The sequence below is a fragment of the Alosa pseudoharengus genome, unplaced genomic scaffold (genome assembly GCF_046254945.1).
Source record: "Alosa pseudoharengus isolate Yale_2024_CS ecotype anadromous, Long Island Sound unplaced genomic scaffold, YU_APseudo_1.1 YU_APseudo_1.1_scf_1, whole genome shotgun sequence".
Lineage (NCBI taxonomy): Eukaryota > Metazoa > Chordata > Actinopteri > Clupeiformes > Clupeidae > Alosa > Alosa pseudoharengus.
Window position 1 is genome coordinate 28,346,515 of NW_027468564.1, and position 288,358 is coordinate 28,634,872.

The 288,358-nt window shown below is 41.3% G+C and overlaps 6 protein-coding genes and 1 pseudogene across 7 annotated transcripts in view; 2 read left to right on the forward strand and 5 right to left on the reverse strand.

Annotated features, from left to right (window-relative positions):
• The window catches only part of LOC143124560 (junctional adhesion molecule B-like), a 12,234-nt gene extending 9,469 nt beyond the window's left edge, over window positions 1–2,765 (reverse strand). The window contains exons 1-2 of the mRNA XM_076286193.1: window positions 2,698–2,765; window positions 2,500–2,566 (exon numbers count right to left, since the gene is read on the reverse strand). Of these exons, the coding sequence (XP_076142308.1) occupies window positions 2,500–2,554 (55 nt within the window). The 5' untranslated portion in view covers window positions 2,555–2,566; window positions 2,698–2,765. The remainder of the gene's footprint in view (window positions 1–2,499; window positions 2,567–2,697) is intronic.
• Window positions 2,766–16,150: 13,385 nt separating this feature from the next.
• On the reverse strand, window positions 16,151–148,891 carry LOC143118087 (complement C3-like). The gene is made up of 41 exons (XM_076279308.1): window positions 148,815–148,891; window positions 145,781–145,976; window positions 140,463–140,628; window positions 136,635–136,705; window positions 136,062–136,150; window positions 134,938–135,020; window positions 134,724–134,811; window positions 134,511–134,616; window positions 134,314–134,434; window positions 134,111–134,226; window positions 133,735–133,887; window positions 129,618–129,818; window positions 129,269–129,460; window positions 128,888–129,043; window positions 128,411–128,540; window positions 117,060–117,122; window positions 116,755–116,778; window positions 114,687–114,827; window positions 114,370–114,493; window positions 102,651–102,736; window positions 97,158–97,297; window positions 96,481–96,693; window positions 93,682–93,742; window positions 93,451–93,537; window positions 77,590–77,793; window positions 68,922–68,997; window positions 68,676–68,835; window positions 67,456–67,551; window positions 66,989–67,136; window positions 47,490–47,653; window positions 47,216–47,371; window positions 46,958–47,017; window positions 45,116–45,206; window positions 44,889–44,937; window positions 37,235–37,325; window positions 36,763–36,864; window positions 25,104–25,209; window positions 24,672–24,764; window positions 18,275–18,361; window positions 17,904–18,036; window positions 16,151–16,301 (listed from the first exon to the last, which is right to left on the reverse strand). Exons 1-41 carry the CDS (start codon window positions 148,889–148,891, stop codon window positions 16,151–16,153), a joined length of 4,851 nt encoding a protein of 1,616 aa, XP_076135423.1.
• On the forward strand, window positions 87,103–90,068 carry LOC143117527 (uncharacterized; annotated as a pseudogene).
• A 3,340-nt stretch (window positions 148,892–152,231) lies between the features above and the next one.
• On the reverse strand, window positions 152,232–157,872 carry LOC143118103 (polymeric immunoglobulin receptor-like). The gene is made up of 8 exons (XM_076279309.1): window positions 157,761–157,872; window positions 155,740–155,849; window positions 155,182–155,520; window positions 154,671–155,009; window positions 154,421–154,501; window positions 154,220–154,303; window positions 152,395–152,521; window positions 152,232–152,253 (listed from the first exon to the last, which is right to left on the reverse strand). The coding sequence occupies exons 1-8, from the start codon at window positions 157,835–157,837 to the stop codon at window positions 152,232–152,234; spliced, it is 1,179 nt and encodes a 392-aa protein (XP_076135424.1). The 5' UTR covers window positions 157,838–157,872.
• A 3,809-nt stretch (window positions 157,873–161,681) lies between these two features.
• On the reverse strand, window positions 161,682–167,030 carry crb3b (crumbs homolog 3b). Its single transcript, XM_076286206.1, has 3 exons — window positions 166,890–167,030; window positions 164,621–164,676; window positions 161,682–163,470 (listed from the first exon to the last, which is right to left on the reverse strand). The coding sequence occupies exons 2-3, from the start codon at window positions 164,629–164,631 to the stop codon at window positions 163,248–163,250; spliced, it is 234 nt and encodes a 77-aa protein (XP_076142321.1). The 5' UTR covers window positions 164,632–164,676; window positions 166,890–167,030; the 3' UTR covers window positions 161,682–163,247.
• LOC143124509 (complement C3-like) lies at window positions 165,291–238,903 on the forward strand. 2 transcript variants are annotated; one of them, XM_076286103.1, is made up of 41 exons: window positions 165,291–165,437; window positions 186,527–186,722; window positions 187,287–187,455; window positions 187,751–187,821; window positions 190,611–190,699; window positions 191,154–191,236; window positions 191,364–191,451; window positions 191,559–191,664; window positions 191,747–191,867; window positions 191,959–192,074; window positions 192,298–192,450; window positions 192,907–193,110; window positions 193,262–193,453; window positions 193,655–193,810; window positions 194,785–194,914; window positions 207,001–207,072; window positions 207,236–207,430; window positions 207,566–207,692; window positions 207,876–207,964; window positions 209,095–209,234; window positions 209,516–209,728; window positions 213,844–213,904; window positions 214,122–214,208; window positions 214,909–215,112; window positions 220,000–220,075; window positions 220,161–220,320; window positions 220,434–220,529; window positions 222,728–222,875; window positions 223,205–223,368; window positions 223,931–224,086; window positions 224,229–224,288; window positions 224,586–224,676; window positions 224,855–224,903; window positions 229,822–229,912; window positions 230,053–230,142; window positions 231,637–231,742; window positions 232,096–232,185; window positions 234,059–234,136; window positions 234,358–234,441; window positions 237,822–237,957; window positions 238,536–238,903. In XM_076286103.1, the coding sequence occupies exons 1-41, from the start codon at window positions 165,358–165,360 to the stop codon at window positions 238,675–238,677; spliced, it is 4,959 nt and encodes a 1,652-aa protein (XP_076142218.1). In that variant the 5' UTR covers window positions 165,291–165,357; the 3' UTR covers window positions 238,678–238,903. The 2 variants fall into 2 exon arrangements, with proteins under 2 accessions (XP_076142218.1, XP_076142227.1); XM_076286112.1 differs by lacking the exon at window positions 165,291–165,437 and adding an exon at window positions 185,281–185,388.
• A 24,500-nt stretch (window positions 238,904–263,403) lies between these two features.
• The window catches only part of LOC143118119 (complement C3-like), a 31,299-nt gene continuing 6,344 nt past the window's right edge, over window positions 263,404–288,358 (reverse strand). Inside the window, exons 14-37 of the mRNA XM_076279310.1 lie at window positions 288,086–288,215; window positions 287,616–287,727; window positions 281,369–281,457; window positions 281,054–281,193; window positions 280,662–280,874; window positions 279,662–279,719; window positions 279,034–279,222; window positions 276,676–276,751; window positions 276,323–276,485; window positions 275,695–275,787; window positions 275,330–275,480; window positions 274,709–274,872; window positions 274,306–274,467; window positions 273,627–273,686; window positions 273,227–273,317; window positions 272,914–272,962; window positions 272,487–272,581; window positions 272,191–272,261; window positions 269,177–269,282; window positions 266,731–266,817; window positions 266,156–266,236; window positions 265,518–265,601; window positions 264,054–264,189; window positions 263,404–263,545 (exon numbers count right to left, since the gene is read on the reverse strand). Coding sequence (XP_076135425.1) covers window positions 263,404–263,545; window positions 264,054–264,189; window positions 265,518–265,601; window positions 266,156–266,236; window positions 266,731–266,817; window positions 269,177–269,282; window positions 272,191–272,261; window positions 272,487–272,581; window positions 272,914–272,962; window positions 273,227–273,317; window positions 273,627–273,686; window positions 274,306–274,467; window positions 274,709–274,872; window positions 275,330–275,480; window positions 275,695–275,787; window positions 276,323–276,485; window positions 276,676–276,751; window positions 279,034–279,222; window positions 279,662–279,719; window positions 280,662–280,874; window positions 281,054–281,193; window positions 281,369–281,457; window positions 287,616–287,727; window positions 288,086–288,215 — 2,742 coding nt within the window. The remainder of the gene's footprint in view (window positions 263,546–264,053; window positions 264,190–265,517; window positions 265,602–266,155; window positions 266,237–266,730; window positions 266,818–269,176; window positions 269,283–272,190; window positions 272,262–272,486; window positions 272,582–272,913; window positions 272,963–273,226; window positions 273,318–273,626; window positions 273,687–274,305; window positions 274,468–274,708; window positions 274,873–275,329; window positions 275,481–275,694; window positions 275,788–276,322; window positions 276,486–276,675; window positions 276,752–279,033; window positions 279,223–279,661; window positions 279,720–280,661; window positions 280,875–281,053; window positions 281,194–281,368; window positions 281,458–287,615; window positions 287,728–288,085; window positions 288,216–288,358) is intronic.

Below are 288,358 nucleotides of genomic sequence, written 5' to 3' on the forward strand. Positions count from 1 at the left end.
TACAGGGGTCATAAGTATTGCCACCCCTATGTTAAATTCCCATAGAGACAGGCAGATTTTTATTTTTAAAGGCCAGTTATTTCATGGATCCAGAATACTGTGCATCCTGATAAAGTTACCTTGGCCTTTGGAATTAAAATAGCCCCACATCATCACATACCCTTCACCATACCTAGAGATTGGCATGGTGTTATTTCAGTTAGCCTATTAGCTGGTTTGATTTGCATTGAACTCATCACTGTATGGTTGCCTGTTATCAGCACACAATGTCAAGCTAATTCACTAACTCAAGACTTCAAGGCTATCATGGATATAAAATGTGTTTTGTAAACAACAAAAGGATGGAGGCAGCGAAGCTAGATGAGTTCTTTCTAGCGCTAGAGGAGTATTTCAGATGAACAAGGTAGTCAAAATTGGTATGCTTGTCAAAACGTTAGCACTACATCTGGATTAATACTGAATAATGTTTACTGATGTTAAAGCGCACATGCTGTTTAAAGCCATATGGATGTTGTACTAGGTGCTAGCAAGGCCATAGTCATGATGTCAACATTGGGGGGGACCAAATCTGTGGTGGGGTCTGAGGGCCATGCAAAAAATATTATTAAAAATCACAAGCAAGTTGTTACGACGTGTTTTCCAACTTGTGTGCCGTTGCCACATTTGATTCCTACGTTTTGCCTGCATGGATGCGCGATCGAGTGCGCATCTAAATAATATGCAAGATGCAACAACCATTTCTAAGAGGCCTATAAACAGGGTAATTCCTGGCATTAGTACTAGCATATGAATGCATTATTTATGTTGTAGAACATGTGAAAGAAATTAATGACACAGGCTTGCACAAATTCATCATTTAAAATAAAACTTTTCACTTTCGCTATCATTGCGAGAATAGGTTACAATATGGAAAATGTTTCAAAGTTCCCTTTGAGATCGGCTCCAAAAATGTATGGGATTTCCTTAGCCTGTGCTACACCTTTCCAACAAGTTTTGTGAGAATTGTGAGCTTTTGCGATATTTGTGCCAGCCCTACTTCACCGCAGTAGGGTCAGAGAGGGTTAAAGCTGAGCTAGTACAGTAATCAAGGATCTTTGGTAGGGTGCAGCAAATGGAAGCGTTTGATAGCGCACGCCACTAACGAAAAACTAGGGTGACCAGATGTGCTCTTTTTCCAGGACATGTCCTCTTTGAGACCTTACAAATCGTCCAGAATTTTGTTATTCTAGAGCCTCAAACGTGTTTACAGCGAAATTGCATTGCGTTTTTCTCTGTCGTTCACAAATAAATTCAAAATAGCCTTTTGGGGCAGTGTTTTCTCGTATGTCCTCTTTTTCACAAACTAAAAAGAGGACACAATCAGGTCACCCTAGAAAAACGGAAAACCACCAGGTGAAACCACTCAGGGGTGTAGGCTACTCTGGAACCATCACTAGGTCACTCATTTGTAATTTGTTATTTATGTTTGATTACATTTCAGATGGTGGTGGTTGTTGGTTTCCTGTAGAGTTTTTTTTTTCTTTATTTATTTTTCTATGTCCGTATATTGGGGGGGGGACATTTTGGTCATATTTGAATATTGGGGGGGACACGTCCCCCTCAATGTCTATGGTGACTACGGCCCTGGGTGCTAGTACTTTTTAGGTGACCAATGCACGAGCGAAACCGGGATACAGACATTCAATGTTTCGTTGCGCACGGAGAGGGGGGGGGGGTGTCTCTCTAGATGGGTGTGCGTACCATAGCATTCATTCCTGCTGGTGCGCCTGATAGTGACTGCTGTTGTCGCGGCAAGCTTAGGCCTATCTCCTGTCTCTAAATAGGCACATTGTAGACTAGACCTACATGCTATGTCGGCAAACCCAGACCGGTTGTGGCATCAGTTTCGCTTTTAAAACGCAACAGTGTAGCGAGAGGGAGAGTGCGGGCTATTTCATTTGCAGCATGACAGACGAATTCCCATTGTGAGCGCACTCTACATTACGGACCAGTGACATCTTTAGTAGCATTTTGTTATTATTATTTTCCCCAGCAATCAGTACAAATAAGCATCGTAAATACCAAAATTATTCAATATAGATTTGCCCAAAAGTGGGCCCCCTTTGAGGTCGTGGGCCCGGAGCGACCGCCCTCTCTGCCCCTCCCCCCCCCCCACCGCCCCGCTCTCTCCGCTTATGCATACTGTACGTACATACATACATACATACATACATACATACATACATACATACATACATACAAACACACACACACAAACACCACAGTCTCCATTCCGAGAGGAGTTATGCTACAGTTTTACCCAGAAATGAGAATGAGATTTTTTTTTAGCATTATCCCCTGTAACTTTGTAATTTACATCACGTGTCACTGAATGTCTCAAATAAACATCAAAGCATTCATATTTTAAAGAGAGAAGAGGAAATTATACAGAATTAATAACTGATTGAGAGAAATTATTAATTTGGAAGCACAAAAAAACCCACCAATTGTTTGCTTTACCTTGAAATGTTAAAAGTGCCATTACACAAACAGATGCCACAGAGCTCATGGTCATCACCAGCAAACCCTGGATGCAACAGATTCAGCATGACAAGTAAGCGCAAACATAGTCATTATAACAGCCTGTGTCTTTGTGACTGACACAAAAAAAACTAAAATAATAACATAAATAATATAATAAAAACATGTTGTTTTTACCTTTTCTGCTATCCTTCAAAAGCCTCTCTTGACAGATGAGGAACTGCTGTACAAAACGGCCACACAGGAAGGAAGTGTTAGCAAGACAAATTAAGATCTCTTCAGTTGAGTCTTTTTTTAAGTCATTAGTCCAGGAAGTGGAGTCCAGAAAGTGGAGTCCAAAAAGTGACGTCAATTGGAGAATACAGCGGGAAAAACGTGTTTTCTTTTACAGTTTATGGAAAAAATAGTTGCATTAGATAGAAGATTTTTATTATTGTAGCGACCGGCAGTTAATTAGTTAGTTAGTTTGTTTATTTGTCCTTACATAGGAAATTTGTTTTCACACCATACAAGCCTCACAGACATGAAATACATAGATACACACAGTCACAGTTCTTTGCCCACCCCCCACCACCCTGCCACCACATACCCCACCCACATAGATGTTAACAGCACATATACAGCACATATATCACAACAGCACATATACAGCACATATATATCACATTACACAGATACAAACAGGAAAACCATCACCAGTTGACATTACAGAGGAATGAGGGTGGCACAGTGATCCATCACCTCTGTGATCTGTTGTTTAGTGCTGCTATTGCAGAGGGCACAAAGCTTTTCCCAAAGTGTATTCGCTTCCACCCCATAGCCCTGTATCTGCATTTTGATGGAAGCAGAATGAAGAAGGGATTGAGGGGGTGGGTGGGGTCATGAGTGATGGTCCGTGCTCTGTTCTTGGTGAGTGTGCTGTTGAGGTCTGATAAATTAGGGGTGGGGAGGCCTATTGCTTTGGCTGCGGTATGAGTGATGCGTGTGAGTTTGTTTCTGTTGGCAGCAGTTAGCATGTTGAAAAAGCAGGGAAGGCAGTAGTATGGGCTGGACTATGCTTTTGTATCTGAGCTTACAGATGGCTTACGGATGGCATACACTGTAAAAAAAATTAAATAATAATATAACAGAATTTTACTGTTTATTTTACAGATTGTGTCTGTATTTTTAAAATACCATTTAATTTACAAAAAGAGACTGTGATTTTACATGTCAAATGTAAAATGAAATGAAATCACACATGTACATGAAATCACTGTAACTGTGAAAACACACAATATTACTGTTCTTTTACAGTACAAAAAAACCCTATTAGAAATTAACCCTCCAGTTGTGTTCGCAGTCAAATGTGACTGATTGACAATTATTTTCTCTCAGAAATATTGTTAACTTATTCTGACTACCATGAGGCTCATTGACAATTTGAGCTATAATCAGCCTTTTTTATAGCAATTTGAGTGACTAATCAGACACACCTCAAATACATTTTTGCACACATACTATTTTTGTTACCTATGGAAACTGTTTTTTTTTCTCTCAATACCATATAATAGATGCAAAATATTTTTTCATATTGAGGTGTGTCTGATAAGTACCCCATAGCAGACCAGTTCTGTATTGATCTGTGTTGTCTAGGACCCAGTATATGGAAGGTATTGAGCACAAAGCAGTTTCCATAGGAAACAAATTGGTTTTCTTTAAGAAATAAATATCAAATAGTAGGCCTATGTCTAAAAAATCATATTAATTTGAGGTGTGTCTGATTAGTCCCATATAGGATAACTATTCTGCATTGGTTTGGAATCATAGGATAACTATTCTGCATTGGTTTGGAGTCACCTAAAATACGTTAATCAAATCATTTCGCTACAAACCCCGCTAAATCCCACTCTATTCCTGATCTGAAATCTCGATTTGTATGCAAAAGCCTAAACGCAATCTAAACGCCACTTCCCTTTGGCAGCAAAAGCCGCTACGTTCCGAGAACCAATCACAAAGCAGCATGGAATCATGTGACTTTCAATATGGCCGTGCGCTAGGGAGCCGGCTTTTTTGGTAAACATTGCTTTGGTGTGGGATATTTTGAGGTATTTTAGTTGAAAATTAATAGTTGTAGTGATGGATTACGATGAAATGGACGAACCTGTCCTAGTGAAAATAAATGGAAAGAAAAAAACGTCGCCGGCCTCTGCTCGTTGTAAGGCAAACGAAAATAGATACAGTGGAAATGGCTTGGTCGCAAGCATAACTTGCAATGCAACCATAATAGTTTGTCTTGTGCTGCTGCTAGTTTAACGGCAACGGACCTAACTTACATGAAGGAGCAGCTCTATTCAACTACCGACAAGGTTAAACAAGATGCCATCCTGCTGTCTCATATGGATGTCACGCCGTGCAAACGGAGGAGCATCAAGTAGTCCATGAGCCAGGGGGGTTGATCGGTATCATCGGGGAGACAAATGACCGCTGTCTCGCTATCCGGCAAAAGATTCTTTGGACGCCGCTATTTATGTATTTCCGGTGTTGTGCCCCTTCTGGTTTTTCCACCTACTGGTTTCCGAGCTGTTTCCGAGCCTGTCCAGATGTCATGTATACCTATCAACAGCAACTGACTGCTACCCACGTCGACAGATTCGCTACATATTCAAACATTTTACTGGCCTTTGCATGTCGCACCTCAATAAAAACTGCACTGAACTGAACTGAATACCTGAGCACTATATTACTATAACATTTTCCAGCGGGAAAAATGCTTTTTTAAAGTAACCTAATTTCGATTCTCTGTGTCGCGCTGGATTCGAACCCTCATCAGCAAAAGTATCACAATGCTAGATCGCCTCGCTCTCCACTAAACTATCAACATCTACATAACTTCCAGAACATAACGCTGTTTTCACTCAGTAGGCCATGATTCACCGTTTATCTGAGTATTTTGAAACAACTGGTTACCTTGATTTAGGCTTCAAAAACATAACTGTATCATGCACTCTACCTTCTGTTACACCTCTGCGCTATTCATGTGCAAGGATTTGTCATAAATTCTGCCAGGCAGCGCACGGATCATGAAACAATTGGGCCTAAAACAACTGGTTACGAGACGCCATGGCCATAGAAATCTGCTTGTCCTAAACCAAAGGAACTGGCTATTGTAGCTGTTTTTCACAGTCTCGAATTCATGCGTTTCCAGGCCAGGGTAACCAGTTGTTTTCAGACCCATTGTTTCAGAATCCATATGCTGCCTGGTAGAATTTTTGACAAATCATTGCACACAGATGGCGCAACGGTGTAGCAGAGCGATATGTTTTAAGCCTAAATTAAGGTAACCAGTTGTTTCGGAATATTTAGACAAACAGTGATGTATGACCTGATAGAAAATAGTTAAACGACCATTGACACAGTGTTGATAGTGTAGTGGGGAACGTTGTGGTCACGCATGTAATTTGTTTTCCTGAAGAGAGTTCGAATCTAGATCATGGTCATGGTCATTAGGCGACTTCTAAAAAATAATTTTCTCGCTGGAGAATGTTATAGTGCTCAGCTGTTCAGTTTAGTACAGATTATATTAAGGTGCGAAACGCAAAGGCCAGTAAAATGTGTAGGCCTATGCATCCAAGGAACGTAGGCTATTGCAGCCTACCTGTTTGAGAGCGAGATCATGCGTTTTCAGTCCAGGGTAACCAGTTGTTTTAGACCCATTGTTTCATAACCCGTGCGTTGCCTGGTAGAATTTATGACAAATCCTTGCACATGGATAGCGCAGAGGTGTAACAGAAGGTAGAGTGCATGATACAGTTACGTTTTTAAAGCCTAAATCAAGGTAACCAGTTGTTTCAAAATATTTAGATAAATGGTGAATCATGGCCTAAGCCTACTGAGTGAACACAGCGTTGTGTTCTAGAAGTTATGTAGATGTTGATAGTGTAGTGGAGAGCGAGGCGGTCTAGCATGGTGATACTTTTGCTGATGAGGTTCGAATCCAGCGCGACACAGAGAATCGAAATTAGGTTACTTTAAAAAAGCATTTTCCTTGCTGGAAAATGTTATAGTAATGTAGTGCTCAGGTATTCAGTTCAGTTCAGTGCAGTTTTTATTGAGGTGCGACATGCAAAGGCCAGTAAAATGTCTATGAATATGTAGCGAATCTGTCGACGTGGGTAGCCGTCAGCTGCTGTTGATAGGTATACATGACATCTGGACAGGCTTGGAAACAGCTCGGAAACCAGTAGGTGGAAAAACCAGAAGGGGCACAACACCGGCTCCCATTGACTTACATTGAACACATGTAAACAAAACGTCAATTATGTGCTCAAACGCCGCTGACTTATGAAAACAACCATTCCACTTTGATACGAAACTACATAATTGTACAACATTTATACAACAAAAATCACATAATTTGGATCAAGTAATGTGGAGAAATCTTATGCAAAGTATCAACCCCTAACAATGTGCCCATTGCCCAAATTTATGGTCGACTAATGTCGAATGTCAGAGTAATGACATTGAAAAAGGTACCTTCATGATACACTTCAATTTATAAAGGTACGAAGTATAAAAAGAAAAACACAATTTATCAGATGGATTACCCAAATAATTTATTCGAGGGCACATCTATTCCCAGAACTATAATGGGTTTTAAATATTCCACAACCACTAGATGGCAGCATGACAAAGCACATAAAGTACACATACGTGTTGCTGCGACCTGAAGGATGGCGTGGTTGAATATCCACTTCTCCTTTACTTCGGGTCTAATAGCGGGTGAATTGTATGACCACCAGATGACGCCATTTCACTGCACCTCGGGCCTAAGGGACTGTACGATATTTACCGGGGGGGGGGGGGGGGGCGGTCGTCAGGGGGGGGAGGGCCTAAGATAATTTTTTAAGCCTTAATGAATCTCCCACAACTCCCCTCGTAAGCTTGCAGGTCACCCGCGGTTATGAGTCATAAACCAAATATTTTAATGATATTCGGGTCATTTGCGGGCGGGTCAGTTAAAATTAATTAAACATATATTTTCTACAAATAGGCCTACTTAAAATATCACGAGAAGGCTAACATCAATACAGTAAAGCATCAATACAGTAAGTCAACAGTAAAGAAGCTGAAGACGCGAGTTAAAATAATAAAGACACCCCTTCAGGAAAAGCGATATAGCCTAGGCTATGGGAAATATTGGGAAAAGTTCTTAAAGAAGATGGCAGTAGTACAAGTTATGGTCTATGTAGGCCTACTTCTTGCGAAGCCATTTAAAAGTATGACAGCCGAAACGGGCAGCCTGCAGGAATAAATCTTATGGCACAGACTACACAGCCATATCTACCGGTATGTATAGGTTCGCGCATGCATAAAAGTTACCTTAGTTCGTTGTGTTTGTAACTTTAAACAGTGGATGTGCTTTAGTAGCCTAAAGGTTTGTGCTTCATTCAGCATTTTAAACCAGTTCTTACGCTAACGTTTTGACCAGCAATGTATCTCTCTTGCCTACCTGCCTCCCCATTTCTATTTTCGAAAGAAGTATGTCATGGCCAAATCTTATCCTAGTGTTCTAATCCTTGGTGGTTGCGTGCGTGCTTGCGCTCTTATTCTCATTCTCTCTCCTGCGCAAACATTATGTCCTGCATGCCTGCGTGTAGTTCTACTGTATAAGCTTCGCAAATAAATTAGTTTGTTTTACAGAAATGGACTACTGCATGCAGGCTATAACCAAAAGCACACATTTTGTAAATATGCGGGTCGGGTATAATTTTGTCCTTATTAATATTCGCGGTCCGATTGATTAAAATATCGGGCGACCGCGGGCCGCTTGTGACCAAACCCGCGCAACACTGGTTTGTAGCCCCGTGTGTGTGTATGTGTGCTTATGACATTTGCTGGCCGTTTTAACCTTGTAAACGTCATTTTTTGACCAGTTTTATTTGATTCACGTAGGGGGGAGGGCCTAGGAGAATTTTTTTGAGCCGGGGGGAGGCCCCTGGAAAAAAAAATTTGACCAGGGGGGAGGGCCAGGCAGAACATTTTTAACCCGATCGTCTGGCGACCGGCCCTCCCCCCCCCCCGCTAACTTCGTTTAAGTAATAAGCCTCGAGGAGCCGACGGTTCCACTTGTTTTAGGGGCGTTGTTAGCCACGCTGCGCAAGCCGGGTAGGCTATCCGCAGGTGTCCTACTCTTTCTACTGGAGCATCTTTGTGTACGATTTTAACCTGGCCTTTGGACATCCTGCCAAGGATGTTTGTTCCACATGCGTTAGTTCTCGAATTGGAATTAATGATCCTGGCCTGACTGCAGAGGAGAAGCAGAATAGGATTCTCTCATACACCCTTCACCGTCGCCGTGCCCGTCAGTTTTATAACATACTAAATGATGTGGGAGATACTTTCACGGTCTGCTTTGACATCATGGAAAACCTAGTCCTTCCCAAGTCTGCTATTGGACAAACGTATTACTCCCGGCAGTTGTACATGTATGTATTTGGTGTTGTTCGTCACCGTGGCCTAGGAGCACCCCAGAGTAGGCATGATATCAATCTTTACACATGGCTGGAGTATGAGAACAGTAAAGACAGTAACATCGTCGCCTCTGCTCTCCATCACTACTTCACCACAGTTGTTGGAGCTGACTTAGGCCATTGTTCGCACATGCGCTTGTTCTCCGACTCTTGCTATGGCCAGAACAAGAACATCAATGTCCTATCAATGTTGTTTGCCCTTCGTTCACAGCTGTACCCTCAGCTCGACATATCCTATCTCTTTCCTATTCGAGGTCATAGTTTCCTTCCAGCTGACCGCGTTTTTGGAAGAATAGAACAAGATATTCGTAAGCAGCCAACTATATTGTTACCAGACGAGTACAGGGAGATTCTAAGGGAGGCATGGCACTGTCCACCAATACGGAAATGATTGACAGTGTTCTGATTTTAAAGCAGAAGCAGCCCTGTTCTCAGAGATCTTTCAAGATCAGTGAGGCAAGAGTGCTGAAAATCTCGGGTGATAAGCTGGGTTTTAAGCCGGTGTTTGCGGGGGAATTTTGCCAGCACTCACAGCTGCTGAAGAGGGGGAAAAGGTGGTCTCAGTTCAAGCCCAGTTCTCTTCCTGACGTGAACTGTGTCAAGGAAGTCTAGAAGAACGACGTCTTGAAGCTGCTGGCTGAGATGGGTGTCCCCAGAGCTGTGAAAGACTTTTACAACAATGTCCTTTCAAGTGCTGGTGACAGAGACATTGTACAAGACCTTGAGGATGAGTGAGGTGTCTTTCACAGCAGTGAACACAGTGATTACACACTACACTATTTGAATTTAATGTGTTTTTTATACTTGAGTCTTCATAAAAATGCTTTGCACTTTGTTTACATACTTGCTTATACACTACAATACTTGAATCTAATAAGCTTTTTATACCAGAGTTTTTATCAAATTATTTTGCAATGTTCTCGCATACTTTGAATGTAATGTGTTATTTATACTTAAGTCTTCATCAATGTTTTGCACTTTGTCGACATACTTGGTCATACACTACAATATATGCATCTAATAAGCTTTTTACACCAGTTTTTATCAGATCATTTTGCAATGTCATACTTACCGTGATTACACACTACTGCTAGCCTGACGAGCCAGACCCACATTAAAATGTAGGGTCTGGGCACTCACCGTTCGCAGTGCTCAGTCCGAGGGGCGGGATAATCCGTTGTCTTTCAAATTCCCTCTGCACGCAATAGGACAGCGGCAGCGCTATGAGTCCCATGCGTTTCTCACCAGCGGAGCTAGTTGGCTAGTTCAAACGTTTGCCAACTTAATAAAAGCTTAACTCGTGTCACACTGTTTGCCAGCAGCAACATCCATCTTATTTGTTTTCAAAACGGAGAGTTGCTAGACTAGCCCTGGCGCCGCTAGGGGCGCGTCTAGATTTCTAGGCTACACTACTGCTGTATTTGAAAGCAATGTGTTTTCTATACTTGAGTCTTCATAACAATGTTTTGCACTGTTTCTTTTTCATTTATATTAAATATTGAATGTGTGATCTTTACCCATTTTCAGTGTTTCCTAATGCATCTTAAGTGATTTTGCAATGTTCTACTATGTATTGTACAAAAATGTGGATTTAGATGTTTTTGCTAAAAAAGGACCGGTGGATTTAGCTGGTTTTGTCGCAAAAGAAAAATAGTAAATAAACTGAATTTACATTTTTAAGAAATATATAGTTTATTCATTAACTAATAACAGTATCATCGCCTTTAAAATTAAATTACTTAACTTGAACATAGAAGCCTGGTAAAAAATGCTAATTTAAGTGGTCAGACGGATTTAGCTGGTTTTGCATCTAAAGGCATGCCCAAATCCAGCCAGGATTCACATCTGCATAATGACACCAAACCCATTACATTTCAAAACAAAGATGTTGGCCATAGTAATGTAACGGATTAGACTTAGCCAGCGCTTGGTTCGATAGCCGCTTTCACTGACTAGCATTTAGAAACAGGGGCAGGGCAAAGGCCACGAAAACAGCACACACTAGGCACGTCAAACACACATTACACATACAGGGGAGGACACAGCCCGCCACACAAAAAGGATCACACATGAGGAAGACCTAAAAGGGTAACACGCTACACTAAAACACTGACATTAAAATAGTAAATAAAGGCATTAACACACACAAACAACCCCCCAGTGTTCTCCCCCGTATCCCAGAATGCATTGTCCCAGAGTCCGTAGCACATAGTCCAGTTTGCCGACGTTACAGTAAGTTCGTTGGGGATGAAGTCGCTAAATATTTTAGAAAGGAAACTGAAAGTCATAGGGCTTACAAGCGTACTATTCCTACAAAACAACTAGATACTAACAATGTAGAGCAAGAACAACTATGGTGACACTCTTCCAGTGAGATTTATTTTGGAATTTAAGAAGACACATTTTGCAGAAACATGAGTGTGCTATGGAGAGCAAAGAAAAATGTGAGCAATTTGAATAGCCTATGCTTTAAGTAAGGCTGAAGTAAAACTTTGATGCTAAACCTGTATTATTTAGGCAATTAATCCCACTGATCCCTTTAGTTTTAGGCTTGTGTATTGACGTTGCCAAGCTTGTTCGTTGTTGCACTGTCGGTGTTGCATTAGGCTATCCTTTACAATACATGTTCTATGAGTGACATTGCCGTTGCTCTTAGTTCTTTGGGATTTAAGTTTTCTAAGGTGACAATTCGGCTTGTCTCCCTCTTTTAAATTGGAGCGAGCGTGGAGCGATTTAACTGGAGCAGGAGGATTTTGAAGTGGAGCGGGGAGCGAAATTAACATCAGCTAGGTAGGATAGCTTAGAGCGGTCTCCCCTAAGATGGATTGCATCGTATTTGCTCCGCATATCCATCTGGGAACTTTCCGTTGAAAACGTTTGGCATAACATAGGCTACAAGTTAGGTAAGTAGCTAACGTTAACGTTTTTAAACTTACCATTTGTATGTGACATGAACCTCATCAACGACAATCCCCACCAAGTTTTCATGGTAGGCTACACTTCTGAGGAAAGCATATTCTTTCTCGTTAAGTAACTAAGATTCAGGGCTACCAAACACTAACTGGAATTGGCCGTGGCCCAGATAGCAATTTCCTTTGGGCCGGATCCGCATAAAAGCCTTTAGATCCGCCTGTAGCGGACATACGGTATCTGGCTGTGGGCCAGGTCTACTCCTGATACAGGTTTCAGCTCTGCTAGCAATGCTGTTTTATCACCGGTTTACAGATTTGTCCCAGGTCCGATTTCCGCAACTCAACTGGAAGTCAGGAAATGCGTTTAAAATACAAAACACTGATTTGGCCCAAACCTGTGATACGGATATGAGCCGAAGGACCATTTTTTCACAGCAGACCTAGGTGGTAATGATATTAATTAAGGTGCTGATTCTGCTAAATTGACTGCCCTTTCCCTACTTCATTGTCAACTGGCTGCTAAAGAAAAAAAAAGGTATTTTGGAATGGCACAAATTTAGAAACCATGGGGGTGCACTATGTTCCCATGGCCACTTCATTTCTACAGTAAGGCTGGAAAAGAAGATATAGTTGGCTCAATGTTGATCATATGCTCGTTGTATTATTTTTATTATTACCTAGCAGTGGTAAAAGTAGTCAATTGTTGTTTGTGTCAGATCAAACAGTGCTATGAGACAACCCCATATTCTTGCCACACATGCAGAAGTCCAAGCAGTAACGTTAATCAAGGATCTTTGGTTTGCGCACTATCAATCTTTTGACATGATTTGCCTGGGGTTGGACTAGGACACTGCCCAACTTTTCAAGGTAGGCTATCTGCTTTTTATCTCTGTTGGTTTATTCAGAGACAACAACAAGCAGCCGAGCGATTGATAACTTTACTGTAGCCTAAGTTTATACTATTATTTTCCAGCAATATAGGCTACTAGCTTAGCTTTAGTAAAACAGCCATCACAATATTTTGGAAAAAACGGTGATAACGCTAACAGGATCACTGATAAAAAAACGAGTGTAATTGTGACTTAGCCTATTTTCAAAAAGGAATAAATGGCTAATGTTTATTTTGTGTTGTTTCAGATTGACCATGGAGATGACTGAGGAAGACAGCCTGAATATCGATGGGAACAGTGGAATTAACACAACTTAAACTTTGTCTGGGATTGCACTTCTACAGCCAGGTTGTTGAATAAAAAAAATAATAAGACTTATTTGTAAAGTTTTTTTTACCCCCCATTGTGTTTGTAGCCTAGCTTATGTTTATTAGTTGAGCTGTTGGGAAAACGTTACGAACTTTAGCCTGGGTGAACCTATAACGAACCTGTTAGCAAATGTGTAGCAAACAGATTTTTCAGGATAATTAATTACCAATCACATTTCACATGTCAAACAAAGCCAGCTGATATCTGATAAACGGGTCCGTACCACACACAATAAGCGGACCCGTATTGCATATGATAAGCAGATCTGGAACACGTCAGTAACACAGACTATCATACGGAACTGGGCCAGTCTTAGCCCTTATTGGAACCAGATCCGTCAAACGGATCCAGACCAGTTTTGGACCGATGTGCGTTTGGCCATTATGCAGATCCGTGCCGGACGTTGTGGTAGGTGTGGCCCAGTTCCGTCCCAGTGTATGTTTGCTATCTGGGGGAGGATGTCTGTGTCCTTTATTCCTCCCAACTACATTGCAGACTCCTAGCTTCCCCAGGAATACTCGAATATCCGGATAAAACTTCAGCGATAGCTATGCTCATCTCATCCGTGGAAGTCGCCATATTGTTTAGATTGAACAGTAGCTTCTCGTTGCGTCACACCTAAATCCGACTCAAAACCAACGCTGATTGGACATTCGTTTGGCAAACTGCTCCACATGTTCTCTATCGGAGAGATGCCAGACTGATCTGCGAGTGAAAATATGAAGCTCGCGAGATCAGGATGGTCTCACGAGGCTAGGTCTCCCCACCAGTCAGCTACTATCATAGTGACTCGCTAACGTTAGCTCCTAAGCAAAATGGATTCAACAAAGTTTCAGGCGAGAGGATAAACATTGGTAAACGCATCTTATAGGATTCTTAACAGTCTTTTTTGAAATGAGGAGAAATTATGAGTGAATGCAGAGGGACCAAGAGACCTCCTGTGAAAATAACACAGTTTGTGGATGCTAGGGTAAGGAGAGACGTTGTTCCATGAATGCCATAAGAGTGTGCAGCTTCTCAAAGTAGGCTAACCCGCAAGTTTGCTGATGTGTTAGCCTGTGATAACATTAGCCTATGTTATGGATGTGTTATAACAAACTGGTTGGTCAAACATATGCCAGAGCAGCAGTCATGGTATAATTTCTTAATGTGAATTTCTTAAGTGAACGCTGTATATGCACAGTTTGTTATGCACAACAGTTCAATCTAGTGTCAAGGAACGGGTATCCCAGAGGCAAGAATGTGTCTCATATTAGGCTACTGAATTTGACATTGAGCCTGCAGTACGCCTTCCCTTACAAAAACGAAATGTTTGCGGCAGATTTGCAGCAAACGTGTGGGTGATTTGTGGGAAACAAATGAGTTCACTAGAAAATATCGCCAGAAGTTTGCCAGTGTTGGCCGCTAGGCAAACTTCCAGCAAAGTTCTGCCAACAATGAGAAGTTTGCTACTAGTGGCAAATGTGTTCGCCAGTGATTTGTCATCACGGCAAACTTCCAGTGAACTTTTGGTGACAAACCTCATTTGCACAATGACATTGCTGCAAATTTGCTGCAACATTACCAAAAGTTAACCGCAACCGTTTGCCAGAAACCTAATTTGCATGTGAAAATATGACCACTTCGCCATAAACCTGAAATTTCTGTAAGGGTTATGGGGCATAATCAGAATATTAAAAAAAAAAAATATTTTTTGATCTTAATAAAAGATTAATAACACTTGGTTAGGTTTGATTTATTGCAGTGTATAGCTGAATAAACTGGATGGATATGGCATTCAGTGTGCCTTCAGGGGGATAAGTGATAGCTGTGTGGTAGGCTCTTGTGTAGGTTCCACTGAAAGTGGAGATGCTCTTATTGTTGGGGGCATGGCCATAGATAGGCTAGTCTTTGCAAGCAATAAGTTATGTCTAACACAAATATGCAAACTTAAAAAAATATGATAATACTACATAAATCTTGTATAGGCCTACTGTCTTGTCCTGTCTTAGGCCTACTAACACCCCACTTGAGATGGTGGTAAACAGGTCTTGATTTCTCAAGAAATTAACCTGTCTAGCTCTCTGACTGATCAAACAACATAGCTTTTGTGTATGTATGCCAATTTAGACAGGTCAATGTACCATGTGTCTCATACATTCAATCTCACTAACTTTGGCAGGAGTTTACACAAAAGGTGTATTAGGCGGCATGTTTGTTTCCGGGGATGGGGGAGTGATATGGGGGCGGGGGGAGGTCATAATTTCATAACTGCTTCACTAAAAAAAAAATACCACCAGCCGCCACTGTAGTGTTGACATTGATATTTCCCAACCAGATTGAAGGATCTTCATGAAACCTAAAACATTTAATAAAGCCTGTTGGATTGATGAGCCTAGATCACTCATTGGGCGCGAATGATCATTTTGTAGTTCGCTGCCTACACAAGCACAGCTGTACATAATGTTGCATGTTAATTGCATAAAGTTTCTGTTATGTCGCTGTGTGCGATATTGAGAACGTAAGTGCACAATTCTACCGTAATTTCCCAACTATTAGCCGCGGCTTATACATTGATTTTGCAAAATTTTATTTGCAAAGGAATGGGGCAGATCACACTTTCTATTAACACAGTATCTTAAGCTCTGGTGGAGACAAAAAAACATAACTGATGCAGTCACACTGAACATCTTTACTGACTTAAGCTTTAATAGAATATAGATTTTAGGTCTTAGAGACCAAATCGTCAACTTACCTATTAGGTTAGCATACAGTAGGCCTTGTGTCCATGAGAAAAATATGTCTGACGGAAACATTACATAATTAAACAACCACTATTGTATTGTTTTTCATACATTAATATCCTAAATAATATATCATTTTCAACCCAGTCATATTCATGAGAATACTATTGAGATACATTACAGCTTGAATCACAGAAAATAAAACATTTCATTAAGTTTCATTGTTAGACACAGCGGTAGGTTTTGAGTTCATAAGCAAGATCTTCAATTTCCTTAAATCTCTCACTAAACTCTGGCTGTTGGGCTTCTGTCTCCGTGGGCCAGTATTCTATCCAGGTTTTTCCATCAATTTCAAATTGATACCTTATTTTTTCCCTGTGAAAATAAGAAAATTATGAGTTTATGAGATGAGTGTCACTGAATGCATTTGATCATTTTATTAACATTGTTGGCATGAATACATACCACAAAATATACACAGTAAGTGCAAACACTTCATTTCATGTTTGGGATCTCTATCTATGTATCTATCTATCTATCTATCTAAGCTACTATTTATTGGCTATGTTGGTCCCTCCTCTGTCTCTCGGTGTCCCATGCACAGTGCGTGATGCGTGTGGTGGTGGTGATCATCAGGCAACTTTTTAACTCATTGAATGCCAAGCTGTTTTCGGGAGCTTTGTCCTAGAGTGCCAGCAATCTAGACCATTGTTGATGATTTTTGTAAAGCCACAGCATATTCTGTGTTATAGCTATGAACACGTAGAATAGCTCGATTAAAAGGTGAGACTTCAAGCTCTCGGTGGGTGCAAACCGTGTATTTCTACACGCCTCTGTTCCTGAGAAATCCCAAGCTAAACAGTGGCTAGTTTTCATCAAAATCACTGTTTGTTTTTAGAAATGGAGATATAACGTCTTTCATGAAATATGAAGTGTTGCCTGTTACTTACTTCTGTAAACATTCCGGGAAGTGATCAGCGAGACCTGGCGAGACTGCCACCTAGTGATAGACCCACGAAAATGGCCTGGTTTTGACCTGATGTGCATGCGTCACTGATTCGACCCAAAGCGGCAACCGAGTTATGATAAAATGTCCAGATAAAATGTCCAGATTGTGCGTTTTCATGAGTTTCACGATCGTCATATATTTCTTTTCCATTCATCACAGAGTTCCCAAAATCACATATAAGGTGTATTAGAGTGTTTAGTTTCGTAATTTAAAAAAAAGCTAAAAACGTAAAATTACGTTTTTGGCACTCAACGCATGGGAAGGAAAAACGTAATATTAAGTTTTTGGCACTCAATGAGTTAAAACTGATCATTTTCGCCAAAACTGATCATTTTCGCCTATACAAGCTCCTCACGTTCCTCTCTATCTTCAGCTAACTCCATAGACAATAAAATAAAGATCTAGCTGCTTCAGGTTTTGCGGCCTCTGTTAAATGACATCAGCCCCCCACAAAGCAAATAGGTAAACACAATGCGTTAATTGCACTAATATTTCGTGTTATGTATTTGTGTTATATACTGTACATGTGTTATGTACTTTTTACTTTATTTTACTGGCTAACTCCCTCCTCTTTTCAATCTATGTTCCCTGCTCTGGCTCCGTTCATTCTTCTAATTCTGTTTTCTGGTAGGCGCTCCGTTCGTCTCCGTCTCTCGTGCTGGTTTCACTGCAAACTGCAAACTGCGCGCAGCCAATGGGCGTATGAAACGTAATCACGTGCATTACGGCACAGTGGTCATGGGAAATGTAGGAAGCCAGGGGGACATATGACCGAGAACAGAGCCATGTATCATGCATGTAATGCCTCATGCATCACCGGCCAGTTACTGGCTAGTACGTTTTTATTAACACCCGCCAAAATGAATTTTGACCCGAATTTGGCGGGTGTTAATTTAGAACCTTGTATATAAAATAAAAAATGAAATGATAAATGCAAAATGTCTTGTTAATGAGCCCACCTGTCCCACCTGTCTTCAATCACATAAATGTCCTGCTTCATTCCGATAATCAGGTAGCTTTTGTTAACCTGCAGCTCCATCTTCTCCCTGCAGGTTGGTCCTGCAAGTAAGGTACCCTCACTCCCCTCCGCCATGTTGTAATCTGAGTGCAATAGCATAGAAGAACATGATAAAATACTGGAGGTTTTGTTCTAATCTAGCAAACATGATATAGAAAATGTCCATCTGAATATGTCTGCTAAAAGAAAGAAAGTAGCCTAGTAGTGTCAAGGCACGCCGTTCATATAAACTTTTTTTTCTGATACACATGCAGACAATATAGTATACACATGATGACACATGCATCAACCGTAAACAGACCAGCCACAGTCAAATTATACCTGATTTGATCGACTTGACCACCTTGATGTGGTATTCGTCTTTTGTCCGGTGTGAAAGGTACACCTGTGTAACAGTGGCCTTAATCACTGTAAGGAAACACAGTTTAAAAAGAAAACACTAGTATTGAGATAATTGTTGATCATTTTACATTTACACTTATAGGCCGTGTTGCAGGGTTCATTTTCCAATGAATTTGCGCACTTTGCTTGTTGGTAATAAACATTTCAACTGTTATCCATTGTATTTGATGTTGTTGGGTATCACAAAACGGAATATAATATGAAAAAGTAGGTACTATTTTACAGCGGTTTGCAATGATTCTCCTTTCCCCCACAATGCATTGCATCACGTCACCTTGGTGAGGCTACAGACAGCTTGAGACCCTTGAGAGTAACAAGAGAGAGGTGTAAAGAGAGAGGGGGGGGGGGTCACAGGTGGGACTGGAAAGTTAGCCCATAGCTAGCATGATGCTTTATATTTCTAGATCTTCTGTCTAAGTTTACCAGGTAGCCTACTTATCTGAACTAACAACATGATCATTATCACTAGATATAAAGAAAATGTTGACTTTCACTCGGTGCTATTCAGTAGGCTAAAAAGTGTCGTATAAGAAATGCATTGAACTGAATAGGGGCAGACTATGTAGCTTCATAACGAGAATTCTCAAATTCAGAAAATGTAATTATTTGTTAGACCATAGGGTAGCTGTGATATAAATACTGTGACGAAATTCGAAGTGTAAATATACAAACTTTATTTTGAAGGTGTAACCGCAATGTCCATTGGAATGCAATGAAATGAATGAAGTGCAGATTATGTAGCCCCCAAAGTTATGTCATCACCGAAATGCGTTAAAAAACCCTGCTAATACCAAAAAAGACAAAAACTGGCATTTAACACCATTTGGAGACATTTTAAAATGATATACATATCTTGAGTGCTTTATGTACCCATTGACATCCATTCAACACATGTAAACAATGGGGCGTTAATATAGAGGTGACCCAAGAATTTTTCCGGCTAGCGCAACTGCGGTAAGTGTTCTTAACAGTCTTCTGTAATAAACTCTGGGTTCGCTAACTAGGTTGTTGGTGCTTTATTTTATGTGTAGAGGCCCTAAGCAAGCTACTGACAAGGTTTGGTGCTGTTTTGAACAATATTATTGGTTAAAAAAATGCTATTTGGGAAGCCCATAGCCCATAGCTACTGTACTTCACTGTTTGCGATTTGGGGCTATGGTGGTAGTGGTTGATCAACGGAAATTACTGTTTCCACGGCTTATTATGACCGCCGCGCAGCGAAGCGGCGTTCATATAGGTTAAGTCAGATTTTAAATTTTTTTCTTTTTTTCTTTTTCGCATGCCCAAATTTCCGTTAATGATTCCCGGGACACTGAAAGACCGGGGTACACGAAACTTGGTGGGCATGTAACCCCATATGGATAGCATGGAACCATCGTTTTTCTCGAAAACCGTAGGGTTTAGGAGGACCATTTTTTTTTTGGTATGTTGATCTCAAGAGGCCATGTCAACCCATTCCATAACCACTCATTTCATGTATAGCGCCACCTAGTTAAACACAAAAAAGTAAAAATGAGGTGTTGTAATTGAAGGTATCTGTGACCTAACATAGTGAAAACTGCACGAAATTGGAAGTGTAGGATCATTATGACACCCTCTGTATGCACGCCAAATTTTGTGGAATTCCGTTCATGGGGGGCCACACAATAAATTAATTTATGTTACTATACACCAACTGGCCTGTGGGTGGCCGGAGACAGTTTTCTGTGAATATCTCGAGAACCGTAGGGCCTAGGAGGTCCACCTTTTTTATGTATGTTGGTCTTAAGGGGGCATGTCAACCCATCCCATTACCACTTATTATGACCGCCGCGCAGCGAAGCGGCGGTCATATAGGTTTAGTCAGATTTTTTTTTTTTTTTCTTTTTCGCATGCCCAAATTTCCGTCAATGATTCCTGGGACACTGAAAGACCGGGGTACACGAAACTTGGTGGGCATGTAACCCCACATGGATAGCATGGAACCATCGTTTTTCATTTTGATCTGTAGCCCCCCCGCTGGACTGGACCCCCCGAAAGGAGGGTAGGGCAGACACAGTTTTCTGTGAATATCTCGAGAACCGTTGGGTTTAGGAGGACCATTTTTTTTTGTATGTTGATCTCAAGGAGCCATGTCAACCCATTCCATAACCACTCATTTCATGTATAGCGCCACCTAGTTAAACACAAAAAAGTAAAAATGAGGTGTTGTAATTGAAGGTATCTGTGACCTAACATAGTCAAAACTGCACGAAATTGGAAGTGTAGGATCATTATGACACCCTCTGTATGCACACCAAGTTTTGTGGAATTCCGTTCGTGGGGGGCCACACAATAAATTAATTTATGTTACTATACACCAACTGGCCTGTAGGTGGCCGGAGACAGTTTTCTGTGAATATCTCGATAACCGTAGGGCCTAGGACAGGGGTGGGCAACTAATTTCCCCAAGGGGCCACATGACAAACTGGGACTGTTAAGGAGGGCCGGACCCAAAATACCGAACTCAAGTCTGAACTCAATTCTGTTCAATTCTATTCTGTTCTTGTATAACATCAAGTAAATCATATGGTTTTGTCTACTAGTCGTAGAACAGATGAAAATGTGAGGGAGACAAAGGAAAAACATCAATATTTAATCTATGTCCAGTATTTAATCCTCGAAAATGATTTTTTGACATTGACATTTTTTTTCAGTTTTCAAAGACTGATATAAAAAAGTACTACAATATCTATATAATTAGGCTAGGTCATGAAAATGTGAAGGAGTCAGTACAACCGATAGGCCTGTGCCACCATTTCATCAACACTCAGCAATATTTCATCATTAAATCATCAAATTAACTCTATGCAGAATTATACGAAAATGTGGAGCAGACAATAGTAGGCTGTCATTAGTTAATTAACATGCACAAAGAAAACTATTTTTAAAATGTAGGCTATGTTTTTGCTTTAACTTTATGAACATAACTGTGATTGGTAACTCGCTCTGTGTGTTGAGCCGGCTGCTTCTGCAACCTGTGGGTAGTAGCATCATACTAGTTCGCTAACATAAGCTTTGCAAATAAACTCAGACATGGTTACAATTACGGGGTTATCCGATTGTAAACTGTCTTTTTGCCAGTAACGTTTTGAAATGAACACTTCGTATCGCCAACGAGCAGCAGTAGGAGTTCGTTCTAACAACCTTTGTGGTGGTGAGCGACGCAGACATAAGAGACACAAAACTTTGAAAGGTTTACGCCGACGTAAAGGCAACTGCATTGTGTCGACGCAGAAGCATAAATTCTATTCACCAGCACATCAGTGAGGGTGTTTACGTCGTATGCATCCACGCACAAATGTATGGGCGTACAAATAGCAGTCGCTTTCAAAATAAAAACAACGATATTGATTTGCATGCATTATCTCTATGCTAGGCTCTTGACTATTGTTCTTTCACGGACCTTACGCGGGCCGGTCAGGGAAAGCCCACGGGCCAGATGTGGCCCGCGGGCCGTATGTTGCCCATGTATGGCCTAGGAGGTCCACCTTTTTTATGTATGTTGGTCTTAAGGGGGCACGTCAACCCATCCCATTACCACTTATTTCATGTATAGCGCCACCTAGTTAAAAATTAAAAAGCAAAACATTAGGTGTTTTCACCACAATATCTCTGGCTGACACGGTCAAAACTGCACTAAATTAAAAGTGTAGGATCATTAGGACACCCTCCGAATGCATGCCACGTTTTGTGTACTTTCGTTCATGGGGGGCCTTACAATAAAATAATTTATGTGTACATTTAGTGACGTACACCAACAAGGATTCCCGGGACACTGAAAGACCGGGGTACACAAAACTTGGTGGGCATGTACCCCCACATGGATAGCATGGAACCGTCATTTTTCGTTTTGATCTGTAGCCCCCCCGCTGGACTGGACCCCCCGAAAGGAGGGTAGGGCAGACACAGTTCTCTGTGAATATCTTGAGAACTGTAGGGCCTAGGATGACCATTCTTTTCCGTATGTTTGCCTCCAGGGGTCATGTTAACCCATTTCATGTGCACACATGTGCACAAACAGATACATACACACACACACATACATTCACAGTAATCATACGTATGACACATACACAGTAGACATATGTACGCTTGCATGCACAGGCACATACGCAGGCACACACACAAGCACGCACACACACACACACACACACACACACACACACACACACACACACACATAACATAACACAAACAATCAAGAATTTCTCAGAATTATGAACAGGCAAGACGGAGGTGGGGTTGTATAAAATGAATTTTACATGTGAAATCTATGAACTAATCATGTTTTGGTACTTGTTGTCTAGCAGATACCAGTGAGAATTGAGTGTGGATAATGCAATTTAGTGAGACAGTTAGAATCATATAGGCCTTTCAGCGTGATTTCTTTTTGTGGAAAAAATGTGCTGGACTGGGCGGCGGTCATATTTTGTACCACTCTGCGGTACATCTAGTTTGATGTGTTTTAATGCAGAAAAACACCCTTGAGTCAATTTTCACTGGAATTACACTTTAAGATACTTTTGTCCAAAGTAACAACCTAACCCCCCCCCCCCCCCCCAAATAAATAAATAAATAAATAAATAAAATAATAATAATATTCAGCTATGCTTGAATGAAATTAAAGTTGTTTTAGTACAATAGTTTCACTCACTAATGTCCAAAATAATCACTTGGAGACATAATCACTAACTAAACTTAACAGTGGTTAACTACAATATATTCTAATCATAACTATCCAACAACCCATTGCATAAATGGGCAGCCGTGGCCTACTGGTTTGCGCTTCGGAACCGGAGGGTTGCCGGTTCGAACCCCGACCAGTAGGAACGGCTGAAGTGCCCTTGAGCAAGGCACCTAACCCCTCACTGTTCCCCGAGTGCCACTGTTGTTGCAGGCAGCTCACTGCGCCGGGATTAGTGTGTGCTTCATGTTACTGTGTGTTCACTGTGTGCTGAGTGTGTTTCACTAATTCACGGGTTGGGATAAATGCAGAGACCAAATTTCCCTCAAGGGATCAAAATATATACTTATACTTAAAGTTAGCATCCGTTTAGCTTCCCATAATTTGTTAATGGGACATTTAATGTTGCAATAGTCCATACTAATACCAGCACTTTCGCTTCAGCAAGGACGTGGTTGAAATGGTAAAATGAACATTTATTTCCATTTTGTTGCTAGAACTATAATTGTGGAGACAAATAATATTTTGCTTAATGTGTCAATAATTGCATAAAGATTCACACAATAGGGCTGTAACGATGTGCGTATCGAAACCATCAAAACCCCCACACACACACACAAAATTGAGGTATGTATCGAACCGTGGGATAAATCGTGATACAAACCAAATTGTGAGTTTGGTGTATCGTTACAGCCCTAAAAGACACACACACACACACACACACACACACACACACACACACACAGAGAGAGAAGGAGTAGGAAAGAAAGAGCTACCATAACCAACATGATGATCACAGGCTACCATCGCACGCTGAAGAATTTCCTTTTTGGATTTCCTCTGTTTGCTGCACACATCTGCCATAACAATAACAACAACAACTAATAATCATTCATCATGCGCTGTTCAATCATCTGCAATAACAATAACAGGAGACTAATAAACATCCATCATGTAAAAACAATAACAGGAGACTAATACACATTCATCATGCACTGTTCAATCATCTGCAATAACAATAACAGGAGACTAATAAACATCCATCATGTAAAAACAATAACAGGAGACTAATAAACATTTGTCATGCGCTGTTCAATCATGAACTACAGTGCATCTGACTATGGCTAGTCATTTTGTATGTGCATGTCTATGGGGAACAGGGTAACTAGAGCATGGGCATGTCTATGGGCATGTCTATGGGGAACAGGGTAACTAGAGTATGGGCATGTCTATGGGGAACAGGGGAACTAGAGTATGCGCATGTCTATGGGGAACAGGGTAACTAGAGTATGGGCATGGGTATATGGAACAGGGTAACTAGAGTATGGGTATGTCTATGGGGAACAGGGGAACTAGAGTATGGGCATGTCTATGGGGAACTAGAGCATGGGCATGTCTATGGGGAACAGGGGAACTAGAGCATGGGCATGTCTATGGGGAACAGGGGAACTAGAGCATGGGCATGGGTATGTCTGGGGAACAGGGTTACCAGAGCATGGGCATGGGCATGTATCAGCTGGTTTAAGTGAATGGTTGGTACAGATATGTGGTAGGACTTTCACTTTCTATAGCTGGACTTTTCCACCTCTGGCAACAGGAGGACTGGCCTACCTGCTGCAGCACACTTGCAAATCTGATTTTCACAGATCTTGTTCAGCTGGCCATTCTCATTGATGGGATGGTAAAACTGTGTACACCGGTTTTCTTAAATTAAACAAATATTTGAAAAGTACATTAGCAAGTTCATGTGCAATGTTTGTAATATTGGTATTATTTGCAATATTGGTAATGTTATTTGCTGAGTCAATACAATTCAATTCAATGTTACTTTATTAGCATTAGATATACATTATTGCTAAAGCATAAAGAACAATAAAGCCCATACACTTGTACAAACACTGAAATATTGAGGGGGAAGGGAGAAAAATAGACAGAATGAACAACGACATGTCTATACACACTTACACTCCGCACACACACATTACACGGACACACACACACACACACACACCCTCTCTCTCTGTTTTGTGTGTCTTTCCTTACCCATATCTAGGTACTCGTACACGGACACTGCTGCAGGCTGCATGAGATGTACTTTCATCATTTTGTGGATTCTAAAGGCAATTCTGTCTGGTCTGGTATGGGAGATCTGAGGGAGAGATATCAAGGGGGAGGGGTGGAGAGAAATAGAGAGAGGGGAAGAGAAAGAGACACCCTTAGAGACAAGAGATAGAATAGTTTAAAAGGTAAAGATCATATAGTAATAATATTTTTTTTTTAAATCATAAAATGCACAAGGTAAAATCATTTAAAAATAGAGAATGATTAAAAATACAAAATAAAAGACACAAGGTAGAATACATTTCAAGACAGATTCAGAATTTATAACTCAGTGCAGTTAGCAGAAAGCATCTGAGAACAGTTTGGTCTTAAGTCTAGATTTAAAACTGGCTACAGTTGGGGCCTTTTTAATGTTATGCGAAAGTTGGTTCCAGAGCTGAGCTAAAAGCAGCTTCACCATGTTTAGTTCTAACAGCAGGTTTTACTAACAGATTTTTCTCCTGAGACCTGAGAGGTCTGGAGGGTGTGTACAGCTGAAGCATGTCTGAGAGGTATTTAAGTCCTGCTCCATTTAGTGATTTATAAACAAGCAGTAGTGCTTTAAAGTCAATTCTGTGACTTACTGGAAGCCAGTGCAAGGACTTACAAATTGGAGTAATGTGGTCAGTTCTTTTAGTTATATATTGCGAGAACCCTAGCTGCTGCATTTTATATCACCTGAAGCTGTTTGATATTCTTATTAGGAAGGCCTGTGAAAAGTCCATTGCAGTAATCAACCCTGCTGGAGATAAATGCATGAATGACTTTTTCTAAATCATCTTTTGACATCAGCCCTCTAAGTTTGGCAATATTTTTGAGGTGGTAAAAAGCTGATTTAGTTATCACTTTCATGTGGCTGTTGAAATTTAGATCACTGTCAATTAATACACCAAGATTTTCAACAGTATCCTTTGCTTTAAGTATAAGTATAAGTATATATACTTTTTTGATCCTGTGAGGGAAATTTGGTCGCTGCATTTAACCCAATCGGTGAATTAGTGAAACACAAACAGCACACAGTGAACACACAGTGAGGTGAAGCACACACTAATCCCAGCGCAGTGAGCTGCCTGCAACAACAGCGGCGCTCGCGGAGCAGTGAGGGGTTAGGTGCCTTGCTCAAGGGCACTTCAGCCGCGGCCCACTGGTCGGGTCTTGAACCGGCAACCCTCCAGTTACAAGTCCAGAGTGCTAACCAGTGGGCCACGGCTGCCCGCAAACTTTCAACCCTTTTGTGTCAAGGACATTGGCAACCCTACGTCTTTCCTCCTCTTTACCAAATATAAATAACTTCAGGTTTTTCTTTGTTCAGCTGAAGAAAATTTTGAGACATCCAGGTGTTGATTTGTTCTAAACACTGACAGAGAGATTCAAGGCGACCATAGTCATTTGGTGACAGAGATAAGTACATTTGTGTGTCATCTGCATAGCTATGATATGAAATCAAATTATTTTGGATGATTTGTCCAAGTGGGAGCATATAGAGGTTGAGTAATAGTGGCCCCAAGATCGACCCCTGGGGAACACCACAGGTCAAGGACATTTTTGTTCAGGTACAGTTTCCAATGGCAACAAAGAAACTCCTTTCTTGTAGATATGATTTCAGCCAGTTGATAACTATGCCTGTAAATCCAACCCAGTGTTCTAGTCTGTGTAATAAAATATTGTGATCAACAGTGTCAAATGCTGCACTAAGGTCCAGTAGCACTAGGACTGATGTTTTACCTGAATCTGTATTGAAGCTTATGTCATTTAAAACCTTGATGAGAGCTGTTTCAGTGCTGTGATTTTCCCGAAAACCCGACTGAAAGTAATCAAAATAGCCATTTGATGTTAGGAAGGTGGTTAGTTGATTAAAGACCACTTTGTCCAGTAATTATGCCAATAAAAGGTAGATTGGACATGAGCCTGTAATTGTTTAGCATGGAGGCATCCAGGTTATTCTTCTTGAGAAGTGGCTTTACAACAGCTGTTTTCAGTGACTTAGGAAAAATGCCAGACAACAGCGATGAATTTACCATGTGAAGGACATCTGCTAACCTGACTCTCGCCAGATGAATTTCGTTCCGCCTAGCTCCACTCATATCCATCTGGGATCGGTTCCGTTGAGAGTGATTTCAGCACAAAATTGTATGGTAGAGCCAATCAGGACGCAGGGCGGGAGTTTCATAGATGTGTAGCGTAGAAGCGACTGTGAGACTGTTCTCAGCGTCACGGGTTGGCTTCGATGTGAGTGGTTGAAGTAGCACGTCAATAGATGACGGACAAGTGGCTTATCCAACCTTATGCAAGGATTTTTTAATAAGGCCCAGCCTTCTGAAGCACCACTCCAATGGATCGATCCCAGATGGATGAGTGGTGATAGGCGGAACGAAATTCATCTGGCGAGAGTCAGGTTAGACATCTGCTGCTATAAGGTGAAAAACAGTTGTAAAGAAATTGGTTGGCAAAATGTCTAAGCCACACGTGGACGAACTGAGATTCTGCTATGGATCACATTGTGTGATACAGGAAAAACAGAGCTTTCCAACGGTACTACACATGATATGTCTTGGATCACGGTCGCGGGAGTGCATGCAAGGTTAGAATGCTAACTTTTGCTAAATTTAGGAGAAATATACAGGCGCGAGTAGACACAATATAATGAAATAAAGACCTAAATGTGTAAATCGGACTTTTTGTTGTAGTAGTGTGATATAATGCATGCTAAGGCAGGGGTTCTCAATATTTTTGGTTCCAAGGACCCCTTTTTGGGGGAGAAAATATTCCGAGGACCCCCTCATAACCATAACAATTAAGCATGTCATTTGTATTCTCTGAAGTTTTGGACAGGTCCACTATCACATGTTTTTTTGGCAGATGTGCAACTTCGTCTTTTGTCAGTTTTGGATTTTGTATCAGTTGACAACATGGACTGACTCAAACATTTTGGTAACGCTTTAGAATAACATCTGCTTATTAGGTATTAACAGTGCATAATAAGCAGTTAACAATTCATTACTAACAGTTAGTTAACTGTTGTTATCCTTTAATAACATTAACTAACTGTTAACATGCAGCTTGTAAGTGTTAATAAGCAGCCTTTTAAGTTACTTACAAGCATATTTGTTAACAGTTGTAAGTGTTAACAAGCAGCTTGTTAATGCTTGTTAATGGTGTATAAGACAAAGAGGTTGATAACTAATACGCTTATAAGACCTTTCTTACCTATTTGTAGTACATTTTGCAGCCCCCCAATCTAAAGCGAGGACCATGTAGCGTATAGTTCCACAAGCCCAACCTCCAACTCTCTATATACTGTATCTATCTATCTAGCTTGGTTTAGCTGTGAGAAATGCACCTTCAAAATTGTTGCAGTGAGCAGGAATCGAACCCCAGTCTCCCACGTCAAAGAGTGCATTTTTTAATAAGGCCCAGCCTTCTGAAGCACCACTCCAATGGATCGATCCCAGATGGATGAGTGGAGATAGGCGGAACGAAATTCATCTGGCAAGAGTCAGGTTAGACGTCTGTTGCTATAAGGTGAAAAACAGTTGTAAAGAAATTGGTTGGCAAAATGTCTAAGCCACACGTGGACGAACTGAGATTCTGCTATGGATCACATAGTGTGATACAGGAAAAACAGAGCTTTCCAACGGCACTACACATGATATGTCTTGGATCACGGTCGCGGGAGTGCATGCAAGGTTAGAATGCTAACTTTTGCTAAATTTAGGAGAAATATACAGGCGCGAGTAGACACAATATAATGAAATAAAGACCTAAATGTGTAAATCGGACTTTTTGTTGTAGTAGTGTGATATAATGCATGCTAAGGCAGGGGTTCTCAATATTTTTGGTTCCAAGGACCCCTTTTTGGGGGAGAAAATATTCGAGGACCCCCTCATAACCATAACAATTAAGCATGTCATTTGTATTCTCTGAAGTTTTGGACAGGTCCACTATCACATGTTTTTTTGGCAGATGAACTTCGTCTTTTGTCAGTTTTGGATTTTGTATCAGTTGACAACATGGACTGACTCAAACATTTCGGTAACGCTTTAGAATAACATGTGCTTATTAGGTATTAACAGTGCATAATAAGCAGTTAACAATTCATTACTAACAGTTAGTTAACTGTTGTTATCCTTTAATAACATTAACTAACTGTTAACATGCAGCTTGTAAGTGTTAATAAGCAGCCTTTTAAGTTACTTACAAGCATATTTATTAACAGTTGTAAGTGTTAACAAGCAGCTTGTTAATGCTTGTTAATGGTGTATAAGACAAAGAGGTTGATAACTAATACGCTTATAAGACCTTTCTTACCTATTTGTAGTACATTTTGCAGCCCCCCAATCTAAAGCGAGGACCATGTAGCGTATAGTTCCACAAGCCCAACCTCCAACTCTCTATATACTGTATCTATCTATCTAGCTTGGTTTAGCTGTGAGAAATGCACCTTCAAAATTGTTGCAGTGAGCTGGAATCGAACCCCAGTCTCCCACGTCAAAGAGTGCATCGCTACTTGTTGAGCTACACTATTGTTCCTAATTGGCTGATGAAAATGTTCATTTTGATTCTATATTCTGATGTTCTATAGCATACTAGCTTTGCTTTTTACAAATATGTTTCTGATGGAAAAGTGGTGGAAAAGAGCCTTCTTGATTAGGGTAGAAGTGTTAAGGGGTCCAAGAGAGGTCCTCAGAGATGAGGACACCCAGAAACTTGAAGGAGGTGACACGCTCCACCTCAGTCCCATTGATGAGGATGGCGGTGTGTGTGCTAGCTTTTCACTTTGGGGGTGGAGTTCTGTAGTCTGTGATGGCCTGGATGCCTTTCCAAGTGATCCTCGATCCTTGTGGTTGTGCTTGGCCTTTTTGATACCCCTTTTCAGGTTCGTCCTGGATGAGGTATGGGCCTGGATGAGGTATAGGACTGAGCATCACCTGATCTGAATGCGATGTCTTGTGCCTTCAGCAAGTGTCTAACTTCACTGTTGATCCATGGCTTCCATTAGGGAAAGTCGCAATCCATTTGAGGGTGGTGACACTGTTGTTGTTGGGGTTGATGAGGAGGCATACAAGTCATACAAGTCACACAATGTCTGTGTGGGAGTCATGGGTGGCCTGAATGGCAAACACTCTCCAGGCAGTGTTTTCAAAATGCGGCTGAAGTGCCGGGTCAGCTCCCTCTGGCCACACTTTGACTATCCTCCCTGTGGGCTTCACACGTTTGATGAGTGCTGAGTACTTGGGTAGTAGAAACAATGAGGTGTCTAAATTGCTCTAAGAGTCCAACTGTCACAACGCTGGAACTGCCCAGCTAAGTTTAAATGGTTTAAATGGTAAGTAAGGCAATAAGTGTATAAACATGTTGTTCCACAGCAAAGTTATATAAGGTAAATAAGGTAGGTACGTTTATGACTATCTTTGTTTCCATAGGTGTAAAAGGGGAGTATGCCAAGTAAAGGTAGTCAAAAAGGGTTTGATGTAATTGGATTTTAATTAATTCATTGAATTGAATTCCTGAAACACCATAACACCCATGACTACAGTTTAACATCAACATCACTGTCATCAAGATATGAGTCTGTCAGCTGTGAAACAGGCACACTGTGTTGGTTGGCACATGTTTGTGCACTTCAGGCCATTAAGGAGGCACGTGCACTTTGGTAGTTGGCATGACGGTATCAGGTGCTGGAGAACCACTGCCTCCACTGGATCGGAAGCTTGAAATTTTAGGCTTACGATCCCCATCAATGAATCAGTGTGCCCTGTTCCCTGATATCCCAGTGCCTAACACTGAATGTGCCAAAGTTGGGGCTGTGACATCATGTCTGTAAAACCTGACAAACATTGTTGGGGTTTGTCCAACACACTGCCAAGCATACATCCTCTATGGCAGGGATTCCCAAACTGTGGTACGCGTACCACCGGTGGTACGCAAGATGAAAAGGGCAATGTCGGAAAGGTGTTAAAAATGATTAATTAATTGATAATCGAATTAATTCATAAATAATAAATAATTGAATCGGGTTATAATGATATGGGAACGTGAAATGAAAGGAAATCATTTGTAAACTCTACCCACAATGCATGTGATTTCCTGCGGGCAGACAGAATATCTGGCATGTTAGTTTTGTGGAAGTATAGGCTAGGTAGAAGGCTGCGCAAACATGGAAAACTGGCTAAAAACAGGGACACTGTCAAAAAAGGCGGAGAAGGGAGAGAAACAGAGCAGGAGACAGGTAACGATGGAATGGGATGGGGGGCAGACTGATGAAGGTGGAGGTGGAGCGCAGGGGGATAAAAGAAAGGACGAGACAGAAAAGACTGCGCGAAGAAAGCTAAAGTATGATGAGGCATAGCCCTAGGCTTCACGTGGATTGGGAGACAGACTGCCCAAAGCCACAGTGCGTGGTTTGCAGTGAGGTGCTACCTAACCAGTCCAATGTTGTTCTCCACATAGACCAGTTGCACATTTAGATTTTGTTATTTGTTATCATGTAGGGCTGCTAATTATAGTGGATGGAATCCACTATCTTGAAATCTCCTGGCTTCTTCTTGTTATTATAACCTTTTCTTTTTACCTTTTCAAGAATGAATGTGACTAACTGCTTAACGTTCAGATATGTTGTAATAACCGTTGTGTAGGTCTGGAGTGGGGCAAGAGAGTAATTATTTCAGACTTTTTAAAAAATGTATACTTTTTGAGAAATAGGGGATTAAAAATGTTAAAAAGCTAATTTTCCCCCCATAGACTTGAATGGATTTGATGTCATAATGGCCTAAAGCCAGCTGCGCTCGTTAAGTTCCCAGAGTAGTTCCCGGGCTAATCAGAACACTGGCACAGGTGTCACCTGTGAATCCAACTGTCTCAGCTTCTAATGCATACAATCAGTGGCGCAAAAAGTGGTTATGCGCTATATGTGGCGCATAGGGGCGCAGCACCATGGGGGCGCCAAAGCGTTGGTAAAATAATAATAATAATAATAATAATAATAATAATAATAATAATATATTTGGTATATTCTATATGTAGCTACTTTTGTACGTTTCTAAATCATTTCTGCATTTCCTCAATGTTAAATAACATTTTAGAGGACTAACAGGCTAGAGTAGGCGCCCTATCTCATAAAATTCTATCATAGAATTTTGACATAGAAGAGGGAGTGGGGGCGCCGTGAGCGCTGAGTGAGCAGGTACGAGTAGTGAGTTTTCGTCTATGGAAAAAGATGGATAAAGCAAAAAAGCTGTCGGGGGCTAAAAATAGAAAAAGAAAGGGAAAATGAGATGGCATGTCAAGGGATGCGACAGTAGTTAAATACTGTAAGTGGATGGTGAAAAGCAACAGGTAGGATTTAAAGTGTGACGTCTGTGCTTGGAGGCACACGTTTCATGTTCACGTTATTTATGTTAACAGACTAACTAGCGTTTGCTAAGCATATGCCGATTGGAATAGCCTATTCCATTCAAATAGCTAGGTGGCTACCATGCTCATACTGCACTTTTAATGGCAAACTGCAAACAGAAATGTCACACTAGCAACAACTCATTACATGTTTCCATTTCTTAACAATGAAGACTCCTTGTAATAACTTAATATTGTGCTGTCAATGTGGTGCAAACAAAGGCTACAGTTGGATCAGCCTTATCCTTTGTGAGCAACAGCTGGCAAAAGGACATTATGAGAACTGTTTAGACTCTCTTAAAGTGACAATGCGACATAACAAAACTTCAATTCAAATAGGCAGAATTTCTTAACAAATAATAATATGTAATACATTATTGGCCTTTTGTTTTACTTTAGTTGTTTGTGTTTTTTTTTTTTTTTTGGGGGGGGGGGCGATAATTTGTTGTTGCATACCCCTCAAAAAATGGGTAGCTGCGCCCCTGCATACAATCTGGTGCTCATTACAGGTTTGGGTGTAAATAAAAAAATGCCTCCATACCATTAAAAACACCTGGGTGCAATTAATCACTAAAAAATCGTGAAATTAATTTCCAAAAGATGATTTTTTTATTTTTAGTCAACATTTGGTTTTTGCCGATCGATTTGAGGGCCGCTTGGGCCAAATATGTAATGCCTAATATTTTTTGTCCCAGTCCATCCCTGTGGATCTCCCAAGGTTAGTGAAACTAAATTCCTGCCCTGTGAATAAGATCTGCTGCAAAATTTATTTTTTCAGTAAGTTAATCTTTGTTGAATGAGGCAACATTTCACCAAGCATCAATGATTTAATTCAATAGTTTGTACCTAATCCTACTAACAAACACACCAACCAACCAACACACAAAAAAAACAACCGAAAATGATATGAACGCTATAACGTTAGTGAAACTAAATTCATGACATGGGGAAGGCAGAAGAGATGAGGGAAGTGTGGTGGAAGCTGGTGATGAAGGACAAAAACTGGTTTTGAATGCTGAAGTTACAAAAGGAATACAATATAGTGACCACATGTTTTTCACCAAATCCATAGTCTTTAAAAAACTAGATGTACCGCAGTGCGGTACAAAATATGACCGCCGCCCAGTCCAGCACATTTTTTCCACAAAAATAAGTCACGCTGAAAGGCATATATGATTCTAACTGTCTCACTGAATTGCATTATGCACACTCAATTCTCACTGGTATCTGCTAGACAACAAGTATCAAAACATGATTGGTTCATAGATTTCACATGTAAAATACATTTTATACAACCCCACCCCCTTCTTGCCTGTTCATAATTCTGAGAAATTCTTGAATTGTGTGCATGTACATGTTTATGTTTATGTGTGTGTGTGTGTGTGTGTGTGTGTGTGTGTGTGTGTGTGTGTTTGCGTGCATGTGCTTGTGTGTGTGCCTGCGTATGTGCCTGTGTGTGTGCATGTGCATGCATGCGTACATATGTCTACTGTGTGAGTATGTGTCATACGTATGATTACTGTGAATGTATGTGTGTGCGTGTGTATCTGTTTATGCACATGTGTGCATATGGAATGGGTTAACATGACCCCTGGAGACAAACATACGCAAAAAATTGGTCAGCAGTGTACACTGTTGGTGTACGGTCACTAAATGTACATATACATTATTTTATTGTATGGCCCCCCATGAACGAAAGTTTGGCATGCATTCGGAGGGGGGTAATAATGATCCTACACTTTCAATTTTGTGCAGTTTTGACCATGTCAGCCAGAGATATTGTGATTAAAACACCTAATTTTTTGCTTTTTAATTTTTAACTAGGTGGCACTATACATGAAATAAGTGGTAATGGGATGGGTTGACATGGCCCCTTAAAACCAACATACAAAAAAAAGGTGGTCCTCCTAGGCCCTACGGTTCTCGAGATATTCACAGAAAACTGTCTCTGGCCACCTACAGGCCAGTTGGTGTACAGTAACATAAATTAATTTATTGTGCGGCCCCCCATGAACGGAATTCCACGAAACTTGCCGTGCATTCAGAGGGTGTCATAATGATCCTACACATCCAATTTCGTGCAGTTTTGACTATGTTAGGTCACAGATACCTGCAATTACAACTAGTGCTGTCAGTTAAACGCGTTATCAACGGCGTTGACGTAAACCTTTTTTAACAGCGTCAATTTTTTTATCGCTAGTTTAACGTTCTTTTTGGTGTAACAAACTTTGTAGTTTTTTCACAAGCTGTTGCAACAACTAGTAATGTTAGAACAACTACAACACCACACTGGATCTAGCTAGACCGTGCTGAATGTACACGCCCCCTTTTAGGGGAAAGAGCTGTTTGGATAATGGAAACCTATGCTGCATAGAAGTGGGGAACGAAAAAGGGTTATACTTACTAAATCTTGAAACAAATGTGAATAAAAGGCACAAAATAAGGTTGGTGTAAGAGTTATCTGTGTGTTTATGGGATTAATGTGACCATTATGTTCCTATTTTTTGCTCTTTCCAGTTTAGCCTACTAACAGGAGTGTCACGAATGTAGGCACAGTCAAACTGCCCGTGGCTGACTATAGCTAAGTTCGGCAAGCTTAACTTTACATGTCATAACATCAACTAAACATAAGTCACACATTCATTCTATCACTTGTAATATGAACGTAGCCTTTTTCCTACAACTAGGTGAGATAATTGGCTATGCCTGTTATACTGAAGTTCCACAGTTAGCTAGCTAGCAAGCTAACCGTTTTACATGGGATATGGTAAGTGTAGCTAGTACGTGCTGAATGGGTTGTAATGTAGCCTGCATCATTTCGACATGAGTAAGTTACATACACATAATTCTTTATAACTAACTGCCGTGTTAGTAAAATTATTGAATGGCCTGTAAATTAATAAGTAGATGTAACGTCAAGGTGTGATTAGGCTATCTGTCTTTCCCATTAGAATCAATGTATGTTAACTTGTTTTCCGCTAAAATTGGGCGTGATGCAGATTAAATGTAGCCTATCTTTATGATGATGCGCCTTTAGCTTTAGTTTACTTTATGCTGCACACACTTGTTTGGGCTTACGAGCCGGCCAAAGAGTAGGTTCGTACAATAAACAACCAACGCAGTTCTGAACTCCCGGTCAGCTGAATGGTGTTTTAAATTGCTGTGGACATCGATGCCGACATGAGTGACATTTACTGTACATTATATTCCATTCTTTTCAATACAACTCTGCACACCAGCATCGCACTTCGATGCTGGTGTGCAGAGTTGTATAGCCGCCGTGTAAATCACGATTCAGTTATATTTGGTCGACGCCGCTCCATAAAATCCATTGTTCATCCAGTGTTTGCGTGTTAAAAACGTTGGCGCTGATGTGTGTGGCAAGTGACAGTGTACCATAGACTGTAGGCCTATAAAATGGCAGTGCACTCATGTTGAAAAGTTCCTTATTTTCTATATAGTATTTTATGTTTGTTATGCCCTTTATTAGCTATATTTCTGAAGAATACAGTATATTGTGTTGCCTCAGGTCTGCTGCACATCTTTTGAAAGATCTTAAAGTTAAGTTAATGAAGTAACTTGCTTTGCTTTCATTTGAATCCTAATCAAGATACACAATAATTGCTTTATATTGTTAACATGGACTCCTGGAAAGTTCAGAAATGCAAAATAATAGAATTTTAATCATGCGATAAAATATGTGATTAATCGTGATTAACTATAGGAATTCAGCGATTAATCGTGATTCAAATTTTTAATCGTTTGACGGCACTAACAACACCTCATTTTTACTTTTTTGTTTTTAACTAGGTGGCGCTATACATGAAATGAGTGGTTATGGAATGGGTTGACATGGCCCCTTAAGATCAACATACAAAAAAAAGGTGGTCCTCCTAAACCCTACGGTTCTCGAGATATTCACAGAAAACTGTGTCTGCCCTACCCTCGTTTCAGGGGGTCCAGTCCAGCGGGGGGGCTACAGATCAAAACGAAAAACGATGGTTCCATGCTATCCAAGTGGGGCTACACGCCCACCAAGTTTCGTGTACCCCGGTCTTTCAGTGTCCCAGGAATCCTTGACGGAAATTTGGCCATGCGAAAAAAAAAAATGTAAAAAAAATCTGACTAAACCTATATGACCGCCGCTTCGCATAATAATAAAAGATGGATACATTCATACATGAAGACAGACATATGTCTTAATTATTACCTTATCCAGGTAGATGATGAGGGAGCCTCTGTCTGACAGCATCTTGTCCATTTCAAATCCTTGGATGTACCTGTCCTTGTGGACCTGTGGATCTGTGGACAACTACAAGCACAAGAGAAGCCAAGTTTTTTTTTGTTTTGTTTTACCTATCTGAAAAAGCAAATTAGTAATAGAATCCTCCCATATTTATTGAACTGCAAAATCATACATTGCCTTGTTTTTTTCTAGTTTTGTTTTGGATTTCTTTATGTTCAAATCATTAAAATGACCTAAAAATAGCTTTGTTCTCTTTTGAACAGTTATCCACTAGCATTAGTGTGCTAACCAGCCAGCTCTGGGTCATCTTTTGTGATACTACTCTGTACCTCAATCGGCACTGTATCAAATACAATACAAGTCAATGGAGGATTGTCATAACAAACCACAAACCCTTCTTTTTAAAGTCATCACATAGCTCCATTCAGTCACTTACCTGGGTGAGGTCAGACTCGTCCACACTGAAGCCGGTCAGCAGGCCAATGTCCAGGATGGACATGGTGGTAGAGCGTTCCTTTGACAGGTACCTGAGGATAAAATAACAAGTAAGGGATAATGGCTTAACACTGGGAGGTAAACACTTTACTTGACGGGTGAGTTCATAACACATTCATAGCAGCTGTCAAACTGCACATAAAGCATAATGCAGATTGTAATGCAGAATATGCTCCCTATTCTAAAGTTGGGTCTAAAATCGATTTTTGTATTCGTGCTAACTTAGCTGTCTTCTTCTTCTTCTTCTTCTTATGTGCGCTGTAATACACTTAAAAAGTGTGGATAGGAGGCAACTTTAGTTTAGGGAACACATGGGGGTTAATAAATGCCAAATTAATTGTGAATTAAATGTAAACAAAGACCCAACTTTAGAATAGGGAACATTTCTGCATTACAAAGACTTAATTATGAGTTATTTGTACACTATTAGCACTTGTGGTTTAGTGCCTAGTTCCATTTGAAAAAAGCGTCTTTGATAAGTGAATAACTGTTCTTGTGGTACTACCACCTTACAAGGCCCATACTGAGCCATGCATATTTAGGTCATAATTCATATGCAACAACTTATTTAATAACTATTAATAAGGGGTAATTAGGAGCTTACATAGGGGAAATTCTTATTTAAGGGTTAGAGATCTGCACTCCCGCGGTAGACCCGCGGGTCCCGACGCAAAAGAGTGCGGCGCGGGACAACTTTTGAAAGCTCTTTGCGGGAGCGGGCGGGATGAGAGAGGTGCGTTCGCGGGTTCGGGACAAACCGATGTTTCACTGCACTCCCGCTAATTAAATATGTGTGTAAAATTAAATATGGAAATTATTAAAGTACTGTAGCGATCTCACCCTCAGACAAGATTCACCTTTGGCCAGGACGGCCATTTATTGGAACAGGAAGACTCATACGGACACAGACAACTACATAGGGCAACACAGGGGTAGTCTCAGCTGCACATGCTACACACAATAAGGGTTTACCACACACATCAACACGAGGATAAACACATAAGGTACAACTAAGAGACTAACACGCTAACAACTACACAACATGGTAAACGTAACTACAACTATTATAATCGACATTACACATTTTAGCATTCACTCGCACTGCATTCTGGGAGACACTCATTCAACGTTAGACATGTACATCCACCGACGCTACATAACCCCCTCCCGAGCCATTGTCGTCCCCGGCAATGACAGCTCAGCTCACCGCTCGCGGCTGCGTCGGTGTCAATCCCAGTGCTTAGTCCAAGTGACCGGAAAGCCTCCGGCTGCACGATAACCCATCCCGACTGGAAGGGCTCTCGGCTGCCTCTGTCACGTCAGTTCTCCCCCGAACAAGCACCAGAACCGGCCAGACGTGGGTCGTGGTGTCGCTTGGGCCCTCGGTTTCCCGCCGTGCAGCTGCGCTACCTCAAACAGCAGCAAACAGTCCCACTGCAAGCCGAACCCCCGGATACGCTGGAACCCCTGGACGTTCGGTAGCCCCCTCTGGCTACTGTGACAGCTCGTGGCCGTTGCCACCTGTCCACAGTGTGCCGATCTCCAGGCGGTCAGCTGTCCACGTCGAGGTCCCTCCTCGCGCTGCCCTCTTGTAGAACTTTTGTCGGCTGTCTCTCGAGCACAACGATGCTCCACTGTGGCGGGAAATGGAGACCCCGACCCTCTCAGCAGGCTTGGGACACACAGGAACTCACACACAAAACATGAAAAACATTGCGCAGACTTGCGTCAACCGGAACGTGCGCACTTAAAATCTCAAACAGTCCACAAAACGATAGCTCCCAAGGCTCTACAGGTCGACGTTACCCTCTTGGCCACTAGCTGGAGCACCGCAAGCTCCCGAACTAGCAGCTATGACTCAATCACACTCTCGACCGGCAGCTGACTCTCTGGAAATTCTTCCGTAGCTGGCGGTGTAAACCCGGCCGCTGTGGTCGTGTTCCAAGGTCGTCAGAGAGTTCACGCTCTCTATGGATGAGATCCTCGGATGACGGCAGCATCGACATCGGTGTCGAGCCGGGAACTCCTCAGCCGGGGCCGCTTCCTCCAGCGCTGGCAGCTCTCGTCGGCTGTGCAGGGCTGGTCCCGCTGGTCGCCTGCACAGGTCCCGCGCCGGGCCGACAGGTCCTCCATCCTCCGAAGTGGCGAGCTCGGCGAGCTGGCTAGTCCTTAAAAGGACAAATAGAACATCTGCTGAGGTTCGCCGCCATCTTGTTGGTCTGGTCTTCGGCCTTCTTCTCCGTCTTGATCTGGCGTAGATCTTCGCGCCCCGGGAGGGGCCCATCCCACTTCTGACACCAATGTAGCGATCTCACCCTCAGACAAGATTCACCTTTGGCCAGGACGGCCATTTATTGGAACAGGAAGACTCATACGGACACAGACAACTACATAGGGCAACACAGGGGTAGTCTCAGCTGCACATGCTACACACAATAAGGGTTTACCACACACATCAACACGAGGATAAACACATAAGGTACAACTAAGAGACTAACACGCTAACAACTACACAACATGGTAAACGTAACTACAACTATTATAATCGACATTACACATTTTAGCATTCACTCGCACTGCATTCTGGGAGACACTCATTCAACGTTAGACATGTACATCCACCGACGCTACAGTACTGTTCATAACTATAGTTCAGCTGGATGTTCTGTTAGGCAGCATTAAATAACGTGGTTTAAGCATAACTGACGGATAGCAGGCCTAGGCTATAGCCTATATTGTCGTTTACGTGGGTTCAATTTGTTCCTGCTGCTCGTTCTCAAAACTCAAAAATCGAAAGCATGACAGAGGAAGAGGGCACCAGACTAGGCCTAGCCTACTTCAGTTGTTAGCCTACATTCAGAACCAAGAAACTGACATCTGGAGTCTTTCTCAGGTGTGTGTGCTCCTGAAAAATCAGTCCCGCGCAGACCTCTAGGTCTAGTGAGGGTAGAATAAGGTCTTGCAGAATAAGGTATTAATTAGTGACTTATAATGACTAACAAATGTCTAGTATGCTACTAATATACATGTTAGTAAGCAGCTAATTAATGGTGAATATGCGTGTCTTAATATAAACCAAAAAAAATATATATATATATCAAAAAAGGAGAAAAATTATATATATATATATATATATATATATATATTAGTGCTGTTAGTTAAATGCGTTATTAACGGCGTTAACGTAAACCTATTTTAACGGCGTCAATTTTTTTTATCGCGAGATTAACGTTCTTTTTGGTGTTACAAAGATCACAAGATGTTGCAACAACTAGTAACGTTAGAACAACTACAACACCACACTGGATCTAGCTAGACCGTGCTGCATGTACACGCCCCCTTTTAGGTGAAAGGGAGCTGTTTGGATAATGGAAACCTATGCTGCATAGAAGTCGGGAGCGAAAAGGGGTTATACTTACTAAATCTTGAAACAAATGTGAATAAAAGGCACAAAATAAGGTTGGTGTAAGAGTTATCTGTGTGTTTATGGGATTAATGTGACCATTATGTTCCTATTTTTTGCTCTTTCCAGTTAAGCCTACTAACAGGAGTGTCACGAATGTAGGCACAGTCAAACTGCCCGTGGCTGACTATAACTAAGTTCGGCAAGCTTAACTTTAAATGTCATAACATCAACTAAACATAAGTCACATATTCATTCTATCACTTGTAATATGAACGTAGCCTTTTTCCTACAACTAGGTGAGATAATTGGCTTTGCCTGTTATACTGAAGTTCCACAGTTAGCTAGCTAGCAAGCTAACCGTTTTACATGGGATATGGTAAGTGTAGCTAGTACGTGCTGAATGGGTTGTAATGTAGCCTACATCGTTTCGACATGAGTAAGTTACATACACATAATTCTTTAAAACTGCCGTGCTAGTAAAATTATTGAATGGCCTGTAAATTAATAACTAGATGTAACGTCAAGGTGTGATTAGGCTATCTGTCTTTCCCATTAGAATCAATGTTATATGTTAGGGCTGTCAAAATAACTGATTAATTTTGATTAATTAATTTGAGAAAAAATAACTGATTAGAAAAAATAACGCAGATTAATCGATTCTGTATGACCTTTGACCCCGAGCCGTTGTACCATTAGACTGTAAAATGAAGGAGAGAAGAAAATGTGCTGCCTAGATCATTGATAAGAACATTTACTTTTCAAAAACGGCTTGATGGTATTGGTAAAAATAAAGTGTTGATTAAAATAAAGTCCTCTGCAATGTATGTGATAAAAAACCTTCTTCCCGAAGCACTTTTGAATTTATTTCCTCAGCATATTAGGTCATATCATAGATTATTATGGTCATTATTAAAATAATAATAAAAGAGTTTTTGAACTTTAATGTCACTAATGCTGATTATCCAATGATTGATTTGAATTTAAATATTTAAAATACTTTCACAGCAAAAATCATATATGCGATTAATTTAGATTAATTAATCACAGAGTATGTAATTAATTAGATTTTTTTTTTAATCGACTGACAGCCCTAATATATGTATGTTAACTTGTTTTCCGCTAAAATGGGGCGTGATGCAGATTAAGGCCTAGTCCACACGTACCAAACCGATCTTTTTTTCCTCCGTCTTCCCTGGAACCGTATCAAGAATATTTGCGTCCAAACGGATCCATCTCAACAAGACTCAACACATTACTTCATATCCCAGGCCTATAGGTGGCACTGTTTCTTTACAAAAATTGACCAAAGCTTGCGCTGTAGGCTATACAAACAGACAGAATAGGCTATGACGAAATGGCTAGTGCAAGGAAACCAGAATTGTTTGTGTGGACTTATAGTGAACTGTCAACTGTAGTCAACTGTAAAACTAATAAACTTAATTTTTACGGTTTGTGAAGGGTGCAGTCCCGTCCTTTATTTGGCTAACGCAGGTAAAAATAATCTCCATTACTTTCTTTGGTTGTAGGATAGTCCGCGATTTACATTAGTTTTGCTTATCACCGCAAGTGCAAAGGCTAGGCGTACCCAAGTTCTAGGCTATTCCATCGCCACATTTATAATATTGCTATACCTTTGTTAGTAACAGTCGATACTTTTGCTTGCATCAAATCGCGCATTCACATTTAGTGCGCATCTATAGGCTTAACATGAGTTCTAAGCGTCTTTGTATGCTCATATCTTACTTCACTATGAATGCATTCATTTATGTTGTAAGACATGTAAAATAAATTAATGACACAGGCACTACGCACAAATGAATGTAAACTTACTCCGCACTTCCCTAATAACTTAAGTTCTCTCGCGTCACTGACAGTAGCTAGAATGCATAAAAAAAACACCGGGAAAAACAGTGTTCAGTCCACCAAGTCATAAGCTATCGGCGTCAGTTGTGATATTTATCCTACGGAGTGTAATCGTAGGTAATGTCATGTATGAAAACTAGTATTAGGCAATACTATAAGTGTCAAGTCCAGGGCAGCTGAGGTGTGGCGATGACATTATCGATAGGCTACGCAAGTAGGATGTGTGGTTTCGCTGTCCAAACGAATTCAAAAGGGCTACGGTTTCAGATTTTTTCACTCTGGGACCAGGTTTCAAAAAAGTGCGGTTTCGGGCAGTGCGTTTACAGGATTTGTTTGGACGCTCGGCCAAGACGAAGCAAAACCTCTTCGTTTAACCCAAAAAGCGTCTCCGTGTGGACGGGTCCTAAATGTAGCCTATCTTTATGATGATGCGCCTTTAGTAGTACTAAAGTAGTAAGTAGTACTACTACAAAGAGTAGATTCGTACAATAAACACCAACGCTTTCTGAACTCCCGGTCAGCTGAATGGTGTTTTAAATTGCTGTGGACACCGATGCTGACATGAGTGCGATGCACTCTGCCTTCGACATTCATTTACTGTACATTAGATTCCGAATGAACAGACCCCTGTGGCACTCCCTTCGTGACAGCAGCACTCTCCGACTTGTGGTCCAAAATCTGGACAAGCTGTGTCCTGCCAGAGAGATAGGAGGTGAACCATTGATGAACACTGCCCTGCACTCCAATGCTGGTAAGACGCTCCAGAAGCAGCTGATGGGATATGGTGTCAAAAGCTGCACTCAGGTCAAGGAGGATTAGGATGGAAATGAGTCCAGCATCAGCTGTGCAGAGGAGGTCATTTGTTACCTTCACCAAGGCAGTCTCTGTGCTGTGCTTTGGTTGAAATCCAGACTGAAATGACTCAAACAGATCATTGTCCTTCAAATGATCCTGGAGTTGAGATGCCACCACCCTCTCCATAATTTTTTTAATGAATGGTAAATTGAAGATGGGTCGGTAGTTGTCATCATGGTAGTCGCTCCAGGCGTAGTTCAGGAGTGAACCAAGGTGCGGATTGCAGAAACGAAACAGTCCGTGTCTTTAAGGGGGCAAGACTGTTGAGTGCTGCAGACATGCAGTTGTTGTAATTGCCAACCAGATCCACTACTGAAGCATTGGGAGAAGGGCAAGGATAGGAGGTAACTAGTTAAGTAAGTTCCTCTGGCATGTTGCGATATGACATGACTCTCTGAACTTTGTATTTCCTGATGGACAGATAGGTGTCAAATAGCACAACTATATATATATATTTTTTTTCTATATTTTTATATTTTTTTTTCTATATTTATATATATATATCTAAAAAAATATAGAAACAAAATAAAAAAATAATATATGTATATATATATATATATTTTTTTTTTTTATATATATATTTTTTTAGATATATATATTACCTTGCTCTCTTATATGTCCATATTTATTTTATGCTGGTCTCTAGACTTTATTCTTGCACTGTTGCACTGTTGGACTTACTCATTTGCTCCATCACCATGACACTCACTCTCACAGAGCACCTTACCTTACTATGCACTGAGAATCACAGGCTCAGTCCCTGCCTCAGTCATTGTAAGCGTCTCATGCTTAATAACCCACTATGTGGATACTGTTTTAGACTGTTTTGACTTTAGACTTAGATTTAGTGTTATTTAGTATAATTTGTATTTTAGTATATTCTTTATCTTCTACTGTCCTTATTGCTTAGTTGTGTTTTTATATTATATACTTTTTAATTACTTTTTCTGCTGTTAGTGAATGTTGTGTGTGATGTCTGTATGCTACTGAGACCTTGAATTTCCCCTTGGGGATCAATAAAGTATCTATCTATCTATCTATCTATCTATCTATCTAACTAATCATTTGAAGCCCACATTGCTGTAAACTCTTCAAAGTGATTCCCATGGTCATGGTCTTTGCATTAGGTTTAGGGTGAGACTTTATATCTTCACGGTTAGGTGGGCTTGAGTGAAATGTAAAATTGACTTAAATAATTGAAATGGAATATCCCAGTAAATTAAATGCATTTAATAATTTGCCTGGGGCTCGAACACAGTCAAGGACAGCCTTAAATCAGACTATTCTGACATGTTACCTATTATGTGAATACTCATAAGGATGTCAGAGAGAGAGAGAGAGAGAGAGAGAGCGAGCACGTGTATACAGTACATGCATGTGTGTGTGTGAATATATGTATGTGTGTGTGTGTGTGTCAGCTGTTTGCAAGTGTGCACATACAGTATGTCTCAGAGAGATATCATGAACTTACAAGACGTCAATGGTGAGCAGGTATGATTGACTGGCTCCCTGGTATGTCACTGTGAATTGAATAGAAGATAAATGATCTCACTGCTGTTTGATCTGGCATTCTGTTATGAATTAGAGGTATGTAGTTGGGCTCTGAACTGGCATTCTGTGTTTGACATTTTAGAATAAATAGGATGAATCTGATTGGCTTCTGCACTGTATTTCTGCTTATTCGGCCAGTAATCCCACCTTTGTTTTGTTTTTCCAGCTTCACCTCTAAATCAAACATCTTGCAGTCAGTGAGTATGTCACTGGACATGGCGTAGTAGAAAGTCATCACCTGCACAAGCAATAAAAGAACCATGGCATCACAATTAAAGGTGCAACACCCTTACACTCTGATTTTATGGTGTAGGCCTAATCTTAGTCTTACAGTGGGTTTTGATGTTGAAAATTTTATTTCTTTGTCACCTAAATAAACAAATAAACTTGTTTGTGTGCAAAATCTATAGCAAAAAATGGACTACTCATTTAAAGCACTTTAATTTATTCATGTAAAGTGAGACTTATTGCTATGTCTGCAGTCTACTGTATGTCTAGCTCCCTTAAACCCTTAAAGGACAGGTTCGGTATTTTACACTTAAAGCCCTGTTTTCAGATAGTTTATGATTAAATAGAACGTTTAAGATTGAAATTTGGACACATGCTGCTGTCCTGAGAATTTTCGGTTTCTGTGGTAGCGCCCCCCCTCCTCCAGAACGATGTATAGGTGCACTGGAACAATCCTTCCTAAAACGCATTAAACTTTAGTTTACAAAGACGTGAAACTCACCGAGTGGTCAGGGGTGTTCGCTGATATGCTCACACAAAAATCGCTGCAAAAGACGCTTTCCAACAGGTTATTACCATGTTGTAAAACTGTGGAGCTATTTTTCCAAACGCCTCACACCCGTACATTCTTCCGTTGAGAGCTTGAATAATAGACACTCCAGCCCAGTTGGTGGCGATAATGCACCATACACAGTCTTGCCAATTACAAGCAAACCACTGGCATTTCATTGAATACACAGAAGAAGCAGAAGATCGCTGTCTTGAAGTATTTTGCAACAGACAGCTAAAAATGAGGCGATTTTATGCAGTTCCGAATTGCGGGAAAATTCGTGGCAAAAAAAGTTGTCACAGACTTCCTTTCAACGATCCAGAAAGGCTAAAGTTGTGGCTGGAATTTCTGGGGTTGGATGTGAGCACACCTGTTGAGAATCTGCAGAAAGCTGATCACCGTGTCTGCATTTTACTGAACGTCGCTGGAGGTCAAAAGAAATCGCCCAAAAAGCTATTTCGCCTGAGAAATACAGCGGTTCCCACATTACCTCCTGGGACGACAGAGTTGGAAGAACTTGGGGTAAGAACTTATTTGTTATGTCCATAACCTGTCATGTTCACATCATAAGCCTAACACTAACCCTAGCCTACATGAATAATTTGGCTACATGATTTTGTACGTTTACAATTTTTTTGGCTGTGGAACTTTCATGATGAAAACGTAATGATTCACGTAGGCTATCATTCACATTGTGCAAGTTCCAAGACATTTTAGCATTAGCCATGGTTGGACGTGACAATAATTTGGATAGCGTAGTAGCCTACGATACCGCGACTGCATAAGACTACAGAAAGAAAACAAACAACCCCATATCCGTTTCCGGCAGCGGAGTAATACCGTACCTCACAGCACATCCAATACAAGTCAATGGAGTTGGACAAAAACTATGATAAAACCTGTTGGAAAGAATCTTTTGCAGCGATTTTTGTGTGAGCATATCAGTGAACACCCCTGACCACTCGGTGAGTTTCACGTCTTTGTAAACGAAAGTTTAATGCGTTTTAGGAAGGATTGTTCCAGTGCACCTATGCATCGTTCTGGAGGGGGGGGGGGGGGGGGCGCTACCACAGAAACCGAAAATTCTCAGGACAGCAACATGTGTCCAAATTTCAATCTTAAACGTTCTATTTAATCATAAACTATCTGAAAACAGGGCTTTAAGTGTAAAATACCGAACCTGTCCTTTAATCTACAGAAGTGAGACTTACTGACAGAGTTGCCTCTCCAGTCCCACTGGCAGTCACAGTCAGGTGTATATTCAAGTTCATCTGCAAGTCAGGAGATATTACTATATTATATTATATTATATTATATAATATTATATAATATAATATTATATTATATATAGAACATAATATATATATATTATAATACATTATATATAGAACATACATATGGCACTTTTGACACAAATAACTGCAAATATACATCCATTGTGATTGATTTTGCAAAAAACAAACAAGCACCTTGTCTGACCGGGTTAGGAAAGAGTTGCTTTTGGTGAAAGTCCATTTAGTGGACTTGGCACGTCCAGGGACCTTAAGGTCAACGACGAGGTTCATGTCCTGCTCCTTGACTTTGGCAGTGTATTCAGCCACAGCCTGGAACACCATGATGGTGGACTGGAGGGGTGAGAGCAGAGATGGTCAGTAATTAGTGTCTGTCAGTGATCAGAAATCCAGCTATTTTTGTTTTTGAAGACTACGTACTAATATGTGTGGATCTGTAGACTGTGTGTACCTGTGTGGATCCATAGCCTCCCCCATACAACTGCTGTTCATTCAGCCATTTCACGATGGGTGCTGCCTTCTTAAACTCATTGGCCTTCACCAGGGCCAGCAGGGCGTAGGCTGTGGCCTCCAGAGTAAACAAGTTGTTACCATGGACAGGCCAGTGAGTGCCATCTAATGGTTTGGAAAAAAGAGTATCATTTCTTAGTACCATATTTTCCGGACTTTAAGTCACACTTTTTTCATAGTTTGGCTGGTCCTGCAATTATAGTCAGGTGTGATTTATATATCAAAATATATATAATTTAACATATTGTTAATGTTAATTCCTGCTGACTTACATGAATCTCTGCATGAACCAAGGTAACATTACCGTCTACAGCCACGAGAGGGCGCTCTAGGCTTGTGACGCAATGGCTTGTTATGTTAAAGCTACCTTGTGTAAGAACTTCTCCCATCTAGCGGTGAAATTCCATGAGACATCCAACTGAATATTGCCAGAGCCCGTTTACGGAGAGCCGGATCACTCCCTATTAACTCCATTGTACCTGCAATCTGTTGTAGTTCCGCTAGGGGCGATCATGAATAAGTGCAAAAACAATGGGGGTCTATGCAGCTAGACGGCTAAATGTGTCTCTTTCACCTGGTTGTCGTCGAAAAATCGAAGATTTGATTGTGGTTTCTGCAAGCTCAATATGGATTATAGGTCAAAAGTTGAATGAACGAGTACTTACGTCCTTTCGATTTCTTACAGGTTGAGTCGTCGTTGCCCACAACACACTAGCTTTATGTTAATGAATAACGTCATTGACGCATTTGAAAGGCTTTTTAGAACAAATAAGTGACTCAAAAAATATAATACTCAGCAGTGTGTATTTTCTCTGCCCCCTCTTTCGCATGCAACATTCAAATTTCTGGGCAAAAAATTATATCCCGAGAAAAGTGGATTTGAGGGGTACAGCATAGACCTCCATTCATTCTGCACTTATTTGTGAGTGCCCATGTGGAACCAGAAAAGGAACTGCAACCAGTTCAGAAACTAGAAGTTTCCCTGAGAGTGGCGGTTCTTCCCTTATTAGACATTCTCTGATATTACTTTCTAGCCTCCCCCCATTCCGAGCGCATTTTAACTCCTGCGGTGGCCGTTTCATGCCAAGGTTAACATGGCTTCCAGTACTACGACTTCTATGGAGTAAAACTTGTGTCACCTTAAACCGAATTTGAATATGAATTTGAATATGAATTTGAGCAATTGTATTGGAAAAACGAATTTGAATAGTATATATTGAAACTGAATTCATTAGATTGGAACTGAATCTCAGTCAACTTGAAATTGAATATAATATTTTGAAATTGAACTAATTTGCTCTGATACATAAATTATCCTGACTGAAAATTTCGCTCTTGGAACTTTCACATTCAGTTCTCAAAATTCAGTTTCAAAACGTGAAATTCAATTTCAGTCTACCGAGACAAAAACAGCTGGTAGCTCAGGAAAAGCAATCGAGTGCAGAGCTATTGTGATCGCGTGACTAGTTCCGAGCGCGAAGCAAAGAGCATAGCACCCTCTTAGCAAGCTGTCTCCTGAACCTCTTTACAGTGTGGAACAGAGAAAGAAGAGATGGAAGCGACTGGCACATCAGAAAACGTCCAAGTAAGTTGATATCATATGCCATGTCTGTTAACGTTACTTTGTATATAATGTACATTATATGCTAGCGCTGGCTGGCTAGCCAGCATAGTTTCATCGACTAAGTTAAAGTTTTTTCCATAGTTCAGAACCAGTTAGACTACTATAACGTTACTCTTTGATAGAACAATATGATTGGTCATTGTCATATCATTGTGCCTTTTAGGCCTGTAAGAACACGTTACAATATCAGGTTAAACAGTATCATTCATGGAAAACTGGATATGTCCCCCTAGTTAAGCTTTTTTCATCGTTGTGTTGTCTGTTAGCTAATGCTACGTGGGGCAATTTTTTCGTGCCGTGATGTTGCCAGACAACTGGATTGCGATAACTTTGTTAGCAAATGGTAGCTAGCTAGCTTCTAAGAGTTTCAAACTGAATATGTTCTATATCGATAATATGATCAAGACTCAAGAGACCCTAGTTTAACAGTATTTCTACAGGCTGATTTATGCTTCTTCATCGACTCCATGCAGATTTTGTAAAAGTTATTGAGAAATAGACACAGTATATTACAATAACCTAATTATTATACTTTAACTGTGTGTTGTCTTGATACTTCTGTTTCAGTAATGTGTGTGTAGACTGCAAATAATGTGTTGTATGACGATAGAAATGTCCTTGGTTCTTAATTAACTCATTGTATTGACCAAGTCGTGTGTGTGCAGAGAAGGTGTAATGATATTTATTATGATGTATACGATGCAAGGTATGAATGTGTGTGTGAGAAACAACTGATTGTCTCTTAGGTGCATAGACTTGTGTATCCTGATTGCCTGATGCTTATGAGACCTCTTTGCGCAGAGATGAATAAACAATTAACGAGAAAGACTCACAGTAGACCTTTCAGCTAAACACTGATTGTTTGTTGGTTTTATTTTCATAGGTTGAGAGGCCTCAATGAACAGTGGACAGTGAGATAGACTGAGGACAATGGACCTTTGGACTGGCACCGATCAGACATGGACACCGAAGCTTGATTTCTCTTAATAAATATCTTTGCAAGATGCAACACATATTGTAAAACACTTTACACACTAATAAAAATGTCCACTGTTGTTTTCTCTGGAATTGATTTGTTTGCCATTGGTGGTGATGGATTTCCAAATGGATTTCCAAATGTATGGGCAATCTAAATTTTAGTTTATGTGTGTAATCAGCTGATATTAGATATGATGCAATTGCAAAATCATGTAGTTTTATCCTTTGCAACATAAGGAAGAACAGACCTTATCTGACACAGGATTCCACACAACTTCTTGTTCAGGCCATGGTCATCTCCAAGCTGGACTATTGTAATTTACTATTAGCTGGTTTACCTGCTTGTGTAGTAAGATTGTTACAGCTGATTCAGAATGCTGCCGCACGCCTGGTCTTTAATCAGCCAAAGACATATGTAACTCCTCTCCTAGTTACTCTCCATTGGCTCCCTATTAAGCAGAATTAAATTTAAATCTCTCACTTTGGCCTATAGGACACTGACCGGATCTGCTCCTTGTTATTTTAATTCAATGATCAAGACGTACATCCCCAACTTCCCACTGTGGTCTTCTGAAGAGTGTCTGTTGTGTCGACCAGACATAGGTCAAATTCAAGACTTTTCCTCAGTGGTTCCATGTTGGTGGAATGAGTTGCCCAGTGCTCTCTGTTCCTGTGATAGTTTTGGGTCTTTTAACAGGGGTCTAAAGACATATCTGTTCAACATGCACTTAGTTCATTAACACTTATGGTTTGTATAGTATTGTTTCATTTTCATTAGGCTGTTGATTCATTTGACATTGTTGTTTATTATTGATTTTCTCCATAATGTAGTCTTACCATGCTATTGTTATTTTTATTATATTATTGACTGAATGTACATTATTGTTTATTATTACTATTTTCCCTTTTTTCTCATTGTTTATGTCATTAGGCTATTGATTGAATTGACATGGTTGTTTATTATTGCTATTCTCTTTATTATAGTCTGACCAACATCTTCATTTGTTCCCTGTTAAATTTTAAGTATTATATTGTTTTGTATTTATGTTGCTTTGGACAAAAGCGTAACCATAACTATATGTAATTGGAAGCAAATAAAGGTAGCCTACACATCATAGTATTACAAGAGTGGCTTTAAACGTAAGAAAACGGTAATGATTTGTCCTTTTTTGGTCATTCAAACATGTAGATTTTTATTCACATAATTACTAGGTTGTTGTCTTTTCTATCCAGTAGGTGGCAGTCCAGGATAAGAAATAGAGCAGTAGTTGAGTAGGAAAAACGAAAACGAGAGAAAGTTATGCCCATGACATTTTAAAGAATGACAGGCTAGAAGTTTGCAATTTAGTACTGCAATTGGTAGACAGTACATTGATGTTTGACGGCTAGCTGAGTAGTTCTGTATGGACTGACAGGCTGGAAGTTTGAAATGTAATACTGTAAAAAATGTTTTAGCCTATTTAAAATTACAAAAACGGTAGGTAAGACCATACATCGATGTTTGATGGCTAGCTGGGTAGTTCTGTACTTCAAGGATTGACAGGCTAGAAGTTTTAGATGTAATACTGCAAAAACATTTTTTATTTGTTTAAAATTACAAAAACGGTAGGTAAGTAGGCCTAGGCTACATCGATGTTTGATGGCTGGGTAGCCTAGGCTAGTTCTGTATTTCAAGGATTGACAAGCTAGAAGTTTGAAATAATACTGCAACAAATGTTTTATTTGTTTAAAATTACATAAACTGTAGGTGAGACAGTAGGCCTACAATCGGAATGTGTTTTATGAATCGTGCGTGCAGATCTAATAACCGTGCAAACCAAGTGCCCACACTATGCTCTGCTTCGCGCTCGGCACTAGTCACGCGATCACAATAGCTCTGCACTCGATTGCTTTTCCTGAGCTACCAGCTGTCTTTGTCTCGGTAGACTGAAATTGAATTTCACGTTTTGAAACTGAATTGTGAGAACTGAATGTGAAAGTTCCAAGAGCGACATTTTCAGTCAGGATAATTTGTGTATCAGAGCAAATTAGTTCAATTTCAAAATATTATATTCAATTTCAAGTTGACTGAGATTCAGTTACAATCTAATGAATTCAGTTTCAACATATACTATTCAAATTCGTTTTTCCAATACAATTGTTCAAATTCAGCAATTCAAATGCAAATACAACATATTCAAATTCGGTTTAAGGTGGCACAAGTTTTACTCCATAGACTTCGTCCAGTGTTCCTTCCAGTGATGAGGTTACTTTAGAAAACAATTACACATTGCTTTTAGTTATATAGCCAGTAAACATGTTGGTTATGACCTCTATGTAAAGTGAATAATAGTTTTAAGAGATCAGCTATCAGGTTCCAAAACCAATGCATGCTAATGTTAGTACAGTATCAGTGCTATCCTTATTCTGATGCACGAGATTAATAGTGTAAGGCAATGTAGCCTACTATTTTTCTCCGTGAGCAGAGTCAGAGATCAGTCGATGCTACGGAGGTGCGAGGGAAAAGGTAAAGAAAAGCCAAAAGACAGAGCCAGTGGCAGAAGATCGGTGAGACCTCCTAGGCCAGGGGTCAGCAACCTGCGGCTCTTTGATGAGTATTTAATTAAAATGTATTTTATTTTAGTTCGTAGGTCTATCTGAGTAATTTATACTTTCCACCTCACTTGACTCCGTAACCGTAGCCTGCACAATATTTGTTACATTCACGGTTCGTTGCCATATGTCAATATCAAACAAAATCACAGATTTCCCTCCATTTCAGTCAACGAGAACACTTGTCTTTAATTGTTATTGTTAATGTGTGTGCTTGCTGTAGCCTAGGCTAGATAAGGAAAATGTCAAAAAGGAAACGTCAGCGACCACAGTTTGCAAGCGCGAACACAAGAGGGCTGAAATGGGAAAGTTTCTATTCGAAGACTGATTCTGAAAACCCGAAATGAACTATATATATCGCACACTGCAACAAGTTAGTATTGCTGTGTTAACCCTATTCCACTTGCATATGAGAAATCTTTCTCACATATGAAAAATATAAAGACAAACCTGCGCTCATGTTTAAAGTGGCCCTATGCAACAATTTTAGCAAAAATGAACTTAATTATGCAGGTTGAGAGTCGTTCTGATGGTTCTACAACACTTTTTGGGTCGTTTGGTGGGTGCTTCGTCTCCCCCTAATGCTTCTCCGCGGAAAAAACAAATATGCAACTTTCTGGTCGCGGTCCGAACACATCCGGATGTAACTCAGCGGAAATACTCGAAAATGTAATCAGATTGTAGTTTCTAAGAAGACTGCAAAACGGACTCCGACTTGGCTTTGTTGCTGTTGAAATTGTAAGTAGCCTACCCTTGGTTGAACTTCGTTTTTGTAATAAGATTTGATAGTCTCTTGAACAATGTGTTTGCTCGACCGTTTTATTGTGAGCCCTATGTGTTTAGCTTGGTTTATTGATGGCTAGCTCACTAGCTAGTGGGGGTTTAGTGTAGCAGTAACTTGCTACCGAAGCTGCAGGGGGAGTGAAAAATGCAAGCCCAAATCAGGCGAAAACCCAGAAACAGCGAAGGAATAACCAGACCTGCATAGGGCTTCTTTAAGGGCAATTCCGCGCAAAACTGTCACATCCATAATGCCAACACAATGCCATGGTATTTAGTTGGCGTTATGGATATATGACAGTTTTGCGTGGAGTTGCCCTTAAATGATGACAGCCTCAATTCTTGCATGAAACTTCACCTCACTGAATATGAGCCAGCCAGACTCCAAGGCCATCACCAAATCTAATCTCTGGTAGGCCTAATGTTCAATTTCGCCAATGACATGTCAATGAAAATTGAGTGTTGTGTTGTGAACTATGATATTACTTTGCATACCAAAGGACACTGGGAAAATAGGGGGTGGTGTTTAGCCTGCATGGGAAGCCTAAGGCCTATACTTCTGTCATTCCACTTTACATTTCAAGTTACTTGCACATTACTTTTAAAACTAGTAGAACATGTAATAAAAAATCCTCTGTTGAATGAAAGTAACTGTACATTAAATATCCAAACCTTTTCTTTATGTGGCTCTTCTGAGATAGGTAAAAGGTAAAAGTGGCTCTCCAGGCAAAAAAGGTTGCCGACCCCTGTCCTAGGCAAAGAAAAAGTAAGACTCTTTCCAAAGATGACAAGGAGAGAGTGGAAGAATTTCAAAGACAAAGGAGAGAAGCAACGGAGCTTTGTGTTTTTAATATATTTCTCTGAACAGTATCAATGTCAATGACACCGAAATTAGCTCGGAAGCTGCACCAGGCACGTTCGTTTGCGTTGCGTCTGCTGCAACTACACCAGAAAAAAAATAGACCATTCTTCTAAAATTGATTTTACGCGTTGTGAATGGAACGCTTCAGTTACGCGCTTGGTGTAGCTTCCCTGCCTGTTTGTATCTCCATCTCCGTAGCAATTTCCTTTGGGCCGGATCCGCATAAAAACCTTTAGATCCACCTGTAGCAGACATACGGTATCTGACTGTGGGCCAGATCTGCTCCCGATAGAGGTTTCAGCTCTGCTAGCAATGCTGTTTTATCACCGGTTTACAGATTTGTCCCAGGTCCGATTTCCGCAACTCAACTGGAAGTCAGGAGATGCGTTTAAAATACAAAACACTGATTTGGCCCAAACCTGGATTACTGATATGAGCCGAAGGACCATTTTTTCACAGCAGACCCAGGTGGTAGCCTAATGACATTAATTAGCGTGCTGATTTTGCTAAATTGACTGTCCTTTCCCTACTTCATTGTCAACTGGCTGCTAAAGGAAAAAAAAAGGTATTTTGAAATGGCACAAATTTAGAAACCATGGGGGTGCACTATGTTCCCATGGCCACTTCATTTCTACAGTAAGGCTGGAAAAGAAGATAAAGTAGTCAATTATTGTTTGTGTCAGATCTAACAGTGCAGTAACAGACAATCCCATATTCTTGCCACGCATGAAGTCCATGCAGTAACGTTAATCAAGGATCTTTGGTTTGCTCACTATCAATCTTTTGACATGATTTGCCAGCCTGCGGTTGAACTAGGACGCAGCCCTACTTTTCAAGGTAAGCTATCTGCTTTTTATCTTTGTTAGTTTATTCAGAGACAACAACAAGCAGCCAAGGGATTGATAACTTCACTGTAAGGTTATATGCTATTATTTTCCAGCAATATACTAGCTTAGCTTGAGCAAAACGGCCATCACAATAACTATTTTGGGAAAACAGTGATAACGCTAACAGGATCACTGATGATAAAAAACAAGGAATAAATGGCTGATGTCTATTTTGTGTTGTTTCAGATTGACCATGGAGATGTGGGGGGGGAAGCTGGCTTCAAAGAGTTGGGGCGGACACACAAAAGCGGGTTCTGTGTTGCGTTCATTTCAGTGACTGACGCGAGAGAAGCGGGGTCTGTGTTGTGTTGCATTAATTTATTTTCATTGGGCATGCCCTGCCGTGCCGTCCACATCTCTTCAGCACAGCAGCAGCAATGGCAACTCTTTGTTGAACTTTTAAGTGGTGTTCAATGGTGTTGCTAAGTAGGCCGAGTTAGGCCTATAGGCCTAAATCAACATTGAATTAGTTATTGGATGATATTAAAAAGAATCAGAATTATTTGTGGTTGAGCTGGAAATTTCAACTTGGTGATCAAAAAGTTTTGGATTTCATGTTGACCGCAACTTCAGAGCATTGTTACGTTGTGTCAGTGTAAAGTTAGCTAGCCTAGTCTAACCAAATATATTGTACATATATTGTCTTACAAATCTAAACCACAGGCTCACGTTAATCTAATGGGCTTTGAGACATCTGTTTTGTCTCGCGAGAAAGTCTCCTGGTTCAGTTGTTTCAAGTTTCATAGAAACGAGGGTGTTACATTTGCAGTAGCCTAACTACAAAATCCAATAACTTTAAATCCTAATAACGACCCCCACTCACCGGGGCTAGGTGGAAGGTGTTATAGTAATAGCCGAAATGGCGTAGCCTACAGTAGACTAGGGCTGTCAAAATTGCTCAAAAATGACGTTCGAATTTTCCCTCTAAAATAAACACATGTATTCGAATATATTGGAACATCTAGGCTATATTATTTGTGCATTATGTCAATGACACACGTCACATCATATGTTTTTCACCTTTTGGAAACTTTTGAATTGACTGAAAGAAGATAAATATTTTTTGTTAGTTTTGGAAGTTTATTTTTACATAGCCTACAATGGCCAGTTCTGACAAAGCCGAAATTACTCATTTTGAAACAATGAGTGCAGGCCGCGCGTTTGTATGGTTATATTGCTTGAGAGGGGGGAATCCCAAGCAGCTTTCAGCCATAAGGCTACTTTGAGAACATTTCCTAATTCACCCGACACTAATATTCAAAATGTTGAAAACTATTTTGGCATAGCCTATAAGCAGTTTAATTAAATGTAATGTGAGTTGTAAACAAACGAGCTACTTGGTGAGGCTTGGCCTCACAGATGCGCTCGTGCCTTAGATGGCAAGAAAAATCACGATATAGGCCTATTAACTGACCGCCCGATTCACGTTGGCTGGGGGGCAGGGGGGGCCATCAGACATTTGTGCCCAGGGGTCTATGAATTGGTAATCCGGCCCTGCCCCCAATAAATCACACCTTCCCACCTCTGTGACAGCTTTAAAGAAGTCGAGAGGACTCCTAACTCACAGACCTATTCACAAACCGTTTTTTGTGGCATTTCGCCATGTTTTGAAATCCTATGCGGCTACAGGAGCTTCCAATCGTGAGGAAGCAATTTTGCATTGTAGGCATAACTAACATGCAATAACGCCACCAACAACAACCAAAACTAGGCTACTCATTGTCAACATGTAAATTAAATGTAACGTTATTGTGAATCAAATTAAAATGTTCTCCTCTTTGCAAACGTAGGCAAAGGCAGAGTAACAGATTAATTTAATAATGTTACAAAGGTACTACATCAATCTGTATGTTTCATTAGGCTACTAGGCTATTTGTTTTGCCTTACTCTTGATTCATTTAGGCTAGGCCTTTTTATTCAGTTATTCATCATCTTCCGTCCTTGTGTAGCGCACGCATTCTCAGACCTGTCACCTGTCACTCATCATCGTAAGGGAGGTGTTTGGAATCATTCCCGCGTTACAATCATCAGCCAATCAAGGTGGTCACTTCAGTCGTTTATGTGGAGCGGCACCGGTATCGCTGTGTAGCCAAGCCTTATGCCATAGGCTACCTAAGTAGCCTAAATCGAGGTTAATGTTTAAGTATGCATGACTTATTAGGGCCCGAGCACCGACGGTCCGGGACGGCCTTGCGCACCGAGAGGTGCGAAGCCCTATTGTTTTTGAAAGGATTATTAGGGCCCGAGCACCGAAGGGCGCAAGGCCCTATTGTTTTTGTAAGGATTATTATTATTATTATTATTATTATTATTATTATTTGTTCACCTTTTTGCTATTTTTGAGGTGGTTAACATGTATGAAAAGTCTTGGAATTTGGCACACACATCTGGTATCACACTGGCTACACAGGCATAAAGGCTTGGCCCCGGGCGTGGCCCAGTGACTCAGTAGCGCCCCCTTAGGTGATTGATCCAGTGGTTGGCACATACTTTCAGCTAGACACACCAAATTCGGTAGGTGTGTGTATCTCCCCAAGATGAACAACTTTCGTATGTACGATGCATTAGCCACGCCCAACAGGAAGTGAGGTATTTGGGATTTTGTGCGGAGTAAAATGTGATGAATTGTGATGCCAAAAGAGGATCTTCCCATCGGTGAAAACGCATGAAATTTGGCACACACGTCAAGAGGTACCATGAATATACAGGGGAAAAGCCTTGGCACTGGGCGTTGCCCAGGAACTCCATAGCGCCCCCTTATGTCACTGTGACTTGTGGTTGGCATATAGTTTTAGATACACACACCAAATTTGGTGGGTGCATGTAACTCCCAAAAACAATCAACTTTTGTATTAACATGCCATTAGCCACGCCCACAGGAAGTGAGGTAATTGGGATTTTGTGCGTTGTGGACATGACCAATTTTAATGTACTCCTCCTAGACGGTTGATCCGATTCATGTGAAAGTCGGTATACATAATGCCAATATGCTTCTGATTCTAAATTGTGAAGCTTTTTTTGATATATTGTAATTTGACAAAATGGCGAAACTATGAATTGTAATACCCTTCCACATAAACAATAAATGTGTCTTAATTCACCATGCATGGCTTGAAATGTTTTAAATTTCACAGGTTATTGAATACCATGGTAATGACAATATTCACAAGCCCATAATCCATATTTCGCATAGCGCCACCCACTGGCAACAAAAAGAATGACAAGAACACTGATGCCACATGATAGATTTGAACGTACTCCTCCTAGACGGTTTGTCAGATTCATGTGAAATTTGGCAAATATGATGGCAAGATGACGCTGATGTTAAATTGTGAAGGGATTTTTGATATGTTGTAATATGTTATGATTATAATATCTTGCACATAAACAGGAAATGTGTCATAAAGTCAAAGTGCATGGAATGAACAGTCTGAAACTTCTCAGGTTCATAGATATTATGATTATGAGAATAATCAGAAACTCTATTGGCCTGCCTGGCATAGCGCCACCACCTGGCCAAACACGAAATGTGTTGGAATGGGCAATTCCTTAACTGATTTATTTGAAACCTAGTAGGTATACAATATTGGAAATCATTATTGTGATGATGTGCACATATGTCATTCAGATGGCTAGCATAGCGCCCCCACCTGGCCAAGCAGGAAATGTGCCAGAAATGCTCTATGCTTTGAATAAATGGTCTGAAACTTCTCAGGTTAATAGATATTATGATTATGATGATATCCAGACACCCAATGGGCCTGCCTGGCATAGCGCCACCACCTGGTCAAGCAGGAAATGTGCCAGAAATGGACAATGCCGTAAGTGATTGGTCTGAAAGTTTACAAACATTTTGGATATTATTATTGTGATGATATTCACATGGGTAATTTCAATGCCTAACATAGCGCCACCATCTGGCCAACCAACAAGTGTATCAGAAATGTTCTTTGCTTAAAATGAATGGTCTGAAATTTCTCAGGTTAATATATATTATGATGATGACACCCAATGGGCCTGCCTGTCATAGCGCCACCACCTGGCCAAGCAATACTTCTGGCAGAAAATAAAATACAAAAACAAGTAGCACACGCATCAAATATGTACATTTCACAAATCCACCATGTCGGTGCTTTGTTGGATTCCGACATGTCACGGGTTGCGGCCCGCAGGTGCTCGGGCCCGCCATTGCCGCTTGCGGCTATATTTATTATTATTATTTGTTCACCTTTTTGCTATTTTTGAGGTGGTTAGCATGGATGAAAAGTCTTGGAATTTGGCACACACATCTGGTATCACAATGGCTACACAGGCATAAAGGCTTGGCCCCGGGCGTGGCCCAGGGACTCAGTAGCGCCCCCTTAGGTGATTGATCCAGTGGTTTGCACATACTTTCATCTAGACACACCAAATTCGGTAGGTGTGTGTATCTCCCCAAGATGAACAACTTTCGTATGTACAATGCATTAGCCACGCCCAACAGGAAGTGAGGTATTTGGGATTTTGTGCGGACTAAAATGTGATGAATTATGATGCCAAAATAGGTGCTTCCCATAGGTGAAAACGCATGAAATTTGACATACACGTCAAGAGGTACCGTGAATACACAGGGGAAAAGCCTTGGCACCGGGTGTTGCCCAGGAACTCCATAGCGCCCCCTTATGTCACTGTGACTTGTGGTTGGCATATAGTTTTAGATACACACACCAAATTTGGTGGGTGTATGTAACTCTCAAAAACAAACAACTTTTGTATTAACATGCCATTAGCCACGCCCACAGGAAGTGAGGTAATTGAGATTTTGTGCGTTGTGGACATGATCAATTTTAACGTACTTATCCTAGACGGTTGATCTGATTCATGTCAAAGTTGGTATACATGACGCCGAGATGTTCCTGATTATAAATTGAGACGCTTTTTTTTGATATGTTGTAATTTGACGAAATGGCGAAATTATTAATTTTAACACCCTTCCACATAAACAATAAATGTGTCATAATTCACCATGCATGGCTTGAAATGTTTTAAATTTCACAGGTCATTGAAGACCATGTTAATGATAATATTCACATGCCCATAATGTATGTTTGGCATAGCGCCACCAACTGGCAACAGAAAGAATGACAATTATACTGATGTCATATGATCAATTTGAACATACTCCTCCTAGACGGTTTGTCAGATTCATTTGAAATTTGGCAAATATTATGCCAAGATGTCGCTGATGTTAAATTGTGAAGGGATTTTTGATAAGTTATATATTTGATATGATTTTAATATCTCACCACATAAACAGGAAATGTGTCATAAATCACAGTGCATTGAATGAATAGTCTGAAACTTCTCAGGTTAATAGATATCATGATTATGATGATATCCAGACACCCAATGGGCCTGCCTGACATAGCGCCACCACCTGGCCAAGCAGGAAATGTGCCAGAAATGGACAATGCCTTAAGTGATTGATCTGAAACTTTATAAAATATCAGATATCATTATTGTGATGATATTCACATTCGTAATTCACAGGCCTAGCATAGCGCCACCATCTGGCCAAGCAGGAAATGTGCCAGAAATGCTCTTTGCTTTGAATAAATGGTCTGAAACTTCTCATGTTAATAGATATTATGATTATTATGATATCCAGACACCCAATGGGCCTGCATGGCATAGCGCCACCACCTGGTCAAGCAGGAAATGTGCCAGAAATGGACAATGCCTTAAGTGATTGATCTGAAAGTTTACAAAAAATGTGGATATCATTATTGTGATGATATTCACATGTGTAATTTCCATGCCTAACATAGCGCCACCATCTGGCCAACCAAAAAGTCTATCAGAAATGTTCTTTGCTTAAAATGAATGGTCTGAAATTTCTCAGGTTAATATATATTATGATTATGATGACACCCAATGGGCCTGCCTTGCATTACGCCCCCACCTGGCGAAGCAAGTACATGTGGCAGATAATAAAATACAAAAACAAATAGCACACGCATCAAATATGTACATTTCACAAACGCACCACGTCGCTGTTTTGTTGGATTCCGACATGTCACGGGTTGCGGCCCGCAGGTGCTCGGGCCCGCTATTGCCGCTTGCGGCTATATTTTTGTTATTGAATTTGTAGGCTGGGATTCCTCTCGGCAAGGTAGCCTCCTGCTTTTTCAGCGTCAGGCAGGCTACTGACAGAGCGATGCACAGTGGCAGAGCGATGCACAGTGGCTGAAAGTGGTACTAAAGTTTCACGCAGCTTCACGCCGCGTAATGCGCGACTGAAGTGGCCATTTCAAAGTAATGCCCACTGTATGTCCGTACGCACTGTGCGTACCATCAGGCTACTCAACAACGAAGGAAATCTCCCTTGTGTGTGTGTGTGTGTATTCACACCAAATTGGCCTACCATACCTTCCCAACTATGCACAGTATCCCATTAGCTGCATGCCATCAGGCTATTTACAATTTTCTATTAGGTTAAGTTAGTGAACACATTATCAAAATTAACGTGCACACATTTTGTTTGAGCAGGAGAATACGCACACAGGCACGCAACTAGGCTAGGCCTACTTGTTGTTTTCTTGGCTATCTAAATACGGTGACGGGTGTGCGTACCATAGCATTAATACCTGCAGGTGCCCCTGGTGAAGAGTGCAGTCCAGTCCTTTATTTGGTGTACGCATGTGCAAATAATCTCCTTTACTTTTTTTGGTTTTATAGTCCGCAATACACATTAGTTGTTGGCTATCACTGCAAGTGCACAGGCTACTAAACTATAGGCCTACCCAAGTTCTAGGCTGTCGTCACATTAATATTGCTAGAATACCATTTACCTTCGTTACTAACGGTCGATACTTTTTGCCTGCATCAAATTGAGCATTTGCATTAAGTGTCATCTTTCACGTTTTTGTTTGTCGGGATGTTGAGTGAAACAGCTCTTTATTTGGTCTATCTTTGGCTAATGATCGCCAATCTAAAGCATGTAAATGGACTTTGCTTACAACCGGTGCAGCCTCTCACCGCAGCCCTAGGTAGGCACACCTACTCCCGCGACTACCTAATGCAGCTGAGACACCAGCCGGGGATCGACGGATCGAAAGTCAGATCACTTCGGAACAAGACCGAGGAACATGTCACAACCGCCACCAAAATGCAGAATATACTTGATTTATGCTACAGTAACATCCCAGACGCATATATTTCAAAATCACGCCCACCCCATGGCTGCTCTGACTACAATGTAATTTTGTTATTGCCAAGATACAAGTCACAATTTAAAACGGGGGACCCATAACACAAAGCATTTGAGTATCGAATAAGGAGATAGCTGAATCTTTAGCTGTTTTGTATTAACAGACTGGGATTTGTTTTTTAATGATAGTGACAATGATTTTAACTTTTTAACAGACCTACTTACCTCCTACATTTTATTCGGTGAGGATACTGTAACACCCATCAAACAAATAAGCATCTTCCCAAACAATAAAAAATGGGTTAACAAGGACATAAAAATCTGCCTGTTCCAGAAAAAGAAGGCTTTTCTGGAAGGGGCTAAGCTCAGGGTGAGGGAACTGGAGAAGGAGTTTAGGAGGCTAAGATTGACTACAAGAACAAGGTGGAGCAGAAGTTGATTTCTGGGAATGCGATGGAAGCATGGCTTGAATATTATGATGGGCAGAACACCCAAGCCTGCAGGGGCTGTCTGCCCAGACCCAACTCTTCACCCGTTTCAATGGGAGTAGCACAACACCCACGTGGGCCCCCCAACCCCCAGCTCCAAACTCCAGCCCCTCCTTATCAATGAGCAGCTGGTGACCTCCACAATACGCAGAGTCAACCCACACAAGGCCTCTGGCCCTGACAGGCTTAGAGGCAGGGTGCTGAAAGAATGCTCCACTCAGCTAAGTGGCATTCACACCAGGCTGTTCCAACACCTCCTGGACTCTGGCTGTGTACCTGACCAGTGGATGGAATCCACCATCATTCCAATCCCCAAAAAGGCACCTTGCTAATGACCTAAAGGACTACAGACCAGTGTCACTGACGTATGTGCTGTGCAAATGTATGGAGAGGGTGGTCTGCAACCTCCTATCAGGCATGGTGTCAGACAAGCTGGACCCATTCGAGTTTGCTTAAAGAGCAAGACGTGGTGTGGAGGATGCAAGCCTCACACTTTTAGACACTGTCAACAAGAACCTGGACTCAGCACATCCACACACCAGGATTTTATTCACGGACTTTTCCTCAGCTTTTAACACTGTGAGCATTGATAAACTTTTACATCACCTCTCTGATCTTCAGGTTCACCCAACACTGACCCTGTGGACTAAAAATTTCCTGCTGGACAGACCACAACAGGTGTCTTTTAATGGGGTTAAATCTACAAAGCCTATTTTAAACACTGGACACTCCCAAGGCTGTGTTTTATCCCCAATCCTCTTCTCTGTGTACACCAACAAAATCACGTGTAACAGTGAAGGTATTGCACTTTTTAAATATGCTGCTGACATTGCTTTAGTTGCACACATTCCCAACATTGATGCCCTAACTCGCTACCAGCAGGTAGTAAATAACCTGTCCCAAACTTTTTTGTTGAGTTCTCTGTCCTTCTCACAACACACAGACACAACATACAAAAAAAGCACAACCACGTCTCCACCTGCTCAGAAAACTTAGAACTTTTCAGGTCAGCAAAGATGTGTTGAACTTGGTTTACCGCTCCCTCATTGAATCAGTTCTCAACTGGAAAGCCAACCTGATCACTGAGAACCCCTCTCACCCCCTACATCACTCCTTTCAGCTACTACCATCAGGCAGGTGTTTTATTGTACCACTGGCCCATAAAAACATTTATGAGAAATCCTTCATCCCCTCTGCAATAGCCATACTGAACAGCACAAAATGAACACCACACTCAGTTGATACCTCAACACCCCATGCCCTGTTTGTATATGTCTGTGCGAATGTTTCTTTGTGACTGGAGACTTGTCAAAGACAATTTTCTGTAACCTTTGTGTAACAGACAATAAAGTATTATCTTATCTTGTCTTAAGCGACTAGTGGGCTTATACCTGACTTCACTAGACTATGAATGCATTTATGCATTTATTTATGTTGTAAGACATGTAAAATACATGAATGACACCGGCACTATGTACAAATTAGTTTAAACTTACACCGAACTTCCCTAATAACTTCTAACTAGTTCTCTCGCGTCAGTCACTGACAGTAGCTAGAATGCATCGAGAAAACACATAGGAAAAACACTGTTCATCAAGTAATGATAAGCTATTGGTGCTGTGTAGCACCAGATGTGATGTTTAGCCTACTGAGTGTAATCGTGGGTATGTCGTGTACAAAAACTAGCACTGCTAGGCAATACTAATAATGAGTGACAAAGTCTAGGGTCAAGTGTATGCGGCTTCACCGTCCAAAGGAAAATGCAAGGGCGGCTTTTTCCAATTCACACTCACACACACACACACATACACACACACGCACACACACACACACACTCACACACGCACACACACACACACACACACTCACACACTCTCTCTGCCTCTCTCTCTCACACACACACACACACATTCACACACTCTCTCTTTCACATACACATGCACTCACACACGCACACACAAACACACACACACACACTCATATTCTCTCTCTGTCTCTCTCTCTCTCTTTCACACACACACACACATGCACACAAACACACACACTCACTCACACGCACTCATATGCACACTGGTTCAAAGAGCTCATGGTGGGACTTGTGGTGTTAGAGCTGGGTAGCCACTGCTCTTTCCAAGATTTTGCATTTGGAAAGGAAGGTTGGAGATTAGACTATAGTTGTTAGCGTCATTGGGGTCCAGAGTGAAATGACTACAGCTGTTTTGAAGCCTGAGGGCACCACACCAGAGTCCAACGAGCAGTTTATTATGGTGGCCATTGTGGGACATAGGTAGGGTTGCCACATTTGATTTGTGAAAATCTGCGACACCCCAAATAAGTAAGTAAGTAAGTAAATAAATAAATAAATAAATAAAGAATATTATGTCAATTATAAAGTTAGAAATATTGACTCACTAAAATGTTTAGCTTGTGTGTAGAATTGAATAAAGTAAGTGCATTATTTACTAAGATGAGTGCACCATTTATTAAAATAAGTGCGTAAAACTTGTGCACTATGTAGCAAAAGGTGTGCACACATGGGCGGATTATCAGATTTGAAATGGGCCCCCCAGGCACAGATGTGCACAGATGTGAAATGGGCCCCCCACTTCAAAAGGTTGGTAACTCAGCTTAGTTAGGTCTGGGTCGGGGGGCATGCTCCCCCAGAAGAATTTTTTTTTTTAAATAACCCTTTAAATAACAACTTCTGGTGAGATTTTTGGGAAGAAGCATTAACACTTTGAAAGCTTGAATTTATCATTGTATACATCCTATATCTTGTTTTTGTTTATTTTGTAAAAATTACTTTTGATATTTAGGTGGGATAGATTGGAATTTTCAAATATAATAATCTTGACGGTGGGATATTCTATGGCTCACCAATTTACGAGATATATGTACTGAGTGAGACAAATATTTTATTTATTAGGCTAATTGCTTTTTTCACTTGAGTAGCCTATTGCCACTGAACCATTGGATCAAGAATGGGCATGGCGAGACCAACTTTTTATTTTTTATAAGGACAGCAAGTTCATTATTTTGGGTTGCTATTACATTATGGTGGTTGGCAGCTCATTGTCTGCAGCAGTCATGTATCTTTAGAAAAAAAAAATATGTGTAGCATACTCGCTCAAATTGATAACACTCATTGATAATAAGCTAATTTTCATTCATTGTTGACATGGTTCATGAAGGCTCAGACGGGTGTCTGATGAACACGCCGCTAAAAAGCACAAATGAGTGCGAAAGTTGCAGCGGTGACGACAGGGAAAATGTAGGCAGCCACGAGAGTGATAGGTTGTATAAAATGAACGTTGCTGATGTCTGCGTTACACAAAGCTACAACGACACTTCATTATGTTTTCTTCGTTAATTGCCATAAAGTATAGCTAGGCCTACAGCGTTACAAGTGTTCGTAGAAAGGCCTTACACACACTGTTAAAGTGCCATACGTAGGCTGGTTTACCAAAATGACAAACAGTTGAATTTCTGAATACAAATAATTTTGGTGCAGTTTTGACATCTTAAACGTATAACCCCACATAAGCGCACAAACATAACATGGTTGCAGGGAGGGGATGTCCTATTTTGGAATTTTACCCGGATACAACGAACACTATTTTTTGATTGGATGTCGGTGGCTATTTATGTTTTTGATTTTGCTGGTGAGTGGTGCGCTAGTTCTGAACCCTGCGAGATATCCTCTTGTATGCCTGCGCATCCTCTAATAAGTATGCAGATACCTTGACATCCCTAGTAATATTTCTGCGTGAAAAATGCAAGGTGTGGCGCATGAGCGTGTGAACTTGTTGAATTGCGTGTGTCTCACACCCATTGAGAACCCTGACTTTAGTCAGATTAGCCACTCACATAGCTTCTGAATGTACCTTAGTCTGATTAGCCACTAACATAGATTCTAAATGTACCTTAGTCTGATTAGCCCCTAACATAGATTCTAAATGTACTTCAGTCTGATTAGCCACTAACATAGATTCTATTGTCACCACTACGCTAAATGAAAAAAAAACAGCATTCCAACCCACCTGCAGAGTATTTGAACAGAATCTCCTGGTTCAGTTTGCCTTCATTGGCAAGAGCATATGAGACCATGGCAACAGCGTAAGGATTGGTTACTGTCTTCAGTCGGTCTTCCAGATATCCAGTAGCTTTCTTCATGCTGCCTGGAAGACTCTATGGAATGATTTGCAATAAATGGTAGATTTATAATTTCAAAAAATAGAGATTGACTTCTTAATTTGATCATATAACACAATTAAAAAGATGCATCAAAATAGATGTTGGAAGATAAAAGTTTTAGGCATGTGTAGGTTACTGTTCAATGGGCTTCATAAGGGATGCTGGATGATGCCACATTGTAGACCAAACACCAAACAAAACACACAGAATGACCCCACACAGTGTTTTTTTAAGGGGGCAGGGCAGGCTAAAGGGGGATGGGGATGGGGACGATGTGTTGTGTGGTGAGAGTATTCGACATGGTGTGACTTACAGCAACAGTCCCGATGCAGAGACCAAGGCCCTCCTGCATGGCGATCAGCACAAACGCCGTCATGGAAACATCTGCATCACTTCCTCTCACGTCCCCCTGAAAACACATGACAGCACATTGGTTCGAGCCCAATTGACCAGGGGTATTCAATTAATCTTCAGCGAGGTCCAGTTACGGAAAATTTCCTCAAGCAAAGGTCCGGAGCATCATAATGTTCGAAATAAGGAGAAATAAGGCAAGATAAGAGTAATTGGGGAGAAAAACTGAGTAGCCTTGGCTATTTTTAAGATCTTAACGTGAACTTAAAATAAATTTTGAGCTGAGACAAGGATGGATATTCCACAGCTGGTTCCTTGAACCCATTAATCAGCAAGTTTAATTTTATTTTTTGTTTTTTTTATGTTGACCCGAAATCCTGGAAACCCAGGAACATCACGTTGTTGGGCAGTGAAGGCATGTAGACCTAGGCTTAACTAGATTGTGGTGGATCAATCATATTGTCTTCTTAAATAGTAAAATATTCTGTGGTCTCAGTTCACTGTTGAATGGGCCTAGCCTACCCTATGCTTGCTCAAAATATATGCTTTGTCTAGTAGAGGTGCTTCAAATTGGCGCTTTTAAAAATCGCCTGTCTCAGAATATGTAGAAGAGGTCCAGGGCAATTCCGCGCAAAACTGTCACATCCATATTTAGTTGGCGTTATGGTCGTGACAGTTTTGCGTGGTATTACCCCTGTATCGTTATATAAAGCTCTGTTATCGCTGTCTAGTTTTCTCCTCTTTGAGCAGTCGATGATTAACTTACTTATCGTTAACTTAGATATCCATCTGATAGTTTCTCGTCCCGTCTCCTCTCCTCGCTCGTTTCAGGCTATCAGTGAGTATCAGAATTCACAGATTTCACTGGCTGAGTAGCAGCAAGTGAAATGATGGTTCCTGAAGCTCCTGAAGTAAATACTGCTATCCTAACCAACAAAACATTTAGCGCAGCTTTGAAATCTTACTTGAAAATCTAAATTAGGCTATTATGGTCCGGGTCCGGATAGGATCACGTCAGGATCCGGACTCGGACCGCGGTCCGCCATTTGGTGACCCCTGCCATAGACCATGGGCCTTAGGTGCATATAATTTAAGATGTATTCAGAGTAACCCATTGATGTGCTGACAGTGTGCAAAAATGTATAATCCATCAGATTTGTCAAAATCAAAGCTATCCTATACCACCATCTCTGCGTTGGACACGTTGAAGGTCTCCTTGAAGGTGCCATCTGGCATCTGGGAGTTCAGCACCAGCCAATTAAGGGCATTACAGACCATGTCCTCATCTATGCTGATGATATTGTGGGCCATGGCAAAGACCTTAGCCACGTACGCTGTTAGCCTGTGGGTGGGTGGGAAGGGGAAGAGTATTATCACCGTGAGTCATCATGACTCATCAGGAATCATTGTGAATGTCTTGCAACTCACCAAGCACTGCCAGGTTTATTTGCTAAAGCAACAAATGCCCCGTTTGGGTTACGGAAGGCCAACTCCTGGTGGTATCCTACAGGGAGGTACAGGGACTGTAAATGCTGACACTTGAACATACATATCTATCTCACACACACACACACACAGACACACAGACACACACATTATAGAAAAACACCCCTTTGGCATCTTTAGACTTCTATTATGTTGATGTTACTGTCTGACACTCATTTGAGACTTGGAAATATTGACTTTTCTGTCTTTCTTTTGTTTTCTTTTTTTTCTTCTTGCTATATGTGACACTTGTAGATGTGAGGGATTGGGTTTATTTTTCAGTCTGATGTATAATGACCTATGCAAAGGATTGAATTGATGCAAATATGTTGTTTATGTAATTATGTTTATATGGAATTCAGTACAGACCAATCAGATTTGTTTGTCCTCTGTGCTTTTATTTGAATTTTTTATCATCCAATAATAATTTGTAAATGTTTAATGCCCGCGAAATCGTGAGCTCTCTGAACATTCTAACGCCTCACGAGAGGAGCTCAAAGTCAGTCCCAGTCAGAGTTCCAAAGAGAGAAGTCTTTTTTGTGTGGATGCCCACTGCGACCTGTGCAGTGTATCTGGGATCACGTTTTGTCTGAGCACATCGGAGGTGTCATCATTTGACTTGGTGCAAGTAGCTTATGTACTGTTATTCTGTCCACTGCTATTCACCCCTTGCAAGTGACGTCACGTTTTGTTCGCGCCACAGCAAAATAGCCTAGTGGACGGCAAGAACACAAATCAAATCAATGGGTTGTAATGGGACATATCGCACAGCTAGGAGATTATAGTGAGATTTAACCGTAGTAATGCCCTTCCACGACTGTTGGTTTATTGTTTGGAATACAACAACATCCCATGTTCTTGCATAGATATATTTTGGTTTGTTTTCTTTGTGTTTCGGGAGTATTTCAACCACAATTGCATGCTTATCTCCTCAGTGTATGAAGCACAGCAGCGGTTGCTATAGCAACCATAGACTCTGAACAGGACGGCAGAATCTTTGGACGGCAGATAGCACTTAGGCAAAGTCTTTGGTAAGATCTGAATGTAAACAGATAATACCGTTCAAGTTTTTTTTTATTTCCTATTTCTTTCAATTCTTTAACTTAAGACATGTAAGAAGTAAGTTTATTCGCTGGGCAACGTACAAACTGACGAGTTACATCAGCCCTAGCACTATGAGCTACGATAAACGTTAGCAGAGAATGTCTAATAAGGGGAGAACTGCCACTCTCGGAAAACTTCCGGCTTCTGAACTGGTTGCAGTTCCTTCTGTGGTTCCACATGAGGGCGCTTGTTCACGAGTGCAGAATGCATGGAGGTCTATGGAGCTGTACCCCTCAAAATCCACTTTTCTCGGGATATAATTTTTTTTCAAGTAATTTGAGTATTGTATTCGAAAGGGGAGGCAAAGAAAATACACTTGGTTGAGTATTATATTTTTTAAAGTCACTTAATTGTTCTAAAAAGCCTTTCAAATGTGTTAATGACGTCATTCATTAGCACAATGCTAGCGTGTTATGTGCAACAACGACCCAACCTGTAAGAAATCAAAAGGACATAAGTACTCGTTCATTCAACTTTTGACCTATAACCCATGTTGAAGTTATACAAACTACAATCAAATCTGAGATTTGTCAACGACAATCAGGTGAAAGAGACAAATTTAGCCATCTAGCTCCATTGACTCCCATTCATTCTGCACTCATGGCGATCGCCCCCAGTGGAACTCTGGTGGAACTGCATCCAAAATTCGGTACAATGGGACTTAATACGGAGTGGCAAGGCTCTCCGTAGACGGGCTCTGACGTTAGCTAGAATAGCTAGCTTCTAAGTTTGGCAGCTAAGTTATTATTTCATGTTCTGATATGACATTCTTAACGTTTTGACTATGTTACAACTGATAAAAGCAAGACAAATAAAGTAACCAAATCGCTTTGCAATATTTTAGTCCAGAAATACTTATGGGTGTTCATTTACCATAATGTTAATTACAGTAGCCTAACGTAACGTTATCTCCCCTTGCTGTTACCACCAGTTTTAATAACTTTACATATGCGATCATGACCCATTTCATCTAACAACACCACTGGCATCTTCTTTGACTATCAGACCCCAAACAGCAATACATTGAACTACAAAGATGTTATAGTAATGGTGTTCAGTTCATCATAATCTTTATGACATAATGTAATTTGCCGTCTGTCTCCTATCTTTTTGCCGTCCAGCATGGAGCCATCACGTGACTTAAGTCACGTGTCTGCAAGGGGTGAATATTACAGCAATGTTGACGTTTAGCGTTACCATTACATGGTACATTACATGGTAAATGAACACCCATAAGTAAGCGAGGCACCATTGAGAGCATCCTCTCCAGCTGTATCGCTGTGTGGGGCGGAAGCTGCACTGAATACAACAGGAAAGCCCTGCAGCGCATAGTGAACACAGCTGGAAGGATTATTGGTGCTTCACTCCCCTCCCTGAAGGACATTTACACCACCCACCTCACCCGCAAGGCGACCAAAATTGTGAGTGATGCAAGTCACCCCGCTCACAATCTGTTTGATCTACTGCCCTCTGGGAAGAGGTACAGAAGCCTGCGCTCCCGCACTACCAGACTCACCAACAGCTTCATACACCAAGCTGTTAGGATGCTGAACTCTCTCCCTCCTCTCCCCCCTCCACCCTCAGCTACATAACATCCTGGACATTGGACCCACAATGGCCGCCTGCACCACTCCACTTGCACACTTGTACACTTTGCAACTTGTTGCTGTTGTCCTGAAAACACAACACTTCTGCTGCTCTTACATAACTTGCACCACTATGCCACTTTATTTCTTACTTAGGTCAAACAGAACTACCTCAGCCTCTTATTGGCCTGACTTTGCACTAGTATTTTATTTTATTGACTGTCTATGCACAATTTCAACCAAATTTTGCTGCTCTTATTTTTTCATTATATGTGCCCTCTTATTTACTTATTTACTTACTTTTTTGTTTACTTGAATGTTATGTTTGTCTGTGGACTTAAAATTGGTAAAATATGTCTTGTCTCCACCGTGGGATAGTGAGAAACGTAATTTCGATCTCTTTGTATGTCTGGAACATGTGAAGAAATTGACAATAAAGCTGACTTTGACTTTGACTTTGATTAGGCTATTAGCAAGCTAAGGCAGACTGCTAGCTAAGGGACAGATAGCTGCTGCCGCCTTGGCTAATTCACCTCTGCGGACTTGCCTGTTACTTGCCGGGACTCGTTTTCTTCCTCCGGTGCTGGGCCCACCGGAGGTCGACAACCATCACGGACACTGCTGCCGCTACACTGCTGACGTCAAGGATTGTTGTGGGAGGTCACATCTCACTGCCACCAGCCAACGCTGCAGGGGCGCATTCTGTTCTCTGGTGCTGGGCCCACCAGAGAGCCACCACTGGCTGCGACTGCTAACGGCTAGCTTTGAGGACGACTGAGCGGTAACCAACACCAGGGTCAGCTGTGAGCTGATTTGCCAGGTCGGGACGGTGGATCGTGAGTAACTTGAACCCACACTTACATTTACACACACACACACGGTCTCTCGTCTCGCTTAGATCATCGGCGAGTTTGGAGGGCCGTTCAGCGGTTCCTATCCTGCCTGCAGCTCAGAGAGCTGGTACCTGTGCACCACCGGGCCCCAACTGCGCGCTTGTTTTTATTTATTTGTTTTTACCAATGTGTTATTTGTAATATTGATATATCCATACTGGTTTTATGTACCCTATCATACATCGCTATGATGAAATGGTTTTGTTCCTCTCTGTAGCAGGTGTTTTACTATTTTATAGATATCTTTGGTAACTGCATTCCTGCTGTTGCTTCTTGGGAAGCATTCCTAGTTATCCATTATTGCGATTCTTATATTGCTTGCTATATTAATAAATTCATTGTTATTAATATATTACTATATACCTTGGGTGTTGGCAGCTTATTCTCTGCATGGCAAGCTGTGTTGTTGAGGTAGCCTAGTTGGTGTATAGTAATAGCAGAGCCCGTCTACGGAGAGCCTCCCCACTCTCTATTAATCCCATACAAACCGAATTTGGCTGCAGTTCAACTAGATGGCGATCGCGGGCGAGTCCAAAATACATGGGGTCCTATGGAGCTACATGGCTACATTTATTGTTTTCACCTATTTAACAACTGAAACCCTCAGAATTTATTTTATTTTTCGCAAAATGGATATGGGTTGTCAATCAAAAGTGAAATAATCCGGGAGTCATGTCCTTTCGTTTTCTTACAGGTTGGGTCGTTGTTGCCCATAACACGCTAGCATTGATGCTATGCTATACTATGATCATGCTAATAAATGACGTCATTGACACGTTTGAAAGGCTTTTTAGAACAATTAAGTGACTTTAAAAAATATAATACTCAACCAAGTGTATTGTCTTTGTCTCCCCTTTCGAATACAATATTCAAATTACTTGAAAAAAAATTATATCCCGAGAAAGTGGATTCTGAGGGGTACAGCTCCATAGACCTCCATTCATTCTGGACTCGCCCGCGAGCGCCCCTAGATGCAGTACCACACCGGAAGAGTTCCGAGAGTGAAGGTTCTCCCCTTATTAGACATTCTCTGGTAATAGGGCGTGGGATCCGCGTTGCATTGAGCGACGTGGCGGCCATGTTGATGGCTACGCGAACGTTAAAATAACTCTGACATAACGTTGTTGAAGAACGAAGAGACGTAGCTAGAAGTAGAGTTGAGAAAGAATAGATAGAAAAATAGATAGAAGAAATATGTTAAAATCCCGAAAAGGATCTGGAATTTACCGGGACACATTAAATAGAGAAGCCAGGGACCGGTATGTTGACAAAATCAGCATTATTAACGGCTGAGAGGGAGTACAGTACGCAGTAGTCATAGGCAGTAGTCTGAGTAGCGGTAAAGGAGGCAATCAACATGGCAGCCAGGCAAAGTAATTACGTCATGACGCCCACACCCTATTACACCTAAAGATATTAGCTCTACATTCACCATTTTATAATACACACACGATTTAAATTCTGGGGAAATACATCCTGCACTAGCTGTGTAGTATTTCCACAGTGGAGGCACCGCGCTACTAAATTTGTATTTATAATTATTCATATTTACCATTTATACTCCTACTACACAGCTATACAGTTATATTTATGGTATCAGGAATCTCAGGCAACTTACTATTCCACCACTGAGAATTCAGGATCCTGTCGCGCCATTATTTAGTGTCATTTAGTGTAACTAAGTTAACCTTTACAGTGCTGAGTGACTAGCTCTCGTTAAAAAAGGGGTTACATAGGTTTAGCATGCACTGCTCTTTCTTACATTAAATAACTTGAATATTCATATTGTTTACTGTTATCTTCTGGGGTATGTCTTATTTGCTGCTCAGAGGTTACAACATCATTAAGAGTTCATTTTACTGCATACGCAGATCAAGCTATTTGCTCACAATTGTCTAATGCATTAATAGGAAGGACTGACTGATTGGTGGACATGTATGTCCCCACCCACTCATCTCCTTGATACCTAACGAAGACCTCTGGTCGAAACGTTGTTAATAAACCACTCTGGGAGCTTATAGAACAGCGTGCGGGTATCTTATTTTTCAATTGTCTGACACTCCCCCACATTGTATGTCTTAGTCCAGGGTCGGACTGGGAACAAAATTCGGCCCTGGCCATTTTCTCCTGGACCGGCCCACCACTGGACCGTTTGTGTGCTGTCGCCACATTTGCAAAATTACCTTCGTTACTAACCTACTAGTTTATAGCTTTTTACCTGCATCGAATCGCGATTGATTGTGCATCTAATGTAACACTCGGCGGAGATACTTCCACTATATGGCTACTATATAGGAAATACTTTGAAGTTCCTTTTGAGTAGGATCAGCTCCAAAAATGAATGGGGTTTCTCCACCAAGTTGTGCGAAAATTGTACCCGTAGTTTTTTTGATGTTGACAGACAAACTGCACTACACTAGCCTACATGGTATAGTAAATGGAAGCATATGGAATAAAACTAGACAGGTACCTCTGATTGCTGTTTATGGTTAAATTGTGATGATGTGAGCACCAGCCAGCAGAGGGCACTTATAGGCTACCATGCATTCGTATATTTCCCCATAAACCTAGTGGCTGCTTGGACAAATCCACTTGAGGGGTGGGGTGCGGTCGTAACACACACTGAAGCTGTCATGAAGAGGCCAAAAATATTGACCTGTCACCCCCCAGGCCAAATGGATGCAACTGCATTTGCATGACAGGCCACAAATAAATAACATGTGGACCGGCCCACCGGGCATTTGCCCGATTGTACAGATTGCCAGTCCCAGCCTGTCTTAGTCTTTGGTAGCATTCTGATAGCCAAGCTAGCATAAGATGTATTCCTTACTCTCCCTACCACTTGTACAATGTACAGAATCCAAGGATCCAGGATCGTCACAAGAAGATTTGATTTGTAAAATCATTTCATTTGGAATGCCCAGTTAGACTTATTTTAAAATATCCATGTGTGTGACTCGCCCATGTTTAGTGATAGTTTGTAACTCACCCATGTTAATGTATTTGATAGTGTGTGACTCACCCATGTTAATGTATTTGATGTATTTGATAGTGTGTGACTCACCCATGTTGATGTATTTGATAGTGTGTGACTCACCCATGGTGACTGATAGTGTGTGACTCACCCATGTTGATGTATTTGATACTGTGTGACTTGCCCATGTTGATGTATTTGGTGGTGTGTGACTCACCCATGGTGACTGATAGTGTGTGACTCATTCATGGTAATGTATTTGATAGTGTGTGACTCACCCATGTTGATGTATTTGATAGTGTGTGACTCACCCATCTTAATGTATATGATAGTGTGTGACTCGCCCATGTTTAGTGATAGTGTGTAACTCACCCATGTTAATGTATTTGATAGTGTGTGACTCACCCATGTTAATGTATTTGATAGTGTTTGACTCGCCCATGTTGATGTATTTGGTGGTGTGTGACTCATTCATGGTAATGTATTTGATAGTGTGTGACTCACCCATGTTGATGTATTTGATAGTGTGTGATAAGGGTGTCACGATTTCCATTTTATTTCGAAATCGATCGAAATTACATCTCAATCTCGAACTTCGAACTTAAAAGTAGAATCGACGATGCAGCCACACCCCCAATGTCACGTCCAGCATGTATGACAAGACGCACAAACACACATGCACGTGCTGAACTGCAGCGTCAACACTCCTCTAATTTTAAGCTGCAGCCAGTTAAAATATAGGCCTACATATCAACCTACCGAAATCAAAGCCCCTCTTGCTACTTTGAAATCACCGGTTTGGAAGTATTCGTTCATTCACGTCAATTAAAACTAACTTAGCCTACTCAACTTAGCAAGTGAAAAGATGGTCTAATTACAGTCCAAAGTTACTTTAAGGCTTAAAATGCACATTTATAAGTACATATTCCATGAACACTAACCTTGGGTCTCTTCGGAGTGTGCTGAAACAATCAAATTAACATTCTGTGTTGTTTCATTTTACTATGTTCACGTCTCTGTTTTAGCCTAGAATGTTAGTTCTGTTTACATTACAACCTCGCGGTTGGAACGGTTTCAAAGCGGTTTCAAAATAAAAGCCCCCCGAAAAAGAAAAGGAAAAGGCCAAAAAGAGTAAATAACATATAAGGAATGCATTAATAGTAATATTTTAAAAAGATCGAAAATCGAATCGAATCGTGACTTTAAAATCGAAAATTACATCGAATCGAGGATTTGGAGAATCGTGACACCCCTAGTGTGTGACTCACCCATCTTAATGTATATGATAGTGTGTGACTCGCCCATGTGTAAGGGATAATGGACGACACGGTGGTCTGTTCACAGAAGTTAATGCACGGTTGAGGTTGTAAAACGGCCCTGACGCGAAGCGGAGGGCCGTTTAAACCTCGTAGTGCATGAAGTTCTGTGAACAGACCACCGTGGAGTCCATTATCCCGCTTATTCCACTGTTGCCACTTGCGTTGTGTTCATTTCCTGTTACAATTTAAACGTTTTAATCGCTAAAACTGTCTTGTTTGTAGAACTAATTTCTTCCGACACATATCAACTAATTTCTCAACTTGCAGGACAAACTGCCGTTACTAGTTCTAAATGGATGGTTGCTACGGCCAAAGGCCAGTCCCATTGTCAAGCGGGCGTATCCCAAGATTCTGATGAACTTTAGCTTTGAAACATCGCTATTTTACTTAGCCTGCTGTAATCCATCTAGCTAAAAGCCACCCTTCGTCATATGCTACAATGTTATTATGTTCTGAACGTCTGCATTTTACAGCTCGGATGCAACGTGACAGTTCATTTAAACTTCACAACGAGTTTGGAGAATTATTATACAAGTGTGATACGGCCAACAAAATGGATCTACTTCATAGGTGTGCAAATAACATACGGTTAATGGTCGTTCTAAATTACGTAGGACAATGGGAAATTCAACCAAGCAGTGGAATAATTACTGATAGTGTGTGACTCACCCATGTTAATGTATTTGATAGTGTGTGACTCACCCATGTTGATGTATTTGATAGTGTGTAACTCACCCATGTTGATGTATTTGATGGCAGTGTCTCTCTTCTCCACCCCCACTTTCTCCCATTGGTTGGTGGTGTCCAGATAGTGGGTGGCAATGAGGGGTAGTGTCATAGTGATCATGTTCTGCTCTCCACAACCTCTGGGCTGCACAATGAGGGAACCCATTGAGTCTCCTGTGATGGCCTTCTCAATGGTCTGACTGATCTGATCGGCTGAAAGAAAAAAATCATATAGAATATAATAGAAATATTTATCATCCACTCCTGTGGAAAATTAGCCTAGAAATCTAGACGCACCCTAGCGGCAGCAAATTACATTTACAAAAGATTCACGGAACAAAAATGCTGATGTGGTACATGAAAATGTAGCTAAAAATGTGGAGAATGCAATGTAATCAAGCATTTTAGACGATATATTGGTGTGCGTTTTATTTGGAGACTGTTTTGCGAGACAGAGACTGTTCTCGAATCGTTGGTTTCAGCAAGGATGCATCGGGTGGTGACTTGGTGGATTGAAGATTCCACAATGCATTACGTCAGCTCAGCCGTGACACTCACATAAGAGAAATGGCAGCATTGATACATAATAAGCCTACCTATCATAATTGCTGCTACAATCCGATCCATGTTTAGGCTATAAACGGTAGGCTACAGGCTTCACAACTAACGTTATCATAACTGTCACTTAAACTGCGAACTTCAAACGTTGTTCCCGCCATCGGCAAGTGAATATATTCTTATTAATATTTAATAAAAAAAATTAAATGAGAAACAAACTTAAACAAGCTGGTGAATTATATATTTTATTGTAAATGTCAGAAATACTGGGTAGACCAATAGAGCAATAGGTAAATGACTAGACTCCCGAGCTGTTCCTAGAGAAGCTGCCGTTGGCAAGAACGCTGCTGTCTCAAACTGCAAATTGAGCGTCCTGTGTCCTCGCGTTCTCCAGAGTCATAGTGATACTAGTGATACATAGTCACTCACGATCTTAACTTTCAAGTTCGAACTTTCAAGAACGGGAGACCGTTCTTTAGCATACTTTGTATTGAGAAAAGCCCTGAGTTTGCTGCTGATATTCTGGGGATAGGCTACAACATAGCCAATGTAGGACTTTAGCCTTTTAATATATTTGCTGCATTGGATCAGTCTTTCTAGAACAGGCAAGAGCTTTCTAGCCTCACGTCAGCAGCGCTGCATCACCCATATACATTAAAACAACCAGCGGATGGTGGGCGGGTGCGGTTTTGAAAATTGGTCAAAAAACGTTGGTGCGGATGGATGATAAGTTTTACTATGCAGTTATGGTTGAAATAATAGCCCATCAGCGCATCTCTAGTGTGTGTGCCTCTCTCTCGCTCAGAGGGGAGGGGGAGGCTGAGGGGTCGATCAAGCATGGATTCTAAACTCTGTGGTGGATAGGATCTACAATTAGGTGTTAATTAATATTACTACGCTAGGTTGAAGTACTCCCAAGTGCTATTGCGCCACACATTGTAGTTCTCCTGTTTATTCGCTTGGAAAATCGCCCTAAAATACTAGCCACAATAGAGGCTTTCTCAAAACTGTCAGGCTATAAAATAAACTGGCAAAAATCTGAATGCATGCCAATAAAAAGGATGCAATCAATCTATACTAACCAACTTTCAGCTTAAATGGGTCAATACTGGAATGAAGTACTTGGGTATTAAGTTGTGTCCAGCCTTGGAAAACATAATTGCTATGAATATGTCACCTTTAATTAAGAAAATTAAGTTGAATTTGGACAAATGGCGGCTGAATAATCTGACTCTATGGGGGTAAAATTGTATCATAAAAAATGGTGGTGGCTCTGATGGAATATATTACAGAGTTCTTATGGAATGGAAACCGGCCCAGAATTAGACTAAAGAAACTACTAACTTCACGAGATTGTGGTGGATTAGCACTTCCTAATGTGGAACTACAGCATAGCTTTTGAGATGAATAAACTGGCAAGACATTGGGGAACCTACTTATCTGGTCCTGGGTGGATTAAGATGGAGGAGGTGCTTGCATGCCCATATACTGTAGTGTTGTTGAACTATTATCACAGAAAAATACAGAAAACCAGACAATGGGAAGAGACAATGGGCATGGGCAAGAGCACACAAGATATTGGGTATCTCACAATACAAACAAAGCTATTCCTAAATATGTAATAATCCCTCAGTTTGTATTGCAAAAAAGGCTTTTACTTGGCAATCATGGCTGGTGAAAGGCGTACGAGTAATTAAAGATCTGTACAGGGAGCAATTATTTATGTCATTTGAGGACCTTAAAGAGCAATTCCACAGATAGAGGGGATTTTTGGAAGTATTTGCAGCTGAGAAGTAGTGTGGGGTCTGTGTTTGGATTGAGAAGAAAGGAGGACAAAGAAAATGTGATACAGGGTTTCCTTAATTCTCCACATATTCTACACTCAGCTTCAGTATTCTATGCCAAGTATTGAGACCAAGATGTGTGAAGGCTTAAGAACTATATGGCAGAACAATTTTGGTCAGGACATAGATGAGGACTCAAATGTAGGAAGGGCTACAAGAGATGCTAGGAATAAACTCATCTACTATACAATTGTTCATAGATATTATTTTACTCCTAATAAATTATTTTAAATGGGGTTAACCAAGAACAATAAATGCTGGAAGTGTAACAGGGAAGTGGGAAGTGCACTGTAACAAATTTCTGTAATTTCTACAGTAAAAAATTACAGAAGCTTCTTGTCGTGTCCTTTTACACTGCGTAACTGTATATTGCAATGTATTATGGGTAAAAAATAATTACAGTAATTTAAAGCTGTAATCACATTTTAAAATTACAGCATGGTTATGTTTTCACTTGGTTCTGATTGTAAATTATACATTACAGTTAAACACTGTTAGGCTAATATTGGCGGTTTGTAAGAGGATAGGCATTTGATGGCGGAAGGAGGAGACCGAACCCTGCATTCATCCACTCAATGAAGAGTAAGTATTATGTTATTAGTCTAAACTATTAAAGAGAAACTAGGCACGATTGTACGCGTGGTTATGCTACATTTTACCTGAATTAAAGAGTAATTATTTTAGTTTTTAACAATATGACTCTAGTAACCTTTTTTGAGGCTATGCCTTTCACCTGACATATCATGACTGGAAACCAACCTTGCAATTTTCTCTCAAAATGTGATTCAAGTAGTAACATGCAATATGATTTAATTGTGTGTCAGCCTGGTTTGCACAACTAAAAATAAAGTTAGCTCAAGAATATTTTTCAAAAGAGTGTAATCCCAGGCTCTGCAGTTTAATGGTAGAAGCTAGGCTATGTTAGGCTAACATGCCGCTAGCTAAGGTAACATTAGTTAGGTGCTACTCATACATTGTCTAAACTCGGTGTGAGAAAGTTATGTGTGTCGCCGACAGGATCGAATCAACCTTGAAGTAAGGAGACGAGAGAAAGCTGCAAAAACAGCATTTTGGTAAGAATAATGTTTCTTTATTTATTTGTGTGACTAACAGCATTTGGCATCATTTTATTCGCCTTAGTTGGAATAAAACGTTAAAGTGCGTATGTCAGGTTAAAAACATTTTTTGACAAATGAAGGGACATGAAGCAAGATAGTAGTGAGTAGGGATTTTTCTTGAAAAATCAACTTTAAATACAATAGAACAATATTTACAGTACACTTTTTATAACTGAATTTATGAACATTCCAGACACAGTGATGACCTCATAAGAGGGAGTCCAGCAAAGTTGAGCTTAGGGGAGAATGGGTTTTAACTGCATTTTCTTTTACACTGATAAGGCCAAAAATGTTCTTTATGACATACCAGTGGTTCATAAGCATGAGCCTGACTGGCAGGGACAAAGTAAAGACGAATAGGCTACAAAATTTAGATAAATCATGGCCATCAAATCATCAGTGAGAAATTGATTAGGGGTGTGAGTAGGATCGGATCACTAGTAGTATGTATCATGGCTTCAAAATGGCAGTTGTGTCATTTGCCATCACATAGGCTTTCATATATAACAAGTTAAGTAGAATCAGTAAGCAAATGAATAGCCTGTCTATAGCTAACATTAGTTGATAAGCAGATGTATATATATATATATATATATATATATATAAAGAGCAAATGTGTGGTAGCACATACACTGATGGTTTTATAGTCAGGTCTCTAAAGAAAAGCATATATGCCCATGGTTGGCTGAACACAGACTAATGAGTTGCTTACTGATTCTACTTAGTTTAGGCTATATAATGGCCTATATGTGATGGCAAGTGACACAACTGGAATTTTCAAGCATTGCTACTTACCCATATCCTCTTCATCACATTTTAAGATCAATAATGGTTGCCAGTAAAGAAAATATGCATCAGGATATTTTTATGTCAGGCAGGTAGTAGACTCTAGCATGACATACTGGAATGAATTCATGTTTTTGGCCTCATCAGTGTAAAGAAACCTACTGTATGATCCCTTATCCCATGTGTTTTAATTGACCAACTTTGCTGGACTCCCTCTTATGAGGTCATCATTGTGTCTGGAATGTTTCCTGGAATGTTCATAAATTCAGTTATAAAAAGAACTGTAAATATTGTTCTATTGTATTTAAAGTCGATTTTTCAAGAAAAATCACTACTCACTACTATCTTGCTTCATGTCCCTTCATTTGTCAAAAATGTTTTTTAACCTGACATACGCACTTTAAGGGGTGTGGGGCTCAAAATGTGATTCAAGCAGTAACAATGCAATATGATTTAATCGTGTGTCAGCCTGGTTTGCACAACTAAAAATAAAGTTAGCTCAAGAATATTTTTCAAACGAGTGTAATCCCAGGCTCTGCAGTTTAATAGAAGGCTAAAATGTTAGGCTAACATGCCGCTAGCTAAGGTAGTTAGGTGCTATACATTGTCTAAACTCGGTGTGAGAAAGTTATATGTCCCTGACAGGACCGAATCAACCTTGAAGTGAGGTGAGGAGAGAAATCTGCAAAAACAGCATTTTGGTAAGAATAATGTTTCTTTATTTATTTGTGTGACTAATAGCATTTGGCATCATTTTATTCGCCTTAGTTGGAATATACGGGGTGTGGGACTCAAAACTGCACTGTTTTTTGAAGATGTTAACCAGCAAAAACCACAGAACAGCAAGATAGGCTACACTAGAGTGTTGTGACTGCTGGATTGTATTATGAAGATTTGTGTGGTACAATTTAGGAATTATTATTACGATTCTTTGTTGCGAACTAGTTCTCCTCGTTCAGTTCATTAAAACGACTTGCGAATCACGAATGAGCCATTCTCTGACTGCTTCGTCTGGTTCACTTTTTTCTACTATCAACTATCATCATTTATCTGGTGAAGGTAGTTAGTCAGAAACTTCCTATCGTCCATGAACGATTTGTATACTCTTGGTAACGGTTGCTATGCTTCATGGTTTTTCATTGGTTAAATGGGCCAAGATCTCGTGGTGTTGTTAGATGTGCGGTAGTGATGCGCGGGTCGACCATAGGGCGGTGTGGGCGGTTATTTTAAGAGAAAAATGCGGGTTGCGTCAAAATCTGAATAATTTTAAATATTTGAATTATATTTAGGAGAAAGCTCTCCTTGTCTCTTCCCTGTTCTGTCTTGCATATGCAACAGTCAGAGCCTTCTACCAGTGTAGCCTGCATGCATCTCCTAAACTCTTATCTTTCACAACAAAGTGCACTTAAACAAGGATATAGGCCTAATAGACTCGTTCCTCTCTCTCCCTCCCTCTCTCCCTCTCATACAAGATCACGGAAGGGGGAACATGATATCTTCACCTTGTAACGTTATGGTCTGACTTTGCCACTGATGTTCTTCTGTCCCTAGCTGCTATTTGTATGATGTTGTAATAAGCTTCCTAATGATCTTGGTTGGATAACCATGATAGAGGCAGATAACTAGATTAGATAGGCTATATCAGGGAGATGGTAATGAGAACGAGTTCAACTTTGGCACTCATGTAGCCTACTCAAGGTTGCTTTGAGTTTAATTAGACCTGGAAGAGTTGTGTTGCTATGAAGCTGATATATCCCTGCTCTTTTCTCCAAAACTGTCCATTGAAAAGTTGTTGGCAGTCAAATATCAGTCATTAGCAATCCAATCCAGTCCAATCAAGCAATTTATCACTCATCTCATACAGTCAGTCATCTCATGCTACACCAAGTAAAGTAGCCTGGAGTGGGGCCTTGCGGGACTTTATCTGGGCAAAGTTAGCCTATAGCTGATATTGGGTAATTGTTTAACATAATTAGTAACCAGCCTGAACTTAATTATGCATGTATGTTTTGCTGTTGAATTCTTTCCTTACAGATGCAGAGGAAAAATATTGGCAGTTGTGCTACTGGAGAGGGCACAGTGATCGTGACCACACATCTGTGAAGACGATTTACAGGTAAAAAGAAATGTACTCCATCATATAGGCTCCCAGTGAAATTGAATCATAACTCAAACCCTGCCAGTTAGTCCACTCAGGGCTCCAGCTGTTTGCTTTCACAACCAAAGTTTACAATTCATGCTGCTGGTCTTTAGGTTGCAGATAACAACGCATGTGTGTAGCGCTTTAAGGAGTCCGCCTAGAACACACGTTGCATACTCGCGTTAGTTCTATTATTCGGGCCAGCAAATGTCGCAATAAAAAATTAGCATTTAAATCATTGGCTGTTCAGTGCAGGGGCCATAACAGGGGCCAGGAGCAATTCTACAGGGGCCCTGGCCTACTGTATGAGTGGTTACTTAAAACTCTGCATATTGTATTTGTGTTGTTCTTTTCAAACATACTTTTTTCTGTTTTCTCTTTTTTGTTCTTCATATACAGAGATGTACCAGTGTAAACAGTGTGGCTATGAGAGTAAAGCTATAGTAGGATTTACTCGTCATATGAAACTTCACAGTAATGCTCCAAATTGCCCTTTTACCTGTGGTGTCCCAGAATGTTCTCGTTCATTCAGAAAATTTGCAGGCTTCAAGTCTCATCTATACAGAGGTCATAAGGGATCTAAGTCTCACAGAAGTGAAGAAATTGACACAACACTGATTTGTCAGTTTGAATTTTGTCAGGTTACATTTATAAATCTGAAGGTTTTCCTTAATCATTTAAAAACCCATATACAAGAGGGCAGGAAAATAACATGTCCTTTTCGGAGTTGTGACAAAACGTTTGGTGTGAAATCCACTTTTGCATCTCATATCTCGCGAGTACACAAAAACTGTTCTGCTGCACATCTACATGAGGTGGTGTATAAACAACCAACCCAAGAAGCGCAGATTGGAAACCCTTCCCAACTTATGAGTCAGCCATCCACCTCTGTCACTGAAAATGATGAACAGCTGGAGACAGGTGAAAGTTATGAAAGTGTGGAGGAAGAACTCTTTTTGAGGAACTTATCTATGTTTTATTTGAAGCTTCAGGCTAAATTGCTTTTACCAGCCTCAGTCATTCAAACCATCATTGAAGAGGTCCAAGAAGTTCACGATGTTACTCAATCACACCTCTTTTCAAAACTCAAAGAGAAATTGTCCGCACTTGGACTGCCTGACATGACTGTAACGAAAGTAATTGAGGAACTCACAAAAGATGATATATTAAAAAAGGGTAACAACATTTTACGTACAGATCAGCGTCGCAAGTCATTTTTTAAAAACAACTTCAATTATGTTGAACCTCTGCCTTTGTATCTGGGCACAAATGACTCAGGAAAACAATGCTTTGCACAGTATGTGCCAATTAAGGAAACCCTTACTTCTCTCTTTGAATCTGAGGCTTTTAAAAAGCAATATGAAAAGTCCCATTCTCGCATCCCCAAGCATGATGTGTTTGAGGATGTATGGGATGGACAGAATACTACTGACAATGTCCTACTGAAAACTGAAATGTCATCAGTAGCTTTGATTCTTTATCAAGATTCTTTTGAAGTTGTGAATCCGCTAGGATCGGGCCGGAAAAAACATAAGGTACTGTCAGTCTATCTAACACTTGGTGACATATTGCTCTACAACAGATCAAACATTGACCACATGCAGCTAGTTCTTCTCTGCAGGGAGCAACACTTCAAGTTTTTTGGACAGGAAACTGTTTTCAGTCCACTGATACGAGATCTAAAGGATCTAGAGGACAGTGGTATAGTGTTGAGAGATGGAAAAGTTATTCGAGGGTCTGTCTGTGCTATAGCTGGAGATAATCTTGGTTCTCACTGTATTGGTGGCTTTGTGGAAAACTTCAGCAGGAGTGCTTTTTTTTGTAGGTTCTGTAATATAGACAGACAAACATTTCAGTTGAGTCCATTGTCCACTGGTTCAAAGAGAACAAAACAGTCATATCAGCAGAATGTACAAGAAAAAGAAGCAAGACATGCAGACACAGTGAGTGGCATAAAATTTGACTCCATATTCAACCAGCTACGTTACTTTCATGTTTGCCAGCCTGGCCTCCCACCCTGTCTCGGTCATGACCTTTTTGAGGGCATTGTTTCTGTTGACATGGCACTGTGCATCAACCACTTGGTAAACCAGGAAAAACAGTTTACTTTCCTGGATTTGAACAGACGGATAAGTCAGTTTACCTATCTTGGAAACGACGCACATGACAAACCTCCTGAGTTCACACCAGGCAGTGAGAAGTTAAATGGTCATGCTGTCCAGAATTGGTGCCTGTTGAGAGTTCTGCCTCTAATAATTGGGGATAGGATCAAGAATCCTGGTGAAAATGGTGTTTGGAGGTTCATTTTGCTCATGAGAGAGATAGTTGCTCATGTTTGTGCGCCAAAAATTACTGCTGATCAGATTGCCTACTTGAATGTCCTGATTGAGGAATACATTCAGTCTAGGGTGGAGTTGTTTCCACAACATCCCCTTAAACCAAAGCACCATTATCTTTGTCACTACCCTGAGCTTATTCTTCGATTTGGACCTTTTGATCCGTCTTTGGACGTTGAGATTCGAAAGTAAGCACACTTTCTTCAAACAGTGTGCCAGAAAACTGCACAACTTTAAGAACCTGTGTGCGACTCTAGCAGAACGTCACCAGCTCCTTCAAACATACTTAGGTGCTGGTAGTCTTTTCCCTCCTGAGATCCACACTGAAAAAGGAACTGAATTTCATGCAAGTGACTATAATGAGAGCATCAAGATTGCAACTGCTTCACTTAACTTCACCCATGATTCTACTGTTGCCACTAATGCTGTCACTGTCCATGGGACAAAGTACAAAAGAGAAATGTATGTTGTTCTAGGACGAAGTGATGAGGGCTTTCAAATGGGTGAGATTAAATTGATTTTGATCCATTGTAGCAGTGTTGTGTACTTTGTTGTGGAAAAGCAGCTGGCTGTGGAACTTGTTGATTTGAGTATTCACAGTCTAACAGATGAAGTCCATGAGTCAAGCTACTCATGTGTTAAACAAGAAGACCTCCTTGATTACTATCCATTAATGAGGTATGAGCTGAATGGCACACCAGTTATAATATTTCATCACTCTCTTCCAGACATATACTGAAATGTCAGCGCTGATGGAGGACATAAAAGAAGCTGTGTTGGCGGTATTACCCAGTCTACCAGAAGATAAAGTCCAGATGCTGTTGAACAACTTGGCAAGCATTGGCGTGGAGTCCAAATCCGATCTGCAGTTCATTAAAGAGGAGGATCTCCTAGCCAACATCACGCCTATCCAGTGCCGGAAGCTTCTCAGTGCCTGGCAAACTCTAGGTGTGTGTTAGATAACCTTGATGTGTATTGAGTGGGATATACTGTACATATTTTGATGCATAAATCATTTTAATTTCAATTTAGTTTTTTAGTGGATATTGAGTGGTGCTATTACAATAGAATGTTTACTTTTTCTTAGACCAAATGGAATACGTGACATTGACAGCTGTGGACCATTCTGACGTAGTCCTCAGTACCACTTCAGAGGATCCTCCATCTTCTGAATCTGAGAACACTACAGCGTCAAGCAGTAATACATCCAGAATGTCTGTGAATTTAAGTTTATGGCATGAAAACTTTAGTGTTCCTTGGAACAGAATGCCGCCTGGTATCGCAACTGCAATATCACTGGAGAAACGTCCATCTGCTAAAGACCGCAGGGAGATGGTACGGATCCTTGTTGATGAAATGAGGCTGAATGAACCAAATCCATCAAAGTCTCAGTGCCAGACAATAGCCAAGATGATTGTAAAGCAACATCCTAAGAGCTTTGCTGATGTTATGAGAGATGGCACTGTGAAATCGTGGAAATGCTCTCTCCAGACGAAGGAAGCCAAAAAGGGTCTCAAATGCACCTGAAGACATAGCCAGAGGACCAGCTGACCAATATGGCTGCGTGAGATGGCAACCTAACTGTCCACCAGGGGAGACTGTAGAGGGTCTTGAAGAGAAAAAGAGTGAAATGAAAGACCTGTATCACACTGAGGGACCAGCTGGTGCAGAGAGAGGATATGTGATTCAGTTAATGAAAGCAACCTACTACCTACAAAGGAAACACATCAATGCCTGCCCACCTCCTTCTGTTTCTGAGCTGAAGAGTGAGTGGCCCTATCTTTTTATTCCGAGGGAGTTGTACAGCCATTTCAATTTGCTCACCGACATCAACATTCTGAGAAAAATGGAACAGGCTATGGAAGAAAAGGGGAAGCTGATCCTTAGGTTCTTCCAGCACAGACCAGCAGGTACCAGTGCAGATGAAGTTGAACGCATCCTGGTCAAGTACAGCAAAGAAGAAAAGTGTGATCCATGCCCATGTGTGATTCTGCTGCTGATGGCCCACTTCAAAGAGAAATCTGAGGGGCTCATTTTAAAGACCGATGTAAGTGTAATAAAATTATTACACTTTATGTTGAGGCTCTTGAAAATGATATCAGATTGATCATGTTACCCTCAATAGTCAGAGGAGCTGTAAGCAAAGATTTTTGGAGCTTGAAGACATTCACTCACCTTGCATCCAAAAGGCTTCTTTAGTTCTAGCCTGATGATGGGGGAATCTTCCCTCCTCTCAAACCATCTTTTGACAAACAATCTTCCTTATCCAAAATGTGAACATCAGTGTTCCTTTAAAGACATTGACATGCACATTTTGAACAAGGAGGACAGATGGTTTGAGAGAGAAGTGAAGGAGGCCATCTTTATCTAACTGCAGTGAAGGAGGCCATCTATATCTAATAGCATGATCATTTAACTGCTCGTCACCATCAGAGCAGTTCTTGTTCTCTGGATGCTGTGACCATGACTCCCACTCCAATTCCCTTGGTTGACTCATGTGACTCTCTTGTCACATGATGACGGGTGTGGTCTACTGCTCCACCTTCAGTGGTCCAGAGATTCAGCTCCTGGTTCCCCATCATCAGGCCAGAAATGAAGAAGCCTTTTGGATGAAAGGTGAAATGTCTTCAAGCTCCAAAAAGAAGTCCAGTTGCTTACAACTCAGCTCTTCTGGATACCATGATCTGGATGAATAAGAATCTATACAGACATGTTACCCTCAATAGGTCAGCTGAGGGCGATGATGATGTTTAATTCAAAATGGTGACGTTTTAAATTTTTTGTTGTTGTTTCTTTTTTTTGTTGTTTTTTTGTCATACAGGTGTTCTCAACAGCAGTTGATGTTGAGAGAACAATACTGCTTCCTGCGTCTCCAAGACTCATCGTCTTAGGTAGTGTATTTTTTTGTCTAGAGACTATATGAGACTATATACAGTAGAGACTATATGAATGACATGTGGAAGGCAACAGAAAGAACATGAACAGAAGAACAATAATTAATCATTATAATCATGTTTATTTAATTATGTTTTAGGTGATGTCCTCACAGCAACAAATTGGATGCTGAGCATTGAGGGCCATGTGGTTGTGGGTCCACACCAGAACATTGTGGCTGGATTGGCAGCGTTATTCGCATGCTACTATGCATTCAATTTGGTGTATCAAGAGGAGGCGTCGAACACACTGGAATTCATTCAAAGGTGTGTGCTGGAAGGGGCTTGTAGTGGATTATTACTTTGTTACATTTTCGATCATGAAAAACAAATGGTGTTATTTTTATTTTTGCAAAGCTACTTTCTACTTCAGCTTGCATGCGTGGCACTCTGCAATTAAAGCAAATTTTAAAGAAGTTTTAAAGAACCCCCCCCCCCACACACACACACACACACAGCGCTACCCTTCACTGTATGTCCTACTCTACCCTACTCTCTGCATGTGACAATAAAATATCCTTGTATATTTCAAAAAATGATGAAAAACCGCAACTTGATGGGTTTTGTCTTTTGTAAACAATGTATTTCATTAAGTGTCTTTTTCCTGATTTTGTGACTTCAGATGCTTCCTAGGGATCAACCCCACCTCAGGCACAAAGGCCACAAAGTGGATCAGTCCAAGAAGTGGGAAGGTGCAAGAGAAGAGGAACAGCAATGTCAACCTTCATGTCTCTGCACTTCTAAAAAGGTTAATGGACTTTGAATGGCTTTGAGCCCGTTGCAAAAGAAACAACAATGGCACACTGTTTTGTTTAAAAAAAAAAAAAAAAACAATGGTTCCAAAATGTGGTTATTTTTTACACATTTGACTTTGTTGCTGCAAATTACAGTAGTTAATTCAAAGTTACACTGTGTGGCTGCAAGTCTTGTGCAGTCTGGTGTATGTTTATGTGAGTTTGTGCATGTCTGTGTGAGTTTGAAAATATACACATCCGGTATTGAGTGTTAATAAATGTTTTGTATTGTTGCAGCAATGACTCTTGTTTTATTATTATTAATAGCTGAAAATAATTACAATTACAAGAAATTGCAGTGCTTAATTTGCAAAACATGACAAACAAACATATATTAGCTGTAAAAACATTTTACAATAAAATAATGAATTATGAACAAATAACAGCTATTTAGTGGCAAAAATAGTTGGCAGGTAACTCATGTAATTTCAATGGGATACAACATAATATTGTAAATTAAAATACAATAAATGGTTGTTTATCATATAAAACAATACATTGTTGTGTTTTATATACGGCAAAAAACTGTAAAACGTATCCAGTAATATGTTGTAATTAATGTTTACAGTAATTAACAACACTTTTACAGCACTTTATTGGCAACTTTTTTGCCTGTTCTTTACTGTAAATTCTACAGGAAATTTGTTACAGTGTGCATTTCTCCGTGCTCTGTGGGATTGTCCCTTAATAAAGCCTTTTTGGAAGGCAGTGCTCCAAAAGTTTGAAAGCTGGCTCAGACAACCCCTTCCAGAATCCCCACAACTATGCTTGTTGGGGGATACATCTCAAATGCTACCTAACCTTGCTAAATCAGAAGCTGGTGTAATGGTGACAGGTTTCATGGTAGCAGCTAGAATTATTCTGCGTAAGTGGAAGAGCCCACATAGACCAGAGGTTGCAGAATGGCTCAAACTTATGACAGAGACAGCCGCTTTTGAACTGATGATTGGGAGGGTGCAGAATAATCCAAGCAGAAATAGCCAAGTATGGCTGTATTTTGATTACAGCATTGGTACAAAAGATACTAGGTAATAGGGCTACACGATATTAGGAAAACATGCCATATGTGATAACATTATTGAGTACTGCGATAACGATATAACTTGCGATATTTAAATATTTAATGTTTCTCTCCATCCTACTTGTTGCTAACATAGACTGTAGGGTTGGGGGGGGGGGGGGGGGGGGGGGGGGGTAAATGTATAATTACAGAAATAAATATATCATTTTCTACATAAACAATATAAAATATTATGTAGCCTAGGCTATATGGCCTGATGAAAGTGGACAGCTAAGAGACCTACTGACTAGGCTATCGAAGTTGTGTGGAAGATCTGCTGTGGAAGATCTGCTCCTCGTAAAAGACGGATAGACAGCCAATCTGAATACTTGTGCACCAACACGCGGAATATTCCACATTGCCAGCCTTCGTTGGGCCTAGCAAAAAAACTACTTTCTTAAGCTATATCGCGGCGGTCACTCATCTAAAATCTTAAGTAGCCCAGTCTGTAACCTCATACGCTGCGCATCCCACGTTATTAGGCTACCCCGGCATGCCGACTACGAGGGCAGCGGAAAGTGAAAGTAAGGGGCTGCAATAACGAAGTAGGCCTAGGCTAAACAACTTTTACAAATAACGAATCCTGATTACCTCTCTGCTGCTGTCTGAGGCTTTTGCTAAATGCAAATCATGAAATACAAGCCTTACAGTGAAAGAAAGATATCTTCTCTACTAACTAACTTCAGCCATCACGACTCCAGCTCCTGCCTCAACACCTAAAACACCTCACACCTAAACTGGTAGGGGACAGGCTTCTAGGGCTGCATGACAGCATAGGTTTGGTAAAATATGTTGACATTCAGAATGTGAATAGATTGTATGGAATGCGCAAGGCACAGAAAATGTATCAAAATGTATCGAAAATTAAGTAATCTTTGCGGTATGTCCATCGCAAGCGTTGATATCGCGATAACGATAGATTTTAGATATATCGTGCAGCCCTACTAGGTAATGTCATGGACATAGGCGTGCATACATAGACACTAGGTGGTGCTACAGCACTAGGAAGTTTGCCCGTTATCAACGAAAATGCCCTTTTGAAACTAGTTTTTTTAATTATTAATATTATTAAGATTTTACTGAGGTCGGTTTTGAAATTATCTTTTGAAAACCTGAGCCATTAAAAACGACTGAAACAATGCCCCGAAATGAGCCACCTCCTTGCGCACACCCGACCAGCCTATCTCTCTTTCTTTGTCACGTGAACTCGCGCGGTCGTGCGCAGGGCACGCCAGTTGCGCAGCACCATAGCAGTTCAGTAGGCGTCTTCAGATAGCAGGCATGGTCGCTGACAGGCTGCTTCTCCTGTGCCCCATCAGCCAGGTAACATACAGATCAAGCAAAATCTTATAGTTTGCCCTCTAAGCCCAACATGTAATAATTTTGTTGTGCAGTAAAATGTCTCATTCAGCACCAAACAAGCATTTTTGCCGACTGGTCACCTGATAAACTAGTTAGATAAAGCTAGATAAAAGTTTTACGCTGTAGCCCAAGTCAATGACAGATAACTTGAGGACGACCACATAGGCTAAAAATAATTTCGGTAGAGTTTGCAATTGCAAATCTATGTGTTAAGATGAACGTTTTCTGTTGTATAGGTTTTGTTAGGCAACATAAATTAACACATTTGGTCTCTTTATTGTCTTAATTGTATATTGATCTACTAATTGCAGCACAAGTCAAATTTCATTCAACATGTGCGTGTAATTCTTTTTTTATAATTAAGTGTTCCACGTGCACTAAAAAGTGCCCCCCCCCCCCCCCCCCTCCTGAGCACCTGCCCCCCAAAATGTCTGTGCACGCCACTGGTCATGGATAAGTGTATGTGTGTTATAAGTGTAGAATTGGGTGTGTAATGAGGAAAGGGGTGCTGTGAGGGTGAATGTGAAAAATGTCAAAAACGTTTTTTTTTTGTTTTTTTTGTTCTATGTCTGTTTTTGTTTTGTCTTTCTCTCAGGTATGGGATGCTTTTTTGTATGCCTGTGATTTAATGTTTGTGAAATTGTAAAAAATAATAAAAAAATTAATAACAATAAAAAACAGCACTGAAGGGAGAGGTGTGTTTTCTGGCTGTCAACAATCTTTCTCCAGAAGCGACACAGCCTCTTCAATGTCTGCAGATTGCAATAATAGCACGCAGAAGCAAAGTTTTAGTTACACCTACTACTACTGTGGCGTTGCTAGCATCCTATCCACCTGGCGAGCTGCATTAAAAAAGCACCTCTATGGCAATTTGTAGTGCCACCATTTACAATTTAGACAGGTAGTAACTTTAGTAGATTGGTGTTGTGGTAAACTAACCTTGAACAGAGACGTAAATATGGGCTGGTGTCCCCAGCACCTGCTTCTTTGGAAGTTGGCTCTGAACTTCCTCAACTTGTTTCCCACCTTGTTTTCAGAGGGAGGGAAATAAAAGACAGAAAAACATTATTATTATTATTATTATTATTATTATTATTATTATTATTATTATTATTATTATCATTGCCTAATATACGTCATGTACTTGTCAAGAGCTTAATTTCATCTCACCATGCTCTGTTGGGTTTAGGACAACTTTCTTCACTGGAACCTCAGTCCGCACACCTTCAGACTGATTAGAAAAATGGTAAATTGTAGCATCCATCCAACTACGGCTTACATCTATAAATCCATCCATTCAACCACCTGTCTGTCAGTGGTGTAGTCTATGTGACTATGTGAGAAAGATGCAGTAAACCCACTTAATCTTAAAACGCATCACCATTTTAGTATACCCACTTAAAGGAGAAGTTTGGTGTGATATTGACCTAAAGTGTGTTGAAACATGATACCAAGTGTGAACTTTTGTCTCATAGCTCATCTCGGGTTGTCCCCTGTACTCCGAAATCTGGCACTAGTTAGCCGATGCTACCAACAGGTTTTCAATGGGGGTGCCTCGGGCATGGGACTAGCCATGCAAATAAATCACTGTTTTACACCATTTACGAGGCTCAAAGTAGCTCCACACTTCATTGGTAGACTTCCGAGGATCCTGACATTTAAAACGTGACATTGAGAACTTTGAAAAAGCACTGGTAGTTTATTTACAAGACGATGTTTACTGTTTGCCGCCATCTTGAATTTAGTCACAATAAGTCGAGCGACGAGTATGAATGAACAGGTATGATAAGGGATCAGATTCCAAATATAATTCTGTGGAAATGCATGGATTCCAGTTGCTGCTTTTACTGATATATTTAACAATACATGCATTAGGCCTACTAATCCAAACAACGTCAAACTTGGCACTGCGCGTAGTCTAGTGGGTGTTTGGGAATGAAAGCTCAGTTGCTCACATTTATTTCGTGTAGACTTTTTGTGGTCTAAATGCAACATTTTACAAAGCAGCTGACAGGGCCACCAAGGACTGTGAGCGAGTCAACAGCAGAAAACCCTAATTAGCAAGCAAGATTTTATGATGTATTCCCACCCATAGCTGCCACCCTTTCCTTTTTCTTTCCCTTGTTGCAGTAGTTTTCGTTCGAACCAGCAGATAGTCAATGCCAGCAGCAAAGAGCAGATAAAAGATCAGATTGTGTATTGTGTCATTAAAGTTTCTCTTGCCATTTCTCCAAATGTAAATTGTATTTTTGTAGAGGAATGTGTGACCCTTTCTGAGGATTTGAACTTCCCGGCAGCAAAGTTCCTCCCCATCACAACTATCAGCCAGGCCTGTCTGGAGGGGGGTGATGTGTTACATGAGGCCATAGCAAAGAATGAAAACTGCAGGTACTTGTGCTTGTGTACATACATGTAGTCATCATTTGCCTAGAAAGGCTTAGATTTTACCCTTTATTACAATAGACTAGGTTAATTATCAGATAATGTGACACCCCAGTCTCAAAGTCTCAACAGACTTTTCAAGGGGTATTTTTTCATGTTTAGGGTGCATTGTAGACGTTCTATTTCTTCCATCAGAAAACAATCGCGGACATTAGTGTTGTGGCTAACTAACTTAGCTCCTGTCAGTATGGTCAGAACACAATGGGATGATGAAATAGTCAATTACAGTGCTGTTATCAATTTGCTCAGTATAACCGCATTTATATTTCACCAACAAACTAGCCTCAATCACTTAACTTATGCAAACATTAACATTATTTTACCTATGAATATAACATCAAGCTGGTGAAAGATTAGTAGCCTACCTGCAGTAAAAACCAAGCATGTCCGATAAACATTCTCAGGTTTAAGTATATATATACTCTTTTGACCCCGTAGGGGAAATTTGCTCTCTGCATTTATCTCAATCCGTGAATTAGTGAATTAGTGAAACACACTCAGCACACAGTGAGCACACTGTGAGGTGAAGCACACACTAATCCCGGCGCAGTGAGCTGCCTGCTACAATGGCGGCGCTCGGGGAGCAGTGAGGGGTTAGGTGCCTTGCTCAAGGGCACTTCAGCCGTGCCTACTGGTCGGGGTTCAAATTGAATCAAGTTGATATGGCCCCTTAAGATCAACATACAAAAAAAAGGTGGTCTTCCTAAATCCTACGGTTCTCGAGATATTCACAGAAAACTGTGTCTGCCCTACCCTCCTTTGGGGGGGTCCAGTCCAGTGGGGGGGACACAGATCAAAATGAAAAATGATGGTTCCTTGCTATCCATGTAGGGCTACATGCCCACCAAGTTTTGTGTACCCGGGTCTTTCAGTGTCCCGGGAATCCTTGACGGATAATTGGCCATGTGAAAAAGAAAAAATCTGACTAAACCTATATGACCGCTGCTTCGCTGCGCGGCGGTCATAATAATTGAGCTGTCCGAGAGCCTTCAATTGTCAGAAACCACAACTCAGAGTTGCTTACGTCAGTATCCCAGAGTGCGCCGGAAAAGTCTGATCATGCTCTGTTCAGCTCTTCCTGTGAGTAGCTACAGTAGCGGCAGTTCTCTACTTTGCCAAATCTGATTTTCTTGTTGGTACAGAAACTCCGCCAACCCTGTGGTGAACTGTGGTGATTTCACACATGCACAATCGGTTTGTAGTCTCCTTTTGTGAGTATTTGTAAAAATTCAGAAGAAAATAAATGAGTAAAGAAAATAAAGTATGATCACCAGAATAATGAATCATAAGAATAATGGTACATTTCCGATTTACAGTCGTTTACTGTATTTAGAAATCACAGTACCGTACTGTCAGAATTTGGCTGTATTTTTATGGTAATATTTTACAGTGCACCTGTCAGACTGCCATCAATCAGTAGATCCAACCATCCAGCTGACTCAGCATGTATCCTTCCCTTCTTGTTTGTGCTTTAGTCCGGACTTTGGGATTGGCCCTTTGTTTGTTTGTTTACAGTGACACACTCACCACCACCAGCAGGTCCTTCTTGACACCATCTGAGAGAATTGAGTTGAACACGCTGGCCTTCACCTCGATGGTGTGCTTGCCCAGCTGCATGGGGATTATGACGAAGGGAATTGCTCGTGATGTCATGGCGTCCATCTCAATAGTAGTGCGGTACCAGCCCTTCTCGGTGGTCACACTGCACACATCATTGGTCTCAAATAGCTCCACACGCACCTGAGCAGATAAAGAGATTGAGTGTTTGTTTCGTTTTCGTGCCCATTGCAGCATCAAAGTAGCCTGGAAAATCCAGACCCTGATAATCTAGAAAGAATAAGGGTCTGGCAAAGAACAATGTAATGGCCCAACTCGAGGGGCGGCAACAACAAGCATGCATTTAAAAATCTTACTGCACGCAATTGGATAACACTAGACCATGTTTACTCTGAATGACTTCGGACTTCAACGCAATCGGATAACACTACGACCAATGTGTACTGTCCTCCAACGTTGCAGCGCTGTCTTCATCAGTTTAGCTGGTTCCCCGGAATGTTGGGGTAAAAGTAACGTGCATCATTGCTCTTTGCCAGAGTGTCTCGCAGAGACAATTCCATTGTGCTCTCGCGAGAACTCTGGATTTCCAGGGTAGCATCAAAGGCAGTGTGTAGCAAACCTATAAACTGTGCTTGTTTCAATCTTACCTTGATTTCATAGTCATTGTAGCTGTAGAGGATGGCTTTGATTTCAGTCTGCTCGTTACGCACAGCAGAGTAGGGAAGCTTCAGATCAATGAAGAAGTCCTTCATTATGATAATTTCATAGGGGTCTGACACACAGATACCTGAGGAAACAAAGTGGTGTTGTAGTACTCAAGTCCGAGACTCGGACTTGAGTCCGAGTCATAAGTTAAATTTAGAGACTTGACTTGGACTTGAGCACTAAATGACTCGAACTTGGACTCGTGCATTCGGACTCGCAATGACTCGTGGAGGACTCGACCTTTGTAATATATCATAAGGCTATAATTGTAGTATGTCATTAGGCTATATTTTGGTGTATGATTTTAATATCCAAATTATGTGTAATTCTAATTTTAGTGCAAAGGAATGTTACTGCTTTGTGTCATAGCCTACAGTACATGTCACATGATGTTCACATGCAAAGCAACTTAACTTTAACAGCACCAAAATGCCTGAAGACATGGCCGCCGCCATTTCAATGTAGTATTGCCAGGTAATACTAGTTCTCATACATGACATGATGGCTAAACATCACACACTGCTGCTGTAGTATTGCCCGGCAATACTAGTTCTCATACATGCCTAGGCTAAACATCACACACTGCTGCTGGACCGCCCCAATAGCTGATCATCGTGACTTGGTGAACAGTTTTTTTCCTGACTGACGCGAGAAGCGAGGTTCCATTCATTCATTTTCATTTGGGGCGTGCCCTGCCGTGCTTCTGTCTGTTAATTTGCAGCAGGCTATTATCGGATTGAAAGAAAAATAAACTAAAAGCTTCCCCGATCAAGATATAGAATACTTCTTAATGGTGGTGTCATAAAATATAGAAGCATATAATATTAAATTGTAGCCTAGTAGAGTGTCCATGTAGAGTGTCAATGTACAGTATAGCCTATGGCTAGTGCTGTGCCTATGGCTGTGCCCTCTCACAGTTAAAAATGAATAAATGGTCAGTAGTGGGAACTACTGTTGCCATCGCCCTCTCTCCCGCACTCAAATGCGTCCCCAATTAAATGGACTAGCATAACGTAGTTAGATCTGCTGCAATGGAGATACTATGTCTCTCGATGTAACAAGCTGTTTTGACATTGACATTGTAAACGTTCTCTAAGAAGAGTGTAAAGCAGTTTGCAGTAGCCTAAAGTTAGCCACAACGTCGTCTATCGCTGGAAAAAAATAGCGAGCGGCCTATGATAAACTAAATGCTCGGCAGGCAGGGGCGGAGCCAGAGGGGTGGCTCCGGGTGGCACACCCTTGAGATTCGATTGGCCACCCCAGGTGCCACCCCAAATCCTAGTTTACGATTGGCCATTTACATGGTGTAAGGCAGGACCTTTTTTGATGCACTTGCAGCAGTGTGAAGTGTCAGACGTCAGAAATGTAAGTGGCAAACAAACTTGCCTTTTTTGGCCTGCGGCACAATTGAACTGCGGAACAAAAGGTTTCCCTGAAATACTCCAGGAAATACTCCTTAATTCGCAACTTTGTGTAGGCTTAACAGAGGTAGCTTAAATATTGTGCCTTTGGCGATGACAGCTTTTAAAAAAAAAACATTTATTTCACTTGTCTCGCTGGATTAAAGGCAGAATGTGGGCTGTTATGCAAATAGATGAATGAGGATCGGGAGATTCCGTTAACAAAAACCTAAAGTTTTGATAACATTTTCTCCATTAATATCGTAAAATATGTCTCCATGCAGGGCAGGGCTGGTTCTAACCTAGGATAGGCTACTATATTTGGGTAGGCTGGTAGAAATTTTGGGTGGGCAACATAGCAAAGCTGTCAAATTGGAACAAAACTAACATAAACACAAAACAATCAGTACTACCTAGCTTGAGTTGCTGCAGCCAACAGCTTTATAGGTTTGCAGTTTAAAAATACTGCCAAATACCTTTGGTAAAACCAATAACCTACTTTTGGTGATGTGATTATAAAAGTCCAAAACAATGAATGCAGCACTGGTGCTGACTTGTAATTTTCCCAGAGCTGTTGTGATCAGAATATTGAGATTCAGGCAGATAAGTTTCTTGAGAATTTTAGTCATTCAATTCAAACACATGGAACCGGTTATGAGGTTGCCCTGCACCATGTGCAATGTGCACAATGTTTGTTCACATCCACAATACACTCCTTCATACCAACCTCAACTTTAAAGTTCTCAAGAAACTGATTTGGCAACAAGTTACCCTACGTGAAAATTTTATTAATAATTTGCCCAGACTTCTTGTGATCATAATATTGAGATTCAGGAAGATGAAATTGCTCACATACACAATATACTCCTTCATACCAACCTCAAGTTTCTTGAGAAAATAAACAAATAGACAAAAAAGCAGGTCAAATTATTTTAACAGCTACAAAAATAGATGGCCATAGATATAAGTTATTGTGGGGGAAATGTCTTGGATGAGTATATTTTGTATATTTTCATTTACAGTAATAGAATATAATAAAATTGATTATATTTTAATGTCCCCATGATGGAATTTGTTTTAGAACAGCATAGCCCAGTGACAGACAACTTAGATAATTAACTTTAATATGTTTGTATTTCATTTTATTCAAATACAAAGACATTTTATGTGAGAGCAAGGTATTTGAGTTTTTTTGTCCTTCAATTTATGAGTATGGTGTTTGCATCTGGTTTCCCTAAAGTATTTGTGCTAATTTCACATCTTGAGCCTGTTTCTGTTTATCTGGATGTTTTGCCTCATGCCACCCTTGAATTAATCAGTGTCTCACTAGTGCCACCCTTGTTAAAAATGTCTAGAATCGCCACTGTCGGCAGGCCGGATTAAAGTGCGTGGCTGGCCGCAGTTTGGACACCCCTAGTTTAGCCATTCGTTGATATGTAAAACAGTGACGTGTAGGCTACATTTTCATTACTGTTCACTCGTTTTGAGTAAGCTGTGTCTTGAAACGCATTGTAGGTTGCACATGTAGCTTATAAAATACATATAAAATTCACGGACCCCGTCGTTAGCTGAACTCTTATAGGCTATCGGAGGAAGCAAACAAGGACTAAGGACGTGATAAAAAAGGCATGTGTGGTTTACGTCATGTGATGTGTTTCACGGTATGAGTTGAGAGCCCTGCTTTGCTTATAGTTTTGGTTAACTTAACGGACTGCAAAACGGACTGCTTTTTCTTAGCATGTTCAATACTTTTTCCCTCTGCCATTCCACTTTTTTACTCATAACTCTACTTTTAGACATTAATGTTTGGATTTTAATATATTTGTGGATTACCTAAGTTAATACTAATGTCCGGTGAAAATTTCATGCGAATAGCCTCACTGGAAGTATACTTACTGAAAAAAATGTTGACGTGTTCAATACTTATTTTCCCCGCTGTATTTGAGTGGAGCTGGCAAAGAGTCTATTTGTGTGAGGCCCACCGCCCACCGGCCAATTTTCAAAACCCAATGTGGCCCTTCAGTCAGAACGTTTGGACACCCCTGGACTAAAAGATTACAGTAAACTCATGAACAAGAAGCAGAGCTTAAGTGGCTAATGGGGAGCGTTGGGAGGATTCCCGGTGGGCCGTTAACGTTTTCCCAAATATTAACAAAGTAGCATGTAAAACATTTGTTTGGAAGTTGTTTGGAAGTTTTGAAGTCGCAGTCAAGTCTATATTTGCAGTAATTTAGGGGAGTAAATGTGAGGGGAAACATTTGGGTGAGCCAGATAGCAAGTCCAATATGTTAAGGGAAAAAATATTTTTGTCACTAAAATTAATTAATAATCGTGATAAATAATCGTGATCTCAATATTGATCAAAATAATCGTGATTATCATTTTGGTCATAATCATGCAGCCCTAATAACAGCATAATGTGACTTAATGGCCTGTGTGATTGGGATGTGGATTGCTTGATTTTGATTATATTTGTAATCAGTAGCGTGCGGTGACCATACATTTTGGTAGGGCAGAAAGTCTGACTATTTTAATAGCCTATCATTTTGGGCTACATTATTATTTTACAGGACTGTATGCTTAAATCATGTCACAGTCAGAATTGTAGATCAGTAACCCATCAGTTAAGTTTGCACCGTTCTCATCACGTTAAACCAGCGAAGCATAGTTGCTATGGGTAAACAAAACTATTTTTTTGTGTTCTGTCTGGCCTGCTGACCAAAGATTCTAGAGCTCTGTTCTAGAATATTTGCTGCTAACTATCTAATATTTTAAGTAAGGGTAAACTTAACCAAATATAAGGGAAATTTTTATTTATCCTTCTAGACTACTTTATTTGCCTTTTTGGACAGTTGTATTTCTTTTTTCTGGATTGATCATTTCATTTTCATGTTTTTCTTTCATCTGCGATAATTAACTTTTTAGTATAGTATAGAGTCTTTATTGTCCTATAAGGATATTCTTTTTCACACATGTCATTGTTACATTCCAGGATGTACACAGCCTCATACATATAACATATAACATATAACACATAACATAACACCCCCCCCCCCCCAGTCTTACACTTCCTCACTATCTTCTTGAGGCTCATAGTCCTCAGCTCTGTTTCACACACTCATCACCTGAGAGCTCCAAATCTGACCCCCCCTCATTCATCCTATACAAATGATCTCCTAAATTTCCCAAAAAACAAAATATTTTGGTCCTGGTGTCCATTATAATGGACATTCATAAAGTCACTATTATTTCAAAATGTAAATAACTTAATTTCTTTCAAAATTAATCATATGATTCCTGACATTTTCATTAACAAGACCATATATAGCCATCATAATGAATGCTTAATAAGAAGACACTATTTGACTTATCTCTTATATCATTAGAAAGCCCAGGATGTCCTCTTTAAAGGACCACAGGGATTGATAGAATAGCTCAAAGGGGTAAAGGGGTATGCATCTAGAACGTATGTCCACTACAGAGGACATAGGTCTATGGATTGGTTCTCAGGAGGGTATGGCTATGGTATGGTTTGGCAAGAAATTTGGCAATACTACTTTCACACAAGTCATGGCACCCCTGCTTGGAGACAGAAGATTGTCCGTTTTGCTTTTAAGGATTTCATCTGCAATGGGGAAAAAATGGAACGGAATGTATGCTTACTTTATTGCTGGACTTGGACTCGACTTGATCAATAGGGACTCGAATCGGACTCGACGTGGATTTATAGAGACTCGACTCGGACTTGACTCTGATGAGTAGTGGACTTGACTCGGACTTGACTTGGAATTTTTTTTTAATGACTTGGACTTGACTCGGACTTGAACACTGGAGACTCGAACCTGGACTCGGACTCGAGGCATAGTGACTTGACTACAACACTGGTGTATGCTCACTGACAATGTAGATGAGAGGAACAGAGTAGTGGAAGTTCTGAAAAAAAGAGTTTTTCTAAGTTCTCAGAAGGACTTCTCTGAGTTCTAAAGTAGTATAGTGTTTTTTGAGTTCCAAGGAAGTGTGGTGTTGCTGACTTACCATGGGTTTTTGAAATGCTGATGGCTGTGACATGCCAGCTGGTGATGGAGTCCCTACGGAAGCTCTTTGTCTTTGAGGTTGTGGTACTGCAAAGACAACAAATGCATCATCCATGTATGTTGTGTATGTACTGTACAGTATGTCAACATTAAAATACCTCAGCAGCTTTGGTTACACTTTACTTGACAGTATCCACATAAGAGTGACATGACACTGTCATGAACGTGCCATAAACAAGCCATAAACGTTTATGACATAACGCTTCTGTTATTAAGTGACATTCGGTTTTTGTCATAAGTTAAGGTTAGGGTTAAGATAGTTAGATAGTTAGAGGTTAAGATTAGGGTTAGAGGTTAGGATTAGGGTAAATGGGTCATGACAGTGTCATTTGTTCATGTCACTTTTATGTTGATACTGTCAAGTAAAGTGTTACCGCAGCTTTTTATGTCCATAAAAGGCAATATATACTACTACTACTTTTATTCCTTCATTTCATTTCTTTATGGTCATGATCCTTATTTGGTTGCCTTAAGTTTATCCTCCATTTTTATATATTTATTATCTTACCTATTTGTTGTTTTTTACTTGTTTACTGCTTGCTTTTTTATTCATATATTTTATTTTTGTTTTATACATTTTTTACGGAGCCCGGGTGGTGACATGAAAAAAAAAAAAAACTGAGAAAAGGTATGTACTTGGGACAAACACTGACTAGGTTTGCGAGATCTTGAGTTTGTTTTGCGAGATCTCAAGTTTCTTTTGCGAGATCTCGATTTTCTTTTGTGAGATCTTGACTTTCTTTTGCGAGATATTGAGTTTGTTTTGCGAGATCTTCAGTTTCTTTTGTGAGAGCTTGACTTTCTTTTGCGAGATATTGACTTTCTTTTGTGAGATCTTGAGTTTCTCTTGCGAGATCTCGCAAATCCATCATTGCATATGAGAACCACAAATGTTCCGGAGAGCTTCAGCCACTGAAATTAGGTTGCAGTGCCTTATTTTTCCGGCATGAGGTGAACAAGAGCAAAACTAACGGGCTGTGTGCATAAATGCAGGCCAGGTTGCAACGGGAGCAACCGCACCGGGCCCAGTCAGGAGGGGGGGGCCCAGAAAATAAATAATCAAATAAACGCTTTCTGTGGTGATTCTGCATTAGGTGCATTCATTGATGTGTCTCACTTACCAGCTTAAAGTGTTGTTGCTTGTTGTTTCCGGCAGTTTCCCTATTGGCTGATAACCAGGGCCGGTTCTCCCTATACGCACACTACGCAAGTTACGTAGGGCCCCGCAAGTTGATGAAGGCCCCCTCCCCCGTCTCCCCTTGAGTCAAGCTATAGTGACAGACAAGTATACAGTTATAGCGACAGTGCCTCATACATTAAGAAGATGAACATGAAACCGAATTACCATTCAGGGCATGAAAAACGGAAGAAACGTCACGAGAATGAACAGCAGGAACAGCAGTCGGGTAAACTTGCGTTGATGTGAACATCCCTATTAGCCTAATATTTCTGCGTGAGAAATGCAAGGTGTGTTGTGTGTGCGTGTGAACTTGTTGAATTGCGTGTCTCACGCCCATTGCGAACCCTCCTGTTAGTCAGGATGGTGGTCCCTGGCACAGAACCAGTTAAAAACCCCTGACATAGACTCATAGCCTATAGCCTACCTCGTTACGGTCTCGTTCAGTAAGTAGCCTGATGCGCGGTCTCTTCTAGCCTGGTGTTACCATCCTACGTACTTCCGGCCAAAATTTGATTTCAGCCTCGCACGTAGTCTGGCCCAACAGACAGTATGCGGTTCGCGTACAACCGCGCCAATCAGCGAACAGTTGAGTGATGACGCGGAACTTGCCTGCCGAGTTGCTTGTTGTAGTCCAGCCAAGCTTGTAGTTCAACATTATAGCAACAATGGCGACGGAGGAAGAGATGCTAGAAGCTATCCGCAAAGTTGTCTCAACTCTCGAGGGCTACTAGCCTACCGAGCGGGGCTCAAGGCGAGGCTGTGTGTCTTGACGTGAGCTAGCCTGTTACCGAGCGGAGCTCAAGATAAGGCTGCTGTGATTGTGCTTGACTGGGACTAGCGGTTACTGAACTGGGCTCAAGGTAAACCGCTCCGTGTTTGACAGAGGCTAGCCTGTGGCCGAGCTGGGCTCCAGGCGAGGCTACCGTGCTTGTGGACAGTAACGTTAGCCAGTCACCGAGCGTGGCTCAAGGTAGGCTGCGTTGTTTTATGCCGAGGCAAGCTCCAGGTTAAATAACACGTAGGTCGTCAGTACAACTTATCCGAGAGTGTAGTCTGAATAGCCCGTGGAGAACAAATTAAGCTCCGACGAAGTCACCGGGCTGCGTAGAACAACAATCGTCTGATAAGCGGCGAGAAGAGATAACAGGGAAAACTGGTGTGTGACAAGAGCTGATATAATCTCGGCGACGTGACGCTTTTGGTGTACAACTCTCGGTCTGTGGCTGGCGCAAGTTAGAGATATATCCACTACGAAGAGACTGCCCTAGCGGTCAGGTAGCCTGCATACTAGCCAGCGGTCTGTTTACTACTGAGAGCAGAAGAGCCTGAAGCGGAAGTGGTAAGCGTAAAAGCCTGAACTCCGGCGCACAGCACACGTCATTACCAAACGTTGCTGATTGGTTAAGGGAACTCCAATGATTTCAAACCTCAAAATAAGCATCCGCCCATTACGGAGACGGATTCTTATTACTTTGTTCCAGACTGTATGACGAAGAGAAATCGTAGTCACAGGCGGTAAGGGCCAGGCTAGGTCTCTTCGTGAAGGAGCCAGCAACATTAACTTCTCTAACATTTAACTTTAACTACCCAGATAACGTATATTTGTAGCCTATGTGATGTCAATAATGTGTGAATCAATAATGTGTGAATCGCCATGAACACAATCATCTACGATACTAGCCTGGCTAACGTCATACCCTCATCTCAAATGAGACGGGGTCTGGAAACTAGGCATTCATTTTCTCGTATTTGAAACGTGGTTAACGAATGCCCAGAGCCGTTTATTGGGCGCTACGAATGTCTATCAAATGCGTCTGTACGTAGCTCATAACGGCTTCGTTGTGTCGTCATCGTCTTGCTGCACCCTCCCCGCTCTGTGATTGGTCCCCTATCTCAGGCGAAAATTTGCTCCATGGTGTCCAGGCTGCCTTGCAGCGCGAATTAAATCGTGCGCGCAAGGCAGCATGGGAAAACCCAGGCTACTACGATACTAGAATAAGGCTTGGTTAATAACTAACTTGCAGAGACCTTTTGATAACATTAGACTCACCCTCGGTTACGGTCTCGTTCAGCCTGGCACGGTCTTCGTGACTACTATGAAGCCAGCAACATTCACTTCTCTAACATTTAACTTTATAACTTTAAGATAATATGACGTGTAGGCTAGTATGAGATGTAGGCCTACTTCCCCATCGATAATGTGTGAATTGCCATGAACAAATCATCTAGGCTACGATGCACTAACAAGGCTGGTTATAATGAATCAAACTTGCCGAGAAGACACGATGAAGGCTACAGCGGTTGTTGCACGGTTACATTCGGTCTCATTCTGTCTCCTCGTGACAGCCTGCAGCCTACAATCATTCACTTCTAAGCATTTATTTACTGTAACATAACTACCAAGATCTAGATCAAGATTCTATACTGGACTGTAAAAATCATCCCCTTCACTGTTCATTTGAAGCTCTTCCCTCAGGCCGGAGACTAAGAGTCCCATTTTATAAGTCCAATAGGACAAAAAACTCTTTTATTCCTAGTGCCTGCTAAATTTGCACAATTTTGCTTTAGAAACGATTCTGATGAGCATCTGTCAGGAACGTAGATTGATAAGACAGTTTCTTTCTTTCTTATTTTCTTTCTGAACCTTAACTGATATTAACCTTTATTATACGGCTCTTCACAATGCTAGTAGAATGCTCCATTGACTTCAATGGGATTTCCCAAAGTTCTAGCGGTAAGATATATCATGTAATTACCGCTGCAACGGGTTTTGTGCTTACGATACGTCTTTCATATCACTACGCAAGGACTGGAACTTCATTCAAACGTGAAAGCAGACGGTTGATCAGCTGTGTTCTAAAGAATGTTTGATTCAAGTTCAGCAGCGTGTGTTGTTGTGAACTATTTGTTTCTCAGCAAATGCCACGATGAACGGTAACAAATAGGCTAGGTTATGTAGGCTAAAGTCATATCGTGGGGAGTTTATTATTTCGTTTTGGCAAGTAGCCGTATAATAAGCGGGATAATGTATAGAACACCGGTCATTACTGTGAAAATAAGTCCCTTCAGGGCGGAACAAGACCCCTCCGCTGCGCGTCGGGGTCCGGTTCGCCCTGTCGGGACTTATTTTCCCAGTAATGACCGGCGTTCTATACATTATCCCTTACGTGTCTTTTACCCCATCTTGTGTCTTTGTGTATCTTATGCTATTTATATGTGTACCTGACTGCGAGACAAGTTTCCCTTTGGGACAATAAAGTTAACTGAACTGAACTGAAGATAACATAGGCCTATGTGTATGGGATATAATACTTTCCCATCGATAACATTTCCATGAACATAATCATCTAGTTTATGCACTAGAAAGGCTTATGTGATCGGTTGATTACTGGAACTTGCCGAGAACCTATCGAATGGTTTGACTCGTGTGGCAGCCACGGTTACAAGGCCCGGAGAACCTAGCGAACTGTCTGACTCGTTTGGCAGCCACGGTTATGAGGCCCAGAGCCATACAGGCTCATCATAGTTTGACTGATTATACTACCACTCCAGTAGAGGCGCTAAGTAGAGTAGAGTAGAGTAGCGACGAGAACACTCGAGAACAGCCAATCAAGCCAGTGTTGCTCTGAATGTAAAAACGAATGATGTTAGGAACACTGAGTCGGTTTATTGACGTTTGGCCCTCGATTCTCCCGGCTCAGTGACACGAACCGGGTTAATTAACCGACACATCAGTCAGTTCATCAACACTATTTGCGACTAGCTTTAATTTCCCCATTAACCCACAGCTACACTAAACTTCAGGATTGCATAGATAAAATTGACAGCCTGTAACAACTTAACAACTTGACTAGCCGGCAGCAAGTTTTAAAAACTCGTGGCAGATTTAATGGATTTGCTTTCTCGTTGGTTGTTTGGTATGGATTTTAACCAGGGTTGAACAAAAGGTAGGGTATTACTACATTCCTGCTGCTGGTGCGTGTGTGGAAGGTGTGTCGTTGCGACTCCAACAAACGCGTAGTTTTCAGTCAGCGACCATTTGCAGGCGAGAGCTAGCTAGCCTATGAGAAACATTTTTTTTCCAGTTGATATGTAGCCTTGTCTTACGGGCTGTGATGTGAATTAATATATCCTATGCTACAAACCATGCTCTAATGCACCGCTTGTTACTGAATATGTTGTTGAGTTTAGGCTTTTAAATTAGGCTAGGCTATCAAGATTAGCCTATCTTTAATGCACCAGCATATGTCATTCCTTGATCTTGGCATTTAGGCTACGTTTCAAAGCCATCAATCTAACAAAAAACAAGCACTGCAAAACATGTAGGCTACTGTATACACTTTATTGAATTAGTGTGTGTCTGAGGTGATTTAATTGAATAATGCATAGCCTAGACATAACTCCAGCCGGCAATACAACTTCACGTTGAAGGTCGGTCAGCTTGCCGTTGTTGTGTGCCTTCTGGTTTCTCCACCTACTGGTTTCCTTGCACGTGCATGCGCTGCAGCAGTTGTCACAAACATTTACAAACAAGTTGTTTTAGGCGGTTTGAAGTCGCTTTTCATATGCCATGAGCGCTAGGCTACATTACAGCCACTCGGACAACAGACATGTAAAAAAATATATGTTTTGAAAACTAGAATTAAACTAGATTCGATCCCGCAAAAGCAACACATAGGCCTACATGATTCTCGCCAGCCTGATTCCCTACTCGTTGAGCCAACTAAGATTTGACTGTTGTGCGATACAATTAACTATTGTAGGCTACCATCAATTAATGACGTAGGCAACACCCAGGTAACATGTTGTCCAGAGGAAGGCTATCTAAAACAACTGGTTACCTTGCTGCTACGGTCGTCAGTGCACTGTGCACAGTAGGCTACTCTTTGTGGTTTATCAACTAAAAATAAAAGATGTATTCGGTGATGACGTTATTGTAGGCCTAGTAGACCTAAATTCTGAGGAATTAAATGGTACGAGAGAAGAAACGATCTACATTTTAGCGTGCCAGACCGCAATGTTTTCAAGGGTTGAATGAAGGGAGTTTGCAAAAATTAGCGTAAGTCAATAAACATTCCTAATTTTCGAATGTCTTTCGAATGTCAGGGAACATTTGACTTTTCAAACCCATAGGCCTGGTAGTCGGTCAGACAAGGAGTTATACGATAATGGCAATACCATTTGTGTCACCTAATGCAAGACAAAATGTTGCCACGGTGTTGCTTACATGGTTAATTGACAGGTGATTTGATGACAGTGTCTAGAGAATTGGAGTAGCTCAAAGAGTTAATGCACAGAATAGGTCGGTCTGGTTCATAAGTGTGCGTATTTATTGCAGGTTCGAATCCAGTTTAATGCTATAAAATGTGCAAAATTATAGCCTTTATTTTACATGTAGCCTCATTTTTGTCCGAGTGGTTGTAGTGTAGTGATCATGGGGTAGATATGAAATGCGACTTCAAATCCGTCTAAAACAACTTGTTTGTGAATGTCAACTGCAGCTGTGGTGAGCAACGCGAGCACGCGCAAGGAAACCAGTAGGTGGGAAAAACCAGAAGGCACACAATACCGTAACTTCACACTGTAACTTCAATCGAGTGTTCAGTAGCAGTGTGAAAGGAAGGCATAAAGCCGTATCTGACGTTACGGGCTTCTGCCACAGTTTCCCCTTGGCTTTTTGAAGTTACGGCTAAAACATCATCTTATTTCTCCCAAAAACAACCAAATTGAAACTTGATGTTTGTCTACATGATAAAACGTATGTTTATTGTCCTAATAATGACAAAAACATTTTCGCCAAAATCAAAGTTACGACCTTTTGCCTTAGTGCGGCAGAAATGACTCTTCTACATTTGCTGCCTGCTGCATCCTTTCTGGTTTTATTGTTTAGAAAACATTTCAGGTCTTGAGTTAATGCATTAAACATTGTTTGCTTGTAACCCGCCACAAATAGCCTACAGATTCTTGAGTGCGTACATTCTCTATTCTCTCCAAAATGTGCCCGTTCTATAGGCTGGCGGCTTAAAGCAGATGTATTTGTTTATTGTACAGAAAAATAAAAATAACCTGTCAAGCAGTCAATTGACTACATTGCAGTCAAGAAGTAGGGCAAATTAATTTACAAAACCAACACGTGGGTCATAGTTGTCTAAGCCTCTTTTGCGTAGCCTGTTAAAAACGTCGCTATAGTACTAAATCGCCAACAACATTGTTTTCTGCAGAAGCCTAGGACCCTAGGCTACAGATTAGTTGTGAACAGTTATTTCTCTACTGGCTCAATTATCAAAAAGGTGCTTTCTCTTTTCTCTCTCAAATTAAGCAGGTAGTTCCATAGAGAGACGTTAGAATAAATTAGCGTTTGCGATTAGAACGTTGTGATAAGTAGGCTATAACCAGGGTATCTGCACATTTCCCAAGTGCAAATTTAAAGACTTTTAAGACCTTTTCAAGACATCTAAATGGAAAAATTAATACTATACCACGGCAAAAAAGATACAACTTAAAACTGTTTTATGCAATAGTTTTTTTTCTACTATAGTAGAAACTTTTCTACTATTTTTTTAAATTTTAACACCCACCCCATTTGGGATGTCTACAGAAGTTACCAAATATATTTTGGTGAAAGAAAATAATTGTGTGTGAATTACCTTCACAGCTAATTCAACGCCCAATTGTAGGGTCTGGACTGCTTGCTTTTGAAGCTGGCTGTACATATCTGGTTGTGCTACTGGCTGAGGCTGACTGTTCTTCACCTGTGTCTGTAGTAGCCTAGGCTACTTGCCAAACATGTGTACTGGTCTGGATTCCCTTATTTTTTCAAAAGTAGACTAAGCTATTTAAATATTCTAGGCCTACTAACTTAGGCATCTATTGTCCCATATGCAGCACAGCAAATCAAAGGTAATACATTTGCAGTTGTATTTAAACCAACCAAAGCTTGACTGAAACATTGTAAACCATTGACTTGTTTTAAAAAAATGTATGGGAAAAGTTAAACCCCGTCCTCGCATGTTCCTGCTGGTTTCATCTCAATCACGCACGTAATATGAACACACTTACAGATGCGTTTCGCCGACATTCAAAAAAAAAAAATGCGGTTATATTTCACAACTTTTGCGAAGTAGGCCTACTGGGAAAGGCTGGCAAGCAAGCTGCAGACCGATATTACAGGTAGGCTATAACTTAGACAGATATTTACTTAGGCGAAGCCAGCCAAACACGCTGGAGAGATGCAAACAGACACACTTAATGTGTATTTCCTCCTGATTGAGAAAACGTTTGTTTTCTTTTTCTGTCGGTCCGTGGTTCCTTCATAAATTGCGCAGCAAATTATCAGATGAGTGACTCGCGTCCATAGTTTGTGAAACGATGCTGCGTCCGACCAAAGATTCTAGAAGCCCAGCGCAACTCCAAAAAGGAGGACAAATGAGCGTCCGGCTTGAGGCTGCGCTGGACAGGACTTTTAAACTGTCCGGCCTAAATCCGAACGTATGGCCACCCTATCACTAACTGGCTTACCCAGCTCTTTCTCCCGCTCGCGTAGGCTACCTAGGCCTACGTATCTCTCAGGCCTCGGCTATACCACGAAAACGTAAGGCATATTTTTACATAATTAGCCTACTTACCATTTTCACACCTTTAACGACCCGTGAAAACATCTTCACTCTGCAACCACTACACTTCCTTCAGTAGCCAGTCATTTATAGGGCCTACATTTCCGTTTAAAAAAATAGATGGAGACATTTCACTCGCTCTCTCACACTCGCTGGCGATCCCATACACAAATTTAATACCTCCTTTTCGAAAATTCAAGACATTCCAGACAATTTAAGACTTTTCTAGGCCTTAAAAACCGAAAGTTGTATTTAAGACATTTTAAGACTTTTTAAGGACCCGCGGGAACCCTGTATAACACTAACTATGCAAAGTTAACTTGAATGCATCAATTTTGAACAAAGTTGTGTAGGCTACATCGCACCAGTGGTAGTCTGCATGAACAGTTCTTGCACAAGACACTATTTTGATTTGCGTAGGGGAGGTGCGGGCTGAAGCCAACCTGTTTGAGGGAGAGCGGTGCAAGGAGAGAATGTGTGCTCTGTCCTGCGCATATCTCTACCATAAAATAATGTGTCTAGGCTAATCTATATTTTCAATAAGCAAGCACCGCATGCCTATGGAAACAATAAGTCAATATATTAGAGATATCAAGAGTAACACAGGAATGGACGTTACAGTTATTCAGTAACTGTAATGAATTACTGAAATTTGAGTTGTACTTTGTAACACGTTACCCCCAACACTGACAATAACGTAGATAGCAAATTAAGATATGTTTTCGTTTTGTAGAGCGGCACCGGTAGGCTATCAAAAGCAGATTTTAGCAGAAATCAAGGTCATTTTTTTAAGTATATTTTTTGGCCTTTTTGCCTTTATTCAGATAGGACAGTGAAGATAGACAGGAAGCGAGTGGGAGAGAGAGAGATGGTGTGGGGTCGGGAAATGACCGCAGGTCGGATTTGAACCTGGGTCCCCGTGGGCACTTGGACCCATTCATGGTATGGGCGTTGTAGCCTGTTGCGCCACAGCGCCCCCCCAATCGAGGTCATTTTTAATTATGCATGATTTATTTTGTTATTGAATTCGTAGGCAGGGATTCCTCTCGACAACAATTAGCCTATGTTTAACTCATTGAGTGCCAAAAACGTAATATTATGTTTTTCCTTCCCATGCGTTGAGTGCCAAAAACATAATATTACGTTTTTAGCTTTTTTTTTAAATTACGAAACTAGACACTCTAACACACCTTATATGTGATTTTGGGAACTCTGTGATGAATGGAAATGAAATATATGATGATCGTGAAACTCATGAAAACACACAATCTGGACATTTTATCTGGACGTTTTATCATAACTCGGTTGCCGCTTTGGATCGAATCAGTAACGCATGCACGTCAGGTCAAAACCAGGCCATTTTCGTGGGTCTATCACTAGGTGGCAGTCTCGCCAGCTCTCGCTGATCACTTCCCGGAAAGTTCACACAAGTAAGTAACAGGCAACACTTCATATTTCATGAAAGACGTTATATCTCCATTTCTAGAAAAAAACAGCGATTTTGGTGAAAACTAGCCACTGTTTAGCTTGGGATTTCTCAGGAACAGAGGCGTGTAGAAATACACGGTTTGCACCCACCGAGAGCTTAAAGTCTCACCTTTTAATCAAGCTATTGTATGTGTTCATAGCTATAACACAGTATATGCTGTGGCTGTACAAAATCATCAACAATGGTCTAGATTGCTGGCACTCTAGGACAAAGCTCCCGAAAACAGCTTGGTATTCAATGAGTTAAAGGTAGCCTCCTGCTTTTTCAGAAGGGGCGGCAGGCAAGCTACTGACAGAGCGAGGTACAGTGGCAGAGCGACGCACAGTGGCTGAAAGTGGTACTAAAGTTTCACGCAGCTTCACGTCACGTAATGCGTGACTGAAGTGGCCATTTCAAAGTAATGCCCACTGTAGGTTGGCTTGTCAGTCAGTGTGGAACGCAACCTCAGACCAACGCAGATGGCAAAATAAGGAACGGCAACCTAATTCCAATGGCTAAAGCTCTCCGGAACATTTCTAGTGGTTCTCATATGCATTGATGGATTTGTGAGACTCACAAAAGAAAGTCAAGATCTTGCAAAAGAAAGTCCAGATCTCGTAAAAGAAACTCGAGATCTCACAAAAGAAAGTCAATATCTTGCAAAAGAAAGTCGAGATCTCGCAAAAGGAACTCAAGATCTCGCAAAATAAACTCAAGATCTCGCAAAAACAAACTCAAGATCTCGCAAAACTAGTCAGTGATTGTCTCCAGTACATACATTTTCTCAGATATTTTTTTTTATCTTTTTTTTATTTATTTTTTTGCCTCCCGGGTTCCGTATTTTTTTAATCATTTTTTATTTAAATTTTAATTGTTGTTATTTGTTGATGCTTGCTGATTTCTACTGATGATATAACGCACATTGAACTGCATTGGTATGAAATACACTATACTGTCAATAATAATGCCTTGCCTTGCCTTATCATAATAGTCCATTAATGTTAAATTATATTATTTATATATAGACTCCAACGATAATGACAAAAATAGGGTTTCTGTTGTCAATTAGTCCTCTGAGCCAAGTCACAACCTCTTCACTCTGCTGCCATCTGAAAGGCGTTACATATATTTCCAGGGTCGCACTTCCAGACTTTTGAATAGTGCCATAAAACATCTGAACTCATGACCCATGGACTGCACTGCACTTTATGGACTATGTTTTGTTTTAGCTACTTATCAATTATTGTCATTTATTTACTTATTTATCAGTGTGCTTGCTGAAAGCAGCAGAGATATCGACACTGTTCCAGATGTTTTTTTTTTTATTTTCGGAATCATTTGCCTAGCCTGGAAAATCTAGAAAGATTAATAGGGCTTCTCACTCAGTCCTCTCTCTCACCAGTGTTTGTTACTTGCGGGGCATTCAGGAAGTTCCTCATTCTCCCAGAGGCAGCTTTCTGGAAACTGGGAGCGGGAGACAATGTCCTCCGAGTCTGTGTAGTAGGCATCATCATCTGCTTCACCTGTGTAGAAAAAGAAGCTTCTCAATTGAATTAAGCAACATAGCACAATTAACATCAACCGAAGGCATTGTAAAAAGACCCTGTCATGAATCTAGCAACAAGATTGGTCGTTTATGAATTTACTCAGAAAGTAAATAAAATATATTATTTGCTTGAACATCTTCCTAATGGCCGTGGTTGCATCTATAATTACCCAGAGAGCTGTGCAGGTCCTGAATGCTGATGGCTCTGTGTGTCCTCTTGGCTGGCTTTGGGCATGTACGTGCTGATGAGAGGAGAGAAAAACTTCCCCTGGGTGGTTCTTCTCCCATAATAGCACCATCACCAGATTTTACTGGAAAGGGGGTAAAGCACTATTCAGTTTAAAGGAACCGTATGTAGGATTTTGGCCAAAACTACAATCACTTTCAAAATACTGTAGAGCGGTGTACACCGCAGATGTGGTAACTAGAGCAGAGCTGGCAACCCAGATGCCGAAACACTACTGACTTTGTGATTACTAGATACGTGGAGGGTGGCGGATCAGGCTAAAACACAAATATGTAAACATCAACATCAGTTGAGGGCTGCAACTTCACTTTTTTAAATGACGATATACTGGCCGGACTACTGTTGTCAGTGATATAAGTATTTGAAATTAGCATGATTTCCTAATGTCTAGTGACAAATCAGGGCCATTTTATGATTAATTGAATTACATTTCTTACATACGGTTCCTTTAAGCTCGCTTCAGAGGCCTAAACAAAGGGGAGCCCCAAACTTTCAATACTACTTTTTATCACATCAGATCCTACATGCCATTGGATTAAGAATAACAATCCTCCTTGGTTAAATATTGAAAATACGTTCAAGGGCTGGGACTTTTATATATGGATAAAACTATTAAAAAATCTATAGGTTACAGTAGTTGTACAATCAACACATCATTATGAGCGTGGTGGAAGACAAATGAAATACTCAATTTTAACCTCTCAGTTTCCACACATACCCCGCTAAGGAACAACCACAAGTTTCTCGTGAACAACAAACCCCTTTTTAATGTCAACATGGAAGAGGGAAGGGCTAACAGAAATTGGGCATTTATTTAACAATGGGTTCTTTATGTCCTTTAAGCAGATTCAAGAGAAACTCAACATCCTAAACCAATGCCTCTTTGAATACATACAGTTACAGGAGGAAATATCTAAACATCAAAAGCTTCCACAACCCCAGTTCTTCTCTATATGATAAACTGCAACATCTAAAGCCAAAGAAAAAATATTTTGCAAATTTATTGGTTAACATCTAACAAAGACACCTTGTCAATCCCCATACATAAATGGTCCAAGGACATAAAGAATCTGCCTAGAGACTTTAACTGGCAAAAACATTCTCTATGTCTTGCAATTCTAAAGTTCAGTCATCCAATATAAAGTCCTACAGAGAGCCCATATAACTACGAAGCAACTCTATCAGATGTGAATAGTGAATGCCCACACTGTCCAAATTCTATTGATGATTATTTCCATGCTCTCTGGGACTGTACATGTATCAACACCTTATGGACAGAAGTGATCAAAATATTATCTGAAATACTGAACTATGACATCCCATTATGCCCCATTATTGTACTCCTCGATGACTTGTCTAATCTAGATGTCAACAAGACAGTTAAGCCAAAAAGGATAAAGTTCCTGTGCACAGCCTTCCAGGTGCTGGTGAGGTGCAGTCGTCAATAGATTAAAAGGAAAATGAAGTATCACCGCACACTGGTGGGATTTCTTTGCTGGTTTATTTTTATTTTTAGTGAACAACGCGTTTCGCCTATGCTTCGTCAGGTTCACTCTTCAGTTAAGACAGTTAAGCCCTTTATCTTGGTGATTGCTTTCACCATTGCAAAAAATTATACTTATACAAATATATATAAATCTGGAAAACAGAGTTAAAATCTTTATAATCAATGGCTCAATCTTTTAATCAATCACTCAAATCTAGAAAAGCTTACTGCATCTCTGAAAAACAACATGACAACATCTTATGAAGACTCATGGAATATTTGCAATGCTGATTCCTCGGCTGATGAATGTTGATACATGTATGTCTGCTCCTTGTAATAATTATGCCCTGTTGCTGCTCAACACAGCTAGTTAAGCTTAAGTAGTTCTGGGAACAGGTGAACTTTGTCATGTGTATGTGTATGTTATTTTTTTAAATGTTAATCGTCACTGTGAACCTTTGTGTGCCATTTAAATGAAAGAAAAAAAGAGGAGAGAAAAACAAGCCGGTAAACTGAGCCCTTAGTGTGGGTGTTGTTTAAAGCTTTTTATGCCGCCTAGATAGGTAAGTGTTAGATTTAGCTAAAGGAGTTAAGGCTTAGTGTTACACTTAGCTAAAGGAGTGTTACACTTCACTAAAAGAGTTAAGGCATTGGGCCCAAGTTTGAGAGTGATATCTCCCTGCCTCTACAGGAGAGCATGTGCACTGTGACCAGACCTACGTCAGACACACAAAGTGGGCAGAGCCAGGCTGAAGTGTATTAATGAAAGATTTGATTAAAGCCGACCAATAGCAGAGTTGAGCAGAGAGTTGTGCAGGTCCTGAATGGTGATGGCTCTGTGTCTCCTCTGGGCTGGCTTTGGACATGTAGGTACTAAGGAGAAGAGAAAAAAAAAATCAGTTCACACAATCATTGAAGTAGGCTGCATTATGGGCCATAATTTATGGCTTTGTCAATCAACATAGAAGAGACGAAGCGCAAGTTCAACAGCAAACAGGACTTTTTCAGCACGTATCAAACCATGTAGGCTAGCCCAATGAATGCCTATGTAAACAGACAAAAAACTCGCATCAAAGCAGGGTGACTTCTTCGGACTTGCAAGTGCTGTCAAAATCGATCGTATGCGGTTTGCTCATTTAGTCTAGTGGTGTGGTGGTGAAGTGCAGTCATGCTGCGTTCAAGAGCTTAGGGTAAGTCTACATTGTGTGAACTGATCTGTAGCTGTCCTCTGCCATTCAGAGCTCCGGAAAGTTCCCAGATATTTTGAAACACCTGATGGCGGAATATTCCACGGTTTAACACACGAGACGACCGATAACAACCCAGGTGTTGTTATCACTACGTGTACATTAGTCTATAATACTAGAACATAGTTTGGCTGCAATGGCTTTATTCATTTCTGCCAGTTAGTGAATTTTCCCTGTGTATAAGTTAAAGTTATATAGTAAAGTTATAAAGTTACCCAAGAGAATGTTGAAGACGAAGGAGTGAATAGTGGCAAGAGGCAAACCGAAGGCCCGACGCTATTGTAAAGCAATTTACAAAAGATTCACTAAACAAAAATGCTGATGTGGTACATGAAAATGTAGCTAAAAATCAGAGGTGGAAAGTAACGAAATACATTTACTCACGTTACTGTATTGAGTAGTTTTTCTGTGTATTTTGTATTTTTTAAGTAGTTTATAAAATCGGTATTTTAAATTTTACTTGATTACATTTTGAGTGAAGTATTGTACTTCGCTACATCAAAAATCCCATCCGTTACTTGAGTAAAAAAAAAAGTTAAGACTAACGAAAACAGAAAGGGAGAGAGAAAAAATCGCGCTCTAAACCACTAGCCTAGTGATAATGATCAGCATGTAGCCTACAACAGGACATGAATCAAGCTGGCGCCATGTCTTTCTGAAAGTGATTGAGATGGAGCTGGATCACGAGATGCATCAGATTACATGTGTAGCCTAACCTATGAAAGTGTACTTTCCGCTATTTCAATGGGTTGTCTCAGTTCGTTTTAGCACTATGATTGCGGAGATATTCAAGCAAACACCATGGGATTTCGTGTTTTGACGTTTGTGCTCACCTTCTTTGGAAAGTAGTTAATTAGCAGTTGTTTCCCCTCATTTCTCTCTTTTTCGTGTTTTGACATTTGTTTTTGGTAACCTGACTTCTTGGATAAAGACATTGCACCAGCAGCACAACAATTAGCGGCCCACTACTAGCGATGCTCAACTAAATAAAAAAAAGATAGACTACCTTATGAATCGTGCAGGCGGACTAAACCATTTAGCTCTTTAGCAAGGGAGAGTGAGAGTGACCTTAGACAGTTTTCACTATGTTTTGTATAAACATCCAGTCAGTCAAACTTTACATTTCGTATGACATTAATTTTGACATTAATTTGGAAGTTAAAATATTCAGGTAAAATAAATATATTGTATAACGCTTAGACTTTTTTTCAGTAATTAGCCTAAACTTCCAGTGAGTCTATTCGAAAAAATAATATGTGTAATAAAGTGGAATGACACAGGAAAAAAGTATTGAACGCCTACTGAAATTTCTTCAATACTTTGTGGAAAAGCCTTTGTTTGTAATGACAGCATCAAGACATTTCCTATGACAAAACTTATTAGTCGCAGTATCAGGTGTGATTTTGGCCCATTGTTCTAAACAGATTCCATGGGTCCCTCTTGTGAATCCTGATCTTTACTACCAGAACTGTTTAATTGAATTTAATTGAATTGGCTGCCTTCGAGTCTTTCTGGAGCTTTCTCCGAGTGGTCTTTGGCTCTTGGAATTGACTATCCTTCTGACTCCCTGGTCAGAAATATTGCGAGGAGATCCTGTGCATGGCCGGTTGATGATGCAGTGATGTTCCTTCCACTTGCAGATAATGGCTCCCATGCTGCTAACTGGAAGATTTTGAAGTTTTGAAATGCATCTGTAACCAGTTTCATTGATATGTTTTGTAACAATAAGATTGCAAAGGTCTTGGGAGAGCTTTTTGCTTTTATCCATCATGAAATGTTTCTTGTGTGACACCTTGGTAATGAAAAACCTTTTTATAGCCCATCAATAACCAAGCTTATATTATATTATATTAAGATTATATTAATTTGCACAGATAGAAAGGATAACTACTCTCTAACTACTTACAGATTCCAGCTCGTTCCTTTCCTTGCCTTAGTGCCTTTTCTTAGCGTGTTCAATACTTTTTCCCTGTGTTATTCCACTTCATTACACATGACTCTACTTATGGAGTTGTTTGGATTTTTTATGTGTGGATTACCTGAGTTATTACTAATGCCTGGTGAAAATGCTGTGCCCCCCGTATTCCACTTTTCAAGGGCCCTCTCCTTCATTGGGGCCCTATACTTCCCACTTTTCCCCCCAGTTCGACGCCCTTTAATCTGCTGAACCTTCTGCTCGTTTCCAAATATAAAAAACAACTCAACATTGGCCTGCCTGCCTCAGCTGCCTGTGAGGGGCTTTTCAGTTGTGCTGGATTACTGTTCACTGCAAAGCGACCAAGGATGAGTGCAGCTAACTTTGAAAATCAACTACTGCTCAAACTTAAAGGAGAACTCACAGATCTCCATTTCTCAACGTCACCGAGTACTGTCAGTATGAACAAAACTGAAACAATCGCTTTTACCTAGCTCGAGTTGCTGCAGCTACAGCGCTACACACTGGGAGCATGAACACGGCTGCCTTAGCTGCTGGCTGCAGCAACTTGAGCTAGGACCAAAATCCTTTTAGGCAAGTACCTCCACTCGGCGGCCATATTGCAACGCTTTTTGGGCACTTATCAGGCATCTATTTCGGCAGAAATGCGCATGCATAAGGCTTCACAACACCAATCTTGCTCCAGCGGCGAGATCACAACAGATGATTGACACGATGTCTTCACAGCACACCACATGATTGGCTCAATGTATTCTCAACACACCACATGATTGGCTCAATGTATTCACATGTCAACGTTTTGCCGCGGAAGGGTTGTAATATGTGTAGACAACTGCCATATTGGCGTTACAAACTAACCCCATGCATTACTATCGCTTCGGCAGCACATATACTAAACTATGGAGGATTTTTTGAGTGCTGTATCTCCTCATTAGAAAGTCTCTGGTAAAACTGGTTGTTCTGGTACCCCCCCTCCAAAAAAAAAAAAAGTAACTAAGTAACTTTTACTTAAAGTACATTTTAAATGGACTACTTTTTACTTTTACTTGAGTAAATTTTCTGATTGGTATTTTAACTTGTACTTGAGTAATATTTCATCAAAGTATTGGTACTTTTACTTGAGTACAATATTTTCGTACTTTTTCCACCTCTGCTAAAAATGTGGAGAATGCAATGCAATCAAGCATTTCGGACGATATATTGGCACAAGCTGGCAGAATAGGCAACAGGCCGATGTGCGTTTTGGAGACTGTATTGCGAGACAGAGACTGAGTTTGCTGCTGATATTCTGGGGATAGGCTACAACATAGCCAATGTAGGACTTTAGCCTTTTAATATATTTACCAAAACCAAGGAAATGGTGGTTGATTTCAGACGTGCTACCCCACCCCTGCTGCCTGCCTCAATTGAGGGGGAGACAGTGGAGACAGTCTGCACTTACAAGTACCTGGGGGTACATCTGTACAATAAACTTGACTGGTCTGCTAACTCATAAGCACTCTACAAGAAGGGTCAGAGCAGGCTTTACTTGACTATGATAAGGGATCAGATTCCAAAAATAATTCAGTGGAAATGCATGGATTCCAGTTGCTGCTACTGGAAGAAACTGGAATCCATGCATTTCCACTGAATTATTTTTGGAATCTGATCCCTTATCATACCTGTTCATTCTTACTCGTCGCTCGACTTATCGTGACTAAATTCAAGATGGCTGCAAACGCTAAACTTCGTGAAGATACTGTCTGTATAAATCGTCTTGTAAGTAAACTACCAGTGCTTTTTCAAAGTTCTCAATGTCTCGTTTTAAATGTCAGGGCCTTCGGTAGTATACCAATGAAGTGTGGAGATACATTGAGCCTCGTAAATGGTGTAAAACAGTGATTTATTTGCACGGCTAGCCCGATGCCGAAGCACCACCATTGAACAAGCTGTTGGTAGCATCGGCTAACTAGCACCAGATTTTGGAGTGCAGGGGACAAGCCGAGGTGGGCTATGAGACATACGGGTGCGGGTGCGGTTTTGAAAATTGGTCAAACAACTTAGTGCGGATGGATGGCGGATTGATGATAAATTTTGCTATGCAGTTATGGTTGAAATAATAGCCCATCAGCGCATCTCTAGTGTGTGTGCCTCTCTCTGTGCACACACACTCTCTTGGTCGCTGTGGAGCTCCTCCGGTGCCCCGAACGGCAGAACATCTCAGTGACCAGTCTGTCCGCTGTCGTGTGGGCGCTCTGATCTGGCACTGCATACGCCTCCGGCCACTTAGTGAAATAGTCCATAGCTACGAGCACGTAGCGATTTCCCCGCTCTGTGACTGGCAGTGGGCCCATGATATCGACGGCTACCCGCTCCATGGGAGCCCCGACTGCATATTGCTGCAGCGGAGCGTGCGAGCGTCGCGTGGGGCCCTTCTTCGCTGTGCAGGCGTCACAGCAGTGAACATGCAGTTCAACGTCCAGCCTGCATCCCGGCCAATAGAAGTGGCTTCTCAGCCGACGAAGAGTTTTTGCGATGCCGAAATGAGCCGCCCCCACAGCCCCATGTACCTGTTCCAGTACACGGGCTCGTAATCCAGCAGGAACCAGCAACTGGAAAATGTCAGATTGTCGATCGGGGGCTCGCCAGTGTCTATACAACAGTACTTGACGTGCTACTATTCCCGGCCACTGTGAATAAATCGCTTTGGTCTCTGGATCGAGTGCTGATACGTCAGTCCATGGCGGTCGCTGACCGGCTTCGATCCATGACCACACTCGGCCAAGCGTGGCGTCCTCCGATTGCGCCTTCCGGATCTCCTCCCTCGACATCACGTCCACCGGTGACTGCGCGTCCATGGCCTCAGCTGCCGCTCTGCAGTGCTGTGTTGTGGCGTTGGGCTGCGGTGTGTTGTCTCTCTCGCTGGCGTGAAGCTGGCGAGCGGTGGCTCTCTTGATGGCGCGGCGCTGGCGAGCGTTGAGTCTCTCGCTGGCGTGCTGTTGGCGAGCGTTGACCCTCTCGTTGGCGCGACGCTGGTGAGCGTTGAAAACAGCGACTCTCTCTCTCTCTGCCAGCGGTGATGCAGCCTGTAGCCGACGAGCGGGCTCCGGTTGAGCCGCGGCCAGGCTCCTCTCCTCCCTCCGGTGGCAGTGCTGGACAGGGCGTCCGCGTTGCCGTGAACGCGACCCGCCCGGTGTCGAATCTCCATGTCGTAGTCCTGGAGCGCCTCCAGCCAGCGAGCCAGCTGGCCCTCTGGTTCTTTGAAGTTCAGCAGCCAGGTGAGTGATGCATGGTCCGTTCTCAGCAGGAACCGTTTGCCGTAGAGGTAGGTTCGGAAATGGCGCACTGCCACCACCACAGCCAACAGTTCTCTGCGGGTCACGCAGTAGTTCTTCTCCGCTCGGTCCAGTGAGCGGCTGAAGTATGCGACCACCTGCTCGCCCTGCTCGCCTGCTTGAGAGAGGACGGCGCCGACGCCCACGTCGCTGGCGTCGGTGTCCAGGATGAAAGGCAGTTGAGGGTCAGGGAAAGCGAGCACTGGGGCCTCACATAGCGCCCTCCGCAGCCGCCGGAATGCCGCGTCGCACTCTCGCGTCCACTCGAAGAGCTGGCCTTTGTGCGTCAAACGATGCAGCGGGCTGGCGACTGTAGCAAAGTCCCGGATGAAACGCCGGTAATATGACGCCAGGCTCAGGAAGCTCCGCAGCTCAGCACCATCGCGCGGAACAGGCCAACGTGCCAACGTCTCACCGTCTCCACCTTAGCTGGGTCGGTGGCCACTCCGGCGGCCCCCACGACATGGCCCAGGAATCCGGTTTGCCTCCGGAACAGGTGGCACTTTTTCGGGTGCAGTTTGAGCCCAGCACCCCGTATGGCGTCGAACACCTTTTCCAGATGTCCTATGGCACCGGTGAAGTCTGTTGCATGACACAGGATGTCGTCCAGGTAAACCACGCAGCATGTTCGTGGAATGCCCGCCAGGACACGCTCCATCAGCCGCTCAAAGTTCGCTGGCCCGTTGCATAGGCCGAACGGAAGTACCCGGAACTGCCACAGCCCTTGCCCGATGGTAAACGCTGTCTTCGGCTGAGCTTCCGGGGCTAGTTCAATCTGCCAGTAGCCACTGCGTAAGTCCAGCGAGCTAAACCAGCAGGAGCCGGCAATGCTGTCCAGCGCATCGTCAATGCGGGGGAGCGGGTAGGAGTCTTTCCGGGTTACCTGGTTGAGGCGCCTGTAGTCAACACAGAACCGCCACGAGCCGTCCTTCTTCCGGACGAGTACAGCCGGCGCAGCCCAGGGACTACTGCTTGGCTCTATCACTCCTGCCGCGGCCATTTCCTTGATCTTTTCTTCAGCTGCTTGTCGTTTGGCGAACGGTAAGCGATGAGGCTGAAGTCGGATGGGCCGAGCATTTCCGGTGTCGATCTCGTGTTGGACCAGGCTCGTTCGGGTGCAGTCCTCATCTCTTGCAGCGAAGATGTCGGTGTACGCTGCTAGTAGTCTCCGCACCTGGCTACCCTGTGCTTCACTCAGCCCCTCACAGCTACGAGTGCAGAGTTCATTTACGGCTTGCCTTGTCTCTACAGAGGGCCGCGCTCTCTGAGTGGAGAGTGGTGATTGCTCAACCCGCGCTCCTGGCTCCTCTCTAGTGGGCGTGAGCTGAGCAGTGGCGAACTCAGCAAGCGGACCTGGACGAGACCTGTTGTTTTCGCGGGCTTGAGTTCCGCGGGCTTGTGTGGGGAGGGGCGGAGACTCAGCAAGCGGACCTGGATGAGACCTGTTGTTTCCGCGGGCTTGAGTTTCGCGGGCTTGTGTGGGGAGGGGCGGAGTCTTGGATGGCGAGCACTCTTTGCGAGTTTGCTTCCTGCGGGCTTGTGTGGAGCGAGTTGGAGAGTTCTTCGTCGCGCCAGCTCTCCGCACTTCATGCTCTGTTTTCCCCGCCGTGTGCAACACTACGCTGCTCGTCCCTAAGTGTAGTGTGAACCGGGAAATGTCCACCACAGCCCCCCATTTCTCTAGCACGTCCAGGCCGAGAATGCAATCATCCTGAATGCTAGCCAACCAAAGCCGGCGGCTCGCCGTCTCACCGTTGATGCACATGCACACCACCTTTTGTCCATACAGTTCCGCTCGCTCTCCGGTAACTGTTGTGATGCGCGTTTTTGTCTTTTCCCAGCCTCTGGGTCTGGCTACCAGCGTGCCGGGTAAGAGACCGGGGCGCACAAGCGAGATGGTGGAGCCAGTATCGATCAAGGCGCGACACCGAGTCCCATCTAGCGTGCAGTCCACATACAGTCCTCTGGTTTGGCCGAGCCGGCCCAGCCGTATGCAATCCATAGCCCCTCCCGCCATGCCACCTTCTTCTAGTAACTGGGGTGCGAGCGTGAGGGGTGCCGGGGCTGGGCAGTACCACGCGATGTGTCCCGGCTCGCCACACCGGTGGCATCCGTCTCCGCTGGCCGGCCTCTTCCACTCGCGTGGGCGCCGTTGTGGTGGCTGTGCCGTGGTCTGCCGCGTCACCTCCATCGATGTCTGGCGTACGCAATGCCGCGACTCTGTTGTGCGGAAGATGTTTTCCACCCGTTCGGCTTCCGCAAGCGCCACGGACAGCGAGCTGGGGGCGCTCAGGCGAAGGTGTTCTTTTAGCCGCTCTGGGTGGATGCCTCGCACGAACGCTTCCAGTGCCATCTCTTCATGTAGACCCTGGCTGTACGTTGGGTAGCCCCGCCGGGCATACAGCTGCAGGTCAGCCGCGAACTTGCCCAGTCTCTCGTCCTTGTGTCGCCGTCTGGAAGCGAGTTATTCTCTGGCATCGCTGATGAAGATTCTCTGGCCGAATCGTCGTTGCAGAGCTGCTTCGATTGCGGTCCAGCTTACTTGCTCAGCCGGTGGCAGATCTTCTAATACTTGTAGCGCTTCCCCCTCCAGGGCCAACGCCACCTGTACGCCCGTTCTCTCCGCCGACCAGCCATTCAGCTCGGCTGCCAGCCGGACCTGTACCAGGTATGTCGCCAGCGGCCTTTCGCCATTGTAGTGGGGCAACTTTGCGCTGGGGCGCCCTTCTACCGCCACCGTCGCTCCGAGGACCGGCCGGTTTCCATCGCTCCCGTGTGGAGCGGGTTCAAGTGGCGGGATGCTGCCATCAGCCCGGTTCGTTTCCTCCTGTGGCCGGGGACGGGTCTCTTCATCACGGTCACGCTGCAGGCTGGCTCCGTCTGCTGGGCTCAGCAGGTGGCCATGGGCGAGCGTGCTGTCGAAGAGCCGTCTTGGCAGGAAACTCATCATCGTCAGGTAATCAGTTGCAGCTTTCTCCTCCCGTCCAGTAGGGGTCGTCATCCCACTTCTGACACCAATGTAACAAACTGTAAGGTTGTCTCAAAATGGTCTTTATTGGTTACGCACCAAAAACACGAACGTCATAAAACAGGCAACACAAGGGAGGTCAATTAAACAAGCACGATACACAAACAGGGTAGTCACATACAATACACGGGGTAAACACATGAGGTACAACACAAAGAAAGACCATACCAGCTAACACATACACAACAAGGCAAACGCCACTACTCATACTACAACCAACATCAACATTATACACACACACACGCAAAGCATTATGGGAGTACAGTCATACAGCTAGGCTCAGATCATTACAATATCAACATGCTAACACATTCGCACCGCAAGCCAGAGCGTTTGAGTGCACGTACCGACACTGGAGAGGTATGACTCAACTCGTGAAAGTTAAGGTAAGAACATATATTAATACATTAATAATTAATTAATATATTAATACTGACATTGGGTGGCGTGTTCCTTTAACTCATTGAATGCCAAGCTGTTTTCGGGAGCTTTGTCCTAGAGTGCCAGCAATCTAGACCATTGTTGATGATTTTTGTACAGCCACAGCACATTCTGTGTTATAGCTATGAACACGTACAATAGCTCGATTAAAAGGTCAGACTTTAAGCTCTCAGTGGGTGCAAACCGTGTATGTCTACATGCCTCTGTTCCTGAGAAATCCCAAGCTAAACAGTGGCTAGTTTTCATCAAAATCGCTGTTTTTTTTTAGAAATGGAGATATAACGTCTTTCATGAAATATGAAGTGTTGCCTGTTACTTACTCGTGTAAACATTCCGGGAAGTGATCAGTGAGACCTGGCGAGACTGCCACCTCGTGATAGACCCACGAAAATGGCCTGGTTTTGACCTGACGTGCATGCGTCACTGATTCGACCCAAAGCGGCAACCGAGTTATGATAAAATGTCCAGTGCGTTTTCATGAGTTTCACGATCGTCATATATTTCATTTCTATTCATCACAGAGTTCCCAAAATCACATATAAGGTGTATTAGAGTGTCTAGTTTCGTAATTTAAAAAAAAAGCTAAAAACGTAATATTACGTTTTTGGCACTCAACGCATGGCACTCAATGAGTTAAGAACTTTGCATGATGTCCCTGCATCCTGTCGTTACCATCTACATGCGCTGCGTCTCCCTTTGATTGGTTTGTTTACAGGCATACGTCTGACGTTGACATGTTGTCAATTCAGAAGGTTGTCCTACCTATAAAAACACTGCTTTTTCTTATGACTTCACGTACCTTAATTGCTGCTGCCGCAGATTTTTTTAAGCTTCAGAATTCAGATAGCATTGCTCTGCTGTCCTTTGTATCCCCCCTCTCTCATCCTCTCCAAAAATGTTTTAGATGTCGGTATTTTAACATTTTTTTTTCTAATTGACTCTTTGACAAAATTGTCAGACTTCTAATTCAAATTCTAATTAAATAGGCTAGGCTATATGATCTCCTCCTCTCCCCGTATGCATTCGCGGCTTATTTTAGGCTATTTATTATCCTTTATTTGGTAGCTAGCTGCCTCGACTTCCTGTAATTGGTCCGAAAGTCCGAACAATCCAAAAAGTGTTTTCATACTGCAAACGAACCAACCCATGGTTCAGTTTGATCCGGGCCGAGACCGTCTCTTTAGGTCGGACCAAATTTTGGTCCTTTGATCCGTGGCACCTATCTCACCTACAATTTTGGTTCGGACCAAACTGAAAAGTCCGAAGGTGCCAAAATGAGGTATGAAAACGCCCTGAGACGGTGGTCTGGTTCAAATGAGTTACGTTGTGAAATTGGCACTCAGACTAAGTTGCTTAGTCTATTTCTTTGTATTGTGAAATTGAAATGAAATATATGGACTATTGCAATCAATAATATGTTGAAATTATTTAATAGGAATCAATTTCTGTAAAAAATCTCTGTCTGTTGTGTGCGTGTGTCAAACGACATGTTTTTTAACTAAATCATGTCTAGTAGATGGTAGCCATTTTGATTTTCCTCAGTTGCCAGCTACCACTAACCTAAACCAAAATACCCATTTTTATTTCAAACTTCTTGATTGAATTCATCCCTACTTTGAAGACAGTGTTGACACATAAAAAGCTTGTTTGCTGAATATTTACATATTTTTTAAAATTACGAGACCATGTGTTGGACTGCTGCATCCATCAACAGAAAGAAGTCAAAGGGGTTCATGCTGACCAAAATATGCCTGATTTATTTTGAATTTGAAAAATATCTGACAGAGTGGACATGAATTGAGGACAGATTTTGAAAGGCTGTTGTTAATGTATAAAATAATGCAATGTTCACTTTAAGTATTTTGTGATATTTTATTAAGCCATCCAATTAACCTCATATTCATATTTGCATGGGCTCATGAGTTCATTTGCATGCTCATGAGTTCATTTGCATGGGCTTTCATAGTACAATGCCAGTATTGTATGAAATTACTATAAAAGAATATACATATATACAAAATGCACTCCTCACATTTCTGCAAAGATTTATATCAAATATTTACATCAAATGTTTATATCAGAGTATATCTTTTTATGGGACAACACTGAAGTAATATTTCAGTTTACTTTACAGTAGTGAGTGTACAGCTTGTATAACAGTATAAAGCAAACATGGCTGAGTTGGTGGCGTGTACCTTGGCGTGATTCAGTTCCTCCAGCGGTGCTTGACTGGAAGACGAGGCCAGCGTCAAAGAACACCCCCATGCTGTCCTTACCACTGCCTGCTGTGCATCCTGTGTCATACTTCTCAATGACATCCCAGATCTGTGTTGAGACACAGACAACCAAACAGACAAAGAAATCAAACAGTTACTGTGAGAGGGAGACAAAACAAAAATGTTGGTAGTCGAATGAGCTCCTGTCTGAGATGCAGTCAAAGTATTAAACAACAACAGTAAGAAGTGACAACGGATTATAGAAAATCATTTCATTTAAAGTTTACAGTTTTAAAATAAACAACAACGCTATCAGCAACAAATACATATATGGGACTACAGTGGTAATTCTAATAGAGAGAGCTCCCTAGTCTGCTGGGTGTGCTTAATGAGAAAGGACCCTGGTGATACACAGATACGGATTATCTATGTGTTAAGAGGACAAAATGTTGTCACCTTGGTCTGGGTGAGTCTGTGTTCGTTGTTGAGGACGTAGACTCCCTTATCCACAGCCACCAGACCCACTCTGGCCCCTGGGTCTCCGGTGACCGTCAGGCTGATGCGATTATGAGGCGAGTAGACTGCAACAGGGCGAGATGGCTCCACTTTCAGCTGAAAGAGAACGGGGGAGAGGGGATGTGAGAAGTGTTGCTCAGCTTGTAGAGGAAACATTTACTAACAACACAATCACCAGGGGTTCAGTAATACAGGGAACACACATGCTGAAGAATTTATATAACCACTACTGTACAGTTGAGTCACTTTGGATACAACTTTGTGATAAATGAATAAATGTAAATAGGGAAAAATGTAAAAAATTAAGGGAAATATATTTACCGTTCCCATGCAGGTGTCCTTCACGTCCACCCAGACTGAGTCAGACACCACTTCAGTAGAGCCCACATGATAGTAGGCCACGATACGGAAGGAGGGGACCATGTCCTTGGTCACTGGTAAGGACAACGTCACTAGAGCCTGGCCCTGTCTCTTGATCTTCTTAGCTTGCACAAGTTGCCCTTTAGTTAGGATCTATTGGAGATAGAATTTTAACACACACACACACACCACACACAAAATACACACACACACACACACACACAGGATTAGTTAGAGAGATTAGAATGCACACATGTAATGCATGAGTCTCTTTGTGTGTGTATGTGCATGTGAAAATGAAAACACCTACTAGGTACGTGAAGTCATTCTGGACTCCAGGACTTCCTACCAGGTTCAGGTTGACCTTGAGCTGATCCCCAATGGTCAGCTCTGCTGCATCCACACCAATGAGCAGATAATTCTTGGAACCTCCCTTGGTCATATACGGTAATGCTGTCATGTACGCTGTAGCCTGTTGAGCATCAGTGAGATCAGAGTCTTTGGTCATCACCTATAAAGCACAAACAAACAAAAACAAACACACGATCACCTCAAATGTGTGCTTGTGATTTATAATGGGCACAGGACTGTGCAGTGAGTAAACTTCTACCAGTCCTCAGAACTGAGCTAGTGACTGCTGCTAGCACATATTTGTTTTCAGTGTTGTATAAAGTACTAGAAAGCAATACTTGAGTAAAAGTACAAGTATCGTACTAGAAAAAGACTTTGGTAGAAGTGAAAGTTACCTTTTAAAATATTACTTAAGTAAAAGTCTTAAAGTATCTGATATATACTGTACTTAAGTATCAAAAGTAATTTTCTGATATTTAATGAACTTAAGTATTTGAAGTAAAAAGCAAGCGGTTTTATTTTAAACTTTTATTGTGAACTTTATTTTGGCTTTCTTATAGTAAAGCATAAAGCATATTCAGGGTTCTCATTTCTTCTTAATCTCACTTAAAATCACATTCTTTTCTAAGACTTTTCAGGCACAATTCTCTTAAAGAAGCCCTATGCAACAATTTTAGCAAAAATGACCTTAATTATGCAGGTTGAGAGTCGTTCTGATGGTTCTACAACACTTTTTGGGTCGTTTGGTGGGTGCTTCGTCTCCCCCTAGTGCTTCTCCGCGGAAAAAACAAATATGCAACTTCCTGGTCGTGGACCGAACACATCCGGATGTAACTCAGTGGAAGTATCCAAACGCGTCTCGAAAATGTAGTCAGATTGTAGTTTCTAAGAAGACTGCAAAACTGACTCCGACTTGGCTTTGTTGCTGTTGAAATTGTAAGTAGCCTACCCTTGGGTGAACTTCTTGATGGCTAGCTTGCTAGCTAGTGGGGGTTTAGCGTAGCAGTCACTTACTACCGAAGCTGCAGGGGGAGCTATGTCGTGAAAAATGCGAGCCCAAATCAGGCAAAAACCCAGAAACAGCGAAGGAATAACCAGACCTGCATAGGGCATCTTTAAGTTCAAAGAACAAACAGAAACAGAAATTTCACTTTTGTATGAACTTCAGGTAAAAATGAAAAATAAATAACTTATTTCTTTAAAAAAAAATGACCTGCTGGTAGGGAGAACATTTTGGTCATGTGGTATGAGCCTGTCTAGGGCCTACTCCCCAGGTCACCATCTCACTCTCACACACACACACACACACACAGGCCACCTATGTCCAGCAGCTACTAATATGCCAGTCATTAGTTGAAACTGAAAAGGTGTTCATCTTCAAAAGAAGCTTGTTTTCAAAGTTGCCAGAATTCAGTGCCTGGGAGTTTCAGGCCCAAGACTGGCCCACATTTTACATGGTGGTGGAAATTGGATAAATGAAGCAACATTTCAGCTCTTACTATTCTGTAGTTTTTATTAGTACCATGGTTCAACAAATAGTCCACAAGTTAACAAAAACAGAAAGAAAGAAAGAAAGAAAGCCTTTCAAAGCTTGATCCACTGGGGGGAGCGAGCCACAACCTATCAGCCACAACCTTCCATCAACCTTCGCCGTGCATTTTGGAAAGCACCTTAGCCTGGCCAGACCACCTATGAAAAGTAGTTGGGGAGGAAAACTGGCGACGGACCAAGTCACTAAAGTCTGGTAGGAGGGGAATGAGCGCCGCCACTGGGCGCTCAGTCATGTCTGTGTGGAACCTAGACGCAGAGGCAAGGGGCTTCTCTGGAAGGGGAATATCAAGAGCCCTGGATGCCCTGCCAACGACCTCCTCAAACAGACGGGCCAGCTCGCCTCCCACAGGGCTGGCTACACAGGGCAGTGCACAAGGTAGCTCCTCTCAGAGCAGGTTGGGGAACTGCAGGCCTTGTGCTAAGAGAAAACAGTGAGGCTTGTGAGGCTGCTGAGGACTCCCCAAGCCCCCTGGCTACTCTTGCCATCTTCCTTGACGGCCCCTCGGAAACAGGAGAACCCGCACATTTACCAGAGAAAAAACGACAACGGGCTTCCCTTGTGTGCGTAGGCATAATTAAACAATTCATGCACGACTGGGGGGCGTCCCTTGCCAAGAAAGCATGTTGGTGGCCCAAACACAACACACACTTATCAGGCCATCCAAATGATCAGTTAGTGCCACAGCTACTATCTCTCACCAATTCCAAAAGCTTGTAAGGAGATCACCTCCTGTGGTTGCTTCAAGGGATGTCTAAGCCAGCGCTGCAGTTGCAGGAAAAGTTGCATGTTATGCATGGAGTCATGCAGCTGCAGCAGCACCTTTCAGAACACTGCTGGAGTGGAGGAGGATGAGGATGATTAGGATAGCCTAAGTGTGTAGACTACCTCTTCATACCAAGAAGTTTAAAGAATTGAATAGAATAGAATGGATTAATCACTAAATAAATATGCATTACTAAATAAATAGTTAAAATACAGATAAATAGATACATATCAGTGTTGCGCGGTCTGCCCGAAATTAAGCGGATGACCGCGGTCACCCGCGGTTATGAGTCATAAACAAAATATTTTAATGATATTCGGGTCATTTGCGGACGGGTCAGTTAAAATTAATTAAATATATATTTTCTACAAATAGGCCTACTTAGAAAATCACGAGAACGCTAGCATCAATACAGTAAAGCATCAATACAGTAAAGTCAACAGTAGGTAAAGAAGCTGAAGACGCGAGTTAAAATAATAAAGACACCCCTTCAGGGAAAGCGATAGGCTATGGGAAATATTTGGAAAAGTTCTTAAAGAAGATGACAGTAGTACAAGTTATGGTCTATAGGCCTACTTCTTGCGAAGCCATTTAAAAGTATGACAGCCAAAACGGGCAGCCTGCAGGAATAAATGTTATGGCACAGACTACACAACCATATCTACCGGTATGTATAGGTTCGCGCATGCATAAAAGTTACCTTAGTTCGTTGTGTTTGTGACTTTAAACAGTGGATGTGCTTTAGTAAAGCTTTGTGCTTCATTCAGCATTATAAACCAGTTCTTACGCTAACGTTTTGACCAGCAATGTATTTCTCTTGCCTATACCTTGCCTCACCATTTCTGTTTTCGAAAGAAAGATGTATGTAAGATGTCCATGGCCTTCAAATCTTATCCTAGTGTTCTAATCCTTGGTGGTTGCGTGCGTGCTTGCGCTCTTATTCTCATTCTCTCTCCTGCGCAAATGTCCTGCATGCCTACTGCGTGTAGTTCTACTGCATAAAGTTTCACAAATAAATTAGTTTGATTTACAGAAATGGCCTATACTGTCACACTGCATGCAGGCTATAACCAAAAGCACACCTTTTGTAAATAAGCGGGTCGGATCGCGGGTCGGGTATAATTTTGTCCTAATTAATATTCGCGGTCAGAGTTGCGGTCGGGTTGATTAAAATATCGGGCGACCGCGGGCCGCTTGTGACCAAACCCGCGCAACACTGATACATATGGAACCGCTGTCATGGTCTGTCTAGCCTGACGAGCATCGGTGAGACCAGGGGCCTTTGTCATCACCTATAAAGTACAAACAAAACAAAAAACAAACACATGATCTCCTCAAAATGTGTGCTTGTGATTTATAATGGGCACAGGACTGTGCAGTGAGTAAACTTCACCTTCTACCAGTCTTTATACTTAGAACTGAGCTAGTAACTGCTGCTAGCACATAGTTGTTTTGTCCTCTGTGATAACATGCCTACTTCCTTTGCTAAAGCTGGAGTATTGCGCCCAGTGTTACCCAAAGGACATGGAGAGTCTGTAACAAAAACTTGATGGTGTAATATATCTACGTTTAAAACATGAACTACGAATTTTGAGAATTTTACCCAGCTTTTGCAGGTTGCCCATTGAAAGGTACTGTGGAGGAGGATTGTAGAAATGACTCAACAGTGATGCAGGAGAACTATGAATCCTGTACAACAATTAAATTAAATACAACAAAATACTGTAACTATACGGGCAACCACTGTCACCTAAGACTTACAGTGATTGGCAGGTGGGAAGCCCCTCCCTGCGTGTTGATGCTGGTTTTGGCCATGCCGTTTGAGCGAGTGGAGCCCATCACTGATTGACCAGCTGCCGTCACCTCCACATCCACTTTGTCAGCAGGTGAGTTGTCTGGATTGGTCACCAAGACCTGTAGGGGGCCAAGCAGATTTAGACACACGAGCAAACAAATTACAGATTATAGATAGATTGTATTTGTTGGCAGTCACCAGTGGACAAAGCCAAATTATTTGTGTCTGTTCTGAATCAGACTGCCTTTAGTATTTTTAGTATTTAGTACTTAGTATTTCAGTATATTTCAGAGCATTTCAGCAGAAGGGACTACACAAATCAAATGGTAACATTTAGCTTACCGAAACGTCAAAGGGCATCCCTGGCTTGAAGTATTTGGGTGTCCTCTTGAAGTGAATGGTGTATGGGGAAGTGACTATCGGTATGCCTCTCTTGTGGGCTTCCACCATCTCACTGCCTTGGAAACAACCATACAGTCAGTCAGACAGTCAGACATACAGACAGGTGGAAAGATAGATAGATAGATAGATAGATAGATCTTTACCTGTTTCTGTTAGGACACTAACAGACACATAGAGGGAGGATCCGACCAGCTCGGTGATGTTGGGGAAAGTTTTTGTGATGTGCTCTTTCTTCAGTACTGCTTTGCCTTTCCCATCTCTTATCTGTAAGTGCATCATGTACACCATCACACTGTGGGTCTGCATTGGTGTGTGTGTGTGTGAGTGAGTGTGTCCTCACCTCTACCCTCTGCAGTGACGCTGCCAAACTTCTCTTCTCATTCTCATTGGTACTGACTCCAAACGCCACAAATCCAACTCCCGTCACCTCCTTCCCATACAAATACCTTACACACAAAAACATGTTGCCCATTACAAAGACTAAAAAGTCACCAATGGCTGAAAAAAGAACAAAAGTGGAAAAAAGAGGCCCCTCATTCTGCATGCAACCAACCTGGCAACAATGTCAACTGTCATGTCTTGATCGTCAACATAGAAGAAGGCTTTTCCTGGGGTCAAGGACACTTCAAAGCTGGGTAGAACTATATAATAAAACCAGACAGGTAAAAGAGAAAAAGGAAGAAAGGTTATATTTCAGATACTTATTTTTATCTAATCTGTTTAACTGTAGATGCTATGCATCATTTGTCCACTAGATGGCTCCTTACCATATTCATTGACCTCAAAGTCAGCAGTGAAGTTTCTCTGAGGTGTAGCAACAAATCTTGTTACCACCTTCCATGTTCCAAAGCTTTCAGATGAGAAGAATGGGGGTTTTGTATTAATTTGTTCTCTATTCAGCATTTATTTGTATTTATATTGTATTCAATATGCACTTCTGTCTTGACACAGTTTTCCTCTTGACAAACTCAGGGGTCCATTTCCCAAAAGTCTAGTTGCTAACTATTGATGCATCGTACCACGTTAGTAAAAAGCTAACCTCCGTAGTTGTACGGGAAACGCACCCTATGATAACAACTACCTTGGTAGTGTCACTGGCAAATGTGAGTCCGTAGATTTAAGTTATTACATTACATTACATTTTGGCTGACGCATTTATTTTATTTATTTATTTGGACAGGACAGTGAAGAGTGACAGGAAGTGAGTGGGAGAGAGAGAGATGGGGAAATGGCCGCAAGTCGGATTCGAACCTGGGTCCCCGTGGGCACTCAGACCCGTACAAGGTACAGGCGCTGCAGCCTGCTGCACCACAGCTGACGCATTTGTAACCAAAGTGACTAACAGCATGGTAAACAGTTTAAACTTTTTAAAGCAATTCTCTCAACAATTCTAGGGCAATTTAAAAAAGGTAGAGTACAAAGTGCATCAGTGAGTGTAGTTTTTTTAGCAGTCGAGTATCAGTTCTAGTCAGGTGGTAAGTCCTAGGATCAGCAAGACTAGTTGTAAGTGCTACGAGAGATGTTCTCTAAAGAGCTGAGTCTTCAGGAGTTTATGCACAAACACTTAAGCTTCATATTAATGTCACATCACTTTTTTAATTTTGGAAAATGAAAAGTTAGTTCTTACTAAAATGTGACCAAAATACAATTAAATATCAGTTGACTATTTCTGTATCAACTCACATCTGGCAGTGACGTTACCACGGAAAATGCATCGTAATTAGCAAATATTTTGGGAAACGCACCCCAGATAGACAAACTACTTAATTAGGCTGACCAAAAGTAAACTATTAGATATCACAAACCTGATATTTTAGTAATTTAGTAAGAAAAGAAGCTTTTATACGTCAATGGGGTCAATGACAATCCACGTTTCATGTAGACGACTTACCTGACAAGTTCAGGTAGGTTGTGTTGTCCAGACGTGATTCCTCCGTTTGGATAGATATCCTCTTTGCTGATTGTTATTCCATCTGGAGTCTGTGAAGGTTAAACAATTTGCTTCACTTCCTTTCTGTAGATGCTGTTTTATTTGCATTTACATTCATGTCCATATTATATTTGTCTGTAACTGGTAGTGCTCTGCCAGCCCAACAGCATGCGCTGTAGTGGAATAAGTAACTACAAATCACCAGCTAGTTTGTATATTACTGATATATTGCCCTCCTGTTGGGTTGTGCTCTTCTGGGGTGCGTTTCCCAAAAGCATAGTTGCTAACCTGTTAGCAACTTAGTTGGTTGGCAATGGGAAATTGCATTGCAACCAACAAAGTTGCTAACTTAGTTAGCAACTATGCTTTTGGGAAACACACCCCTGTGTAGAAAGTGAACACACTGAGTGTCTGGAGTCAGCACTTATTACAGGTGGAACAAACACAAACTTCTATCTAGGCACACACACACCCTCACCACTACCACCATGCACACACACACACACACACACAAATAGCTGGTTGTAAACATACCATGATCTCCACAGAAATGCCACTCTCTACTGGGCGCAGGGCAGGATTGAGTGAGAACACTCTGTACATAACTAGAGAGACAAACAAATCAACAACAACAACAAGCATAACACAATTAGTAAACACAGGACTAGTGAATAAATATAGCAACAACAAACATAACACAAGATGTAAACACAGGCCTATTGAATGAATATAGCAGCTACAACAACAACAAACATAACCCAATACAGTAAGTAAACACAGGCCTAGTGAATGAATATAAAAATAGACAAACAACAACACCATTATTGGCATTATTTTAAATAAATAGCAACTATGAAATAATTTATTAAGGGGGACAACATGCATAACAATGATCAAAGTCCATAGGTGTCCCTGTGCACAAACCTTCAGTTGAACAGGTCCAGGTGAGGCAGGTAAGTATAATCCAAGATTGAAAGATCAAGAATCACCGCACACTGATCACTATTAGGGTATAACCGGGACGATTGAAACGCGGGACGAATGAAACATTCCAGTTTTCTCAGAGTGCAATGATGATAGACAGTCATCATTTTGACAAAACATAGAGCATATTAACCTCCGTTGCTCAGCCAAATGCCTTCCTTTTACGTCCTGTTATCACAGAGTTACAGGCGATATACGATTTTTGATGGTCACAAGTATATTTCATTAGCGGTTTATTTTTGTTTTGATTATTAAAGAGTGTTTTTCATTTAAAGGTTTTACTTAATGCTTATTCAGTAGAGCATTTAGTGCTCTCCCCAATCCCAGACGTTCACATTGCATGTTTGTTTGTACTGGATGCAAAACAGCCAGTGGCGTAACAAGCCAATGGTGGGCCCAGGTGCGAGAGCGCTACGCGGGCCCCATACCGACGAACTTTGGCCCAGGATGAATTAGCTCTGATACATGCAATACACATTAAGGGTGACTTCAATTGTTTATGCAAAGGGCCTGAGGCACCGAAGTAGTTTAGTAGTTACAGATTACAATTTCAAATAAAAAACACACGACTATATATCCATTACATGTGAAAACATTAAAAAATAATTTTATTAACAGCCTGCAGGCCAAGGTAATCTAATATTACTGCATTAACATCAACTCGCATGGAATTATGGGAACACTCAATGCGCCTCTTCAACCCTCTGCGGAAACTGTAAGCGTAGATTGCTTGCTTATAAACTCGCACTGCGCAGAAACAAAACTTAATGTAACCTAACTTATTTAACCGTCCAGAAACCAAATAAAATCATTCATATGCATACAATCCCCAATATGCGTGAATTAGGCCATTAGAAGAAGGCCATCTTACGAGCCTTTCGTTGTGCAAAATCGTCAACGATGTTCTCAATATTTAATGCTCTGGCTCTCGTATTTTCAATGGACAGGATAGCTAACCCACGGAGCCTCTCCTGCCCCATGCTGCTCCTTAGGTATAGGTCTTAAAAAGTTTGAGTTTGGAAAAAGATTGCTTAGCTGTTGCGCAGTCACAGGTATTTTCAGAAACAACATGAGTACACACTTCCCCGAATGTGGATGTTACACTGTCTTAATCTTTAGAATAAGTGTCGTGGCACACTCAGAACTTGTCACTGTCATAATCTACCACCAGCATTTTGGCAAGTTGAAAAATAGATGACTTCTGTGAAATCTCTGCTTTAAAGCAAGACCTGAATGAGAGGAGTTGTGTTGGGAATGTCGGTGCAATGTTCCTGCTATAATGGTCTGACAAACGTCTTGCCTTTTCAAGCAGTTCATCATCACCTGCGAGTTGAAGGGTCATAGGACGTAAAGACTCAAACACATGACAAGTTTCTCGCATACTTGCAAATCTTTGGGAGAGCTGACTGATTATGATGTCCAGAGTTTATTAAATACCTGCACTTTGAAGTATCTCTCTGCATCGGTTAAGCGCTCATCTTCCGATAGATCGTCAAAGTGACGCTTCACTCTCCGTGCTCTAACATTCTAAAGTTCTAAAAAAAAAAAAAAAGGAGGCAGGGCGGGGGTAGCAGCGGGCCCCGGGAGATCACGGGCCCTGGTGCGACTGCACTTGCTGCACCTACTATAGTTACGCCACTGAAAACAGCCTATAATGCTAAATGTCTATGGGGGGACGATTGAAACACCTGTTTCATTTGTCCCGACCAGGCAGTAAACCCCATTTATTCTAAGTCAATGCACACATATCTGTGTTTATACTATATTTTATGCAGGTGAGACATGGAAAAGCAGTTTTAGAAAGATGCAAATATATTTGGGGCTATCAGGTAGGGGGTCGAGTTTTGCCATGCTATCCTATGGAGACTGATGGCCTGTGGGTCATGAAGGGCACTTATTTGGATGTGTGGTGGCTTTAACCACGTAAAAACAGAGTGAAATAACATTTTGTACTATAGAAACATTATATAATTCGAAACATGCATTATATTAATGGCATAGTGCATGGTATTTCCATAACCACGAGATATACGAGAGATACGCGCTTCATCATGACGACAATGAGTTGTTAACAGACATGAACCAAGACGCATAGCCCAGCAGAAATCTATCTAAAATAACAAATACTTGTAGTACCATTCATGATATGTTGTCAAATATTGAAGTTGTGGGAAGTTTATATAATTTAAGCTGTATGTTTCATTCGTCACTGATGCTGTTAATGAACTTATGAACTAAATGATTAGGTGTTTATGAATTGATGAATTACTGGTGTCACTTGTGACCCATATGAACTAATTCTAAGAGGTGTTGTTTTATGAACTTATGAACTACTGATGTATGTGAACGTATGTATTAATTCTGTGTTGTTTATGAAGTATATTGATGTTGTTAATAGGCCTGTCGCGATATTCAATAAATCAATTAATCGCATGATAATTAAAATTAGCTCGATAATTTTTCTGGCCGCGATAAATGCCATTTGCATGCTTGTTTGTTTTCCTCGTCTCTCTCTCTTCCTCTCTCTCTCTCTCTCGGGTCCTTAGAGTAATGATGAGTGAACCCTCATGTCAGTCACTTGTCAGTCGCATGGTGTGTGGGGAGGCGGGGCTACTCGCGTAGCCTAACACAGAGTGCAGTTAAAGAGCCGCGTGAGAAGTATATCGGTAGGCACTAGGCAGAGAGAAAGCTAGTTGGAATTGGTTTCTAAGCCAAACACGACAGCTGCAGTGTGGGAGCATTTCGGATTTAAACCGAATGCCCGTGGTGAACCACTGAACGTGTGCGAGTCGGTGTGTCGCATTTGTTGGAAAACAGTCACAATTAAAAGCGGCAACACAACAAACATGCATATGCATCTAAAACACAATCATCCGCTGCAGTTTTCCCAGTTGGGGAAAAAAAAACACAACAAGTGGGCCGTCTTCCTCTTCCCGAGGAAAATTCTCAGAACGACAATATTATCGCTTATCGCAATAATTTCTGAGACAATTTATCGTCCAGCAAAATTTGTTATCTTGACAGGCCTAGTTGTTAATGAACTTATGAACTAATTGATATGTAGCTTAAATATCCCCCAACAAGGTCATGTGACGTTATCTGATTTATTCACCTGTGGAAAAGAAGGGGGGATGGTACAGAGTGAACCTGATGAAGCGCTAGGCGAAACGCGTTGTTCGTTCAAAAAAAAAAAATTAAGTTAATAGTGATCAGTGTGCGGTGATTCTTGATCTTTCACTCTTTGATGCATAACAATGAATTTAAAACAATCTGTGAATAAAAAGTGAATAATAATGAACAAAACTATCTTCCCACACCTGTGCTTGAAGGTCTACACACAATCTACTGTATTATTAATTCATGCAAATATAGACTCACCTGTGCTTGAAGGTGTGTATATGGTCTTGTCTGTCTGCACAAAGATGTATCCAGACTGGAAGGAGACCAGCACTACTTTCTCCAGCAGGTGACCTGGAAACTGGGCCTGCAGGTAGACGTACTGGTTCAGGGACTCATCATCGTCAAAAGTTCCCTTGTTCGGGATCTGACGGACAGGAGAGACAATGAGAGACTAGGTTAAACAGAGGGCATACTCATCCAGTTGTACTATGTGCTTCTTCAGACATGATAACTCTCTATGGGCCCTATCATGACATTCTAGGGCCCTATCATGACATTCTAAAGTGCATCGTCACTCGTCAAAAGTCTATTCAAATTTAGTAGGATGTCCAGTTCACATTGGGAGGGGTTTCGTTCTCAAAAGTGGAGCGCATGGCGTAACAAGGTGTTCCTGGGTCTTTTAATCAGTCATATGGGTGTGTTTGGGGCGTAACATCATTTTAAACCAATGAGAATGACACCTGTCATTCCCTTTAACGGCGCAACGCGCGATATGTCAAATAAATGCATCGGTATTTTGGCATTCAAAGGCGCATTTGAAGGAGGCTGCTTGCGAGACCGTATGGAATAGTCATTCTTAAACCATGCTTTACTAAAACCTAGCATATCCTTCACGCATTTGCACTCGTCTATTATTTGAACTCATTGACAAAGTGAAACTAACTTCACCAAGGAGTCAGTCAACGACAAGACAGTTATATGCAGTTACTTTCACTATTGACTGACAATGGGTTACCATCGAAAACATAGGCTGGAAAAAGCAACACTTACCCTAATGTTGCTCAAATGACTGAATAAAACAACATTTATCCTGCAGAGGAGTTGCTTATATCTCGTGACAGTGTCTTCAGCTGTGCTCCATACGTGTCTCGCCTCTCCCCTAATCACTTTTAACCGTCATTACCAATTTGCAAATGATGGTGAATAACTACTCATCATGAGATGTACAGTATTTCGTAATATCTTTATTCTAATTATGTTTCCCATTGTAATCGTGCAATTTGTAATGCTTTGCATGGACGTGCGCTGGTGTGCGTTCTTGAATGATAGAAGGATGGTGCGTGCACCTGCCAATATGACTGTTGACATGCGCTCTTAAAATAGCATATGAACAACTCGCCATTGACTTCTGACCAGGTTTAGGTGGTGTATGATAGCGATTTTTAGACAATGCGCCAGGTCCCTCCCTAGGTTGTTAATTGCCACACCCCTGGGCGCAATGCTTAAAAAATAAACGTGCAAAATAACGAATTCAACTTTCCGCGGGTGAATAACTAGTATTACGCCATGCGCTGGTGGCCCAAAATACAGCCCCTAAAGTGCATTGTCACTCGTCAAAAGTCTATTCAAATTTAGTAGGATGTCCAGTTCACATTGGGAGGGGTTTCGTTATCAAAAGTGGAGCGCATGGCGTAACAAGGTGTTCCTAGGTCTTTTAATCAGTCATATGGGTGTGTTTGGGGCGTAACATCATTTTAAACCAATGAGAATGACATCTGTCATTCCCTTTAACGGCGCAATGCGCGATATGTCAAATAAATGCATCGGTATTTTGTAAATCAACGGCGCATTTGAAGGAGGCTGCTTGCGAGACCGTATGGAATAGTCATTCTTAAACCATGCTTTACTAAAACCTAGCATAGCCTTCACGCATTTGCACTCATCTATTATTTGAACTCATTGGCAAAGTGAAACTAACTTCACCAAGGAGTCAGTCAACGACAAGATAGTTATATGCAATTACTTTCACTATTGACTGACAATGGGTTACCACCGAAAACATAGGCTGGAAAAAGCAACACTTACCCTAATGTTGCTCAAATGACTGAATAAAACAACATATATCCTGCAGAGGAGTTGCTTATATCTCGTGATAGTGCGTCTTCAGCTGTGCTCCATATGTGTCTCTCGCCTCTCCCCTAATCACTTTTAACCGTCATTACCAATTTGCAAATGATGGTGAATAACTACTCATTATGAGATGTACAGTATTTCGTAATATCTTTGTTCTAATTATGTTTCCCATTGTAATCGTGCAATTTGTAATGCTTTGCATAGACGTGCGCTGGTGTGCGTTCATGAATGATAGAAGGATGGTGCGTGCACCTGCCAATATGACTGGTGACATGCGCTCTTAAAATAGCATATGAACAACTCGCCATTGACTTCTGACCAGGTTTAGGTGGTGTATGATAGCGATTTTTAGACAACGCGCTAGGCCCCTCCCTAGGTTGTTAATTGCCACACCCCTGGGCGCAAAATACCGAATTCAACTTTGCGCGGGTGAATAACTAGTATTAGGCTACGCCATGCGCTGGTGACCCAAAATACAGCCCTTAAGGCCCATTCACACCAAGAACGATAACGATAACAATAGCTATAAATAAATATCGTTCTCATTAATATGAATGACAACGTTCACACATAAACTATAACGATAACGACATGAAGAACGATATCGTTGGGGATCACTTTCAGAGCAATTTTCAGAACGATAAAAAGCTACTAGCCAATCAGAACCCATTGAATTTTAACCGTCACATTCATTAACACAAGGAGAGACTTTGTTTATCGTTGTTCAGTGTGAACGCTTTTATCGTTATGGTTATAGCTATAGTTATCATTATCGTTCTTGGTGTGAAAAGGCCTTTAAAGTCAAGGAAGGGAAAGCTATGAGAGAGTGGTAAGTGCATGGGAAGTGCATGTTAGAGTTGTTAGAAGTGGAGGTACCCTCAGAAGAGTTACGTCATTAAGAACTTATTGAAGAGTGACGCCTCTGCTCTAGTAGCAATTAGTTGGAATTAGTAGGTCATTCCACCATCCAGCAACTACAAATAAAAATTGCAGTATGTGTTGGGGCAACAGTTCCAGACAACGTTACTTGGAGGAATATAGTGGTTGAGAGGCCTCTAAGATAGCATTTAAGTAGGTGAGCGCAGATGCAATCATCACTTTATAAACAAGCGTCAGTGACTTTAATTTGATGCAGGTGCTAACGGCTCTGTTTCATCACGGACTGGGGCTGGCCCAAGGCTTTTCCCCAGTCTTAAACACAGGTGCGTGGCCTTAGTGTTGTGCTTCCATAAGGAGCTGTAACATCAGGGACATTAGCTAACAATGCTAAGAAACTTCTAAATAGTGCTTAGGAACGACACCGCAAGCATAGTCTACCTCAAAATAATTACAAGGACATTTAAACAAGTCACAACATTGTAAGAACCTGTATCCTTAATTATTTTGCAAAGTTTTTATATATATATATCGTAAAAGCACCAATTAGGCTACCGCCCGTCCCCTATTTCCTCTTATGTGTAGGCTACTTAATATTCATTTCTATACTAAATAATCTAAACAAGACGGCGGATTCGCAAAGAAACACTAGCAACCACATAACTGTATCTAAATTAGCTATGTACCACAAATGACACTGTACTTACAGTGACTCGAAGAGCTGTAAACAGTGTTGTAAGGCTGCATGTACAAATCCGCTTGGAGCTCCATTGCAATTTTGATTTTGCGATGAGAATTATCGGTCTAATCGTTGATGTGCCATGTGAAAGGACGGAAACCAGCCCAGTACTAAACTCCGAGCTTGGCAAACAAAATCGGATATTTCAGGCACTAAACTTAGTATCTCTTGTCCTGTTGTCTAATTTTAGAGAGGTTGATGTGGCGCGCATGTTGTACCAAGGAGTGCCTGTGCATACCTGCTCCCCGAGCACCGCTGTAGCAGGCAGCTCACTGCGTCGGGATTAGTGTGTGCTTCACCTCACTGTGTGATCACTGTGTGCTGAGTGTGTTTCACTAATCTCGGCTTGTCCCCTGCACTCCGAAATCTAGCGCTAGTTAGACGATGCTACCAATAGGTTTTCGATGGGGGTGCCTCAGGCATTGGCCTAGCCATGCAAATAAATCACTGTTTTATTTACAGGGCTCAAAGTAGCTCCCCACTTCATTGGTAGACTTCCTAAGGGCCCTGACATTTAAAATGAGACATTGAGATCTTTGAAAAAGCACTGGCAGTTTATTTACAAGACTATTTATACAGACCAGAGGCGGACAGAGTACACAGCTTCATTATTTGAGTAAAAGTACAGATACCCTTTGCTAAATTTTACTCAAGTAAAAGTACAACAGTCAGATGTCTACTTAAGTAAAAGTACTGAAGTACTTGTTTTTAAAAGTACTTGAGTATCAAGAGTACAAGAGTAGCCTACATTTTCTAAATATTGCATTACTACTGCCACAGTGCTTCGTCCAGAAACGTCCTACATGGAGTTATGAAAAATGTTAATGAATGTAAAAGGAATTGGAAGTAAAATCACAATTTTCATCTTTTTACCATGTTGCCAGGGATGGGCAGTATTTCTAATACATGTATTTAAAATACAAAATACTATTTTGTAGTTGAAACACTTGAAGCGAAAACTATCATTAACTTGTTCAGAAAATTGAAATAGTCTGGCTAGGTGGGGCCACAGGTTAGCACATTCCCGGGATGGACCTGCTGCGTCTTCATCCATTGTTTCGTCCATGGTTTCGTCTCTTATCTAAATCTGACCATGGAGTTGACTTTGGCGGAAAGCTGAAGGTGATTGCTGATAGGCTGTCCCAATCGGTGGCGCCTGCACAATCCAATCACGTTTGAGAGGGAAACAGCAAATTGAGGGTTTCTGGGATTTTTCTTTTTTCCTTTTTTTTTAGAAGTAGTAACGGGTACTCACGGTTATGGATAGAAATGTAGTGGAGTAAAGAGTACAATATTTGCCTCTCAAATGTACTTGAGTAAAGTCATGAGTACTCCCCAAAAATGATACTCGAGAAAAGTACAGATCCCTCAAAATTGTACTCAAGTACTGTACTCAAGTAAATGTACTCCGTTACTGTCCGGCTCTGATACAGACAGTACCTTCAGGAAGTTTACCGTTCGCCGCCATCTTGAATTTAGTCATGATAAGTCGAGTGACGAGTACGAATGAACAGGTATGACAATTCGGTGGAAATGCATGGATTCCAGTTGCTTCCAGTAGCAGCAACTAGAATTCATGCATTTCCACAGAATTATTTTTGTGTTAAGAACTGTGCCATCAAAAGGAATTTAGAAACATTATTTTAAGGTATAAAAAACTTTTTAGGGCTGATTTAACACCTTTCCTGTGTGTGACTATAATTAAAGATAAAGAAAAGTATAAAAGAAAAAAAACATAGGTTAACAATGTTGTTGTAATTAATAAAGTATACAAAAAACATATGGGTGAGAGGAGTGGAGAAAAGAAAACAGGAGTCTGATGCCACACCGTGATGTCTGCCAGCACCATGTACTGGTTGGCTCTGTTGAGAGTGACAGTTGTGATGGTTAACATCACATTCTTCTTTGGGTAGTTCATCACCATGATCTTCACGTCCAGGTCTCCTCCAGTGTAGTCCTGGGCCTCCACAAACACCTTCTCAGGGGTGTTCACCCTCAGGATGCTAGGAGCCGATAACACGTAGCTGAGGGGTCAGAGTTGAAAGGTCAAAGGTAACCCGGAGTGAGGAAGAAGACAATACAAGCAAAGATAATGAATGCGTAGCAAGATGTGTTGTCCTAGTTCATGTCTATGAGGGCAAAGTGGAGTTCAGTCAGAGACGGGCTCTGGTTCAGTCCCCGCCTGCACAGGGGTGTGTCACTGACGTATGACTGAACGCCTCGGTTCCACGTGGTTGATCCATGGGGAGGGTTGGTTAAAGCAAAGATGGTTGATTACGAAGATACTTCCTGAGAGGCTATTTCCTGTCCCCGGAAATGTATGTAAATAGGGTAGCAGTAGTACACGCCCCGCATGAGGGAGGGCCACTATCCCCCATTTATGCAGTGATCTGGCTCCCTTTTTAACATTGAGGTCTATGGCAGAATCCAAGAATTTCCCAGAATTTGTCAAAGCCTTATTATTATTATTTTTCTTTTTTAATTAAATTTTTTTCGCATGTCCAAATTTCCGTCAAGGATTCCCAGGACACTGTAAGACCGGGGTACACGAAACTTGGTGGGCATGTAACCCCACATGGATAGCATGGAACCTCCTTTTTTCGTTTTGATCTGTAGACCCCCCGCTGGACTGGACCCCCCGAAAGGAGGGTAGGGCAGACACAGTTTTCTGTGAATATCTCGAGAACCGTAGGATTCGTTTTTTTTTTTGTATGTTGATCTCAAAGGGCCATGTCAACCCATTCCATAACAACTCATTTCATGTATAGTGCCACCTAGTTAAACACAAAAAAATTAAAATGAGGTGTTGTAATCGCAGGTATCTGTGACCTAACATAGTCAAAACTGCATGAAATTGAAAGTGCAGGATCATTATGACACCTTGTGAATGCATGCCAAGTTTCGTGGAATTCCGTTCATGGGGGGCCACACAATAAATTAATTTATGTTACTATACACCAACTGACCTGTAGGTGGCCGGAGACAGTTTTCTGTGAATATCTCGAGAATCGTAGGGCCTAGGAGGTCCACCTTTGTTTTTGTATGTTGGTCTTAAGGGGGCATGTCAACCTATCCCATTGCCACTTATTTTCATGTATAGCGCCACCTAGTTAAAAATTAAAAAGCAAAACATTAGGTGTTTTCATCATATCTCTGGCTGACGTGGTCAAAACTGCACGAAATTGAAAGTGTAGGATCAATATGACACCCTCCGAATGCATGCCAAGTTTGTTGGACTTTCGTTCATGGGGGGCCTTACAATAAAATAATTTATGTGTACATTTAGTGACCGTACACCAACAAGGATTCCCGGGACACTGAAAGACCCGGGTACACAAAACTTGGTGGGCATGTAACCCCACATGGATAGCATGGAACCATCGCTTTTCGTTTTGATCTGTAGCCCCCCTGCTGGACTGGACCCCCCCGAAAGGAGGGTAGGGCAGACACAGTTTTCTGTGAATATCTTGAGAACCGTAGGGCCTAGGATGACCAATTTTTTGCGTATGTTTGCCTCCAGGGGTCATGTAAACCCATTCCATATGTACACATGTGCATAAACAGATACACACGCACACACATACATTCACAGTAATCTGACGTATGACACATACTCACACAGTAGACATATATACGCATGCATGCACATGCACACACACAGGCACATAAACAGGCAAACACACAAGCACATGCACGCACACACACCCACTCACACACACACACACATAAACACGTACACGCACAAATGCACACAATTCAACAATTTCTCAGAATTATGAACAGGCAAGATGGGGGTGGGGTTGTATAAAATGTATTTTACATGTGAAATCTATGAACTAATCATGTTTTGGTACTTGTTGTCTAGCAGATACCAGTGAGAATTGAATGTGCATAATGCAATTCAGTGAGACAGTTAGAATCATATATGCCTTTCAGCGTGACTTATTTTTGTGGAAAACATGTGCTGGACTGGGCGGCGGTCATATTTTGTACCGCTCTGCGGTACATCTAGTTTTTCTGAGCAATGGATGGTATCATGATCTCCAAACCCTCCTCCCCATTTCAGGAGAATGTTGTAAAAGTATGACCCTCCAGTTGGGAGAAAATCAACATTAATGAAGGTGTACACCAAGTTTGTTTTGTACTCCGGCTTCTGTCTGGCGTGGAACTGAGGCGTTCAAACGTCAGTCATACGTCAGTGACACGCCCCTGAACCAGAGCCCGTCTCTGACTGAACTCCACTTTGTCCTCATAGACATGAACTAGGACGACCCATCTTGCTACGCATTAATTATTAATTATTAAGAGTGATACAACGGGTTCGTCTTTTTTCCCATTGGAGTCTGCAATTGAAAGTAACATATTGAAAACATGCATGAGCCATATAGACTTGAATGTATACCATAGTCAGTTACATTTGTTGTTGAATTAGGTTCTCTTGTAAAAATAATGGGGATAGTATCTTGTGACATATAACACACACACACACACATGCACACTGTGTGAATGTGGTATGTGTGTGAGTGTGTGTGTGTGTGTGTACATGTGTGTGTGTGTGTGTGCACTTGAGTGTGTGTGTGTGTGTGCGAGACATCATAGTTGTGGGCTAAGTGTGCACACACAGCTCTACTGACTAGTCTCTGCCTCATGCCACCTTTGGCTCTTTGGAAAACCCCATTATTGATTATGGGCCTTGCATCATGATTCATTCCACATTGTGGATTTGTCATTAACTTGGGCATCTCATGTCATATACTCAACAAGAGTTCTTTGCAATAACAATAAAAAAATATATTAATTGATTGGCTAATTTTTTTAATGTGTTCCTGTGCCACTAAAAAAATGTACGTGAAAATACTCACAGTGGGTCACATGTCGAGAGACTGGGGAGAGAGAGCACCACAGCGGCTACACACACCACCACCAGGTCCACACGCATCTTATACAGTCCGTCCGATGCTGGGTCTGTGCAGTTCTAAGTGGGTCTGAGTTGCTCGATCCCCACAATCTGTACTGCCTGTCTGATCCTTGGTCTGCGCTCAGCCCCTAAACTCAGCCTTATGTCCACAGGAGCACCTGCCCCCCCCCCCCCTCCTTTGCCCTAGTTTTTCACTGCTCTATTGGGCAACCAGCATGCATGAATAATGGATATTGTATGTATAAAAGTGTATGCATATCTGTGTTTGTATATGTGTCAAGGTCAAAGTTCTTTATTTGCCATTTGTGCACAAACCAGCAGTTCAGACACTTTGGAATTCTTGTGCGGACTCTCAGAGTCAACACTCTATGGGGTAAAAAACACTATATTAAAAAGATAAATAAATAATAGAATATAGAAACATTTACACAAAGGTGATGTTAAGTACGGACCTTTAAATACAAGTACTAATAATAATATTAAGACACATAGTCCTATTTCACAAATATGTCACATATTGTACATGCCAGTTTGAGTGAGGTAGTATGAGTTTTTTTTTACATATGTTCAGTAGTTTTGTTTCACCATCAGTCTGACTGTGGCAGGGAAGAAGCTATTGAAAAAATGTGTTCTGTGGGTGATGATTATACCCGCTCTGCTGTGTCTCAGGTTGTATGTGCAGCGTTTGTGTCTGAAAGTTTAGGCCTGTATCTACTTTATTTCAAAAGTTTAGGCTTGTATCTACTTTATTTTCTCAGATATGGATGCTTAAAAAACAGGGTCATTAGTCTGATATTTTTTTTTTTAAATCACTAAGTTCCTTGGGTCATTACGTTTGAACAATTCATGCTAGATTCTTAACATTTTCAGGAATTATTCTACATTGTTAATTGTTTTCAACTTCTGAAATAATTGCCCTACAATTGAATATTTGTCAAGCTATGACTTGCTGAAAATTGCATTTATGAAAAAAGTAAGTATGTTTTGACCACAATATCTTCACAATGAATCCCATCAGAAGTTTTGAATTTATTGGTGGGGAGATTATTAGAATTTAGGTGAAAGGAGATGGAATCACCCGACTGCCAATGTGGTTTATTGTCAGTTTAGGTGAAGTAGGAAGTCACATTAGGGACCTCCTGATCAATGTGATTGGTCAGACTGGACCAATGATTTCAATGTTAATGCAAAGTCTATGCCCGTCACCTTGCCAGTGAAGGAAATGCTTCTCTAGACTCAGTCTAGTTTTACCAGGCTATGATTATGCTGGTCTAAACAAACAAAGAAATAAACAAACAAATAATAGCCAAATTTACCTTAAATAAATTACAAAACCAGTTTGTATGTGGGCAATTGCATCTTTATTAAAAAAACAGCAAAAGATACCAATTTCTTGAGTTTTCTGGTAAGTACCATGGCAACACTTGTTTTCTTGCATATATTGCTTTGAAGGATCCTTTATTATTTTGTTTGTAAGACAAGATAACACTCACAAAAAAGATAAAAGTAAGCAAAAATGGAGAGACATAAGATACACGATGGAAACCATGATGGAAACCATGGAAGTTTACATTTGTTTGCATCCAAATGTAATGATGTCATTGGTGAGGATCATGATGTCATCATAAGCATCTTGGTACTCTGGAGTCAGTACCTCCACCCAGGTGTTAGTGCTCAGGAGGTACTTGTTTCTGTGGAAATATAGTCACACACACACACACACACACACACACACACACACATACACACACCGATAGATAGAGAGAGAGAATATTCAATATTCAAATGCATTTCATTTGGTCATTGGCTATTGTAAAAATGTAAATCAGGTTTAGGCCACAGAGAACATACAGTGAGGTGAAGCACACACTAACCCGGAGCAGTGAGCTGCCTTGCTACAGCGGCGCTCGGGGAGCAGTGAGGGGTTAGGTGCCTTGCTTAAGGGCACTTCAGCCGTGGATGTGGGCATAGGAGAGCAGTGCTCAACCACTTCCCCTGCCCACATTTTTCCTACTGGTCGCGGATCGAACCGGCAACCCTTCGGTTACAAGCCTGAAGCCCTAATCAGTAGGGGCCACAGCTGCCCCATGATATTTGGCAATTACTTTTATTTTTGACTCTTGTGTTTGCTGTGATGGCTTTTGGTTTTTGCTTTTGGTTTTGAAGTTCAGAATGGGTTACATAGATAGATAGATAGATAGATAGATAGATAGATAGAAACTTTATTGATCCCCAAGGGGAAATTCAAGGTCTCAGTAGCATACAGACATCACACACAACATGCACTTACAGCAGAAAAAGTAATATACATATAAGAAAACTCCACTGTACAATAGAGACAGTAGAAGATAAATATGATACTAAAATACTAAATACTAAATGTACTATAAAAACTAAATCAAATCAAATATCAATAAAGTGTGCTTAAGGATGCTTAAGGATGATCAAGCATGACAGGGCAGGGACTGAGCCTGTATTTCAGAGTGCAGCTGAGGATGATCGCTTCCTTGTTGTCCCTGTCAAGGGTGCCATGGTCGTGGACCGCTCAACAGACACAAGCAAGATGCAATATACAGTTGAACGGGTGGGGATAGTAATATGGACATATAAGAGAATAATGTATAATGTAGACAAGATAATATAACAAAACTATGTCAGTGCAAGAATAGGTTGAGGTAAAAGGTTACAGCTATTGGTCTTGAGTATTGAGTATATATAAGGTATTAAGCATCAAGTATGGCCACAGTCCAGGAGGGAGGGAGGGGATTGTGCAAATGTGCTAATATAGCAGTCTATCTCTCCTCTACCCATAAGTGAAGCGTTGAACAGTTCAATGGCCCTGGGGACAAATTACTTCCTCAGTCTATCAGTTGTGCATGACAGTGAGCGAAGTCTCCAGCTGATCAGGCTCTTCTGCTTTACAATAGTGGTATGAAGTGGATGACATTCATTGTCCAAGATGCTGATCAGTTCAGGGTCCTTTTGTCTAATATTGAAGTGATGCACTCCAGTTCGGCTCCCACGACAGAGCCAGCTTTCCTTACCAGCCTATCTATTTGCCCAGCATCCTTCTTCTTTGTGCTTCCTCCCCAGCATACCACAGCATAGAAGAAGACGACGCTGGCAACAACAGACTGGTAAAACATCCTGAGGAGCTTACTGCAGACATTGAAGGACCGCAGCCTCCTCAGGAAGTACAGCCTGCTCTGCCCTTTCTGGTAGAGTGCTTCAGTATTGGCTGACCAGTCCAGTTTATTGTCCAGTTGTAAGCCCAGATACTTGTAGGTGTGTACCACTTGAACTGTGGCCGCTCGGTCAGGTAATCTGTGATCCAGGATACCAGGTGAGTGTTCACGCCCATCTACAAGAGCTTGTCTCTCAGTCTGAGGGGTTGGATGGTGTTAAAAGCATTTGAGAAATCAAAGAACATGATTCTCACAGCACTTTTCCCCTTGTCTAGGTGAGAATGTGTCCTGTGTAGGAGATAAGTGATGGCATCGTCCACGTCGATGACATTCACTCACCTCCCCTTGTAGTCCTCCCTGCGGCCTATAACCAGGTAAGTCTTCCCCACCTCCAAAGCCAGCTTATCTCTGCAGGTGGGATAGCCAGCGAACTCACACCTAGCACCTTCATGGACCTTGTCAGCACCTGACAGAGACAGAAGCAGCAGATGGGGGAGACACAGAGAGGATATAATGGTGGTGACTTTACGGAGTACAATTACAATTGTTCAGATTTGACCGCGAACACAAAAGGATTGTGGTAGAAGGAGGATCTAGAAGATAGTAGAAGAAAGGAAGTGCATGGTAAGTGCATTGTAAGTGCATGTTAGGCATGTTGGGTTGTTAGATGTGTTAGGAAAGGAGGAGTTGGGTCTTCAAGCTGCGAGAGATAACTGTGGCCTGTACAAAGAGCATGAGGCGGGGTCAACAAGGTCAGAGAGGGTCAGATGGTCATCATCATCATCAATCATGGCACACGTTTCTTGCAAATCACATCAATTTAGACACCTCACTCTCAGTGAGAGTGGTAAATGAAATAAATGATGCACCACAAACTGAAGGAGACTGAGTATATGCAGTAGGAATGCACCATGGAGACTGAGTATACAGTAGCAGACTGAGTATACAGTGTGCAGTAGTACTGCTCCATGGAGACTGAGTATACAGTAGCAGACTGAGTATACAGTATGCAGTAGTACTGCTCCATGGAGACTGAGTATACAGTGTGCAGTAGTACTGCACCATGGTGACTGAGTATATGCAGTAGTACTGCACCATGGTGACTGAGTATACAGAGTACTGCACCATGGTGACTGAGTATATGCAGTAGTACTGCACCATGGAGACTGAGTATATGCAGTAGTACTGCACCATGGTGACTGAGTATATGCAGTAGTACTGCACCATGGTGACTGAGTATATGCAGTAGTACTGCACCATGGTGACTGAGTATATGCAGTAGTACTGCACCATGGTGACTGAGTATACAGAGTACTGCACCATGGAGACTGAGTATATGCAGTAGTACTGCACCATGGAGACTGAGTATATGCAGTAGTACTGCACCATGGAGACTGAGTATACAGTATGCAGTAGAAATGCTCCATGGAGACTGAGCATATGCAGTAGGACTGCTCCATGTTGGGTCTCTTGTTACACCCGAGCTGGGGGAGACAGGTTGTGACGGCATGACAGCTAGGAATGCAGCTAGGAAAGTATATAGCATATTTCTCTTTTGTAGACAAGATGTTCATGAAAGATCAGTTACTGTAACTGTGTTGTTACCACTGTGGTATGGCAGCTCTCTGGAGACAACGAAGAAGAAGAAGAAGAAGAAGAACAAGAAGGAGAAGACGATGACAACGACGCTAAAGACAGCAACAAAGATGACAAAGAGGACGAAGAATACATGAGACGAAGAAGAAGAGGATGGCGAAGATGCTAAAGACAGCGAAGATAGGAAAAAAAGATGAAAAAGAGGACAAAGAATGAATCAACAAAGATGTCCAAAAAAGTCAACAAAGACGACAAAGATTGCGATTAAGAAGGCAGGCGATGAAGACAGTAAAAGATGATAAATACGACAAAGAAAGAAGACAACAAAGATGACGTAGATGACAAAGATGATGAAGAATAAAAAAAAAAAAGACCTCATTGTGAGTGAGATAATATAGATATAGACCCTTTCAACAATAAAAACAAAAACAATGCTTGAACGTTCTATTTGGGCCCCAATCTACTTCCTCTGCATTAAGATAACATATGGAATGTTAAAATGGAAGCCTTGTTGGGGCCAACTATGATGCTGATAATGGAACTCTCTTGAAAGGGTCCATAGATATACCTTCCCTGATCACCTGGTCGATCCTCATGTGGTACAGGTCTGTGTTGTGGGTCAGACTCATCTTTTCCACTGTGACTTGGTAAACTGTGGAGAGCACCAATGACCACAATGATGAATAGTCCGTTTCACTAGAACATCAGGAAACACACACACAAACACACAGACACTTGCAATCAAGCAACACCATGGATGAGTATTTACCATAGTTTGTGTCTTTATGGCAGATTCTATTTGACCTTTTCTCTTCATCAATCTTTCCAGTCTTCAGAGTGCTGCAGGCCTCTGTAATCACAGGTAAACACATAAGCTATCTCTCACTTACAAACGCACGCACACACACACACACACACACACACAAACACACACACACACACACACACACACACACACACACACACACACACACACACACACACACACACACACACACACACACAGTCTTGAGTTTTACCTTTTTTAACATTTAACTTTACTTCAGTGAACACATCATAACTCCCAAACCCTGTGGCAACCCCACACCAGTACTGTCCAGAATCCTCTGCAGTCAGTCCAGTGATGGTCACAGTGAAGACTCCAGCAGTGGCGTCATCATGCAGAGAGAATCTCCCATTGACTGCTTTGGTCTGACCTGCTTCAGTCCTGATTGGAATGTCTTTAATCCCCCAGATGCACCTTCCTCTGCAGAGGTACTTGGAGTGTCCCTCATATCCTCTATCATAGGGGCATCTGATCTCTGCTGATTTACCTACATATCCAGTCACCTTGATCATAGACTCCACAGGATGGACACCTACGCACACACACACACACACACACACACACACAAACAGGTACACACAAATAGACAAACAGACACACACATGCACACACAAACAGACACACCCACATACACTGGATATAGGTAAATAGTTAAGGCCCATTACATTAAAAGACAATGTGCAGAGATATGTCTTGAGTTTTACCTTTTTTAACATTTAACTTTACTTCAGTGAACACATCATATCTTCCAAACCCTGTGGTAACCCCACACCAGTACTGTCCAGAATCCTCTGCACTCAGTCCAGTGATGGTCACAGTGAAGACTCCAGCAGTGGTGTCATCATGCAGAGAGAATCGTCCATTGATTGCTTTGGTCTGATCTGCTTCAGTCCTGATTGGAATGTCTTTACTCCCCCAGATGCACTTTCCTCTGCAGAGGTACTTGGAGTGTCCCTCATATCCTCTATCATAGGGGCATCTGATCTCTGCTGATTTACCTACATATCCAGTCACCTTGATCATAGACTCCACAGGATGGACACCTACGCACGCACACGCACACACACACACACACACACACACACACAAACAGGCACACAAATAGACAAACAGACACACACACACATACACACACACACACACACACACACACACATTAAGGGAGAAATGGAAGTCAAGTAATGACTCATGACTCAATGTCCGATTTTTTTTTAAAGAAATACATTTTCAAACAGTGACAAATCTTGGAGGTGAGCACTAACCACTGATGGTTGTCTTCCTGACATGCTCAGACTGGGAGGCGTTGGAAGCTGAAGGTGAAAATGAAGGTGCTGATGACACAGTTTGGAGGTTAGGAGCCAGCATCGCATAGCTGAGGGGTCAGAGTTGAAAGGTCAAAGGTTAACCCGGTTAACGAGGAAGAATACAAGAGTAACGCAACAGGTTCATCTTTTTTTTCCAGTGGAGTCTGTAGATCATTGAAAGTAACATTGAAAATGTGCATAAGCAGACATATAGACTTGAATGTATATACCATAATCAGTTACATTTGTTGTTGAATTAGGTTAGGGTGGATTAGCTAAGGGCCGTGAGCAAATGCTTCCGAAGTACCACTGCACATTTTTCTGATATCACCCCACGGTTTCTGAGTGACATTCGAATGAGTTGACGGTCATATTCACAACTAAGAGACCACTGCAAATTTGAATATGACTGTCAGCTCATTTGAATGTCACTAATGTTATATTGTGTTGCAATAGCTCATGTATTGTATATATCTTCTTTTCTTTTCTGTTTCTATTTAAAGGTCTTTCACCTGTTGACCTATGGTGTCGCTACCAATTCTAACTGCTACTGAAAATATGCAGACATATAGACTTTAATGTATATACCAGTGTTTCCCAGACATTTTTCAGTGCCATATCTAGATACGTAATAGCACCTACTAGGTCTGGCCTACTACCACTACTATTACAGGGATTGGTGATGCACTGACTCCTCAGTTTCCCACAATTCTGCAATCTCAATTACACATGAAACAATATTAAATATTTTCAAAGCTGTAAAATTCTCGCTCAGTTTTGTACAAACACACAACCTCAGCCTTTTCTCATCCTGCTTTGAACACAGTTGTGTTGCATTTTGAGCATCATCAGAGTGGAAAGTTGGAAATGACTACCGAAAAGATATGTTTTAATGCGCATCCAAGACGTTGGGGATATTCTCGCATGCTACGCAGTCGTCACTTTTCAGCATAGTAAGCTGTTCCTGTATTTCTAAAGAGAGATGTTGTAGGATACGTTGCGTTGCAGACAAATCTGGATCCATAATAACACCGTCAATTCCAATGTAAACATAGCAAATAACTCAAGTCGTTATTGTAGCCTATTTGTGGAGGTTTCTTGTGGAGGAAAGTGGAATCCGCATTTTCCTCTGGAGTTAAATGTTTGCTTGTTTGTAGGCCTTATACTAAGGCTGTGTATTGATGTTGTGACAGGCTATATTGTAAGAATGGAACAAGAGGCATTTGCGCAATAGCCAAAAGATAATGCGCCTTTATTGTAGGCTAGCCTAGTAGAGTTCACAAGGTGGAAAACGAAAGGAAATAATAGCGTTTAAAACGTCCATTTAAATTGTAGCCTGATATAATGCACTTTAGTGCATTTTAAATCCAAAATAATAAGGAATGTGAGGAGGTTGCTATTAACTTTAAAGAGTGCATCTACAATCAAAACTATCTACAGCCTATGACGCAAATTGAATAGCCATTTCCGGTATACGGATGCCTGCATTAGTTGATAGCACGGTAACTAGATTTTAATCGGTCAAGCTGAAGCGCTGGTGTCCGTTAATGTTCATGCAAAAAGGCTGATTCATGTCCCTTGCATTTTGCAACTGCGAGGTCCATGGCAGGCGCCCCACAGAAATGTTTCATTTTGCGAGTGAGATGTCCACACTGTCCCCTCTGCAACGCATTCACCCCCCTCAGTTTCAGAGCTATTGTAAATGCAAAATTGCACATGGGCCGTGACTGTAGTTAACAAGCTACAGTGTAGATCCTAAAAGAAAACTGTTAGCATTCATTCAAACAACTTTCACACACACACACACACACACACACACATTCACAGAGAGAGAGAGAGAGAGAGAGAGAGAGAGAGAGAGACAGAGACCGAGAGAGATACACACAAACTGTATATGCTTTAAACCACCAAGAATGTGTATGTATGTGTGTGTTTGTGAGAGAGAGAGAGTTTTATAAATACAATACCAGGCTACTCACAGTGGGTCACATGTTGAGAGAGCGGGGAAAGAGAACGCCACAGCGGCCACACACACCACCACCAGGTCCACACGCATCCTGTACTGCCTGTCTGATCCTGGGTCTGTGCAGTTCTGAGTTCTACCCCAAACTCTGTACTGCCTGTCTGATGATGGGTCTGGGCAGTAAAGTGTCTTAGCTCTCCCCAAACGTGCCGATTTATCTGTACCGACAAGCCCCCCCATACCCCCCCCCCCTTCCCCCCACAAAAAAAGGCAGACTCACACTTCCTGTTAGAGTGGTTGGGCAATATTTGTGTGTGTGTGTGTGTGTGTGTGTGTGTGTGTGTGTGTGTGTCGTGACCAGCTCTGGGTGGGCTAGGAAGGGTTGGAGGCGAAGGTGGCTACCGGCCTTGGCGGAGAGCTTTACAGAACCCTCCCGCCCCGACATCGCCGTTTCCCAGGGCCGTGGACATTGTGCCTCTGCCCCCCGTCCCCGACGCGGCTGTCGACCGGGCCGGACTGTCCTCAGTCCGTGCATAGCTAATGCTGGGTCAAATCTTGATCACTGACCTCCCTAGAAAGGATGATTGGCAAGAAGAGAAATGACACAGCCACAGTGACCAACGGCTGACCAAATCAGCATTTCTCAACAGCTCTGTCTGGCAGAGATAAATAACTTGTGCAGGATGACCAAGATGTGTTCACCATGAGGGCAGCAGAAATGGCTACAACAGTAACAGCAACAAACACACAATAGCTTCGGTTCATACATGAGACACTTAGCACCTTGCCTGACTTTGCACTTCATTGACATGATTGCCTCTCATTTAAATTAGGGGTCTTAGGAGTTAGTGGTTTAATTTCTCCTTCCTATATAACACATCTTCTATCTGCTCAGAACAGACTGTGTTTCAGAGACTAGTCAATACACTAGAAATAAAAAAAAAATCAAAAGAAATCAAAAAATGCACAATCGTGCAAGAAAATGTATCTGAACTTTGAAACAACTGAAGCCATAGATTTAGATCTTCTAGATAGATAGATCTATCTATCTAGAAGCCATAGCCATCAATTGAAGCCATAGATTTAGAAGGGTCCTGTGGTAAAACTCCTGGTAATTTTGCGTTGGCGTTAAAACATCATAAAGATCTATGAGCTCTCTATGTCTCTATGTTTTTCCTACATTCCATTTAACCAGCATGTTAATCACTCACTGCAGGTACCTGTAGAGTGTAGTTCCTGTCACCCCTGAGGGGAGAAGGAAAACACTGTCATTTTGCATCCATACTTTAACCCAAGTAACCTAACTGTATCTACATGTAAACAACATATTGTAAAATGTAGCATAATTGGTAAAGTTGAAAAAGTTAAAATGAATAAAGTATAGGAAGAACATATGGATGATAGGAGTGGAGAAGACAATAAGACAGGAGAGGAGGTCTGATGCCACACCGTGATGTCTGCCAGACACCACATACCAAGTTCAAACTTCCGTTTGATAGCAAAATTACCTTAATTGGTGGAGTTTTGAGCAAGACCGCTGTTTGAACAAAACCATTGTTGGTCTAAAATGGAAGTCTGTCGGGCAAGCTAGCACATCAAAAAATTAACAATATTTTATACCATTGACAATGCTCAAAATATAATTATACTTCTGTGGTAGTGTGGTGAATGTCCCTACAGACAAACCAAAGTATTGTAAACTTTGAAAGTGTTCAGAGAGAACAAGACCTGTTGAAGAGAATCTTCTTTCTTCGTGTTCTGTAGTGACGTAGTGTCAAATCAGTGGGTGTGTTCAATCGTGCAGCGCTGCGCAGATCTGACTGAACATGTTTGTATTGTAAGATTCAGCCAGATTCTTGCCCCGCAGACTTCCATTGTAGACAATTGCATTGCTAATGCAAACAACAGTCTTGCTCAAAACTCCACTAATTAAGGTAATTTTGGTATAAAACGAAAGTTTGAACTTTGCATTGTATCTATAATTAGGTTGTTTTTTTACTGCGGAGTATTCCTGTACATATGTGTCATCGGTGAACTTTTGAATATATATATATATATATATATGTTACAATGCTGACCTGACCTGTTAAATGTATGCCAATAATAATAATGTATTTGGTCAGGGATCATGTTCATTGTAATTAAAGGGATTTAATTTAAATTGTTATTCAATGCAAACAAAATTCTGTGATATCTCCTGAGTCACATCAGGTGTAGATTGTAGTGTCGGAGACCTGTCAATCATGCATCATTGCCATAGGAGCCTATATGCGTGTGTGTTTGAGAGAGAAAGAGAGAGAGAGAAAGGGAGAGAGAGACAGAGAGAGAGAGAGAGAGAGAGAAAGGGAGAGAGAGACAGAGAGAGAGAGAAAGAGAGAGAGAAAGGGAGAGACAGAGAGAGAGAGAAAAAGAGAGAGAGAGACAGAGAGAGCAACAAATAGACAGACTGTGGGAGCCTGGCGTTGTTAATCATTTCACCAGACAAAGCAGAAGTGTACCGGTCAGCGAATGTCAGTCACTGACATCGAACACTCACCGACCTACACCGACATCACACTCATTTGTCTGGTTTCATCCATTAATTAATGTCCTTACATGTGTATTAATTGCTTTAATAAAGAAGAAAAAGTTTCTTGTCCACATTCAAAAAAAAATCTGACGTGGTTTAGTTACTATTTACTGAAGCACTTAGTAGTCCACAGGTTACAGAAGTACAGGATACAGCAATAGATTCCATTCATCTCATGATTTCCATAGTTGTTGATTTAGTCAACTTTTGTTTACCCACAGAGTCAGTGCATGTAGTTCTTGTGACGTTCACATATCTAAATGCACCATAAGTGTTTGTATTTAGCACAAGGTGATTTACTTACACATTGGGATAGTCTTACAAAACTCTCTTACAAAGTGTTATAATTTTAAGAAAAGAAAATCTAGTTAGTATTGCTTTTAGTATAAATATACTTACTTTGAGCTTTCTTGTAAGATTATTTGACTTAAAATAAGTCAAAATCTTCTTAAAGTAAGACATAAAAATAAATTAGTTTATATAGTATAAGTATATACTCTTTAGATCCCGTGAGGGAAATTTGGTCTCTGCATTTATCCCAATCCGTGAATTAGTGAAACACACTCAGCACACAGTGAACACACAGTGAGGTGAAGCACACACTAATCCCGGCGCAGTGAGCTGCCTGCAACAACAGCGGCGCTCGGGGAGCAGTGAGGGGTTAGGTGCCTTGCTCAAGGGCACTTCAGCCGTGCCTACTGGTCAGGGTTTGAACCGGCAACTCTCCGGTTCCAAGTCCGAAGCGCTAACCAGTAGGCCATGGCTGCTCCATATCCTAAGTTAAGTCAAATAATCTTACAAAAAAGCTCAAAGTAAGTATCTGTATACTAAAAACAATACTTCTTCAATTTCCCCTGGAGGATCAATAAAGTATCTATCTATCTATCTATCTATCTATCTAATTAGATTTTTGTTATCTTAATATAAGATTATAACACTTGGTAAGATATCTTTTTTTGAAGTGTACTCATTGTCTATAATATATTCTCATCCTGAGAGTGCATTATGCCGTCCCTTACATGTCTGTTCTGAGTGCAACCAGAAAGGATGGTGTCTGTGTGTGTGTGTGTGTGAGAGAGAGAGTGTAACCTGGTGACAACATACTGTACTACTGGCCCTGCAAGAAAGGATGGTTTGGCAAGAGGAGAAGTGACACAGCAACTATAACCTGTGTGTGTGTGTGTGTGTGTGTGTGTGTCTGTCTGTCTATGTCTGTGTGTATAACCACCGCCGGCCAGCCTGTCCTGCAGGAGCTGGGCCTTACTCAACAGCTCCGCTTGACAGAGATCAGAGATAGAGATCAGATGACTGTGCGTGTGCGTCAAGAGTTCAAAGTTAAAAAAATAAAAGAAAGAAATACAAACACTGTTCATTTTTTCTAAGCAAATATTATAGATGACAAGCTCTTATTTCTCACAGACCCACATACGGAGATTATAGATGACAAGCTCTTATTTCTCACAGACCCACATACGGAGATTATAGATGACAAGCTCTTATTTCTCACAGACCCACATACGGAGATTATAGATGACAAGCTCTTATTTCTCACAGACCCACATACGGAGATTATAGATGACAAGCTCTTATTTCTCACAGACCCACATACGGAGATTATAGATGACAAGCTCTTATTTCTCACAGACCCACATACGGATATTTCACTTACAATACAAATTACAATTGTATGTGCATGAAAGTAAGTACATAACATTTGTTTCAATCTACAATTTGGTAACAAGGAGACATAACATTCTTTGTTTGCAGGGGTGTGTGTGTGTGTGTGTGTGTGTGTGCTGTAAATAAACCCTCCCTTTATGCACACATTTTCTTTTGCACGCACACACACACACACACACACACACACACACACACACATAGCACACACACACAAACACTCTTCTCCTTCTGCTGTGTACCACCCCAAGTCAAACTTGCATTATTTTGTGTTGCATTACACATGACTTCTCCATCCCCATATATTTAAGCTAAGTGACAAGACAGACAGAAATTGCAACACATCCAGTGGCTGGGCTTCTATTGCGCACCCATAAATTAGATAAATACATTTAGACTTCAGACATACATTAGATACAGATTTCACATGTACACATTAGAAACACACTGTGTGACTCTCCCCTGTGACTGGGTTTGCAGCTCAGACACAGACTTCGCACGTACATTAGAAACACACTGTGTATTACAAAAAAAATCTCTCTCTTTTTTGGCGAGCCACTTGTGAATGAAAGTTTTGTCAGCAAAGGATTTTGCTGTGCGACATGTGGCTTGCTCCCCATTCCCAAGCCATGAACAAAAATCATTGGTGTGTGTGTGCCAACTCTCCTTGCAACAGCTGAAGGAGGACACAGGTGTAAGAAGAGGTCCAATCTGTCGCCTGGTTTCTGTGTGAGTGTGAGTGTGAGTATGTGTGTGTGTGTGTGTGTATGTGTGTGTGTGTGTGTGTGAGTGTGTGTCAACTCTCCTTGCAACAGCTGAAGGAGGACACAGGTGTAAGAAGAGGTCCAATCTGTCGCCTGGTTTCTGCACTGCTATTGGTCAATCAAGGCCTCCTGTTTCCTGCTTCACACTTGATCCGTGACCGCCTCAGCTTCACAACTCATCAGTCACACAAATGCTCGCGTGGCATCTCAGCTTCACTCGATGGCTGGATGATTTAGTCCACCTTAACTCCGAACTCCACTCAACCACCGACTCCGCTCATCTTACACCTCCGCTCCCCGATTGGTCAGTACCCCCCCACTCATCGTCTATCTCCGCTCACCGATTGGTCAGTACCCCCCCCCACTCATCGTCCACCGCCGCTCTCTGATTGGTCAGTCTGATTGGCCATCTCTCGCGCCTCTCTCACTGATTGGCCATCTCTCGCGCATCTCTCACTGATTGGCCATCTCTCGCGCCTCTCTCACTGTTTGGTCAGATGAGGCGCTCCTCCTTGGGCAGGGGCAGTGCCAGGCCGGGTCTCTCGGCCCCGTGCTGCAGCTGCTGGTTGGGGTTCTGGTGGCGCGCCTGCTTCTTCTCCTCGTGGCTCGGCTGGTAGCTGCCCTCCGCACGCCGCTTGCGCAGGACGCAGGTCAGCAGGGTCAGAGCCGTCAGGACCACCAGGGCCACTGGGGCCAGCCACCCTCCCCACCGCACCCTGCAGACGCACACGCACACACGCGCGCGCACACACGCGCACACACACACACACACACACACACGCGCGCACACACACGCGCACACACACACACGCACACACACACACGCACGCACGCACGCACGCACACACACACACACACACAGTACACATTTACCATGAACAATACATAATTCAGCTATATTAAAAATATATCACTATTGCAACAAGAGTCAATTCTATATAAATATAATAAATAATATGAAAACAACTTTCCTGCAACTTTTCCTGTTGGGCACAATCAGTCAAGATTATGTAATTTAGCCATGAACATGACATTTGTATAAAAAAGTATTACATAATTGCATTATATATTTATTTAATTATTTAATTAATTAACATTGCTTTGTAGAAATGTGCTTTCACTTTGACAATAAAGAGGGCTTTTTTGGTAAATTATTGTTAAAAAAGGCTAAAATAAAATGATTAAGATTCCATTTATAAAAGCAGGAAAAGAGAAAATATAGGCATTTATAGGCACTGTATATCTCAGTCAGTGATATCTACAGTTTACCGAGACACACTGAATAATTTCCTACATGACGTTTATTGTTTATTGTCTATTGTTTATAGGATCCCCATTAGCTGGGGCATTAGTCTAACATTAATTTGTTTCCCTCTTGAGATTTCTCCCCTAAGTTTTCTGTAGTAGTCCTCCACTGATCAGAGATAATGAGCTGATTACCTAGTGATGTAGGGGACTCGGGAGAATATAAAACTGAGTCTGAATGTGGTTTTCAATTCACCACTACATTTTAAATGTGCCTCATTGCATTTGCACCTTAATGGGCCGAATAAGTGGGCAGAAATAGGGCACACACCAGCCCAGTACCAAAACTCTGAGCACAGTAATCAAAATCGGGTATTTTAGGCAATAAATGCTTTTGGTAAGAGCCAAACCATATTTTGTCTAAATCTACACACCTCTCACTAACTGAAAAATGTAACTTCATCAAGTATTAAAACATTTTTTTTCTGTTTTCACAGTGTCCTTTTACGATATGTATGTGTATGTATGTATGTATGTATGTATGTATGTATGTATGTATGTATGTATGTATTTCATGCATCCATCTATCCATCAACAAATAGAGATGAAGGGACAACTTACACAGTTAGCATAGTGTGTGGCCAGGCCGCTGATGTCCAGGGCTATCGTGCATCTCTCTGCAGAGGGACACAGAGACGGGAGGGGGGAGGTTGATTACACTGCCATTGGTCAACTGGTCAACACTGGTTAATCAGGGCCCCAGCCGTGGCACAACTTGCTGGGGCACCTGCACTGTATGCCGGTGAAGCAGGTTCGATTCTCGCCCCGACTCTCTTTTCCACTCGCTTCCTGTCATTCTCAACTGTCCTATCACATTAAAGGCATAAAAAGCCCCCCCCCCCAAAAAAAAAACAAAAAAAAAAACACTGGTTAATCAGTGTCTGATTACACTGCCATTGGTCAACTGTTCAACACTGGTTGATCAGTGTCTGAACAGGGTACATTCCTGTTACCCGCATAATCAACGGCACATTGATTCACATTCACACACAGAAACACACATGCGATTATACGGACATGCTCTCCATCTCTCTCTCCCTTTCTCACGCCAGTGCATGAATACACAAGGATGCTTCTCCCCGTCTCTTTTTCAGCTCAAATGGTTAACCTGTTGACCTAGGTTGCCCAATCGCTCTGACAGGAAGTGTGAGTCTGCAGACTGTGTGTGTGTGTGTGTGTGTTCAGAGGAAATTACAGTTACAATTTATACTGCACAGACCCATCATCGGACAGGCAGTACAGAGTTTGGGGGTAGAACTCAGAACTGCACAGACCCAGGATCAGACAGACGGTACAGGATGCGTGTGGACCTGGTGGTGGTGTGTGTGGCCGCTGTGGCGTTCTCTCTCCCCGCTCTCTCAACATGCAAAACCGTACTGTGAGTAGCCTGCTCTTATATTTATGAAAAATCACAGGTTTTGGAGAGATGTCAGAATCCCTGGAGGCTTATTTATTATCTGCTGCTCCCGCTCACACGCTCAGGGTTTAAAGCATTATAGTGACTGGTAGATAGTGAGTTACTGACCAAATGAGCAGGTGAGAGAATGAGGGCCTAAGTTAGAGAGAGAGAGAGAGATGGGTCAGGTGAGTCAGAGAAAAAGATGGAGGCAATCTGTCTGTGTGTGTGTGTATGTGTGTGTGTGTGTGTGTGTGTGTGTGTGAGAGAGTGTGAGCGAGAGAGAGGGAGAGGGGTCACAGACAGCCCTAGAAGTTAATCATTCCATTGGCCAAACAGACCTAAAACAAGGCCACATACAGTACACACACACATCACAGAGAACCTTAAACATCAACTCAAACGAAGGCTACAGTACATTCTCGCTGCTCAGCACTTGTTTAGAGACACTTAGAACAGGCAGGGTGTGAGGGGACACTTACAACAGGCAGGGTGTGAGGGGACACTTACAACAGGCAGGGTGTGAGGGGACACTTACAACAGGCAGGGTGTGAGGGGACTCTCTCTCTCTCTCTCTCTCTCTCACACACACACACACACACACACACACACACACACACACACACTTCCCCCTTTGAACTGCCATGTATCTCCATTCCATGCACCCACCAACTAAACATATAGCCTAATAAGTATAAGTATATACTCTTTTGATCCCGTGAGGGAAATTTAATTTAATAGAAGGTACCCTAGCCTACTTTTACCATGTGGAACCAACTCCATTAACCTACTGAAAGGAAATTTAAAAGATAAGCAGGTCGTTAAACATTGCTTTGATTTCATGTAAATACTTTGGGGAATTTCCTTTTGGTTAATTATTAACCATGGCGCATAGCACAGGGCAGAGGGCTGACCATTCTGAGAATTTGTATCAGGTTAGTTTTCCTGACAAACGTTAAATGCCATTTCTATTTCTGTGTTAGTGTTAAGATTGGCAAGACAAATGGTTCCAAAACATAAAACACGGAATAAATGAGCTTTAGGACAACGACATAGCCGCCCGCCCTTCAGAGATTTAAGCTCTTCCTAGTTCGACAACTTCCGAGCTTAGGCTTTCGAGGACAGATGGAATGCACACGGTAATGTAGCCCATCAGGTTGGACAGGTGCAGCAGCTTATTGTCTGGATGTCAAAACCACATTCAAAACTTCCCGTAGGCTAGTCTGTTTTCTTGACATCGACAAAACGTTTTTCACATAGCCTAATAGTGTTTTTTTATTATTATTTTTAGAAATAGTTAATGTTTTCTGATTTAATTTTCGCAGAGGTCTGTCTATCAAACACTACAAATGAACCTGGCCGACACCGACATCTAAAACATGCAGTTAAATATAAACACAAGTGAAACACAACTCAAATCAAACACAATCTCACCTCCAAAAGGTTCGGGTCACCTTAGATGATCCCAGGTAGCTCTGGTTCACCAGGTAATGGCACTACTCTCCGTCTTGGGTTCACAGTCGCGGAGGCATGGCACACACGGTCGGTCGGCCACCGCAAAACCGGGTGGTTGTAATCTACCTGTCTGCTTTGAAAACAATTGCCCATGCCGGTGGAGAGAGACACGTGACTGGTGTCGACGAATCAAATTGCTGCACTTGCGTGGCGTACTCTTTGGATCTGCGCCAGGCTACCTGTGCCTGTGTAAAGTCATGCGTGTCCCGGAAAGAAGTGAGATAGTCGTCTAAGCACTTTTAGAATGCGGTCCTTCTCATACTAGCCTAATAGGCTAGTTGTATTAGTTTGCATTTTGTCGTGGGGAAATATCATTATAAGCCTTTATAAACCTTTGAAAACCTTTATAAGCTATTATAAACCTTTTGAAAATATATCCCACCACCCTCAAAATTACAGTATGTATACATATAATTATTTACCTTTCAAGAGTCTGTTACAATATCTACAGAGATGTCTTAACTCAACTTAAAAAAAGAAAAAAGAAATTACCTCATCCTTATTAGATCTGATATTGGACATTTATTTTTGATAGACTTTATTTGTGTCAGTCATTGTCATGGACAAGAAGTAGTGTTTATGTGACAGAAACCCTAGTGTGTGATGTTCACAATTGCTGGCACATGAGAGGGAATGCCACATAACAAAGCACCCCTGTCAAAGACAAGCCTGTCCAGTACTTTGAAAGGTGCCATGATGAGTTTAAGACTTCACAAATGTAATGCCAAACAACAGCATGTTCCAAACAAGTAGGCCTGCAGGCACTTCACATGTCTTACCAGGTAGCTCACCATATCTGTTGGCTTGATCGCGACTTAATGAACATGGGAACGTGGGTCCCAAAGCCAGGGGTGCATTTTCCAAAAGCAGAGTTGCTAACTAAGTTAGCAACTTTGTTGGTTGCAATGCAATTTCCCATTGCCAACCAACTAGGTTGCTAACAGGTTAGCAACTATGCTTTTGGGAAACGCACCCCAGACCAGTTAAGAACCACTGGGATAGCCTATCCCCCAAAATTGCACTGTGCTTACTTCAGAGGGCACTGTTCCACCTATTTTGGCCTACCATCAAAGACCTCTTTAGAAAGCTCAGAAACTGTAGTTTCTGTACACTGTAAAAATTAGAACTTGCATTTTTTCAGCCAGAATATGTAAACTAGTAAACAGAACTGGAAAGACCAGAAAAATATACTAAACTCATATAATGAATTTATCTTATCAAGTTTTGTGACTTCATCTCACATACTTTTGTAACTCAGTTGACTCAACTTCAATATTTAATTGCCTGTGTCTGTGAAGTCACCTGAAAAAAAATCATCATGTTGGCACATGCGTACTTTGAATCACTACGGGGATTCCCCACTGAGCCAGAAGGAGCTCAAGGCAAAGCCAAGAAGAACTACTCCATGCGGTGGATTGCGTGCGCTGGGAAGATCTCCAGAAAGTTTGTGGTTTCTCTCTACAGCGACCAGGAACATCGCAGTAAAGCTTAGGTAAAGTACAAAATCAATCTACACAGTCATTTTATCGCCTTAAACTCAAGTCTTGTATAGTTTGTTGAACATTGCAATGGCTAGCTAGCGTTAGTCTACTCCGCTGGCGAGCTAATGTTAACTAGTTAATGGAAGCTAACATAAACCGACATCTTTGGTGAGACTTTGGCCAATGATATTGACTATAAAGTTATGCGTACACCTCTGAACAACGAAAGTTTCCCTTGCTTCACGTAATTCAGCTTATTATTGTCCAGTTGTGTCCATAGCCAAATTGCTGGGGAACAGTTTGTGTTGTAGCTGAAAACGCGAAATGCCATAGCTTGTCATGCAAAGTTGTGTTTGCTAGCTTGTAAGATGCTTCCTTACAATCTAAATAAGACTACTATTTATAAACGTTGGACCAGTCCTTTTAGGGTATCACTTTTCTGTTTTCAATGACTTCATTTAACGTTAGCCAAACTTTGCTTAATAACAATACAAAGTGATATGTAAATGCTTCTCCTGTAAAGGGGTTTTCACATCGCCAGCAGTATGCCCCTTTGCTTTCCGCTCTGCTCAATACTGGCAAGTTTCACTGCTGCTTTGCTACTTTTGCTCAGAGCAAAAACGCTTTACGCCACGAATTCATGTTTAAATTTATAAACAACATTAGCCTTAGCATTATATCAGGGGAGCAGGAAAATAGACACAACCTTTTCACAACAATAGTTTGATCCTATGCAGGCTTGGAATTTCACCATTCTGGGGGCAAGGCCACTTGGCCTTCAGTTGGGCATATTTGGTGGGGGGCACAAAGGCCACATGTCAGGGCACCAAGGCCAAAGTTAACTATACAGTAGTAGGCTATAAAAATGATCAAAGTTGTATTTAGCCTATTCACTGCAGTAGACCTGCATCACTGTATGAAACATTACAAAAACATGAAACATGACATATTACATGTAACTGTAAATCATCTGATCATCTAATAAAAAGATATCTAGGCTATATATAAAATGTATTTTATATTTGGCCTGCTATGAAATCATGTATTGAACAATTTAAATGTAGCACAGCTCAGCTTTAAGAAACTCAAATAGCCTAGATGCATGCTTAGCATTTTGTGATCATTAAGGCTACTTTCACAAACTCTTAGTCAGCTGTCCTCTGATTTACCAATATCTAGGCGATATTTGTAACATTTATTTTGTATTTGGCCCGTTATGAAATCATGTGGAACAATTTAAACACATTGTAAAACTTAAAGCCCAAATTTGGAGACATCCATGCATGTCGAAATTTACTGCAAACTGGATTACTCTGGAACGGCTAACTGTACAGGGGACTGCTTTACACCTTTGTGTTCGGTAAGGTCTGCTGTTTATTCTGATATGTGGTTTGTCATGTGTTAAAAGAAGGGTTCGTGAAGTATTCCACCGAGATGAATGGGTAGGGAGATCATGGATGCAAAACCTTCAGTAGAATGTATGATTAAATTGAATTATATTATTTACTTTTCTCGCGAACCGTTTAACACAGCAATTATCGGCTAACATCGTTTAAAAGCTGAGAAAAAGCTCTTTCATGTGATACTTGTGATGTCTGTGTGATGAATAGGCTACTTCGCGAGTAGTTCAACTGAGAAGAATGGGTGAATTTGGACGCACTTTCTTGCGCTGTAACTTTCTCCACTGCGTAAAAGACTAAATTAATTTGCGCTGTGAATGCTAAGATTATTTTGACAGGCCACAGGCTAAATAAAAATCGCTATTAGTAGGACAAAGCAGAATATTGAAAGAAGGGGGCACCAAGGCCACCGTGGCCTGTAAACCTATGATTTTCAAAGGGGCTTCACGGCCAACGCAAGGGGCTGTGGCCGCCGTGAAATTCCTACCCTGATCCTATGACATAAAGTTATTTCCATGATTGCCAGCTTTAGCTTGCCTCAACCCATGTAGCAGCTAATGTGTTGATTTTTTTTTTGGCTTTCTCACTGATTGTGCGAACAAACGTCATGCGTGGCCGCGGTAGCAAAGACAAAGCTAAAATTGGGGTTGCCAGACTAGGAAAACGCATGCACTTTAAGGACTACAGATTAATTCTGAATTATGAAAATTTAGGAATTAAATAATCCTTGTATCTCTGTCTGTGTGCCCAGGTGATGGCAATTGCAGAACACCGTAAAAGAATAGCCTTGGAAGGATTGCCCCTCTACCTCAGGGAGGACCCAACAAGTCTTTTCAAGAAATGTCTGGTAATAATTAATCTTATTCTCTGTGCATGTTGTCTTATCTCACCACCTGTGTTTATTCCTCTACTTCTTTGGCCCCTCTCTTTTATCCTGCCTCTCCTCCTTTTTCCTATCCCCAATCTCCTTGTGTCCTTTTACCAACTTGTCCCTGTCTTCTGTCCGTCTCTCTAGCATCCCTTTTGCCGTCTTCCTCTTCCCTGTCCCTTGATATTGAATGACACATTGTATTGTAATGTGTAAACTGTGTTTTTATTTATTATAAAACAGTTGGATACACACTATATCATAGTACACAAGCCAAGTAGTGTATTTATGATGACTTTCTAAAGTATTTTGATTGTGTTAATAAATTTATTAATCTATACAGCTTTTCTTTTAATTATGTTTCTCAATCAGTGGTGTCTTCTGTGTTTGCACACTCTCAGGATACAGATGCTGAGGAAGACTACACCAAAGGTGTGAAAATTGGGATCCTCACAGTGATAGAAGATGACGTTGCAGCAGTCAAGTCTCTTCCTACGGTAATCAACACAGCCATCATTTTGGAAGAGACTGTTGTTCTTCAGGATATTAAGGATGTACCATCGGCATTTGCGTATTTGATGGGCCTTGTTTATGCAGTCGATATGCAATACCCCAAAAACCTCAAGTATACCTTTGAGGTGATACAAAAGGTTTTTCTCAACCTAGGAGCTACCAGCTGTTCTGCGAGAACCCTGTCTTTCAGAAATAAAATGCAGGGACATCTGCGAGTTTGATTGATGTAATGGCACATTATTGGAAGTTTTACTGGTTGTTAGGACTGAGACCTTTTAATTTTAATTGTATGCATTTGGTAACGCTTTACTTGACGGGTGAGTACATAACATATTCATAGTAGCTGTAGTGACCGTTTTAGAAGACATGACAACATTCATACCCTTCAAAAATGTGGCAGTCAGAATGGCGATATTTATTGCTATTTATGCTTGTCATCTGATCATATATCTAAATATTTTTTATGAATAGCTTATATTATTACTATACAGGTTGTGAAGTATTCATAATCACTCATCCAAGTTTAAGACTAAGAGGTAAACTACATATAGCTTACCAGTATTTGTTGACCCTGATTTGTTGACACCTTGAGGTAATTATAATATTTTGTCGCTTTGCCCACACTCAAGGAAAAATGTCCAAAGTTCCCGGGTCATCTCTGTGTGGTTTACTTCCCAGTGTTAAACTTAGATGTGAATGAATGTTGAGTCATGTTTTATGAATAAATTATAAATACTTAGTTTGATAATTTCACAGCTGCTATGAATGTGATATGTACTTAACCGTCATGTAAAATGTTACCATGCATTTTTATAAAATTTTTGTTGCTTTGTGACTAAAGGTACAACAAAGTGCATTGTATTATTCAATTTTGAAAACAATGGCATTTTCTTTTCAAAGCCATTTCATCCCATGTTTTATCCTCATTACACAGAGTTCCCTCATTACAGTTCGTATTGAGGCCCATAGCACTCAGGATCTTAACACTACAGCACCTATTGTGTATTAAAGGAATTATCCGGAGTAAAATGTACTTTAGATCGATTTACGGATGATTGGGGGTACATACGTTGAGTTGACATCAAAATCATGTCATTCGGATGTGTTTTGAGAAAGTTCGATTGTACCGTTTTCAGTCACAACTCGTAGCCTGGAAGTGAGCAGGGCATTTCAATTGCGCCGCTACAAAACGCTATTTTTATACCTCTTCTACAGTTCCAAACAACATAACACTTACGTGGTAGTGAGTAGATGGTCCCTTAAGCCAAACCGAAGTATCCCGAGGTCTTTATGTGGTCGAATAGAGAGTCCAGAATGAATTTCATCAAGCCAGTACCTTTCCGGAAATGTTGCCATCTTTGCCGCCATCTTCAGGGGAAAGTCCGTAGGAGTCTTATTGCTGAGTGTGTTGTAACACACTCTGGAAATTCACAATTTCGTCGCCGTTTTTTTAAATAAAAAAAAAAAAAACATAGTCCAGTATTTCTTTCGAAATTAAAATTAAGTTGTATGGACTGGACTTTTTTTTTTTTTTTTTTTTTTTTTTTTTATAAACGGCGACGAAATTGTGAATTTCCAGAGCGTGTTACAACACACTCAGCAATAAGACTCCTACGGACTCTCCCCTGAAGAGGCAGCAAAGATGGCAACATTTCCGGAAAGGTACTGGCTTGATGAAATTCATTCTGGATGAAAATAGCGTTTTGTAGCGGCGCAATTGAAATGCCCCGCTCACTTCCAGGCTACGAGTTGTGACTGAAAACGGTACAATCGAACTTTCTCAAAACACATCCGAATGACATGATTTTGATGTCAACTCAACGTATGCACCCCCAATCATCCGTAAATCGATCTAAAGTGCATTTTATTCTGGATAATTCCTTTTAAGTTTTTTTTTTTTTTTTAATTATTATTATTATTTTTTGATTGTTTGCAGCTCAAAGAACACTGAATATAGTTGAAACCCCATTGTTTCAAAACATTTCTGATATATTATTTTATTGTGTGCAGATGAAAATTCACTGATTACAGTTGAGAACCTGTAGCTTCAAAACATTTTTTTAATTATTTTTATTTATTTATTTATTTATTGTGTGCAGCTCAAAGTTCACTGATTAGAGGTGCAAACCTGTAGTTTCAAAACATTTTTGAAAAATATCTGTGTGTTCTATGCTGCATTAAGGCTGTGTAAAAGATCATTTTGAGGCTACTTGTGTGTGCAGTGCTTCTACACTGATTTCTGCAATAAATCACTTGCATTAATTGTTGCTTTGGGTTTTCCTTACTTTTTATCTTAAGTTGTACCAACTAGTAACTTAAACTTGTGTTTTGAAGTCCTCTGAATAGTTGGTAGAAAAAGCTTTTTATAGTTGAAAGATGTTTTTATTTCAAATTGATTATGTAAGTTCTGCCCTCTCTTCGAGTATACTCAGAAAAACATTTACAATAAGTTGCCTTATTTCTAGTTGTGTTTACTCAAAAAAGCCCTTGTAATAGGTTGCATTACTTTTTTGAGTAAACTAGGCAGATATTTTTTTTACAGTGTAGTTACAATACTACGGAAGCTTATTGCTGCCACACTAAAAGAATTAAAAAGGCTCAGTATTATGTAATTACGTGAAAAGTTTCTTGTTATAACAATATCTTTTTCATGTTTTAACAAGATATTTATCACGTTATTACATGAAATTATCACGTTATTTCATAATACTGATATTTTCACGTTATAACGTGAAAATATCATGTTATTTCAAGATATGATATTTTTACGTTTTAACAAGATATTTATCACGTTATTACATGAAATTATCACGTTATTTCATGATACTGATTAGATACTGATATTTTGACCCTTCCCCACAGCCTTAGAAATGACAGCGATGACCTGACATGCAGGCTACCGAGCCAGAGCGGTCTAGGCTATACATTCACCCACATTGCGTGAAGATTTGCATATTTATCAAAGCCCTTTCTCCCTCTTGCGTCAAGTTAGCGAAAGTTTTATTTATTGTGTTGATAATTTTACAACCTTTTTGTTTTTGTTTATTTGTGAAGTGACCTTGGGTGACTCTAAATAAAATGTATTATTATTATTATTATTATAAGAAGATAAAGCAGAACTATCAGGCTGTGTGAGCCATATATATACAGTCTATGGTGTGAGCAGGCTATCCTGCATAGAACCTCTCTATCGGCCTCCTTTTCAGCAGCTCTCTGCCGATACACACACATCCCTCTTCGCGGCTCCTCAGTCAGCTGGGAATTGACCACACACACAGACTACACACTCATACACACATGCACAAAAACAAACACTCATCAAGCAGCACTGTAATAGCAGTCAGGGTGCAAGTTCATAGACACTAGTTATCATTTATGCCAGCCATGAGCTCTCGTGGCCTTGTTTCGTTTAGTTTCGTTATTTTGAAATAACGTGATAATTTCATGTAAAAACGTGATAAATATCTTGTAAAAACGTGAAAAAATCATATCTTGAAATAACATGATATTTTCATGTTATAACGTGAAAATATCATTATCATGAAATAACGTGATAATTTCATGTAATAACGTGATACATATCTTGTTAAAACGTGAAAAAGATATTGTTATAACAAGAAACTTTTCACGTAATTACATTATACTGAGCCTTTTTATTTCTTTTAGTGTGGCAGCAATAAGCTTCCGTACAATACAGAGGCTAGAACAGTGTTTTTTTCTTTCTTACAAACATCTGTGAACTGCACACCTCTAGATCACTTGAGGCACTTGAGCCCTAGCACCAGGCCTTGTGTGTAAAAGTTGATCAATATAGAAGAAAAGATAAGTGGTTTACACAATTATTTGTAAAGGTATGTCCATACATTTTGCAAAATGCCCAATTGAGACTCCCGATAGGACCTTTGGTTACCCAAAATGCACGTTGACAATAAAATGGCTTACTGTGTATGAAGCAAAATCATGGTTTCAAATGAAAGGTACTCTGAAGTTCTATGCTTGTATTTAGTTGGTATGTCAGGTAGGGGTGTAACGGTACACAGAAGTCACGGTTCGGTTCATACCTCGGTTCGGACATCACGGTTCGGTACGAGTTCGGTACAATGGAGGGAAAAGCAAAACAAAAAAGCAGAAAGCATTTTTTTTTTGTACATGTCTCAGGCTGTACCACCTAGTGTCATACAGTCTCTTCCTTGAGCTATCTGCAACAGCCTCAAGTGTGTAAGATGTAGGCTAAACAGTACAATAAGTACCCAGACTCCATCTGTAACTTGTAAACAAAATAAGACAATCAGCTATAAAACTGAAAATAGGCCTACAGCATCTCTTATTTCTGAAAGTGCAAATTACATAGAAAAATGATTTTTAAAAATCCACTTAAGCAAGACCTTCAACATCTGTGTTTAGTTGTATATGGAAGGGTCTACAATTTGCCTCAATATTTTTTTTATTGTGTGTAAAGTAATAATCTAGCCTACTAACTGAAAATATCACACTATTTTTTTAACCGAAATGGCTCCTTTCATTTCATAAACAGACTACAACTAGAAGTCACGTGACTTTGCCCTTTGACGTTAACTCACCGTAGCATGGTTTGTTTATTACCCTGGTTAGCGTTGTCACTTTATTTTACTGTCTATGCACTTAACACTACCAGAACCTCATGTGAGAAGTTACAAGTTACCCCAACATAAAGGTAATTACCACGCGATTTACATAGCTTTCTGTCATTACGAAATCATTTAATTTAAGCCATAGGTTTTGGCCCTATTTGTATGTGTATCCAAAGGCTGCTGAAGCGCAGGGGAAGTTTTTCCCCCTCGTTTCAGTGATTGGTAGCCTACATCATCTGGGTGATGGCTTCGAATATGTGTAGCATTTTTTCCACTCACATACCCAACAACTGCTGAACAACACCGACACACAGTTTCATCTTATCCACCACCACTCTTTCGCCTGTACTAACGTTACTGTAACTTGCGATCTTAAAGAGACCAGCGGATCCTCTAACTCTTGTGGGTCTAACCTTAGTGCTGCTAATGACTGACGGACTCAACCGACGACCTGACAAAAAAAACATAGGCGCCATTCAGAGCTAAGGCGAGGCTACAGATTAGCGTTAGGTGTCGCTAAAGAACTCCCGTAACTCTCGCTACTTAACAGTAATTGCGCATGACATTAATTAATCCGCACACGAGTTTTATGTATTTTTATACCGTGTATTCTCCGTGTAAATTCATGCACCGAACCGTGACGCCCGTACCGTTTCGGTTCAATACGAATACATGAACCGTTACACCCCTAATGTCAGGTATTCTGATATGGAATGACTACACTAAATATGGAATAATTACACAGAAATATCTATTTTTTGCAATTTTATGTTGGTTCAATTGGTGTGTATAAGATGGACTTAGCCTAGAAATCTAGGCGCGCCCCTAGCGGCAGCGAATTACATTTGCTGCCAGGGCTAGTCTAGCAACTCTCCGTTGGCTTGTGAGCTCCAGAAATCGAAACTTAATCAGGCCAATGAAATCGTGTATAGAGTCGTTAGGTGGGCTTAACATAATGATTGATGGCAGAGTTGCAACGGTTTGGCTTGAATTCCCTGCTACTTGAAAACAAATACGATGGATGTTGCTGCTGGCGAACAGTGTGACACGAGTTAAGCTTTTATTAAGTTGGCAAACGTTTGAACTAGCCAACTAGCTCCGCTGGTGGGAAACGCATGGGACTCATAGCGCTGCCGCTGTCCTATTGCGTGCAGAGGGAATTTGAAAGACAACTGATTATCCCGCCCCTCAGACTGAGCACTGCGAACGGTGAGTGTCCAGACCCTACATTGTAATGTGGGTCTGGCTCGTCAGGCTAAGATGGACTATCATTTACCCTCCAGATGTATTGGCACCTCTGCTGAAGTTGACTAAAAACTGGTATAAGAAAAATAATTTGTTGGTGAACTATTGTAATCTCACAATGAAGACAATGAGTAAAAATCCAACCTTGAAGGGAAGAACATGTATTTTGAGAAAAAGGAAAATCTCATAAAGAAACATATTTTTAACAAGAATATACAAAAAAACACAAAAACTCACAATTATCGGCACCTCTACTTGTAATACCTTCTTAAGCCTCCCGTTGCCAACAAAACAGTTTGTAATATTCTCCTATAACACCCCATAAAGTTGGAGAATACAAAGCAAGGGATTTAAGACCATTTGTCTTTACAAAATCTCTCCAGATCGTCCAGATTCCTAGGTCCACTTGTGCATTCTCCGATCTGCAATCTTTGATTCATCCCACTGTTTTTCTATGGAGTTTAGATCAGGGGACTGAGTTGGCAATGGCCGAAGCTTGATTTTGTGTTCAGTAAACTATTTGTTTTGATCTGGATGTTCATTGGTTCATTGACCTGATGAATGATCCAATCATGTGTCACTTTTTGTGTTTTGCCAGAGATTGACAGATTTCCTTTGACAATGTTCAGATTTTTTGGGGGGTTCATGATACCGTGCATCTTAATTAGGTTCCCAAGGCTTTTGGGTATGAAAACAACCCCACAATATCACAGCCCCTCCAATTAGGCATGCAATTCTTTTCAGTATAGACCAAGGCAATATCTGGTTGCCCAGTTTGGAGCCCACGGGCCAAATTTGGCTCACCATCAATTTCTTTTGGCTCGCGCTCAGGTCAGCATTTCATTTTATCTCAACATTCTATTACTAACTCAAAGACTGGTTACAGTTCAATATCTGGCCACAGTTTAACATTGTTTTAGATTGGGTGAGAGGGGGCGCTATTGAGCATCTGTCAGCACAGATCCATAGTCATGATGATGACGACAGTGAAGAGGGCTGAGGAGAAGCTAGAAGCTAATCTGAATTGTCCAATTGTCATTGCTCAATTAAATCTATGTGTATTAATATTTAGTTCATTACTTATGTGTATTATTTAATATTGTATGAATATTTTTTATCATTCCTTAAAAAAAAACTTAAAATGTATGGAAACATATTTTAAATAAGTTTTAAAAATATGGTTTCCATTTAAATGTCTCCATTCCTGAAAAAAAGACTGTCCTGGAGAATGTGTCAATTTGTCCCATAGAGGCATGTTGTGTTCTATATTAGCCTAATAATTTATTCCTATTGATGCAAATAACTTTCTTCCGAGACAGAATTGTTCCATATGCTTTTCTTCGAAGATTTTGATTGCTTCAGATATACCGTATATTTCTACTTCTTAAAACAGCCATATGGATGTTCAATCATTTCATGATATTAATAAAAGTATTGTAAACACAGTGCAAAAACAAGTCAAGTCAATTTTATTTATATAGCGCATTTCATACACAGAGGTCATTCAATGTGTTTTACATAAATGAAACCAAACAATAATAACAAATAAAAGCATAGAAGGGCAATACAGTCAAAGAATAGTTCAAAAGGTAAAGACATAAAACACACAAGGTAAAATCATTTAAAAATAAAGAATAATTGGTAAGAAAAAAAATAAAATAAATATTTCATTCATTAGGTACGATCAGGGGCGCAGGAGATATTTTGAAAGTGAGGGGGACCAAATTGTGAACACAAACCCATAGTGAAATCAGATTTCCAGATATCGGATCGCCACCTCTGGCCCACTTTCGACCATCATATTTTAAACTTGCCAGAATATTAAGATAATACCATTGATTGTTTTCAAAATATTGTTTGATTAAAATTGTCAAAACTGTGAGATGAGCCCAACGCCAGATCTGCCCTCAGACCAGCTTCTTGCTATGTGCTATGTGCAATTCTACTAATTTTTTTGGATTTATTTTACACTACTTGGGCCAATGGTAGAATACTCTAAAAGCAACATGATGTTGATATTTTATGAAGCCATGAATGAATCATCATGCCTATGATCCAAACATAGACTACATGATCAAATAGCCTATTGTTAGGCCTACAGTACCTAAATTGTCTATAAACCAAATCAACTCTCCACTATGTGTCTGCAGTTAATATTTATGCAATGTTAGAACATGTTGGCTTAACAAGTTACCAGTCCAGAACACACAGAAAATTTCAACAGAAAGTTGCCTTTATAATCAACTATTTGTTCCAACAGCATTTAAACAAAGCATTTATAAAATTGAAAAAATATATATATATATTACATAAGTAAAATAAAATACTGTTACTGTAGTAACTGTACCACATTATCCCAAGCTTCAAAGAGCTCCTCATGTATGTGACAGCCAGACGTGACACCGCTAAATTCTCAGCTTGTTTATACCCCACACTGAACGCGTAAGAAAGGCCCATCACTCTGGGGTGTGGTTGCCTACTCTCTGGGATTTATGCACCAAGGTAACTGAAGTATCCAATTTGTGTCTTGAAATTATGTTTGAAATAAATGTCTTAGAACAAAAACTTTGGGTAGCCCTGTATACTTGTATTTTATAGTTAGGCTAGTGAAAACGAGTTGATCAGTAGGCTAGTTGAGTTTGTTATCAATAAACATAACAGCTAATGTCATGTTGAGCAGGAGATAGGCTACCATAAATCCTCAAATTATGCCCGGGATTGATTCTATTTATAGCCGGACACAGGGCTCGAATTATCTTTTTGTCTTTAAGGGGGTCTCTCTATCTCATAAAAAGTTGACACACCCCGCGCATAGCCTAACAAGGCGATACAATGAAATAGCCTAGGCGCAAGTGGCGCTTTTGCGCAGTAGGCTACAGTATATGCGCACGGTAGGCCTAGGCTTTACCTTGACACACGCATACAACAGACAGATTTTTCATAGAAATTGATTACTTTTAATTAATTTCAACATATTGTAACGTCGGCGCATAAAGACTGTGTTAGCTTTCTCCAGCGAAAGGCATGCTGGGACACGAGGGTGAACAATCGGGGGGTTTATGTCGTTATTCTCCTTAGTTTTAAGTGTAATGTTAGCGTCTTTTTTTGTGACATGTTTCCCTTTTAGTTCTCCCTCGTGTGTGATCCTTTTTGTGTGGGGGGCTGCGACCTCCCCTGTATGTGTGTAGTGTGTGTCTGCTTGACTTGCCCCGTGTGTATTGTGTTCTGAGTCTTGGTCTTAGTCTTGTTCTTGGTCTGTGTCCCTGCCCTCGTTCGTGAGCCAATAAAGCTGCCATTGAACAACGTTGGTGTCGTGTGCATTAAACGTTACATTGGTGTCAGAAGCGACTTTCGAACATGGCCTCCGCCCAGCGAGATAAGCGGGCAGCGGAAGACCATACCACTGGGCGGAGGTCCACGCAAGAGGATCCAGGGAGAGCCCTTGTAAGGGCTACTAAAAAGCTCGGGGCCTTCTATCGCTACAGTCGACGGAGGAGAGGAGCTGTCGCCGGGACCTGCCTGCTGCCATGGGAGGAGATCTGGCCGGAAGAAGCGTTCGCGGAGAAGACGACGCTGGCCTGGGCGCTGACTCCGCTGCGAGCCGCGACGCGTGAGCAGAGAGGGAGTGCGGCGAGGAAGAGGTTCCTAGACGATGGACGGTTGGCAGAGCCGCTGAGGGCAGCGAACTCACGACGGTGGGGCAGCTTCGACGGAAGGGCCCTCTAGTGTGTGACTGTTTTGGTGTGTGCTTTAACTTTTGGGTGCGTGTGAGGGGCACCGTGCAGTGCTAGGCGCTAGTTCTAGTTGGCCTGTTGGCCGGCGCCTTTAAAAGGAAAAAAAAAAAAAAGTTTGTTGTGAGGAGTTCGATAGCACGACCATCTCGGGGGTCGTGCCTTCCCCGAGGCCGCGAAGGAGTGGAACGGGCCGGGAACAGAGCAGTACGGCTCTGCGAGATGGCAACACGAGGAGGGACGCCGAAGACGGTAGCTGCAGCGGGAGAGCTCAGCGCGGTCCGGTTGCTGTGGAGTCGGTGCCTGTCTGTCCCGGTCGGCGACTCGACGGAGCGGAGTGGCGTTGGCACAGCTTCACCTGGCCCCCCTTGAACCCCGGTGCTTGGTACAGTGTCAACGGTTGTAAGGCCACCTAGGGCCCCGTCTGGAGAGGAGGAGTGCCGTGGTGACACGCCGCGGAAAGTGCAGCCTGAGGGCGGCTGCTGAGAGGGAGCTGGTGACGAGCGGGTCGGCCACGTGGCTGCTAGCACGCCCGAACTGGATTGCTAGCAGCGTGGCGCCCCGTTGAGTGAGCTCCTGCGGCGCGTGCACCCCACGTGAGTTGGCGGAACTGTCGCACTGAACTGAGTGGCGGGCGACGCGCGCCGACGTTAGCATGTGGCTACCTCGTGGGCATTGCCGAGGACGGCAATGGCTTGTTGGGGGAGCTGTGTAACGTCGGCGCATAAAGACTGTGTTAGCGTTCTCCAGCGAAAGGCATGCTGGGACACGAGGGTGAACAATCGGGGGGTTTATGTTGTTATTCTCCTTAGTTTTAAGTGTAATGTTAGCGTCTTTATTGTGACATGTTTCCCTTTTAGTTCTCCCTCGTGTGTGATCCTTTTTGTGTGGGGGGCTGCGACCTCCCCTGTATGTGTGTAGTGTGTGTCTGCTTGACCTGCCCCGTGTGTATTGTGTTCTGAGTCTTGGTCTTAGTCTTGTCCTTGGTCTGTGTCCCTGCCCTCGTTCGTGAGCCAATAAAGCTGCCATTGAACAACGTTGGTGTCGTGTGCATTAAACGTTACAATATTATTGATTATAATAGTCCATATCTCATTTCAATTTCACAATACAAAGAAATAGACTAAACGATTTAGTCTGTGCCATTCTCAATTTCACAACGTAACTCATTTAAACCAGACCACCGTCTCAGATAGGCTATCCTCAGTGTCAAACACAATAATGCATGTAGTGCAACTTATACACAGGGGAAAAAGCACTAACTGGCAGAAATGAATAAAGCCAGCCAAACTATGTTTTAGGCTAATGTGTTGAACCGTGGAAAATTAATAGACGAACAATTTTGGAGTTTGCACTGAGATATTGTCAGGTAGCCATTGAATATTCCGACATCAGAGATTGCTAACAGGTGTTTCAAAATAGCTGGGAACTTTCCGGAGGTCTGAATGGCAGAGGATAGCTAGATCATCAGACAACACAATCATTGTAGGCTGCATTATGGGCCATAATGTATGGCTTTGTCAATCAACATATATAGGTAAAGCGCAAGTTCAACAGCAAACAGGACTTTTCAGCACGTATATCAAACCACGTAGGCTAGCCCAATGAACGCCTATGCAAATAGACAAAACACTCACATCAAAGCAGGGTGACTTCTTTAGATTTGCGAGTGCTGTCAAATCAAAACGGTTTGCTCATATAGTCTAGTGGTGTGGTGGTGAAGTGTCATGCTGCGTAGTGTAGGTCTACGTCCCGTAGTAGCCTATATTTTAATTTAACGTCTTTAATGGTAAGAGATCGCACAGGGATGGATAATGAGCGGTTGTTTAAGATTAAATTACAATGCCAGACATCTTCAGATATGAGAGACCCCCTCAGGTTTTTGAGTTGCTTTCATGGGAGCCAGTCGTCACTCTGGAGCTCGGCTCCCTCTCGTAATTTGAGCCCTGGCCGGACAAATAAAGGCAGGTTCCCATATTTGCCTATACCATACCAGCAATTGCCATCAGTCCACCAGCACTAGAAGACATTGCTTCGATTTAAGTCGATGAAATAACACCTCTTCTTAATATTTTATTATATTGTTGGTTGGATTAATAAAGTCGTTTTCCTACCATGGGTCTCCAACACACGTTCTCAAGCTCATTGTCTTGCCGCCCCTTTCGAGCTAATTGCCAGAGGCTGAAGCCTACTACATTTAATTGTTGCGTGACTCAAGGCATTCCAGCCTACGAATTTAATAAAAAGTAGCCTACTAAATCATGCATAATTAAACAATAACTCAATTTAGGCTACTTGGCTACGCAAAAAGGTTTCTATTACAGCACAACCCCTATTCAATGAATGGCTGCCTTGTCTCGCAATAAACAGCGGTGGAAATCCTGACACTTTTTCAACTGCATGAAACATAACAGTGAACCATCAAATATCTCCCAGAGTTCAGTGCCCATCAGTCCCAACATTTAGCAATATAATCAAACAGTCCAAAAGTAAATTAGATCCCAAACCAAACCGAAAATGTTATGCTTTTGATGGCCTACCAGTATGCCGCTCCAAACGAAAAGCATCTCTAATGATGGTTGTTAGTAGACAAACTGGCTTCAGATAACCAACAGAGTGAATATGAGATTGTGCAGTCTTACAGTACTGTAGATGGCTGTGGTTAGTGATGTGATGCTGTTAATGGGGAGTTTTACATAGTTAGCGCAAACCCTATAGGTTATTATTTATTTAGCGTATATAAGGCTTTTTTTCCTTATCAAAAGTGAGGGGGACGACGGCCGTCTCTTCAGCACTGCGTGGGACATAACCCCCACGTCCCCCGTGCCTCCTGCTCCCCTGGGTACGATGGGTACATCATTATGATTTATGATTTATTAAGCATGATCATCATGATTACATGAATGTAAGGTTAATTGCTCATGAGTTCATCATGTTTGTGGCCTCTCAACTAAAGTGTTAACAATGGCATGTGTTTAGAGAACTGCACAAGTTGTGCTCAAATCTGAATTTGAGTAGCGATGACCACATTTTTGGCAGAAAAAGAAATTATCATGATCATTCTTAATAAATCATAATGATGTGCCCACCATACTTAATGCTTTAGTTGATGTGTTGTTCATGTACTGTATGAGGTCACAAATAACAGAATATGATCTCATGTAAATTTCTGATGATTCATGAGATATTAAGGAATCAAGTAATACATAAATCATGAATTAATTAATGCATGAATTCAGTAAAGTGTTACCACTCATTCTGAGTGTTATTTCTCATTCTGTAAGTCGCTTTGGATAAGGGTGCTAAAAGAATAAATGTAAACATAAAAGTGGAAAATTTTGACAATTAAGACTGTCATCAAGGGTAGGCTTTATTTTTTACTGAATAGGCCTGCATACTGCCCCAAAGCATTAGCCTGGCTAGCGCCACCACTTCTCAATGAGACGTGGTCTGGGAACCAAACGTTCATTTTGTCTTATTTGAAAAAAATGCCCAGATCCATTTATTGGGTGCCACGGATGTCTATCAAATGCGTCTGTGCATAGCTCATCATCGTCTTGCTTTCCCCCTTGTTCTGTGATTGGTCGCCTATCTCAGGCGAAAATTTGCTCGATGGTCTCCAGGCTGCCTTAGCAGCGTGAATCAAATCGCGCGCAAGGCAGCATGGGAACACCCAGGCTACCAAAGCATTTAAAATATAATAAATATTAGTCACCTGATAATAATAATCATAAACATGAATCACAAATCATGTCTCCCAGTAGGTATATATTTTAGATACTAGGCAAACAGAAAACAGACTTGAATACTGTTGTAATCATGAGAGACACTAAAACACATGAAGTGCTGTCCACCTCCCGGTTTCCCGTCAGTGTCCTTACACAACTGCTCTGTTTATTTTGAACTGTTTGGATGTTCCAAGCCAGGTCAAAGGTGAACTCCCTCATCTCTCTCTCTCTCTCTCTCTCTCTCTCTCTCTCTCTCTCTCTCTCTGACTATCCCCTTTCTCTCTCTCCCCCGCCACCACACACACACTCACACACACACACACACATAGACATGCACATACACACACGCACACACGCACGCACACACACACACACACACACACACACACACACACAAACACACACTCTCTCTCTCTCACACACACACAGACACACGCACACACAGACACTTCAAATCGCACAGCAAGATGGAGAAAGAGTGAAAGAAAGAACATGCTGTAACCCTCTTCACCTTATTTTCTCTTTTGCTCCTGGCTGTACAAAGATTTCCTAATAACTTTCCCCCCCCCCCCCCATAGACTGGCCCAGGTTGCCCAATCACTCTTACGGGAAAGGGGGGTGAGTGCAGGTGGGTGGGTGTCTGTGAGTGAGGGAGGAAGGGAGAAAGGGAGGGAAGGGAGGGAGGCTGGTATGGATATAAGGCCGTCTGGGGGTTGAGTTCAGACACTTTACTGCACAGACCCAGGATCAGACAGGTAGTACAGGATGTGTGTGGACCTGGTGGTGGTGTGTGTGGCCGCTGTGGCTCTCTCTCTCCCCGCTCTCTCAACATGTGACCCACTGTGAGTAGCCTGTTTTGTTTTTTTTATATGTGGAAAACCTGTGTTTATTTGTGGAAAACTTGCAAGACTTGTAGTAGATATAGATTGTATGATTGTATTAGAAAGCATTCAGTGGAAAAGTGTGTTTGTATGCATGAGTATGTATGTGTGTGCGTGTGTGTGTGTTGTGAACAATATGTAGCAGGGAATAAGTTATAAGATGTCGATGTTATGACCACAGTGTGAGGGTTAATATAGCCTGTAAGATAGTCAGTTTACTGTTGTTTTATAAACTACTGTACCTGTACAACTCTAGAGTTTATGACAAATCCAAATTCTGTGTACACAATGTGATTCATGACACAATGTACATAATCAATAATGGAGTTTCATATGTGATTCATGACACTATGTACATAATCAATAATGGAGTTTTCCATAGAGTTGGGTCAGCATGTCTCTTGCGCGCACGCATGCACGCACGCACGCACACACACACACACACACACACACACACACACACACACACACACACACACACACACACACACACACACACACACACACACACACACACATGGGTACTCTCTCTCTCTCACACACACACACAAACAGACACACATACATATTTGCATACAGATTAATACATATGTGCACACACACACACACACATATACAAACACACACAAACCCGCACAGAGCACAAATAATATAGTTCTGGGGGCCAAGTTGGCAACAGGCAACAAGTTGGCAACAGGGAAAACTCTGGGTAAGTGGGAGGAACGGCTAGATATTGTGAAACAGCTCTGTTATATAACCGTGTGTGTGTGTGTGTTTGTTTGTGTGTGTGTGTCTGTGTGTGTGAGAGAGAGAGAGAGAGAGAGAGAGAGTGTGAGACTGTGTGCATGCATGTAATGTGCTTTAGAGTGTGTGACATATAATTGCTTATATGCAAGACAAAATGAAGAGTCAATCAGGACCTCAGCTGCATATCGTATAAACATTACGGCCTACTGTATGGGTGCAAATGCATACTTGCATTATGTGGCTTTTAATTCTGTGATCTAAAACTCCATTGGGACTCCAAGATGAACCCTCCTACCTCTTGTATAGTTGTGTCACTGGTTAACCTTTGACCTTTCAACTCTGACCCCCTCAGCTTCGTGTTATCGGCTCCTAACCTCCTGAGGGTGAACACCCCTGAGAAGGTGTTTGTGGAGGCCCAGGACTACACTGGAGCAGACCAGAACGTGAAGATCACGGTGATGAACTACCCGAAGAAGAACGTGGAGTTAGCCAGCACAACTGTCACTCTCAACCAAGCCAACCAGTACATGGTGCTGGCAGACATCACGGTGTGGCATCAGACCTCCTCTCCTGTTTTCTCTTCTCCACTCCTCTCACCCATATGTTTTTTGTATACTTAATTAATTACAACAACATTGTTAACCTATGTTTTTTTCTTTTATATCGTAACACCTCCATTTATCACCCATTTCGTCCAAAAATTCTAAAACAACAATGTTTTTTAATGCTTCAAAATAACATTTGATAAATGAACCTTACATTTTTCATTAGCCATAGGTGTGTAGATTTGAACAAAATCTGGTTTGGTTCTTACCAGGGCTACTGCCTGAAATATCCGATTTTGTTTACCACACTCAGAGTTTGGTGCCTGAAATATCCGTTTTTGTTTACCACGCTTGGAGTTTGGTGCCTGAAATATCTGATTTTGTTTACCACGCTCGGAGTTTGGTGCCTGAAATATCCGATTTTGTTTACCACGCTCGGAGTTTAGTGCTGGGCTGGTTTCTGCCCTTTCATATGGTTAGATTGAGAATTCTCATCGCAAAATCAAAATTGCACTGGAGCTATGCACCTGTTTAACCTAGTCTCTCATTGTCTCTCCTGTCCCTCAGATCCCCAACAAAGAAGGAACCTTCGACGATGATGAGTCCCTGAACCAGTACGTCTACCTGCAGGCCAAATTCACAGGTCACCTGGTGGAGAAAGTGGTGCTGGTCTCCTTCCAGTCTGGATACATATTTGTGCAGACAGACAAGACCATATACACACCTTCAAGCACAGGTGAGTCTATATTTGCATGAATTAATAATACAGTAGATTGTGTGTAGACCTTCAAGCACAGGTGTGGGAAGATACAGTAGTTTTGTTCATTATTATTCACTTTTTATTCACAGATTGTTTTAAAGTCATTGTTATGCATGTTGTCCCCCTCAATACATTATTTCATAGTTGCTATTTATTTAAAATAATGCCAATAATGGTGTTGTTGTTTGTCTATTTTTATATTCATTCACTAGGCCTGTGTTTACTTATTGTGTTATGCTTGTTGTTGTTGTTTATTTGTGTGTCTCTCTAGTTATGTACAGAGTGTTCTCACTCAATCCTGCCCTGCACCCAGTAGAAAGTGGCATTTCTGTGGAGATCATGGTATGTTTACAACCAGCTATTTGTGTGTGTGTGCGTGTGTGTGTGTGTGGTGGCCGGATCTAGAATAGGGCTGGGAGGGGCAATGCCCCCCCAAATATTTCTTCTGCCCCACCTAATTGGTCAATTTTAATTGACAGCTATTGAATCACACTTTTCTAATTCGTTCCGTCTGTATTTTGAGGGTGCTGATTTGCTGGTTGGATAGTATAAATACCGGAGCAGCAGCGTTCCCCTCCACACTGAGTGCATCACTTGCTGTTTCATACTTCAGTAGAGAGGGCTTAGCTATATTTCCATAAAGGTTATAGGCTACTAGATGTAATATAGATTCTTGTTGCTGGTTTAAATAAATACATTTAACTGTAGTGTTCAGTGACGTAACAAACCAATAGTGGGCCCAGGTGCGAGAGCGCAGGCCCCAAACTGATAAACTTTGGCCGACGTCTTTTGGCCCAGGATGAATTAGCTCTGATACATGCAATACACATTAAGGGTGACTTCAATTGTTTATGCAAAGGGCCTGAGGCACCGAAGTGGTTTAGTAGTTACAGATTACAATTTCAAATAAAAAACACACGACTACATAGGACCCATTACATGTGAAAACATTAAAAATTATTTTATTAACAGCCTGCAGGCCAGGGTAATCTAATATTAGGCTACTGCATTAACATCAACTGGCATGGAATTATGGGAACACTCAATGCGCTCAATGCGCCTCTTCAACCCATAGACAGTAAAAGAAATGGACGAACAGACTCCGTTGTTTTCAATGGGAGGGCACTGAGTCAAATAGAACGATTTTTCAGTTGGTCCCCCCAGTACTGCGCAGACTCACACTTAACTTCGTGACGTTAGCCATCGAACTGAATCTTGTAACTCATATGATAGATAGGCTACACAGAAATTCTTCTCACACTTCCTTCGCCTTCAAAGTCATCAAAGTTAAACATTTATTTATGTATTATTATTAATATCATCCTCACCAAGTCGAGTTAATGTTGAAGCTACCATACATGATCATCTTCAAAAACAGTCATGCTAAAACAAAACAAAGTTATAGCCTTGAAGCTAATCTTCTTTCCACTTTTCCGACCTACGGTCAATCCATTGAAAACCTCTGAAATGATTAGTGCCCTTTTTAAAAAAATTAGGTTTACTTTTTTATTATTATTACGTTCCCTCTGTGTAATGCTTTACCTTAACATACGGTCGTGTATGCTAGGTTTTGCTTATGAGTTACCGTCATAGACAGTAAGGTGGACTGAGCTTCTTATCCAAACAATACGGTTATCTCCCTACGGCGCGAAAGAGAGATTACGTCAAAGCTAGCTTCCCTCCAACCGAACAAGCTAACCGTTCTTCTTACGGGTAACCAACGTTACGGACGAGGTAGTGGAGTCTGTTTTGCCTTTGTAGTGTTTATATGGATTACACAGAAGCTACAATATCGGCACAGGATATATGTTATATGAAGTTATGGTATTTCAAAAAAATCCTACAATGAATGGACTTCTATGGGAGTTAGCAGAGAGGTGGTCCCTCCAGCCTACGTCGATTCTTCTACTTCCGGGAATTCGCCTGCCCCCTTGCTTCAACCCTCTGCTGATAGCCTGGGTGTTCCCATGCTGCCTTGCGCGCGATTGATTCACGCTGCTAAGGCAGCCTGGAAACCATGGAGCAAATTTTCGCCTGAGATAGGGGACCAATCACAGAACAAGGGGGAAAGCAAGACGATGATGAGCTATGCACAAACGCATTTGATAGACATCCGTGACACCCAATAAACGGAACTGGGCATTTTTTTCAAATACGAGAAAATTAACGTTTGGTAAGTGGTGGTGCTAGTCAGGCTATTTATTGGGTGCCACGGGTGTCTACCGAATACAAAGGTGTAAAGAATTCCCCTGTACAGTTAGACATTCCAGAGTAATCCGGTTTTACATTTGCAGCAATGTCTTAATGCATGTCTCCAAAATTGGGCTTCAGGTTTAACAGTGTGTTTAAATTGTTCAATACATGATTTCATAATAGGCCAAATACAAAATAAATGTTACAAATATCGCCTAGATATCTGTAAATATTCAAATCAGCTGGCTAAGAGTTTGTCAAAGTAGCCTTAATGATCACAAAATGCTAAGCATGCATGTAGACTATTTGAGTTTCTTAAAGCTGAACTGTGCTTAAATTGTTCAATACATGATTTCATAACAGGCCACATAGAAAATAAATGTTAAATATAGCCTAGATATCTGTAAATATTAAAATCAGTTCTATGATTAACAGTTCTATGTAATATGTCATGTTTGCTATTAAATAAGGGTTTTACCTGAGCGGTTTTGTTGCATAGTGTAAATGCTGTGTGTGTGTGTGTGTGTGTCGGGGGGAGCAGCCTAGATCCGGGCCTGGGTAGTGGTAAGGGTGTGTTTGGTCCACCTGTAATAACTGCTGACTCTGGACACTCAGTGTGTTCACTTACTACACAGGGGTGCGTTTCCCAAAAGCATAGTTGCTAACTAAGTTAGCCACTTTGTTGGTTGCAATGCAATTTTCACAGATTAGCAACTATGCTTTTGGGAAACGCACCCCAGAGGAGCACAACCCAACAGGAGGGTAATATCAGTAATATACAAACTAGCTGGTGATTTGTGGTTACTTATTCCACTACAGCGCATGCTGTTGGGCTGGCAGAGCATTACCACAGACAAATATAATATGGACATGAATGTAAATACAAATAAAACAGCATTTGCAGAAAGGAAGTGAAGCAAATTGTTTAACCTTCACAGACTCCAGATGGAATAACAATCAGCAAAGAGGTCATCTATCCAAAAGGAGGAATCAAGTCTGGAGAACACAAGCTGCCTGAACTTGTCAGGTAAGTCGTCTACATGAAACGTGGATTGGCATTGACCCCATTGACGTATTAAAAGCTTCTTTTCTTACTAAATTACTAAAATATCAGGTTTATGATATCTAATAGTTTACTTTAGGTCAGCCTAATTAAGTAGTTTGTCTATCTGGGGTGCGTTTCCCAAAATAGTTGCTAATTTAGATGCATTTTCCGTGGCGTCACTGCCAGATTTGAATTGATACAGAACTAGTCAACTGATATTCAATTGTATTTCGGTCACATTTTGGTAAGAACTAACTTTTAATTTTCCAAAATTAAAAAAGTGATGTGACATTAATATGAAGCTTAAGTGTACTCTACCTTTTTTAAATTGCCCTAGAATTGTTGACAGAAGTGCATATTGAATACAATACAAATACAAATAAATGCTGAATAGAGAACAAATTAATACAAAACCCCCATTCTTCTCATCTGAAAGCTTTGGAACATGGAAGGTGGTAACAAGATTTGTTGCTACACCTCAGAGAAACTTCACTGCTGACTTTGAGGTCAAAGAATATGGTAAGTAGCCATCTAGTGGACAAATGATGCATAGCATTTACAGTCAAACAGATTAGATAAAAAATAAATATCTGAAATATAACATTTCTTTCTTTTTCTCTTTTACCTATCTGGTTTTATTATGTAGTTCTACCCAGCTTTGAAGTGTCCTTGACCCCAGGAAAAGCCTTCTTCTATGTTGACGATCAAGACATGACAGTTGACATTGTTGCCAGGTTGGTTGCATGCAGAATTAGGGGCCTCTTTTTTCCACTTTTGTTCTTTTTTCAGCCATTGGTGACTTTTTAGTCTTTGTAATGGGCAACATGTTTTTGTGTGTAAGGTATTTGTATGGAAAGGAGGTGACTGGAGTTGGATTTGTGGCGTTTGGAGTCAGTACCAATGAGAATGAGAAGAGAAGTTTGGCAGCGTCACTGCAGAGGGTAGAGGTGAGGACACACACACACACACACACCCACACACACACCACTGCAGACCCACAGTGTGATGGTGTATACGATGCACTTACAGATAAGAGACGGGAAAGGCAAAGCAGTACTGACGAAAGAGCACATCACAAAAACCTTCCCCAACATCAACGAGCTGGTCGGATCCTCCCTCTATGTGTCTGTTAGTGTCCTAACAGAGACAGGTAAACATCTATCTATCTATCTATCTATCTGTCTATCTGTCTATCTTTCCACCTGTCTGTATGTCTGACTGACTGTATGGTTGTTTCCCAGGCAGTGAGATGGTGGAAGCCCACAAGAGAGGCATACCGATAGTCACTTCCCCATACACCATTCACTTCAAGAGGACACCCAAATACTTCAAGCCAGGGATGCCCTTTGATGTTTCGGTAAGATAAATGTTACCATTAGATTTGTGTAGTCCCTTCTGCTGAAATGCTCTGAAATGTACTGAAATACTAAGTACTAAATACTAAAAATACTAAAGGCAGTCTGATTCAGAACAGACACAAATAATTTGTCTTTGTCCACTGGTGACTGCCAACTAATACAATCTATCTATAATCTGTAATTTGTTTGCTTGTGTGTATAAATCTGCTTGGCCCCCTACAGGTCTTGGTGACCAATCCAGACAACTCACCTGCTGACAAAGTGGATGTGGAGGTGACGGCAGCTGGTCAATCAGTGATGAGCTCCACTCGCTCCAACGGCATGGCCAAAGCCACCATCAACACGCAGGGTGGGGCTTCCCAACTGCCAATCATTGTAAGTCTTAGGTGACAGTGGTTGCCTGTATAGTTACAGTATTTTGTTGTATGTAATTTAATTGTTGTACAGGATTCATAGTTCTCCTGCATCACTGTTGAGTCACATTTCTACAACCCTCCTCAACAGTACCTTTCAATGGGCAACCTGCAAAGGCTGGGGAAAATTCACAAAATTCATGTTTGAAACGTAGATAATTACATCATCAAGTTTTTGTTACAGACTCTCCATGTCCTTTGGGTAACACTGGGCTCAATACTCCAGCGTTAGCAAAGGAAGTAGGCATGTTATCAGGGAGGACAGAACAAATATGTGCTAGCAGCAGTTACTAGCTCAGTTCTAAAGACTGGTAGAAGGTGAAGGTTACTCACTGCACAGTCCTATGCCCATTATAAATCACAAGCACACATTTGAGGTGATCGTGTGTTTGTTTTTTGTTTTGTTTGTACTTTATAGGTGATGACAAAGGCCCCTGGTCTCAAAGATGCTCAACAGGCTAGAGCAGACATGAGAGCATTACCGTATGTGTCCAAGGGAGGTTCCAAGAATTATCTGCACGTTGGTGTGGATGCAGCAGAGCTGACCATCGGAGATCAGCTCAAGGTCAACCTGAACTTGGGAGGAAGTCCTGGAGCCCAGAATAATGACTTCACTTACCTAGTAGGTGTTTTCATTTTCACATGCACATGCACACACACAAACAGAAACACAAGATTTGAATTACATGTGTGCATATATTCTATCTACTCTATCTCTATAACTAATCCTGCGTGTGTGTGTGTGTGTGTGTGCTGAATTCTATCTCCAACAGATCCTAACTAAAGGGCAACTTGTGCAAGCTGAGAGGTTCAAGAGACAGGGCCAGAATCTTGTGACGTTGTCCTTACCAGTGACCAAGGACATGGTCCCCTCCTTCCGTATCGTGGCCTACTATCATGTGGGCTCTACTGAAGTGGTGTCTGACTCAGTCTGGGTGGACGTGAAGGACACCTGCATGGGAACGGTACATATCTTTCCCTTTATTTTTTACATTTATCACAAAGTTGTATCCAAAGTGACTCAACTGCACAGTAGTGGTTATATAAATTCTTCAGCATGTGTGTTCCCTGTATTACTGAACCCCTGGTGATTGTGTTGTTAGTAAATGTTTCCTTTACAAGCTGAGCAACACTTGTCACATCCCCTCTCCCCCCTACTCTTTCAGCTGAAAGTGGAGCCATCTCGCCCTGTTGCAGTCTACTCGCCTCGTGAGCGCTTCAGCCTGACCATCACCGGAGACCCAGGGGCCAGAGTGGGTCTGGTGGCCGTGGATAAGGGAGTCTACGTCCTCAACAACAAACACAGACTCACCCAGACCAAGGTGACAACATTTTGTCAACACATAGATAATCAGTATTTGTGTATCACCAGGGTCCTTTCTCATTAAGCACACCCAGCAGACTAGGGAGCTTTCTCTATTAGAATTACCACGGTAGTCTCAGATTAAAGGAAAATTCCGGTATTTAGCACTTTGAGTCCCTTTTCTGGTTTGTTTTGGATGAACTAGAGTGGTGGACACCAAAATATTGTCCTGTCTGACTCGTTTCGAATCGCCTTTGACTACTTCAGAGTGGCTGCAACAGGCATGCACAAACATGTCCTAAAACAACCCTTAACGTTCATTTTCAAAACTGTGCAACTCACCGAGTGGTTAGTGGTGTTCGTTGGTGTTCCAAAACAAGTAGCATAGCGAAATACAGTTTCTGTTGTGTTTTATTTGGCATTTTGTAAAATCCCATTGATTTCTGTTGGAAGACTCATTGCACGTTGATATTACTGCACCACCGTCTATGCTTCAGGCTCAAATATTGAGCGGAAGTTTATACGCGGTTGTAAGGTGTCTGAAAAAATAGTTCCACAATAGCAAAAAAGACGGCTGGAAATCATACATTGCGACGATATATTTGATTTTAATAATCAACGAACACCACTAACCACTCGGTGAGTTGCACAGTTTTGAAAACGTTAAGGGTTGTTTTAGGACATGTTTGTGCATCCCTGTTGCAGCCACTCTGAAGCAGTAAAGGCGATTCAAAATGAGTCAGAAAAGTCGAGACAGGACCAATCGTCAAAATTTCGGTGTCCACCACTCTAGTTCATCCAAAACAAACCAGAAAAGGGACTCAAAGTGCTAAATACCGGAATTTTCCTTTAAGTCCCATGTTATTGTTTAATACTATGGCTGCATCCCAGACAGGAGCTCATTCGACTACCAAGATTTTTTTCTCTGGTTTTCTCTCCCTCTCGCACTAACTGTTTTGATTTGTTTGTTTGTTTGTCTATGTCTCAACACAGATCTGGGATGTCATTGAGAAGTATGACACAGGATGCACAGCAGGCAGTGGTAAGGACAGCATGGGGGTGTTCTTTGACGCCGGCCTCGTCTTCCAGTCAAGCACCGCTGGAGGAACTGAATCACGCCAAGGTACACACAGGGGCGTAGATTTGCGTGGGGGCCGAAGGACGTGTCCCCACCAATGTCAAATTACGACTGAAATGTCCCCACCAATATTCAGGTTGAAATGGGGAAAAAAGCGCTCACATGCGCTACACAAAGAGTTAAATCATTTCTCACTTCAGTGCTGCGGATCATCTCGTACAGATCTTGTAATGTGCAGTAGCCTATAAGGGTAAATCGCGGTGATTTGAAGTTACCTATAATAACTACCAGTGAGCCGCAGTCTCCTGCGCAGCATGCAGCGCTTCATCTTTACTTCACTACAAGCATGAAGTGCGTCCAAATTCACCCATTCTTCTCTGTTGAACTCCTCGAGAAGTAGGCTACTCATCACACATGTGTCACATGAAAGAGCATTTTCTCAGTTTTTAAACGGTGCTAGCTAGCCACTGTTTGCTGTGATAAACAGTTCGCGAGAAAAATAACTTCAAGAGATGTAATAATTATGCTCTGCGCCCATCTCCACATCCATTCGTCTCGGTGGAATATCGTAATCCTACACACTCTTCACGCAACACATGACAAACCATATATCAGAATAAACAGCAGACCTTACCGAACACAAAGGTGTAATGCATTCCCGTGTATAGTTAGCTGTTCCAGAGTAATCCGGTTTTGAAATAAATTATAGCAAAATTCAACATGGTCTTTCGGCTGCATTTCTTAAAACTGAGCTGTGCTTACATCGCCTAGATATCTGTAATATTAGAATCAGAGAATATACAGGCAGCTCATGTTTGTTTGATTTCTTTTCACAAAATGCTAAGCATGCATGTATTTAAGTTTCTTAAAACTGAGCTGTGCTTACATCGCCTAGATATCTGTAAATATTAGAATCAGAGAATATACAGGCAGCTCATGTTTGTTTGATTTCTTTTCACAAAATGCTAAGCATGCATGTATTTAAGTTTCTTAAAACTGAGCTGTGCTTAAATGGGCATGATTTCATAACAGACCAAGAAAATAGAAAATAAATGTTAAATATAGCCTACATATCTGTAGCCTACATATTAAAATCAGATTATGTAGGCTACACAGTGTAGTTAGATCAAGTTGGACAGTAGCACATTTTAATCATGGATAGTAGTTGGACAGTAGCACATTTTAATCATTTGACATATTCGGGGGGGTAGTGGGTAGTGTCCCCACCAAAGCTCAGACCAAACCTACGCCCTTGGGTACACACCACCAACACACCTAAACAGCCTCTATGGAGATTATGCCATAGCCACTTGACAGAGGAAAGGAAAGGAAGTTCAATTTTTTCTTCAACATACAGTAAGTGATTTATCCCCCAAAAAAACCTCCCTTTGTTACTATGTCGGTCAAACATTACCAAAGATGGCTAGAACTCCATGCTGTCTGCGGCGCTAGCATGATATGAGGCTTCTCCTATTTGTCTAATTGATCTGTGAACTCTCTCTTACCTCCAGTCTTATTATTACCATCCACAGCAGAATGATTTCTGGGCGAAATGTGTCCCTTCGTCTCACAATAGCTGGCCACCAAGTGTCATGTAATGTCACTTGGACAATATCAGTGAAAGGCTGGAGTTGTCTGAGCTTGCCCTTTACAAAAACAAGTTTAGGGAAGTGTACTGTTGGTCTACTTATTTTGAGCTAAGCATATAATACTGGTCAACAGTTTATGGTCACTTTGAAAGACAGAACACCAGTTGAGATCAGTTAGCCTTTTAAAATGATATCAGATTAGTAAAGGTTTGGAACACTGGACGAATGGTTTTTGGTAATGGGCAATGTAGATATTGCATTAAAGATCAGCCATTTCTTTCTTGAGAACCCTTTTGCATTTATGTAAGCACATAATGTAATCTGAGAACTGCTGTCCTAATTAAAAAAAAACAATGCAACTGATCTCAGCTGGTATTCTGTCTATAAGTGGAATCGACAAGTGACCCCAAACTTTTGACCGATAGTGTAGGTATAGCTTACTTTATGTGTATTGATCAGAGATACACTTAACTGTAAGTAACTATAAAAGTGTAAGTATAAGTTACACTTTTTCATAGTTTGGCTGTAGGGCTGAACGATTTATTGCATTTGCGATAATATCGCAATATGATGAAACACGATTTCCAAACCGCAAAGGCTGCGATTTGTAATATGTGAAGTCACCAAAACGTATTATACTTGCGCTTGCCGACGCGCCAATGACTCTTCTCACCGACCACTGAAGAAGCAAAAAACGTAAACAAGAGGACCAGCTAACAGTGTCAAGAAAGGTCTGATCAGTAGAGCTACTTTGGTTAAAAATAAACCTCTTAATTACCTTTGAACCTACCATGTCCCTGGTTCTAGTTCATAATTCCCCTGTGCTGCTACTCTGGCTGGTAAACTCCACGACTGTTTAGGCTGCACAGCAGCCATTCACCTGTGCACTGGGGACTTTGTTTACTGGAGTACAGTGACAGTGGGGACATTTGCGATGTTGGCGGCACAAACATTTAATCTCACATGAATTGATGCATAATGTTATCCGCAAGTTGTTGACACAGCTAACCACCAAAAACCCAGCTGTTCTAACATTAGCTTACCAGCTAAGGCTCTAGGCTACATACATGCTGATAACTTTGCCTGTTTAAAGAGTTTTGTATCCGCGATTGGCTTTGTTGTGATATGAACAAACTAGTTAATTTGCATGCATGCGTATTGCGCTGCGGTGTTGATGATGCTAACCTTTAGTTAACACCGAGCCGAACGGTCATTCGGTCGCATTTATTTGCGCTACAACAATCTACAGTAGTTTGTTCCGATTCACGTGCAAGTAGCCTACAGAGGAGAGGAGCGGGTCTGTGTGTGTGCGTGCGCGCGCGTGTATGGAGAGCACAGGACAAGGAGAAGCCGTGTCAGTGCCACTACATGTAGACCTATTTGTTAACTAAGGAAAGAAGGTCATATCTACATGAAATAGAAACGAATCAGAATCATTAAATGTTTACAAGGCTGGAAGTTCAACTAATATAGGTCTACTAATGTGATTAAAGTAGTTAAATAAAAAATATTTCATTCATAAATCCTATTCAATGACCTAATGCCATCATGACATAGGCCTGGGCTCCAGGAAAGAACAGTTTATGTTTAACGTATCTAATTTTGTGTTGGTCATACTATAGAATAATATATTGCTTGTCTTTGTTGAATAAGACAGAAGATAAAGAGCTTAAAAATAATCGCATATCGCATCGCAATCGCAATATTGGTGAGAAAAATCGCAATTAGATTTTTTTCCAAAATCGTTCACCCCTATTTGGCTGTTCCTTCGACTTATAGTCAGGTGGGACTATATATATACATTTATTTATTTTTTACATTTTTAAATGTTAGTCAGTATGAATAGACATGAACCCTACCTGAAACAATACAAACTTGGTGAACTTGCAGGTCAGACATTTTTCCGTACTTAAAGGAACCATATGTAAGATTGTGGCCAGAACTGGTACTACAATCACTTTCAAATTACTGTAGAGCGGTGTATCCCCTCCCCCTCCCCTCTGACTGGCAGAACTGGCAACCCGGATGCCGAAACACTACTGACTTCATGATTAGTTGATAGGTGGTGGGTGGCGCATTAGGCCAAAACACAACATGACAACATCAACATCAGTTGAGGGCTGCAACTTCACTTTTTAAATGACAATATCCTGGCCGGACTACTGTTGTCAGTGATATAAGTATTTGAAATGAACATGATTTCTTAATGTCTAGCGACATATCAGGGCCATTTTATGATTTATTGAAATACATTTCTTACATACGGTTCCTTTAAAGGTGCCATGTGTTATGTCTGCCAAAAAATCAATTCATACTCCACATTCCATAAAAGATGGAGCAGTATACCTCCAGAAAGTGAGTTGGTCTACCCTAGAGTAACAACCGAGACACGTGTATTGCAGTTTGGCTGGCGGTTATGTTGCCCGCATACCGCCTCCCTTGGCCGAAACTGGTATTATGACACCTGTCGGGCTGTGGCTAGTAATTTAGCATGCTAATTCAGGTTGATATCTCTGCAGCACTATACCTTGTCATTTTTTTAATGACACCATCACCCTTATTTCTTCTCATTCTTTTGATGCGTGTAGCTCATTTTTTGGATATTTTTACCTCAATTCTTACACATGGCACCTTTAAGCCCAACATTTAGAGCGCTTGCACTATGCCTAAAACACACGTGTGTAAATCCTCAAATTTATGGGCCGGGATTATATAAATAAAGGCCGGCCCTCAAACAGCCTACAAGACAGGTTAATAATTGCCTACATTGTTTCGATTTAACTCAATGAAATAAAAGAGCTCTTCTTAATATTTTATAGTGTTGGTTGGTTTAATACTGTTGCCAATGAGAAGTCGCTCAAAATGTTATTTCGAACTCACACTTTGCGAGGTTGACAGTCCAATTGGCGTCAGAAAGGTGATGAAAAAGAGCTCTGATGATGTCTAAGTGCGCCCCCCAGGTATTGCTATAGACCATTTTATGGTTTGACAAAATAAATGTTCCATGTATCTGTACTTTACTAGAATCAATATTGCATACTTTTGACTTTTACATTTTTCAGCAATTATCTTTACTTTCTACTCCTCTACATTTTTACAATATGCTCTTGTTACATTTTATACCATTTATAGTCTTCTTTGTTGGTTTTGCTTAATGATATTTAACTCCATCTCAATACTGGGTGAAGATGACTTTAGGAGGACTAGGCCTGAGCTACACACACACACACAATTATTAAAAATAGCGATGAGAAGATGATTGTTGAATGTAAAAAAATGATGGGCTTAAAACCACGTAAAATCCTTTTCTGTACCTTTAACTCCTTTGGCAAAGTTCAACACTCATTTAGCTAAGGGTAATACACTAAGCCTTAACTTCTTTAGCTAATTGTATCACACTCACTGTACGTACACACCACCGCCGACTTGAGCTGCAAAAGAAGCTCTGGCCGCCCTGTCTTCTTCTTCTTCTTCTTCTTCTTCTTTATATGGCGGTTGGCAACCAGCTTTTTGGTGCATTACCGCCACCATCTGGACTGGAGTGTGGATCAAATGGTCATCCTACACTTTCCTAAATTCTTTTAAATAACCCAGTTACCTTCAAAAAAGAAAACAAAAAAGTAAAACAAATTTCACCTGATTCTCTTTGCAGTATTTCATTCAAATTTAATGTCATCTGGATTTCACCAAGTTGTGAGATAAATCTTTGTCTGGCTTGATGGTACTCAGGACAAAACATAATTACATGCTCTATGGTCTCTTGACTATTACAATATTCACACATTCCATCAACATGCTTTTTCATGGTAACTAATGTTCTGTTTAATCCTGTATGTCCTAGCCTCATTCTGGACACCACATCTTCTTCTTGCTTGCTTCTGCATGTATTCCTGCTCCTCCCCACCTTTCCTTGAATACTATGCAGGTGTCTTCCAGACTGTTCGTTATCCCATACAAATTGCCATTTTTCATTTATTTTAGCTTTGATTATACTTTTGACTTCAGCTTTGCTGTATTTAATATTCAACTCTATGTCAGACTTCCCTGCTGCTTTCTTTGCACATTTATCTGCTAATTCATTACCTCCTACACCTATATGAGCTGGTACCCATATAAATGTAGTACTAATACCAGACTTAAGCAGATTGTTGGCTAATTGCATTACTTCATATACTATGTCCTGTCTAGACTCAGAGTGACATCGTTTAAGGCTTATTAAAGCTGAGCTAGAGTCTGACGCAATCACAGCTTGCTTAGGTCTATTGCTCTCTACCCACAATAAGGCCATCCATATTCCTATAATTTCTGCTGTGTATACAGCTAAGTCATCATTGACTCTCTTTCCAGATTCAATGTTTAATTGAGGGATAACATAAGCAACTCCCATTTTCTTATCAGTCTGCTTAGATGCATCAGTATATAAAATGACTGCTTCTTTATATTTGCTCGCAATGTAACTCTGGACCCTGTAATGATCCACTTCAACATCCTTCTTTTCCTCTAATAAGCCCAAGTCTACTGGAACCTCTGACATCAGCCAAGGAGGAACAACAGGATATGCCACTGTAGGGCTTATTTCAAGAGCACTGATTCCCATATTTATTACCTTTTGTTTTATTGTCCAACCAAAACTTTTAATAAGGTAACTCTCTCTCTCTTGACACTGCCATAAGACTGATTGACTCATGTGTTTTTCACTATGACCCCTTAGATTTGTCCAATACACAAGAGACAGCTGGTCTCTTCTAAGATAGAGAGGCATCTCTCCCATCTCTACCTGGACTGCTGCCACTGGCGTGGTCTTAATTGCCCCACAGCATAGCTTCAAACCTTGGTTCTGAATTACATCTAGTTTCTTAAGTGATGTTTTAGCAGCAGACCCATACACTACACACCCATAGTCAAATACAGATCTCATCAGCCCTGTATAAATGGCTTTTAAAGCAGGTCTACTTGCTCCCCATTCAACTCCACGCAGACACCTCATCACATTCAACACTTTCTTGCATTTCTCAATATTTTTTTTTATATGCATTGTCCAAGTTAATCGTTTGTCAAACCACATTCCTAAATATTTGAAGAATTCCACTCTTTCTAAATCTGCCCCAGATAATTTGATTTTAACATCTACATTTATTTTCTTCCTAGAGAAGAATAAAGTCTTTGTTTTATCTATTGAGATCCTAAACCCCCATTGAAGGGCCCATTCTTGGACTCTGTTCACTGCCTGTTGCATCTTACCCACCACAAAATCTATATTTCTTCCTTTTTTCCACATTGCTCCATCATCTGCAAACAATGCCACCCCAACTGAATTTTGTATGTCTTTAAAAATACCATCAATCATTATTGAAAATAATAGTGGACTAACAATACTTCCTTGTGGGACACCATTTTCCACACTGTATTGCTCACTTAATTCTCCATTTATTTTAATTTGAATTGTTCTATTAGACAAAAACCCTTTAATCCATTGGAACATCCGTCCCTTTATTCCCAATATTTTAACCTTTATCAGTATACCTTCTTTCCACAACATATCATATGCCTTCTCAATGTCAAAAAACACTGCCACTACATTTTCTTTGTTCACTTGAGCCTTCCTTATTGTATCTTCAAGGCATACAATGGGATCCATGGTGCCTCTACCTTTCCTGAATCCACTTTGATAATGACTCATTAATCCTTTCGTTTCAACCCAATATGTAAGCCTGTCATTAATCATCCTTTCCATAGTTTTTCCCATCTGGGATGTTAATGCAATAGGTCTATAGTTAATTGCTATTTTAGGATCTTTCCCAGGTTTCCTAATAGGAATAATTATAGACTCCTTCCATGTTCTAGGAATACAGCCATCTATCCATACTTTATTATATAGACTTAACAAAACTTCCTTCCCCTTATCACTTAAGTTCTCCAACATGGAATAGCAGATTTTATCCATCCCTGGAGATGACTTACCTAATTTACTTAATGCCTTATTGAGTTCAGATTTCGTAAATAACACATCCAATACCCCTTCTTCGCTATCCTCAATGTCAAACACATTGCGATATTTTTCAATTGTAACTTCTCTACCTCTTTTTCTTCTTGATTTAAATTCCCTGAGCTGTGCACCTTGGCTAATGTTTTAGCCATAACCTCTGCTTTTTCCTTATTATTGGTGATCGTTCTTTGCCCCTCAACCAACACTGGGTATCCATATTCCCTTCCATTCCCTTTCATTTTTTTAATCATATTCCAAACTCTCTCCACTGGAGTAGTTCGACCAATAGAGTCACAGAACTTTTTCCAATGATCTTTTTTAGCTTGTCTTATTGTTTTCCTAACTATTGCCTGAGATCTTTTATATTGAACTAAATTCTGAAAATTATGTGTTCTTTTTAACTTTTTAAACGCTCTATTTCTACCTTTAATTGCTTCCTTACATTCTGTAGACCACCATGGCACTATTTTAGTTAACGTCTTAGGCTTAGTTTTTGGGATTGATACTCCTGCTGCAACAATTATTCCACTGCCAATTTCATTACACAATTCCTCAATATCCTGATTTTTATCAATAGATAGTAACAATTCATCACTTACTTCTCTATACTTACCCCAATCTGCTTTTCCTAAAATCCATCTCTCTTCTCTTATGTCATGTTCAATTCTTAATTCCACTCCTATCTGAATTCTAATAGGATAATGATCACTTCCTACTGTGCTTTCCCTCACTACCTCCCAGTCACATCTATCTGCAATGGTTTTTGTGACAATAGTTAGATCTATTGCTGACTCTGTACCCCTTGCCACATCTATTCTAGTCCCAGATCCATCATTCAAACATACTAACTCTTTCTCTTCCATAAATTCTTCGACTACATTTCCATTCCCATCATCCCTCTCTCCCCATAATGTACTATGTGCATTAAAATCCCCACACCAGATCATTTTCCCTGACAAATCCTTCCAAATATCCTCCAGTTGCCTTATCTCCACTTGTCTACATGGGTTATAAAAGTTTATAATTGTCACATTATCTTCATTTGTCCATACTTCTGTAGCAATGTATTCCAAGTCATTCCCCCTCTTTACCTCTCTATACTGAAGTCCCCTTTGTATAAAAATTACAACTCCTCCTCCTTTACCTATTTCCCTATCCCTTCTTATAGAGTCATACCCCTTTATTACAAAATCCAACCTAGGCACTAGCCAGGTTTCTTGTATACAAATAATATTAGGTTTCTCTTGTAAATTTTCAACATAGCTTTTGAATTCTTGGCCGTTTGCAATTAAACTCCTAGCATTCCACTGAAGTATAATTAAAACCATTATGCAGGCCCACTCCATGACTGTGATTGTTGTGTTTCATCATTAAGAATATCTCTTACTCTTTCCCAAGGCATTCCCTTTGCATCCAGGTATTTTTCAGCTGACTTTACAATTATTTTAATTCTTTCAGTTCTACTAGTGGTCTGTGCTGAGCAATTGATTATCTCAGCCATGAAGAGCACAAAATCACCTTTACTCACAATCAACGTATCTTCTTTTAGTTGATCACACTTTACACATTCCTTTACATCTTTAGTCCCATCCTTTATTGTTTCTACCGGTACACCTACACCTCTTGGGACTTTCTTAGTTGCCTCTGCATAGGAAACCCCTTGGACTACTTTAATTCGCTGTACCTCCTGCATTCTTTTGTTAGCCTCACAACCTCCATATGCTGCACTATGTTCTCCTCCACAGTTGCAACATTTTAGTTTTGCCCCTTCTTCACACTTTCCATATTCATGTTCACCACTACATTTGCTACATCTTTGTTTGCCCTTGCATATCGCCGCTACATGCCCATATCTTTGACATTTAAAACACCGCAGTGGTGGAGGAATGTAAACCTTGACATCATAGCTCATGTAACCAATCAAGACTTTTCCTGGGAGTTTAGCTTCGTCAAAAGTTAACAGTACTGCTAGACTGTCACATATAACTCCATTCCTTCTTGTTTTAAGTCGCTTTGCTTCCCTTACTTTAACATTTTGTATTCCTTCTTTCACTGAATCCACTGACTCACTTAGAGGAATCCCAGAGATCACACCCCTAACAAAGTTTTTGTCATATGCCATTGAACACTTCACTCGCTGTCCATTTAGTTTATTTGTCTTTATTGCTTTCTGTTGTTGTTCATCACTTTTACATATAACCAGTAAAGAACCATTCCTCAATTGTTTAGCGCTCCTTACCTCCCCAATGTCTTTATGCAGACTTTTGGTTAGTTGGATTGGACTCCACTCGTTAAAAGTAGTCCCCTCTTGTAACAATTTGATAAACACCTTGAACTCATCTTCACTCCTTTTCACCGTTTTTATTTCTTTATCAATGTCACTATAATCTGATTCGTCTCTATCTTTAGTTTTCCGTTTCCTATTGATTACTTTCCACTCATCCAAACTCCCGCGTCCAAAATCCATCTCCCCATCCTCACTTCCTGATCCGTCATTTCCTGACCTCTGACCATTCACAGTCCAGTTGTTGCCAACCGCCTGTAGCTCACGATCAACAGACAAACGTCTACGCTCCTTTCCTCCAGATGCCGCCATTCCTCCTTCCTGGCCGCCCTGTCAAGGTACGGGGAAGCTTTTGATGCTTTGTCAGCTCTGACGTGGCAGAATTCTACGTTACTTTCTGCTTGACGCTCTGGTCGATCAAGACGCCCAAAACGCACCGCTGATGGATTTGCCGCATCTTGCAGCTGAGAGAAGTCGGCTTCCATTGAAAATGAATGACTTTCTGTATCTTTTGCTGTACGTACACACCGCCGCCGACTTGAGCTTCCCTGTCAAGGACGCTTGTAAAAAAAGTATAGGGAAGCTTTGGACACTTTGGCCGCTCTGACGTGACAGCATTTTACGTTCGATCATGTTCTATCTTAAAGGTGCGATTTGTAGGATTGTTAACGAACGTTCTGTAGGCCAAAATCAAAACACTGGTGAACGTTCTCAAGACTACCAGACGCGAGCCTCTTCTGGGTTGCCAGATGTAATGAAGACTTAGCTAACGTTAGTTGACCTGCAGCTGCTTTAACGTTTCTCCAACCATGACCCAGCTACACATTACGGAAACAGTGAAAACAAAAAATACCTCTCTAACCAACGTAACATATTTAGCTTAAGTTAGCGATGCAGATGAAGTTTAGCATAGGCTACCTGTTGTGGAGAAATATGGCCAGGTCTGTGTCAGACTTGATATTCTTAGTTTGACGAAGACGTCACCATCTCAGGAAGCTCCTCCGATGTCCACTTAATTTGTTTCTTGTTTTAATTTTGGAAATTTGCCTGCCTCTTGTAGGCGTTCATGACTACAACTGACAGCTGTTGACAGTTGGCCTTTGCTAATTTGGCAACCCAAACAGGAGGACGCTCTAGCCCATTATTAATACGCTATTCTAGAATTAATCGTTCAAAACATAAACGAAAATTCCAAGAGATTCCGCCCCGTAACTGATTTTTTTTCATGGGTTTTACAGGGTTTCACGGGTTAGAGTAATGTTGTCAAATAAGCCATTACTTCAATTCATTGTGTTTCCTCACTCTCTGACAACATATGGTGATCATTTTTGGAATGGTTACAGTTTACTTTCCATTATTTCCTACATACTGGACCTTTAATACTTTATTCTATTCGATTGGTTGCTGGTCGTTGGTCGCTGAACCGCGTCATAGCTCATTACCATAAAGTTGACTGACTTTCAACTTTCTGCTTGACGCCCAAGTCGCTCAAGACGCCCAAAACGCGACGCCGACGGATTTGCCACTTCTGGCAGCTGAGAGAAGCTGGCTTCCATTGAAAATGAATGACTTCCTGAATCTTTGGAAGCTCAAGTCGGCGGCGGTGTGTAGGCTACGTACAGTTGCAGCTCAAGTCGGCGACTGTGTGTATGTACAGCTAGAGCTTCAAGGCAGATACTGCTACAATCTGGGGACATGTTCATGAGTATAAGTAAAAGTATACTCTTTTGATCCCGTGAGGGAAATTTGGTCTCTGCATTTATCCCAATCCGTGAATTAGTGAAACACACACAGCACACAGTGTATACACAGTGAGGTGAAGCACACACTAATCCCGGCGCAGTGAGCTGCCTGCATCAACAGCGGCGCTCGGGGAGCAGTGAGGGGTTAGGTGCCTTGCTCAAGGGCACTTCAGCCGTGCCTACTGGTCGGGGTTCGAACCGGCAACCCTCCGGTTACAGGTCCGAAGTGCTAACGAGTAGGTTACGGCTGCCCCTAAAGCGCCCATGTTCATGCCACCAGAGTGTAGCGCTGTAGCTTCCTGGCTGCAGCAACTCAAGCTAGGTAAAACCGATTGTTTTCATTTTCTTTCCGTACCGACAGTACTCGGTGACCTTGAGAAATGGATATCTATGTGAAAAATCGCAGGATTTCTCCTTTAACTCCTTTAGCTAAGTCTACTAACACTTAGCTGTTTACATGGTCCAAAAAGGTATGATCAACACCAACACTACGGGCTCAATAAATTTACGAGTTTCTCTCTTGTTCTCAGAACCTACATGCCCAAAGCCAGCCAAGAGGAGACGCAGAGCCATCACCATTCAGGACCTGCACAACTCTCTAAGTAAGTTCAGATGCAACCACAACCACCAGCTAGATGTTCAGGCAAAGTATACATTTGAGTTACTTTCTGAGTAAGTTTGACAGATCTGTTTGGCATGAGTTCTTTGTCTCTTTCTCCTCTGTCTCCAGTTTTAAGCTATTTTTATATCTTTGTTTTACCTCAGCTGCGAAATACACCAGCACAGAGCGAGAGTGCTGTGTGGATGGAATGAAGGAAAACATCTTGGGCTTCACATGCGAACGTCGTGCCGAATATATCACAGACGGAGACAAGTGTGTCCAGGCTTTCCTGCACTGCTGCAAGGAGATGTCCAGTCAGAAGAAAGAATCCAAAGACGAACAACTTATCCTTGCTCGCAGTAAGAACCTCTTCAGAACTTGTTCAGGAAGGTCCTAGATTCAAGACAAGGGCTTTTTACAATGTCTACGGATAATGTTCATTTGTGTTATTGCTCAATTCAGCTGAGAGCTAATTGTGTTCTTTTTCTACACAGGTGAAGCAGATGATGATGCCTACTACACAGACTCGGAGGACATTGTCTCCCGCTCCCAGTTTCCAGAAAGCTGGCTCTGGGAGGATGATGAGGACCTTCCTGAATGCCCCGCAAGTAACAAACACTGGTGAGAGAGAGGACCGAGTGAGAAGCCCTATTTTTGTCATTAAGTTAGTTCTCTGTCTTTATTTGAATATTGAACATTACTCTGCCATTATGATCTGAGAAAAATAAAATATATTATTATTATTATTATTATAAAACAAAAATAATACATGGATGATGCATTTGTCGTCTTTGCCATTGTCAGCACCACCACCTCCATGACGAAGAAGAGTTTCCTAAAGGACTCCATCACCAGCTGGCAGGTCACAGCCATTAGCATTTCAAAAACTCATGGTAGGTCAGCAACCTCACTCTCTCACAGAGGTCCACAGAACTTAAAAAAACCTCTACTTTAGAACTCATAGAGCTCCTTCTGAGAACTTAAAGAGAGTCTATGCAGTTTTGGCAATTTCTTCGCTGTTTTCTCACTTTTTGGTCGCAGGTTTTTCTGCAGAGCTCCCCCTACAGCTTCAGAGTATCTATTTTATGACACTCCTCAATCAGTCAGTCTGCCATTTCCTCTTTCCCTGTTCCTCCGACAACTCGCTTTCTGCTTCTTTTCGCTGGCTCTGCCATGACAAATGTCTGACAAACTCCCATCACGAGGCTGCCGGCCCAAAGTTGCAAGGGTGGTTTTTCTGCTCACAGACACTAGGGGGAAGTGAGGCGGCCACCATTCTCCCCAGAACTCATATAAAACTCGTATAACCATTCCAATGACTCCGAAGCTGTGAAGTTAAAGGGAAACTTGGAAGGATTAGCTATATTTCCCCCTCTGCTGGATAAATTTTGCATTATGCTTTTTCAAACTGTGGAAAAAGGTAACGATAAAGCACATGGATTTGTTTACAAGCTAGCGAAATGGTTAGCATAAGTTCGGCAGAACAATGTGGATGTTACAAAGTAAGAAACACGATTTAAAATGAGTTTCTTGTTTCTCACTTCTCTTTCCGGGACGGTAGTCTCAATGTTTCAAGGTTTGCTTTCTGCCTGGGGATGCTAGGGGCAGTGGGGAAAGTCACTATTTTCACCGGAATAGGTCATTTAACCATCTATATGATTTCTAAACGGGTTTATTATGTTGAAATAGTTGCCAAGTCCCCTTTAAGGTAAAATAAGCTAAACAAACTGCATAGTTCCCCTTTAAGGAACTCTTTTTTTCCCCAGAACTTATACAACTCATATTAGCCAGTGTTTATATGTAGCCGTGTATCTGGAAATTTTTTTTTTTTTTAATGTGTATTTTCAAATACGAAGGAGGAACCAAATCCGTTTTTAAAAATACCCGGCTACGTGTGGATAGGGCCTTAGAATGCACAGATCTCCTTTTCAAAATGTACACAACTCCTTCTGTGTGAAGGTGTTAGCCAACCTTTCCTCTCATCTTGGTCGTCTTTGAGCATACGCCACCCTTGTTTCCACAGGTATCTGTGTGGCAGACCCCTATGAAATGATTGTAATGAAGGACTTCTTCATTGACCTGAAGCTGCCCTACTCTGCTGTACGTAACGAGCAGATTGAAATCAAAGCCATCCTCTACAACTACAATGACTATGAAATCAAGGTAAGGTTGTACCTTTCGAGACTGAAAGCACAGTTGAACTTCATTGCTACACACTACAGTTCTATAATATTTTACATGCCATTAACCGTATGGAAATATTGTCTGTATGACTCAAAACTGTTTTTCTTTCTCCCCCTATTATGTTAAACTTTTATCTGTGCTAATATTCCGAAGCAACACACATTGTTTCATGAAGTGAAATCCTTTGATGGGTTAAACGATGCCGCAACAAAAATGGGCACAGAAACAAAAATGGGCAATCAATCTCTCTATTTGCTTAGGTGCGTGTGGAGCTATTGGAGACCGATGACGTTTGCAGTGTGGCCACCAAGAAGGGCAAGCACCGCACTACTATTGAGATGGACGGCATGACATCACGAGCAATTCCCTTCGTCATAATCCCCATGCAGCTGGGCAAGCACACCATCGAAGTGAAGGCCGCTGTGTTCGACTCAATTCTCTCAGATGGCGTCAAGAAGGACCTGCTGGTGGTGGTGAGTGTGTCACTGTAAACAAACAAACAAAGGGCCAATCCCAAAGTCCGGACTCAAGCACTCACAGACTTTGGTGCGCGTTGTAGCGAATTTCGTAAGGGATCTCCCAATGTCGCATTTCAAAGGGCGTGAGGGATTGAGTACACACTTACCGAGCCATTTCCATGAGAATGCATCGGTGCAGACTTCACCAAAGGGAATTACCCATAGTTCAAAGCGTTGTGACATTTACCACGGACACCATAGGGAAATCCAGACATTTCAAAGGTAAACAACAGTACGACACACGTGTATGGTGCACGTGTCAGCAACGTCTTTGTTATTAAACATCGTGAAGTGTTGTCCCAATCCCATTTATACCTATCTGAGCCCATATGGTCTCACACACTCAATCACTTAGCACCTGAGATCAATTAAGTCTATGGGTCCTTAGTCGTCAGGGCTCACTTTGGGATTGGCCCAAAGAAAACAGGGAACGATACATGCCGAGTCAGTTGGATAGATGGATCTACTGTTTGTGAAGAGTGCCTCTGGAAAGAAAGAAAGAAATACCGTATTTTCCGGACTTTAAGTCACACTTTTTTTCATAGTTTGGCAGGTCCTGCGACTTATAGTCAGGTGCGACTTATATATGAAAAAAAATATATAATTGAACATGTTTTTAAATGTTCATTTATATTAACTGACATGAACCCTACATGAAACATTACCGTCTACAGCCTCGAGAGAGAGCGCTCTCAAATGCACAAGTCCTTTGAACTTTCAGTCAGAGATTAGTGCTTGTGCTATGCCTGAAACACACGTGCATACTTAAATCCTCAAATTATGGCCGGGATTCTATTTATAGCCGGGCCTCAGATTCGACAAATAAAAGCCAGTAGTAATTTTGTTTCAATCTTCTTAATCATTTATATTGTTGGCTGGTTTAAAATTGTTGCAAAGTCATTGTGCCATGAGTCTCCAACACCTTGTTATCAAGCTACCTGTTGCACTCAGCCCCTTTCTGAGCTAGAGGCTGAAGCAATAACCTACATTTAAACACAATTCACCCTTCGCTAAGTCCCGCCCTCCTTAGTTACTGTTGCTATGCCTGACAAGCTTTAGCACCCTGCACGTTTATTACATAGGGGGAGAACCGGGACTTTTCAATGAAATGTCATTTACAAAGACATCGTACCACACTGGAAGTTAATATTTTGTCACTAGCAACCTACATATGTCCTCTGTCAAATACAGTTGGAATTTCAGCTCTGAACAAAACCATTCATTTTAAGCAGAAGTCGAATGTGCGTTTTGTTTAATTCGACTCTCCTGGCCAGAATGAATGGAACAGGCATGGACGAAAGAAACATACCATTTAAGCTATGTACAACTTCAATATTTGACAACATATCATGAATGGTACTTAAAATTGGTGTTATTTGAAATAGATTGCTGATGGGCTATACATCTTGGTGAACGTCTGTTAACAACTTCTTGCCGTTATCGTGAAGCGTGTATCTCGCGGTTATGGAAATATCATGCAATATGCCATTTTTTATAGTTAGAACAATATTTGTTCCCAATTATATCATGTTTCTATAGTGTAACATGTTATTTCACTGTGTCTTTACGTGGGTTAGGGCACCACACATCCAAATAAGTGCCCTTCATGACCCACAGGCCTTCAATATCCACAGGTTAACATGGCAAAACTCGAAAAAAGCTTGTCAGACCTCCCGTGCCTAGTGACGGGTTGCTAAGCCACGATTGGTCTGTGGTGGTTTTCGGGTGTGGCTTAGCGAAGGGTGAATTGTTGCTGCCAGGCATCAGCCTACGAATTTTATAAAAAAGTAAATAATGCATAATTTTAAAAATAGGGCCTAACTAAATTTAGGTTATCTTTGACGATAGGCTACGGAATAAGGTTTCCTTTGCAGCACAGCACACGTTCCATGAATGAATGAAAGCGGATGCCTTATGCAATAAGCGGATGGAAATCTCGACACTTTTTCATATATGAAACTTAATAGTGAACCATTAAATAGCCTACCCCAGAGATTTCAGTGGTCATCAGTCCCGATATTTAGCAGTATAATCAAACAGTCCAAATGTAAATTAAATCTCAATTGAACATCTTCTGCTTTTGATAGCCTACCGGTATGGCGCTCCAAACGAAAAGTATAGGTCGTCTCACAATAAAACGCAAGAAATGATGGCCTATAGCTTACTCGCAATAGGCTACAATTCGTAAATCCTCAAATTATGGCTGGGCAAAGTAGCCTACAGCACCTTTATTTGGACCATGGCTTACGATAGTCTGTCCCCTAAGCATTTCTCACCCGTTATCTAGACATGCATGAAAACATTTGAAAACAAAACTCACTGCCATGTAATATTTGATCGCTGTTTTGCTACTAATTATCTTTCACGTGAATATGCACAGAAAGTGAAAGTAGGCCTACTACAGTATGCGCTCTGTGTCTGTAGCTGTCTGTTCACGTCCGCAATCGATTTTAACATTCCTCAAATGGATAACACATCCATGTGCAATTGCATTATAGGCTGTCATGCTTCTGTGTTTGCAAAATTCCTGACCTGATCGCTAGTTTGTTTTCCTTTCCTGTCGATAGCGGTTGATGTAGAAGCACCTATAGGCTATAAGACAGAGAGACAGAGAGAGGCACCCCCAAAGTGGTCCTGCGCGCGCATGTGTCTCTCTGCATGGGGTTCAATTGAAGTCAGAGTCGGTCCATCCAGTCAATCCCGCATTCAGGCCGCTCCATTATTAGATTAACGTCAGACAGGCTGTAAAATGTGTGGGCATTTGTGCATTTTGATGGCTAGAGTTGCGGGACTTTTATTAGTATGCTCAATACTTAGTAATAATTTATGCGCAATACCGCAATCCCGCGCTGAAATAGGCCCTGGTTAAATGCGCATCTTTTTTTCTCTCGCTTTCGGAGGTGGCCAGCGAGCATTTGTTCTGCTGCCAGCTTGTGCCAATATATCGTCTAAAATGCTTGATTGCTTTGCATTCTCCACATTTTTAGCTGCATTTTCATGTACCACATCAGCATTTTTGTTCAGTAAATCTTTTGTAAATTGCTTAACAATAGCATTGGGCCCTTGTCAGCAGCCTTCGGCTTGCCTCTTGCCACTATTCACTCCTTTGTCTTCAACATTCCTTGTAGAATTCTCAATATTTTGGGCCTCAATGTGTAACAGTTACATAGTCTATCTGTTCTTAGTCTTGGATTTTGTGAAATAAATTTCTAAATATCACCTGCTTGCTGCAGCTTCGGTCTGCACGTCCTTTTAAAACCGCATCTTTTTCTCTCTCGAGCACTTAATCTGCTGCCGGCTTGTCTCTCCACATCGTCCAAAATGCTTGACTGCATTGTATTCTCCACATTTTTAGCTAAATTTTCATGTATCATATCAGCATTTTTGTTCAGTGAATCTTTTGTAAATTGCTTTACAATTACCGTCGGGCCTATAGGCCTATCCTGGCTTGCTTTGGTCACGTCTAAAAATGCATCTTTTTCTCTCTCATGAGCATTTTTAATCTGCTGCCAGCTTGTGACTCCACATCGCCCAAAATGCTTGATTGCATTGTCCACATTTTAGATACATTTTGGTCTACCACATGGCATTTTCTTTCAGTGAATCTTTTGCTTTGCAATTAGCCTACAGTACATTCCTGCCCTCCTCTTGGCTGCCTTCACTCCTTCGTCTTCATCTTTTTGGCCTCAATAATCCAGTTACATAGTCTCTGTTTTTGGTTTTGGATTTTAGAAATACATTTCTAAAAAAATGTGACTTATAGTCCGGTGCGACTTATATATGTTTTTTTCCTGTTCATGAAGCATTTTTTGACTGATGCGACTTATAGTCTGGAAAATACGGTAAAGAAAGAAGTATACATACAAATATTAATCAGTGAATGGCATTCAGACAAGTAGATGAATGGATGGGCAATAAATCTGCTGATAGAATCAAAGAAAGAAAGAAAGAAAGAAGTATATACCAGAAAATGGTTAATGAAAAGATAGTAGTCAGACAGGTGGATGAATAGATGGATTTATAGATGTAGGCCGTAGATGGATGGATGTTACAATTTACCATTTTTCTAGTCTGAAGGTGTGCGGACTGAGGTTCCAGTGAAGAAAGTTGTCCTAAACCCAACAGAGCATGGTGAGATGAAATTAAGCTCTTAACAAGTACCTGATGTACATTAAGGAATAATAATAATAATAATAATAATAATAATAATAATAATATTATTATTATTATTATTATTATTTACTCAGGGTTAATTGCCTTGCTAATATTTTGCTGTATTTTTTCCTTCCTCTTTCTCACACTATGTATTTCTGTATATGTCTTGTATTTCCCTACCTCTGAAAACAAGGTGGGGAACAAAAAGAGGAAGTTCAGAGCCAACTCCCAAAGAAGCAGGTGCCGGGGACACCAGCCCATACTTACGTCTCTGTTCAAGGTTAGTGACAACAACAACAATAATCTAGTAAAATTACTGCACAACAAATGGGCCTGTCTTAATTTGATTGGTGACACTATAAATTGTTGTAAAGTACTTTTGTTCATGCAGCTTGTCAGGTAGACAATGAAGACACAATGTTAGCAAAGCTAACTAGCTACAATGCTAGCAAACACACTTTTTTGATTGCAGACATTTGCTGCTACTGGAGAAAGATTGTTGACAGCCTAAAAATACACCCCTCCCTCTGGTACTCGACAATAGTGGGAATATATATATATATAACTAATATATGTGCTGAATGTGTGAAGTATAGGTTTAGAATTGGCAACTACAAATCTTAACTTTATGGGCCCTATTTTTGCGTTTGTGACGCAAAACCCGGTGCAGCGTCGCATGGAAGAGGGACGGCTAGTCAAGGCAAGCTCATCAGCCCAGTGGAATAGAAGGTAGCATTAACGTTAGTTAATGTTAATGTTAGATATAAGCCGGAATAAAAGGACCAAGAATAACACAAAAATGGTTAAAAATAACGTAAATAAAGGGTGAAAACATTTAACAAAAAAAAACAGAACATTACATAAAATTACGAACATTACATAAAAACAAAACAAAAAACATGATGCCAGATGAAGCGGCGTGTCTCGCCAGCATCCCCGTAACCTAACAACCGCCAAATGACTTGTATGTGTCATCGCAGGGGAGCAGATCAGCCAGACCATTGAGAAGGCCATCACTGGAGACTCAATGGGTTCCCTCATCGTGCAGCCCAGAGGTTGTGGAGAGCAGAACATGATCTACATGACACTACCCCTCATTGCCACCCACTATCTGGACACCACCAACCAGTGGGAGAATGTGGGTCTGGAGAAGAGAGACACGGCCATCAAATACATTAACATGGGTGAGTCACACACTATCAAATACATCAACATGGGTGAGTCACACACTATCAAATACATCAACATAGGTGAGTCACACACTATCACTCAACATGGGTGAGTCACACACTCTCAAATACATTAACATGGGTGAGTCACACACTATCACTCAACATGGGTGAGTCACACACTATCAAATACATCAACATGGGTGAGTTACACACTATCAAATACATTAACATGGGTGAGTCACACACTATCAAATACATCAACATGGGTGAGTCACACACTATCAAATACATTAACATGAGTGAGTCACACACTATCAAATACATTAACATGAGTGAGTCACACACTATCAAATACATTACCATGAGTTAGTCACACACTATCAAATACATCAACATGGGTGAGTTACACACTATCAAATACATTAACATGGGTGAGTCACACACTATCAAATACATCAACATGGGTGAGTCACACACTATCAAATACATTAACATGAGTGAGTCACACACTATCACTCAACATGGGTGAGTCACACACTATCAAATACATTAACATGAGTGAGTCACACACTATCAAATACATCAACATGGGTGAGTCACACACTATCAAATACATTAACATGAGTGAGTCACACACTATCAAATACATCAACATGGGTGAGTCACACACTATCAAATACATTAACATGGGTGAGTTACACACTATCAAATACATTAACATGAGTGAGTCACACACTATCATATACATCAACATGGGTGAGTCACACACTATCAAATACATTAACATGAGTGAGTCACACACTATCAAATACATTAACATGGGTGAGTCACACACTATAAAATACATTAACATGAGTGAGTCACACACTATCACTCAACATGGGTGAGTCACACACTATCAAATACATTAACATGAGTGAGTCACACACTATCAAATACATCAACATGGGTGAGTCACACACTATCAAATACATTAACATGAGTGAGTCACACACTATCAAATACATTAACATGGGTGAGTCACACACTATCAAATACATTAACATGAGTGAGTCACACACTATCATATACAAGTCAAGTCAAGTCAAGTCAAGTCAAGTTTATTTATATATATATATACATCAACATGGGTGAGTCACACACTATCAAATACATCAACATGGGTGAGTCACACACTTTCAAATACATTAACATTGATGAGTCAAACACTATCAAATACATTAACATGGGTGAGTCACACACTATCAAATACATTAACATGAGTGTGTCACACACTATCAAATACATCAACATGAGTGAGTCACACACTATCACTCAACATGGGTGAGTCACACACTATCAAATACATTAACATGAGTGAGTTACACACTATCAAATACATCAAGATCACACACTAGAGATGCACCGATTGCAATTTTCTGGGCCGATACCGATATCCGATTTTTCATAGAGTTTGACCTGCCGATACCGATTTTAGCCGATTCCGATTTCATTTCTTCTAACCATTTTACAGCACACACACAAATAGTTATTTTCTATCTTTTCTTTGATAGAACATGTTAATATAGACATGTAATCAACTTATCAATAATGAAATGGCTGTTAAAAAAAATGGAACCGGTGAGCAGACAGATTCTTCTTCAAGTCTAACTTCAGCTGCAGTATCAAATTATGGATTAAGTTATGGAACACCCATTTTATTCTTCTCACATCCAATATCCAACTAAAGATATAAGAACAATTTTCATGATAGGCCTACATTTGAACATGCTACCATGTCATATTTTCATATGCATTGATGAATTTATGGGAGGGCGAGGGAAAAGTGGTAGTAGCCTAGGCTATCACGCAATCAACAGGGGAGAAGTGCTAATAGCGATTAGGTGCTCCACCATATATGAAAACAGTGCACGTCTGTTTTGCGGTGAAAAAATTAAATCCAAATTCCGGTTAAATGCATCAATTAGGCTATATAAACTTTCAGAGACGGCTGATTCAGTATTCAGAGCATCAATTTTCTTCATTGTAGGCTACTATGTCAAAAGCAACTTTAACGTTTGTTTGCCTTTCTAATAGGCTATCGTTTGTTCACTTCACGACAACCACTTCTCAATCTGCTAGACTAGGGTATTTTAAGGCATAGCCCTAGTCTACGTGCAGTAAATACTTTGAGTATTTTTTTTTAAGTGGAGTAGAACTACTAGGGCTACTGTATGTCGCTGCTTGTTGACATCTTATTATGTAGCCTATGATCGCTAAACTTTGATTATTTTTAATGTCGCAATCGGTTATCTCCGTTCAGCAGCGCTTGTGGTTCAGCTGTGGGCACGCAATTAGCGGCAGTGACGGGCGGTGATGAGCGATGTTTACGTAGCCTAATGAAGTGACAGAAGATTCCACGCAGTAGGCCAATGGCAAAGCACAGCGTTTGCTGCATAGAAAAACTCAGTTGCCTATTAGCGCTTTCTTTGTAGCCCTACATCCAGCCCTGAGTGTTGGTTGCTAGCTTCTTCAAACTTTGCAAACTCAGCTGGGTGTTGTTACAATTGTGGCGCACGAGTGCATTTGACCGGCATAAAATCGGCATGTCTCAGACTTACCGGCCGGTCGCCGGTCATGGCCGATCACGTGAAAATCGGCCGATTCCGGTCACCAGCCGATCTATCGGTGCATCTCTATCACACACTATCAAATACATCAACATGGGTGAGTCACACACTATCAAATACATTAACATGAGTTGAGTGACACACTATCACTCAACATGGGTGAGTCACACACTACCAAATATATCAACACGAGTGAGTCACACACTATCAAATACATCAATATGGGTTAGTCAAGAGCTGTGTCTTCAAGAGTTTTTAAAAGATAGAGAGGGATGCCCCTGCTCTGATGGAAGATCGTTCTACCATCAGGGCAGGGATGAATTACTGCACGAGCCTACCGGGCCTAGGCCCAGGGGTCCAAGGGGTCAGGGGGCCCTGAAGCTCAAGCCTTTGCATGGAAGCATTGCCTCAATATCAACAAATCAGGATGTAGGCTATGAATCTGATTGAATTTAGTATTGGCCATCCCCAAAATGCACCAGAATACAGGAAATCACATCAAACAAATTAAAAAAAATCTGGGGGAGGACCCCTAATCCCCCCCTCCCACATATACAACAATAAGTGGGGGGCCCTTAATACATCTGGGCCCAGGGGCCCGAAAGTTCATAATCCGTCCATGCATCAGGGGACCACAGATGAAAAAAGTCTGGGTTGCTGTGGGTGTGGGACTGCCAGGCGAAACTCTTTGGAGGAGGGCAGCGGTCTAGGGGTAACATAAGCCTTTATGAGAGCACTTAAGTAAGGGTACAGACCCAGCAATCACTTTGTAGCTAAGGGAAGCCAGTGGGGATCAATGAACAGCGTGATTGCAAACCAGGCTGTCCGCAGCATTGTGGTTTCTGCACTGACGTAGTTTTTATAGTTTTTTATATTACCTTGTCTACATTATATTATACTTTGCTCTCCTATTTGTCCATATTATTTATGCTGGTCTCTAGACCTTATTATTGCACTGTTGGACTAATGCTGGACTACTTGTTGCACCTTCACCATGACACTCACTCTCTGAGCACCTTACCGTGCACACTTAACTTAAGGACTATTGTTGGACTACTTTTTGCACCTTCACCAGGACACTTACTCTCTTGAGCACCTTACCAAACACACAGAACTACTGTTGGACTACTTTGCACCTTCACCAGGATACTCACTCTGTTGAGCACCTCACTTTGCATACAGAACTACAGGCCCTGTCATTACAAGCGTCTCATACTTGACCACCCTTAAGCACACTGTTTTTTTTTGTTTTTTTTACATTTAATTTATATAGTATTTTTAGTTTTGTTAGCTTTTCTTATCTCCTACTGTCTCTATTGTACAGTGGAGTTTGGTTATATGTTTATACTTATACTTATACTTATATTTACCATTTGCTGTAAGTGCATGTTGTGTGTGATGTCTGTATGCTACTGAGACCCCCTGAATTTCCCCTTGGGGATCAATAAAGTATTTATCTATCTATCTATCTATCTGGTCCATCTGTAATGGTTTTACCACACAAGCTGGAAGGCCTGTGATTATGTCGTTGCAGTAGTCAAGAGGTGATATAACCATGGTCTGTACTAGGAGCTGAGTGGTGTGTTGGGTTAGGTACGGTCTGATAATCCTCTTGTTGAATAGTGCAAAGTGTGACAGAGGCAACATGGGTCAGAGAAGAGATTTGTTTATTTTTAAGAATTCATTATGTGTGAATATTTTGAAACATTTTGATTGCTTATTGAGAAATTAACCTTGCAAAAAGCAAAACATTTCTATGTAAACACAAGACTAGCTGGGCAGCTAACCCTAACCCTACCCAACCCCCCCCCCCCCCCCCCCCCCAACCCTAAACCTAACCCTAACCTTAACCCTGACCCTAATCCTTGCCTAATCCTAGTGCCTTCCATGCAGTGCTACCTGGAAGACGACGTTGGGGGCTTAAAACACCAAGTAATGACAATAACATCAACACAATAGAAGTCTAAACAGGCCAAAGGGGTGTTTTTCTATAATTTGTGTGTGTGTGTCTGTGTGTGTGCTTTGTTTTAGCCATTATAGGGAGCATGCAAATATGGAGACGGAGATGTTTTGTTTATCCTTAATGTGCTGAGTATTATAAATGGAAGGACTTGTAAAAGCATGTGAGCCATGTAGACCTGTCACCTTATTAATGACTCTTCCCAGAGTATTTGGATCTTGTTTGCCTTTCAGATCCAAATAAATGCATTCAAATGTGTGTGTGTGTTTGTGTGTGAGTGAGGTTGAGATGTATGTTTAAGTGCCAGCATTTCCCTGTACTTCCCTGTAGGATACCAGCAGGAGTTGGCCTTCCGTAAGCCAGACGGGGCATTTGCTGTTTGGGCAGACAAACCTGGCAGTGCTTGGTGAGTTGCAGGACATTCACAATTCCTGATGAGTCATGATGACTCACGGTGATAATACTCTTTCCCTCCCCACCAACCCCTACAGGCTAACAGCGTACGTGGCTAAGGTCTTTGCCATGGCCCGCGACATTATCAGCATAGAAGAGAAAGTGATCTGTGACGCCCTCAAGTGGTTGGTGCTGAATTCCCAGATGCCAGATGGCATCTTCAAGGAGACCTTCCAAGTGTACCATGCAGAGATGGTGGTATGGGATAGCTTTCAACACATCAATGAGTTACTCTGAATACATCTTCAATGATATGTACCTAAGGCCCATGGTTTATGGACTCGAACCAATTTGCTGTCATGTGTTTCCAGGGCGATGTGAGAGGAAAGGATCCGGATGCTTCCATGACAGCGTTTGTGCTGATCGCCATGCAGGAGGGCAGGGGTCTCTGCATTGAGAACGTTGCTGTAAGTCACACCACGTCGAATACTCTCGTCACACGACACATCGTCCCCATGGTCCCATCTGCATTCGGAGTCATTCTGAGACATTGAGTTTCAATGTTTTTGAATAGTGACACTGATATGTGGATCATGTCTCTTTAGACATTAAGAAGCACAAGTTAATATCATAATTGTAGTCACAGAATATTGAGTTTGTCACATTGAATATTGACTCAATTTGCGACAGACTCAGATACTGCACTCCTACAACCTCTGGCGGCTGCTGGAGCCTCTTTTTCAGCATTCGCACCTCTCTCCGAAAGTGATGTATCTGCCTTTGACACGGTTAATCACCGCATCCTTCTCTCTATACTCTCTAACATGGGAATCTCTGGCTCTGCTCTCTGTTGGTTTGAATCCTACCTCACAGGATGTTCGTTTAACGCATCATGGCTTGGACAGCTATCTGCACCTCACTATCTCACCACAGGGGTCCCCCAGGGCTCAGTGCTGGGCCCCCTTCTCTTTGCTGTCCACACCACCTCCTTGGGACTGATTATCCGTTCGCATGGCTTCTCATACCACTGCTATGCAGATGACACACAGCGCTATCTGTTCTTTCCACCTGATGACCCCTTGATCTCGGATTGCCTCTCAGACATATCTACATGGATGAAGGCACATCACCCCCACCTAAACCTCTCAAAAACTAAGCTGCTGGTCCTCCCAGCTAAATCTACCATACACCATGACATCAACATCAAAATTGACTCCCTGTCTGTTGCACCTACCAGAGCTGCAAGAAATTTAAGAGTCATTCTTGACAACCAACTAACCTTGTCCGATCATGTTGCCTCGGTCGCCAAGTCGTGCCATTTCACACTTTACAACAAATCAGGACTTGACTCAAGATGCTACCCAACTCCTGGTACAGGCAATAGTCATCTCACGACTTGACTACTGTAACTCCCTCCTGACAGCTCTCTCTGCCTGCACAGTGAAACCCCTTCAAATGATCCAGAATGCGGCGGCACGCCTGGTCTACAACCAACCCAAAAGGGCACATGTTACCCTGCTGCTTATCCAGCTACACTGGCTACCCTATGGCTGCCCGCATCTAATTCAAGTCTCTAACGCTTGCCTACAAAGTAGTCTCCGGTTCTGTTCCCACCTACTTGAATGCCCTCATACAGGCATGCTACCTCCAGACCGTTGCTCTCCTCAGACGAATGACATCTAGCTCTGCCACCGGTACGCTCAGGCCAATCCAAACTTTTCTCATCTGTTTTGTTCCTCGTTGGTGGAATGCACTACCTGTTCCTATCAGAGCAGGGACATCCTTCTCCATTTTCAAAAAAACTCCTGAAGACCCAGCTCTTCAGAGAACATCTCCTCTTGTAGTGCTACTTACAACTAGTCTTGCTGATCCTAGCACTTACCACCTGACTAGAACTGTCACTCGACTGTTTAGAAACTGCACTCACTGATGCACCTTTTCTTATTGTACTCTACTTTTTAAAAATGTCCTAGAATTGTTGAGAGAATTGCCTTAAATAGCTTAAACTGTTTACCATGTTGTTAGTCGCTTTGGTGTCAGCCAAATGTAATGTAATGTGATGTAATGTGATGTGTTTTGTTTGGTGTTTGGTCAACAATGTGACATCATCCAGCATCGCTTATGAAGCCCATTTAGCAGTAACCCATGTTAATAACTGATTTATCTTCCAACATCTATTTTGATGTAGCCTATCTGTTATATTGTGTTGTATGCTTAAAAGAAAACAGCCAAAATATCAGGCAGGCATAGGATATGATTAAGTGAAAGGGGCTCTAAGTCATGTCACGTGGTTTCTAAGCTAAAACATTTTTTGTCACATACAGCAAACATCTCCTCAATATCCGCTAGCTGCCTGTCCCCTGAATATGCTGTAAAAATGTGGTCTCTGTGGACAGACCAGGTTCAACAAATGGCAACAAAAACAGCTTTTTGCAATCTGGACCATGAAACATAAACTGTTCCAGCCAATCACTGACAATATGCGCATTCATGTCAGTTTCAATTGCACAGGAGGGAGGGGGGAGGGGGGAGCCATCTCTCTGTTTTGTTGAATCATCAACAGAAGTGATGTTACCTAACCATGCTTAGAGCACCTTTAAGAAGTCGGTATGCATTTCTCAAATAATAAATTCATTATTTATTGCACATGCAAATCATTCCACAGAGTCTTCCAGGCAGCATGAAGAGAGCTACTGATTATCTGCAAGGCCGGCTGAAGACGGTAACCAATCCTTACGCTGTTGCCATGGTCTCATATGCCCTTGCCAATGAAGGCAAACTGGACCAGGAGATTCTGTTCAAATACTCTGCAGGTGGGTTGGAATGAGTTTTTTTTTTTTTTTTTTAGATGATCATTTAGCGTAGTGGTGACAAGGGAAGCTATGTGAGTGGCTAATCAGAATGAAGTGCATTTAGAATCTGTTAGTGGGTGGCTAATCAGACAATACATTTAGAAGCTATGGCAAGCATTGATCTTTGAGGTACCCCAAAGGTAGTGTTGTGGCTGTCTAAATCTCTGGATAAAAAAAAAAGTTCATTGCAATATAAATTGTAGAGATCTGTGATTTTATTTTTTCACTTTTTATAAATATTGTGCAATGACTACTGGCAAAGAAATTACAATTTTTTTCCAAACCATTAGGTGGCACTCACTGGCCAGTCCCCGGCAACCACCTCTTCACTCTGGAGGCCACAGCCTACGCCCTGCTGGCCCTGGTGAAGGCCAATGAGTTTGAGAAGGCAGCACCCATCGTGAAATGGCTGAATGAACAGCAGAAAATTGGGGGAGGCTACGGATCCACACAGGTACACACAGTCTACAGATCCACACAGTCTACAGATCCACACAGTCTACACATATTACAGATCCACACAGTCTACAGATCCACACAGTCTACACATATTACAGATCCACACAGTCTACAGATCCACACAGTCTACACATATTACAGATCCACACAGTCTACAGATCCACACAGTCTACACATATTACAGATCCACACAGTCTACAGGTCCACACAGTCTACAGATCCACACAGTCTACAGATCCACACAGATCCACACAGTCTACAGATCCACACAGTCTACAGATCCACACAGATCCACACAGTCTACAGATCCACACAGTCTACAGATCCACACAGGCTACACACAGTCTACAGATCCACACAGTCAACAGATCCACACAGTCTACAGATCCACACAGTCAACAGATCCACACAGTCTACAGATCCACACAGTCTACAGATCCACAGTCTACAGATCCACACAGGCTACACATATTACTAATCTTCAAAAACAAAAATAGCTGGATTATTGGCTGCTGACTGACACTAATTACCGACCACCTCTGCTCTCACCCCTCTAGTCCACCATCATGGTGTTCCAGGCTGTGGCTGAATACACTGCCAAAGTCAAGCAGCAGGACATGAACCTCGTCATTGACCTTAAGGTCTCTGGACGTGCCAAGTCCACTAAATGGACTTTCACCAAAAGCAACTCTTTCCTAACCCGGTCAGACAAGGTGCTTGTTTTTTGCAAAATCAATCACAATGGATGTATATTTGCAGTTATTTGTGTCAAAAGTGCCATATTTATGTTCAATATATAATATAATATAATATAATATAATATAATATAATATAATAATATCTCCTGACTTGCAGATGAACTTGAATGAAAACCTGACTGTGACTGCCAGTGGGACTGGAGAGGCAACTCTGTCAGTAAGTCTCACTTCTGTAGATTAAGGGTTTAAGGGAGCTAGACATACAGTAGACTGCAGACAAAGCAATAAGTCTCACTTTACATGAATAAATTAAAGTGCTTTAAATGAGTAGTCCATTTTTTGCTATAGATTTTGCACACAAACAAGTTTATTTGTTTATTTAGGTGACAAAGAAATACAATTTTCAACATCAAAACCCACTGTAAGACTAAGATTAGGCCTACACCATAACATCAGAGTGTAAGGGTGTTGCACCTTGAATTGTGATGTCATGGTTCTTTTGTTGCTTGTGCAGGTGATGACTCTCTACTACGCCATGCCCAGTGACATACTCACTGACTGCAAGATGTTCGATTTAGAGGTGAAGCTGGAAAAACAAAACAGAGGTGAGATTACTGGCCGAATAAGCAGAAATACAGTGCAGAAGCCAATCAGATTAATCCCGTTCATTCTAAAGTGTCAAGCACAGAATGCCAGTTCAGAGCCCAACTACATACCTCTAATTCATAACAGAATGCCAGTTCAAACAGCAGTGAGATCATTTATCTTCTATTCAATTCACAGTGACATACCAGCAGGCCAGTGAATCATACCTGCTCACCATTGACGTCTTGTAAGTTCATGATATCTCTCTGAGACACACTGTATGTGCACACTTGTAAACAGCAGACATACAAACACACGCATGCATGGGATTATGGCAAGCCGATTGAGCATTTATTCAGATATCTTGATATCAGGCATAATTGTCATGTACATGCAAGCCATTTCTGTCCACTAGTTAACTAGTGAGCCATTTCTGTGTGAACTAGTTAACTAGTGACAGCCAAAATGCTCACTAGTTAACTAGTAAGGCCCAAATTCTCTCTAGTTAACTAGTTCATATGTTTCATATCTCACTAGTTAACTAGTAATGCTCAGCATGTTCACTAGTTAACTAGTGGACACTGAAATGTGCACTAGTTAACTAGTTTAAAGACTTCTATATTTTACTAGTCAACTAGTAAGGTACAAAAATGTTTACTAGCTGACTACTGAATGTCAAATTCCCACTTGTTAACTTCTATGTAATTTGGCCAGCCGCTTGGGCATTTATTCTGATATATTGATATCAGGCCAACATGCAAGCCATTTTTGTCAACTAGTTAACTAGTGAACACATATTAGCTTCACTAGTTAACTAGTGAGAGCCAGAAATGTCCACTAGTTAACTAGTAAAGGCCAAAATGCATATCTATGGAAAGCCGATTGAGCATTTATTCTGATATCTTGATATCAGGCATAATTGTCATGTACATGTAAGCCATTTTTGTCAACTAGTTAACTAGTGAGCCATGTTTGTGTGAACTAGTTAACTAGTGAGGGCCAAAATATGCACACTAGTTAACTAGTGGGAGCCAAAAGGCTCACTAGTTAACTAGTGAACACATTTTAGCTTCACTAGTTAACTAGTGAGAGCCAGAAATGTCTACTAGTTAACTAGTAAAGGCCAAAATGCATACCAGTCAGCTAGTTGAAGGCTTTTGGGTCTCACTAGTTAACTAGTGACAGCCAAAAATGTGCACATGTTTACTAGTGAAGGCAAAACACCTCACTAGTTAACTAGTTGCAGTAGGTCAATGTCACTAGTTAACTAGTGAACCATAAATGGCTTACTAGCTAGCTAGGTGATGGCAGCAGGCTCACTAGTTAACTAGTTGATGCATCCTTTGTCCAAACTAGTTAACTAGTGAGGTCATAAATGTATACTAGTAAACTAGTTCAAGACAAAATTCACACTAGTCAACTAGTGGCGCAGAATTCAAATTAGGAGGCGGAGAATTCTGGAAATTGAGGCTTTCTTTTGGCTCCCTATGTCCAAATAGAACATGACAACCAATCACAGTGCTGAATTTCATGAAATCCCACCCACAACATTTGCATGTGGCACACAAGTTAACATGCTGGCCAAAGGAACTTTAACTAGTAAACTAGTGGCTTCAGTGTGACACTTACATGTAAACTAGTGAAGGTAGAACTGCTCACTAGTTAACTAGTGAAGACACAAATGCCCACTAGTTAACTAGTGAGGTCTAAAAAGTGTCACTAGTTTACTAGTGTGCACCAAAACACCCACTAGTGAACTAGTCATGGCAATTTCCATTCGACTAGTTAACTAGTGAGGTGCAAAAAGTGTCACTAGTTTACTAGTGTGCCCCAAAATGCCCACTAGTTAACTAGTGAAGGCCATTTCAGCCCCACTAGTTAACCAGTGAGATGCCAAAATGGTCACTTGTTAACATGTAAAGGCCAAAATACCCACTAGTTTACTAGTGAGGGTGTTGTGGGCCTTACTAGTTAACTAGTGGCATGTATATTTTGTTCACTAGTTAACTAGTTACACCTAAAAAGAGAAACAAGCTGACCGTTTTTGTCCACTAGTTAACTGGTGGAACAATTGAAGTCTCACTAGTTTGCATGTGTGGCAGTGAAGCAGCTCACTAGTTAACTAGTGCCTGAAACAGCTATTATGCAAATTCTAATGAGAGGGTGGGTAGAAGACTCCTATTGGATATTATGTAAGAATCCCACCCAGTCTAAATGTAAATTTACTGTTCATAGCCTCGCGATCAGGTCCTGATGGGTGCCCCTAGTGGCTAAAGTGACACACTGCTCTGCAACGGTACTTCAGTATAGATAGTAAAGCAGAGCCTGCAGTATGCAGTATCCATATTCTGTCAAAATGGTTTTTAATAATAACAGGGAAACCCCATGCTTTAACAAGTGAGCTCTTAGTGATCCACACCAAAGATTCAAGAGATCGATTTTAATATTAGGCCTATTCTTTGTTTATTGTTGCTAGGCAACCACAGACATAAATGTATCCATTCAGTCATGCTTTTCTGATTAATAACTGAAAAACAAAAGATTGTACACATTAACTGCACATAGTTTCAAAAGTAATTAAAAGCTCAAAGATCAAGAAAAAAACTCCATGCACTTGTAAGGAATTGAACCCTGGTCTCCCACATAGAGTCCTGCTGCTTAACCACTTGAGCTAGTCTTGCCACATCAGCAATGCTACCATCAATGTTCATGTTACTGAAACATTTTGTTGCTAGGCAACCATATACAAATGCCTCCAGTTTTATCGCGATTTTCAGACTAATAACTGAAAAACTAAAGATTGTAGACATTAACTGAACGAAGATTACAGCAATACACCACAACTTTGTCACTAGACGTGTTATCAAAACATATTTTTATGCTCAAACGATCTTAGTTTATAAAAGTTTGCTCTTAGAACAGCCTGGACGAAGTCAGCCATGTTTTCTAGGTTTCTGAGTCCTAAATGGACCAATCAAAATCCTTGTTCCGCCTTCTTCATTTGCATGCAAGTGCGACATTGCGCACTAGTAAACTAGTGGCCAATGTTACGTCCCACTAGTTAACTAGTTGCACAAAATGCCAGCCGTTTGTGTATTTATTCAAATTCCACTAGTTTACTAGTGTGAGGGGCATTTTTCTCCTGCTAGTTCATTATGGACAGTGTTTTGTCCTTACTAGTTAACATGTAAGGCTCAAAATGCCCTCTATAAGCTAGTGAAAGGCATTAATAATGCAGATATGCTCACTAGTTAACTAGTAAGCATGTCCTGTTCCATTACTAGTAAACTAGTAAGGCCAAACATGTCAACTAGTTAACTAGTGAAGGCCAATGTCTCACTAGTTAACTAGTAAGAGTACCTTTTGCATTACTAGTAAACTAGATAGCTCCCAAAACAGCCACTAGTGTGTGTCTTGTGCGCACTAGTTAACTAGTGAGCTGCTTTACTGCCACACATGCAAACTAGTGAGACTTAAATTGTTCCACTAGTTAACTAGTGGACAAAAACGGTCAGCTTGTTTGTGTTTTTAGGTGTAACTAGTGAACAAAATATGCATGCCACTAGTTAACTAGTAAGGCCCACAACACCCTCACTAGTAAACTAGTGGGCATTTTGGCCTTTACATGTTAACATGTGAGCGTTTTGGCATCTCACTAGTTAACTAGTGGGGCTGCAATGGCCTTCACTAGTTAACTAGTGGGCATTTTGGGGCACACTAGTAAACTAGTGACACTTTTTGCACCTCACTAGTTAACTAGTCGAATGGAAATTGCTATGACTAGTTCACTAGTGGGTGTTTTGGTGCACACTAGTAAACTAGTGACACTTTTTAGACCTCACTAGTTAACTAGTGGGCATTTGTGTCTTCACTAGTTAACTAGTGAGCAGTTCTGCCTTCACTAGTTTACATGTAAGTGTCACACTGAAGCCAGTAGTTTATTAGCTAGAGTTCCTTTGGCCAGCATGTTAACTTGTGTGCCACATGCAAATGTTTTGGGTGGGATTTCGTGAAATTCAGCACTGTGATTGGTTGTCATGTTCTATTTGGACATAGGGAGCCAATAGAAAGCCTCAATTTCCAGAATTCTCCGCCTCCTAATTTGAATTCTGCGCCACTAGTTGACTAGTGTGAATTTTGCCTTGAACTAGTTTACTAGTATAGATTTATGACCTCACTAGTTAACTAGTTTGGACAAATGATGCATCAACTAGTTAACTAGTGAGCCTGCTGCCATCACCTAGCTAGCTAGTAAGCCATTTATGGTTCACTAGTTAACTAGTGACATTGACCTACTGCAACTAGTTAACTAGTGAGGTGTTTTGCCTTCACTAGTAAACATGTGCAAATTTTTGGCTGTCACTAGTTAACTAGTGAGACCCAAAAGCCTTCAACTAGCTGACTGGTATGCATTTTGGCCTTTACTAGTTAACTAGTAGACATTTCTGGCTCTCACTAATTAACTAGTGAAGCTAAAATGTGTTCACTAGTTAACTAGTGAGCCTTTTGGCTCCCACTAGTTAACTAGTGTGCATATTTTGGCCCTCACTAGTTAACTAGTTCACACAAACATGGCTCACTAGTTAACTAGTTGACAAAAATGGCTTACATGTATATGACAATTATGCCTGATATCAAGATATCAGAATAAATGCTCAATCGGCTTTCCATATGGGATGGCTGTGTCCATTTCTTTTACTGTCTATGACTGAAACACAGTAACTCGCGTGGTAGCTGTGCTAAGAAAAAACGTGCATAGTGTTCTGAGTTTGAGTTGGTTTAAAAAAAAAACTTTTATTAAGGAGCCGTAAAGTGAGATACAGTACGAGATTATGGAGCCAGTCATACAATGTTGTATTTCTCTGGGGAAAAAAGGTCATATTATAAAGGCTTATAAAGCTTCAGATGTAAAGTCATTTGATGTTAAAGTGATGCCAAAATGAACGGGGGTCAATGGAATGCTAACTCTGAGTGGTCCACAATTAGCCTTAGAGCCTCCCGCCTAACCCATTGCAACTGGGAGAAGCAGAATAATGGCCTTTGAGGTGTGGACTTGGCGGAGGACTTTGCATAGTGGAGTTCTTTGGCTCTGCCTTGTCTATAAATTCCATATATGTAGGCTCACCTCGACGGCCATTATCCCTTACTTGTTATTTTGTCCTCAGGTACCTGTCAAAGGAACGCTCTACCACCATGTCCATCCTGGACATCGGCCTGCTGACCGGCTTCAGTGTGGACGAGTCTGACCTCACCCAGGTAAGTGACTGAATGGAGCTATGTGATGAATTTATTGGAAGCTCAATGAATATTGGGGTTGGGGGGGGTATATTACTAATTTACTTTTGCAGATAAGTAAAAATAAAAAATAAAAATATTGGCTTCTTTTCTGCTTGTAGTTGTCCACAGGTAAAGACAGGTACATCCAGAGATTTGAAATGGACAAGATGCTGTCAGACAGAGGCTCCCTCATCATCTACCTGGATAAGGTAATAATCAAGACATCTGTCTGTCTTTATGTATGAATGTATCCATCTTTTATTATTTTTTAAAGACTATGGATTTGGTGTAAAGTATGTGGCCACTATATTGTATTCCTTTTGTAACTTCAGCATTCAAAACCAGTTTTTGTCCTTCATCACCAGCTTCCACCACACTTCCCTCCTCTCTTCTGCCTTCCCCATGTCATGAATTTAGTTTCACTAACGTTGGTAGATACAGCGTTACTTTTGCTTTCGCTTACATTGTCTCAAGACACAACTTTAAAGAGTTGGGCCTTAGCAAGCCCTCTGCTGAGTGCTTGGGGATTTGTGATTTTTTTACCAGTTGACAAAGTCTCTTTTTTTCCATAATAGCAGTGGACTAGTCGTTATGTACTCATGCTAACGTCACTGCTTGAGCTGGCAGCGGGTATTTCATCTTTAGATGGTTATCCATTAATTATGTGTTCTTATTGTACTTTAGTACGGCTGTGCACATCTAACATGTCACTGGAGGACAGTTGTCATTTCCTTTGAAGTACTTTCATACATAGGAATGTCAGAAAGCTTGTTTAGACTTTTACAGACCGTTAGCACCCTCTGTTGATTGCTGCCTACAGTGTTGTGGTTATGATAGTCAACTAGTTGTCTAGTTGATGAAACCTCTACTGAGTGTCATGTTTGTTTCCTTATTTAACCTCCTGGGCACAAAACCATCGTCCACGGATCTGTTTTGTCTGAAATCGCAAATTCAGTCTTATCATCACTTATGCTACCCATACATCAGAAGACTGAAAAATATAATTTTTGATTATTTTCTATTGTTCACCAGACATCAAAAGGAACTCTTTTATGAATGATCTACAGTGCCTATAAAATGTATTCACTCCCCTGGAATAGTTCCATTTTAAATGTAATCTTGGTCAATTTAGCCTTTTTCACAATCATTTACAAAAATCCCCTCTTTAATGTCAAAGGGATAGCAGATTTTTATAAAACATAGAAAATATATAATGCAAAATAAATATAATATAATGCTGTCTTTATCATTACACAATTTTTACACAGCATTTATTTGTCCTCGTCCCAACTTTTTGGAAATGTGTTTTTTTGGCATCAAAAATGTGTCATTTTCAAGATTTTTGAATAGTCAATGTTGTAATTTTTGCAGCTAAATATGGGTTTACGAGATTTGCAGATAATAACTGTTGGAATTGTGGTTGTAGAAAAAGACCCAAGACTAGAAAAAGACGACTGCTATTCTAAACAATTGAGATAACGGGAGCACACCAATTCCAATGATTTCATTCTGACTTTGGAAACTTAGTCTCTGACTGTGAAATTGCGATGCGATAATAGCATTGCATGAACGTTTTAGGCTTTTCATTCCTTATTTATGTAATTTAAACTAACAATGTATTGTGTAAGTGTGTGCTTCTCTCATCTCTCTTCCTCTCTTTCTTTCTCTCTCTCCACCCCTCTCCCTCTATCTCTCTCCCTCAGATCTCCCATACCAGACCAGACAGAATTGCCTTTAGAATCCACAAAATGATGGACGTAGGACTCCTGCAGCCTGCAGCAGTGTCTGTATACGAGTACCTAGATATGGGTAAGGAAGGACACACAAAACAGAGGGAGAGGGTGTGTGTGTGTATGTGTGTGTGTGTGTGTGTGATGTGTCTGTGTAATGTGTAGGCACGGAGTGTAAGTGTGAATGTGTATAGACATGTCGTTATTATCCTGTCTATTTTTCTCCTCTCCCCTCAATGGTTTTCAATATTTCAATGTTTTTTTTACAAGTTAATCAGGTTTTATTGTTCTTTATGCTTTTGCAATACTGTATATCAACACTAATGCTAATAAAATAACATTGAATTGGATTGTATTGACATAGCAAATACCTCTTGCAAACATTGCACATCAACTCACTAATGTTCTTTTCAAACCTTTGTTTAATTTAAGAAAACCGGTGTACACGGTTCTACCATCCCATCAAGAAGGGTGGCGAGCTGAACAGGATCTGTCACAAGGACATCTGCAAGTGTGCTGAAGGTAGGCCAGCCATCCTGTTGCCCATGCTGTAGTTACCCTGTTCCCCATAGACATGCCCATACTCTAGTTACCCTGTTCCCCATAGACACATATCCATACTCTAGTTCCCCTGTTCCCCATAGACATACCCATATCCATACTCTAGTTCCCCTGTTCCCCATAGACATGCCCATACTCTAGTTCCCCTGTTCCCCATAGACATGCCCATACTCTAGTTCCCCTGTTCCCCATAGACATGCCCATACTCTAGTTACCCTGTTCCCCAGACATACCCATGTGCATACTCTAGTTCCCCTGTTCCCCATAGACATCATAGACATGCCCATACTCTAGTTCCCCTGTTCCCCATAGACATATACCCATGCCCATACTCTAGTTACCCTGTTCCTCATAGACATGCCCATGATCTAGTTACCCTGTTCCCCATAGACATGCCCATACTCTAGTTACCCTGTTCCCCATAGACATGCCTATACTCTAGTTCCCCTGTTCCCCATAGACATATACCCATGCCCATACTCTAGTTACCCTGTTCCTCATAGACATGCCCATACTCTAGTTCCCCTGTTCCCCATAGACATGCCCATACTCTAGTTACCCTGTTCCTCATAGACATGCCCATACTCTAGTTCCCCTGTTCCCCATAGACATCATAGACATGCCCATACTCTAGTTCCCCTGTTCCCCATAGACATGCCCATACTCTAGTTACCCTGTTCCTCATAGACATGCCCATACTCTAGTTACCCTGTTCCCCAGACATACCCATGTGCATACTCTAGTTCCCCTGTTCCCCATAGACATCATAGACATGCCCATACTCTAGTTCCCCTGTTCCCCATAGACATGCCCATACTCTAGTTACCCTGTTCCTCATAGACATGCCCATACTCTAGTTCCCCTGTTCCCCATAGACATGCCCATACTCTAGTTACCCTGTTCCCCAGACATACCCATGTGCATACTCTAGTTCCCCTGTTCCCCATAGACATCATAGACATGGCCATACTCTAGTTCCCCTGTTCCCCATAGACATATACCCATGCCCATACTCTAGTTACCCTGTTCCTCATAGACATGCCCATAATCTAGTTACCCTGTTCCCCATAGACATGCCCATACTCTAGTTACCCTGTTGCCCATAGACATGCCTATACTCTAGTTCCCCTGTTCCCCATAGACATATACCCATGCCCATACTCTAGTTACCCTGTTCCTCATAGACATGCCCATACTCTAGTTCCCCTGTTCCCCATAGACATGCCCATACTCTAGTTACCCTGTTCCTCATAGACATGCCCATACTCTAGTTCCCCTGTTCCCCATAGACATGCCCATACTCTAGTTACCCTGTTCCTCATAGACATGCCCATACTCTAGTTCCCCTGTTCCCCATAGACATGCCCATACTCTAGTTACCCTGTTCCTCATAGACATGCCCATACTCTAGTTCCCCTGTTCCCCATAGACATGCCCATACTCTAGTTACCCTGTTCCTCATAGACATGCCCATACTCTAGTTCCCCTGTTCCCCAGACATACCCATGTGCATACTCTAGTTCCCCTGTTCCCCATAGACATCATAGACATGCCCATACTCTAGTTCCCCTGTTCCCCATAGACATGCCCATACTCTAGTTACCCTGTTCCTCATAGACATGCCTATACTCTAGTTACCCTGTTCCCCATAGACATTACAAGATAAAAAGGACTATTTTGATCTCATTGTAAATGCTACTTTCCTATAGGTAGCAACTGTGTACCCCATGGAAGCATGCAGTCCTCTACACACTGATCTACTTCCTATGTGTGTGTGTGTGTGTGTGTTTGTGTGTGAGTGACAGCTAATGTGTTTGTTCCTGTTGTCTCACAGAAAGCTGCTGTGCTAAGAAGACTGATGTGAGTAACGACGACAGAGCTGAGAAAGCCTGTGAACCAGGCATGGACTATGGTAAACACATCTTTCATTTGTGTGATTGGTGTGTGTGTGTGTGTGTGTGTTTTGTGTGCGTGTGTTTCTGTGTGTCTGGCATGTGTATGTGTGTGTGCATGTGGGGAGGGGGGGGGGGGGGGGGGGTGGCGTGTTGTTTGTGTGTGTGTGTGTGTGTGTCTGTATGCGAGAATCATATGAAGTTTGAGTGACTCATAGTCTGTTGCTGTTGTTCTCCTCAGTGTACAAAGTCAAGGTGGAGAAGATGGACCTGACTCACCACACAGACACCTACCACATGAAGGTCATCCAGGTCATCAAGGAAGGTATATGCAGGGGCCTTAAAGCCTTAAATCACGTCATGCATAATTGCAAATAAAAATGACTTTAAAGGTAAACTATGCAGGTTCAAGTTCAACACATCGGAAACAGCAGCCACCACACAAACAATGACCATCACCGCCACAAGGCTACCTGCTCAGCAGATATGAAAAATAGGTGTGATCAGGCACATGATCCAAAAATCGCTATCCACAAAAAATAATTGCGCCACTGAGCAAGAAAAACCTGGTCTAAAGCGAAAGGTGCATATAAAGCACAGCTATTTTAAAGAGGTCTTGAGATGTAAGCAGCCCTAAGCAACTAGCTTAACCACTTTTTAGAGTTTAATACGTTTTACGTTTTAAACTTGTGTTAAAACAAATAAGTCCCATGGCCTCTCTCTCCCCATTGCTCTTCTTTAATCTGCTCCAGTGTTTTACCTTGATCTCAGTTGCCATGTCTTCAAAGGTTTTCGTATTAGCCACTAGAAAGTACAAATACGGGCAACTGTTTTGCTTTTCCTGCTCAGGTAGGTGAAGGGGCAGTGGTAGTGTAGTGGTTAAGGAGCTGGGCTAGCGTGCAGTAGCTTGAAAGTTGTCGGTTCAATTCCCGGCTTCCACCGTTGTGCCCTTGAGCAAGGCACTTAACCCCAAGTTGCTCCGGGGACAATGTGATCCCTTGTAATATAGCTGACATATGTAAGTCACTTTGGTCAAGAAGTGTCTGCTAAATGTAATGTAATTTAATGTTTTCCAACATGAAGGTTGCAAATACCCAATATCCCCACAGTAGGCTATAGGCTAGCATAAAGCTATTTTCTATCATGCAGCTTGATTGCATCTGTCACTCAGGGCAAAGCCACATACATTAAACCTGTTGAGGTGTGAACTATTTTCCTAGTTCCTTCTAGACTTCTACGCAAATTATCTATAGTTTCAGTTCTGAGGGTAATTGTCGCATCATAGTGAACATTCTACTCACATATTTGTGACCGTACTCCTCAACCTGGATCATACACTCAACTGCATCATTGTGGGTAAATTTAGCATAATTTTTTAAATAAAATTTCGTAGAGTTGATTCATAGACTATTACTGTTTTTCTCGGTCACTTTGGTATATTTCTCAGATCAGAATGGAAATTCTCAAAACTACCTGTTCAATCTTCACATCATTGTGTCTCTTGTGCACATGGGGCAGCCGTGGTTAGCGCTTCGGACTTGTAACCGGAGGGTTGCCGGTTCAAACCCCGACCATTAGGAACGGCTGAAGTGCCCTTGAGCAAGGCACCTAACCCCTCACTGCTCCCCAAGCGCCGCTGCTGTAGCAGGCAGCTCACTGCGCCGGGATTAGTGTGTGCTTCACCTCACTGTGTGTTCACTGTGTGCTGAGTGTGTTTCACTAATTCACGGATTGGGATAAATGCAGAGACCAAATTTCCCTAATGGGATCAAAAGAGTATATATACTTATACTTACTCTTTGAACAAGTTGCAAATGCGTTGGTACATCCATGCAAATTAGTATATGCAATTGTATTATAATGGGTCTCTGTTGAATAGACCCTTTCAACAATAAAAACAAAAACAATGCTTGAACGTTCTATTTGGTTCCCAATCTACTTCCTCTGCATTAACATATGGAATGTTAAAACGGAAACCTTCTGGGGCCAACTATGATGCTGATAATGCTCTTGAAAGGGTCTATAGTCTTACCCCCCACAACATTTAGTCAAGTCAAGTCAAGTCAGATTTATTTATAAAGCGCATTTAACATGCACATAGTGCAATCCAAAGCGCTCCACAAACAAGACACATAACAACAAGACAAAAGATGCCGGATGGAGCGGCGTAGTCGCCAGCGTACCCATGACATCAAGACAAGACAAATACATTTAAAAAATAACAAATACAAAAAATGCCGGACGGAGCGGCGTAGTCGCCAGCGTACCCGTGACACCAAGACATACAAGATAGACAACAAAACAAATAAACAAATAAAAAAAAGAAAATATATTTTAAAAGAGGAAAAAGTGATGTTAAAATTAGTCCAATTTCCAAACCAGCTGAAAATGTCCAAGGGCAATGATGATCCGTGAAAACTGCGCACAGAGCTGTGTCTTTACAACCGATGCAATGCCAACAAAGTTCTTTAGCAACTGACCAACCCGGTGAATTCACTGGCAGTCTGGAGACAACGTTAACGCCAGAAGCCAGGCCCACTAGACTGCAGCCCGGAGACGATGGAAGCACAGTCCAAAGCACTGAGCGATCGTGTAGATCCGCAACTCGGTGGACCCAACAGCGACCCTGCCGCTCCGTGAGAATGCAGCTCTTCACCGTTAACGTTAGTTTGCAGTTGGGAAGGCAGCTCGCAGGTCAGCAACATCTCGGCGGGCACGGTAGATCTTTCGCAGAGTACAGTCTAGGTCCGGCTGTCCCGAGAGATCCACTCGACCAGACAGTGAAGTGCACTGTTCACGGATGGATGAAAGGATGTCAGAGGCCCAGTTAGTCTGCAGTTGGCATGGCAGCTCGCAGGTCAGCAACAGCTCGGCGGCCACGGCAGATCTTTCGCAGAGTAGCCTAGGTCCAGCTGTCCCGAGAGATCCCCTCGACCAGACAGTGAAGTGCTGCACCGCTCACGGATAGATGGAAGGATGTACGATGCCCAGCTAGGGCAAAAGCTAGCCATAGCAAGCTCCCAATGGACAAATGTCAACGACATCAGCTGACAGCTGAATAACACGAAAACTATCAAAAATAGCGTAAATAAATAGGGAAAACATTTAACTAAACAAACCAATACAAAAAATAAACATGACATTACATAAAATTACGAACATTACATAAAAACAAACAAAAACATGATGCCAGACGGAGCTGCGTGTCTGGCCAGCGTCCCCGTAACCTAGCAACAAATTTAGGCATTAGTTCATAGCAGTCTTTACTTGGCAGAAATGTCAGGAGGTGTAGATAGACTGCACTGTATGTTTATGCTGCATTTTACAACAGCATCAAACGCGATTCAGCCAATCACAATCAAGGACCGGAACTATCAGTTTTAGAAATTGTAGTTCTGGTTTCTAAGCAGTCTAACTTGAAAAACTGCTGATCAGCTGATTCGTAGTTAAAGTTGTGAAATACCTTTAGTCATATTTTTAATTGCATGGTGCTATATAAATATTGCTGAATTCACTGCAGAGTTCCTCTCTGGGTCTCTTTCTCTCCCAGGTTCTGACTTTGGTGTGGAGGGTCACACTTCTCTTCTATCTATCTCTCTCTCTCTGTCCCCTCCCTGTGAGAAGGTGTGATAATGGTTGAGTAAAGGAGGTCTAACCCTGTATCCTCTCTCTCTCTCTCTCTCTCTCTCTCTGTCCCCTCCCCAGGTACTGACTTTGGTGTGGAGGGTCACACGCGTGAGTTCATTGCCCATCCTAACTGTCGGGATCAGGTGGCACTGCAGCAGGGGAAGAGCTACCTGATCATGGGCCACAGGGATGACGTGGTGCAGCTTGATGGCAGGTGAGGAAACCCAACTCTGCCATGCAATTACATTACCAAGCAGCAGATGGCGCTAATAAGTCACAATCAGAAAGTATCCAGTTGATGAAGTTTCTTTCTACTTTTGTTCCAATTGTTTCAGTGTGGGTTCAACAATATTTGCCACTTTGTTTATTACGATTGTTTCCTTCTGTGTTGCTTATAAATCATATGATTTAAAATCGGTGCTGTCAGTAAACTCCCAAAGCTGTCCACATTACTCTAAATGTGAAATTTTAAAAAAAATATGTGACAACCAGTATAAAGAGTACTACAGTAGATACCAATGCTTGACAGTGAAATAGTCCATACATGAGATCATTCACATTTTAAAAATCATTATGAATGAATGAAACCTTTATTGCCCTGAAGGAAAGTTGTCTTGCACTCAAGGGAACCACATTCAACAGACAACAATAAATAACAATAAAACAACACCAAACATCCAAAGAAACAGAACATTTGAAACTATAGTATATATAAGGCTAATATTTCTGGAAAAAGGAAAACAGTATTGTGCATTCGACTTTTGACACGTGTGTGTGTGCGTGTGTTTGTAGCTTTAGGTACATGCTTGGCCATGCCACCTGGTTGGAGTACTGGCCAACAGAACAGGAGGGGCAGACCCCAGAGTACGAGGACGCTTTCGCTGGCATCACAGGCCTTGCCCACGAGGTCATGACCTTCGGCTGTGGCATATAATACAGCTTCCTAGTTTTGTGTAGTTTGTTTTATTTTTTACATTCTGAGAGAAAACATCAAAATGTCTGTCTACAATATTACATTTAAAAAATGCATTACTACTGTCTACAAGGTTGAGAATGAGAGTATCAGGCAAATTGTTTCAATTTCACACTGCAAAAATGGCTGTATATGCAATCACCAGATGTAATTTTGGCAAACACAATTAAAAGTCTAAAGCGGTTAATAGTATGTTGAATGAGTCTTATTTTTTTGCACTGAATGTACGACAAATTAACATGACAAATTAACATGATTGTGAATATATGTTTCACGTGTTCACAGAGAGACGACCAACGTTCTTGTCAGGGCCGTAAAAGACAGAGAAATCAAGTGGCATTGTATGGGGATGGAAGAAACCCACCCAAATTAGCTTAACCTGTTGTGGAGTACGGTCACAAATATGTGATTAAAATGTTCGCGAATTGAGAGTTCTGCATTATGATGTGATAATTACGGCAAATTAGCTTACAGGCGTGGGATGAAATTGCCACAATTGTTTCCACAGCTGGCATCCCCAGCACATTGCACCAGTGCCGCAAGCGTTACAACGATGTCAGGGGTAAGTCCAAGCTTGCTGGCAATAATCGGACACATCTTTTCAACTTTTCATTTTCCATTTGTATTTTTTGTTTTTGTTCATTTACCAGTTTAAAATGTATATTCATAAAATGTAAATACAGAAATGTCCCAAAGACATTCTTCCCAATGTTTTGGGCTCACTCTCACTGAATCACAAGGTTATGAATACATGGTGATATTTTTGCAATGTAGGTTAACATTAGACCAAGATTACTTTCCTTGCCTGACTATAGACGATGCAGCTCTTCTGTCAGATAAGTTCCCCTGTCCCGTGCTACTGCTGGGGCATTTGGGTTAAATGGCATCGGCACATGCAGTTCAACATCATGTCTCCATTAAGTCCTCTAATATTTACAACGATGTTTATGCAATCAACACATCTATGATTCATGGAAATGTGTACGCCTTTAGCCGTATGGCTGTACGCCCTATGCATATCATCAGGCAACTCGACAACGAGAGACAATTTCCCCTGTGTGTGTATTCACACTAAGTTGACCTATCATAACTCCCCAACTCTGTAAGTATCCCATTAAGAGTAGCCAGAATGAAAGTTTTGAATACGTCTATTCTGGACATTGTATACATGTCTTATTTTGGGTGTTATATAGACGTCAAATAAAAGACGTTTCAAAGACTTCATTATTGAACATCCAGAAGACGTGCTCAGATCAGCCAGAATGACAAATGTGTGATGCTATTTTGCGCATAATAGTCTCTGCATAACCTAACAGCAACCTACAAAGAGGATCCAGTGGCACTCTCCCACCAAGTGAGGCTCCATTAAGAATGTTTTTCTGACAGGAAATAAAGAAAACATTCATGAACAACGCTATGCTGAACCTGGCTTGATCCAAGCATTCTAACAGTGCCTTTCAGTGTTGGAGCAGTGGCAATATCTCAAAAGCTCTAGGAGAGGGCTATTCAACTATTGGCTGGCGGAGTGAATGCAGTTTGTTGGATTTTACCTGTGGCCTGCCTTCGAATTTAGCTTTAGCTATGACAGATCAAACCAATAAAATAAAACGACAGCAGTGATTGGCTGCAAAAATAAATGTCACGCGTCTTGCGCCTCTCAAACTGGGCTATCAGGTAACCTACAGAGGAATTGAAATTATGAAATATGACCAAGGCATTAAAATGCTGCTTGTTTGTCAGGATACTTTTTCACTGATTTATTTAAAAAAAAATATGAGCTATGAGTGTGAATGTTATATATTCCACCCCCTAATTATGTTTTACTGGTTTATTTGACAAATAATCTATATGGATTTGCTCTAAAAAGACCTTATGTCTGTTTGGGATTGTTTTGAGAGCCTGGGATTGTTTTGAGAGCCTATGTATCTCAGATGCATATCAGAATAAAGGAACAAAGGAATACTTCATATTACTCTAAACCACCTTCTGTAAATCAACGGTATACTACTGTCTACATTGCACTATATTTCTTGACCTGTGTCTATTGCATCCCCTTTCTATACTTTGCATCACATTACATGCATCACAGCTAAGATCTTTGGTTGCTATGAAGGCCAGTCGTTCTAAATGGATGGTTGCTATGGCCAAAGTTCAGTTCTATCTCTGCCGTTTTCAAGCGGGCATATCCTAGAATTCTGATTAACCTTATCTTATTTGAAACATTTCTATTTTACTTAGCCTACTTCCATACAGTGGGTCCCATTAAGAAGTGGCCACTTCATTTGCACTTATCATGATTCATGCAGCAACATTATTAAATTAATCTGTCACCATATGCCTATGCCTACGTTTGCAAAGAGGAGAACATTTTAATTTGATTCACAATGAAACGTTACATTTAATGTACACGTTGACAATAGGCTAGTTTTGTTGTTGTTGGTGGTGGTGTTACTGCATCCATTAGTTATGCAATGCAAAATTGTTCCCTCGCGATTGGAAGCTCCTGTAGATGCATTTCAAAACATTGTGACATCGCAACTTCTTTTAAGGTGTCATCGACATAGGTGCTACTTTTAGGGCTAATGCTTTGTGAATTACTCTTAGTAACAAAAAAATGGAAGTCCTAAAGTTACGAGTGACGAAGTTACGAGTATGGAAGCATATGTGTAGTTTAATTCAAATGAGAATGCAATCTGCAATATGCAAATTCAAAAAGACATTACATTATGCAATTGCCAATTCACTATGCAATTTAATATTGCAATTTGCAATAATTTCCAACAAATTGTATTTTAATCTGCAAAGTGACAATGCAATCATAAAATCAATTTGAATAATTTTGGTTAAAAAATAGAATAAACATGGATTGAATTGCATTCAATTTTGCCATGGTACTTCAGTCTCAAAATTCAAATGGCAATTCATTTTGCATTTCAATTTTCAATATTCAGTTTAATCATTTAACTGTAAATTCGTTTTGCAATTTAATATTCAAAGTGCAATGTAGGATTGCATTTTGAAAACATATTTGGCAAAACTGACAATGCCAGCCTGAAAACAATTTGGATTATTTTGGGCAAAACGTTTTGCCATCGTTTTGAGGCATTTTATTCAAATGGAAAAGAAATAGCGCCCCCGTGATTGCATTGCACTTTGCCATGCTCTTTGTGTTGCAAAATTCAAATGGCAATTCGATCTGTAATCTGTCAATGTCAATGAATTGGCAATTGCATAATTTAATTTATTTTTGAATTGCATATTGCTTCCATATACGAGTGCAAGCATCTCATATCAAATGACCATGGTGTAGCACCCCTCTACTCTACTTAATAATAAATTGTACTTTCAAGTAAAAGGAGGTGCTTCTATGGGTTACTGTTAAGTTTAGGCCAGTTCTAGGTTCGGCATTAAGGGGGGAGTAAATTGACAAGGACACCAGTATGTAAAATGTTATAAATAAATAATGCAGGTTTATTAAATGCAAGAATATCTTTTCTCTAAGAGAAAAGAAGATAAAATATTAGTAAATAGAAAATAAATAGTAAATAAATACAAAACCCTATAAAATAATAAAAGAGCTCTTAAAAATTCAAAGTATCAAATCAATTGTAAAAAACTCAAATGTCCAAAAGAAAAGAAATACCCGGGTAAGGTGGTGTGAGTGTACAATGTCAGTGTATGTGTGAAGGCTTATCTGTATCCAGGAAACAGATCCAAGGGGTTGGTTATCCAGTATGAAAGGGCAGTTCAAGGGGTTGGTTATCCAGTATGAAAGGGTAGAACAGTTCAATCGATCCAAGGGGACTGACTCGCTATCCAGTGTTCCAGTATACATAAAAAAACAATCTGCATACAGCAGTTTGAGAATACAATTAAGGTTATATATTAAATATCAAAGTCGTAAGATATCATTAAATTCCAATTGAACTACAATTCCAGTTCAATTAAGTCCTATTAACTTAGCTAGGCACAAACTACGACGTAGTCCGGTGGACAGAAAGGTGAATCCGGAAATGTTGAGTACACCAAAGTTTTATGATACAAATATATAGTATGGGTCCCCAGCAGAGGCGGACAGAGTACACAGTTTCATTACTTGAGTAAAAGTACAGATACCCTTTGCTAAATTTTACTCAAGTACAAGTAAAAGTACAACAGTCAGATGTCTACTTAAGTAAAAGTACTGAAGTACTTGTTTTTAAAAGTACTTGAGTATCAAGAGTACAAGAGTAGCCTACATTTTCTAAATATTGCATTACTACTGCCACAGTGCTTACATTTACAGAAACGACCTACATGGAGTTATGAAAAATGTTAATGTTAATACCTTGGAGAATGTAAAAGGAATTGAAAGAGTAAAATCAAGTCATTTTCTTCTTTTTACCATGTTGCCAGGGATGGGCAGTATTTCTAATACATGTATTTAAAATACAAAATACTATTGTGTAATTGAAACACTTGAAGCTAAAACTATCATTAACTTGTTCAGAAAATTGAAATAGTCTGGCGAGGTGTGGCCACAGGTTGGCACATTCCCAGGATGGACCTGCGTCTTCATCTATTGTTTCGTCCATGGTTTCATCTCTTATCTAAATCTGACCATGGAGTTGACTTTGGCGGAAAGCTGAAGGTGATTGCTGATAGGCTGTCCCAATCAGTGGCGACTGCACAATTCAGTCACATTTGAGAGGGAAACAACAAATTGAGGGTTTCCGAGATTTTTATTTTTTCCTTTTTTTAGAAGAAGTAACGGGTACTCACGGTTATGGATAGAAATGTAGTGGAGTAAAGAGTACAATATTTGCCTCTCAAATGTACTTGAGTAAAGTCATGAGTACTCCCCAAAAATGATACTCGAGTAAAGTACAGATCCCTCAAAATTGTACTCAAGTACTGTACTCAAGTAAATGTACTTCGTTAATGTCCGGCTCTGGTCCCCAGCATGCAGAAACTGCCGGATGCTAATTTGCATATGTTGGGCAATTTGTGTAATTCAGCTAATTAGCATAAATTAGCATAATCACCTATATTGATCATATTATAGGAGCTGCTTGGGCAAAATGGACAATGTTAGTATGTTTTTAGGGGTTACTGGAGATGCTGAGTCCATACCTGACATTTTCAAGATTGAAAATCACTATTTAAACATGGTTTGGTCACGTTCTTACTCTCATTAAGCTGATTTTGCGAGTTTTTGGGGCCAATTTAGACATTTTTGGAGGATAAAAATTATTTGTTATTAATTGTTCAGGAATAATTTGGATCCTCAAGTATTTTCTGAATTCCACAATAATTTTGAAAATAGCTATTCACTGGCCCTCTGCTGTGACTCACAATTGAGTAACAAAGTGAAGAACTACAGTAGCCTCTACTACTCCTCTCTGTCCTCATCCGTTGTCCTGTCGTCATCTTCTCCAAATTCTTCATCCCTGTCCTTCTGCTCTTTTTGCTGTGTTAATATATTGCAACATGTAACATCACTGCCTTTGCAGAAACAATAATTAGTACAGGCCAGGCCTGCAGTTGCACTTTCCAGATACATGTATACACAGTTTTAACCCAGCTGTGCAGTTACAGCTGATAACATCTAACAAATCAGGAGGAGCAATTCAGGGAGCCCTGAAGCCCAAGCCTTTGCATGAAATCATTGCCTCAATATCAACACATTATCAGGATGTAGGCTATGAATCTGATTTAATTTAGTATTGACTATCCCCAAAATGCACCAGAATACAGAAAATCACATCAAACAAATTAAAACATTTCTGAGGGAGGACCCCCAAACCCCCCTTCCACATATGCGACAATTAGTGGGGGGCCCTTAATACATCTGGGCCCAGGGGCCCGAAAGTTCATAATCCGTCCATGCTCACCGCTAGGTGGAGGCCAAAGCAAAAGGATCCAAAAAGAGCCCTTGCAAGGGGTATTAAAAAGCTTACAGAGGCCTTCAGTAGAGACCAGCCATCACCTGGGCCTGGCTACGGGAGGAGTGCTTGCCTGAAGAGGGTCTCGATGCAGTGGCCACGGCGGAGAAAGACTTAACGCGACCGGGAGAGCGGCCTGAGGAAGCAGCCTTGGAAGATGAGGTGGTGACGCCGGCCTGGGCGCTGACTTCACAGCCAGAAGACCTGGAGCCCCTGCCCCCCGCCGGGCGGCTTTAGGCTGGAGTTGCCGGTGGCCCTGGCTGCGGAGCAGAGCAGAAGTGGAGCGGCAAGGAGGTGGAGCCGTTTGAGGCACGACGGTTGGGCAGCCTCGGTGGAAGGGCCCTCTGAAAAACTAAACTGTAAGCTTTTGGGTGTGTGTGGGAGGCACCTGTTCGCTGGCGCTCTTTAGAAAAATAAGGAGAAAAAAAGTTTGTTGTGTAAATCCGATGCCATGAGCCAGAGAGAAGGTCTAGGCCTTGGCGCGACCGTGGCGCGACCGTGGCGGAGTGGAGCGGCCGGGAGCAGCGGAGGACAGCTCTGCGACAAGGCAGCAGAGGAGGGACGCCAACGTCGGTAGCTGTAGCCTGATTGCGCAGCGTGGTCTGGCTACGATGGAGCTGGAGTCTGCTGCCCCGACTGGCAAGACGACGGAGCGGAGCGTCGGAGGTGTGGTGCCGGTTATGGTGCTCAGTGCCGGGGTGTCTGTGGCAGTGGAGGCTAGGCCCAGCCAGGTGTTGGAGGAACATTGCTGTGGTGCACACTGCGAAAGTGCCACCTGAGGGGGTTCGCTGGGGACTAGCGGCGACGGCCAGGTGACTGCCAGCACGCCTGCATTGGGCCGCTGGTGGTCGTGGTTCCTCGGGGTGAGTAGGGCTCTTGTGGTGTGTGCACCCCACCTGCTGTGTGGCAGTGCCAGAGACTTTGCTGGACTGAATGTGGGAACGCCCGCACCGAGGACGGCAATGGCTTGTTGGGGGAACTGTGTAGCGTGCTGGACTGTGCTTGAAATTCCCACAATGTTTTGCGCTGGGGATTCTGGGATAACTTTGGGGTTGTTAATATGTCTTCTTGTGCCTTTATGGTGTGGCGTCCAACCCTATGTGTGTAAGGTGCGAGTGTTCTTGACTTCCCTAGCGTGTGCTATGTTCTGTGCCTATGTCCCTGCTCCCGACCTTTAATAAAGCTTTTGATTAGACAACGTTGTCTCATCAATCGTTACACTATTAAATCTGCTTAGCATCATTAGCATGCTGCACATATTTGTTAAAGCTCTTGCATTCAAGTTGAATGATCATCTCAATACCAATGTTTCCCAAAAGGGCATGTCCCAAGGCGAACAATATTACCTTAAACACACATGAGGAAACTGAACAGTCCAATCAGTAGACTATGATAAGCTAGCCAACTATGCTACTTTGTTTACAATATTTCCAGGCTTCAACCAGACAGCTGAATGTGGTAGAGTTATAATAGAAATAGTAGGCCTAAGCTATAGGCTAATCTGCATAAAGTGTGCTGTCATAAATATCAGACATTCAGTATTCTATCTCTTTTTCAGGATATAAAATAATACAGATATATTATATTGTAGTCTAGCCACCCCCCCCCCTTCCAAAAAAAGAGGTTTGTATCAAACTGTGGGTCAAAAATCACGATACGAATCAAATTGTTAAGTTGGTGTATTGTTACAGCCCTATACTGTATATCGCTACAGCCCTATCCTCCAAAAATATGTCTAAATTGGACCAAAAAACTCAGCAAAATCAGCTTAATGAGAGTAAAAACGTGACCAAACCAAGTTTAAATAGTGATTTTGAATCTTGAAAATGTCAGATATGGACTCAACATCTCCAGTAACCCCTAAAAACATACTAACATTGTCCATTTTGGCCAAGCAGCTCTTATAATATCATCAATATAGGCGATTATGCTAATTTATGCTAATTAGTTCAATTACACAAATTGCCCAACATGTGCAAATTAGCATCCGGCAGTTTCTACATGCTGGGAACCCATACTATATATTTCCATCATAAAACTTTGGTGTACTCAACATTTCCGGGTCCACAATGGGGCTCTATGGGCTGTCCACCGGACTAACGTTAGCGTCGCTGGTAATGAGAGAGAAGAGGTGCCGTTCTCACTCACACACACACACACAGGCTACTACTGTGCGCGCACCTCTAAACATTCTAATATTAACGTCTCCTATCTCTTAGGAGTTCCTTACTACCAACGGTCATATATTTAAAATCATGTAATTCAATATATTCATTAACAACTTCTCTATTACTCAAAAACATACATAAAGACAGTATCATTACAATAGCAGCACTTAAAAGAACAATCAAATAAAAGCATATCTCCGATTGGTTTTTAAGAGTGTGTCCATGAGAGGACCAGGCGGGGGTGACACATGCTACGTCACCGATTTTGATGAAACTTGGACAGTTTGAAGGGTCCTAAAAACCTAAAAACTCAAAAAGCCAAAATAGTACAACATTTTAAACAACCCAGGGGGAGGCCCCCGTCCTTGTTTTAGGCCAAAAAACCTCAAAAAAAGGCCCAAAATTGCATAAAATGTTGACATCCCTCCTGCTGTCAGATTTAAACACAGCAAAGTAACAATCCATGCCATCACATTGTATGTGCCTTATTTTTACTTTTTATATTGTTTACTTGAATGTTATGTTTGTCTGTGGACCTAATTGGTAAAATATGTCTTGTCTCCACCGTGGGATAGTAGGAAACGCAATTTCGATCTCTTTGTATGTCTTGACATGTGAAGAAATTGACAATAAAGCAGACTTGACTTTGACTTTGACAGGTAGCGATATTCTGATGACATGTATGACCATTCAACCAGTCAAGCATTTGTTGTAAAATATTGAAATTATGGGAAGTTTACATAGCTTAGGCTAAACTGTTTACAGTTGTGTACATGTTTCCAGGGCTCTCAAGTTTTGAAGTGTGCAAGGAGTGAGACTTTGTTTCTCAGGGGGGAGGGGGCGTGGCATTGGCACAGTGCCACACCCCCTTCCCCCTGATCGAAGTACATGAAAGTCTTACGTCTGCTTGAACTACTCGTGGCGCCACACCACCTCCCCACCCCCGATCAACAGACCCACCCTCCCCATGTCCCATCGACCCAGCTTCATGAGAGAGCACAAATTCCATTATTTCAAACACACTGTTTTATTTATTCTAGAACCCTATAGTAAATAATAATAAATAATAATAACATAAACTATAATAATAATTTCACACAAATGGGCCCTTTGAACAGCAGTGGCTCATTCTGCTCTAAACAAACAGAAAACAACCAAATGAGAAAAAGCACATTTAGCCCCAAAATGGTCTCTTGAACAGTGGTGGTTCTGTCCGTTTGTGCGTGTGTTTATGAGTGATGTTGTGTGTTGTAAGTGTTTGTGGCAGATTTTGATGCCTTGATGACTGATACTGGGGGCTCCCATTTAAAGCACTGTGGTTCAATGTCAGCCATTTTCACAGTCATGAGGCCATCTTTAAAAATATTCTTGTTTGCAGTAATAGCCAAAAAAATAAAACAAATGGGTCGGTAGGTAGGTCAATATTTTTTTTTTCAAGATTCAAAGTAAAAAAAAAAGTACAATTTTGGTCATGGTGATTACGTAGGTATGAAACAAATGTGCATATTGTGACGTAACTGACTGGGTCCTCAACCCGTGCCTTCAGGCGCATCACTGCAAACCTCAGTCATGGCAGACCTTGGGGTCATAGGGCTCATCTACACGTACCCAACCCCATTCCCTCCAAATCAAATTGTCATTATCATTATCACAATCATTATTATGCCTATATTGTTATACATGCACTTTCACTTAAATGTTTTGTGACATGCACATCAGAGGACTGCTTTACTAATGTAAGATTAAGACTAAGATATAATTAGTTTCATTGCTTTTGCATGGTTGCATGATGCTTGCAATAAATAAATAAAATATGAAATAAATAAATAAAAGATTAAATAAATAGTTAAATAAATAAAAAAAATGTTAAATACATAAATAAATAAAAGATTAAATGTAAAAACCATATATACATTGACATTGACATTTACATTCCATATGCACGGTCTATAAATAAATAAATGAAATATGAAATAAATAAATACGTCAGTCACCCATCAAGGCGGGACCTAGCCGCTGATTGGTTGCTGCCTGAAAAAAAAAAATCAAACTTTGTGAGCATGACTGGCTGATCAGAATAAAGTCATCGATAGAAGCTAAAAGCTAGTGCTACTGCTAACAGCCATAACCTAGGCATTGTCATTCAAAAAGATTGTGTGTTCTATGTTGCTAACTCTTGGCTGTGAGTTATCAGGACGTAAAAGCATAGCATCTAGTGCTGTCAAAAATCCTTGTCGGCTGCTGAGTTATACCCTCATATTGAGAACTAAAAAGTCTCTGGAAAGTTGTGGACACTGCTTGGGCAATGTAGCAAGCTGGCACTGACACTAGGGTTGCCAACCGTTCCGTAAAATACGGAATCGTCCCGTAAAATACGGAATCGTCCCGTATTTGCAAGGAAAAAGATGTGTTCCGTATTGAACTGATACGGAACGCATTTTGTTCCGTATTATTGAGAATCAACTGGTGCAAATCCATGACAGATCCAGTGGCGTAACTATAGTAGGTGCAGCAAGTGCAGTCGCACCAGGGCCCGTGACCTCCCGGGGCCCGTCGCTACCCCCGCAATGCAATTGCTGGAAAATTCTATACAGGTCCTTTCTGACTACCGGCGTGCCTTTGACCAGGCCAAGGCTACAGCGCAGACGCTCGCAAATAAATGGGGGGTTCAGAGTACATTTGAAAATGTTAGAGCACGGAGAGTGAAGCGTCACTTTGACGAACTAGCCTATCGGAAGATGAGCGCTTAACCGATGCAGAGAGATACTTCAAAGTGCAGGTATATATTTAACTCTGGACATCACAGTCAGCTCTCCCAAAGATTTGCAAGTATGCGGGAAACTTGTCATGTGTTTGAGTCTTTACGTCCTATGACCCTTTAACTCGCAGGTGATGATGAACTGCTTGAAAAGGCAAGACGTTTGTCAGACCATTATAGCAGGGACATTGCACCGACATTCCCAACACAACTCCTCTCAGGTCTTGCTTTAAAGCAGAGATTTCACAGAAGTCATCTATTTTTCCACTTGCCAAAATGCTGGTGGTAGATTATGACAGTGTAACATCCACATTCGGGGAAGTGTGTACTGCTCTCATGTTGTTTCTGACATCGGCTGTGACTGTGGCAACAGCTGAGCGATCTTTTCCCAAACTCAAACTTATTAAGACCTACCTAAGGAGCAGCATGGGGCAGGATAGGCTCAGTGGGTTAGCTATCCTGTCCATTGAAAATACGAGAGCCAGAGCATTAAATATTGGGAACATCGTTAACGATTTTGCACAACGAAAGGCTCGTAAGAAGACGCATATTGGGGATTGTATGCATATGAATGCTTTTATTTGGTTTCTGCGCGGTTAAATAAGTTAGGCTACATTAACTTTTGTTTCTGCTCAGTGTGAGTTTATAAGCAAGCAACCTAAGCTTGCAGTTTCAGCAGAGGATTGAATAGGCGCATTGAGCGCATTGAGTGTTCCCATAATTCCATGCGAGTTGATGTTAATGCAGTAATATTAGATTACCCTGGCCTGCAGGCCGTTAATAAAATTATTTTTAATGTTTTCACATGTAATGGATCCTATGTAGTCGTGTGTTACTACTATGTAGTCGTGTGTTACTACTACTAAACTACTTCAGTGCCTCAGGCCCTTTGCATAAACAATTGAAATCACCCTTAATGTGTATTGCATGTATCAGAGTTAATTCATCCTGGGTCAAAGATTGTTGGTATGGGGCCCGCGAAGCGCTCTCGCACCTGGGCCCATCATTGGCTTGTTCCGCCACTGGACAGATCAGTATTATAAGTTAGACTAAATGAAAAATTCACGATTTGTATGTGATAAAGGGAAACTTTGCTGCTGTTATTTATCCCTCTCAGTTTGTCTGTCATCACTATCCCAACAGAGAATGCACTTTTCGTTTGAGCCACTGTGAGTCACGTATATTACGCTAATAGCCTAGTATATAGTAATAGCATGAGATGACATGTCTTGCTCAGAGGTTTACAGTGCATCTGTGCAAGATAGGCTAGCCTACTTGCTGCAGAGACAGAAAAAAGCCAGAAATAAAATAAGGCTTCACCAAATTCAGAGCTTCTACAGCTGCTTGTGATGTTCAAAATATATTTTTTTCTATGACAGCATATCTGCCAGTTCAGTTTTCAGAGTTGTTTGGTTTGAGTATAATAGGCTACAAACAGTTATTTTTTATCAAGTGTTTTAACATCGAAATTATTCTTGTTTTGCACCAGATAGAAAATGAGTAGGCTAGTAGGTTACATTAATTCAATATGGAGCCCTGGAGGCGTCATTGCAAGATTTTTTTTTAAAATATATTATGAGAATGTGCGCTCATTTGACCAAATTGTGCACTTGTTTTACTCAATTATGATCTCATTTTACTAGATTGTGGATAAAATGTAGTATATTATGTACGCATTTTAGTAAATAATGGCTCACAATTTTGTAAAATGATGCACTATTTAGTACAATAATACATACATAATTTCAATACCCCCCCCCCCCCTCACTAACTGAAGTAGATGCCGGTGTACTGAAGTGTGTTACCCCCCCCCCCCCCCCCGTTCCTTATTTTCATATCAGAAAGTTGGTAACCCTAACTGACACTCACATAATAAGAGTTCACGGCATGGGCATCTCAAGCTTTATTGTTTATGTATCATATAACAAATGAGGTGAATTCAGCTCAAGTGAAGTTAACTGGGACGTCTGGGCACCCTACTATAAATAGAAGCAATAGCAAAGTCGTTTGCCATAGATAGAAGTTCGCTTTCTGTAGATGTCGATAACTAGCTAACGCTTGTGCTAACTGTTAGCGCTAGCTCTAGATGTGCACATAGCATGTCTATCAACCCTCAGACCAGTGTTCGAATTACGTGGGAGCCAGAGGAAGCCGAGCTCCCATAGAGTGAGGATTGGCTCCCATGAAAGCAACAAAGTCAAAAATCTGAGGGGGTCTTTGATATCTGAAGGTATCTGGCATTGTAATTTAATCTTAAACAACCGCTCATTATCTATCCCTGTGCGATCTCTTACCATTACAGACGTGAAATTAAAATATAGGCTACTACGGGACGTAGACCTACCCTACGCTCTTGAACGCAGCATGATGACACTTCACCACCACTAGAAAAACCGCATACAATCGATTTGACAGCACTCGCAAGTCTGAAGAAGTTACCCTGCTTTGATGAGAATGTTTTGTCTATTTACATAGGCATTGGGCTAGCCTACATGGGTTGATACGTGCGGAAAAGTCCTGTTTGCTGTTGAACTTGCGCCTCTTCTATGATTAACAAAGCCATAAATTATGGCCCATAATGCAGCTTACTTCAATGATTCTGTGAACTGTAGCTATCCTCTGTCATTCATAGCTCCGGAAAGTTCCCAGATATTTTATAACACCTGTTAGCAATCTCTGATGGCGGAATATAGCCTATTCAATGGCTACCCGACAACATCTCAGTGCAAATTCCAAAATTGTTCGTCTATTTATTCCCACGGTTCAACACACGAGACGACTGAACGCCCAGGTGTTGTTATGTGCACATTAGCCTATAATACTAGAACAGTTTGGCTGCAATGGCTTTATTATTTTCTGCCAGTTAGTGCATTTTCCCTGTGTATAAGTTATACTACATGCATTATTGTGTTTGACACTGAGGATAGCCTATCTGAGACGGTGGTCTGGTTCGAATGAGTTAGCCTACGTTGTGAAATTGAGATTGGCACTCAGAGTAAATCCTTTAGTCTATCTTTGTATTGTGAAATTGAAATTAAATATGGAATATTACAATCAATAATATGTTGAAATGAATTAAAAGGAATCAATTTCTATGAAAAATCTCTATTGTGTGCGTGTGTCTAGGCCTATCGTGCGCATATAGGCTACTGCGAAAAAGCGCCACTCGCGCCAAGGCTATTTAATTGTAGTAATTGTATCGCCTTGTTAGGCTATGCGCGGGGTGTGCCAACTTTTTATGAGATAGAGAGACCCCCTTAATGACAAAAAGATAATTCGGGCCCTGCCTCAGACACAGCAAACAGACCCATCAAATGACAGAACGCTTTCACGCCTGATATCTTCCCAAAAGTATGAATTTAGAATGAAATCCTTGTTGTTGTATGTTTCGTGATTTATGATACAAGTCTGAGCTATGTCCTTAGTCCAGTGTGGTTCACAGGTAGCAAGCCAGTACAGTCTGACTCAGAGCTGGATCACTTCGTGTTATTTCAGGCAGCAATCAGTGGTTAGGTCCCGCCTTGATGCGTGACTGACGTATTTATTTATTTCATGGCACATTGCATGACCGTGCATATGGAATGTAAATGTAAATGTCAATGTATATGGTTTTTACATTTAACTTTTTATTTATTTATTTAATCTTTTATTTATTTATTTCAACTTTTAATTATTTATTTCATATTTCATTTATTGATTTCATATTTCATTTATTTATTTAATTTTGTCACAAAAAACATTCCAACATTCCATTCCATACACACACACACACACCGTGTGTGTGTGTGTGAGAGAGAGAGAGAGAGTGAGTGAAAGAGCTCTGGTATACACCGTGTGTGTGTGTGAAAGAGCTCTGGTATACACTGTGTGTGTGTGTGTGTGTGAAAGAGCTCTGGTATGCACCGTGTGTGTGTGTGAGAGAGCTCTGGTATACACCGTGTGTGTGTGTGAGAGAGAGAGAGAGAGAGAGAGAGAGAGAGAGAGAGAGAGAGATATTGTGAAAGAGCTCTGGTATACACCGTGTGTGTGTGAGAAAGAACGGTTAGATATTGTGAAAGAGCTCTGGTATACACCGTGTGTGTGTGTGAAAGAGCTCTGGTATACACCGTGTGTGTGTGTGTGTGAGAGAGAGAGATAGAGAGAGAGAGTGATATTGTGAAAGAGCTCTGGTATACACCGTGTGTGTGTGAGAGAGAGAGAGAGTAAGTGAGTGCGTGAAAGAGCTCTGGTATACACTGTGTGTGTGTGTGTGAGAGAGAGAGAGAGAGAGAGAGTGAGTGTGTGACTGTGTGCATGCATGTAATGTGCTTGAGAGTGTGTGACATATGATTGCTTATATGCAAGACAACATGATGAGTCAATCAGCTGCATATCATATAAACATTACGGCCTACTGTATGGGTGCAAATGCTTACTTGCATTATGTGGCTTTTAATTCAGGGCATTAAAACTCCATTGGGACTCCAAGATGAACCCTCCTACCTTTTGTATAGTTGTGTCACTGGTTAACCTTTGACCTTTCAACTCTGACCCCCTCAGCTATGTGATGTCGGCTCCTAGCATCCTGAGGGTGAACACCCCTGAGAAGGTGTTTGTGGAGGCCCAGGACTACACTGGAGCAGACCAGAACGTGAAGATCACGGTCATGAACTACCCGAAGAAGAACGTGGAGTTAACCAGCACAACTGTCACTCTCAACAAAGCCAACCAGTACATGGTGCTGGCAGACATCACGGTGTGGCATCAGACCTCCTCTCCTGTTTTCTCTTCTCCACTCCTCTCACCCATATGTTTTTGTATACTTTATTAATTATAACAACATTGTTAACCTGTGTTTTTCTTTTATATCGTAACCTCCATTTATTTTGTCCAGAAATTCTAAAACAACAATGTTTTTTAATACTTTAAAATAACATTTGATAAATGAACCTTACATTTTTCAGTAGCCATAGGTGTGTAGATTTAAACATAATCTGGTTTGGTTCTTAACAAGGCTACTGCCTGAAATATCCGTTTTCGTTTACCATGCTCAGAGTTTACTGCCTGAAATATCCGATTTATGTTTACCACGCTCGGAGTTTACTGCCTGAAATATCCGATTTTGTTTACCACGCTCAGAGTTTTGTGCCTGAAATATCCGATTTTGTTTACCACGCTCAGCGTTTAGCACTGGGCTGGTTTCAGTCCTTTCACATGGCACATCAACGGTTAGATCGAGAATTCTCATCACCAAATCAAAATTGCACTAGAGCTTCAAGCGGATTTGTAGGCTACACGCAGCCTAACAACACTGTTTACAGCTCTTCGAGTCACTATAAAATGTAATTTGTGGTATATAGCTAATTTAGATACAGTTATATTGTGGTTGCTTGTGTTTCTTTGCAAATCCACCGCATTGTATAGAATATGTGTATAGAAATGAATATTAAGTGACACGTACACATAAGAGGAAATAGGGGATGGGCGGTAATTGGTGCTTTTACGATATATTTATTACAAGGCCCTTCATAATGCTGCAGAATGCTCCATTCACTTGAATGGGCCATCCTAACGGGGCAGCCAGGGCCTACCGGTTAGCGCTTCGGACTTGTAACCGGAGGGTTGCCGGTTCGAACCCCGACCAGTAGGCACGGCTGAAGTGCCCTTGAGCAAGGCACCTAACCCCTCACTGCTCCCCGAGCGCCGCTGTTGATGCAGGCAGCTCACTGCGCCGGGATTATTGTGTGCTTCACCTCACTGTGTGTTCACTGTGTGCTGAGTGTGTTTCACTAATTCACGGATTGGGATAAATTCAGAGACCAAATTTCCCTCACAGGATCAAGACAGTATTTATACTTAGATAGGTTGTGTGTGTGTGTGTCTGTGTGTCTGTATGCGAGAATCATATGAAGTTTGAGTGACTCATATTCTGTTGCTGCTGTTTTCTTCAGTGTACAAAGTCACGGTGGAGAAGATAAACCTAGCTACCCCCATAGATGTCAGAGATGTCTACCACATGAAGGTCAACCAGGTCATCAAGGAAGGTATGCAGGGGCGTTAAAGCCTTATTTAATGTCATGTACAATTGCAAATCAAATACAAATGTCTTAAAGGTACACTATCCCTCTACAGTCGAATATATTTATATTTTATTTTGCTGTTGTAAATAGCAAATCTCTCGTAACTTATCCCCCCTGTACACTATTAAAATGTGATTACGCTTTACTTGACAGTATCGACATAAGAGTTGGTATTAGCGGTGTTTTTAACCCTTTAACTGGCACACCATGATTTTTTTTTTCAAAGGACCCTCCCATTTAATTTCTATGAACCTCTACCAAACGGTTGAAGTGCCTGTTAATGGTAAAAGTCAGTTATCTGACTTTGGCATGAGATTATTGTGTTTTACTGAAAGACACTATTTACCAATACTCAATGTATTATGCTTGGGCAGCATACTAATGAGGAGGGTGGGACATGTCTCATGTCATGTTAGATCACATCCTGAGGGTCTAAGCTTTCAGAAAATATATGGTTTATATAGTTGAATCAGTTTCCCCTTCATGGCAGGCGAGATGGCGCAACAAACAACGTTATTTAAAACAATGAATGAAGCAGGTCTTGCTGTCCATTAAGTAAGGGATAATGTATAGAACGCCGGTCATTACTGGGAAAATAATTCCCGACAGGGCGAACCGGACCCCGACGCGCAGCGGAGGGGTCTTGTTCCGCCCTGAAGGGACTTATTTTCACAGTAATGACCGGTGTTCTATACATTATCCCGCTTATTATACGGCTACTTGCCAAAACGAAATAATAAACTCCCCACGATATCACTTTAGCCTACATAACCTAGCCTATTTGTTACCGTTCATCGTGGCATTTGCTGAGAAACAAATAGTTCGCAACAACACATGCTGCTGAACTTGAATCAAACATTCTTTAGAACACAGCTGATCAACCGTCTGCTTTCACGTTTGAATGAAGTTCCAGTCCTTGCGTAGTGATATGAAAGACGTATCAGAAGCACAAAACCCGTTGCCATTGACAGCGGTAATTATATGTTTGCAGCGGTAATTACATGATATATCTTACCGATAGAACTTTGGGAAATCCCATTCAAGTCAATGGAGCGTTCTACTAGCATTGTGAAGAGCCGTTTAGGTTCTTCATACATAGGTTATGTAGGCTAAAGTGATATCGTGGGGAGTTTATTATTTCGTTTTGGCAAGTAGCCGTATAATAAGCGGGATAATGTATAGAACGCCGGTCATTACTGTGAAAATAAGTCCCTTCAGGGCGGAACAAGACCCCTCCGCGTCCGGTTCGCCCTGTCGGGAATTATTTTCCCAGTAATGACCGGCGTTCTATACATTCTCCCTTACATAGAGACTGGCTATTGAGTCTAATCCAAAAATGGAAATAACAGGTATTTGAATTGACACGCGAAATTAGACTGTTGTAGTAGTCTATAGCCTAAGTTAAAAGTTGAATGGGCATAAGTCACGACTTGTTGAAACAGAGGTAAATATCGTAGCAAATATGGTGATGACACAGCCTTTAAACATTTAGCCTACCGGTATTTCACTCTCGCTGAAGTGAACGCAGAACGGGCTGTTGCGCAAACAAATGAATTAGGGTGATCTGCATCTCCGTTCACCAAACGCTATGGTTTTGCTAACCCATTCACACAATAAATAATTTCTGAAAGGTTTATTGTTAACATGCGATATTTCTCCATGTGTGGTAGTGTCAAGCAGTGAAGTGACCCAAAGTTCAAACTAGATGTACCGCAGAGCGGTACAAAATATGACCGCCGCCCAGTCCAGCACATTTTTTCCACAAAAAGAAATCACGCTGAAAGGCCTATATGATTCTAACTGTCTCACTAAATTGCATTATCCACACTCAATTCTCACTGGTATCTTCTAGACAACAAGTCCCAAAACATGATTAGTTCATAGATTTTACATGTAAAATTCATTTTATACAACCCCACCTCCATCTTGCCTGTTCATAATTCTGAGAAATTCTTGATTGTTTGTGTTATGTTTATGTTATGTATGTGGGTGTGTGTGTGTGTGAGTGTGTGTGTGTGTGTGTGTGCGTGCTTGTGTGTGTGCCTGCGTATGTGCCTGTGCATGGAAGCGTACATATGTCTACTGTGTGAGTATATGTCATACGTATGATTACTGTGAATGTGTGTGTGTGCACATGTGTGCACATGAAATGGGTTAACATGACCCCTGAAGGCAAATATACGAAAAAAAAATGGTCATCCTAGGCCCTACAGTTCTCAAGATATTCACAGAGAACTGTGTCTGGCCTACCCTCCTTTCGGGGGGTCCAGTCCAGCGGGGGGGCTACAGATCAAAACGAAAAATGACGGTTCCATGCTATCCATGTGGGGGTACATGCCCACCAAGTTTTGTGTACCCCGGTCTTTCAGTGTCCCGGGAATCCTTGTTGGTGTACGTCACTAAATGTACACATAAATTATTTTATTGTAAGGCCCCCCATGAACGAAAGTACACAAAACTTGGCATGCATTCGGAGGGTGTCATAATGATCCTACACTTTCAATTTCGTGCAGTTTTGACCATGTCAGCCAGAGATATTGTGATGAAAACACCTACATTTTTGCTTTTTAATTTTTAACTAGGTGGCGCTATACATGAAATAAGTGGTAATGGGATGGGTTGACATGGCCCCTTGAGATCAACATACAAAAAAAAGGTGGACCTCCTAGGCCCTACGGTTCTCGAGATATTCACAGAAAACTGTCCCCGGCCACCTATAGGCCAGTTGGTGTATAGTAACATAAATGAATTTATTGTGTGGCCCCCCATGAACGGAATTCCACGAAACTTGGCGTGCATTCAGAGGGTGTCATAATGATCATACACTTCCAATTTCGTGCAGTTTTGACTATGTTAGGTCACAGATACCTGCGATTACAACACCTCATTTTTACTTTTTTGTGTTTAACTAGGTGGCGCTATACATGAAATGAGTGGTTATGGAATGGGTTGACATGGCCCCTTGAGATCAACTTACAAAAAAAAAATGGTCCTCCTAAACCTTACGGTTCTCGAGATATTCACAGAAAACTGTGTCTGCCCTACCCTCCTTTCGGGGGGTGCAGTCCAGCGGGGGGGCTACAGATCAAAACGAAAAACGATGGTTCCATGCTATCCATATGGGGTTACATGCCCACCAAGTTTCGTCTACCCCGGTCTTTCAGTGTCCCGGGACTCATTGACGGAAATTTGGACATGCGAAAAAAAAAAAAAAAAAAAAATCTGACTAAACCTATATGACCGCCGCTTCGCTGCGCGGCGGTCATAATAAATCCCAGAGTTTGGTTTCTTTAAGGTTGCATTATTTACCGAATTTACATCTGCATTGAATTACTTTTTTTACTGGAAGGGACCGAAATCCTATTTTTAATCTATTTCCCAACGTTTCGGGCCTACCTACGTGCGACCTTTTCCTCCTCTCTCAGGTTTAACAATTTTAAGGCTATTTCGCATAGGCTACTCAATGGTGCTATTTCACACGCATTATAGCGACCCCCACTCACGGGGCTAGGTGGAAGGTGTCAAAATTGGCTGTCAAAATTGCTCAAAAATGACGTTTGAATTTTCCCTCTAAAATAAACACATTTATTTGAATATATTCTAATATCTAGGCTATATTATTTGCGCATTATGTCAATGACGCGCATCGCGTCATCTGTTTTTAACTTTTTGGAAGCTTTTGAATTAACTGAAAGAAGATAAATATTTTTCGTTAGTTTTGGAAGTTTATTTTTACGTAGCCTACAATGGCCAGTTCTGACAAAGCCGAAATTATCCTACTCCTTTTGAAACAATGAGTGAGCAGGCCGCCGTTTGTATGGTTATATTGCTTGACAGGGGGGGGATCCCAAGCAGCTTTCAGCCATAAGGCTACTTTGAGAACATTTCCTAATTCACCAGGGTCTCTACACATGAACTTGAGCATTGAGAACATTGTTTGTATACAGAATTTACTAAAAAGAATGGTTTTGGACAACTCACTTCTTGACTGGCAAGATGGCGGTGAGCAGAAAAAACAAGTTTGTTAGTCTTTAATTTCATGCAAGGAAAAGTAATGGCTAGATGTTGCTAAATGTTGAAATAGTGGTAATATTTCCACATTCATTGATAAAATGACAGGGGATGGGAAGTGGGGATGGCCTTTTTTGAAGGGGGGTGTTTTTGACCATCTTTATTTTAAAGGAGATGCCTTCCCCCCTCGAGTAGCCTACTGACTTTAGTTATATTCATATTTCATGGTGCTATATAAACATTGCTGAATTCACTGCAGAGTTCCTCTCTCTCTCTTTCTGTCTCTCTCTCTCCCAGGTACTGACTTTGGTGTGGAGGGTCACACGCGTGAGTTCATTGCCCATCCTAACTGTCGGGATCAGGTGGCACTGCAGCAGGGGAAGAGCTACCTGATCATGGGCCACAGGGATGACGTGGTGCAGCTCGATGGCAGGTGAGGAAACCCAACTCTGCCATGCAATTACATTACCAAGCAGCAGATGGCGCTAATAATTCACAATCAGAAAGTATCCAGTCTAGGAAGTTCCCTTCGACTTTTGTTCCAGTTGTTTTACAATGTGGGTTTACCAATATTTGACACTTTTGTTATTATTGTTTCCTTCTGTGTAGCCTATACATCATCTGATTGAATATCTGTGCTGTCAGTAAACTCCCAAAGCTGTCCACATTACTCCAAATGTGAAATTAAAAAAAGTATATGTGACAAGCAGTATAAAGAGAACTACAGTAGATACCAATGGCTGACAATAAAATAGTCCATACATGGGATCATTCACATTATAAAAATCATTATGAATGAATGAAACCTTTATTGCCCTGAAGGGAATTTGTCTTGCACTCAAGGGAACCACATTGAACAGACAACAATAAATAACAAACATCCAATAACATTAAGAAAACAAAGAAACAGAACATTTAAAATTATAGTATATATTAGGCTAATATTTCTGAAAACAGTATTGTGCTTTCAACTTTTGAAACACCCGTGTGTGTGTGTTTGTAGCTTTAGGTACATGCTTGGCCATGCCACCTGGTTGGAGTACTGGCCAACAGAACAGGAGGGGCAGACCTCAGAGTACGAGGGCGCTTTCGCTGGCATCACAGACCTTGTCTACGAGGTCATGACCTTCGGCTGTAACATTTAATACATCTTCACAGTTTTGTGTAGTTTTTTTTTTTTACATTCTGAGAGAAAAAACCTCAAAATGTCTGTGTACACCAGGGGTGGCTAAACTACGGCCTGTGAACCAAATGCGGCCTGCCACACAGTTTAATCCGGCCCGCCAAGCATTTATTAGGTTATCATAGATCCGGCCCGCCACACACTTTAATCCGGCCTGCCAAGCATTTAAATAGGTCAGCGGTTCCCTTAACTTTTTTTACCGCGGACCACCTTTTACATCCTGACTTGGCTCGCATTTACTACAAACTGCTTTACACTCTTCTTAGAGAATGTTTACAATGTCAATGTCAAAACAGCTTACAGTTACATCAAGATACATAGTATCTACATTGCAGCAGATCTAATTTATGTTATCCAGAGAGCGCGACAGGTTCCAGCTGGCTTGTCAATGTTGATAATTGATTGATATCTCCTTTTCATAAGAAACTTTTAAAAGGAAATCGCGATGGCAACAGTACAGTAGTTCCCACTACTGACCATGTATAAACTGTGAGCGAGCACAGCCATAGTCACAGCACTAGCTATAAGCTATACTTTAGTGGAGCTGGCAAAAGAGCCTTAAAGTGACAGTGCACCATTTATATATGAATTTATAGATACATTTATATATACTGCATTTTTTTGTGTGTGGCCTGCCGACCAATTTTCAAGACCCAGTCAAAAAGTTTGGCCACCCCTGGTGCATTACTACTGTCTGCATGGCTTGTTGTAGCCCAAAACAAATGTTTGTATTGTTTGTATAATTAACCAGGTTGAGAGTGAGAGTTTCAGGCGAATTGTTTTAATTTCACACGGGGGGAAAAAATCACAATGGCTGTATATGCAACGACCAGATGTCATTTTAACAAACACAATTAAAAGCCTAAAGAGATTAATAGTATTTTGAATGAGTCTTATTTGTTTCAATGAATGTATGACAAATTAATATGAGAGTGAAGATACGTCACAGAATTCAGACTCATTCATTGAGGTCAAAAATATGTGCCATGTAACCACTGATGCTTTGTGCATGCTCAATAGCGAACACAAACAACAAACAACAACAATGAACAAAGCGGTTCATCTCAAAGCATAACATAAGATACAACTCAGCTCCAAATTCTACTGGTCTCTAAACATAATCCTCTTCAAGAAAACCCATGTGAAAACTTTTGCCAACCCTGGCTGCGTGATTATCTCAGTGTTCTTGCAAAGGCTCATGGGAACACAATGAAATGGTGACTCCAAGGCATTGCATGTGTTCATTTGCCACACTGGTTCAGTACTTAGGTGCTTCACATTGATCTTACATGATTCTGTTGGATAAATTCATTGCTGTGGCAAAATATGTCAGTTCAACGTAATAACATTGTGTTTGAAAGAAAAACATGAGTATGTTTAATTTAATGTTTTGTGGTCTAGTAAGTAAAATGGATTAGTCAATTTGAGTATGTGAACACAATAAGATTGTGTTTTCAAAACTAAACTGTTTTATGTAATAAGTAATGTAATATGGTTTGATAAATTGGACAACCCTGAGTTTTAATTTTTTACAGTGTGAGATTTAACACATTATTTTTGTTGTGTGACTGTGGAATTGTAGCCTGACGTAAATTCGGAATGGCACCCAGGCTAGTGGAATTGCTTTGAATTGCCCTGAATTTAATTTCACTTCCTGTCATTCCAATTCCCATTCAAATTCAACTTCCTGTGGGGCGGAGCCAATTCAATTCAAATTCCAATTCATGAATTGAATGGAGGCCAATTCTAAAATTCGGAATTTGGCACAAGCCTGTTTGGTGTCAAATAATTTCTCTCTCTGTGTGCGACCATTGTACACACAATGGAAAACTATTAATTAATTTATGCAGGCGCCCCTGCACACAGCCTAGAGGCCAAAAGTGTTTGCAGTGTTACAAACCCCAAGCTGCTGGAGAGAAGTTGCTTACCTCTCTGCTGTTGCAATGGTGGTAGATTGTTTGTTTACTTGTTTAGAGGTTGCAATGGTGGTGGAGGCAAAGGTGATACACTTTACTAAAACCTCCAAAGTAAGTTCACAGGTTCTTACTTACTTACATAACGTATTTAGTCTTCACCACAATTCGGTTGTTAAGTCCTACGTCACAGGCCCAACAGCTTTTTGGCCAAAAAACCTTTACTAGCGCAGCCAGACAGTTTTTGCAACTTATAAACCTTGTCACCATCACCTTCATTTAATTGAGAGTAAAACAAAACCGGTTAACTTTAACAGAGCAATTAATAGCTGTGCAGCCAGATGACACAATCAAGGGTTACTGTACGTGCAGGCTTCCGCGAAAAATAGAATATTATTAGGTTGAGGGAACAAGTGAGTAGTAGGATGACAATTTTCTTAAAGGCTACTCTGAATAGCGGAAAAAAAATCGTTTATTTTAGCCGTTGGACCCGGAAAAAGATTTATTAGCCAATTATTGCATCATCACTTACAGTAATAACCGAATTACCACAGCTGCAAAGACAATTAAAATCTTGTTATGACATGTTATGAAAAGTTGAATTTTGGAACAAAATAAGTCAACACTGCAATTTTGACAACTTTTCATTATATGGTTTATATATAAAATTGTCACAACTGGCATCCAATATGTCTGAGTTCATTAGCAAACTGCTGAATGGCCATATACTTAGACTTGTACTCGGGGGTTTCTCCCTCACTGTCTGTAGGCCAGTACTCAATCCAGGTGTGTTTGCTCAGCACATACTGGTACCTGTGGAGTATAACTGCTATTTTAACAGTAGCTTGTAGAGGGAGGTGTGCAGTAAGTAAGTAAACCCCCCTGCCAACACCGTAAGAGTTACGTGACAGATGTCAAAGGTGCTTTAAGTTCACAGGTTTGAGTCCTGTCTGGTGCAGGGCTAATTACGTGAAATAATGCAGGTTAAACTAACAACTTAATCACAGAAAATTGCTGCCCACAGCCCTCAATATATAAAGACAATGTAGGCCTACAGACTGACATATTCTGCAATATTCAAGCATATTTGTTGGCCCTTTTTCCTTCACTTAGATAAGACAATGAAGATCGACAGGAGGTGAGTGGGAGGGAGATGAGGTGGGATTAGTTAATGACCGCAGTACCCGAACATGTTATGGCCACAGCGCCCCCTAGTGTTTTGCCATTCTGTCTCAGACTATTAATTTACCTTTCATTGACTTTCATGAGGTCAGGTCACACACACATACACACAAACACAACAAAAACACTGTTCATTTACCTTTCATTAACTTTCATGAGGTCAGGCAAACGGCCGATGATCAGGTATGTTTTGCCTTCGGTCAGATCCAGCCCCTCTCTACACTGAGGGAGAGACAGAAACTGGCGAATGTCCTCCTCCGCAATGTCATCTGTGCCTGGACGACAATTCAAATTATTAAAGATATGGTACAGTGATACACTACCATTAAAAATGTTGAGGTCATATAGAAATGTAGGCTACTTGTTATCCATAAAAATAAAAAAAACCATTTTGTTATTTATCGGAACGCCCCCTATTACCACCAGTCCCGTGTTTCCGTCCTCTTCCGTGTATGTGTCACTTAATATAAATTTCTTTATAAACCAAGACGGCAGATTCATAAAGAAACGCAAGCACCCACACCATAAGTGTATCTAAATTAGCTATGTACCAAACATTACATTTTACCGTGACTCGAAGAGCTGTAGACAGTGTTGTAAGGCGGGCGATTTACAAATCTGCTTGGAGCTCCAGTGGACTTTTTAATTGCGTTGAGAATTCTCGGTCTAACCGTTCATGTGCCGTGTGAAAGGGTGGACGTAGACGACCCACCAGGCCAGCACTAAGAACCAAACCAGATTTTGTTCAAATCTACACAGCTACAGTATGGCTACTAAAAAATATAAGGTTCATTTATCAAATGTTATTTTGAAGTATTAAAAAACATCGTTGTTTTAGAATTTTCGAACGAAATGGGTGATAATTGGAGGTGTTACGATACATGTTTAAAGACAATGATTTATTTTTTAAAGCTTAATATTTGGGCTTTTGCCTTTATGGTAATAGGACAGTGAGAGACGGGAATTGAATGGGAGACCCATGAGCACTGAGAGCCACATGTGGTGCTGCCACTTGCACCACAGCCCCCCCAAAGACAATCATTCTAAATTATCATAATGTCCTTCATACTTTGCTTTCATTGAAGAATCATCCATTTCCACCATGGACCAAACTATCAAATAGCCTACATATATAAGGGCTTGTATTATTCACAGTGACATTAGTGAAAGGGCGGATGAGCTAGGGGACATTGCAAGAAAATTGTCCTGTCGCATTACAAAGCACAGCCAACATAATGATGACCTTCATATCACAAACACCTTCACACCTGCTTCCACGGTGACATCCTGTCTTATTTGAACATCCTGGTTTATGGAGACATCCTGGCTTATGGGGACAGTGCAGTAATAATCTGGGCCCTATTTTGAAGTGTGGGCAAAGTCTTAAGTCTACTTACAGCTAATTTCATTACTAGGGGAGATCAACCTGTTAATTCAACACCATGGACAACACTTTAACCACAAACACTGATGAGTCAGTTCAATACTCTCACATAAGAAATATAGTTCATAACTTCACTCATTTATACATTTTTCCTGCCATTCACATTAGGACAACCCCCACACCCTCCCATTTCTATAGCGGTTCCATGGTGTTCCTCACCCGGTTTGACCACCAGTTTCACTCTCAAGTGATAGGTGTCGATCCAGCTGGACAGGTGAACTGCCTCCACAGTGACTTTGTAAACTGTAAGGTAAGTACAGGTAAGCACAGGTAAGTAAATTTTTTTGACCACCCCACAGATACACACAATGTTACAAGAGTTGCACTAAATGAAGAGTTTGGTTCCATATCCTCCATTGTAATTAATTTTCATAAATATTTTGTTTTTTACATTTTATTTTCCAAGTAATTTCATTAGAACTGTAATTGGGTTATTGTTATTTGATTTATCTTTACTCAATCAAAACAACACATCTGCAATTTTATTGATATTACCTGAAATACACAATTAAATAACATTACTTTTTAATGTTTTTAAAAATGGAGATATAGCATTTTGGAACCACTCTTCAAATCCTCATGCAAAACGTATCCTCTTGTCATTTGCATGACCAAAAACATTTCCAATTCACTTGTCTAGATCATACATTGACTATTGTTTTGACTGGAAGCAGTGTGTGTCAAGTATGTGTCAAATAAAGCCAATTCTAATTATCAATAAACAATCCAAAAACAAATAGACATTACACAGATGCTTATCGTAATCCCAGATTTGTACTGTAATCCAATAATCTTACCGTAATCCCTGAATAGCCTGCAGGCCACTTCATGCCGGGACAAATCCTCTGCCACCTGCTTCATCTGCACACCACAGCTCTCTGTTGGAAAGACGTAGAGTTTCCACCTTCTTCCTTCTTCTGACACACAGACTCACTGCTTTCCATATGCCGTTGAGTGTATCAAGCTCAAACACACATATGACACAACGTTTCACTGCTTTCCATATGCAGTTCATTGTATCAAGCACAAACACACATACTGTACACCATGCACACAGACAGCATGATGTGGGAGGAATTATGTTCAGGTTTGTGCTCATACACCACATGCACACTAGGGGTTTCACCAACTAGTCATCTATTATTACCACATGTCAACTAGCTAAAGGCTAAACGGGCTAGACATTCCTACAGTATGTATGGATGTACTTGTATTGTATTGTATATAAAGCTATTGAAAAAAACATGTCAACTCATAAAAATCAGTAGTTGTGAAACCCCTAACATACACAGAAAAATTCAACAAACATGAGGTTCACTTATTCTAGTATTTAATATTACGTGGCTTTAGGAACAATTTAATATCAGTGTACCTGCAGCACACTTGCAGATATGCTGCTGGCAGATCAAGCCGAGGGAGCCATTTGTCTTCTCCGGATGGTAGAACTTCAGACACTCTTCTAAAAACAGGACAATATTTGATTTAATATTCAATAATTTAATATCAATAGACTCTTGTCAGACTTGTAGGAGGGAGGTTAAGAAGACCCATCAAAGATCTAGGTCCCAATAATTAGTGCAAATGTAAAAAAAAGTGCAAATTCTTAACTCCAACTAAAGGTGATTTAACTAGATGTACCGCAGAGCGGTACAAAATATGACCGCCGCCCAGTCCAGCACATTTTTTCCACAAAAATAAATCACGCTGAAAGGCCTATATGATTCTAACTGTCTCACTAAATTGCATTATCCACACTCAATTCTCACTGGTATCTGCTAGACAACAAGTACCAAAACATGATTAGTTCATAGATTTCACATGTAAAATTCATTTTATACAACCCCACCTCCATCTTGCCTGTTTATAATTCTGAGAAATTCTTGATTGTTTGTGTTATGTTTATGTTATGTGTGTGTGTGTGTGTGTGTGAGTGTGTGTGTGTGTGTGTGTGTGCGTGCGTGCTTGTGTTTGTGCCTGCGTATGTGCCTGTGCATGCAAGCGTACATATGTCTACTGTGTGAGTATGTGTCATACGTATGATTACTGTGAATGTATGTGTGTGTGTGTGTGTATCTGTGCACATGTGTGCACATGAAATGGGTTAACATGACCCCTGGAGGCAAACATACAGAAAAAAATGGTCATCCTAGGCCCTACAGTTCTCAAGATATTCACAGAGAACTGTGTCTGCCCTACCCTCCTTTCGGGGGGTCCAGTCCAGCGGGGGGGCTACAGATCAAAACGAAAAATGACGGTTCCATGCTATCCATGTGGGGGTACATGCCCACCAAGTTTCGTGTACCCCGGTCTTTCAGTGTCCCGGGAATCCTTGTTGGTGTACGTCACTAACTGTACACATAAATTATTTTATTGTAAGGCCCCCCATGAACGAAAGTACACAAAACTTGGCATGCATTCGGAGGGTGTCATAATGATCCTACACTTTTAATTTCGTGCAGTTTTGACCTTGTCAGCTAGAGATATTGTGATGAAAACACCTAATTTTTTGCTTTTTCATTTTTAACTAGGTGGCGCTATACATAAAATAAGTGGTAATGGGATGGGTTGACATGCCCCCTTAAGACCAACATACATAAAAAAGGTGGACCTCCTAGGCCCTACGGTTATCGAGATATTCACAGAAAACTGTCTCCGGCCACCTACAGGCCAGTTGGTGTATAGTAACATAAATGAATTTATTGTGTGGCCCCCCATGAACGGAATTCCACGAAACTTGGCGTGCATACAGAGGGTGTCATAATGATCCTACACTTCCAATTTTGTACAGTTTTGACTTTGTTAGGTCACAGATACCTTCAATTACAACACCTCATTTTTACTTTTTTGTGTTTAACTAGGTGGCGCTATACATGAAATGAGTGGTTATGGAATGGGTTGACATGGCCCCTTGAGATCAACATACAAAAAAAAATGGTCCTCCTAAACCCTACGGTTTTTGAGATATTCCCAGAAAACTGTGTCTGCCCTACCCTCCTTTCGGGGGGTCCAGTCCAGCGGGGGGGCTACAGATCAAAACGAAAAACGATGGTTCCATGCTATCCATGTGGGGTTACATGCCCACCAAGTTTCGTGTACCCCGGTCTTTCAGTGTCCCGGGAATCATTGACAGAAATTTGGGCATGCGAAAAAAAAAAAAAAAAAAAAAAAAAAAAAAAAAAAAAAAACCTATATGACCGCCGCTTCGCTGCGCGGCGGTCATAATAACTAATCATTGTGTTAATTAAACACCACAAGTAAGACCTTAAGCTCAAACATTGATAAGTCATGCCAATGGTCGCGAATGTACCACAATATCTCTAGTTCATGCACAAGACCTTTGCTCACAGACTGCCTTTGCACTTTGCCTTACTTTTAAATTAGGGCATACAGACTCATAGGAGAGAGTCGGCTAAGACAGCTGCGTATAAATGCAGTAAAAATAGTGTCAATAAAGTAAGAATACTCAAAATAAAAGTAGAAAACAAGAGTGTGAGGGCTTGCAAGAATCCATTGACTTGAATTGATGACCTACAGTAGAAGTCACAGTTCATAATGCGTTTCACAGCAGTATTTCCAATCAAACACACAAATCTCACAACATGCCAAGTGTGTCTCACAACTTAAATGCTGCGTCATCCCCCCTCTCACTGTCTGTCTTAACAACTTCAGGGGCCAGTAACCGATTGGTGACACTGCCAACTGCCTCCATTCTGTACTATTTATTTCCTCCTTCCGTTTCTGTTCTTCTAATTCTAACTCTGTGGAGTTATCTGTATTGATTTGTCGCTCTGTAGAGATGTGGGAGAGCTTACACTGACCATGTGAGTTGTATTCTTTCACAGAGACCCCAGCCGGTTGCAACAGACCCACGTTTACCACTCTGCGCAGTCGAAAAGCAATCCGCTCCGGCCTCTGATCAGTGATCTGGCAATGAAGGACACAGATATGGTCGTCAGATGAAAGCGTAGACGAGAGACTGAAGAAGTGTACAGTTCAGTTACTTCTCTGTAGATAATCAAAAGAACTCACACTGATACTTTGAGTTGGATTCATGCACAAAGACTTAAAAAAGTAATAGTGAACTGCATCAAAGTCTATAGTTTTCCCTAAGAACGAATTTGACTTCCTAAGACTAAGAAACTTCCTAGGAGATATTTTAAGTAAGGGATAGTGTATTGTCCACTGGTAATTATCAGAAAATAAGTTCCGACAGGGAGAACAGAACCCCATTATCCCGCTTATTATATGGCTACTTGCCAAAACGATGAAAGAAACTTAACACAGTGGGTCTTTAAAAATGATTTTGCTACCGTTTTGTGGCTTCCGCTTAGCCTGACGAGCCAGACCCACATTAAAATGTAGGGTCTGGACACTCACCGTTCGCAGTGCTCAGTCCAAGGGGCGGGATAATCAGTTGTCTTTCAAATTCCCACTGCACGCAATAGGACAGTGGCAGCGCTATGAGTCCCATGCGTTTCCCACCAGCGGAGCTAGTTGGCTAGTTCAAACGTTTGCCAACTTAATAAAAGCTTAACTCGTGTCACACTGTTCGCCAGCAGCAACATCCATCTTATTATGACCGCCGCGCAGCGAAGCGGCGGTCATATAGGTTTAGTCAGATTTTTTTTTTTTTCTTTTTCGCATGCCCAAATTTCTGTCAATGATTCCCGGGACACTGAAAGACCGGGGTACACGAAACTTGGTGGGCATGTAACCCCACATGGATAACATGGAACCATCGTTTTTCGTTTTGATCTGTAGCCCCCCCGCTGGACTGGACCCCCCGAAAGGAGGGTAGGGCAGACACAGTTTTCTGTGAATATCTCGAAAACCGTAGGGTTTAGGAGGACCTATTTTTTTTTGTATGTTGATCTCAAGGGGCCATGTCAACCCATTCCATAACCACTCATTTCATGTATAGCGCCACCTAGTTAAACACAAAAAAGTAAAAATGAGGTGTTGCAATTGAAGGTATCTGTGACCTAACAAAGTCAAAACTGTACAAAATTGGAAGTGTAGGATCATTATGACACCCTCTGTATGCACGCCAAGTTTCGTGGAATTCCGTTCATGGGGGGCCACACAATAAATTAATTTATGTTACTATACACCATCTGGCCTGTAGGTGGCCGGAGACAGTTTTCTGTGAATATCTCGATAACAGTAGGGCCTAGGAGGTCCACCTTTTTTATGTATGTTGGTCTTAAGGGGGCATGTCAACCCATCCCATTACCACTTATTTTATGTATAGCGCCACCTAGTTAAAAATGAAAAAGCAAAAAATTAGGTGTTTTCATCACAATATCTCTGGCTGACAAGGTCAAAACTGCACGAAATTAAAAGTGTAGGATCAATATGACACCCTCCGAATGCATGCCAAGTTTTGTGTACTTTCGTTCATGGGGGGCCTTACAATAAAATAATTTATGTGTACATTTAGTGACGTACACCAACAAGGATTCCCGGGACACTGAAAGACCGGGGTACACAAAACTTGGTGGGCATGTACCCCCACATGGATAGCATGGAACCGTAATTTTTCGTTTTGATCTGTAGCCCCCCCGCTGGACTGGACCCCCCGAAAGAAGGGTAGGGCAGACACAGTTCTCTGTGAATATCTTGAGAACTGTAGGGCCTAGGATGACCATTTTTTTCCGTATGTTTGCCTCCAGGGGTCATGTTAACCCATTTCATGTGCACACATGTGCACAAACAGATACACACACACACACATACATTCACAGTAATCATACGTATCACACATACTCACACAGTAGACATATTTACGCTTGCATGCACAGGCACATACGCAGGCACACACACAAGCACGCACACACACACACACACACACACACACACACACACACACACACACGCATAACATAAACATGTACATGCACAGAATTCAAGAATTTCTCAGAATTATGAACAGGCAAGATGGAGGTGGGGTTGTATAAAATTAATTTTACATGTGAAATCTATGCACTAATCATGTTTTGGTACTTGTTGTCTAGCAGATATCAGTGAGAATTGAGTGTGGATAATGCAATTTAGTGAGACAGTTAGAATCATATAGGCCTTTCAGCGTGATTTATTTTTGTGGAATAAATGTGCTGGACTGGGCGGCGGTCATATTTTGTACCGCTCTGCGGTACATCTAGTTTGTTTTCAAGTAGCAGGGAATTCAAGCCAAACCGTTGCAACTCTGCCATCAATCATTATGTTAAGCCCACCTAACGACTCTATACACGATTTCATTGGCCTGATTAAGTTTTGATTTTTGGAGCTCACAAGCCAACCGAGAGTTGCTAGACTAGCCCTGGCAGCAAATGTAATTTCTAGGCTAGCTTTCGCTGACAAAATATATAGTTCGCCACACAGATAGAACTTGATAGTTTCAGGTGCTGCGTGGCAACATATTACTAGCTGACCTTCACTTTCAAAGAAATCCCATTGCAAAAGCGAACAGACTTCTTGCAGAGTGATATGAAACACATTAATCAGAAGCACAAAACCCATTGCCATTGACAGCGGTGATTACTTTGCCGGTGATTATATTTAACAGACCTCCAAACGTTGGGAAGGCCCATTCATGTGAATGGAACTTTCTGCTGCACTCTTAAGAGCCTTGTAATAATAATAATATAATCGATAATACATAGTATACATATAGCGAATGTCATACACATAGTGTGCAGTATTAAGTTCTAAACTTAAAATTAGGTGTGGTTTTCAAAACATATACAACATACCACAACTAACTTTAATGATCATGCATTATATGTATTGTATACATCTGCTTTGAATAAAATGTGAACAAATAAAATGTTACCTTGTTTAGATAAATGACAATGTTGCCCTGTGAACGGGACCTCTCATCCATCTCCCATGTCTTACCTGTGGCTAACTACACAGGACATAAATATGTAATAACATTTTCAACATTCAAACGCCTCTACACTTCCAATTTTATTTTTGAACACATAACTAGTTTGGTTAGACTTAGGGATGTTCAATGGTTTCCCTGTCATAAATGAGTATACAGATTTGCACATATTGTATACTGATTGCAGTGGGTGACAGCAGCTAATTTCAAGAGTAATCAGCTGGTGTGATCATTTTATTTACCCACCTTCTTCAGATCCTCTGCATGTATAACATATCCTGTCAGAATCCCAATATTCAAGGTAGCTGTGGTGGAACCACTGTCGTTGGACTGGTACCTGATGGAGAAACCAAAATGTCATCAACATAATGTCATTATGGTAGCCATACTCCAACTTAATGTATCTGCTGATAAAATAGAGTTGAAATACATCTGCAAATACATCAAGCATAGACCTATAGCTTATAGAAACAATGTTTTGTTTCTCAAAATACATAAAAGATATCATCAGTATAATATCATCAATACATTTATTCAACTAACCAAACTCAGCTAAATGTATTGATGATATTATACTGACGATATCTTTTATGTATTTTGAGAAACAAAACATTGTTGCTATAAGCTATAGGTCTATGCTTGAGGTCTCAGCAAAAGCTCAGTACGTACGAGATGTCAATTGTGAGTAAATAGTTTTCTGATGCCTCTTCATGGGAACCTATGGGGCACAATTCACATGTATTCCGTTTTTACACATGCATTTTAAAGGGATGATTCGCTGTAAACACAACCTAGGGTCTATCTATGGATGATAACAAGTTCAAACCTTAGTTTGGGACCAAAATGACAAACTAGTAATCATAGTCAGGTATGGAACCACGTCAAAATAAATAGCTATTTTCAAACCACTGACAATTTATTGACAATTAAATCATGTTTAAGTGTTGCTCTGTTTCAAAAAGCCTTAAAGACATATCATCACCTTGAGGTAATTCCTGGAAGGACAGATGCAGCTTAAATTTATTGCATGGTCCTTCCTGACCACTCGGCATAGAATAGTACATCGTTATCACCTGACAAAAAACAAAGAGACCTCTTCACCATATGATTTGAAAGGCTGTGTGGATCAGACATGAGGTCATTACCAAGGTAATTAGCATGTGCCCCCCCCCCCCCCCGCCCAACACATACATACACACACACACACACACACACACATAGACATAGACACTGCTATCACCATAGTGAGTACTGTTCATGTCCCCATACAACCCCAAATCTTCATCTTAAGTCGCTTTTAAATCACATTAATATAAATGCATCCCTCAACCAAAAATATATTGTATTGTGTTACTTGTAAGTATAAAGCAGTCAATACTCACTGAAAGAGACCCTCGTCCATTTCCTCTGGCAGTTACTGTCATGTTTTTGTCCAGTGTAAGCTGTGCACAGAATCAGCGATCAGAAGAATTGTTTACAAAAATAAAATGGTAATTGTATTTTTTTTTTTTAAAACACTTAAAAACACTACAAATATAAACACTGACTTAATAAACAATGCAACTGAATGGACCAAAACAAAAGCACAATTATAGTCTTTACACTTCGCCCAGTGCACCCAGTCACCCAGTGCAGTGTGGTCCTCAACTGTTTGCACCCAGACACCCAGTGCAGTGTGGTCCTCAACTGTTTGCACCCAGACACCCAGTGCAGTGTGGTCCTCAACTGTTTGCTTGTGAGCTACTACTACTGTATATTACAGTGCTTCATTCAAACATTCTGTAAAGCAATGCAGTCCAAACTTTACCCATTCTGTCCAATCACGTGAGAGCACTCCCAACTCTGACGTTTTTGGATAAATAATCCACACAAAATCGTGCAGGCCATTAAATACCTATCATCTTATTACTCTTTACAAGGCTGATATAAAATTCAATGAATAAATGTGGCATGGAACTAGTGTTCAACTGCCACACAACTGGACCGAATCAGACCTGCTGTCATAATATTAGCCTCATGTGGAGCCTCATGCCATGTTGTAGCCTATAGGTGGATTGCCACCTTGACAGAGTGTCGCCTGAGAGCGCGTGCCCGTGTGAAGGTCCAGGTGAGAGGTTTTGTCCGGTCCGCCATGTTGAGGGTGACCTCCAGTAAGGTGTCCGTCTGCTGCTGCCTGCCGTGGGCAGTGTACTCCGCCAGAGCCTGGTACACCATGAGGGTGGCCTGGAGAAGAGGAGGAGAACACAACAGATTCATCAATAATCAGGGCATGCTGATATGGAGGAGATCATTTATTTACATGATGGGGGGGGGGGCTATATTCTGATCTCCAAACACACTGTTCCCTAAATAAGTGAAGACTATTCATGTCATTCCGAAAAGCACACTCATTTTACAGCATTTTTTTTTTTTAAAATAGGGCTGAAAACTTTAGTTTAGAATAGTACTGTATGTCACATTAAACCTGTGTGGATCCGTAGCCTCCCCCAGGTTTCTGCTGTTCATTCAGCCATTTCACGATGGGTGCTGCCTTCTCAAACTCATTGGCCTTCACCAGGGCCAGCAGGACGTAGGCTGTGGCCTCCAGAGTGAAGAGGTGGTTGCCTGGGACTGGCCAATTAAAAGCACCTATAAATGGTGGAAATACATACTCATAATGCATTCACTTTTTTTTAAAGTTTTTCAGAATAGAAAACAGTTTTTTTTCTTATTAATCTTATTAATTAACAAAACAGCTGTTTTTTAATTATTATTATTATGGATGCAAGGGCAGCAATTCTCGATATTGCGGCTACTTCCAGTTTGGGACAACTTGGTGACAACAAACGCATGGACAACTGAAGTGAATTTAAAAATTACACTGAATATTTAGTTGGGTCATTTTTCTCTGAGACAGCTGGTGGTTTGTAGGGGCACTCACTCAATCCAGCTGTTGTCAATTTCAGACTGTAACGCTTTTGCCTAGCCATGAACAAACACAACCACGTTGTGCAGCCCATAGACTGCATTTTATGTCAAGAGGAAATGACGTAGTCGCAAAGTCGAGATACATCTTTGTCCCTCGCTCATGTGCCATATTACCCACCTGCTAAGGCCTGCCTCCGGAGGACATCTTGCCTCAGGACACCAGCGTTAGCGACGGCATAGGACACCATGGCAACCGCATAGGGATTGGTCAGAGTATGGATCCTAAGGCTCAGGTAGTGCGTTGCTCTCACTATACTGTTGGAAATTCTCTGGAGAGGGAGAGAAAGTGGAAGGGATAAAGAGAGAGAGAGAGGGATAGACAGAGCGAGAGAGGAGGGACAGAGAAAAAAAGAGAGAGGGGTGGGGGGAAAGGGGAGAAGACTTTAGGCACCTCCAGAAATGTTCTGAAAAAAAAAAAAAAACTAGAAACAGCCTCTTTGGTTTGACATCTGAAATTGAGAAATCCAATTCACAAGGTGTCACCTTCTCAGTACAGAGAGCTGTGGGGCTCTCCTGCATGGCAATCAGCACGAAGGCAGTGATGGAGGCATCCCTGTCTCTGCCGTACACATTGCCCTGTGATCAAATGTGAAAATGCATTTATACATCCAATTATATTAGGTTCTAGTAAATATTAGGAGTCAGATATTATATTTAATCATTATTACACTATGTCTTCAGTAGTATACAAATATTTGGTTTTAAGTTGACTGTTTCTAATGCAAATGGATATGTGTTGTTAAATGCTATAACTTAGATCACTATCAAAAAGTAACTGGGCTGAGTTTAACTTAGTGATGATCATAACATATTGTGACCAAAACGTATTGTGTAGATAGATTGTCCATTCGCCTTATTCACGCGGCGGCCATTGTAAACCAAAACGAGGCTACAGGGTACACAAACCATAGGATTGTTGTGTTTTATGCATTCGCCAGTAGCTGGCGAAAATGCATTAATGATATAGTCAGTGTACCACATTTTGGTTAACACTACGACCGCCGTAGACTATGATGGTCATCTTGGAGAAATAAAGTTGATGGTGGATAAGGGATCCATGAATGGAAACATCCTAAGATATGAAGGGCTAGAGATTTCTTTGCCTACTTACGATGCTAGAAACTGTATATGGGACAGGAGAGGGCTCTCTGAAGCTTCCATCTGGATTCTGCATGTTTGCAGCGAGCCAAAAGAGGGCACTGCAGATCATGTTCCCATCAATGTTGGCAATGCCACTGGCCATGGAGAATATTTTAGCCACATAAGCAGTCAGCCTATGTGTGGATAAACAAACAGTCACCTCAGTGCAATATAGCATAAAGTATGCAACTAGTATCAAAAACTATCTTTTACTAAAAGTAGACATATTACTCACAGTTCCTTTGATGTTTGTGTGTGTGTGTGTGTGTGTGTGTGTGTGTGTGTGTGTGTGTGTGTGTGTGTATGTGTGTGTGTGTTCATTACCAAGTGCTGCTGTGTGTGGTTTCATAAACACTGTACGACCCATCCAGTTTTCGGTATGAGAGCAGATTCTGGTATCCTGAAGGGTGAGGAAAAAAAATATGTCAAAAAGTATTATTAATTTTGCTAATTGTTGTATCTTGTTTTGTGCCCTGTTGCTTGAGGTCACCATGTACTGTCGGAAGAAAAACAAAGACAAAAAAAACAATCGGTGCTACCCAAATTGAGTTATCATGCTAGGGGCTAATGCAGGTTATTATTTCTTAAACTGTGCCTTTGTGCCTCTTAACAGGCTCAAATGTCATAACAAGTGCTGTGCAAAAATGAAAAGGGTCCTTATGAAATACCAATATGTATGTTTAACTCAGTAATTGTGAAGAAAATTCAGTGTTTGTACATGCAGTCATATAACGCTTCCTGTAGCCTATTATCCATACCAAAGTCTAAATCATTTTCCCATTTCTATGGAGACCAAAACGTGAAGTTTCTTATACACACCAACACACACACACACACACATATATGTATAACTAGATGTACCGCAGAGCGGTACAAAATATGACCGCCGCTCAGTCCAGCACATTTTTTCCACAAAAAGAAATCACGCTGAAAGGCCTATATGATTCTAACTGTCTCACTAAATTGCATTATCCACACTCAATTCTTGGTATCTGCTAGACAACAAGTACCAAAACATGATTAGTTCATAGATTTCACATGTAAAATTAATTTTATACAACCCCACCTCCATCTTGCCTGTTCATAATTCTGAGAAATTCTTGATTGTTTGTGTTATGTTTATGTTATGTGTGTGGGTGTGTATGTGTGTGGGTGTGTGTGTGCATGCTTGTGTGTGTGCCTGCGTATGTGCCTGTGCATGCAAGCGTACATATGTCTACTGTGTGAGTATGTGTCATACGTATGATTACTGTGAATGTATGTGTGTGTGTGTGTGTGTATCTGTTTGTGCACATGTGTGCACATGAAATGGGTTAACATGACCCCTGGAGGCAAACATACGGAAAATGGTCATCCTAGGCCCTACAGTTCTCAAGATATTCACAGAGAACTGTGTCTGCCCTACCCTCCTTTCGGGGGGTCCAGTCCAGCGGGGGGGCTACAGATCAAAAACGAAAAATGACGGTTCCATGCTATCCATGTGGGGGTACATGCCCACCAAGTTTTGTGTACCCTGGTCTTTCAGTGTCCCGGGAATCCTTGTTGGTGTACGTCACTAAATGAACACATAAATTATTTTATTGTAAGGTCCCCCATGAATGAAAGTACACAAAACTTGGCATGCATTCGGAGGGTGTCATAATGATCCTACACTTTTAATTTCGTGCAGTTTTGACCTTGTCAGCCAGAGATATTGTGATGAAAACACAATTTAATTTTTAACTAGGTGGCGCTATACATGAAATAAGTGGTAATGGGATGGGTTTACATGCCCCCTTAAGACCAACATACATAAAAAAGGTGGACCTCCTAGGCCCTACGGTTCACGAGATATTCACAGAAAACTGTCTCCGGCCACCTACAGGCCAGTTGGTGTATAATAACATAAATTAATTTATTGTGTGGCCCCCCATGAACGGAATTCCACAACATTTGCCGTGCAAACAGAGGGTGTCATAATGATCCTACACTTCCAATTTTGTGCAGTTTTGCCTATGTTAGGTCACAGATACCTGTGATTAAAACACCTCATTTTTACTTTTTTGTGTTTAACTAGGTGGCGCTATACATGAAATGAGTGGTTATGGAATGGGTTGACATGGCCCCTTGAGATCAACATACAAAAAAAAATGGTCCTACTAAACCCTACGGTTTTCGAGATATTCACAGAGAACTGTGTCTTCCCTACCCTCCTTTCGGGGGGTCCAGTCCAGCGGGGGGGCTACAGATCAAAACGAAAAATGACGGTTCCATGCTATCCATGTGGGGGTACATGCCCACCAAGTTTTGTGTACCCCGGTCTTTCAGTGTCCCGGGAATCCTTGTTGGTGTACGTCACTAAATGTACACATAAATTATTTTATTGTAAGGCCCCCCATGAACGAAAGTACACAAAACTTGGCATGCATTCGGAGGGTGTCATAATGATCCTACACTTTTAATTCCGTGCAGTTTTGACCTTGTCAGCCAGAGATATTGTGATGAAAACACCTAATTTTTTGCTTTTTAATTTTTAACTAGGTGGCGCTATACATGAAATAAGTGGTAATGGGATGGGTTGACATGCCCCCTTACCCCGGTCTTTCAGTGTCCCGGGACTCATTGACGGAAATTCTGACTAAACCTAAGCTTCGCTGTGCGGCGGTCATAATAAAGATAACATAACAGGACAGATCTCTTCACCTGTATTGATGGCTCTCACTGCCTCTGCCCTCCCCTCCAGCCATTGCTGGGTTCGGTCCAGGTAGTAGGTGGCGCTGAGGGGCATCGCCAGGCCGACCAGGTCCTGCTCCCCTCTGCCAAAACCAGTCTGTCGCAGGAGAGGGGCGAGAGACTCCCCACTGAGGACCATAGGGGGCGCCAGGTGGTGGGCTGCACACACACACACACACACACACACACACACACACACACACAGATACACACACACACACACACACACACACACGTGTATACACACATACATACACACAAAACATGATATATACCTATAGGATGTAGGCCCCCAAATGTACAGGTACATTCACTCACACACACACACACACACAATACACAATAACATACATCTTGAGAATTTGCATTTTTGTAGCAAACCTTGTGCAGTTATCAGATGATGAACAGGCATATTTGGTATCTTATCACTAGCAGCTGTCAGTTCCGGTCCAATCACAGACATAAAGAACCCTCCTGAGGTACACGCATAGAAGGAGTCAGAATGGGGAGAGAGAATTAGCAAACTATAGGACTCAACTAAAACAGACTTTGTAGTGACTCCTAAACTATTACTGATAGCTGATGGGTTTTTTTTTACCAGAATTGAAGGGATTCAGGTCCATGTTCACAACTTTCTTCCTCAGAACACCAGCTGGCTGACAGAAACAAAGATGTTTAAGTTATTAAATTAAAATTGATGGTAACACTTTACTTGAAGGTATCTACTTAAGAGTGACATGACACTGCCATGACACATGAACCCTAACCCTAACTCTAACTTTAAAGGGACACCAGGCAAGCCTGATGCTTTTTCTCTATGAAACTCCCCCTCGCTCGGTCTGAAGCTCTTTTCCTTTTCTTTGCATCTTCCGTCAAGGGTTTTCGCTGCTTCTTCGCCAGCTCTGCCATTATACACACGTTTGCAACAATCGCTAGCGTTTCGTTAGCCTGCCTCTGTGCTGTGGATGCAGGATGTAAACTAAAACTGAAGGTCTCGGTCTGAAGCTCTTTTCCTTTTCTTTGCATCTTCCGTCAAGGGTTTTCGCTGCTTCTTCGCCGGCTCTGCCATTATACACACGTTTGCAACAATCACTAGCGTTTCGTTAGCCTGCCTCTGTGCTGTGGATGCAGGATGTAAACTGAAACTGCTTCGGTCGGCGGGTACGATACACTGAACTTGCAAGCGGGATATTCTTCCTACAGGCAGTATGGGCGGGCGAGAGAGTCTTCATTCGCCCTGTAATGAGTCATTTAACCATATACCGACTTACGAAGATGAGTAATTAACACGAAAACGTTGCCTGGTGTCCCTTTAAGCCTAACCATAAACCTACTGTAACCCTAACTTGTCATGACAAAAAGCGAATGACACTTAACGACAGAAGCGTTATGTCATAAATGTTCATGACTTGTTGATGATAATGTTTATGACACGTTAATGGCAATGTCATTAACATGTCAAGTAAAGTGTAACCAAATCGACTTTATACTTTGCATGCCATTTCAATTAGGGCCCATGAACACACACACACACACACACACACACATGCACAAACACACACACACACAGACATATGAATAAGTAAAAAAATACTCACCAGGACGTTGATGTTTCTTCTTACACCGTCAGTGTACCCGACGTTATCTGACACGGCCATCACCTCAACGGTTTGCTCTCCAGTCTCCATGGGGACGATGACAAAGGGCACCGCCCGGGTGCTCCGGGCCTTCAGCTCCACTGTGGTGTGGTACCCACCCCTGTCTGTAGCCAAGCTGCACATCCGTCTTGTCTCAACTAACTTCAAGTGTACCTGACAGAGATGGAGCATGGCTGGTAACCTTTTTTTTCTGTACCATTTGCCCATTGTGTTGTACACTAGCGGATAAAATAACACCCAGGATCATTTTTGCAACCTTTCTTAAAGCTAACCACCATTGTTAGCTAACTAATGCTAGCATCTAAATGCTATGTTTAGACATAAAGAATCACCTTTATGTCACTGTCTTCCAAGTTGTCCAGAATGGCTACAATCTCCAGCTGCTCATTGCATTTGGAGTAGTGAGGTACTTTCAAGTCCAACGAAAAATGCTTAGTACTGCCTATGTCCAGGGCAGTAGCTACACAAATACCTACAAAGAGAGAATAAATAAATGACTGACTACAATGTCACGGACAGCATCCAGAATTTTGTAAAGATAGAAGTGTTTTACTCAAGTGACAATGATAAGTTTACAGTGATTGATTGACTGATTGATTAAACAAGCAGAGGAGTGTGTGGCTAGTAAACCATCGCATGACTCTCACCCGTTGCTTCAGAAAGGCTGATAGCTGTGATGGCCCAGCTAGTGATGGCATCGGGCACAAAGCCCAGCTGACTGAGGGACACACTGGTACTGAAACAGGAATTCAAAAATATTTTGAATGTAAAGATGATGACACACAGGAAAACTTCTTGAGCAATGTTGTTGTTGTTGTTGTTCAGGCACTTTCCAACTAATATTAAGCGACTTTTTATTGTCTGTCTTTCTGGCGAACTTAAAATCAGGTGATGATTCATAGGGGAACTTAACTTTAAGCAATGTTGCTGGGTAACTACACAACCAGAGGGGTATTTCACAGAGGCAGAATTAAGAAATCCAAAATAAGTAATAAAGCGAATCTTGACTTGACTGACGTTGTCTGGTCATCCTAGCTCAACAACACGTTTCACTTTTGCCAATCCAGGAGGAGTAGGAGCGACTAGGACAAGCCAGGTGTAAGTAATTCAAAATACGTGTGTGTTCTTGTTTCTCCTCCAAAGAACCCATGGTTGGAATACAATAGACGCAGAAAATACTATAGCTTAATTTACACAAAGTGAACAACCACTTTTGATTTAGACTATCAGTGAAGTCAATCTTTTCTTTTTTGAATGGGGAAACAATGGTTATTTATGTTGGGACCAGGCTTGATGCACAGAATAAATCCCCCTGGTGGTAACCTATGTGCCATCTCTTCTGTGAAACCAAGTCAAGTCTAAATTCAGCCAGGATAACCAAAACTCCAAGCTTAATTCCTTATCTAGGTTTTGTGAAATACCGCTCTGTTTCATTTGTTCTGATTGGATGACCATGCACATTTAGTGATTCTAAATTGGTTCAGCTTTTTTCTGATGCATCTCTTTCTAAATAGTGTGCTGATCTTATACACTGGGTGTCTTGTATTGAAATGTTACATGAAAACCAGTCTAGGAGTAAAGCTTGATTGATTGAATTATTAGTGGGTTTGATCCAGCAAGACCACTATTGTTCTTCTTAAGTTTACTTTATTTATTAGTGGGGCGAAGCCATGCTGTACTGCACTATTGTTCTTCTTACGTTTTCTTATTAGTGGGTTTGATCCAGCAAGCCCACAGCATGGCTGAAAGCCATATCTTCCTTTTCACCCACTTTTTGTACGATCTACTGCTCCTAGACCGTTTGAGCTATCGACGCAGTTCGAACTCCAAAAATAGGTATAGCTTGCTTGTTACTTTCGTGTAGCTGGCCCTTGTCGTTTTCGCGTTTTTCGGCCCCATTGAAATGAATGGCGGAATGTTCAGGATTCTAATTCTTATTGTGACATCACAGCTCTAATTGTTTAAGCTTGCACCTGGCAGAGTTCTAAGCCATCTGGCACTGTCTAATGGGCTGGGCTGGGCTGTCTGTGTATATGAAGGTGTGTGCATGTAACTTTTGACCCGTATGTCCGATTTTCATAAATGAGGTACCGTTGGAATCCTTGAATGAAGCCCAGTTCAATGCCTTGCCAGCACCAAGTGTAAAGGTCATGTAAAAAAAGATTCGCGCTCTGCCATCTTTTTAAAAGTGAATCCATGTTCATACAGGTCATTTAAAAAATAAAAAACTTTTTCCCAGTCCAATGCCCAGCTAGCTCGATTCAAACTTAGTCATGTATACAGTTGTATAGATTATAACATTGAGAAACACACATTCATACAGATATTATGCACATCCATGCAACACTACTATTCAAGTTAAGTTACTCATCATTGCCCGGCAAGAAGTCCACAATCAATTCGTCTGTATGCTATTTAAAGCCGACCTAACGATGAGTCCCTTCATGACGGTGTGTTGCAATGCATTCTGGGTGCTGTGCTGTGATTCCACGGCTCGTCACCTGACCCACCAAACAACGATGCTTGAACTAAACGTAGAGTAAAAATAAATCGCTACCAAGGCTCCAAATAGCAAAACACTTACACCGTAGCATAATGAGGGTATCATGTAAACCGAAGCATTGAGAACTGTGTAAGTCTATGGTCTAACTTATGAACGTGTCGGGTCAACGTCAACGATAAGTAAGTTAGGCTAACGTAAACGTTAGCTATTTGCTGTTGTCATATGCTTTACGTGATGGCCATTCATCACACTGTTTGGATGTTACTTACTTGGCAGTCTGAATCAGAATTACCTTAGCTCTCAGTAAGTTACAGTTTATTATAGTCATGTGATTTACACAAAATAGTAAACAACAGTAATGTTAAACATGTCAACAAGTTAGATTCTACCCCACAAGCCACAATAGGGAACGTTCAAGTAAGCGTTAGCACATATACAAACCTATTAATGTTAGCTAATGTTAGCATTGAAAATGAATGCGTTAGCAATAGCCACTGCTTTTGTTGAGCTGACAAGCGTTAGAAATGCGTGGAAATGCGTTAAAAATGTAATCAGCCAAATTGACTCACTTCTTAAGACCCTTGGTATGGTGTTACAACGATGTGGAGTCGAAATGTAAATTGTTAGTAACGTTATGGTTTTCATGTAAAAAAACAGACCAACCGCGATTTTGCAATGAAGTGAATGGAGTCATTTTAGGTACTACTTTCACAAGGTCTGTAGTTCTGTCAAAATGTATCTTATCTTTGAACAGACTACATGGTTATCTTCCTTAGACTTTGTAGATGTAGTTACTACAATTTGGAGGCGAAATTCGAAGTGTAAATATGGTTTTAATGTGTAAACAGAACAACTGCGATTTTGCGAGCTAGAAAAAAGGAAGTGAATGAATGAATAGTTACTGCTTTTCTGAGGGCTGGCGTTCTCATAAAATCGACGTAATCTTTGAAAAGACTACCTGGTTATCTTCCTTAGACTTCGTAGATGTAGTTACTACAATTTGGAGTCGAAATTCGAAGTGCAAATATGGTTTAATTGTGTAAACAAGACGCCTGATGTTTAATATATGTTAATGAATGGGCACAGTATTATTGCAGACATCCCAACCTGCAAAAAGTCATTTCAGGGAGGTATCACGACCCCCCCCCCCCCCCCCCCCCAAAAAAAAAAAAAACAAATGTAAAAAAAATTAGCCTAGTCAGTCGGCCTACACCAAATAAGGAAGGCCTATAGATAGAAAATATTTAGATTTTGGTAGTTTGGTGTTTTCATGTAGCCTTGGCAACTAGCCATCTAGGCTATAGGCCTGAATAATATGCACATTAATTGGCACTTAAACTCACCTCAACATGTATTTTGCAATCATTTCACCTGGCATGGGCAATGCTAAAGTCACTGTTACAAACAGGGCAGCGTGCAAGACTAGGCACTGACTCTGCTATGACGCTCTTATTCATACACTGAACTGATTAATTAAGTTCGGGAGAAAAGAAATCAATTAAAGCCCGCCTACACTGAAAACTGATTGGTTGATTTAGCGAAACAGGCCAATCAGGATGCTCTCTCTCTCTTGGATGCGCTCAGGCACACATGCACCACCCCTCTCTCTCTCTCTCTCTCCCGTCGTGTGCGCGCAGATGCACACGCGGTCTCGAATGCTCGCTCTTGATCGCTCACTCTAGATTCCGGGAGATTTTATCTAATTTGCGGGCATCAGGGAGCCGCTATCAATATACGGGAGACTCCCGGGACTTCCGGGAGACTTGGGATGTCTGTTATTGTGTACAGAAATAGGCTATCAGTAGTATGTAAACAGTTCATGTGTTATGTGTTTTACATAAACTAGTAAACAACAGAAATGTTCAGGTAATGTGTTTCCTGAATTCTTACATTCAGGCATTCAAATGAAATGTAATTAAATAGCATATATATACTCTATCAGTGTATGATGCTTGCATGAGGGAAACATCCCAAAACAACGGCACCCATATAATTATGACCGCCGCGCAGTGAAGCGGCAGTCATATAGGTTTAGTCAGATTTTTTTTTTTTTTTTCGCATGCCCAAATTTCCGTCAATGATTCCCGGGACACTGAAAGACCGGGGTAGACGAAACTTAGTGGGCATGTAACCCCATATGGATAGCATGGAACCATCGTTTTTCGTTTTGATCTGTAGCCCCCCCGCTGGACTGCACCCCTCGAAAGGAGGGTAGGGCAGACACAGTTTTCTGTGAATATCTCGAGAACCGTAAGGTGTAGGAGGACCATTTTTTTTTGTATGTTGATCTCAAGGGGCCATGTCAACCCATTCCATAACCACTCATTTCATGTATAGCACCACCTAGTTAAACACAAAAAAGTAAAAATGAGGTGTTGTAATCGCAGGTATCTGTGACCTAACATAGTCAAAACTGCACGAAATTGGAAGTGTAGGATCATTATGACACCCTCTGAATGCACGCCAAGTTTCGTGGAATTCCGTTCATGGGGGGCCACACAATAAATTAATTTATGTTACTATACACCAACTGGCCTGTAGGTGGCCGGAGACAGTTTTCTGTGAATATCTCGAGAACTGTAGGGCCTAGGAGGTCCACCTTTTTTTTGTATGTTGGTCTTAAGGGGGCATGTCAACCCATCCCATTACCACTTATTTCATGTATAGCGCCACCTAGTTAAAAATGAAAAAGCAAAAAATTACGTGTTTTCATCACAATATCTCTGGCTGACAAGGTCAAAACTGCACGAAATTGAAAGTGTAGGATCATTATGACACCCTCCGAATGCATGCCAAGTTTTGTGTACTTTCGTTCATGGGGGGCCTTACAATAAAATAATTTATGTGTACATTTAGTGACGTACACCAACAAGGATTCCCTGGACACTGAAAGACCGGGGTACACAAAACTTGGTGGGCATGTACCCCCACATGGATAGCATGGAACCGTCATTTTTCGTTTTGATCTGTAGCCCCCCCGCTGGACTGGACCCCCGAAAGGAGGGTAGGGCAGACACAGTTCTCTGTGAATATCTTGAGAACTGTAGGGCCTAGGATGACCATTTTTTTCCGTATGTTTGCCTCCAGGGGTCATGTTAACCCATTTCATGTGCACACATGTGCACAAACAGATACACACACACACACAAATACATTCACAGTAATCATACATATGACACATACTCACACAGTAGACATATGTACGCTTGCATGCACAGGCACATATGCAGGCACACACACAAGCACGCACACACACACACACACACACACACACACACACACTCACACACACACACACATAACATAAACATAACACAAACAATCAAGAATTTCTCAGAATTATGAACAGGCAAGAAGATGGAGGTGGGGTTGTATAAAATTAATTTTACATGTGAAATCTATGAACTAATCATGTTTTGGTACTTGTTGTCTAGCAGATACCAGTGAGAATTGAGTGTGGATAATGCAATTTAGTGAGACAGTTAGGATCATATAGGCCTTTCAGCGTGATTTCTTTTTTGTGGAAAAAATGTGCTGGACTGGGCGGCGGTCATATTTTGTACCACTCTGCGGTACATCTAGTTGCTGTTGTTTTGAGAAGTATTTCTCATGCAAGCATCATGCAACAATGCAAAAACAATGAAACTATTGTAGGCCTAATTATATTTTACATTAGTAAAGCAGTACTCTGATGTGCATGCTTTCACAAACTTTTGTGAACAATCTTAGCACTTTAAACATTGACTGTTTTGAAGTGCATGTATAGCAATATAGTATAAAAATAATAATAATTGTGATATCATTACAATTTGATGGGGGGTGGGAGGAGGGGGTGGGTTCATGTAGGTGGGCCCTATGACCCCAAAGTATGCCTTGACTGGGCCTCAGGTCAAAGAAGTTTGAGAAAGGCTGATGTAGACGACAAAGCAGCAAGGAGGCGTCGTGTGATCATTTAAACAAGTTTTATGACAAGGTCGATGAGGGTGGGAAAAATCGTAAATTTCTGTGCAAACTTTGCCCGCACTTCAGTCACATTCAGTTACATTGTCTTTTAAGAAAATGCAGTCCATTTTTCGGTTCAGCAGCCAACAACCTCAGAACTGACCCTTCAGGCCTCTCAGGAGGCACTGGCCTTCTAACCTAGGGACCACCATAGCAACCAGCATGATTGCCCTAGCAACCAGCATAGCAACCACGATATTTATGCGTTTTAGCTTATTGGATGTTGCGTTAATGCAGATAACTTTTGATCCGTGTGCCCGATTTTCATAAATGAGGTACCGTTGGAATCCTTGGATGAGGCCGAGTTCCATGCCCCTGATCAAACCCACTCTTGCAGTTCCTCGGAACCGCAAATCTAGTTTGGAATTGTCAGTGTATTCACAACTTACCAATCTTTGTCACTATCTCTGCATGTAGCAAGCTGTGCATCGTGCCAAAGAAAGCTCTCTTGAAAATGTGAACGCGAGACCACTACATCCTCAAAAACACCATCTAATTCACCTGTGACAACAGAATGGTAGGTTATGTGAACAATAAATGCATACATGCACAAATACTATACAGTATACTTTACTACTTCAATTAATACTACTGTATACTTGACTACCTCCCCCCCCCCCTCCCCGCCATGGAATATGGAACACGGAACAAATACCATCAGCCATGGAACACATACCATTACAGTTTGGTCCTTACCTTTTAGTGAACGTTGTCTTCTTACATGTGCGGGACAGTGAGTACCTGTGGCCAATAATATTATGCAGATGATTATTTATGTATTTATTTGTTTGTTTATGTACATACTTATTTATTTATTCACTGAACTCAATAAATCAGACGTTGTTATTGTTTAACTGACTTGTCCTTGGGGAAGTTCCTCCTGCAGTGCTGGTCTCAAACACCAGTCCCGCATCATAGAAAACCCCCATGCTGTCTTTACCACTGCCAGCAGTACAGCCAGTGTCATGGCTTTCAACAATGTCCCAAATCTGTAATAGGACGATAACACACACACACACACACACAGAGAGAGAAAGAGAGTCACGCGCACACGCACAGACACATACATTTTGGCACCTGAAGATCATACACTGATACTGATTATCTATGCACTGTGGAGACAAGCATTCTA

Excerpts from the sequence above, each read along its gene's own strand:
- LOC143118087 (XM_076279308.1), bottom strand. The coding sequence starts at position 148,891 with ATGCGTGTGGACCTGGTGGTGGTGTGTGTAGCCGCTGTGGTGCTCTCT. Across the intron at positions 136,151-136,634 it reads GCATTTCTGTGGAGATCATG|ACTCCAGATGGAATAACAAT; the intron begins GTATGTTTACAA and ends TAACCTTCACAG. Across the intron at positions 47,654-66,988 it reads TCTGTTCAAATACTCTGCAG|ATGGCACTCACTGGCCTGTC; the intron begins GTGGGTTGGAAT and ends CCAAACCATTAG.
- LOC143118103 (XM_076279309.1), bottom strand. The coding sequence starts at position 157,837 with ATGCGTGTGGACCTGGTGGTGGTGTGTGTGGCCGCTGTGGCGTTCTCT. Across the intron at positions 155,521-155,739 it reads CAGGAAGACAACCATCAGTG|GTGTCCATCCTGTGGAGTCT; the intron begins GTTAGTGCTCAC and ends GTGCGTGCGTAG. Across the intron at positions 154,502-154,670 it reads AAAGTTAAATGTTAAAAAAG|AGGCCTGCAGCACTCTGAAG; the intron begins GTAAAACTCAAG and ends CTGTGATTACAG.
- LOC143124509 (XM_076286103.1), top strand. The coding sequence starts at position 165,358 with ATGCGTGTGGACCTGGTGGTGGTGTGTGTGGCCGCTGTGGCGTTCTCT. Across the intron at positions 231,743-232,095 it reads ATACGAGTACCTAGATATGG|AAAACCGGTGTACACGGTTC; the intron begins GTAAGGAAGGAC and ends GTTTAATTTAAG. Across the intron at positions 232,186-234,058 it reads CATCTGCAAGTGTGCTGAAG|AAAGCTGCTGTGCTAAGAAG; the intron begins GTAGGCCAGCCA and ends GTTGTCTCACAG.